The sequence below is a fragment of the Salmo salar genome, chromosome ssa16 (genome assembly GCF_905237065.1).
Source record: "Salmo salar chromosome ssa16, Ssal_v3.1, whole genome shotgun sequence".
Classification (NCBI taxonomy): Eukaryota; Metazoa; Chordata; class Actinopteri; order Salmoniformes; family Salmonidae; genus Salmo; species Salmo salar.
The window spans coordinates 55,047,013-55,253,864 of NC_059457.1; the positions used below are offsets into that span (position 1 = coordinate 55,047,013).

At 44.4% G+C, this 206,852-nt stretch overlaps 1 protein-coding gene across 21 annotated transcripts; it reads left to right on the forward strand.

The window, feature by feature from the left end:
• Nucleotides 1-25,711: 25,711 nt before the first annotated feature.
• On the forward strand, nucleotides 25,712-178,290 carry LOC106573836 (kinesin-like protein KIF1A). Of its 21 annotated transcripts, none has more exons than XM_045697435.1 (52): nucleotides 25,712-26,121; nucleotides 41,030-41,221; nucleotides 70,454-70,527; nucleotides 71,102-71,284; nucleotides 71,616-71,684; nucleotides 72,012-72,190; nucleotides 79,008-79,119; nucleotides 79,541-79,618; nucleotides 80,629-80,694; nucleotides 80,799-80,895; nucleotides 82,150-82,228; nucleotides 83,065-83,207; nucleotides 85,695-85,739; nucleotides 89,006-89,050; nucleotides 89,804-89,845; nucleotides 94,965-95,167; nucleotides 95,496-95,575; nucleotides 97,466-97,541; nucleotides 107,217-107,296; nucleotides 107,429-107,535; nucleotides 107,809-107,889; nucleotides 108,475-108,655; nucleotides 108,847-108,919; nucleotides 109,052-109,145; nucleotides 110,810-110,958; nucleotides 111,166-111,344; nucleotides 112,280-112,417; nucleotides 117,816-118,112; nucleotides 132,600-132,718; nucleotides 132,945-133,030; nucleotides 135,555-135,690; nucleotides 136,382-136,547; nucleotides 136,675-136,765; nucleotides 137,147-137,265; nucleotides 139,065-139,120; nucleotides 140,811-140,919; nucleotides 143,554-143,620; nucleotides 144,332-144,416; nucleotides 144,530-144,635; nucleotides 151,534-151,560; nucleotides 160,636-160,659; nucleotides 162,147-162,261; nucleotides 163,099-163,232; nucleotides 163,395-163,456; nucleotides 163,697-163,842; nucleotides 165,416-165,601; nucleotides 165,813-165,884; nucleotides 166,045-166,169; nucleotides 167,242-167,400; nucleotides 168,066-168,258; nucleotides 169,778-169,896; nucleotides 172,281-178,290. In XM_045697435.1, exons 2-52 carry the CDS (start codon nucleotides 41,116-41,118, stop codon nucleotides 172,321-172,323), a joined length of 5,601 nt encoding a protein of 1,866 aa, XP_045553391.1. In that variant the 5' UTR covers nucleotides 25,712-26,121; nucleotides 41,030-41,115; the 3' UTR covers nucleotides 172,324-178,290. The 21 variants fall into 21 exon arrangements, with proteins under 21 accessions (XP_045553391.1, XP_045553394.1, XP_045553393.1 ...); XM_045697438.1 differs by having other exon boundaries at nucleotides 135,555-135,684; XM_045697437.1 differs by having other exon boundaries at nucleotides 135,561-135,690.
• Nucleotides 178,291-206,852: the final 28,562 nt, after the last annotated feature.

A 206,852-nucleotide genomic window follows, 5' to 3' on the forward strand; every position in this document is an offset into this window, starting at 1 on the left:
AGTAGTCCAACTTGAGACTACCGCTCCAGGTGTCCCTCTTCTGTTTCCATGGAGACCAGGGGAGTGGATGTGTCAAAGACCTGACTGGGCCCAGCACTGTGCGATTGTGGCTCGTTATATTGTGATGTTAAAGCCCTGACTTGGCCCAGCACTGTGCGGTGTGGCTCGTTATATTGTGATGTTAAAGACCTGACTTGGCCCAGCACTGTGCGGTGTGGCTCGTTATATTGTGATGTTAAAGACCTGACTGGGCCCAGCACTGTACGATGTGGCTCGTTATATTGTGACGTTAAAGACCTGACTGGGCCCAGCACTGTGCGATGTGGCTCGTTATATTGTGACGTTAAAGACCTGACTGGGCCCAGCACTGTGCGGTGTGGCTCGTTATATTGTGATGTTAAAGACCTGACTGGGCCCAGCACTGTGCGGTGTGGCTCGTTATATTGTAACGTTAAAGACCTGACTTGGCCCAGCACTGTGCGGTGTGGCTCGTTATATTGTAACGTTAAAGACCTGACTTGGCCCAGCACTGTGCGGTGTGGCTCGTTATATTGTGATGTTAAAGACCTGACTTGGCCCAGCACTGTGCGGTGTGGCTCGTTATATTGTGATGTTAAAGACCTGACTTGGCCCATCACATGGATTGTTTTTGTTGCTTCTGTGTACTGAGGAACATGTAACTTGGTTCCAGAAGAAATAGAATTTAAATGTATTTTCGTCAAGGTCAGTGTTTCTTCAGGTTGGGGGTTTTCATCAAGGTAAGTGTTTCTTGGTTTAACGTCGCCTCCAGGCTATTGAACACACAGCACATATAAGCCTGGGATATCAACCATTCAGAGTTGGCCTTAGAGGGAATGACCATTACATTCTATAGGAGTGGCCTTACTGAGTAAAGTATTAACACAGTCACAAAGTCATATTTATTGATAAACCCTGCCCATTACCACAATTTATCTTCTTAAAATGTGATTTTAAACCTAACCCTAACTATTGAAGGCAAGTTTGATGCGTTGGTCCATCACACCGCACATTAGGGCGGAAGTGTCTGGGAACAAGATTAGGTGTAATGTGACTAACATGACATCACTTTAGAGCGTATGACATCACTTTAGAACGTATGACATCACTTTAGAACGTATGACATCACTTTGGAGCGTATGACATCACTTTAGAAAATGTACCATCCTTCAGCACAGCATGTCACCCTTTATAAATGGGTGATGTCATAATATAATGTTTATATCATATTCGATATAATGGGTTATGTCACATTTGACACTGGCGATTATCTCAAACAGTTATGCCACATTTATGAACTCTTTATTAAGCTTGACATACATTTATAGATGCTTTGTAACATATTTATGTTTTGTTAAGGAAGGCATAAGCTGAAGTAATTTAAAGCGGAACCCATAATTCATAGACCATCTATTTAATTCATAATTCAACCAAACCAAGGTTTATAAAGTTTATTTCTGATTGAACGACGGTAAACCGAATACTCAATTTAGCCTAAGTGTCAAATAAAATGTTTTGAATGGATCCTAGTTCATCCCGTTGACAGTGAAGAGACTTTGACCAGACCAGTAAATAATTAGACTGTCTTGTAAACTAGGGCTGAATCCTGTGGACTTTGTTTATTAGCAGGAGATTAAAGTTACATCAAAGCACAGTGCTCAGGGGGAGGGAGTTTAGTTTAGGGCTCTGGTAGCTTTAGAAGTCATGGGTTAATGTATAAATCATCAGTCTGTTATATATACACTGCTCAAAAAAATAAAGGGAACACTTAAACAACACAATGTAACTCCAAGTCAATCACACTTCTGTGAAATCAAACTGTCCACTTAGGAAGCAACACTGATTGACAATAAATTTCACATGCTGTTGTGCAAATGGAAAAGACAAAAGGTGGAAATTATAGGCAATTAGCAAGACACCCCCAATAAAGGAGTGGTTCTGCAGGTGGGGACCACAGACCACTTCTCAGTTCCTATGCTTCCTGGCTGATGTTTTGGTCACTTTTGAATGCTGGCGGTGCTTTCACTCTAGTGGTAGCATGAGACGGAGTCTACAACCCACACAAGTGACTCAGGTAGTGCAGCTCATCCAGGATGGCACATCAATGCGAGCTATGGCAAGAAGGTTTGCTGTGTCTGTCAGCGTAGTGTCCAGAGCATGGAGGCGCTACCAGGAGACAGGCCAGTACATCAGGAGACGTGGAGGAGGCCGTAGGAGGGCAACAACCCAGCAGCAGGACCGCTACCTCCGCCTTTGTGCAAGGAGGAGCAGGAGAAGCACTGCCAGAGCCCTGCAAAATGACCTCCAGCAGGCCACAAATGTGCATGTGTCTGCTCAAACGGTCAGAAACAGACTCCATGAGGGTGGTATGAGGGCCCGACGTCCACAGGTGGGGGTTGTGCTTACAGCCCAACACCGTGCAGGACGTTTGGCATTTGCCAGAGAACACCAAGATTGGCAAATTCGCCACTGGCGCCCTGTGCTCTTCACAGATGAAAGCAGGTTCACACTGAGCACGTGACAGACGTGACAGAGTCTGGAGACGCCGTGGAGATCGTTCTGCTGCCTGCAACATCCTCCAGCATGACCGGTTTGGCGGTGGGTCAGTCATGGTGTGGGGTGGCATTTCTTTGGGGGGCCGCACAGCCCTCCATGTGCTCGCCAGAGGTAGCCTGACTGCCATTAGGTACCGAGATGAGATCCTCAGACCCCTTGTGAGACCATATGCTGGTGCGGTTGGCCCTGGGTTCCTCCTAATGCAAGACAATGCTAGACCTCATGTGGCTGGAGTGTGTCAGCAGTTCCTGCAAGAGGAAGGCATTGATGCTATGGACTGGTGCCATTCCCCAGACCTGAATCCAATTGAGCACATCTGGGACATCATGTCTCGCTCCATCCACCAACGCCACGTTGCACCACAGACTGTCCAGGAGTTGGAGGATGCTTTAGTCCAGGTCTGGGAGGAGATCCCTCAGGAGACCATCCGCCACCTCATCAGGAGCATGCCCAGGCATTGTAGGGAGGTCATACAGGCACGTGGATGCCACACACACTACTGAGCCTCATTTTGACTTGTTATTTAAGGACATTACATCAAAGTTGGATCAGCCTGTAGTGTGGTTTTCCACTTTAATTTTGAGTGTGACTCCAAATCCAGACCTCCATGGGTTGATAAATTGGATTTCCATTGATTATTTTTGTGTGATTTTGTTGTCAGCACATTCAACTATGTAAAGAAAAAAGTTTTTAATAAGATTATTTCTTTCATTCAGATCTAGGATGTGTTGTTTAAGTGTTCCCTTTATTTTTTTGAGCAGTATATATATATATATATACTGAAGAATAATTTAAATACAACACGCAACAATTTCAAAGATTTTTCTGAGTTACAGTTCATTTAAGGAAATCAGTCAATTTAAAGAAATTCTTTAGGCCCTAGTCTATGGATTTCACATGACTGGGCAGAGGCACAGCCATGGGTGGGCCTGGGAGGCAGGGGCATAGCCATGTGTGGGCCTAGGGCAAAGGCCCACCCACTTGGCAGCCAGACACACCCACTTGGGAGCCAAGCCCAGCCAATCAGAATTAGTTTTTCCCCATAAAAGGGCTTTATTACAGACAGAAATACTCCTCAGCACCCTGTCGGTGGGACATACTGCCAAAATCTCCAGAATAATGTTGGAGGCGGCTTATGGTAGAGAAATTAACATTATATTCTCTGGCAAGGGCTCTGGTGGACATTCTTGCAGTCAGCATGCCAATTGCACGCTCCTTCAAAACTTGAGACATCTGTGGCATTGTGTTGTGTGACTAAACTGCACATTTAAAGTGGCCTTTTTATTGTTCCCAGCACAAGGTGCACCTGTGTAATGATCATGCTGTTTAATCAGCTTCTTGGCTGTGATTCAGCCTTGAAATCGAACCAGGGTCTGTAGTGATGCTTCTAGCACTGAGATGCAGTGCCTTAGACCGCTGTGATTCAGCCTGGAAATCGAACCAGGGTCTGTAGTGATGCCTTAGACCACTATGCCACTCGGGAGCCCCTTAAATGTACTAATCTAAAAAGGTATATCCATTTTTAAAGGTATATTTTTATTGTTCTCTAGGGTATATAGGTGCTCCAGCAGGTATATTTCACTGGTCATCCCCAAAGCCAACACTTCCTTTGGCCGCCTTTCCTTCCAGTTCTCTGCTGCCAATGACTGTAACGAATTGTAAAAATCACTGAAGCTGGAGTCTTATATCTCCCTCTCTAACTTTAAGCATCAGCTGTCAGAGCAGCTTACCAATCACTATACCTGTACACAGTCAATCTGTAAATAGCACACCGCACTGCTTTGCTTTATCTTGGCCAGATCACAGTTGTAAATGACAACTTGTTCTCAACTGGCCTACCTGGTTAAATAAAGGTGAAATAAAAATGTCAAAAATATATATGTAAAAAGCATGTGTTTTCGCATGTAAAGTTTTGGTCCCATGTTTCGAGAGCTGAAAAAAAAAATCCCAGAAATATTCCATATGAACAAAATGTCTTTACATCCGTTAGTGAGCATTTCTCCTTTGCCAAGACAATCCATCCACCTGACAGGTGTGGCATGCGGTCTAAGGCACTGCATCTCAGTGCTAAAGGCATCACTACTGACCCTGGTTCGATTTCCAGGCTGAATCACAGCGGTCTAAGGCACGGCATCTCAGTGCTAAAGGCATCACTACTGACCCTGGTTTGATTTCCAGGCTGAATCACAGCGGTCTAAGGCACGGCATCTCAGTGCTAGAGGCATCACTACTGACCCTGGTTCGATTTCCAGGCTGAATCACAGCGGTCTAAGGCACGGCATCTCAGTGCTAAAGGCATCACTACTGACCCTGGTTCGATTTCCAGGCTGAATCACAGCGGTCTAAGGCACGGCATCTCAGTGCTAGAGGCATCACTACAGACCCTGGTTCGATTTCCAGGCTGAATCACAGCGGTCTAACGCACTGCATCTCAGTGCTAGAGGCATCACTACAGACCCTGGTTCGATTTCCAGGCTGAATCACAGCGGTCTAAGGCACGGCATCTCAGTGCTAGAGGCATCACTACAGACCCTGGTTCGATTTCCAGGCTGAATCACAGCGGTCTAACGCACTGCATCTCAGTGCTAGAGGCATCACTACAGACCCTGGTTCGATTTCCAGGCTGAATCACAGCGGTTTAAGGCACTGCATCTCAGTGCTAGAGGCGTCCCTACAGACCCTGGTTCGATTCCAGGCTGTATCACAACCGGCCACAATTGGCCCAGCATCTGGGCTAGTGTTTGGCCGGGGTTGGTGTCATAAATAAGAATTTGTTCTTAACTGGCTTGCCTAGTTAAATAAAGGTTAAATTAAAAAATGGACCTAAGGCTTCAATTTGGAACTATTACTATAGCATGCCCTGGTATGGCTAAGGGATCTATTTTGTATCCAGTGGATCTCTTATGGATCTCTTACCAATCTCTTACCAATCTGTAAGGAGATCCCTCCCCAGGCCTGAGTGAAGTCCCGACTGTCCAATCTCTTTTAGATCTGGTATGCAGGGGGAGTGGTCTGACATGACCATGTCGATCTGACCAGCCTTCAGGGTAGACCACAGGTGCTCCTGGAGAGGTACTGTCATGACTTCCACCGAAGTCGGCTCCTCTCCTTGTTCGGGCGACGTTCGGCGATCGACGTCATCGGCTTTCTAGCCATCGCCGCTCCATTTCTCATATGTCCATTTGTTTTTGTCTTGTTCCATACACACCTCGTTTTCATTCCCCAATCAATCTACATGTATTTAGTCCTCTGTTCCCATCATGTCTTTGTGTGTACTTGTTTATTGTTACGTGATTATTTTGTCAGGCGCTGCACTTTTGTTATAGACCGTGTTTGTGGCACTAGTATGTTTTATGTGCTGTCGTTGTTGACCTGTATTAAAGTGCGCCTGTTTAATATACTCCACTCTCCTGCACTTGACTTCGCCTCCCATATACACGCCTAACAGGTACAGGGTGATTGGATGTTTAGATGACTGGTTATATTCAGGTAGTCATTTGGAAAATAACCATTGTCCTCAGTGTGGGTGGAGGAGCCCCCGTGTTACCTTGTGATGCCCCTCTGATTGCCTTGTGATGCCCCCCGTGTTGCCTAGTGATGACCCCTGTGTTACCTTGTGATGCCCGCTGTGTTACCTTGTGATGCCCGCTGTGTTACCTTGTCATGCCCCCTGTGTTACCTTGTGATGCCCCCTGTGTTACCTTGTGATGCCCCCTGTGTTACCTTGTGATGCCCCCTGTGTTGCCTTGTGATCCCCCCTATGTTACCTTGTGATGCCCCCTATGTTACCTTGTGATGCCCCCTGTGTTACCTTGTGATCCCTCCTATGTTACCTTGTGATGCCCCCTGTGTTACCTTGTGATGTAGCAGAGATGAATGTGGTATATATCAGGGGATTTCAAACCTCTCTTCAGGGAACCCCAGCCATTCCATGGATTTGATATATTCCAGAGCTAGCACACATGATTGAACTAATAATCAAGCCCTCAGTTAAATTAATTGGGTGAGCTAGGTCAGGACTACAGCAAAATTATGAAACTTCTGGGAGTCCTAGAGGAGAGGTTTGAAAACCACTAGTCTATGTTAGTATTGTGTGTGGATCAGTGTTCTGATTAGGGGATGAACTATCTCTGATGGGAGGTGTACCTGGTTAGATATCCCTCTGATGGGAGGTGTACCTGGTTAGATATCCCTCTGATGGGAGGACAGCATTTGAACTGAGTGGCCCCAGCAGGGATGTGTTCAGCAGGGGCAGAAGGGCTCCTGCCTGCTTCACTGCCTGGATCAGAGCCCAAGGCTGGGCAGAGGACAGGTGCAATATATGGCAATGCACTCTAGAGAGAGACATACACAGACTACGTCAATCAATCAATCAATCAATCAATCAATCAATCAATCAAATTGATTTATAAAGCCCTTTTTACATCAGCCGATGTCACAAAGTGCTATACAGAAACCCAGCCTAAAACCCCAAACAGCAAGCAATGCAGATGTAGAAGCACGGTGACTAGGAAAACTCCCTAGAAAGGCAGGAACCTAGGAAGAAACCTAGAGAGGAGGGGTGGCCAGTCCTCTTCTGGCTGTGCCGGGTGGAGATTATAGCAGAACATGGCCAAGATGTTCAAACGTTCATAGATGACCAGCATGGTCAAATAATAATAATCACAAATAATAATAATGGTCATAAAGGGTGCAACAGGTCAGCACCTCAGGAGTAAATGTCAGTTGGCTTTTCATAGCTGTTTATTCATTTACATTTTAGTCATTTAGCAGATGCTCTTGTCCAGAGCGACATACAGTAGTGAATGCATACATTTCATTTTATTTTTTTATTTTTTTATACTGGCCCCCCATGGGAATCGAACCCACAACCCTGGCGTTGCACACACCATGCTGGCGTCGCAAACACCATGCTCTACAAACTGAGCCACAGGGAAGGCCCTAGAGAACTCTATTCAGAGTTAGATTCAGCAAGTGCAGTAGATTGAGAGAGTTGAAAACAGCAGGTCCAGGACAAGGTAGCACGTCCGGTGAACAGGTCAAAGTTCCATAGCCACTGGCAGAGCAGTTGAAACTGGAACAGCAGCACGACCAGGTGGACTGGGGACAGCAAGGAGTCATCAGGCCAGGTAGTCCTGAGGCATGGTCCTCGGGCTCAGGTCCTCCGAGAGAAGAGAGAAAGAGAGAGAATTAGAGGGAGCATACTTAAATTCACACAGGACACCGGATAAGACAGGAGAAATACTCCAGATATAACACACTGAACCTAGCCCCCCGACGCATAAACTACTGCAGCATAAATACTGGAGGCTGAGACAGGAGACGATACCCCCGGACAGGGCCAAACAGGCAGGATATAACGCCACCCACTTTGCCAAAGCACAGCCCCCACACCACTAGAGGGATATCAACAGACCACCACCTTACTACCCTGAGACAAGGCTGAGTATAGCCCACGAAGATCTCCCCCACGGCCCGAACCCGAGGGGGGTGCCAAACCGGACAGGAAGATCACGTCAGTGACTCAGTCCACTCAAGTGACGCACCCCTCCTAGGGACGGCATGGAAGAGCACCAGTAAGCCAGTGACTCAGGCCCTGTAATAAGGTTAGAGGCAGAGAATCCCAGTGGCGAGAGGGGAACCGGCCAGGCAGAGACAGTAAGGGTGGATCGTCGCTCCAGTGCCTTTCCGTTCACCTTTACACCCCTGGGCCAGACTACACTCAATCATAGGACCTACTGAAGAGATGAGTCTTCAATAAAGACTTAACCTCTATGGGCTAGGTGGGACGCTAGCGTCCCCCCCGTGGTGCACTCCATCAACAGCAGGTGCATTTCAAGAGCGGCAAATTTGAATCCAAATAAATGTAAAAATTCAAATTTTTCAAACATACAACTATTTTACACCCTTTGAAAGATAAACATCTCCTTAATCTAACCACGTTTTACGATTTCAAAAAGGTTTTACAGCGAAAGCATAAATTTAGAGTATGTTAGGACAGTACATTTACAAGAGTTGTGTGTAATGTTTTGTCAATTCAAAGACAGGGTCACCAAAACCATAAAACCAGCTAAAATGATGCACTAACCTTTTACAATCTCCATCAGATGACACTCCTAGGACATTATGTTAGACAATGCATGCATTTTTAGTTCTATCAAGTTCATATTTATATCCAAAAACAGCGTTTTACTATGGCATTGATGTTGAGGAAATCGTTTCCCTCCAATAACCGGCAGTCAAGTCAACACCACAAATTAAATAATTAAAATTAGAAAACATTGGTAAAATATTATATTGTCATTTAAAGAATTATAGATTTACATCTCTTGAACGCAATCAACTTGCCAGATTTAAAAATAACCTTACTGGGAAATCACACTTTGCAATAATCTGAGCACTGCGCCCAGAAAAATACGCGTTGCGATACAGACTAGACGTCATGTTGGGGAGATCTAAAATCGAAAATACTATGTAAATAATCCATTACCTTTGATTCTCTTCATCAGATGTCACTTCCAGGTATCACAGGTCCATAACGAATGTAGTTTTGTTCAAAAAAGCTCATCATTTATGTCCAAAAATCTCCGTCTTGTTAGCACATGATCTAAGCCAGCCGGACTTCTCGTCATGAACGAGGGGAAAAAATATATTTCCGTTCGTTCAAACATGTCAAACGTTGTATAGCATAAATCATTAGGGCCTTTTTAACCAGAACATGAATAATATTCAAGGTGGACGAATGCATACTCTTTTATAACGTATTGGAACGAGGGTACCCAACATGAACTCGCGCGCCAGGTGTCTAATGGGACATCATCGTTCCATGGCTCTTGTTCGGTCAGATCTCCCTCCAGAAGACTCAAAACACTTTGTAAAGGCTGGTGACATCTAGTGGAAGCAATAGGAAGTGCCAAAATATTCCTCAGCCCCTGTGTTTTTCAATGGGATAGGTTTAAAGGTAATACAACACATCAGGTATCCACTTCCTGTCAGAAAATGTCTCAGGGTTTTGCCTGCCAAATGAGTTCTGTTATACTCACAGACACCATTCAAACAGTTTTAGAAACTTTAGAGTGTTTTCTATCCATATATAATAAGTGTATGCATATTCTAGTTACTGGGTAGGATTAGCAACCAGATTAAATCGGGTAAAAAAAAATTATCCAGCCGTGCAAATACTGCCCCCTAGCCCTAACAGGTTAAAGTTTGAGACTGAGTCTGCGTCTCTCACATGGATAGGCAGACCATTCCATAAAAATGGAGCTCTATAGGAGAAAGCCCTGCCTCCAGCTGTTTGCTTAGAAATTCTAGGGACAATAAGGAGGCCTGCGTCTTGTGACCGTAGCGTACGTGTAGGTATGTACGGCAGGACCAAATCGGAAAGATAGGTAGGAGCAAGCCCATGTAATGCTTTGTAGGTTAGCAGTAAAACCTTGAAATCAGCCCTTGCCTTAACCTCTATGGGCTAGGTGGGACGCTTGCGTCCCACCTACGTAACAGCCACTGCCAGCCTGTGGCGCGATTTTCAAAACCTTAAAAATCCTATTACTTCAATTTCTCAAACATATGACTATTTTACAGCCATTTAAAGACAAGACTCTCGTTAATCTAACCACACTGTCCGATTTCAAAAAGGCTTTACAACGAAAGCAAAACATTAGATTATGTCAGCAGAGTACCAAGCCAGAAATAATCAGACACCCATTTTTCAAGCCAGCATATAATGTCACCAAAACCCAGAAGACAGCTAAATGCAGCACTCACCTTTGATGATCTTCATTAGATGACAACCCTAGGACATTATGTTATACAATACATGCATGTTTTGTTCAATCAAGTTCATATTTATATCAAAAACCAGCTTTTTACATTAGCATGTGACGTTCAGAACTAGCATACCCCCGCAAACTTCCGGGGAATTCGCTAACATTTTACTAAATTACTCACGATAAACGTTCACAAAAAGCATAACAATTATTTTAAGAATTATAGATACAGACCTCCTCTATGCACTCGATATGTCCGATTTTAAAATAGCTTTTTGGTGAAAGCACATTTTGCAATATTCTAAGTACATAGCCCAGGCATCACGGGCTCGCTATTTAGACACCCGGCAAGTTTAGCACTCACCATAATCATATTTACTATTATAAAAGTTTGATTACCTTTTGTTGTCTTCGTCAGAATGCACACCCAGGACTGCTACTTCAATAACAAATGTTGGTTTGGTCCAAAATAATCCATCGTTATATCCGAATAGCGGCGTTTTGTTTGTGCGTTCCAGACACTATCCGAAATAGTAAAGAAGTGTCGCGCTTGGCGCAATTCGTGACAATAAAATTCTAAATATTCCATTACCGTACTTCGAAGCATGTCAACCGCTGTTTAAAATCAATTTTTACGCCATTTTTCTCGTAGAAAAGCGATAATATTCCGACAGGGAATCTCCTTTTCGGCAAACAGAGGAAAAAATCCCAAAGGCGGGGGCGGTCGGGGTCACGCGCATAAGCCAGTGTCCCTTGATCGGCCACTTGAGAAAGGCGATAATGTGTTTCAGCCTGGGGCTGGAATGACGACATTCTGTTTTTTCCCGGGCTCTGAGCGCCTATGGACGACGTGGGAAGTGTCACGTTAGAGCAGAGATCCTTAGTAAATGATAGAGATGGAAAAGAAGTTCAAGAAATGGTCAGACAGCCCACTTCCTGTAAAGGAATCTCTCAGGTTTTGACCTGCCATTTGAGTTCTGTTATACTCACAGACACCATTCAAACAGTTTTAGAAAATTTAGGGTGTTTTCTATCCATATGTAATAAGTATATGCATATTCTAGTTACTGGGTAGGAGTGGTAACCAGATTAAATCGGGTATGTTTTTTATCCAGCCGTGTCAATACTGCCCCCTAGCCCTAACAGGTTAACAGGAAGCCAGTGTAGAGAGGCTAGCACTGGAGTAACACGATAACATATTTTGGTTCTAGTCAAGATTCTAGCAGCCAGGTTTAGCACTAACTGAAGATTATTTAGTGATTTCTCCAGGTAGCCGGAAAGTAGAGCATTGCAGTAGTCTAATCTAGAAGTGACAAATGCATGGATACATTTTTATGCATTATTTTTGGTCTGAAAGTTTCAGATTTTTGCAATGTTACGTAGATGGAAAAAAGACAGATCAGTGTCCAGAGTAACGCCGAGGTCCTTCAGTTTTATTTGAGATGACTGTACAACCATTAAGATGAATTGTCAGATCCAACAGAAGATCTCTTTGTTTCTTTGGAACCTAAAACTAGCATCTCTGTTTTGTTCAAGATTAAAAGTAAAAAATGTGCCACCATCCTCTTCCTTATGTCTAAAACACAGGCTTTCAGGGAGGGCAATTTTGGGACTTCACCACGTTTCATCAAAATGTACAGCTGTGTATCGTCCGCATAGCAGTGAAAGTTAACATTATGTTTCCCGGATAACATCACCAAGAGGTAAAATATATAGTGAAAACAATAGTGGTCCTAAAACGGAAGCTTGAGGAACACCGAAATGTACAGTTGATTTGTCAGAGGACAAACCATCCACAGAGACAAACTGATATCTTTCCGACAGACAGATTAGATCTAAACCAGGCCAGAACTTGTCAGTGTAGACCAATTTGGGTTTCCAATCTCTCCAAAAGAATGTGGTGATCGATGGTGTCAAAAGCAGCACTAAGGTCTAGGAGTACGAGGACAGATGCAGAGCCTTGGTCTGACGCCATTAAAAGGTAATTTACCACCTTCACGAGTGCAGTCTCAGTGCTATGATGGGGTCTAAAACCAGACTGAGGCGTTTCGTATACATTGTTTGTCTTCAGGAAGGCAGGGGGGGGGGGCAATGCGAATAGTCTGGGTAGCCATTTGATTAGATGTTTAGGAGTCTTATGGCTTGGGGGTAGAAGCTGTTTGGAAGCCTCTTGGACCTAGACTCCCTGGTCTTTGTGGTTGAATCTGTGTTTGAAATTCACTGCTCGACTGAGGGACCTTACAGATACTTGTATGTGTGGGGTACAGAGATGAGGTAGTCATTCAAAAATCATGTTAAACACTATTATTGAACACAGAGTGAGTACATGCAACTTATTATGTGACTTGTTAAGCAGCATTTTTACTCCTGAACTTATTTAGGCTTGACATAACAAAGGGTTTGAATACTTATTGACTCAAGACATTTCAGCTTTTCATTTTTAATGAATTAGTATTTTATGGGGTATTGTGTGTAGGCCAATGACAAATGAAATCTAAATTTAATCGATTTTAAATTCATGCTGTAACACAACATTTTTTGGAAAAAGTCAAGGGGTGTGGATACTTTCTTAAGGCACTGTATCCTAAAAGGGCCTTTTATTTGGTCTTATCGAAATACTGATTTCCTGAGTATACTGTCTGCATTCATTTCGGACTTTCTTTGAACAACGTGGGTGATACAGTAGCTCTGTGTGTACCCAAAAATAAATCTGAAACCTAAAACCAGGATGGCACAGGAGTAGGCTTACTGAGTCATGGTGATAGGCAGGTTTAAAAGGTAGGCTTACTGAGTCATGGTGACAGGCAGGTTTAAAAGGTAGGCTTGCTGAGTCATGGTGACAGACAGGTTTAAAAGGTAGGCTTACTGAGTCATGATGACAGGCAGGTTTAAAAGGTAGGCTTACTGAGTCATGGTGACAGGCAGGTTTAAAAGGTAGGCTTACTGAGTCATGATGACAGGCAGGTTTAAAAGGTAGGCTTGCTGAGTCATGGTGACAGACAGGTTTAAAAGGTAGGCTTACTGAGTCATGATGACAGGCAGGTTTAAAAAGGTAGGCTTACTGAGTCATGATGACAGGCAGGTTTAAAAAGGTAGGCTTGCTGAGTCATTGTGACAGGCAGATTTAAATGGTAGGCTTGCTGAGTCATGATGACAGGCAGGTTTAAAAGGTAGGCTTGCTGAGTCATGGTGACAGACAGGTTTAAAAGGTAGGCTTACTGAGTCATGATGACAGGCAGGTTTAAAAAGGTAGGCTTACTGAGTCATGATGACAGGCAGGTTTAAAAAGGTAGGCTTGCTGAGTCATTGTGACAGGCAGATTTAAATGGTAGGCTTGCTGAGTCATTGTGACAGGCAGGTTTAAAAGGTAGGCTTACTGAGTCATGATGACAGGCAGGTTTAAAAGGTAGGCTTGCTGAGTCATTGTGACAGGCAGGTTTAAAAAGTAGGCTTACTGAGTCATTGTGACAGGCAGGTTTAAAAGGTAGGCTTACTGAGTCATGGTGACAGGCAGGTTTAAAAGGTAGGCTTACTGAGTCATGGTGACAGGCAGGTTTAAAAGGTAGGCCTACTGAGTCATGATGACAGGCAGGTTTAAAATGTAGACTTACTGAGTCATGATGACAGGCAGGTTTAAAAGGTAGGCTTACTGAGTCATGATGACAGGCAGGTTTAAAAGGTAGGCTTACTGAGTCATGGTGACAGGCAGGTTTAAAAAGGTAGGCTTGCTGAGTCATGATGACAGGCAGGTTTAAAAAGGTAGGCTTACTGAGTCATGGTGACAGGCAGGTTTAAAAGGTAGGCTTACTGAGTCATTGTGACAGGCAGGTTGAAAAGGAAGGCTTACTGAGTCGTTGTGACAGCCAACTTTGAAAGAGTAAACCTTAGGCAATCTGTTTACCCCTCTTTCACCATGCCCCCCTATCTCTGACCCCTAACCCCTGGATGTGGATTATGTGGGAAAGGGCACTCAGTCAGCCTCAATCACTCATTAACCCAAACCCCTTTGGACCTAAGTCCTCAATGTTTGCAGATCTGAAAGGGTCTGGATGAGTATAACCGGAAAAGCTTCCACTATCAGAGGTGTCATGCCCATAGGGAGAATAGGGAGCGAATTGGGACAGGCTGTTTCATGTTCTTACAGAGACATGTCCACTATGGTGGTGACCCCCTCCGTGCAGCAGCAGTCCAGAAACCCTCCCTCGTGGCCCGGCCCGGCTCGTTTACATGGACCTGTCAGTCCACGTTAACAGGCATCACCAGGCTGTCTCCTACATCCAGCACCTGACGTCACAGTAACAAATATACGTAATAGATATATTTATACACGTTATGGTACCTACCATCAGAGTAATGCTACATCACTAATGTTATAGATCATTTTACAAACGTTATTACAGTGTAATGTAGTTAAAATGGTTGAGGTTTTATGAAAGAACCTCTTTAGTAGGCTATTTATTTTTCACGTGGCACAATATAGCCCTAAGAATGAACTACAAATGGCTGATGTATGAAAACATACACTGAATGGCAAATCAGTATCTTTTCTCCCCAACAGGGGGCAGTATGTTGTAGGTGAGCCACAGAACCAGAGAGCCATACAGAGCCCAGCTCACAGTCAGCAGCACCAGCAGACTGTATTTCAAAACCTCAACACAGAACCTTCCTACTCCTCACTACACTCACTGTCGACCCAGGATCTGTTACCGCAGGCCTACCTTAGGCTGGTGTAATTAAAAAATAAAGTATTAAATATACCTTTATTTAACTAGGCAAGTTAGTTAAGAACAAATTCTTATTTACAATAACGGCCTACTCCGGCTAAACCCGGACGACGCTGGGCCAATTGTGCGCCGCCCTATGGGACTCCCGATCACGGCCGGATGTGGTACAACCTGGATGCTTATCAAGTGTATAACGGAGCTAGCTTTGAAGGTTTTATATTTATCTATTCAAGTGTATAAATCAGATAGATGTACATGTGCAGTGAAGAAACTCATCTTGTTCATGACTCTAATAAACATCTATGTGTCTTTAATGATTATGCAGTGATTTTGTGGACTATAAGGCTAATGGTTTGATATCCTGCTCCATGGGGCTGAGAGGGGAGTATAGGTAGTAGGTACACTCTTAGAAAAAGAGTTCCAAACGGGTTCTTCGGCTGTCCCCATAGGAGAACCCTTTTTGTTTCCAAGTAGAAAGAACCCTTTTTTGCTTCCATGTAGAACACTCTGGAACCAAAAAGGGTTCTTCAAAGGGTACTCATACGGGGACAGTCGAAGAACCCTTTTAGGTTCTAGGTAGAACCCTTTTGATTCCAGGTAGAACCCTTTTGGTTCCAGGTAGAACCCTTTTGGTTCCAGGTAGAACCCCTTTGGTTCCAGGAAGAACCCTTTTGGTTCCAGGTAGAACCCTTTTATTTCTAAGAGTATAGCGTCTCACAAGAGTGTACGTCAGACACCGACCCAGCAGCAACAACTCATTCTACCAATAAATTATTCAAGCCCCAGTGCCACTAAATTGAGATGTGGAAAGAGAGAGAGTGGAAAGAGAGAGAGAGAGAGAGAGAGAGAGAGAGAGAGAGAGAGGAAAGGAAAGAGGAAGGGAGAGGACAGGATGAGAGGAGAAGAGAGAGAGAGAGTAGAGGAGAGGAGGAGAGAGTAGGAGGGGAGAGGAATGGAATGGAGAGGAGAGGAGAGGATACCATATCAGTTTACCTCTGGCTCTGTAAAATGATATTCCTTCATCTGATGGGTGTTTATGTGAGTCATAAGGACTGCTGCTATACGCTTTTCTACTGCTCTACTTTATAATATTCACTGGACTAGCTGATGGCAGTACGGCTCTGAGAGCTAGACCATGATACATTATCGTTTTAATATTAATGAAAGCTATTGCAGAGTGAGCCAGAGAGTGACAGAGTGAGTCAGAGAGAGAGAGAGTGTGAGGGAGGGCAGAGATGAGGGTGAGGTACTAGAGAAAGAGAGCGGGAGAGAGAGGGAGGGAGATGGAGGGAGTGAGATGGAGAGGGAGAGGGAGCTGGAGGGAGTGAGATGGAGATAGAGAAGGAGAGTCAACAAAGAGGGAGAGAGAGAGAGAGAGCGAAAGAGAGAGAGGGGGAGAGAGAGCAGGGAGGGCAAGAGAGAGAGGTAGCGAGCAGGTAGGGCGAGAGAGAGGGAGCAAGAGAAGGAAGGGCGAGAGAGAGAGCAGGGAGGGAGAGAGCAACAGTAGCTAGCTAGCGTGTCTGATCTGGACTGAGGCTCTCTACGCGGACAGCAAGGTCAGAAAACACAATGTCATTCAGTTACAGGCGGGTTGAAACCTGAGTGGCCTCTGCCTGCCTGACCTAGCATGGTACCTTCCAGAGCAGCCAGCTAGACACTATACAGTACATCCTATCCACTAGCCATTATTATGGAGCAAACATTACAATAGACTGTAGCCAGGCCTAGAGTCAGCCAGGCCTAGAGTCAGCCAGGCCTAGACTCAGCCAGGCCTAGACTCAGACAGGCCTAGAGTCAGCCAGGCCTAGACTCAGCCAGGCCTAGACTCAGCCAGGCCTAGAGTCAGCCAGGCCTAGAGTCAGCCAGGCCTAGACTCAGCCAGGCCTAGACTCAGCCAGGCCTAGCCTCAGCCAGGCCTAGACTCAGCCAGGCCTAGACTCAGCCAGGCCTAGAGTCAGTCATGCCTAGACTCAGCCAGGCCTAGACTCAGCCAGGCCTAGACTCAGCCAGGCCTAGCCTCAGCCAGGCCTAGACTCAGCCAGGCCTAGACTCAGCCAGGCCTAGAGTCAGCCAGGCCTAGACTCAACCAGGCCTAGCGTCAGCCAGGCCTAGACTCAGCCAGGTCTAGACTCAGCCAGGCCTAGAGTCAGCCAGGCCTATAATAATACAATATCAATATAATTATGAATACATATTTAATGTTGACTACATCGACAGGGGCTAACTTTGTACATTGTGGGTTCTATTTTAATAAACACAATGTTGCTGTAGTGCTTTAGGTTCTGGGGGTCTGCTATTTTCACAACCAGAATTATGGGTGCAGTAGCTGGATGTGGTGCGAAAGGGCTGAGTTTTGATGAATAAACAAGTTAAAGGTGTGTCAAGGCTTGACCCCTCACTGGCCAATTAGAACGTGCTCCAAGGTTAAATATGGGGTTGATTTAAGTTGTGGTTTAACCGTCTTTAATATATTGCATTGTCTTCGACTCCAATTCAAATGTTAGTCCGTTATAGCCCATTTTTTGGTAAATATCCTACAGAAACACAATAACAAAATGTAAGCCTATCCCATATTTGCTAATGTAAATATGTTGAATATGTTTTGGAACAGAAATTGCATGGCTTTAGTATGGAAATGTATTGTTAACATAGCATTGACACTGATATAGGCCCACTGTAAAATGCATTATGTCTGAGCCATGAACATGCCAAACGTTGGAACTAAGCAATATTAAATTCACTATTGGTAAGACCTAAAAAGACAATGAATGACTTAAATCAAATTCTAATAAAAACTAAACGACAACTTGTTTTAAATAGGCTATGTCTACAGTTGCAGACACCATAATTGCTTCCCGTGGCCGTGGCCATATAACATTAGGCCTAAAACAACGTAGGCTACAGAGGGTTTCACTCGCATTCAAACTTTTCACAAGAGCTGGAAAAAGATCCAATATGAAGAGAAATGGGGAATGTCCACTCACCGTTATACTACTCCCAGATATACAGTGGCAAGAAATACTATGTGAACCCTTTGGAATTTTCCTGGATTTCTGCATAAATTGGTCATAACATTTCATCTGATCTTCATCTAAGTCACAACAATAGACAAACACAGTCTGCTTAAACTAATAACATACAAACAATTATATGTTTTCATGTCTTTATTGAACACACCGTGTAAACATTCACAGTGCAAGGTGGGAAAAGTATGTAAAATCTTGGATTTAATAACTGGTTGACCCTCCTTTGGCTTCAATAACCTCAACCAAACGTTTTCTGTAGTTGCGGATCAGACCTGCACAACGGTCAAACTGTTTCAGTTCAGCAATATTCTTAGGATGTCTGGTGTGAACCACTCTCGAGGTCATGCCACAGCATTTTAAATCGGGTTGTCAGGACTCTGACTGAGCCACTCCAGAAGGCGTATTTTCTTCTGTTGAAGCTATTCTGTTGTTGATTTACTTCTGTGTTTTGGGTCGTTGTCCTGTTGCATCACCCAACTTCTGCTGAGATTCAATTGGCGGACAGATAGCCTTACATTCTCCTGCAAAATGTCTTGATAAACTTGGGAATTCATTTTTCTGTCGATGATAGTAAGCTATCCAGGCCCTGAGGCAGCCAAGCAGCCCCAAACCATGATGCTCCCTCCACCATACTTTACAGTTGGGATGAGGTTTTGATGTTGGTGTGCTGTGCCTTTTTTTCTCCACACATATTGTTGTGTGTTCCTTCCAAACAACTCAACTTTAATTTAATCTGTCAACAGAATATTTTGCCAGTAGCGCTATGGAACATCCAGGTGCTCTTTTGCGAACTTCAGACGCGCAGTAATGTTGTTTTTGGACAGCAGTGGCTTCTTCCGTTGTGTCCTCCCATGAACACCATTCTTGTTTAGTGTTTTACGTATCGTAGACTCGTCAACAGAGATGTTAGCATGTTCCAGAGATTTCTGTAAATTCTGTAGCTGACACTCTAGGATTCTTCTTAACCTCATTGAGCATTATGCACTGTGCTCTTGCAGTCATCTTTGCAGGACGGCCACTTCTAGGGAGAGTAGCAACAGTGCTGAACTTTCTCCGTTTATAGGCAATTTGTCTTACTGTGGAGTGATTAACATCAAGGCTTTTAGAGATACTTTTGTAACCCTTTCCAGCTTTATGCAAGTCAACAATTCTTAATCTTAGGTCTTCTGAGATCTCTTTAATTCGAGGCATCAGGCAATGCTTCTTGTGAATAGCACACTCAAATTTTGTGAGTGTTTTTTGTAGGGCTGGGCAGCTCTAACCAACATCTCCAATCTGGTCTCATTGATTGTACTCCAGGTTAGCTGACTCCTGACTCCAATTAGCTTTTGGAGAAGTCATTAGCCTAGGGGTTCACATACTTTTTCCAAACTACGCTGTGAATGTTTAAATGATGTATTCAATATAGACAAGAAAAATACAATAATTTGTGTGTTATTAGTTTAAGCAAACTGTGTTTGTCTATTGTTGTGACTTAGATGCAGATCAGATCAAATGTTATATCTAATTTATGCACAAATCCAGGTAATTCCAAAGGGTTTACATACTTTTTTGCAACGTGAAAGGTAAACAAACAAACAGGCAAATATAGCTACAAGTGGATTCAGCACCACGGACAGAGATTGGAGTTCCTGAGATTTGACAGTTGGGTCCAGCAGAGGAAAGTAGTAGATGTATTTTTTGACAAAATGATCAATGAAAAACAATTTTCAGTCTTCCTAAACAGGCTTCCTATGGTCACTGACACCTTTCATGAAATGGGCATCACACTTAATGAGTCCAAACATTTGAACGAAACTGGACAGAAATAATATCCAATATAGATAACAACCCAGTCAGTATAGGTAGGTTAGTGAGCTGAACATAGAACCAGCTGGACATGGAGCCAGCTGAACATGGAGCCAGCTGGACATGGAGCCAGCTGGACATGGAGCCAGCTGGACATGGAGCCAGCTGAACATGGAGCCAGCTGGACATGGAGCCAGCTGGACATGGAGCCAGCTGAACATAGAGCCAGCTGAATATGGAGCCAGCTGAATATGGAGCCAGCTGGACATGGAGCCAGCTGGACATGGAGCCAGCTGAACATGGAGCCAGCTGAACATAGAGCCAGCTGAATATGGAGCCAGCTGGACATGGAGCCAGCTGAACATAGAGCCAGCTGAATATGGAGCCAGCTGAACATGGAGCCAGCTGGACATAGAACCAGCTGAACGTAGAACCAGCTGAACATGGAGCCAGCTGGACATGGAGCCCATAGTCTGTAAATATGCCAACATAATGTTGTACTGTAATTATGTGTTAGAAATGTGGAATTATTATCAAACAATAATATTACCTCTATTTTTCATTTCCTTGTTGAGAAAATACTTTCAACCCCTTGCAAGGCTAAGCCAAAGCTAAGCCAAAGCTGACTTAACAAGAAGAGCTGTGTTCATCATGTCTCACTGCGCTGTATTCTCCAATCCCTACCATTGAGAGAGTATTATGTGGGTGTCTTGCATTGGGATTTACTGAAAACTATTAGATTTTCTCTCACATTTTGTGGGTTGGATATAAGTTGCATCCCAAATGGGTCCTGGTCTAAAGTAGTGCACTGTATAGGGAATAGGGTGCCAGCCCTGGTCTAAAGTAGTGCACTGTATAGGGACTAGGGTGCCAGCCCTGGTCTAAAGTAGTGCACTGCATAGGGAATAGGGTGCCAGCCCTGGTCTAAAGTAGTGCACTGTATAGGGAATAGGGTGCCAGCCCTGGTCTAAAGTAGTGCACTATATAGGGAATAGGGTGCCAGCCCTGGTCTAAAGTAGTGCACTGTATAGGGAATAGGGGTCAATTTGGGATGCATCCATAGTTCCCCCACTCCAACAGACAGAGATAAACCTTAGTAATGTACAGGGTGAAAAAAGGTCAGACATTATTTACAGAACCACGGCATCATAAATGGCTGTCATGACATTAGACTAAATTCAATATGTTGCTTTATTCATATCATGACCTGCGGAAATGTCTAATCGTGGGAAAATCATGTGAGTTTATTATTAAGCAGCTACATCTAGGAATAAATATATTTATATCCATCCATCCGTCATTCATTTATCTATTCAATTAAAAGAAACCTATTGATTAACAAAAACATTTGTTTTGTGTTTGTCTGACACGTACTGAAATACATGTATGACCACTTGCAACTCTCCTCTTGGCATGAGATCTGACATCATAGTTTTATGTTTCTGTCTGATATCATCTCGAGCCAATGTAAACAACTTGGTGGGCTACCAATTAACCAGGCCCTTTAAACAACTTGGTGGGCTACCAACTAACCAGGCCCTCTAAACAACTTGGTGGGCTACCAACTAACCAGGCCCTCTAAACAACTTGGTGGGCTACCAATTAACCAGGCCCTCTAAACAACTTGGTGGGCTACCAACTAACCAGGCCCTCTAAACAACTTGGTGGGCTACCAACTAACCAGGCCCTCTAAACAACTTGGTGGGCTACCAACTAACCAGGCCCTCTAAACAACTTGGTGGGCTACCAACTAACCAGGCCCTCTAAACAACTTGGTGGGCTACCAATTAACCAGGCCCTCTAAACAACTTGGTGGGCTACCAATTAACCAGGCCCTCTAAACAACTTGGTGGGCTACCAATTAACCAGGCCCTCTAAACCACTTGGTGGGCTACCAATTAACCAGGCCCTCTAAACAACTTGGTGGGCTACCAATTAACCAGGCCCTCTAAACAACTTGGTGGGCTACCAACTAACCAGGCCCTCTAAACAACTTGGTGGGCTACCAACTAACCAGGCCCTCTAAACAACTTGGTGGGCTACCAATTAACCAGGCCCTCTAAACAACTTGGTGGGCTACCAACTAACCAGGCCCTCTAAACAACTTGGTGGGCTACCAATTAACCAGGCCCTCTAAACAACTTGGTGGGCTACCAATTAACCAGGCCCTCTAAACAACTTGGTGGGCTACCAATTAACCAGGCCCTCTAAACAACTTGGTGGTTTACCAACTAACCAGGCCCTCTAAACAACTTGGTGGGCTACCAATTAACCAGGCCCTCTAAACAACTTGGTGGTCTACCAATTAACCAGGCCCTCTAAACAACTTGGTGGGCTACCAATTAACCAGGCCCTCTAAACAACTTGGTGGGCTACCAATTAACCAGGCCCTCTAAACAACTTGGTGGGCTACCAATTAACCAGGCCCTCTAAACAACTTGGTGGGCTACCAACTAACCAGGCCCTCTAAACAACTTGGTGGGCTACCAACTAACCAGGCCCTCTAAACAACTTGGTGGGCTACCAATTAGCCAGGCCCTCTAAACAACTTGGTGGGCTACCAATTAACCAGGCCCTCTAAACAACTTGGTGGGCTACCAATTAACCAGGCCCTCTAAACAACTTGGTGGTTTACCAATTAACCAGGCCCTCTAAACAACTTGGTGGGCTACCAATTAACCAGGCCCTCTAAACAACTTGGTGGTTTACCAATTAACCAGGCCCTCTAAACAACTTGGTGGGCTACCAATTAACCAGGCCCTCTAAACAACTTGGTGGGCTACCAATTAACCAGGCCCTCTAAACAACTTGGTGGGCTACTGTTACATTTCCCAGCAAGAAAACCAAAAAATTTTGCTCATACAGAAAGGGTAACTAACAAAGAGTCACTGACCAACAACCAAAACAAAACAGGTGGGGTTTTTAGGAGGGGCTCTGAAAGACACTCATGGGGGGGCTCTGAAAGACACTCATGGGGGTGTCCAGTGAAAGTTGACTAGCAACAACTACTGGGACCTAAAAGACACCCACCATGAGACCCACTAAATTTACCCAAGAAGAGGCAAACAAAAGGAAAAACCCCACACCAAACTTAAAGATAGGAAGCAAACCAAAGAGTGGAGCAAAACGAAAACAGGGAAGATCAGATAAAGGATTGTTTTTCTAGAAATCACATAGTGATTGCCAACTAAAGGAGTTAAATATCACCTGGGCCAGCCACTCTTAAATATAACCTGGGCCAGCCACTCTAAAATATCCCCTGGGCCAGCCACTCTAAAATATAACCTGGGCCAGCCACTCTAAAATATCCCCTGGGCCAGCCACTCTAAAATATCCCCTGGGCCAGCCACTCTTAAATATCACCTGGGCCAGCCACTCTAACATATCACCTGGGCCAGCCACTCTTAAATATCACCTGGGCCAGCCACTCTTAAATATCCCCTGGGCCAGCCACTCTAAAATATCCCCTGGGCCAGCCAATCTAAAATATCCCCTGGGCCAGCCACTCTAAAATATAACCTGGGCCAGCCACTCTAAAATATCACCTGGGCCAGCCACTCTAAAATATCCCCTGGGCCAGCCACTCTTAAATATAACCTGGGCCAGCCACTCTTAAATATCCCCTGGGCCAGCCACTCTTAAATATAACCTGGGCCAGCCACTCTAACATATCACCTGGGCCAGCCACTCTTAAATATCACCTGGGCCAGCCACTCTAACATATCACCTGGGCCAGCCACTCTAAAATATCACCTGGGCCAGCCACTCTTAAATATAACCTGGGCCAGCCACTCTTAAATATCACCTGGGCCAGCCACTCTAAAATATCCCCTGGGCCAGCCACTCTAACATATCACCTGGGCCAGCCACTCTAACATATCACCTGGGCCAGCCACTCTAAAATATCACCTGGGCCAGCCACTCTTAAATATCCCCTGGGCCAGCCACTCTTAAATATCCCCTGGGCCAACCACTCTAAAAATCCCCTGGACCAGCACAGGTGAAACACCTTCCCACTAACGAGATGACAAACCAGCACAGATGTAACACATACTGACTAACGAGGTGACACCAATCGATACGCTCAATGCGCTAACGTGCTAACGTCCAACCTCACAATATAAATGGAAAAAACAAAGCCTGTAACAGCTACCAACTGACCAAATCAAATCAAATGTATTTACAAAGCCCTTTTTACAGCAGCCGATGTCACAAAGTGCTATACAGAAACCCAGCCCGAAAAAAACCCAAAATAGCAAGCAATCCAGATGTAGAAGCACGGTGGCTAGGAAAAACTCTCTAGAAAGGCAGGAACCTAGGAAGAAACCTAGAGAGGAACCGGGTTCTGAGGGGTGGCTAGGAAAAACTCTCTAGAAAGGCAGGAACCTAGGAAGAAACCTAGAGAGGAACCGGGTTCTGAGGGGTGGCCAGTCCTCTTCTGGCAGGCCCCTCTAAACAACTTGGTGGTGTCCGAACCAACTAACCAAGCCTGATAACATTCACGGGGCATTTCCATGGTGCAGAGCTCTGCTTTCTTCTGGTATTGTGTCCTCTCAGCTTGATGTCTCAGGCTTGACCTATAAAAGGGGATTAATTCACCATGCAGATCAAAATGTCCAGTGCATTAATGCTGTAAATAAATGTACCTTGCTATATTCATCGTTAGGAATTCACTTTTCCTCTGTCTTTATATTAATGATTCGTCTCTCGTGACGGCCTTAACATTACAATTAACTTAGAGTAGCTGATTGGTCCTGGGTGCCTAGATTAGTAAATCTGTCTTGATATGTCTATATATAATACTATAGCTAGATGTTATACAGAATTATATAATGGGTGGTGACTAATCCTGAATGATGATTGGTTAAAACCGCTTTCCTATTCGACAAGTTACCACTGGCTGATGTTAAAATGCCTATTGACTCTGTTCCATCTGACTGCGCAGTCCACTGTCTCGTCAGCCCAGCCAGGCAATTTATAAACTTGATCTCCACTATAAAAAGCATCTAGACATTATCTCACATTTCCTTTAGACTAACATTTAGTTTTCAACTGTGGTGATTTGTATAAACCTTGCTGTCTCTCCGACATTTTCAACGATGTTTCAATGTTCAAATTCCATCTCCAGCTGTCCTATAGTAATGAACGTGTCGGGAGTCGGGACGAGAGAGACAGGCAGGCAGCGTTTCTCAGCCAGTCGAAATCATGAATCAGCTGGCATATATTATATGTACATATACAAAAGAAATCCAATTGAAAAAAGGTCAAACGAAACGAAGTGCAACTAGTTTGCAGTCTTTCCAGCTCCAGTTTCAAGTGATTGCGTTAGCTGTGTTGTTGACTAGCTTGTTATTCTGTCTGCACTGTTTGACGTGACTGTAAGTTAGCCGTAGTTGGTTAGCTAGCAAGCAAGGGATGAGAACGTTGCCAGCCAGTATGCTTACCCCTCCCCTCCCTTCCCCCCTCTCTCTCTTTTTCTCTCTTATTCTTTCTCTGTCTCTCTCTCTCTCTCGCTCTCTCTCTCTCTCTCTCTCTCTCTCTACCTAGTGCTCAGCCCTCCCCTCCCTTCCCCCCCCCTCTCTCTCTCTCTCTCGCTCTCTTTCTGCCCGGTGCTCAGCCCTGCCCTCCCCCACCCTTTCCCCATCTCTCTCTCTCTCTCTCTCTCTCTCTCTCTCTCGCTCTGTTTCAATTCAATTCAAGGGCTTTATTGGCTGTTTCTCTCTGCCTGATGTTCAGCCCTCCCCTCCTCCTCCCTCCCTCTCTTTTCTCTCTCTCTCTCTCTCTCTCTCTCTCTCTGTCTCTGCTGCATTGATGCTGCTACCTCCCTCAGTGATGACATCACCAGGCTCAGTACAGCTCAGCATCCTTCCTGTAGGCAGCAGGCAGGCAGGCAGTCAACAGAACAGAGACATTTTGTCTTCCAGCACTCAACGCAAAACCCTTCCTGTTTTATCAAACCCTCCCTGGACCCCAGGCTATAGCAGGGAATTCTAGGCTATGCTATAATATACCCTCTAGCTGTCGTGGTGTTCTTTTTCCTACCTTGAGTCTTCTTCCTGCTCGGAGGGAGGAGGGGAGAAAAGGAGGGAAGTGGGCTGGCAGCTGGTCTGTGACAGTCAGTCAGTCAGACAGAGAGAGAGAGAGAGAGAGAGAGACAGAGCCAGAGCTGGAAGACAGACAATTAACAGAAGAGGAGAGTAGAGCAAACAAGCTTCTTAAACCGGACGGGGCATTAACGAGGTAGGATCCATTGTTCTGGTACTTATGCAGTATTCATGGGGCTGTGTTTGTTTGGTGTTTCATCTCCCGGGGCTGGGAAGGGAAGGGAGGAAAGGATTGTGATGGGGTGCGGCTATAGAGGAGCTGTCAGCTCAGACCATGTAGGATGGATGGAAAACTAGGGGCTTAAATATAATAGATCATTTTCTCTATAACCTATTTAATTTTCCTTTTCTAGTATAATGTTGAGCTGATTGACAATAAGAATGTCATTCAGGAGGTGAGGTAGGCAGCAACATCAGTTGACAGCCTCATTTAGAATTTAGCTTTTTTTTATTTATTACTTTACAATTGAATTGTGCCTGGGACAATATAATAGCCCTACACCGTTGAATTATCCTGAAATGTCCGTTTCAAATGACAGCCTACGTCTAAACTAAAGGCATGTGTTGTAGCCTATGATAAAAAAAAAAAATAAAAACGATGTGGGGAGTAAATTGTAGGCTAACATTAGATCATGATAAACTCCCATGATGCATGTCCTGTTCACCTGCGTTGTATTTCACACAACATGTATATCCTCGTAATTATAGTCTCTCTCCAGAAATGGTGGTCAGATGCATTCTCATGTCAGATTAAGCCTAAAAGCCAGCCTATACCTATAATAAAGTAGACTAGTGGTTAGAGCGTCGGGCCAGTTATCAAAAGGTCTCTAGTTCGTCAGGTGAGAAATCTGTCGCACTTGAGCAAGGCACTTAACCCTAATTGCTCTTGGGTCGCGGTTGATAATTGCACACCCCCCTATCCGAGGGTCTCAGGGAGTTTTGGGATATGCCAAAAAAAAATCAGACATGAGTATTAATACGTAATGAAGGTGTCGGAACGAGACAGGCAGGCCGTTTTTCTCAGCCAGTCCAAATCATGAATCAGCATTATTTTGATGGATATATTTACAAAGAAATGTCAATAGAAAACAGGTGAAATTTAACGGAGTGCAGCTAGTTTGCAGTCTTTCTACATTCAGTTTGAAGTGATTGTGTTACTGTAGCTGTGTTGTTGGCTAGCTCCTCTGAACAACATTCCTGACGAAATAGCATTTTCTATGCCAGGTGAAATCACTCCTCATTAGCTTATTGTTATGGATGTATCCAAATAAACGTCACTAGAAAACAGCTTAAACAAATGGAAATGCAGCTACTTTGCTGTTATTCTGGCTGCACTTTTTGACGTGACTGTAGGTTAGCCTTAGTTGGCTAGTTAGCAAGCAATCTATAAGAACGTTGCCAGCCAGTCTGGCAATAGAACATTTAGAATGAACAACTGAGTCGTGTCCATAGATACAGAACCAAAATACTGAACGACTGGGTCGTGTCCATAGATACAGAACCAAAATACTGAACGACTGGGTCGTGTCCATAGATACAGAACCAAAATACTGAACGACTGGGTCGTATCCATAGATACAGAACCAAAATACTGAACGACTGGGTCGTGTCCATAGATACAGAACCAAAATACTTAACGACTGGGTCGTGTCCATAGTTACAGAACCAAAATACTGAACGACTGGGTCGTGTCCATAGTTACAGAACCAAAATACTGAACGACTGGGTCGTGTCCATAGTTACAGAACCAAAATACTGAACGACTGGGTCGTGTCCATAGATACAGAACCAAAATACTGAACGACTGGGTCGTGTCCATAGATACAGAACAAAAATACTGAACGACTGGGTCGTGTCCATAGTTACAGAACCAAAATACTGAACGACTGGGTCGTGTCCATAGATACAGAACCAAAATACTGAACGACTGGGTCGTGTCCATAGATACAGAACCAAAATACTGAACTACTGGGTCGTGTCCATAGTTACAGAACCAAAATACTGAACGACTGGGTCGTGTCCATAGATACAGAACAAAAATACTGAACTACTGGGTCGTGTCCATAGATACAGAACCAAAATACTTAACGACTGGGTCGCGTCCATAGATACAGAAGCAAAATACTGAACGACTGGGTCGTGTCCATAGATACAGAACCAAAATACTGAACGACTGGGTCGTGTCCATAGATACAGAACCAAAATACTGAACGACTGGGTCGTGTCCATAGACACAGAACAAAAATACTGAACTACTGGGTCGTGTCCATAGATACAGAACCAAAATACTTAACGACTGGGTCGCGTCCATAGATACAGAACCAAAATACTGAACGACTGGGTCGTGTCCATAGATACAGAACCAAAATACTGAACGACTGGGTCGTGTCCATAGATACAGAACCAAAATACTGAACTACTGGGTCGTGTCCATAGATACAGAACCAAAATACTTAACGACTGGGTCGCGTCCATAGATACAGAAGCAAAATACTGAACGACTGGGTCGTGTCCATAGATACAGAACCAAAATACTGAACGACTGGGTCGTGTCCATAGATACAGAACCAAAATACTGAACGACTGGGTCGTGTCCATAGACACAGAACAAAAATACTGAACTACTGGGTCGTGTCCATAGATACAGAACCAAAATACTTAACGACTGGGTCGCGTCCATAGATACAGAACCAAAATACTGAACGACTGGGTCGTGTCCATAGATACAGAACCAAAATACTGAACGACTGGGTCGTGTCCATAGATACAGAACCAAAATACTGAACGACTGGGTCGTGTCCATAGATACAGAACCAAAATACTTAACGACTGGTTCGTGTCCATAGTTACAGAACCAAAATACTTAACGACTGGGTCGCGTTCATAGATACAGAACAAAAATCTTAACGACTCGGTCGCGTCTCTAGCATCTGACCCGATAAAACGAACGACCGACCAGCCGGTTTGGGTAGCAACCTTAGATTTAGTCTTGGGCTTAACAACACCCGTGTCAATACATCTTCTAAACGCTGGATTTTCTGGTGTTATCACTTCAGTAACCATAGGTCATACATTATGTCAATGACATTTTTCTACGCAGTATTCGTTTCCTAAAAGATGTTACCCGCCATTCTACCTTTATAGTTTGATAGGCCAAGCTGAAACATAATGTTGGACTGCTGCAAGTAGGCCAGCCTACAAAACACATCAGAATTGTCATGTATTTTACCTTTGCAATGATATCTACGCCATTCCACAAAAGCAATCGGTAAATATTTCTCAATTCACTCCTGTTTGATACCACCTCACGTATATGTCCAGGGCTGCAGGTAGGTCTACATGGAAGTCTTTCTACTGGTAGGTCTACATGGAAGTCTTACTACTGTAGACTGTGGGAAGTCTTACTACTGGTAGGTCTACATGGAAGTCTTTCTACTGGTAGGTCTACATGGAAGTCTTACTACTGTAGACTGTGGGAAGTCTTACTACTGGTAGGTCTACATGGAAGTCTTTCTACTGGTAGGTCTACATGGAAGTCTCACTACTGTAGACTGTGGGAAGTCTTACTACTGGTAGGTCTACATGGAAGTCTTTCTACTGGAAGGTCTACATGGAAGTCTTGCTACTGGTAGGTCTACATGGAAGTCTTTCTACCGTAGACTGTTGAGGTCTTTCTACTGGTAGGTCTACATGGAACTATTACTACTGGTAGGTCTACATGGAAGTCTCACTACTGTAGACTGTGGGAAGTCTTACTACTGGTAGGTCTACATGGAAGTCTTTCTACTGGTAGGTCTACATGGAAGTCTTACTGCTGGTAGGTCTACATGGAAGTCTTACTACTGGAAGGTCTACATGGAAGTCTTGCTACTGCTAGGTCTACATGGAAGTCTTTCTACCGTAGACTGTTGAGGTCTTACTACTGGTAGGTCTACATGGAAGTCTTACTACTGGTAGGTCTACATGGAAGTCTTACTACTGGTAGGTCTACATGGAAGTCTTACGACTAGTAGGTCTACATGCAAATATTTTGGGGTTAACATAATATGATATACAGTAGATGTTACTTGCTCTCATTTTGCGAGGCAGACCTACGATTCCAAATCACAACATCATGGGGGTGGGACTGTACGTGGGCCTATTGTGAGAACTGATTCAAATGATTCATTACAGCTTTTTAGTACCATACTCAGTCAAATAGTTATAGTCCTAGGTTACAATTGGTTATGGTAATAGTTTACCATTGGGAACTGGTTATAATGGTAAGTACGCTACATGACCAACAGTATGTGGACACCTGCTCGTCGACAATCTCATTCCAAAATCATGGACCTTAATCGTGCTGCTATAAGAGACTCCAATCTTCTGGGAAGGCTTTCCACTAGATTTTGGAAGATTGCTGCAGAGATTTGCTTTCATTCAGCCACAAGATCACAAAGTCACTGAGCTCTTCAGTAAGGGTCATTCTACTGCCAATGTTTCCCAATGGAGATTGCATGGCTGTGTGCTCGATTTTATACACCTTTCAGCAACAGGTGTGGCTGAAATAGCTGAATCCACTAATCTGAACACCCCTTCAGATTAGTGGATTCAGCTATTTCAGCCACACCTGTTGCTGAAAGGTGTATAAAATCGAGCACACAGCCATACTTTTGTATATATAGTGTATATTGAATACTATGTACTGTATGCCCTTATTAGTAAACCTATTCAAGGCACCCTTTGGGTCTTAGAGGCCATTAGCCATTCAGGATAAAGGAAATACACCCTGGTCTGGTGTGACAAAGCAGTTTTTACACCATCAGTCATTAGTGTTGCATCAATATGCTACAGGCTTGTCAATATGCTACAGGCTAGTCAATGTGCTACAGGCTTATCAATATGCTACAGGCTAGTCAATGTGCTACAGGCTTATCAATATGCTACAGGCTAGTCAATATGCTACAGGCTAGTCAATATGCTACAGGCTTATCAATATGCTACAGGCTAGTCAATATGCTACAGGCTAGTAAATATGCTACAGGCTTATCAATATGCTACAGGCTTATCAATATGCTACAGGCTTATCAATATGCTACAGGCTTATCAATATGCTACAGGCTTGTCAATATGCTACAGGCTTATCAATATGCTACAGGCTTATCAATATGCTACAGGCTAGTCAATATGCTACAGGCTTATAAATATGCTACAGGCTTATCAATATGCTACAGGCTAGTCAATATGCTACAGGCTAGTCAATATGCTACAGGCTTATCAATATGCTACAGGCTAGTCAATATGCTACAGGCTTATCAATATGCTACAGGCTAGTCAATATGCTACAGGCTTAGTATTCTTCTGCTTATACTTCTATGTCAGATATTTGCATCATTTCAGATGGTTTGTCATCGTTTCAAACAACCATGTTAATGATGCAAACAGTGAGGCTTCCAAATTATTGTTCACTACCCAAATATGTAATGACTTTTAAAGGTTTGTAGATTGACTTTGAAAGCACACAAACACATCTCTAATAAGAGCATGTGTCAAAATCTATCCCCTTACAACGACAGCTGAGCATGTAGTCGTACTGTATGCAACTAATTTATGTGTCATTTCTATCTAATTGTAATTGTACCGTATGCTACTAATTGATATGTACTTTCTATTTAATTGTAATCGAACTGTATGCAACTAATTGATAATAATTGCTGTAGAAAACCTGTCTATCCTCATCTGATCATTCTAGTAATTTTACTCCTATAGCTCCTGTATTCTCCTATATCTCCTGTATTCTCCTATAGCTCCTGTACTCTGCTTTATCTCCTGTATTCTCCCAGTCTTTACTCCTATATCTCCTGTATTCTCCTGTATTCTAATATAGCTCCTGTACTCTGCTTTATCTCCTATATCTCCTGTATTCTCCTATATCTCCTATATCTCCTGTATTATCCTATATCTCCTATATCTCCTGTATTCTCCTATATCTCCTGTATTCTCCTATATCTCCTATATCTCCTGTATTCTCCTATATCTCCTGTATTCTCCTATATCTCCTGTATTCTCCTATATCTCCTGTATCTCCTGTATTCTCCTTATCTCCGTATTCTCCTATATCTCCTGTATCTCCTATATCTCCTGTATTCTCCTATATCTCCTGTATTCTCCTATATCTCCTGTATTCTCCTATATCTCCTGTATTCTCCTGTATCTCCTGTATTCTCCTATATCTCCTGTATTCTCCTATATCTCCTGTATTCTCCTATATCTCCTGTATTCTCCTATATCTCCTATATCTCCTGTATTCTCCTATATCTCCTGTATTCTCCTGTATTCTCCTATATTCTCCTATATCTCCTGTATTCTCCTATATCTCCTGTATTCTCCTGTATTCTCCTATATCTCCTGTATTCTCCTATATCTCCTGTATTCTCCTATATCTCCTGTATTCTCCTGTATCTCCTATATCTCCTATAGCTCCTGTATTCTCCTATATCTCCTGTATTCTCCTATATCTCCTGTATTCTCCTGTATCTCCTATATCTCCAAGAGCTCCTGTATTCTCCTATATCTCCTGTATTCTCCTATATCTCCTATATCTCCTGTATTCTCCTATATCTCCTGTATTATCCTATATCTCCTGTATTCTCCTATATCTCCTATATTCTCCTATATCTCCTGTATTCTCCTATATCTCCTATATCTCCTGTATTCTCCTATATCTCCTGTATTCTCCTATATCTCATGTATTCTCCTGTATTCTCCTATATCTCCTGTATTCTCCTATATCTCCTGTATTCTCCTATATCTCCTATATCTCCTGTATTCTCCTATATCTCCTGTATTCTCCTATATCTCCTATATCTCCTGTATTCTCCTATATCTCCTGTATTCTCCTATATCTCCTATATCTCCTGTATTCTCCTATATCTCCTGTATTCTCCTATATCTCCTATATCGCCTGTATTCTCCTACATTTTACATTTACATTTTACATTTTAGTCATTTAGCAGACGCTCTTATCCAGAGCGACTTACAGTAGTGAATGCATACATTTCATACATTTTTTTTTCCTGTGCTCCTATATCTCCTGTATTCTCCTGTATCTCTTGTATTCTCCTATATCTCCTGTATTCTCCTATATCTCCTGTATTCTCCTATATCTCCTGTATTCTCCTGTATCTCCTGTATTCTCCTATATCTCCTGTATTCTCCTATATCTCCTGTATTCTCCTATATCTCCTATATATATCTGTATTCTCCTATATCTCCTGTATTCTCCTATATCTCCTGTATTCTCCTATATCTCCTGTATTCTCCTATATCTCCTGTATTCTCCTATATCTCCTGTATTTTCCTATATCTCCTGTATTCTCCTGTATTCTCCTATATCTCCTATATCTCCTGTATTCTCCTATATCTCCTATATCTCCTGTATTCTCCTATATCTCCTGTATTCTCCTATATCTCCTGTATTCTCCTATATCTCCTGTATTCTCCTATATCTCCTTTATTCTCCTATATCTCCTGTATTCTCCTATAATCTCCTGTATTCTCCTATATCTCCTATAGCTCCTGTATTCTCCTATATCTCCTGTATTCTCCTATATCTCCTGTATTCTCCTGTATTCTCCTATATCTCCTGTATTCTCCTATATCTCCTGTATTCTCCTATATCTCCTATATCTCCTGTATTCTCCTGTATCTCCTATATCTCCTGTATTCTCCTGTATCTCCTATATCTCCTATAGCTCCTGTATTCTCCTATATCTCCTGTATTCTCCTATATCTCCTGTATTCTCCTGTATTCTCCTATATCTCCTGTATTCTCCTGTATTCTCCTATATCTCCTATATCTCCTGTATTCTCCTGTATTCTCCTATATCTCCTATATCTCCTGTATTCTCCTATATCTCCTATATCTCCTGTATTCTCCTATATCTCCTGTATTCTTCTATATCTCCTGTATTCTCCTATATCTCCTATATCTCCTGTATTCTCCTATATCTCCTGTATTCTCCTATATCTCCTATATCTCCTGTATTCTCCTATATCTCCTGTATTCTCCTATATCTCCTATATCTCCTGTATTCTCCTATATCTCCTATATCTCATGTATTCTCCTATATCTCCTATATCTCCTGTATTCTCCTATATCTCCTGTATTCTCCTATATCTCCTGTATTCTCCTGTATTCTCTTGTATTCTCCCAGCCTGGAACCCTGGTCTAGTGTATGGTCTCTGTGTTGTGACTGAGAGACTGACAGACTGACAGACAGACTGACTGACTGGTCTGGTCTCTGTGTTGTGACTGAGAGACTGACAGACTGACAGACAGACTGACAGACAGACTGACTGACTGGTCTGGTCTCTGTGTTGTGACTGAGAGACTGACAGACTGACAGACAGACTGACAGACAGACTGACTGACTGGTCTGGTCTCTGTGTTGTGACTGAGAGACTGACAGACTGACAGACAGACTGACAGACTGACAGACAGACTGACTGACTGACTGGTCTGGTCTCTGTGTTGTGACTGAGAGACTGACAGACTGACAGACAGACTGACTGACTGGTCTGGTCTCTGTTGGTCTATTTTAAAACGGAGTCACATTGAGACCTCGGTCTCTTTTCGAAATGAGCCCTGCTGTAACCTTGGGTTTGTTGTGTGACTGACTTACTGACTGTCTGGTCGCTGTGTTAAGGTGTCACCATGCTTCAGTTCGGCTGGCGCTAACAGAACTCGGCTAACAGAACTCGGCTAACGGATCTCGGCTAACAGAACTCGGCTAACGGATCTCGGCTAACAGAACTCGGCTAACGGATCTCGGCTAACAGAACTCGACTAACAGAACTCGACTAACGGAACTCGGCTAACAGAACTCGACTAACGGAACTGGACTAACGGAACTGGGCTAACGGAACTGGGCTAACGGAACTGGGCTAACGGATCTCGGCTAACAGAACTCGACTAATGGAACTCGGCTAACGGACCTCGGCTAACGGAACTCGACTAACGGAACTCGACTAACGGAACTGGACTAACGGAACTGGGCTAACGGAACTGGGCTAACGGAACTCGGCTAACGGAACTCGGTTAACGGAACTCGACTAACGGAACTCGGCTAACGGATCTCGGCTAACGGAACTCAACTAACGGACCTCGGCTAACGGAACTCAACTAACGGAACTCGGTTAACGGAACTGGGCTAACGGAACTGGGCTAACGGAACTGGGCTAACGGAACTCGGCTAACGGAACTCGGGTAACGGAACTCGGCTAACGGAACTCGGCTAGTCAAACCCAATGAGTGTGCTCACATACTCCCGCCATAGCCAGTATACACTTCCTCAAAATAGTCAGAACTAATCGAAGATAACTCAAGAAATCTCTCATTCATTTTGACGTTTTTGCAGAGGAGATCTTAGGCGCGCAATTTTACATTTAACTAAGATGTTTGATACAGTATTTCTCAATGAAATAATCCGCATGAAGACGAGTCATATCTCATTGAATGAAAACATATCCTTTATTGAAGAATCCCTACTCTTGACCAATCACCAACGAAGGGACAATGACTTCAGCTACCAACTTCAGCTTGCCTCTAGAAAACATGTAGTGCGCCCGAACAGCTGAAAAAAAACCTAATCACAGTCCAAAATGAACAAAATCGCCACAAAATGTGCACTAACTTTTCCAAACTGTTTCGGCTGAGAAGCATGCGGTCACCCTAATTGGGCCAGTGTGACTGACTGACTGACTGACTGACTGGCTGACTGACTGACTGACTGACTGGTCTGTCTCTGTGTAATTGGACCAGGGTGACTGACTGACTGGCTGACTGACTGGTCTGTCTATGTGTCATTGGACCAGGGGACTGACTGACTGACTGACTGACTGACTGACTGACTGACTGACTGACTGGTCTGTCTCTGTGTCATTGGACCAGGGTGACTGACTGGCTGACTGACTGACTGGTCTGTCCCTGTGTTATTGGACCAGTGTGGCTGACTGACTGACTGACTGACTGACTGACTGACTGACTGACTGGCTGACTGGTCTGTCTCTGTGTTATTGGACCAGGGTGACTGACTGACTGACTGACTGACTGACTGACTGACTGACTGACTGACTGACTGACTGACTGACTGGCTGACTGGTCTGTCTATGTGTTATTGGACCAGGGTGACAGACTGACTGACTGACTGGTCTGTCTCTGTGTTATTGGACCAGGGTGACTGACTGACTGACTGACTGACTGACTGACTGACTGACTGGTCTGTCTATGTGTCATTGGGCCAGGGTAATCCTAGGGAGCGGCCTGTCATTCAGCTGTGGCTGCACTTCTATTGTTGCCGCTAGGCTAGTTTCCCATCTCCCCTCGGCTGGAGCTGACCATGCACGCTCCTTTCATGAGCCAGCCAGCCAGCCAGCCAGTCAGGCATCCTCTATTGTAGTCCACTGGTGGTGGTCTGGACCAGGGGGTGTGAGGCCTTGTTTGTACACAGATTGATGTAATTGAATGACAGGTCCTAGTCTGTTGTGACTGACAGTTAACAGAAACACAAATCAAGTACTTGGTCAACTCACGCAAGATTTGGTTTCCCGAGATTAAACAGGTCCAGTTGTCACGATGTCTCTTCTGTACATCTCTATCCTCCTTCTCTCTCTGTCTGTCTCTCTCTCTGTCTCTCTCTCTCTGTCTCTCTGTCTGTCTCTCTCTCTCTGTCTCTCTCTCTGTCTGTCTCTCTCTCTGTCTCTCTCTCTCTGTCTGTCTCTCTCTCTCTCTGTCTCTCTGTCTGTCTCTCTCTCTCTGTCTCTCTCTCTCTGTCTCTCTCTCTGTCTGTCTCTCTCTCTCTGTCTGTCTCTCTCTCTGTCTCTCTCTCTCTGTCTCTCTCTCTCTGTCTCTCTCTCTCTGTCTCTCTCTCTATGTCTCTCTATGTCTCTCTGTCTCTCTCTCTCTGTCTCTCTATCTGTCTCTCTCTCTCTCTGTCTCTCTCTCTGTCTCTCTCTCTCTCTCTGTCTCTCTCTCTCTCTCTCTCTCTCTCTCTCTCTCTGTCTCTCTCTCTCTCTGTCTCTCTCTCTCTGTCTCTCTGTCTCTCTCTCTCTATGTCTCTCTATGTCTCTCTCTCTTTCTCTCTTTGTCTCTCTCTGTCTCTGTTTCTCTCTCTCTCTGTCTCTCTCTCTCTGTCTCTCTCTCTTTGTCTCTCTCTGTCTCTGTTTCTCTCCATTTCAATTTAAGGGCTTCTTTGGCATGGGAAACATATGTTCACATTGCCAATGCAAGTGAAATAGATAATAAACAAAAGTGAAATAAAAAATAAAAAGATTAACAGTAAACATTATACTCACACAAGTTCAAAAATAATTAAAACATTTCAAGTATCATATTATATGCAAATAGTTAAAGTACAAAAGGAAAAATGAATTAACATCTCTCTCTGTCGCTGTCTCTCTCTCTGTCTCTGTCTCTTTCTCTCTCTCTGTCGCTGTCTCTCTCTTTCTCACTCTCTCTGTTGCTGTCTCTGTCTCTTTCTCTGTCTCTCTCGCTGTTTCTCTCTGTCTCTGTCTCTCTCTCTCTCTCTCTCTCTCTCTCTCTCTCTCTCTCTTTCTGCAGTTCAGTGTTATCTCCCTTAAATTAGATTATAGATTTCAGAGTGCTTGATGACTCTCGGAGGAGTAGGTTGCCATAGTGATATGGATGGACAGAGCAGTGAGAGGGAGTCTCACAGTTTTAGTGGTCTCAGATCTTAGCTATCTTATCCTAAAGCTGAACTGATGTCAAGCTTTGTGCTTCCAGTAGAGGCTTCCTGAATCAATATCCCCACTTCTGTTTTATCTTAATAATGGATTCACAGCAGAAGAGCTCTGTAATCTGGGATGTGTCTAAAGTAGTGCACTATGTAGGGAATAGGGTGCCTTTTTGGGACGCAACCCTGGCAGGTTAGTGGTGACACATCATAGAGACACTACATACTACTTAATACTTACTTTGTTGTCGATGGATCGGTCACCATCCTCCGTTCGTCTGCCCTTTCGTTCACACGTTAGTCACACGCGATATCTCAGACAGCACTCGTCCTATTTGGACAAAACTTGGGTGCGTGTCTTGCCATAGAGATCTGTCATTTACAAAATGACACTGATTGGCCCAAGGCTGGAGCTATAGTAATTTATTGAAATTTGTGAGTCAGACCAGAGAGGAAGAGACACAACGAGAGAGACAAATGGGACCAAAATGGTTTTGTTTGGAGAGTGTCGAACTTGGTTAACAAACATTTGTATGGCTTATTTGCTAGAATATATACGTTTCGTAGTTGTTAGGTTGCTACGAGTGTACTGGTAACTAGGACGAGTTACATCCTGGCAACTTTATGAGAAAAAACCCACTTCATAACAGAGTCGTGCCTGTTGTTCACACGCATATCTGCCCTCTCATTGGCTAGAATGGTACCACCTGATCTTGTCTCCTCCCGACTGCCTTCTATTCTGAGAAAGGTGTCTTCAGATAACATTCCACTCATTGCCAAAGAGACTGACAATCTCAATGTTCAAAAGAGACACATAGTCAGGCGTCTTTCTGTAGGTCCTATAACTCCGCCATGGTTCATTGGACAAAGTCTACGAGGAAAATTAATGCCTTTTTTGGGGGGTATAAACGCCCGAAAATAATGTCTATGGTAAAACACAGGTTTAGGAAATATTTTGTTCTATGAATTAATCTTCATCCGCTAACGTATTTTATTTGTGTGAATTTTTAAAACACATAAATCACATAAAGTTCATGTTAATTGACTGATATTATCTTGATAATTCATAAAGTTCATGTTAATTGACTGATATTATCTTGATAATTCATAAAGTTCATGTTAATTGACTGATATTATCTTGATAATTCATAAAGTTCATGTTAATTGACTGATATTATGTTGATAATTCATAAAGTTCATGTTAATTGACTGATATTATCTTGATAATTCATAAAGTTCATGTTAACTGACTGATATTATGTTGATAATTCATAAAGTTCATGTTAATTGACTGATATTATCTTGATAATTCATAAAGTTCATGTTAATTGACTGATATTATGTTGATAATTCATAAAGTTCATGTTAATTGACTGATATTATCTTGATAATTCATAAAGTTCATGTTAATTGACTGATATTATCTTGATAATTCATAAAGTTCATGTTAACTGACTGATATTATCTTGATAATTCATAAAGTTCATGTTAACTGACTGATATTATCTTGATAATTCATAAAGTTCATGTTAATTGACTGATATTATCTTGATAATTTATAAAGTTCATGTTAACTGACTGATATTATCTTGATAATTCATAAAGTTCATGTTAATTGACTGATATTACGTTGATAATTCATAAAGTTCATGTTAATTGACTGATATTATCTTGATAATTCATAAAGTTCATGTTAATTGACTGATATTATCTTGATAATTCATAAAGTTCATGTTAATTGACTGATGTTATCTTGATAATTCATAAAGTTCATGTTAATTGACTGATATTATGTTGATAATTCATAAAGTTCATGTTAACTGACTGATGTTATCTTGATAATTCATAAAGTTCATGTTAATTGACTGATATTATCTTGATAATTCATAAAGTTCATGTTAATTGACTGATATTATCTTGATAATTCATAAAGTTCATGTTAACTGACTGATATTGTGTTGATCATTCATAAAGTTCATGTTAATTGACTGATATTATCTTGATAATTCATAAAGTTCATGTTAACTGACTGATATTATCTTGATAATTCATAAAGTTCATGTTAATTGACTCATATTATCTTGATAATTCATAAAGTTCATGTTAATTGACTGATATTATCTTGATAATTCATAAAGTTCATGTTAATTGACTGATATTATGTTGATAATTCATAAAGTTCATGTTAACTGACTGATATTATTATAGAACACAACATATAAGATCATAGTCAGTGTTAACCTCAGACATTATTTTTCGGTTTTCATTCCAAAACCTTATTCTATCCACCGTAGGGATGACTGAACGAACCAGACATAACTGCATCATTCACGGGGGACGACGTGTTTAGTGTTGCCTTGTTGTATTTCATTCAGTGGGGAACTTATTCAATTGGAAACCAATTGTAGGGTTTATACACTCATAACTACATCAAATCAATACCTTAAACCTGGGGCTCAACTTTCACTGGGGACTGGGGTGACATGCCCCCCCCCCCCACATTCTGAAATTGCAACGGTGTGCTTTAGGACCATGTGGACACCTCCAAGCAGTCGGTAGGCTGTTTTGCCCCCCCCCCACACACACTTCTAAAACCAAATTTGCTCCCCTGCCTTAAATAGTAACAACTAAGACATTTATACTAGCAATACCCAGGGTCATATTTAGAGAGTTGGGCCAACTTTTAAAATGGATGCCATGTTAGCAACTTTTATTTGGCATTCCATTTATCCATTAGTGATGTGTATTTGGAGTCTTGTACATAGCATTGTTTAAATTCAGAAAATTCTGTGAACAGCTATTGGTCAATATTGCCCGTGAGGAGCTAATATGGCTGCCATGGAAAGTGGTACCATGGTTATTTTTTATTTAACCTTTTATTTAACTAGGCAAGTCAGTTAAGAACAAATTCTTATTTTACAATGACAGCCTACTCCCGGCCAAACCCTCCCCTAACACGGACGACGCTGGGCCAATTGTACACCGCCCTATTGGGCCTCCCGATCACGGCCGGTTGTGATACAGCCCGGGATCGAACCAGGGTCTGTAGTGACGCCTCTAGCACTGAGATGCAGTGCCTCAGACCGCTGAGCCTCTCAGGAACTCCATGTAAATGCATCATTGCAGAAACATCAATGTCCTTAATTCTCTAAACATATGGCTCTGGCAATACCTAAAGCTCCAGTAATATGAATTGTGAAGCATCTATGTCGTGCTTATGAAGTCTATATGAAGGCTTTATAAAGCCTTGATGCATTTCAAATAAAGAAGTGATGCACTTCAAAATAAAGCAGGACTCCTCTTCTATTTCAGGTGTTGCTATACCCGTCTCCCGGACTCTGTGTTTGGGCCCGTTTTGAGAGGCACTCCGTGCAGGCTGGTCCTAGACAGGAGGCACCATGTCCGGGGCCTCTGTGAAGGTGGCGGTGCGGGTTCGCCCCTTCAACTCCAGAGAGATGGGGAAGGACAGCAAATGCATCATCCAGATGTCAGGAAACACAACCAGTGAGTATCACACACACACACACAGACACACACACACACACACACACACACACACACACACACACACACACACCTGTGTAAAACACTGTAATTATTACAGTAACAACAATGTTGTTAAATATTATTTCATACCTACATTTTCACTTACAGATACGATGTTATGTTAAAACTGAATCACAATGGAAGGCAGCCATTTTGTATTAATGCTATGACTCCACAGTGTTCAGATAGCCAGATTACACACACACATTATTATGCCTCTGCAGTGCATTCAGCCAGCCTTCCACTGGACAGTCAATTACGGAAACAAAGGAACAAATCTGACCTGACATTCATTTGTGATTTCCTTTACTCATTCGTTTAATGTGGTGGTATTATAGGTCATGTGATTTTCCCTTTTGAGGGTGGTTGTTGAACTGTACTGGTTTCTGTCTTTTAATTAATAGATTGGTTTTCATATGGTTAGAATTGTACAATAAAATTATAATATTTTGGGAAAGGAAGCAATTTATAAAAATGTTGCAAACAGTACAATATTATTGCCTATGCTAGCGTAGCTTGCATATGTATGCTGCTATACCATTGTACAGTTAGGAAACTGTAAGGATTAATGGTATGGCTAGGTTAGAAAGAGCCTGGGAGACTTTCCTATCACCACAAATTACTTGTTTTGAGGGATTTATTACGGCTGGAGTCTGGAAGCATTTTTTTGGTCAGTCACCTCTCTCTTGTGGATTGTCCTGGCCTGGTTTCTTGGCATCCCAGGTTATGAAGAGAAGTCTTAGCCATGGTGTTGAGGAGATTGCAGAGAGACTTGATATCCAGCCTGTTCAGTAAGGTAAAGCCATTGGTCAATAATAGATTAGCTTCCCTAAAATATTTAGCATATGGCCTAATTTAGCTCATCCCCCCTGTCCCCCCCCCCCCCATTTCCTAGCCTTCTTCATGTCATGGCTGGCTGGAGTCAACAAACCAAGTCCTCATTCCCTAGCCTTCTTCATGTCATGGCTGGCTGGAGTCAAAAAACCAAGTCCCCATTTCCTAGCCTTCTTCATGTCATGGCTGGCTGGAGTCAACAAACCAAGTCCCCATTTCCTAGCCTTCTTCATGTCATAGCTGGCTGGAGTCAACAAACCAAGTCCCCATTTCCTAGCCTTCTTCATGTCATGGCTGGCTGGAGTCAACAAACCAAGTCCCCATTTCCTAGCCTTCTTCATGTCATAGCTGGCTGGAGTCAACAAACCAAGTCCCCATTTCCTAGCCTTCTTCATGTCATAGCTGGCTGGAGTCAACAAACCAAGTCCCCATTTCCTAGCCTTCTTCATGTCATAGCTGGCTGGAGTCAACAAACCAAGTCCCCATTTCCTAGCCTTCTTCATGTCATAGCTGGCTGGAGTCAAAAAACCAAGTCCCCATTTCCTTGGACACTCATTGTTGACATACAGAACAGGACCTATAAGTGTTGTGTGCATGTGCATCTCAAATGGCACCCTATTCCCTATATATAGTGCACTAATTTTGACCAGAGCCCTATGGCACCCTATTCCCTATATAGTGCACTACTTTTGACCAGAGCCCTATGGCACCCTATTCCTTATATAGTGCACTACTTTTGACCAGAGACCTATGGCATCCTATTCCCTATATAGTGCACTACTTTTCACCAGAGACCTATGAGAATAGGGTGCCACTTTGGATGCACACTTTGTGTGTTTTAATAAAGTAAATTGTAAACGAGATGGCGTGCTAAACAGATTGTTTTTTAGCACGGCTGAGCTGCGGTCATAATTCTATGGACACGCACAAGTCGTTCGTTCTAAATGTTCCATGGGAACGCTCTTCTTCCTTGTTTGCTAGCTAACCAACTACGCCAAACGCAGTCATGTCAAACAATGCAGCTAGAATAACAACAAAGTAACTGCATTTGCGTTTGTTTTTAAGCTGTTGTGGATACATCCATTAAAAAAAATGTAGCAAAATGATGTGCGATTTCACCTGGCAGTGTCGTCAGGACACTGTACCGAGGAGCTAGCCAACGACGCACCTAACGCAATCACTTCAAACTGAAGCTGGTAAGACAGCAAACTAGCTGCCTTTCATGTCGTTTGACCAGTTGTTCTACTGAAATCTCTTTGTATACAGTATACAGTCATAAAAATAATGCTGATTCATGATTTCGACTGGCTGAGAATGTTTTTGTTGTTGTTGTCTCTCCTGATACGTTAATTCTCAGTATGACAACGGAGGTTGAATTTCAATATTGAAATAATGCTTCAATTGTCGAAAGACACACATCACCGTTTGTACAAACTCTTGTTGTTGAATCCCAAATGTTAGGCTGGAAACAATGTCTAGATGTTTTTTTTTAATTTTTTTTACAGCGGACATCAAGTTAATTCATTGGCTGGGCTGATCAAATCAAATCAAATGTATTTGTCACATACACGCGGTTAGCAGGTGTTAATGCGAGTGTAGCGAAATGCTTGTGCTTCTAGTTCCGATCGTGCAGTGATATCTAACAAGTAATATAACCTAACAATTTCACAACAACTACCTTGTATACACAAGCGTAAAGGAATGAATACGAATATGTACATACAAATATATAAATGAGCGATGGCCGAACGGCAAAGGCAAGATGCAGTAGATGGTATAGAGTACAGTATATACATATGAGATGAGTAATGTAGGATATGAAAACATATTAAGCGGCATTATTTAAAGTAACTAGTCATACATTACATCAAGATGGCAAGATGCAGTAGATGGTATAGAGTACAGTATATACATATGAGATGAGTAATGTAGGGTATGAGAACATTATATAAAGTGGCATTGATGGGACAATAGATACGCAGGGATTTCTCAGATGGAAATCTGAGAATTTTTGGGCATCGTAGGTATATATATATAAATATATTAGTATGGCTTAGAACACACCTCAACCAATCACAATACTTGTTTTTACCAACCTGTTGTAGAATGAAGTTTCTGCATACCGGTATGCTTCATAGCGAGGTTGTCTGTAAAGGTTTTTAATCAGATGGCCTTATGCAGTCTTTAGTCTTGTTGCATCAGGTATTTAGGTAGACCGATAGGGTTAATTGACATAATCATACAGCTGTAAATAAAAGGAGTATTGGAAAGGTCAGGAGGTGTAGAGAAAAGGTACTATGGAAAGCTCAGGAGGTGTAGGAGGTAAAGCCTTGGGGTTGTATTTCAACAAACCTAACACAATTGTACATCTAAGTGCTGGTGATAAGGGGTGTGTCAGAAATATTTCTGCTATTTACACAACCAGAATTATGGGCGCAGTAGCTGGATGTGGTGCAAAAGGGCTGAATAAACAAGTTGAAGGTGTGTCAAGGCTTGACCCCTCACTGGCCAATCGGAACGTGCTCCAAGGTTAAATATAGGGTTGATTTAAGTTGTGGTTTAACCGTCTTTTATGTATTGCATTGTCATCGACTCCAATTCAAATGTTAGTCCGTTATAGCCCATTTTTGGTAAATATCCTACAGAAACACAATAACAAAATGTAAGCCTATCCCATATTTGCTAATGTAAATATGTTGAATATGTTTTGGAACAGAAATTAATGGAAATGTATTGTTAACATAGGAGAGAGAGGCTTGAGGACAACACAGTCAGTATAGGCAGGTTGGCGTTTTTCCCCTCATGAATGTTGTTCTGGAGGTAGCTCTGTAGATTGGTCACCAGCTGGCACAGCCACAAAGTCATAAAATCGGATTTTTAAACCTAATTTTAACATTAACCTTAACCACGCTGCTAATCCTAATGCCTAACCCTAACCTTAAATTAAGACCAAAAAGTTCATTTTGGTTTTCGCAAATTTTATAGCCAATATAAAATATTGCCAATTAAGGGTAAATCTCTGAGTTCTGCCTCCAGGACAAGATTCATGACAATAAACGTCTACCTGCTGAGTATTAGGGGAAAGGAGATTTAGTCACTATAGAGTATATAGGAATATAGGCTGATCAAATCAAATCAAATGTATTTATATAGCCCTTCTTACATCAGCTGATATCTCAAAGTGCTGTACTGAAACCCAGCCTAAAACCCCAAACAGCAAGTAATGCAGGTGTAGAAGCACGGTGGCTAGGAAAAACTCCCTAGAAAGGCCAAAACCTAGGAAGAAACCTAGAGAGGAACCAGGCTATGAGGGGTGGCCAGTCCTCTTCTGGCTGTGCCGGGTGAAGATTATAACAGAACATGGCCAAGATGTTCAAATGTTCATAAATGACCAGCAGGGTCAGATAATAATAATCACAGTAGTTGTCGAGGGTGCAACAAGTCAACACCTCAAGAGTAAATGTCAGTTGGCTTTTCATAGCCGATCATTGAGAGTATCTCTACCGCTCCTGCTGTCTCTAGAGAGTTGAAAACAGCAGGTCTGGGACAGGTAGCACGTCCGGTGAACAGGTCAGGGTTCCATAGCCGCAGGCAGAACAGTTGAAACTGGAGCAGCAGCACGGCCAGGTGGACTGGGGACAGCAAGGAGTCATCATGCCAGGTAGTCCTGAGGCATGGTTCTAGGGCTTAGGTCATCCGAGAGAGAGAAAGAGAGAAAGAGAGAATTAGAGAGAGCATACTTAAATTCACAGATGTTTTACATGCTAATGTTTTATCTCTGTTCACTATAGAGTATCTAAGGTTTTATCTCTGTTCAATATACAGTATCTAAGGTTGGAGTACCTATAGGCCCTTCTTACAGTAACTATGACCAGCCCTATAGTCCCTTCTTACAGTAACGATGACCAGCCCTATAGGCCCTTCTTACAGTAACTATGACCAGCCTTATAGGCCCTTCTTACAGTAACTATGTCCAGCCCTATAGGCCCTTCTTACAGTAGCTATGACCAGGCCTATAGGCCCTTCTTACAGTAACTATGACCAGCCTTATAGGCCCTTCTTACAGTAACGATGACCAGCCTTATAGGCCCTTCTTACAGTAACGATGACCAGCCTTATAGACCCTTCTTACAGTAACGATGACCAGCCTTATAGGCCCTTCTTACAGTAGCTGTGACCAGCCCTATAGGCCCTTCTTACAGTAGCTATGACCAGCCCTATAAGCCCTTCTTACAGTAACTATGACCAGCCCTATAGGCCCTTCTTACAGTAGCTATGACCAGACCTATAGGCCCTTCTTACAGTAACTATGACCAGCCCTATAGTCCCTTCTTACAGTAACGATGACCAGCCCTATAGGCCCTTCTTACAGTAACTATGACCAGCCTTATAGGCCCTTCTTACAGTAACTATGTCCAGCCCTATAGGCCCTTCTTACAGTAGCTATGACCAGGCCTATAGGCCCTTCTTACAGTAACTATGACCAGCCTTATAGGCCCTTCTTACAGTAACGATGACCAGCCTTATATGCCCTTCTTACAGTAACAATGACCAGCCTTATAGGCCCATCTTACAGTAACGATGACCAGCCTTATAGGCCCTTCTTACAGTAGCTGTGACCAGCCCTATAGGCCCTTCTTACAGTAGCTATGACCAGCGCTATAAGCCCTTCTTACAGTAACTATGACCAGCCCTATAGGCCCTTCTTACAGTAACTATGACCAGCCCTATAGGCCCTTCTTACAGTAACTATGACCAGCCCTATACAGTAACTATGACCATCCCTATAGGCCCTTCTTACAGTAGCTATGACCAGCCCTATACAGTAACTATGACCGGCCCTTCTTACAGTAACTATGACCAGCCATATAGGCCCTGTCATGGCACTGGCCTCTGTCTCTGCAACATAACCAGTAGAGAGAGGGAGTGACGGCCATCTCTGCAGCGTAACCAGTGGAGGAGGGATAACTTTGGGACGTCCTTGTACTGTAGGATTCCTTCTGTGGTAATCTTCTTTGTGTATCTTTACAGTTATCAGGGAGTCGGCCGGTACACAAACACAACACACAGTCGGATGATGACGCCACTATTTCACTTCACACACTTTGTATGTCTGCAAGCACTACATCTTGATTGGCTTCTATGGTAATTACTTGACAAGGAACAGTGATTCCCTTATGCTACCAGAAGGCAATATAACATGTTTGGTATTTGTCTCACAGAACAGTGGATTTAAAGTCAAAGGTAGTTATTCTTATAGGATAGAAGGGGTTCATTTGAGCTGCACCCTCTGCAGCACAGAATACAGATGGAGGGAGGGGTTCATGGGAGTTCGATGGACCAAGCAGCTCCTGTGCAGCACAGAATACAGATGGAGGGGTTCGTGGGAGTTCGATGGACCAAGCGGCTCCTGTGCAGCACAGAATACAGATGGGGGGAGGGGTTCGTGGGAGTTCGATGGACCAAGCAGCTCCTCTGCAGCACAGAATACAGATGGGGGGGTTCATTTCATGGGAGTTCGATGGACCAAGCAGCTCCTGTGCAGCACAGAATACAGATGGGGGGGTTCATGGGAGTTCGATGGACCAAGCAGCTCCTGTGCAGCACAGAATACAGATGGGGGGAGGGGTTCGTGGGAGTTCGATGGACCAAGCAGCTCCTGTGCAGCACAGAATACAGATGGAGGGGTTCATGGGAGTTCGATGGACCAAGCAGCTCCTGTGCAGCACAGAATACAGATGGGGGGGGTTCATTTCGTGGGAGTTCGATGGACCAAGCGGCTCCTGTGCAGCACAGAATACAGATGGGGGGAGGGGTTCATGGGAGTTCGATGGACCAAGCAGCTCCTGTGCAGCACAGAATACAGATGGAGGGGTTCGTGGGAGTTCGATGGACCAAGCAGCTCCTCTGCAGCACAGAATACAGATGGGGGGGTTCGTGGGAGTTCGATGGACCAAGCAGCTCCTCTGCAGCACAGAATACAGATGGGGGGGTTCGTGGGAGTTCGATGGACCAAGCGGCTCCTGTGCAGCACATAATACAGATGGGGGAGGGGTTCATGGGAGTTCGATGGACCAAGCGGCTCCTGTGCAGCACAGAATACAGATGGAGGGGTTCGTGGGAGTTCGATGGACCAAGCAGCTCCTCTGCAGCACAGAATACAGATGGAGGGGTTCATGGGAGTTCGATGGACCAAGCGGCTCCTGTGCAGCACAGAATACAGATGGAGGGGTTCGTGGGAGTTCGATGGACCAAGCAGCTCCTGTGCAGCAGAGAATACAGATGGAGGGGTTCATGGGAGTTCGATGGACCAAGCAGCTCCTGTGCAGCACAGAATACAGATGGGGGGGTTCATTTCGTGGGAGTTCGATGGACCAAGCGGCTCCTGTGCAGCACAGAATACAGATGGGGGGAGGGGTTCATGGGAGTTCGATGGACCAAGCAGCTCCTGTGCAGCACAGAATACAGATGGAGGGGTTCGTGGGAGTTCGATGGACCAAGCAGCTCCTCTGCAGCACAGAATACAGATGGGGGGGTTCGTGGGAGTTCGATGGACCAAGCAGCTCCTCTGCAGCACAGAATACAGATGGGGGAGGGGTTCATGGGAGTTCGATGGACCAAGCAGCTCCTGTGCAGCACAGAATACAGATGGGGGAGGGGTTCGTGGGAGTTCGATGGACCAAGCAGCTCCTGTGCAGCACAGAATACAGATGGAGGGGTTCATGGGAGTTCGATGGACCAAGCAGCTCCTGTGCAGCACAGAATACAGATGGGGGGGTTCATTTCGTGGGAGTTCGATGGACCAAGCGGCTCCTCTGCAGCACAGAATACAGATGGGGGGGTTCGTGGGAGTTCGATGGACCAAGCAGCTCCTCTGCAGCACAGAATACAGATGGGGGGGTTCGTGGGAGTTCGATGGACCAAGCGGCTCCTGTGCAGCACATAATACAGATGGGGGGAGGGGTTCATGGGAGTTCGATGGACCAAGCGGCTCCTGTGCAGCACAGAATACAGATGGAGGGGTTCGTGGGAGTTCGATGGACCAAGCAGCTCCTCTGCAGCACAGAATACAGATGGAGGGGTTCATGGGAGTTCGATGGACCAAGCGGCTCCTGTGCAGCACAGAATACAGATGGAGGGGTTCGTGGGAGTTCGATGGACCAAGCAGCTCCTGTGCAGCACAGAATACAGATGGAGGGGTTCATGGGAGTTCGATGGACCAAGCGGCTCCTGTGCAGCACAGAATACAGATGGAGGGGTTCGTGGGAGTTCGATGGACCAAGCAGCTCCTCTGCAGCACAGAATACAGATGGAGGGGTTCATGGGAGTTCGATGGACCAAGCGGCTCCTGTGCAGCACAGAATACAGATGGAGGGGTTCGTGGGAGTTCGATGGACCAAGCAGCTCCTGTGCAGCACAGAATACAGATGGGGGGTTCGTGGGAGTTCGATGGACCAAGCGGCTCCTGTGCAGCACCGAATACAGATGGAGGGGTTCATGGGAGTTCGATGGACCAAGCGGCTCCTCTGCAGCACAGAATACAGATGGGGGGTTCGTGGGAGTTCGATGGACCAAGCAGCTCCTCTGCAGCACAGAATACAGATGGGGGGTTCATGGGAGTTCGATGGACCAAGCGGCTCCTGTGCAGCACAGAATACAGATGGAGGGGTTCATGGGAGTTCGATGGACCAAGCAGCTCCTGTGTAGCACAGAATACAGATGGGGGGTTCGTGGGAGTTCGATGGACCAAGCAGCTCCTGTGCAGCACAGAATACAGATGGGGGGTTCATGGGAGTTCGATGGACCAAGCGGCTCCTCTGCAGCACAGAATACAGATGGAGGGGTTCGTGGGAGTTCGATGGACCAAGCGGCTCCTGTGCAGCACAGAATACAGATGGAGGGGTTCGTGGGAGTTCGATGGACCAAGCGGCTCCTGTGCAGCACAGAATACAGATGGAGGGGTTCATGGGAGTTCGATGGACCAAGCGGCTCCTGTGCAGCACAGAATACAGATGGGGGGTTCGTGGGAGTTCGATGGACCAAGCAGCTCCTCTGCAGCACAGAATACAGATGGAGGGGTTCATGGGAGTTCGATGGACCAAGCAGCTCCTGTGCAGCACAGAATACAGATGGAGGGGTTCGTGGGAGTTCGATGGACCAAGCGGGGCACATAATCAATTTTCAACGCAAGATTACCTACGAGAACATTCTGTTTGCTGTGCCAGGGGCATTTCCCGTGTCATCTCATCTCTGAAGACGATCTCTCTCTCTCTCTCTCTCTCTCTCTCTCTCTCTGCCTTCTCTGAATGTAGCTGGGTGCAGTCACAGCTGTCTTTCTCTCTGTAACCTCACTGTGACCTCACTGTGACCTCTCTATAATTTACAGCAACAATGAAATGTACCATGTCATCAAAAACACATCCACTTAACTTAAACCATTTAAGTTTCACTGCGTTACTGGATGTTTACCTTAAAATCAGCAGGATTCTAAAGTTGAAACCCTCCTCAGACTTACTGTTATTGGATGGGGCAGCATTGATGGGACAGCATTGATGGGACAGCATTGATGGGACAGCATTGATGGGGCAGCATTGATGGGACAGCACTGATGGGACAGCATTGATGGGACAGCATTGATGGGGCAGCATTGATGGGGCAGCATTGATGGGACAGCACTGATGGGACAGCATTGATGGGGCAGCATTGATGGGACAGCATTGATGGGACAGCACTGATGGGACAGCACTGATGGGACAGCATTGATGGGACAGCATTGATGGGACAGCATTGATGGGGCAGCATTGATGGGACAGCATTGATGGGACAGCATTGATGGGACAGCACTGATGGGACAGCACTGATGGGACAGCACTGATGGGGCAGCATTGATGGGACAGCATTGATGGGACAGCATTGATGGGACAGCATTGATGGGGCAGCACTGATGGGACAGCATTGATGGGACAGCATTGATGGGACAGCATTGATGGGGCAGCATTGATGGGACAGCATTGATGGGACAGCACTGATGGGACAGCACTGATGGGACAGCATTGATGGGACAGCACTGATGGGACAGCATTGATGGGACAGCACTGATGGGGCAGCACTGATGGGACAGCACTGATGGGACAGCATTGATGGGACAGCATTGATGGGGCAGCATTGATGGGACAGCATTGATGGGGCAGCATTGATGGGACAGCATTGATGGGACAGCATTGATGGGGCAGCATTGATGGGACAGCATTGATGGGGCAGCATTGATGGGGCAGCATTGATGGGGCAGCATTGATGGGGCAGCACTGATGGGACAGCATTGATGGGGCAGCATTGATGGGACAGCATTGATGGGACAGCACTGATGGGACAGCATTGATGGGACAGCATTGATGGGACAGCATTGATGGGACAGCATTGATGGGACAGCATTGATGGGACAGCACTGATGGGACAGCATTGATGGGACAGCATTGATGGGACAGCATTGATGGGGCAGCATTGATGGGACAGCACTGATGGGACAGCACTGATGGGACAGCACTGATGGGACAGCATTGATGGGGCAGCATTGATGGGGCAGCATTGATGGGGCAGCATTGATGGGACAGCACTGATGGGACAGCACTGATGGGACAGCACTGATGGGACAGCATTGATGGGACAGCACTGATGGGACAGCATTGATGGGACAGCATTGATGGGGCAGCACTGATGGGGCAGCACTGATGGGACAGCATTGATGGGACAGCATTGATGGGGCAGCATTGATGGGGCAGCATTGATGGGGCAGCATTGATGGGACAGCATTGATGGGGCAGCATTGATGGGACAGCATTGATGGGACAGCATTGATGGGACAGCATTGATGGGGCAGCATTGATGGGACAGCATTGATGGGACAGCATTGTGTGCCTGGTGCCAGCCTTGTCTTGCAAGCCCCGCCAGCACAATACCACCACCCTATTTAGAGGCTCTCAACAGATGGTTCTCTGTCCGTACTGGTTCAATGGCGCTCGTTGCGTCCCAAATGGCAGACTATTATATTAGGTATCTTTATTCCCTATGGGCCCTGGTCAAAAGTAGTGCACTACTTAGGGAATAGGGTGGCATTTGGGATGCACACTAGCATATTGTTTCTGTGTCCATAGTGAGTCAATGGGGTTGGCTGCTTGGCTGCTTGGATGTAGGGTCTGTCTGTTTGTATGGAAGCAGGATGATGTCATGACAGAACCTCACACATGGTAGCAGTGAGACTGGATGGGGGACGGGGACGGGGACGGGGGTTTATATGTCCCCTTCTTTGTAGTAGTCTGGCCGGGGGGGGAAGAAAGAGAAGAGGAAGGAGTGAGAGAGAGCGAGGAGTGGAGGTCTTTCTGCATCATGCTCTCTGGAGGCAGAGGGAGGTGGGTAGAGGAAGATAGACGAGAGAGAGAGAGAGAGAGGTAGAGCTGGGAGGAGGAAGGTATAAGAGAGGAAGGGAGGGAGGGAGCTGGGAGGAGGAAGATAGATGAGAGAGAGAGCTGGGAGGAAGAAGGTATAAGAGAGGAAGGGAGGGAGGGAGCTGGGAGGAGGAAGATAGACGAGAGAGAGAGCTGGGAGGAGGAAGGTATAAGAGAGGGAAGCTGGGAGGAGGATGGTATAAGAGAGAGAGAGAGCTGGGAGGAGGAAGGTATAAGAGAGAGAGAGAGAGCTGGGAGGAGGAAGGTAGACGAGAGAAAGAGAGAGAGCTGGGAGGAGGACGGTATAAGAGAGAGAGAGCGCTGGAGGAGGAAGGTAGATGAGAGAGAGAGAGCTGGGAGGAGGAAGGTATAAGAGAGAGAGAGAGCTGGGAGGAGGAAGGTAGACGAGAGAGCGAGAGAGAGAGAGAGAGAGAGAGAGAGAGAGCTGCGAGGAGAAAGGTAGATGAGAGAGAGAGAGAGTGAGAGAGCTGGGAGGAGGAAGGTAGACGAGAGAGAGAGAGAGAGAGAGAGAGATAGAGAGAGCTGCGAGGAGAAAGGTAGACGAGAGAGAGAGAGAGAGAGAGAGAGAGAGAGAGAGCTGGAGGAGAAAGGTAGACGAGAGAAAGAGGAAGGGGGTTATTTTGTGCATCTCTCTCTCCGCTCTGGTCTTTGATGGCTGGAGTTGGTTCAGTAGGTCTTGTTCCCACAAAGCAGAAGAATGGCAGCGAGCTAAGTGAGTGGCAGAGCCTCTGTCTATTTTTTTCTCTGGGACTATGAGAGGGGTTAAATCCCTGCTCCAGCCTCTCTGTCGGGGGGGGGGGGGGCACAGACACAGGCCTGTCTCTCTTGGACTGTCAGAGTGGAAACATCCCTTCTGTCAGGCCTGCTGACACACACCCAGAATTCCTCTCTCTCTCTGTCTCTCGGTCTCTCTATTGAGTAGAACAGATCATCCATGTCTGACTGACAAAGCATCACCAAAAGTCAGACACAGTGGCAAGCAATGTCTTCAGATAGAGATCAATACATAGAGCCCAAAAGCTGAAACATGAGACTACCAGACAATACTGCATGAGAGACATCAACAAAAGCATCAGGAAGCAGCAGGTATAGAATAGGAGGAGACAGATATGATGGGAAGATGTCAAACTGTAAACACATGTTGCTTTCACCTCTGTATGAAAGGGAACACACACAGACGCACGCACACTCACACACACACCCACCCACACACACACACACACGTCACACACCATAACGAGACAATAAAGAGCAGAGAGCACCTGCTATCTGACCTGAAATGAGCTTTTCATTATAACCTGTCTAAATTACCCTGTCACTCCGAGACCTGGCGTCCTCCATAAACCCTGTCACTCCGAGACCTGGCATCCTTCATAAACTCAACACCTGGGAATTACAGCCTGGGTTTCCATCAAAAACACTATGACCTTCTGTTAAACAAGGCTGTGTTGGAGATTAGAGATGTGTCAAATCAAATCAAATTGTATTTGTCACATGCTTGGTAAACAACAGGTGTAGACGAACAGGGAAATACTAACGGGTCATTCAACAATGCAGAGAGTAACATAGATATAATAGAAACATAAAAACACGAGAATAATTGGGGTGGCAGGTAGCCTTGTGGTTAGAGCGTTGGACTAGTAACCGCAAGGTTGCAAGATCAAATCCCTGAGCTGACAAGGTACAAATCTGTCATTCCACCCCTGAACAAGGCAGTTAACCTTAGTCTGCCCCCTTATCACCCCCTTAGAGTCTGCCCCTTTAGAGTCTACCCCCCTTATCACCCCCTTAGAGTCTGCCCCATAGAGTCCACCCCCTTATCACCCCTTTAGAGTCTACCCCCTTATCACCCCCTTAGAGTCTACCCCCTTATCACCCCCTTAGAGTCTACCCCTTATCACCCCCTTAGAGTCTTCCCCCTTATCACCCCTTTTAGCCTACCCCCTTATCACCCCTTAGAGTCTACCCCCTTATCCCCCCTTAGAGTCTACCCCCTTATCCCCCCTTAGAGTCTACCCCTTATCCCCCATTAGAGTCTACCCCTTATCACCCCCTTAGAGCCTACCCCCTTATCCCCCATTAGAGTCTACCCCTTATCACCCCCTTAGAGCCTACCCCTTATCACCCCCTTAGAATCTGCCCCTTATCACCCCCCTTAGAGTCTACCCCCTTATCACCCCCTTAGAGTCTACCCCCTTATCCCCCCCTTAGAGTCTACCCCCTTATCCCCCATTAGAGTCTACCCCTTATCACCCCCTTAGAGTCTACCCCTTATCACCCCCTTAGAGTCTACCCCTTATCACCCCCTTAGAGTCTACCCCTTATCCCCCCCTTAGAGTCTACCCCTTATCACCCCCTTAGGGTCTACCCCTTATCCCCCCTTAGAGTCTACCCCTTATCACCCCCTTAGAGTCTACCCCCTTATCCCCCCCTTAGAGTCTACCCCCTTATCCCCCCCTTAGAGTCTACCCCCTTATCCCCCCTTAGAGTCTACCCCCTTATCACCCCTTAGAGTCTACCCCCTTATCACCCCCTTAGAGTCTACCCCCTTATCACCCCCTTAGAGTCTACCCCTTATCCCCCCCTTAGAGTCTACCCCTTATCCCCCCTTAGAGTCTACCCCCTTATCACCCCTTAGAGTCTACCCCTTATCCCCCCCCTTAGAGTCTACCCCCTTATCACCCCCTTAGAGTCTACCCCCTTATCCCCCCCTTAGAGTCTTCCCCCTTATCCCCCCCTTAGAGCCTACCCCCTTATCACCCCCTTAGAGTCTGCCCCCTTATCACCCCCCTTAGAGTCAGAAACCTTAGAGTCTGCCCTCTTAACCCCCCCTTTGAGTCTGCCCCCTTATCCCCCCTTAAAGTCGGCCCCCTTAACCCCCCCTTAGAGTCAGAAACCGTTTAGTCTGCCCCCTTATCACCCCCTTAGAGTCAGAAACCTTAGAGTCTGCCCTCTTATCCCCCATTAGAGTCAGAAACCTTTTAGTCTGCCCCCTTATCACCCCCCTTAGAGTCAGAAACCTTAAAGTCTGCCCTCTTATTTACATTTTAGTCATTTAGCAGACGCTCTTATCCAGAGCGACTTACAAATTGGTGCATTCACCTATAATATCTAGTGGAACAACCACTTTACAATAGTGCATCTAAATCTTTTAAGGGGGGGGTTAGAAGGATTACTTTATCCTATCCCAGGTATTCCTTGAAGAGGTGGGGTTTCAGGTGTCTCCGGAAGGTGGTGATTGACTCCGCTGTCCTGGCGTCGTGAGGGAGCTTGTTCCACCATTGGGGTGCCAGAGCAGCGAACAGTTTTGACTGGGCTGAGCGGGAACTGTGCTTCCTCAGAGGTAGGGAGGCGAGCAGGCCAGAGGTGGATGAACGGAGTGCCCTTGTTTGGGTGTAGGGCCTGATCAGAGCCTGAAGGTACGGAGGTGCCGTTCCCCTCACAGCTCCGTAGGCAAGCACCATGGTCTTGTAGCGGATGCGAGCTTCGACTGGAAACCAGTGGAGAGAGCGGAGGAGCGGGGTGACGTGAGAGAACTTGGGAAGGTTGAACACCAGACGGGCTGCGGCGTTCTGGATGAGTTGTAGGGGTTTAATGGCACAGGCAGGGAGCCCAGCCAACAGCGAGTTGCAGTAATCCAGACGGGAGATCCCCCATTAGAGTCAGAAACCTTAGAGTCTGCCCCCTTATCACCCCCCTTAGAGTCAGAAACCTTAGAGTCTGCCCTCTTATCCCCCCTTAGAGTCAGCCACCCTTGAGTCACTGAATGTTAACATATGTTTCGCATGCCAGTAAAGCCCCTTGAATTGAACTGAATTGAATGTGACTAAAACCCTTCTCTCCTCTGTCCTCTCCTCTGTCCTCTCCTCTGTCCTCTCCTCTGTCCTCTCCTCTGTCCTCTCCTCTGTCCTCTCCTCTGTCCTCTCCTCTGTCCTCTCCTCTGTTCTCTCTTCTCCTCTGTTCCCCCTACGCCCCAAATAGCACCCTATTCCCTACATAATGCACTACTTTTGACCAGGGCTTATATTCCCTACATAGTGCTCTACTTTTGACCAGGACCCATATTCCCTACATAGTGCACTACTTTTGGGTGCTATTTTGGGTGGAACCCTTCTGTTCACTCATTCTGGTCCACATCCACTCCTCCTCTGACCAAGGATGCTGCTGATGTAATTTTTGTGCACTTCTGCTAACACAGAGAGAGAGAGAGAGAGAGAGAGAGAGACAGAGAGAGGAAGAGAGAGAGAGAGAGAGAGAGAGAGAGAGAGAGAGAGGGAGGAAGAGAGACTGAGAGAGAGAGATAGACTGAGAGAGAGGAAGAGAGAGAGATAGAGAGAGAGGAAGAGAGACTGAGGGAGAGAGAGAGAGATAGACTGAGAGAGAGGAAGAGAGAGAGATAGAGAGAGAGGAAGAGAGAGAGAGGGAGAGAGAGACTGAGAGAGAGGAAGAGCGAGAGAGATAGAGAGAGAGGAAGAGAGACTGAGGGAGAGAGAGAGAGATAGACTGAGAGAGAGGAAGAGAGAGAGATAGAGAGAGAGGAAGAGCGAGAGAGATAGAGAGACAGAGAAAGGAAGAGAGGGAGAGAGAGACGAAGAGAGAGAGAGAGACACTGAGAGAGAGGAAGAGAGAGAGGTGTGATGTTTGTAAAAGTGTGATGTTTGTAATGATCTGATGTTTGTAAAGGTGTGATGTTTGTAAAGGTGTGATGTTTGTAATGGTGTGATGTTTGTAATGGTGTGATGTTTGTAAAGGTGTGGTGTTTGTAAAGGTGTGATGTTTGTAAAGGTGTGATGTTTGTAAAGGTGTGGTGTTTGTAAAGGTGTGATGTTTGTAAAGGTGTGGTGTTTGTAATGGTGTGATGTTTGTAAAGGTGTGATGTTTGTAAAGGTGGAGTGGTTTGATGGTGTAATCAGTGTTCCCTCACTGCTGGAGCTGTAGTTTACAGTGTCATACAACCACCCAGAGTCAGACTGAGATGCCGTAGATATAATTTTATAGTAGATGTTATAGTAGATATAATGTTATAGTAGATGTAATGTTATAGTAGATATAATGTTATAATAGATGTAATGTTATAGTAGATGTAATGTTATAGTAGATGTAATGTTATAGTAGATGTAATGTTATAGTAGATGTAATGTTATAGTAGATATAATGTTATAGTAGATATAATGTTATAGTAGATGTAATGTTATAGTAGATATAATGTTATAGTAGATATAATGTTATAGTAGATGTTATAGTAGCTATAATGTTATAGTAGATATACTGTTATAGTAGATGTTATAGTAGATATAATGTTATAGTAGATGTAATGTTATAGTAGATGTTATAGTAGATGTTATAGTAGATATAATGTTATAGTAGATATAATGTTATAGTAGATATAATGTTATAGTAGATGTTATAGTAGATGTAATGTTATAGTAGATATAATGTTATAGTAGATATAATGTTATAGTAGATATAATGTTATAGTAGATATAATGTTATAGTAGATGTAATGTTATAGTAGATATAATGTTATAGTAGATATAATGTTATAGTAGATATAATGTTATAGTAGATGTTATAGTAGATGTAATGTTATAGTAGATATAATGTTATAGTAGATGTAATGTTATAGTAGATATAATGTTATAGTAGATATAATGTTATAGTAGATATAATGCTATTGTAGATGTAATGTTATAGTAGATATAATGCTATAGTAGATATAATGTTATAGTAGATATAATGTTATAGTAGATGTTATAGTAGATATAATGTTATAGTAGATGTAATGTTATAGTAGATGTAATGTTATAGTAGATGTAATGTTATAGTAGATATAATGTTATATTAGATGTAATGTTATAGTAGATGTTATAGTAGATATAATGTTATAGTAGATGTAATTTTATAGTAGATGTTATAGTAGATATAATGTTATAGTAGATGTAATGTTATAGTAGATGTTATAGTAGATGTAATGTTATAGTAGATATAATGTTATAGTAGATATAATGTTATAGTAGATATAATGTTATTTTAGATGTTATAGTAGATATAATGTTATAGTAGATATAATGTTATAGTAGATGTAATGTTATAGTAGATACAATGTTATAGTAGATATAATGTTACAGTAGATGTAATGTTATAGTAGATGTTATAGTAGATATAATGTTATAGTAGATATAATGTTATAGTAGATGTAATGTTATAGTAGATGTAGTGTTATAATATATGTAATGTTATAGTGGATGTTATAGTAGATGTAAAGTTATAGTAGATATAATGTTATAGTAGATGTACGTTTATAGTAGATGTAATGTTATAATAGATATAATGTTATAGTACATGTAATGTTATACTAGATATAATATTATGGTAAATATTATGTTATGGATAATGTTATAGTAGATGTAATGTTATAGTAGATGTAATGTTATAGTAGATATCATGTTATAGTAGATATAATGTTATAATAGATATAATGTTATAGTAGATATCATGTTATAGTAGATATAATGTTATAATAGATATAATGTTATAGTAGATGTAATGTTATAGTAGATATAATGTTATAGTAGATGTAATGTTATAGTAGATGTTATGGTAGATATAATGTTATAGTAGATATAATGTTATAGTAGATATAATGTTATAGTAGATGTTATAGTAGATATAATGTTATAGTAGATGTTATAGTAGATATAATGTTATAGTAGATGTTATAGTAGATATAATGTTATAGTAGATATAATGTTATAGTAGATATAATGTTATAGTAGATGTTATAGTAGATATAATGTTATAGTAGATATAATGTTATAGTAGATATAATGTTACAGTAGATATAATGTTATAGTAGATATAATGTTATAGTAGATGTTATAGTAGATATAATGTTATAGTAGATGTTATAGTAGATATAATGTTATAGTAGATATAATGTTATAGTAGATATAATGTTATAGTAGATGTTATAGTAGATATAATGCTATAGTAGATATAATGTTATAGTAGATATAATGTTATAGTAGATATAATGTTATAGTAGATATAATGTTATAGTAAATGTTATAGTAGATATAATGTTATAGTAGATGTTATAGTAGATATAATGTTATAGTAGATATAATGTTATAGTAGATATAATGTTATAGTAGATGTTATAGTAGATATAATGTTATAGTAGATGTTATACTAGATATAATGTTATAGTAGATGTTATAGTAGATATAATGTTATAATAGATGTAATGTTATAGTAGATGTAATGTTATACTAGATATAATGTTATGGTAAATATTATGTTATGGTAGATGTTTTCCTATCCCCAATTACAACAAGGCATGTGTTGTTGTGTTTAGCTAAGCTAAATGACCAGTCAGTGTCTGCTGTGTTCTCCCAAGGGGGGCTCGTCGGCTGGTTGTTTGATTTGATCAAGTTGTTTGTTTTGTGCTCTTTGTTATCTTCTGAAACAACCCAGAATACACTGCGTATTCCACTGGTACTACAGATAGTACTGGTACTACAGTTACTACTGGTGCTACTGGTACTACAGATCTACTGGTGCTACTGGTACTACAGATACTACTGGTACTACAGATACTACTAGTACAACAGATACTACAGATATTACAGATACTACTGGTACTACAGATACTACTACTACTGCAGATACAACTGGTACTACAGATACTACTGGTACTACAGTTACTACTGGTACTACAGATACTACAGATATTACAGATACTACTGGTACTACAGATACTACTAGTACTACAGATACTACAGATATTACAGATACTACTGGTACTACAGATACTGCTACTACTACTGCAGATACTACTGGTACTACAGATACTACTGGTACTACTTATACTACTGGTACTACAGTTACTACAGATATTACAGATACTACAGATATTACAGATACTACTGGTACTACAGATACTACTACTACTGCAGATACTACTGGTACTACAGATACTACTGGTACTACAGTTACTACTGGTACTACAGATACTGCAGATATTACAGATACTACTGGTACTACAGATACTACTAGTACTACAGATACTACTGGTACTACAGATCTACTGGTACTACAGATACTACAGATATTACAGATACTACTGGTACTACAGATACTACTAGTACTACAGATACTACTAGTACTACAGATCTACTGGTACTACAGATACTACAGATATTACAGATACTACTGGTACTACAGATACTACTAGTACTACAGATACTACAGATATTACAGATACTACTGGTACTACAGTTACTACTGGTACTACAGATACTACAGATATTACAGATACTACTGGTACTACTTATACTACTGGTACTACAGATACTACTGGTACTACTGCAGATACTACTGGTACTACTTATACTACTGGTACTACAGATACTACTGGTACTACATATACTACTACTACTACTGCAGATACTACTGGTACTACAGATACTACTGGTACTACTTATACTACTGGTACTACAGATACTACTGGTACTACAGATACTACTGGTACTACATATACTACTGGTACTACAGGTACTACAGATACTGCTGGTACTACAGATACTGCTGGTACTACAGATACTGCTACTACTACTGCAGATACTACTGGTACTACAGATACTACTGGTACTACAGGTACTACAGCTACTACTGGTAAGTCAGATAATGGTGAAATGAGCTGCAGGATAGCACCAGTCATGGTTCACTAGCTGATTATGCTGTGTGTGTGTGTGTGTGTGTGTGTGTGTGTGTGTGTGTGTGTGTGTGTGTGTGTGTGTGTGTGTGTGTGTGTGTGTGTGTGTGTGTGTGTGTGTGTGTGTGTGTGTGTGTGTGTGTGTGCACATTCTGTCTGTCTTTGTCTGGTTTATCATTAGACCTATACATTAAACCTGATCTAGTAAATTAGGTGTCTCAAGTTTTTGTCATGGCCGGTTAATGGGCCTGAAACCCTAAACCCTACCCAAGCCACACTGGCCTATGTTCACCAGATCTCAAACACAGTGGGATGCGAACCAAATGGCACCATATTCCCTATAGAGTGCACTATTGTTGACCAGTGGCTGTGTCAGAGACGGGGAAATATTTCATTGTCTCTTCACTTCAGAGTCGACTTGTGGTTAGAGCGTTGGGCCAGTAACCAAAAGGTTGTTACATCGAATCCCAGAGCTGACAAGGTAAAAATCTGCCGTTCTGTCCCTGGAGAAGGCAGTTAACCCACTGTTCCTAGGCCGTAATTGTAAACAAGAATTTGTTCTTAACTGACTTGCCTGGTTAAAAAAAATAAAAAGTATCTCAGCCCCTGGCTTGTTCCTCATTTTATCATAGCCCCTGGCTTGTTCCTCATTCTATCTTAGCCCCTGGCTTGTTCCTCATTCTATCTTAGCCCCTGGCTTGTTCCTCATTCTATCTTAGCCCCTGGCTTGTTCCTCATTTTATCATAGCCCCTGGCTTGTTCCTCATTTTATCATAGCCCCTGGCTTGTTCCTCATTCTATCTTAGCCCCTGGCTTGTTCCTCATTCTATCTTAGCCCCTGGCTTGTTCCTCATTTTATCATAGCCCCTGGCTTGTTCCTCATTCTATCTTAGCCCCTGGCTTGTTCCTCATTCTATCTTAGCCCCTGGCTTGTTCCTCATTCTATCTAAGCTACAATGCTGTAGTTAATGGCTACATAAGAACAGCTAAATGCTGTAGTTAATGGCTACATAAGAACAGCTAAATGCTGTAGTTAATGGCTACATAAGAACAGCTAAATGCTGTAGTTAATGGCTACATAAGAGCAGCTAAATGCTGTAGTTAATGGCTACATAAGAACAGCTAAATGCTGTAGATAATGGCTACATAAGAACAGCTAAATGCTGTAGTTAATGGCTACATAAGAACAGCTAAATGCTGTAGTTAATGGCTACATAAGAGCAGCTAAATGCTGTTGTTAATGGCTACATAAGAACAGCTAAATGCTGTAGTTAATGGCTACATAAGAACAGCTAAATGCTGTAGTTAATGGCTACATAAGAACAGCTAAATGCTGTAGTTAATGGCTACATAAGAACAGCTAAATGCTGTTGTTAATGGCTACAAAAGAGCAGCTAAATGCTGTAGTTAATGGCTACATTAGAACAGCTAAATGCTGTAGATAATGGCTACATAAGAACAGCTAAATGCTGTAGTTAATGGCTACATAAGAACAGCTAAATGCTGTAGATAATGGCTACATAAGAGCAGCTAAATTGCATAGTCATCATCACAATGATTCGTATGGCCATTATTTATTGATATCAATATACATTTTACTGTAAAGTGATTATGAAGACTGATTATGATTACATATATAACATCAATAATAGGATCTCTATGGTCTAACTGACAGTGTCTGTTGCAGGGTTGAGGTAAATTCCAGTCAATACAGAAAGTAAACCAAATTCCAAATGGTCCTCGTTGAAAAGCATTGAAGAGAATTGGAATTTCAGTGTACTTCTTCAATTGATTGGAATTTGAATTTGGAATTAACCTGAACCCTGGTCTATTGAGTCTGTTGAGCCCAACGGTTTGCTACTGCTACTCTCTGTTTGTCATATATGCATTGTCACTTTAACCATATCTACATGTACATACTACTACTACTACTATAGCCCCTCTACTGTATATAGCCTCTCTACTGTATATAGCCTCTCTACTGTATATAGCCTCTCTACTGTATATAGCCTCACTACTGTATGTAGCCTCTCTACTGTATATATCCTCTCTACTGTATATATCCTCTCTACTGTATATAGCCTCTCTACTGTATATATCCTCTCTACTGTATATAGCCTCTCTACTGTATATATCCTCTCTACTGTATATAGCCTCTCTACTGTATATAGCCTCTCTACTGTATATAGCCTCTCTACTTTTATAGCCTCGCTACTGTATATAGCCTCTCTACTGTATATAGCCTCTCTACTGTATATAGCCTCTCTACTTTTATAGCCTCGCTACTGTATATAGCCTCTCTACTGTATATATCCTCTCTACTGTATATAGCCTCTCTACTGTATATAGCCTCTCTACTGTATATAGCCTCTCTACTGTATATAACCTCTCTACTGTAAATAGCCTGTCTTTTTACTGTTGTTTTATTTCTTTACCTACCTATTGTTCACCTAATACCTTTTTTGCACTATTGGTTAGAGCCTGTAAGTAAGCATTTCACTGTTAGGTCAATATCTGTTGTATTCGGTGCACGTGACAAATAAACTTTAATTTGATTTGAACTAGGGTACGTGTAGGGCTCGGGTTATGACCGCTAAACTGACCGCTGACATTGACCTTTTCTAGTGATCTGCTGTGCAGTACAGTCATACGTGACTAAGATCGTAACATGATGTCAAAAGTGCTTCAACCGTGTCAAATATAAGACAGATACTAGTGATGTTCCTTGAGTGTTTGTGGGAGTTTAGAGTGATGAAAAGTAGCTAACAGCTAACTGCTACGCTACTGCTACTACTCTCTGTTATTTCATATATGATTTGATTTGACTGCTCTCTCTGATGTCTCGTCATTGAGCAGAGCAGCTCAAGTGGAGCTGTTGCTATAGTTACTCAGACTCAGAGCTGCCGTTAGCGGAGTGCATGCAGAGCGAGCTGCTGGCAGGGTGTTAGTTACAGACAGAGAGGAGAAGCTAATGGATTTACTGATGGAGGAAATGATTTAGGATTTCGGGTTTCGGACAGAGCTCGGGATTAAAATTCATGCCCGTGCAGGGCTGTAGTACAGAGTGGCTGTAGTACAGAGTGGCTGTAGTACAGAGTCAGCTCTGGGAACCATTTTGTCTGTACTGGTCAGGAACAGGAAATGGTGTTTATTAAGTGTCCCCAGGGAAACGAAAGTCATTCCTGCCTGATGCTGGGATCTCATTTCACTGGGATTGATTCATTTGAGACTGCTGGGATATGCGTCCCAAATAACACCCAAATTCCCTATGTAGTGCACTACTTTTGACCAGGGCCCATAGGGAATAGGGTGCACTACTTTTGACCAGGGCCCATATGGAATAGGGTGCACTACTTTTGACCAGGGCCCATAGGGAATAGGGTGCACTACTTTTGACCAGGGCCTATAGGGAATAGGGTGCCATTTGGGACGCAGTACTGTTCTGCTCTGACTCTGCCTCTCTTTTAGTAGGCTCATTAAATGGCTCGCAGAGAGATAATTTGAGAAATAAAGACCTCATCCATCCTTTTAGTGAGTGGTTGTTTATTTTTTTTGTGTTAGCATTGGGGAGAGAGAGGTGGGGAGAGAGATGTGGGGAGGTGGGGAGAGAGATGTGGGGAGGTGGGGAGAGAGAGGTGGGGGAGTGGAGAGAGATTGAGGTGGGGAGAGAGAGGTGGGGAGAGAGGTGAAGATGTGGGGAGGTGGGGAGAGAGATGGGGAGAGAGATGTGGGGAGGTGGGGAGAGAGATGTGGGGGAGAGAGGTGGGGAGAGAGATGGGGAGAGAGATGTGGGGAGAGAGGTGGGGAGAGAGATGGGGAGAGAGAGGTGGGGAGAGAGATGTGGGGAGGTGGGGAGAGATGTGGGGAGGTGGGGAGAGAGAGGTGGGGGAGGTGGGGAGAGAGAGGTGGGGGAGAGAGGTGGGGAGAGAGATGTGGGGAGGTGGGGAGAGAGAGGTGGGGGAGAGAGGTGGGGAGAGAGATGTGGGGAGGTGGGGAGAGAGCGGTGGGGGAGAGAGGTGGGGAGAGAGATGTGGGGAGGTGGGGAGAGAGAGGTGGGGGAGAGAGGTGGGGAGAGAGATGTGGGGAGGTGGGGAGAGAGAGGTGGGGGAGAGAGGTGGGGAGAGAGAGGTGGGGGAGGTGGGGAGAGAGAGGTGGGGGAGGTGGGGCAGAGAGCGGTAGTGGAAGGTGAATGACTCAAAGAATCAAAGTCATCGATGACATCACGTAAGAGGAGAATTTCAAGGAAATGATGATGACTGCCAGAGAGAGAGAGAGAGAGAGAGAGAGAGAGAGAGAGAGAGAGAGAGAGAGAGAGAGAGAGAGAGAGAGACGACGACGACAATGGACTTGACTTAATCAATTACAGAGAATAGAACGATTGTTCACCTTTTTAATGACGCAACACCTTCTCTGTCAACGGCAGTGGCCGTCGGTGACGTTTAAGATGATTTTTTTTTCATGAGCACGGCCTTATTTCCATTACAGCGTATTGGATGACTGTCGTTCATATTCCATTCACCCAGCTCAACGTTACATCCATAGGTCAAATCAAATCAAATCAAATGTTATTGGTCACATACTCACGGTTAGCAGGTGTTAATGCGAGTGTAGCGAAATGCTTGTGCGTCTAGTTCCGACCATGCAGTCTAATATCTAACAAGTAATCTACCAATTCCACAACAACTACCTTGTACATACAAGTGTAAAGGAATGAATACGAATATGCTTTAGGCTACTATATGATACTAGAATGTTCCGTATACCCATCATGAGGTTGCTTCAACGTAGCCTACGAATGAAAGTTTACAACATAGGTGAACACAGGTTGAGATCATTCAGAGTGATCAAGCTGACAAGACATTGACACATTCAATACCGCCTTGGACACTATTACCTGCATCTAGCTGATCTAGGGTGTAATCATTAGTCCAACAGTTGCAAACGAAAGTTTCTATTGGACAGATTCAGGTATGTTTATCCCCGTTTCTTTCCGTTTGCTTCCGTTTAAGATTAAGTTTTTCAACAGAATTGGCGGAATGAATACACCCCCTGATCCCGCGCAAACACAGAATTAGCAGCCGCATACAAACAACATGATCACGTTGCACGTTATATAATTCCTTCTCACATCTACGCTCTCTTCTCCTCTCACCTTTACACCTTCGCTTGTGGACTTCAGTGCACGATACAACAGATGTCTGTGACAAGGTCTGGGAAGGCTTTCTACTTGATGTTGGAACATTGCTGTGGGGACTTGCTTCCATTCAGCCACACAAGCATTAGTGAGGTCGGGCACTGACGTTGGGCGATTAGGCCCTGGCTCGCAGTCGGCGTTCCAATTCAGCCCAAAGGTGTTAGATGGGGTTGAGGTCAGGGCTCTGTGCAGGCGGTCAAGTTCTTCCACACTGATCTCGGCAAATCTCTAGCAGGGCAGACATTTGAAATTATTTGTTGGAAAGGTGGCATCCTATGACTGTCCCACTTTCAAAGTCACTGAGCTCTTCAGTACGGGCCATTCTACTGCCAATGTTTGTCTATGGAGATTGCATGGCAGTGTGCTCGATTTTATATACCTGTCAGCAACGGGTGTGGCTGTAATTGCCGAATCCACTCATTTGAAGTGGTGTCCACATACTTTTGTATATTTACTGTTGGCTACTAGAAATAAAGTGTTAGTAAATCAAATCAAATGTTATTGGGTCACATCACATATTTACCAGATGTTATTGCGGATGTAGCAAAACGCTTGTGTTCCTAACTCCCACAGTGTAGTAGGATCTAAAACCAGCGAGGATCTCGGCAGTACAGTGTGCAGCAAGCAGTTTAGCAGTTACACCGGGCCTCAGTGGCAATAAATTAATAAAACCAAAAGTTGACCTTTGACTTGAAAGAGTTCCAGTGTTGGATAGACATAGCCAGTTAACAAACATAGCATTCATCTCTGTCCAATTTTTTTTTGGGGGGGGGTGGGATCCTGTGCAGTTGTAAATCAAACAAATACGATAGAAGTTTAAACAAATTCACATGTAAAAAAAAAAAAAAAAGTTTACATTTCAACTTATTTAAGAAGATATAGTGAATCATGTAAGGGTGCAGTACTGTGGACAAGGGAACCCTCTGGGAATATAATACAACAACTCCTTTACCGTAATCACACACACACACACACACACACACACACACACACACACACACCCCGTCACCCTCCCACTCATCAACTCTATCGGACGGTCATGACAGCCTTCCTGTAACATACTATTCATACCGCAGATGACTCTAAGTGATGGTAGACAATGAGGGTTTAATTAACCTCTGGATTGTTTTATGGTGGGACTGAGGACAGCTATCTAGCAACTAGCAGACGTTTCTGTTGCTAAGTGATGTAAGTGTCCTTATTGATGAAAGGCTTTATGACTCAAAACAGTCTTGACGTACAGGACATTTAAGATGGAACTGCTCTGTACAGTTCATGTAGATAGAACTGCTGTCCTGTAAAGGATGAAGACGCTGATGAATCAACTCCACCATCCTTCCATCTTGTTATCTAGTGACTGGTACATCAGCCATTAGAATGGAGGGGACGATCAGAGGTCCTCCATCTTGTTATCTAGTGACTGGTACATCAGCCATTAGAATGGAGGGGACGATCAGAGGTCCTCCATCTTGTTATCTAGTGACTGGTACATCAGCCATTAGAATGGAGGGGACGATCAGAGGTCCTCCATCTTGTTATCTAGTGACTGGTACATCAGCCATTAGAATGGAGGGGACGATCAGAGGTCCTCCATCTTGTTATCTAGTGACTGGTACATCAGCCATTAGAATGGAGGGGACGATCAGAGGTCCTCCATCTTATTATCTAGTGACTGGTACATCAGCCATTAGAATGGAGGGGACGATCAGAGGTCCTCCATCTTGTTATCTAGTGACTGGTACATCAGCCATTAGAATGGAGGGGACGATCAGAGGTCCTCCATCTTGTTATCTAGTGACTGGTACATCAGCCATTAGAATGGAGGGGACGATCAGAGGTCCTCCATCTTGTTATCTAGTGACTGGTACATCAGCCATTAGAATGGAGGGGACGATCAGAGGTCCTCCATCTTGTTATCTAGTGACTGGTACATCAGCCATTAGAATGGAGGGGACGATCAGAGGTCCTCCATCTTGTTATCTAGTGACTGGTACATCAGCCATTAGAATGGAGGGGACGATCAGAGGTCCTCCATCTTGTTATCTAGTGACTGGTACATCAGCCATTAGAATGGAGGGGACGATCAGAGGTCCTCCATCTTGTTATCTAGTGACTGGTACATCAGCCATTAGAATGGAGGGGACGATCAGAGGTCCTCCATCTTGTTATCTAGTGACTGGTACATCAGCCATTAGAATGGAGGGGACGATCAGAGGTCCTCCATCTTGTTATCTAGTGACTGGTACATCAGCCATTAGAATGGAGGGGACGATCAGAGGTCCTCCATCTTGTTATCTAGTGACTGGTACATCAGCCATTAGAATGGAGGGGACGATCAGAGGTCCTCCATCTTGTTATCTAGTGACTGGTACATCAGCCATTAGAATGGAGGGGACGATCAGAGGTCCTCCATCTTGTTATCTAGTGACTGGTACATCAGCCATTAGAATGGAGGGGACGATCAGAGGTCCTCCATCTTGTTATCTAGTGACTGGTACATCAGCCATTAGAATGGAGGGGACGATCAGAGGTCCTCCATCTTGTTATCTAGTGACTGGTACATCAGCCATTAGAATGGAGGGGACGATCAGAGGTCCTCCATCTTGTTATCTAGTGACTGGTACATCAGCCATTAGAATGGAGGGGACGATCAGAGGTCCTCCATCTTGTTATCTAGTGACTGGTACATCAGCCATTAGAATGGAGGGGACGATCAGAGGTCCTCCATCTTATTATCTAGTGACTGGTACATCAGCCATTAGAATGGAGGGGACGATCAGAGGTCCTCCATCTTGTTATCTAGTGACTGGTACATCAGCCATTAGAATGGAGGGGACGATCAGAGGTCCTCCATCTTGTTATCTAGTGACTGGTACATCAGCCATTAGAATGGAGGGGACGATCAGAGGTCCTCCATCTTGTTATCTAGTGACTGGTACATCAGCCATTAGAATGGAGGGGACGATCAGAGGTCCTCCATCTTATTATCTAGTGACTGGCCAATAGAATGGAGGGAGGAGGTGGCTGTTTCACCCTTCGCCTTAATTTCACCAGGATCCCCCCTCTCTTGCCTCTGTAACGTTGGCGTTTCCAAAAATGTGGCTGGAATTACGGAAAGAGCCCAGGGTAGATGAGTCGAAGTGGAAGTTTTGAGGTAGGTAACTGCTGATCTGATCTTCAAAAGTTATTGTCGGTTGTAAGAAATGATAGCGGATACATTTAGAGAAAATGAAGTTAAAATAAACAACAAAGCATCACAAAATAGCAAAGTTGAGTCAGAGCTTGCGAAACGGTGGCCATCCAGTACGACGCCATCATAAATTTGATTCTAAGGTCATTTGCTTTACAGTAAACCCCACCCATTAACATCTGGCTTGTTTCCAATTACCACACTAGCACTTAATAAAAGCAATGTATTGTAGCAAATTAAATCAACGTTTATTGGTCACGTCCACAGGTTACATGAACCAGTCGCTGTCCAGTTGTATACGCAGGCCTGTTCTGACGGTATCCATTAATTAGCCCGGAGCACCACAAGATTAAAGAAGCGAAACCCTCTGGCTGTCTGTCTTGTCTGTACTCTGTAATTGTCCAGAAGGGAACAGTCTGTCTGTAAAGTGCGCATGGAAGCAGTGACTCAGCCGTTCTCCCTCCCTCCCTCCCTCCCTCCCTCCCTCCCTCCCTCCCTCCCTCCCTCCCTCCCTCCCTCCCTCCCTCCCTCCCTCCCTCCCTCTGGCCTTAGACACGTCACACATTAACTGTGTCCCAAATGGCATTCCCTATTCCCTATTCCCTATTCTCTATGTGGTGCACTACTATAGACCGGAGATATTCACGCTGACGATCACTGACCCAACAAGCAGATCTAGTTTCACACGGCAGGGCAAGTAGGGCGGTCCTCTCACCCTAGTCACCTTCCTCCGTGACCCCCCTCATCTCTCTCTCTCTCTCTCTCTCACTAATCTGTCTGTCATGTCTTTCAGCCATCCTCAACCCCAAGCAGCCCAAAGAGAATAAGAGCTTCAACTTTGATTACTCTTACTGGTCACATACCTCGGTAAGTACCTGTACTTCTGACTGACTACTGCAGATTTACATCGCCACTGCTGATGTCATACTACACAGTAATCCTTTACTAAAGGACTTTGATTACATTCGACATGCATATATTTGATATGATTGTGTATTTTAATAGAAAAAGACGCCACTTGTCTTTTTTATAAATTGGATTTGTAATTTTAAGTATTTGCTACACCAGAAGTTAATGGTTATGTGTAAGTCGTCATTGTAAATAAGAATTTGTTCTTAACACGACTTGCCTAGTTAAATAAAGGTTAAACATATGGTGGGGTCAATTAAGGGTGGATATGAGCCAATGGGCTTGGAGAGTTACTAAGTAAGGGAAAAGGCCATCACATGGTTGAGGTCACTGATAAGGTTGAATAGCTGTGGATTAGTGAAGAACGGGGGGTCGAAGGTCAGGTCAGGTCACATGAAGGGAGAAGAAACAGTTTATTACCCACATCACTTAACTTAGAAAACAACAAAAACAATGAATCCAATTTGTAGTGGTGTCTTGGTTAATCATGTTGATGGATGTTCATCTAACCCTACACATTCTCTCTCCACAGCCCGAGGACATCAACTTTGCTGGCCAGCAGCAGGTGTACAAGGACATTGGTGAGGAGATGTTGCTCCATGCCTTCGAGGGATACAACGTCTGTATCTTTGCCTATGGTCAGACCGGATCTGGGAAGTCCTACACCATGATGGGGAAGCCGGACTTGAAGGACCAGGAAGGCATCATCCCTCTGGTATACAGCATATACTGTTACATCTACACCAGGGTTACAAAATTCCAGTAACTTTTTTGAAAAATCCCTGGTTTTCCTGGATGGAACATTCCCAGAATCCCCTGAATTCTCCATCCGGAATTGCTGGTTAGCAAATCATTTACCTAGCTCTCCATGCCTAAGCACAAAGGACAGGTGTTGGAAATGAATGAAAGCTCTATTGTGGTGCAACACATTAGATGGTGATTATTCAATGTGTCAATGTGTTCGTATCTGTCCCGGGACAGACAAACCATATATCAGTTAATAATAAATGTTCACTCCAAACCTTTTGTTCTCTTGCTCCCCCTAGATGTGTGAAGACCTCTTCACCAAGTTCAACGACTGTAATAATGACAACACCAAGTCCTACTCTGTGGAGGTACGTTACAGTTAACAAACAGGGGCCTCTCATTGGTCCCCACTGCCCGTCATGTCACATCCTGTCTTCCTGTAAGGGTCCGCTTCCTCTCACTATGGCTTTTTTCTTAATTATTTTCCGTCTTTCCTCAATTCTCAGCATGCAGTCTCCTTGCCTCCTTCTCAAAACACATTGGAGCCGTGGCTCCATAGTCCCTCCAAGAACATGAGGACATTAGGAATTTAGGAAAGATGAAACGAGAAAGAACCTGCGGGAGATGTGACTCTTTGTGACCTCTCCCGTGTTCTAACCCTTTAAGCCCCTCCCCCTCCCTCCCTCCATCCTCAGGTGAGCTACATGGAGATCTACTGTGAGCGTGTGCGTGACCTCCTGAACCCGAAGAACAAGGGGAACCTGCGTGTGAGGGAACACCCCCTGATGGGGCCGTACGTAGAGGACCTCTCTAAACTGGCTGTCACCTCCTACAACGACATCCAGGACCTCATGGACTCTGGAAACAAGGCTAGGTGAGTGGATGGATGGATGGATGGATTGATGGATGGATGGATTGATGGTTAGATAGGTAGATGTACAGTGTATGTATGGATAGGTGGATGGGTGGATTCGTGGATGGGTGGGTGGGTTGATGAATCAGAATCAGAAAACTTAATTGCCATGCAACATTGCCATGGCGCCAGGGGTAGAGCTGTCGTCTTATCGACTCTCAACCAATCATGCTATTTTGTAGGTTTTTTTCGTATTGTTCGTAACTTTCTTTGTACATAATGTTTCTGCTACCGTCTCTTATGACCGAAAAGAGCTTCTGGACATCAGAACTGGGATTACTCACCTCAAATTGGACGAGGAGTTCTTCTTCAATGAGTTGGGCGCGATGGATATACTGCAGACACCCGACCAGGCCCCGATCCCCGTGATTCGCTGGCCTAGGAAACTGAGATTTCGAGGCAAAAGATCAGGGTGCCTTGTGAGGATCAGGCGACGAGTGGCTAATCTGCCCTTGCTCTCCGTTCTGCTAGCTAATGTTCAATCGCTGGAAAATAAATGGGACTAACTGAAAGCACGTATATCCTACCAACGGGACATTAAAAACTGTAATATCTTATGTTTCACCGAGTCGTGGCTGAACGACGACATCAAGAACATACAGCTGGCGGGTTATACACTGTATTGACAAGACAGAACAGCGACACAGCTGGTGCATGATATCTAAGAAAGTCTCAAGGTGTTGCTCGGCTGAGGTAGAGTATCTCATGGTGAGTTGTAGACCACACTATCTACCTAGAGAGTTTTCAACTGTACTTTTCGTAGCTGTCTACATACCACCACAGTGCATCGACAACGTCTACCCCACAGTGACCTACGTACGTACCCCAACCAGAAGCCATAGATTACAGGCAACATTCGCACTGAGCTAAAGGTTAAAGCTGCCGCTTTCAAGGAGCGGGACTCTAACCCGGAAGCTTATAAGAAATCCCGCTATGCCCTCCGACGAACCATCAAACAGGCAAAGTGTCAATACAGGACTAAGATCAAATCGTACTACACCGGTTCCGTCACTCGTCGGATGTGGCAGGTCTTGCTATTACAGACTACAAAGGGAAGCACAGCGGAGAGCTGCCCAGTGAGCTAAATAACTTCTATCCTCGCTTCGAGGCAAGTAACACTGAAACATGCATGAGAGCATCAGCTGGATGACTGTGTGATCACGCTCTCCACAGCCGATGTGAGTAAGACCTTTAAACAGGTCAACATTCACAAGGCCGCTGGGCCAGACGGATTACCAGGACGTGTACTCCGAGCATGCACTGACCAACTGGCAAGTGTCTTCACTGACATTTTCAACCTCTCCCTTTCTGAGTCTGTAATACCAACATGTTTAAAGCAGACCACCATAGTCCCTGTGCCCAAGAACACTAAGGTAAGCTGCCTAAATGACGACTAACCCGTAGCACTCATGTCTGTAGCCATGAAATGCTTTGAAAGGCTGCTCATGGCTCACATCAACACCATTTTCCCAGAAACCCTAGACCCACTCCAATTTGCATACCGCCCCAACAGATCCACAGATGATGGAATCTTTATTGCACTCAACACTGCCCTTTCCCACCTGGACAAAAGGAACACCTTTGTGAGAATACTATTCATTGATTACAGCTCAGCGTTCAACACCATAGTACCCTCAAAGCTCATTACTAAGCTAAGGACCCTGGGACTAAACACTTCCCTCTGCAACTGGGTCCTAGACTTCCTGACGGGTCGCCCCCAGGAGGTGCTCAGTCCCCTCCTGTACTCCCTTTTCACTCATGACTGCAAGGCCAGGCGCAACTCCAACACCATCATTAAGTTTGCTGATGGCACAATGGTGGTAGGCATGACCACGACAACGATGAGACAGCCTATAGGGAGGAGGTAAGAGACCTGACCGTGTGGTGCAAGGACAACAAACTCTCCCTCAACGTGATCAAGACGAAGGAGATGATTGTGACTACAGGGAAAAGAGGACTGAGTACGCCCCCATTCTCATCTACGGAGGTGTAGTAGAGCAGGTTGAGAGCTCCAAGTTCGATGGTGTCCGCATCACCAACAAACTAAAATGGTCCAAGCACACCCAGACAGTCGTGAAGCGGGCACGACAAAACATATTCCCCCTCAGGAGACTGAAAAGATTTGGCATTGGTCCTCAGATCCTCAAAAGGTTTTACAGCTGCACCATCGAGAGCATAGTGACTGGTTGCATCACTGCCTGGTATAGCAACTGCTCGGCCTGCGACCACAAGTCACTACAGAGGGTAGTGTGTATGGCCCAGTACATCACTGGGGCCAAGATCCCTGCCATCCAGGACCTCTATACCAGGCGGTGTCAGAGGAAGGCCCTAAAAATTGTCAAAGACTCCAGCCACCCTAGTCATAGACTGCACGGCAACCGGTACCGGAGCGCCAAGTCTAGGTCCAAGATGCTTCTGAACAGCTTCAACCCCCAAGCCATAAGACTCCTGAACAGCTATTCAAATGGCTACCCAGACTATTTGCACCCCCCCATACGCTGCTGCTACTCTCTGTTCTTGTCTATGCATAGCCACTTTAATAACCCAACCTCGACACCGGTGTCCCCGCACATTGACACATTGACTCTGTACCGGTACCCCCTGTATATAGTCTCCACATTGACTCTGTACCGGTACCGCCCGTGTATAGTCTCCACATTGACTCTGTACTAGTACACCCTGTATATAGCCTCCACATTGACTCTGTACCGGTACCCCCTGTATATAGCCTCCACATTGACTCTGTACTAGTACACCCTGTATATAGCCTCCACATTGACTCTGTACCGGTACCCCCTGTATATAGCCTCCACATTGACTCTGTACCAGTACCCCCTGTATATAGCCTCCACATTGACTCTGTACCGGTACACCCTGTATATAGCCTCCACATTGACTCTGTACCGGTACCCCCTGTATATAGCCTCCACATTGACTCTGTACCAGTACCCCCTGTATATAGCCTCCACATTGACTCTGTACCAGTAACCCCTGTATATAGCCTCCACATTGACTCTGTACCAGTACCCCCTGTATATAGCCTCCACATTGACTCTGTACCGGTACCCCCTGTATATAGACCCGCTACTGTTATTTACTGCTGCTTTTTAATTTCTTGTTTTTCTTATCTCTTACTTTAAAAAAAAAGTTTTTTTCTTGAAACTGCATTGCTGGTTAAGGGCTTGTAAGTAAGCATTTCATAGGTAAGGTTGTATTGTTGTATTCGGCGCGTGTGACATTTTGATTTGAACACGTTACTATGAATTTATCTTGGTGTTGGATGGATGGATGGATAGATGGATGGATGAATGAATGAATCACTGAATGATTGGGTGGGTGAACGGATGGATTAAGGATGGATGATATATGATGGCTAGGGTTTATTTTCTTTGGGGTGTTTGGTTTTCTCATCTAATTCAAAAGGGGTTTTATTCTAAAGATTGTGGCTTTGTTCCAATATCCACACTTGCAATACCATTTAGCCTCAGGCAATATATTGAGCCTACATTATAAGTAGAACATAGGCTCTGTTTGAGAATGTTTTAGGTGTGAGTCCCAAATATCTCTCTATTCCCTATGTAGTGCACTACTTTTTGACCAGGGTCCATAGGGGCTAAGGTTCCGTTTGGGATGCAGCCTTGGTGAGGTGAAGTTTCCATGCTGTACCATGTTGGCCGTGAATGAATAGATTCATTAATTAGAAAATGTTGTGTCGATGAGGGAATTTACTGCATGGGAAGACTTGATCTAACAGACCAGAATAGATTGAATTTACATTGAGTTCATTAACTAACACGTTAAAGACATGGTGGAGTAGAGCGGAAACGGGTAGACTGGAAAACTAGGATACTCCAGCAGATAGACAGGACAAACATCAGACAAACAAAGCAACAATGAATGATTGAAGTTCCAGACTTGTCCATGCTGCAAACACATTGGAACCAAATCCCATTGCTCTGTCAATGATAAATGACTCAATGATTCATGAATCAATTAACAAATCAACTGTTTTCTCTATATCAGGCAGTTCAGTAACGTTGAAATCGCCGTTGACTTACTGACGTGTACCATCCAGATCTGTAGCAGTACACGCCTCAGTGGAGATACATCAGTCAGACAGCACTGTGCTCTGTCCCTCCATTTACATTTACATTTACGTCATTTAGCAGACGCTCTTATCCAGAGCGACTTACAAATTGGTGCATTCACCTTATGATATCCAGTGGAACAACCACTTTACAATAGTACATCTATATCTTTTTTTGGGGGGGGGTAGAAGGATTACTATATCCTATCCTAGGTATGCCTTAAAGAGGTGGGGTTTCAGGTGTCTACCCCTCCACTGTGCTCTGTCTATCCATCTACCCCTCCACTGTGCTCTGTCCCTCCATCTACCGCTCCACTGTGCTCTGTCCATCCATCTACCGCTCCACTGTGCTCTGTCCATCCATCATCTACCCCTCCACTGTGCTCTGTCCCTCCATCTACCGCTCCACTGTGCTCTGTCCATCCATCTACCGCTCCACTGTGCTCTGTCCCTCCATCTACCGCTCCACTGTGCTCTGTCCATCCATCTACCGCTCCACTGTGCTCTGTCCCTCCATCTACCGCTCCACTGTGCTCTGTCCATCCATCTACCGCTCCACTGTGCTCTGTCCATCCATCATCTACCCCTCCACTGTGCTCTGTCCATCCATCTACCGCTCCACTGTGCTCTGTCCATCCATCTACCGCTCCACTGTGCTCTGTCCATCCATCTACCGCTCCACTGTGCTCTGTCCATCCATCTACCGCTCGACTGTGCTCTGTCCCTCCATCTACCGCTCCACTGTGCTCTGTCCATCCATCTACCCCTCCACTGTGCTCTGTCCATCCATCATCTACCCCTCCACTGTGCTCTGTCCATCCATCTACCGCTCCACTGTGCTCTGTCCATCCATCTACCGCTCCACTGTGCTCTGTCCATCCATCTACCGCTCCACTGTGCTCTGTCCATCCATCTACCGCTCCACTGTGCTCTGTCCATCCATCTACCGCTCCACTGTGCTCTGTCCATCCATCTACCGCTCCACTGTGCTCTGTCCCTCCATCTACCGCTCCACTGTGCTCTGTCCATCAATCATCTACCCCTCCACTGTGCTCTGTCCCTCCATCTACCGCTCCACTGTGCTCTGTCCATCCATCTACCCCTCCACTGTGCTCTGTCCCTCCATCTACCGCTCCACTGTGCTCTGTCCATCCATCTACCGCTCCACTGTGCTCTGTCCATCCATCTACCCCTCCACTGTGCTCTGTCCCTCCATCTACCGCTCCACTGTGCTCTGTCCATCCATCTACCGCTCCACTGTGCTCTGTCCATCCATCTACCGCTCCACTGTGCTCTGTCCATCCATCTACCGCTCCACTGTGCTCTGTCCCTCCATCTACCGCTCCACTGTGCTCTGTCCCTCCATCTACCGCTCCACTGTGCTCTGTCCCTCCATCTACCCCTCCACTGTGCTCTGTCCATCCATCTACCGCTCCACTGTGCTCTGTCCATCCATCTACCCCTCCACTGTGCTCTGTCCATCAATCATCTACCCCTCCACTGTGCTCTGTCCCTCCATCTACCGCTCCACTGTGCTCTGTCCATCCATCTACCGCTCCACTGTGCTCTGTCCATCCATCTACCGCTCCACTGTGCTCTGTCCATCCATCTACCGCTCCACTGTGCTCTGTCCATCCATCTACCGCTCCACTGTGCTCTGTCCATCCATTCACACCTCTACCGAGGTGTCAGGATCGAACGGTTTATTTCCTGTTCCTTCTGTTTTTCATCCCAAATGTGAAAACAGCAGCAGGATGGAAAAAATAGAAACGGTTGTATTGCACTGCAACTCTCTACCTCACGATACCACTCACTGCTGCTGGGACCTCCCTAGAAATGACCACACTACAATAGTATTCTTTCTCAGTACACTCCTCACTGTCTTCTTGGGCAGAACTTTAGGCTCCCTTACGAATCACCACATTGTCTCTTGTCTCATTAGCTCTAAGCTAACCATAGCAACTAAACAGTGGAAGAACCAGTCGCTGACGGCCCCGCTTAAAACGCCTCAAATCGAATGCAACGTGTCATTAGGAAGATGATAATTGATGTTTTTGGTTGCTAGAGAGCGTTAGAGGAAATTGGTTTTAATGTATCTGTCATTTCGCATATCTTGTTGAAATTAATTTTTTGTACCTGAATAATACTGTTCACTGTGGAGGTTTGTATTCTTTATTATCAAGATGGATCGTTGATCTCAAATGACTTGTTATTGTTCTTCTGTCTCAACGTGAGTAGATTTCACTAGTGTTACATCACACAGTACTCGTCCCGTAGGGCAGCGCACAATTGGCCTCAGCGTCGTTCGGGTCCGGGTTTGGCCGGGTTAAGCCGTCATTGTAAAATAAGAATTTGTCCTTAACTGACTTGCCTAGTTAAATAAAGGTTAAATAAAGGTTAAATAAAGGTTAAATAAAAATGACATTACACGGTAGGTTCTGAACACACTGTCTGGAAATAAAATCTACAGAAAGAGGTGGGAACCTCTAACATTGTAAATCTGACTGGTAAACTCATGGGGATTTCTGTGGCGTTTCATCATGCAGTATACTCTGTCATGTTCAGTGGGGCACAAAGGACAAATTAGTGTTTCTTATTGGACAAGTCCAGGAAAGTTACTTCCTGTTTCAGTCAGTTTTCTTCAGTTTGGTACCAAGTGAACATTACCCAACATTCTCTTCTTCTCTGCAGGACGGTGGCGGCCACCAACATGAACGAGACCAGCAGTCGCTCCCACGCTGTGTTCAACATTATCTTCACCCAGAAACGCCTCGACGCTGAGACTGATAACACCTCAGAGAAGGTAGGAGGGGCGCCGTCTCAGCCCCAGGCGTCTCTCTTCATATACAGTACAATAAAATGCAACCAGAGCTCTCTCCTTATCCCTTCTCAAAATATCAGAGGGATGCCAAGAGAGAGGATGGGATGACTTTGAGAAAAATATATTTGAGATTCATCCCATCTCTCTTAGCTGCGTGAACTCTGTGACTTTAAGCCTGTTGAAAAAAAGCTATTCATCGCTGTTTTTATCAGCTCTTGCATCCAGTTGTGGGGCTGCCGCTTGCCTCTGAGTCTGAGGGCACTTGGTAATGTAATTATGGCATTGTGAGGGAGGGTATCTTGTGCCAACTGTGGAATGAATTAGTGTGAAAATAAATTACTTTAGCTGCGTTTTCAGTCAACTCATGCATTTCCCTGCGCTACCATTGATGTTTCTGTCACAGGTCAGCAAAATCAGCCTGGTGGATTTGGCCGGCAGCGAGAGGGCCGACTCCACAGGAGCAAAAGGGACCCGGCTCAAGGTGAGACTTTCTCCCTCCTCTCCCTCCTCTCCCTCCTCTTCCTCCTTCTCTGCCTCTCTGTTGCATAGTTTTCAAGTTTTTAGTCTATTTGTCATGTGTAATGAATACATTTCAAATCTTGCAATTGGATATACTGCTGGCAATGAGGACCCCTATACCTAGGGTGTATATTGGTGAAGTGATTGAGTTGCTGTTGACCATATTGACCATATTGACCATGTTGACCATGTGGTGGCAGGTAGCCTAGTGGTTAGAGCCTAGTGGTTAGAGCTGAGTAAAACTCTGTCGTTCTGCCCCTGAACAAGGCAGTTAACCCACTGTTCCTAGGCCGTCATTGAAAATAAGAATTTGTTCTTAACTGACTTGCCTAGTTTAAATAAAGGTAAAAAAAAAATGTTGACCATATTGACCATATTGACCATGTTGACCATGTTGACCATGTTAGTCATATTGACCATGTTAGTCATATTGACCATGTTGACCATGTTAGTCATATTGACCATGTTGACCATGTTAGTCATATTGACCATGTTGACCATGTTGACCATGTTGACCATGTTAGTCATATTGACCATGTTGACCATGTTAGTCATATTGACCATGTTGAACATGTTGACCATATTGACCACGTTAGTCATATTGACCATGTTGACCATGTTAGTCATATTGACCATGTTGAACATGTTGACCACATTGACCACGTTAGTCATATTGACCATGTTGACCATGTTGACCATGTTGACCACGTTAGTCATATTGACCATGTTGACCATGTTGACCACATTGACCATGTTGACCATGTTAGTCATATTGACCATGTTGACCATGTTGACCACGTTAGTCATATTGACCATGTTGACCATGTTGACCATGTTGACCACGTTAGTCATATTGACCATGTTGACCATGTTGACCACATTGACCATGTTGACCATGTTAGTCATATTGACCATGTTGACCATATTGACCAAGTCGACCATGTTGACCATATTACTCCTTGACTGCTACAGGAAGGAGCGAACATCAACAAATCACTGACCACTCTGGGGAAAGTAATCTCTGCTTTGGCAGAAGTGGTACGGATCAGTTTTATGTAATATATTAAACATGCATCATTCATAATTTTGTTGACAATATAAGGTGGAAATTAAAGTTTCTCTTTTATTATTCGCTTTTGTAGGATTCTGCACAAAATAAGAACAAGAAGAAAAAGAAAGTGGAGAGTCACATCCCTTACAGAGACTCTGTGTTGACCTGGCTACTGAGAGAGAATTTAGGTAGGCATCTTTAACTTTACAGAGACTCTGTGTTGACCTGGCTACTGAGAGAGAATTTAGGTAGACATCTTTAACTTTACAGAGACTCTGTGTTGACCTGGCTACTGAGAGAGAATTTAGGTAGGCATCTTTAACTTTACAGAGACTCTGTGTTGACCTGGCTACTGAGAGAGAATTTAGGTAGGCATCTTTAACTTTACAGAGACTCTGTGTTGACCTGGCTACTGAGAGAGAATTTAGGTAGGCATCTTTAACTTTACAGAGACTCTGTGTTGACCTGGCTACTGAGAGAGAATTTAGGTAGGCACCTTTAACTTTACAGAGACTCTGTGTTGACCTGGCTACTGAGAGAGAATTTAGGTAGGCATCTTTAACTTTACAGAGACTCTGTGTTGACCTGGCTACTGAGAGAGAATTTAGGTAGGCACCTTTAACTTTACAGAGACTCTGTGTTGACCTGGCTACTGAGAGAGAATTTAGGTAGGCATCTTTAACTTTACAGAGACTCTGTGTTGACCTGGCTACTGAGGGAGAATTTAGGTAGGCATCTTTAACTTTACAGAGACTCTGTGTTGACCTGGCTACAGAGAGAGAATTTAGGTAGGCATCTTTAACTTTACAGAGACTCTGTGTTGACCTGGCTACTGAGAGAGAATTTAGGTAGGCACCTTTAACTTTACAGAGACTCTGTGTTGACCTGGCTACTGAGAGAGAATTTAGATAGGCATCTTTAAATTTACAGAGACTCTGTGTTGACCTGGCTATTGAGAGAGAACTTAGGGAGGAACCGATAATCTGGTTTGTGAGAGAGAATTTAGGTAGGAACCAATCATTTGGTTTGTGAGAGAGAATTTAGGTAGGAACCAATAATCTGGTTTGTGAGAGAGAATTTAGGTAGGAACCAATAATCTGGTTTGTGAGAGAGAATTTAGGTAGGAACCAATCATTTGGTTTGTGAGAGAGAATTTAGGTAGGAACCAATAATCTGGTTTGTGAGAGAGAATTTAGGTAGGAACCAATAATCTGGTTTGTGAGAGAGAATTTAGGTAGGTAAAGACAGCTATTATAACCTCCTATTAGTTCTAGTGTATGCACAGTGTGTAACAGATCCTAATTTATCTAACAGATCCTAATTTATCTAACAGATCCTAATTTATCTAACAGATCCTAATTTATCTAACAGATCCTAATTTATCTAACAGATCCTAATTCATCTGGCAGATCCTAATTCATCTGAACTCCTTTCTTGTTCAGGGGGAAACTCTCGTACTGCCATGGTCGCTGCTCTCAGTCCAGCTGACATCAACTATGACGAGACTCTCAGCACACTCAGGTAAAGGAACAGGAGGATGAGAGCGTTCTCTCTCTCTCTCGCTCTCTCTCTCTCTCTCTATTTGTCCCTCATCTCTCTCTCTCTCTCTCTCTCTCTCTCTCTCTCTCTCAATCTCTCTGTCTTTCTCTCACTCTATTTGTCCCTCCTCTCTCTCTCTCTCTCTCTCTCTCTCCCTTTCTCTCTCTCTTGCTCTCTCTCTCTATTTGTCCCTCCTCTCTCTTTCTTTCTTTCTTTCTCTCTTTCTTTCTCTCTCTCTCTCTCTCTCTCTCTCTCTCTCTCTCTCTGTCTTTCTCTCGCTCTATTTGTCCCTCCTCTCTCTTTCTCTCTCTCTCTCTCTCTCTCTCTCTCTCTCTCTCTCTCTCGCTCTATTTGTCCCTCCTCTCTCTCTCTCTCTCTCTCTCTCTCTCTCTCTCTCTCTCTCTCTCTCTGTCTTTCTCTCGCTCTATTTGTCCCTCCTCTCTCTCTCTCTCTCTCTCTCTCTCTCTCTCTCTCTCTCTCTCTCTGTCTTTCCCTCGCTTTATTTGTCCCTCCTCTCTCTCTCTCTCTCTCTCTCTCTCTCTCTCTCTCCATCCTAACACACAGCAGCTGATCAATGATGAATTGAAGGACAAGACCTTGTAGAGAGAGCTAGCTCATTATTGCATTTCCTCATTGTCTTGTTTATTTAATTATTACAGTAACAACAATATTTAACAACATTGTTGTTACTGTAATAATTACAGTGTTTTACACAGTGTGTGTGTGTGTGTGTGTGTGTGTGTGTGTGTGTGTGTGTGTGTGTGTGTGTGTGTTAGAGACCAGGTCTCATCATGCCAATGATCCTTTCCCCTCAACAGGTACGCAGACCGAGCCAAACAGATTCGCTGTAACGCTGTGATCAACGAGGACCCGAACAATCGATTGGTTCGTGAGCTGAAGGAGGAGGTGGGCCGTCTGAGGGACCTGCTCCTATCACAGGGCTTGGGAGACATCCTTGAGAGTAAGGGCTCGTCCAATGGGCTGTCCTGGCCTTACACCGCAATTTAAATGTTATACTGTAATCATGATCGGAGTAGCTACGGTTGCAACATTCTGGTAACTTCCCAGGTTTTCCAGAAAGATTCTGGAATCGGGAAGGGAGTGAGCGGGAAATCCAGATTCCTCCAACCAGGATTCCTGGAAAACCTGGGAATTTGGAGAAAGTTACTGGAATTTAGCATCTCTGTAGAGCTAGAGATGGTGTTGCTATTTAGGGTGGAAACCACATCTCAGTCAGAAGTGAACAATCACAATGGAAATCACTAGCTATTCACTCACTGTTCCCCCCCCCCCCCAATGTTTCTCTCTCTCCTGCCCACTTCCTTGGCACTCACAGTCTCCGGTCTCCTTTTTGTCCTCTCTAATCACTTCACACTCTCTCACAAACCTCCTTCAGTCTGTGTGTTAACAGAAGATTGTGTGGATCAGTCTAACTTACTCTCCTTACTTACCCCTCTTGTGACTAATGAGTTTCAATGGCAAATTAGGATGCAAAACAACCAAGCACATGAATTCAACTCAGAGAAGGATTGAAACCAAGACGGTACTTAGTAATAAAACAAGTCTGATTGATATGGACTAACTACTTATATGTTATTTTATTCCTAGTTATATGTACATATCTACCTCAATTACCTGGTACCCCTGCACATTGACTCAGTACTGGTACTCTGTGTATATAGCCATGTTATTACCTGGTACTTCCTGTATATAGCCATGTTATTACCTGGTACTTCCTGTATATAGCCATGTTATTACCTGGTACTCTGTGTATATAGCCATGTTATTACCTGGTACTCTGTGTATAGCCAAGTTATTACCTGGTACTCTGTGTATATAGCCATGTTATTACCTGGTACTTCCTGTATATAGCCATGTTATTACCTGGTACTTCCTGTATATAGCCAAGTTATTACCTTGTACCCCTGCGCATCGACTCAGTACTGGTACTCTGTGTATATAACCATGTTATTACCTCGTACCCCTGCACATTGACTAGGTACTGGTACTCTGTGTATATAGCCATGTTATTACCTGGTACTTCCTGTATATAGCCATGTTATTACCTGGTACTTCCTGTATATAGCCATGTTATTACCTGGTACTCTGTGTATAGCCAAGTTATTACCTGGTACTCTGTGTATATAGCCAAGTTATTACCTGGTACTCTGTGTATATAGCCAAGATATTACCTGGTACTTCCTGTATATAGCCATGTTATTACCTGGTACTTCCTGTATATAGCCAAGTTATTACCTTGTACCCCTGCGCATCGACTCAGTACTGGTACTCTGTGTATATAACCATGTTATTACCTCGTACCCCTGCACATTGACTAGGTACTGGTACTCTGTGTACATAGCCATGTTATTACCTGGTACTCTGTGTATATAGCCAAGTTATTACCTGGTACTTCCTGTATATAGCCATGTTATTACCTGGTACTCTGTGTATATAGCCATGTTATTACCTGGTATTCTGTGTATATAGCCATGTTGTTACCTGGTACTCTGTGTATATAGCCATGTTATTACCTGGTACTTCCTGTATATAGCCATGTTATTACCTGGTTACTCTGTGTATATAGCCATGTTATTACCTGGTACCCCATGTATATAGCCATGTTATAACCTGGTACTCTGTGTATATAGCCATGTTATTACCTGGTACTTCCTGTATATAGCCATGTTATTACCTGGTACAAAGCATGTGAGAAATAACATTTGATTTGATATACAGCAACCTAATCTGCCATTGAAAACCGTACCTGTGTGGTTCTACAACCGTGGTTAGCAGCACTAGTATGTTAGCAGCACCAGTATGTTAGCACCACCAGTATGTTAGCAGCGCCAGTATGTTAGCAGCGCCAGTATGTTAGCAGCGCCAGTATGTTAGCAGCATCAGTATGTTAGCACCACCAGTATGTTAGCAGCACTGGTATGTTAGCACCACCAGTATGTTAGCACCACCAGTATGTTAGCAGCACCGGTATGTTAGCAGCAGCTGTTCAGCTAACACTGAATGAATGATTTAGTCTCTCACAGTGTTTTCCTGTCTCTCACTGTGTTCTCCTGTCTCTCACTGTGTTCTCCTGTCTCTCACTGTCTTCTCTCACTGTTTCTCAACTGTTTCTCTACTGTTTCTCTCTACTGTTTTCACTGTGTTCTCCTGTCTCTCACTGTGTTCTCCTGTCTCTCACTGTGTTCTCCTGTCTCTCACTGTGTTCTCCTGTCTCTCCCTGTGTTCTCCTGTCTCTCACTGGGTTCTCTGTCTCTCCCTGTGTACTCCTGTCTCTCACTGTGTTCTCCTGTCTCTCACTGTGTTCTCCTGTCTCTCCCTGTGTTCTCTGTCTCTCCCTGTGTTCTCTGTCTCTAACTGTGTTCTCCTATCGTTAACTGTGTTCTCCTTTGTCTGTCTCTCTGTCTCTCTCTCTCTCTTTCTCTCCCAGCGTACAAGGGGCCAGCGCTTGGCACTGACGTTGCTGGTTTGAAATGTGTGTTTCTATATTTCTCTACTGGTTCTATATATCTCTATTGTTTCTATATATCTCTACTGTTTTTCTCTCTACTGCTTCTCTCTACTGCTTCTCTCTCTACTGCTTCTATATCTCTTTATTTGTAAAACATTTTATTTCACCTTTATTTCACCAGGTAGGCTAGTTGAGAACAAGTACTCATTTACAACTGCGAGCTGGCCAACATAAAGCAAAGCAGTGCAACAGAAACAACAACACAGACATACACATGGAATAAACAAGCGTACAGTCAATAACACAATAGAAAAAAGAAAGTCTATATACAGTGTGTGCAAATGGCATGAGGAGGTAAGGCAATAAATAGGCCATAGTAGCAAAGTAATTACAATTTAGCAGATTAACACTGGAGTGATAGATGAGCAGATGATGATGAGCAGATGATGGTGTGTAAGTAGTGATGCTGGTGTGCAAAAGAGCAGCAAAGTAAATAAAAACAATATGGGGATGAGGTAGGTAGATTGGGTGGGCTATTTTACAGATGGACTATGTACAGCTGCAGTGATTGGTTAGCTGCTCAGATAGGTGATGTCTAAAGTTAGTGAGGGAGATATACGTTTCCAGCTCCAGCGATTTTTGCAATTCATTCCAGTCACTGGCAGCAGAGAACTGGAAGGAAAGGCGGCCAAAGGAGGTGTTGGCTTTGGGGATGACCAGTGAGATATACCTGCTGGAGCGCGTGCTATGGTTGGGTGCTGCTATGGTGACCAGTGAGCTGAGATAAGGCGGAGCTTTACCTTGCATAGACTTATAGATGACCTGGAGCCAGTGGGTCTGGCGACGAGGGCCAGCCGACTAGAGCATACAGGTCGCAGTGGTGGGTGGTATAAGGGGCTTTGGTAACAAAACTGTGATAGACTACATCCAGTTTGCTGAGTAGAGTATTGGAAGCTATTTTGTAGATGACACCGCCGAAGTCGAGGATCGGTAGGATAGTCAGTTTTACTAGGGTAAGTTTGGCGGCGTGAGTGAGGGAGGCTTTGTTGCGAAATAGAAAGCTGATTCTAGATTTAATTTTGGATTGGAGATGTTTAATATGAGTCTGAAAGGAGAGTTTACAGTCTAGCCAGACACCTAGGTATTTGTAGTTGTCCACATGTTCTAAGTCAGAACCGTCCAGAGTAGTGACGCTAGTCGGGTGGGCGGGTGCGGGCAGCGAACGGTTGAAAAGCATGCATTTTGTTTTGCTAGCGTTTAAGAGCAGTTGGAGGCCGTGGAAGGAGTGTTGTATGGCGTTGAAGCTCGTTTGGAGGTTAGGTACCACAGTGTCCAAAGAAGGGCCAGATGTATACAGAATGGTGTCGTCTGCGTAGAGTTGGATCAGGGAATCACCTGCAGCAAGAGCGACATCGTTGATATATACAGAGAAAAAAGTCGGCCTGAGAATTGAACCCTGTGGTACCCCCATAGAGACTGCCAGAGGTCCAGACAACAGGCCCTCCGATTTGACACACTGAACTCTGTCTGCGAAGTAGTTGGTGAACCAGGCGAGGCAGTCATTTGAGAAACCAAGGCTGTTGAGTCTGCCGATAAGAATGTGGTGATTGACAGAGTCGAAAGCCTTGGCCAGGTCTATGAATACAGCTGCACAGTATTGGCTCTTATCGATTGTTTAGGACCTTGAGCGTGGCTGAGGTGCATCCATGACCAGCTCGGAAACCAGATTGCATAGCGGAGAAGGTACGATGAGATTCTAAACGGTCAGTGATCTGTTTATTAACTTGGCTTTCAAAGACTTTAGAGAGGCAGGGCAGGATGGATATAGGTCTGTAATAGTTTGGGTCTGGAGTGTTACCCCCTTTGAAGAGGGGGATGACCGTGGCAGCTTTCCAATCTTTAGGGATCTCGGACGATACGAAAGAGAGGTTGAACAGACTGGTAATAGGGGTTGCAACAATGGCGACGGATAATTTTAGAAAGAGAGGGTGCAGATTGTCTAGCCCAGCTGATTTGTACGGGTCAAGGTTTTGCAGCTCTTTCAGGACATCTGCAATCTGGATTTGGGTGAAGGAGAAGCTGGGGAGGCTTGGGCAAGTAGCTGCGAGGGGTGCGGAGCTGTTGGCCGGGGTTGGTGTAGCTAGGAGGAAAGCATGGCCAGCCGTAGAGAAATGCTTATTGAAATCTTTGATTATCATGGATTTATCGTGGTGACCGTTTTGCCTGGCCTCAGTGCAGTGGGCAGCTGGGAGGAGGTGCTTTTATTCTCCATGGCAGGATGTTTTTGTGCTGGTCTTTTCTCTCTACTGTTTCTCTCTCTACTGTTTCTCTCTACTGTTTCTCACTACTGTTTCTCTCTCTACTATTTATCTCTACTGTTGCCCTCTACTGTTTCTCTCTATTTCTCTCTCTACTGTTTCTCACTACTGTTTCTCTCTATTTCTCGCTCTACTGTTTCTATTTCTCTCTCTACTGTTTCTCTCTCTATTTCTCTCTACTGTTTCTCTCTCTGTTTCTCTCTACTGTTTCTCTCTCTATTTCTCTCTACTGTTTCTCTCTCTGTTTCTCTCTACTGTTTCTCTCTCTATTTCTCTCTACTGTTTCTCTCTACTGTTTCTCTCTATTTCTCTCTCTACTGTTTCTCTCTCTATTTCTCTCTACTGTTTCTCTCTCTATTTCTCTCTACTATTTCTCTCTACTGTTTCACTCTACTGTTTCTCTCTACTGTTTCTATTTCTCTCTCTACTGTTTCTCTCTCTATTTCTCTCTACTGTTTCTCTCTCTATTTCTCTCTACTGTTTCTCTCTACTGTTTCTATTTCTCTCTCTACTGTTTCTCTCTACTGTTTCTCTCTACTGTTTCTCTCTCTATTTCTCTCTACTGTTTCTCTCTCTATTTCTCTCTACTGTTTCTCTCTCTATTTCTCTCTACTGTTTCTCTCTACTGTTTCTCTCTACTGTTTCTATTTCTCTCTCTACTGTTTCTCTCTACTGTTTCTCTCTATTTCTCTCTCTACTGTTTCTCTCTGTTTATCTCTACTGTTTCTCTCTACTTTTTTCACTGTGTTCTCCTGTCTCTCCCTGTGTTCTCCTGTCTCTCACTGGGTTCTCTGTCTCTCCCTGTGTACTCCTGTCTCTCACTGTGTTCTCCTGTCTCTCACTGTGTTCTCTGTCTCTCCCTGTGTTCTCTGTTTCTAACTGGGTTCTCCTGTCTCTAACTGGGTTCTCCTATCGTTAACTGTGTTCTCCTTTGTCTGTCTCTCTGTCTCTCTCTCTCTCTTTCTCTCCCAGCGTACAAGGGGCCAACGCTTGGCACTGACGTTGCTGGTTTGAAATGTGTGTTTCTATATATCTCTGCTGTTTCTATATATCTCTCTACTGGTTCTATATATCTCTATTGTTTCTATATCTCTCTACTGTATTTCTCTACTGTTTCTCTCTCTACTGTTTCTCTCTCCTGTTTCTCTCTCTCTATGGTTTCTCTCCCTCTCTACTATTTTTAAGTTTGGCTTTAGGCTGTTTCTTTGTCTGTCCTCTCTACTCTTCGCTCCGTGCTGCTTAGCATCGACAGCAAGTTCTTATAGCTGTACTCTCTGCTGCACCAGATTAATGACTAATCAGTGAGATAATCAAATATTATTTCTTATTGCCCAGGAAAATATTGATCACGACCAATCATGTACACATGTATTCACCAAATCAAGAAGTACATGTGGCATTAGGCAGACTTGCTCCGTGTCCGGAGTTCAGAAAAGGTGACCCTCAGCAGTATGTTTTCAGAACCTCACTCAGCCAGCCGTCGTACAATGGAAAATATTTATAGTGGGCTCCTTATGTAGCCTACAGACTACCGACTGGAGTAGAAGGAAACTGCAAATATGCATTCGGATAATTAACTGTACATTTGAGTAGATTGATTCTCAGATGGAGGTCTGAGTGACAGACTAGGGGCCTTTAAAGCAACACCAGTAAGCTATGCTCATCTTACACTGAGTGACTGATGGAATCTCTCACAGTGTTGTTCACCTGTCTCTCACTCTCTCTCCTCCTCTCTCCTGTCTTTCTGTTTTCTGTTTTTATCTCTCTCAGCGTACAAGGGGCCTCCCTGCAAGGACGTTGCTGGTTTGAAATGTGTGTTAATGTTTCTTAATTTGGCTCTCTGCTGTGTTCATGGCTGTCCTCTGTACGCTTCGCTCCATTACACCTTTAGCAGCACCAGAGTAATGTGTTTATAGCTGTACTCTCTGCAGCACCAGAGTAATGTGTTATTAATAGCTGTACTCTCTGCAGCACCAGAGTAATGTGTTAATAATAGCTGTACTCTCTGCAGCACCAGAGTAATGTATTAATAGTCGATTATTAATTAATTGATTAATGACTAATCAGTGAGATAATCAAAGGTTATTCAAAATGCCAAGGAAAATATATTGATCACGACCAATCATGTACACAAATGTATGTATCAGATCAACAAATACATGTGGCCTTCAGGCAGACTTGCTGTAGATGTCAGCCTGGTTGTCAGTAGCCTATCTGCTAGATAATACCCAAGAGATATTAGATGTATTTCTGGGCTTGGACAGTAGGTGCTGTTCCCGTCTGGTGCTGTAGAGATGCTCTTGTGGACTGGGCTCATATAGCTTTATCGCTGGTATCCAGAGTTCAGGACGGCGACTTACGGCGTTTTAAGGAAATATTTTTACAGTGGCTCTATACGACACCCTTAAACAATTCCCTGAGCTAACAGGAAATGATTCCTTAAGGCAAACACTTAATATATTTTATGCAACCGTGCCCAGCTGTCCTTTTTATCACAGGATATTGGTGTTTTTGCTACTGTGTTTCATACCAGTATTACCAAACAGATGGCCACCAACTTTAGGGAATCAAAAGTGTTACATGTGTCATCTTGACTGACAGTGGCAACAGGAAGGACCCTGACTGGTGATTTGGTCTGTGTGTCGGTATAGCAACACCTACCTACCTGCAGTGCTGAGAATCATTGTTTTCCATAGAAGGTTACATAACACTTTCACTATATTGTGCACTGTGATAAATTCATAGTCTGTGAAATAGATATTTCAGACAAATTCTGAGATTAAAAATCACCTATATTTCAGTGTGATGAATCTATTAGTAAAATCTTGATTGACGAGGAATTTCCTCATCTTATACAGTCCACGGGTATGTTCCAAGTGGCATCGTATTCCCTACACTCTTTGTCCAAAGCCCTATGGGCCATGGTCAAATGTAGTGCACTATATAGGGAATAGGGTGCCACTTGGGACACCCTATGTTCTAAATGCTTATCAATGAGACCTTCCTTCCGCTCTGAAGTATAGTACTGTGGAGAGACCAGGAAGGAAACCACATCCTCTCTCTGAAGTATAGTACTGTGGAGAGACCAGGAAGGAAACCACATCCTCTCTCTGAAGTATAGTACTGTGGAGAGACCAGGAAGGAAACCACATCCCCTCTCTGAAGTATAGTACTGTGGAGAGACCAGGAAGGAAACCACATCCTCTCTCTGAAGTATAGTACTGTGGAGAGACCAGGAAGGAAACCACATCCCCTCTCTGAAGTATAGTACTGTGGAGAGACCAGGAAGGAAACCACATCCTCTCTCTGAAGTATAGTACTGTGGAGAGACCAGGAAGTTAACCACATCCTCTCTCTGAAGTATAGTACTGTGGAGAGACCAGGAAGGAAACCACATCCTCTCTCTGAAGTATAGTACTGTGGAGAGACCAGGAAGGAAACCACATCCTCTCTCTGAAGTATAGTACTGTGGAGAGACCAGGAAGAAAACCACATCCCCCTCTCTGAAGTATAGTACTGTGGAGAGACCAGGAAGGAAACCACATCCCCTCTCTGAAGTATAGTACTGTGGATAGAAACCAGGAAGTTAACCACATCCTCTCTCTGAAGTATAGTACTGTGGATAGAAACCAGGAAGTTAACCATATCCCCCTCTCTGAAGTATAGTACTGTGGATAGACCAGGAAGGAAACCACATCCTCTCTCTCTGAAGTATAGTACTGTGGATAGACCAGGAAGTTAACCATATCCCCCTCTCTGAAGTATAGTACTGTGGATAGACCAGGAAGGAAACCACATCCTCTCTCTCTGAAGTATAGTACTGTGGAGAGACCAGGAAGGAAACCACATCCCCTCTCTGAAGTATAGTACTGTGGAGAGACCAGGAAGTTAACCATATCCCCCTCTCTGAAGTATTGTACTGTGGAGAGACCAGGAAGTTAGCTACATCCCTATCAGTATAGTAGATTTATAGTAGAGTCTTGATGTGTGCTCTTCCCATGATTAACAAAGAATCTCAACCTCAATATGCTGGTCAGGACGTGACAGTCAGTTCTATTTTGTTATCAGTTTTTTGTCGACCTCCGTTTGTATTTCCGTGATCCAGTGATGGATTTACTAACGATTGTTATTTTATTTTTTATTTTATTTTTTACAGTAGCTGTCAGGGCAGTTAGTGATCCTCACTGGCTTTTAGACGTCATTTGATATCCAAAGTAGCAGTGTCTAGGTGCACCCACAGCACTCCTGTCTAGATGGTCTTCTATGGTTCTTCCCATGGTATTTCATCATTAGATTTCATTGATGGAGAGTTTGATATGAGGAAGGAAACCTCTCTAGTAAAGTAGATGGTATTGTGTGTGTTCTTCTCGTGGTATTACATCATTAGATTGATTAAAAAAATTAAAAACGGGTAGTTTGGATCCACGATGCAGATTTGGTTAATACACAGGAAATGCCTGTTTGATGCATACCATATTTCCTTCATGGGTACTTTGGATCCTGGATGCAGATTTGGTTAATACACAGGAAATGCCTGTTTGATGCATACCATATTTCCTTCATGGGTACTTTGGATCCTGGATGCAGATTTGGTTAATACACAGGAAATGCCTGTTTGATGCATACCATATGTCCTTCATGGGTAGTTTGATATAGACTGAATAGTACTTTCTGCTAACATGTGCGCACTATGCAAACTAACAATCATATTTCCTTTCAGAGTGTTTGCTATTGGTCTGTGGATTGAATAGAGTCAAAGCATGTTGCACCATGTGACAGGGAACTAACCTCGGAGCCTTCAGGAAGGAACATCGGTGTTGAGTTGAGGATGATTCTGAATGGCCTTACTGACTTATAATGATGGATGACAGTGTTGAGTTGGGGATGATTCTGAATGGCCTTACTGACTGATAATGATGGATGACAGTGTTGAATTGAGGATGATTCTGAATGGCCTTACTGACTGATAATGATGGATGACAGTGTTGAATTGAGGATGATTCTGAATGGCCTTACTGACTGATAATGATGGATGACAGTGTTGAGTTGGGGATGATTCTGAATGGCCTTACTGACTGATTATGATGGATGACAGTGTTGAGTTGGGGATGATTCTGAATTGCCTTACTGACTGATAATGATGGATGACAGTGTTGAGTTGGGGATGATTCTGAATGGCCTTACTGACTGATAATGATGGATGACAGTGTTGAATTGAGGATGATTCTGAATGGCCTTACTGACTGATAATGATGGATGACAGTGTTGAGTTGAGGATGATTCTGAATGGCCTTACTGACTGATAATGATGGATGACAGTGTTGAGTTGAGGATGATTCTGAATGGCCTTACTGACTGATAATGATGGATGACAGTGTTGAGTTGAGGATGATTCTGAATGGCCTTACTGACTGATAATGATGGATGACAGTGTTGAATTGAGGATGATTCTGAATGGCCTTACTGACTGATAATGATGGATGACAGTGTTGAGTTGAGGATGATTCTGAATGGCCTTACTGACTGATAATGATGGATGACAGTGTTGAGTTGAGGATGATTCTGAATGGCCTTACTGACTGATAATGATGGATGACAGTGTTGAATTGAGGATGATTCTGAATGGCCTTACTGACTGATAATGATGGATGACAGTGTTGAGTTGAGGATGATTCTGAATGGCCTTACTGACTGATAATGATGGATGACAGTGTTGAGTTGAGGATGATTCTGAATGGCCTTACTGACTGATAATGATGGATGACAGTGTTGAATTGAGGATGATTCTGAATGGCCTTACTGACTGATAATGATGGATGACAGTGTTGAGTTGGGGATGATTCTGAATGGCCTTACTGACTGATAATGATGGATGACAGTGTTGAATTGAGGATGATTCTGAATGGCCTTACTGACTGATAATGATGGATGACAGTGTTGAGTTGAGGATGATTCTGAATGGCCTTACTGACTGATAATGATGGATGACAGTGTTGAGTTGAGGATGATTCTGAATGGCCTTACTGACTGATAATGATGGATGACAGTGTTGAATTGAGGATGATTCTGAATGGCCTTACTGACTGATAATGATGGATGACAGTGTTGAATTGAGGATGATTCTGAATGGCCTTACTGACTGATAATGATGGATGACAGTGTTGAGTTGGGGATGATTCTGAATGGCCTTACTGACTGATAATGATGGATGACAGTGTTGAATTGAGGATGATTCTGAATGGCCTTACTGACTGATAATGATGGATGACAGTGTTGAGTTGAGGATGATTCTGAATGGCCTTACTGACTGATAATGATGGATGACAGTGTTGAGTTGAGGATGATTCTGAATGGCCTTACTGACTGATAATGATGGATGACAGTGTTGAATTGAGGATGATTCTGAATGGCCTTACTGACTGATAATGATGGATGACAGTGTTGAATTGAGGATGATTCTGAATGGCCTTACTGACTGATAATGATGGATGACAGTGTTGAGTTGGGGATGATTCTGAATGGCCTTACTGACTGATAAACGCTTTGCTTGAAGCTTGACGGCATACTTTGGATTTGGCTTGATGTTAGATTGTTTTCTTTCGTGATTAGCGCCTCCAGTTGCACTTGTATGCCCATTCTGCCGTATCTTTTACGCTCGTCTTCTTTTTGTATGGCTTTCTGCACACAGTGCTGCTCTTGTCTTCTTTTCCTTGTGTGTTTCTTACTCGCAGTTAAATGTTCTCTTTGTGTTTCAGATTAGTTTCATGTCTTCTTCTTCTTTCTTCTTCTCTATTTTTCCTTCTCCTCTCGTCCTTTTCTGTCCGCTTCTCTCCGTCTCTCTTACCTCCCTGTCCCTGCGCTAATCCCCACTTCCTACCCCCCCCCCACCACCACCCCCTGTTTCCTCTGTCCCGCCCCCTTCCCCTGACAGACCTATCCGATTTCAAGAACAATAACAATAATCGCCAAGCTGTCAATCAAAAGGATGATCTCTCCACAGTGACCAATGCCATGACGGGGATGAGCCCCTCCCCCTCTCTGTCCGCCCTGTCCAGTCGAGCCGGATCCATCGCCAGTCTTCACGACCGCATCATGTTCAGCCCCGGAAGCGAGGAGGCCATCGAGAGACTCAAGGTGAACTGATCACTTGATTGATTGACAAATTTACAGTTACACATTTTTGTCATTTAGCAGACGCTCTTATCCAGAGCAACTTACAGTAGAGTGCATACATTTCATTACATTTTTTTTTTTTAATTACTGGCCCCTCGTGGGAATCGAACCCACAACCCTGGCGTTGCAAGCGCCATGCTCTACCAACTGAGCTACAGTGGGACACTGTTAATTCATTAATTTATTGATTAAGTCATTTATTACAGTCAGACATAATACCCTCTGTTTCACATATTGAACACTGGAGGGTTCACAACTTTTTGTCATATTTTGGGGGGGATTTCATCAGGAAACGGAGAAGATCATTGCTGAGCTCAATGAAACCTGGGAGGAGAAACTTCGCAGAACAGAAGCCATCAGAATGGAAAGGTGAGTTACTACAACTTCCACATCTCTACTTATAGTATAGATTATAAGGAAAGGCCAATACAGTCTCACAGTATAGATTATAAGGAAAGGCCAATACAGTATTACAGTATAGATTATAAGGAAAGGCCAATACAGTATTACAGTATAGATTATAAGGAAAGGCCAATACAGTCTCACAGTATAGATTATAAGGAAAGGCCAATACAGTCTCACAGTATAGATTATAAGGAAAGGCCAATACAGTCTCACAGTATAGATTATAAGGAAAGGCCAATACAGTCTTACAGTATAGATTATAAGAAAAGGCCAACAGTTTTACAGTATAGATTATAAGGAAAGGCCAATACAGTCTCACAGTATAGATTATAAGGAAAGGCCAATACAGTCTTACAGTATAGATTATAAGGAAAGGCCAACAGTTTTACAGTATAGATTATAAGGAAAGGCCAATACAGTCTTACAGTATAGATTATAAGGAAAGGCCAACAGTCTCACAGTATAGATTATAAGGAAAGGCCAATACAGTTTTACAGTATAGATTATAAGGAAAGGCCAATACAGTTTTACAGTATAGATTATAAGGAAAGGCCAATACAGTCTTACAGTATAGATTATAAGGAAAGGCCAACAGTTTTACAGTATAGATTATAAGGAAAGGCCAATACAGTCTCACAGTATAGATTATAAGGAAAGGCCAACAGTATTACAGTATAGATTATAAGGAAAGGCCAACAGTTTTACAGTATAGATTATAAGGAAAGGCCAATACAGTCTTACAGTATAGATTATAAGGAAAGGCCAACAGTCTCACAGTATAGATTATAAGGAAAGGCCAATACAGTATTACAGTATAGATTATAAGGAAAGGCCAATACAGTATTACAGTATAGATTATAAGGAAAGGCCAATACAGTATTACAGTATAGATTATAAGGAAAGGCCAATACAGTCTCACAGTATAGATTATAAGGAAAGGCCAATACAGTCTCACAGTATAGATTATAAGGAAAGGCCAATACAGTCTCACAGTATAGATTATAAGGAAAGGCCAATACAGTCTCACAGTATAGATTATAAGGAAAGGCCAATACAGTCTCACAGTATAGATTATAAGGAAAGGCCAATACAGTCTTACAGTATAGATTATAAGGAAAGGCCAACAGTTTTACAGTATAGATTATAAGGAAAGGCCAATACAGTCTTACAGTATAGATTATAAGGAAAGGCCAATACAGTCTTACAGTATAGATTATAAGGAAAGGCCAACAGTATTACAGTATAGATTATAAGGAAAGGCCAATACAGTCTTACAGTATAGATTATAAGGAAAGGCCAACAGTTTTACAGTATAGATTATAAGGAAAGGCCAACAGTATTACAGTATAGATTATAAGGAAAGGCCAATACAGTCTTACAGTATAGATTATAAGGAAAGGCCAATACAGTCTTACAGTATAGATTATAAGGAAAGGCCAATACAGTCTTACAGTATAGATTATAAGGAAAGGCCAATACAGTCTCACAGTATAGATTATAAGGAAAGGCCAACAGTATTACAGTATAGATTATAAGGAAAGGCCAATACAGTTTTACAGTATAGATTATAAGGAAAGGCCCATACAGTCTCCGGATCCAAGGAACATGGAAGAATAGAAGACCGCTGCAGGGTTGGGGTCAATTCAAATTAAATTCAGTTAATTCAGGAAGTAAAATGAAATACAAGTTCAATAATTGAAAAAAGGTATTTTATTTTTATTGACTCTTAAATAAGCCAAAAAGGAGAAACTATTTATAAAAAAATAATAAAAAAAATAACATTTTAAATTCAAATCACTTCCTGAATTGACCCCAACCCTGGGCCGTTGTACACCTGTCCGTTCTCTTCCACAGAGAGGCCCTGCTGGCTGAGATGGGCGTGGCTATGAGGGAAGACGGAGGGACCGTGGGAGTGTTCTCCCCCAAGAAGGTAAGACATCAACACATTAACAGACATCATTGAACAGGTCAGCTATTCAGGTTAGGTTTAGGTTAGGGTTAGGTCAGGGTTAGGTTAGGTTTAGGTTAGGGTTAAGTTAGGGTTAGGTTAGGGTTAGATTAGGGTTAGGTCAGGGTTAGGGTTAGGTCAGGGTTAGGTTAAGGTTAGGTTAGGGTTAGGTCAGGGTCAGGGTTAGGTTAGGGTTAGGTCAGGGTTAGGTCAGGGTTAGGTTAAGGTTAGGTCAGGGTTAGGTCAGGGTTAGGTTAAGGTTAGGTTAAGGTTAGGTCAGGGTTAGGTTAAGGTTAGGTTAAGGTTAGGTCAGGGTTAGGTTAGGGTTAGGTTAGGGTTAGGTTAAGGTTAGGTCAGGGTTAGGTTAGGGTTAGGTTAATGATACTTTGCACTAGTGGGAAATCAACAATGGTACGTACCTACAGTGCATTCGGACCTCTTGACTTTTTCCACATTTTGTTACGTTACAGCCTCATTCTAAAATTGATTAAATCATTGTTTTTCCTCATCAATCTACACACAATACCCCAAAATGACAAAGCAAAAACTGTTTTTTCGAAATTTTAGCAAATGTATAAAAAATAACATTTACATAAGTATTCAGACCCTTTACTCAGTACTTTGTTGAAGCACCTTTGGCAGTGATTACAGCCTTGAGTCTTCTTGGTTATGACGCTACAAGCTTGGCACACCTGTATTTGAGAAGTTTCTCCCATTCTTCTCTGCAGATCTGTCAGGTTGGATGGGGGGCGTTGATACACAGCTATTTTCAGGTCTCTCCAGAGATGTTTGATCGGGTTCAAGTCTGGGCTCTGACTGGGCCACTCAAGGACATTCAGAGACCAGTCCTGAAGTCACTCCTTCATTGTCTTGGCTGTGCGCTTAGGGTCGTTCTCCTGTCGGAAGGTGAACCTTCGCCCCAGTCTGAGGTCCTGAGCGCTCTGGATCAGGTTTTCATCAAGGATCTCTCTGTACTTTGCTCCGTTCAGCTTTCCCTCGATCCTGACTAGTCTCCTAGTCCTTGCTGCTGAAAAACATCCCCACAACATAATGCTGCCATCAACATACTTCACCGTAGGGATGATTCCCGGTTTCCTCCAGACGTGACGCTTGGCATTCAGGCCAAAGAGTTCAATCTTGGTTTCATCAGACCAGGGAATCTTGTTTCTCATGGTCTGAGAGTCTTTAGGTGCCTTTTGGCAAACTCCAAGTGGGCTGTCATGTGCCTTTTACTGAGGAGTGGCTTCCGTCTGGCCACTCTACCATAAAGGCCTGATTGGTGGAGTGCTGCAGAGATGGTTGTCCTTCTGGAAGGTTCTCCCATCTCCACAGAGGAACTCTGGAGCACTGTCAGAATGACTATTGGGTTCTTGGTCACCTCCCCGACCAAGGTCCTTTTCCTCTGATTGCTGGGCAGCCAGCTCTAGGAAGAGTCTTGGTGGTTCCAAACTTCTTCCATTTAAGAATGATGGAGGCCACTGTGTTCTTGGGGACCTTCAATGCTGCAGAAATGTTTTGTTACCCTTCCCCAGATCTGTACCTCATCACAGTCCCGTCTTGGAGCTCTACGGGCAATTCCTTCGACCTCATGGCTTGGTTTTTGCTCTGACATGCACTGTAAGCTGTAGGACCTTATATGGACAGGTGTGTGCCTTTCCAAATCATGTCCAATCATTTGAATTTACCACAGGTGGACTCCAATCAAGTTGTAGAAACATCTCAAGGATGATCAATGGAAACAGGATGCACCTGAGCCCAATTTCGAGTCTTATAGCAAAGGGTCTGAATACTTATGTAAATAAGGTATTTCTGTTTTTTATTTTGAATACATTTGCAAAAATGTAAAAAAAAACAGTTTTTGATTTGTCATTATGGGGTATTGTGTGTACATTGATGAGGACATTTTTTTTTAAATACATTTTTGAATAAGGCTGTAACGTAACCGAATGTGGTAAAAGTGAAAGGGTCTGAATGCTTTCCAGAATACACTATATGTTCTTGAATGAGCCTTCTATGGTGCCTCACATGCTGTCACAGAAGTGTTCAATGGAAAAGATAGGAAGTACTCCCTCTAGGATTTATTTAACTCTACGGACTTGGATATCCTCGATATTTTCAGTGGTTGAGCAAGTTAAAATAGACTTGAATAGAATATGTTTTATTTTGATGCGTTATTAATGTTGATTTACTTCCAAGCCCTCGTCATCAGAGCAGAGCAGAAAGCCCGAGGCTGTGTTCATTGACACAGTAGGGCTGTTCTCACCCAATGAGGTTGGTCCCTCTGAAGTGTCCAATCTCCCATACTGGATGCTCTGCTCTGTCTGGAGACTCCTACTCCTACTCTCCTCTGAGTGTTTCACTAGACTGTGACCTTTACATATCCTTCTGCTTCAACTCTCTTGATTCCTCGTTCCGTTTGATTAATAAAGAGAGCATGTATCAACACAGCCCATATTAAAACGTTGGAAATGTGTATACTTTATACCTATCCAGACGTTTTCAGATCTGCACACATTGAAGGGCTAAGGCCAAGAGAATTGGGATAGGGTGTGCCTTTCCCTGATATGCCCTCCATCTCCCATCTCAGCCTGTATACATAAGTCTCTCTAGCTTTAATTGGAACCTGACTGTTATGTACAGCTTTACAGCAGGGGAGGAGATCAAACAACCGTTTCCTTTTTCATTAAGTTAAGGATTTTGATTAATTTAGTCTTCTTCTCCTTTAATCTACTTCATTATTCCAAGCAAACAAAGTCGTTAGCATACACTCTGCGTCAAGCTTCAAGCAGCAGAGTGATGAGAAGCAAACACATTCAGTATATTTATGAAGATTTATAGCATTTGTGTTTCCTAGTTCGCCACAGCTGTTGTTTTGATGGGTATAAATGACTCACACAGAGAGGCTGTAAATCCCATGGGTGTCTGGCTATTTTGCATTTCTTTAAACTCCTCCTCATCTCCTACCTAAAGAGGGAGCCTCTGGGTTCTGTCCACAATGGCACCCTAATCCCTACATAGTGCATTATATATAGAATAAGGTTCCATTTGGGTTCAATTTGGGACTCATCCTCTGTGCTTCTCTACAGGCACCAGATCTATAATTGAGTGGTGTTTTTATTCAGTTCATTCTAAAGCTGACATATGGAATTGTTTTAAGATGGCCATACTATGGACCATTTAGCAAATTCTGAATTTTAGGGCCCCTTTATGTATCATAAAATACATTTAAAAAATGATTTGATAAAATAACCCTTATAAATGCATTGAATAACACGTTCATAAAGGGTGAAAAGGACAGTTAAAAATATAAATAAAAAATATATAAATAAGAAGAAACAATGTTTTCAAGTGTTTGTCCTAAATCTTGCAAATATTTAAAAAAAAACTCTGGAAATATTTAGCTTTTTATTTTTTACACATATTTAACCCCTTTTTTGGGGGGGTAGGCACAAAACTACCTTCATACTTCCATTTTGTTTTTAAAATCAGTAACGGTTACCTTCAGACGAGTCCCGTGATACGTGTAGAACAAAATGGAAAACAGTTTTTGCAGGTCAAACCATTCAAATTTTAAAAAAAAACCAAATGTAACTTAGATTGACGCACCGGTGCATCAGTCCACTCTAGGGGGTTAAATTGAATGCCTCTAACAATGCTGTAATTGTATATTTGAAATTTGTAATAAAGATATATTTCCAAAACAAATTTGAATGCCTCTGACCCTAGATCAACATTGGAGTCATGTCCCGCAATAAGGCAGGTTCCTTGATAACACATGACCGTGGAACCTTTCTAGCACAGCGATTGAAGGAGTAGTATAAATGAGGGAGGGAGTTAAATGTGCTGAGTGTAATTAGTGATAGTGTAAAGCTGTGATATGCTGTGCTAAACTGTGATATGCTGTGATATGCTGTGCTAAACTTTGATATGCTGTGATATGCTGTGCTAAATGGCGATATGCTGTGATATGCTGTGCTAAACGGTGATATGCTGTGATATGCTGTGATATGCTCTGCTAAACTGTGATTTGCTGTGATATCCTGTGATATGCTGTGATATGCTGTGCTAAACAGTGATATGCTGTGATATGCTGTGATATGCTGTGATATGCTGTGATGTGCTGTGATATGCGGTGCTAAACTGTGATATGCTGTGATATGCTGTGATGTGCTGTGATATGCTGTGATGTGCTGTGATATGCTGTACTAAACTGTGATATGCTGTGATATGCTGTGATGTGCTGTGATATGCCGTGCTAAACTGTGATATGCTGTGATATGCTGTGATATGCTGTGATAAGCTGTGATATGCTGTGATGTGCTGTGATATGCTGTGCTAAACTGTGATATGCTGTGATATGCTGTGATGTGCTGTGATATGCTGTGCTAAACTGTGATATGCTGTGATATGCTGTGCTAAACTGTGATATGCTGTTATATGCTGTGATATGCTGTGATATAGTGAAAAGACATTTTTGGCCGATTCCGATATTTTCTTTGCCCAAAAAAACTGTACGGCCTTTTAAGCATTCTAGTACAGTTAAATAGTTAACACACACACATGGACACAGCGGTCTAAGGCACTGCATCTCAGTGCAAGAGGCATCACTACAGTCTCTTGTTCGAATCCAGGCTGTATCACATCCGGCCGTGATTGGGAGTCAGTAAAACATAATCCAAACCTATTTCTTTGACTTACTTGCTGTGCTGTTTCATTGTTCATTTGTTCAGTCATTTCATTCTCAACTAGGATTTCATCATACATGTCAAGCAGTGAATTTCCAGCTCAGTCTGTCCGTGGCCTCTCTTCCTCGGTGCGCACTGTCACTGTGTCCGTTTCCATCTTGTCCAGCTGTGTATGTAACATTTCACGTAAACCCTGTTTCTTGTCTACATCGAAGTAGCAGTCCTTGTACATAGCATTGGGCATGGTGGCGACACTGTAAAGAGAGAATGCCACCGAATCGCTTGTTCACAGCCTGATGTCGACAGTTTTGTTGAGCAGGCCTTTCAATGACATGACAGAGGGTATCACATCTGCTGCAGGCTCAGTTGATGAGCTTATTTCCCGTGTCAGTTGTTTGTGTTCATGTTTCCAAGTTTCAAACATGTTCTCAAATGCCATTGAAATAGCAGCAGCGGTATGACAACCAGCATATTCATGAGCATGCAATACGACTTTCCTCAGTACGAAATCCTCGACGACCCACTGTGCTGTCAGACTCAGCATGCTCATGGGGCTGATATCGCTGGTCCAAATGACAGTCGTGAAACTAATAGCAGTGACGCTATTACTGTGTAACTCCGGTAGGGCTCCATCTGACAAATTGCACCTACTTGGTAGTGTGTACCAGTGCTCAACCAGTCGACGAAAGCCAACATCACCCACGACGAGCTAAATGCCTTTTATGCTCGCTTCGAGGGAAGCAACACTGAAGCATGCACGAGAGCACCAGCTGTTCTGGATGACTGTGTGATAACGCTCTCGGTAGCCGATGTGAGCAAGACCTTTGAACAGGTCAACATTCACAAAGCCGCGAGGCCAGACAGATTACCAGGACGTGTACTCAGAGCATGTGCGGACCAACTGTCAAGTGTCTTCACTGACATTTTCAACCCCTCCCTGACTGAGTCTGTAATACCTACATGTTTCAAGCAGACCACCATGGTCCCTGTGCCCAAGAAAGCGAAGGTAATCTGCCTAAATGATTACCGCATCGTGGCACTCACGTCGGTAGCCATGAAGTGCTTTAAAAGGCAGGTCATGGCTCACATAAACAGGATTCTCCCGGATACCCACTCCAATTTGCATACCGCCCCAACAGATCCACAGATGACGCAATCTTAATCGTACTCCACGTTGCCCTTTCCCACCTGGACAAAAGGAACACATATGTGAGAATGCTGTTCATTGACTACAGCTCAACGTTCAACACCATAGTACCCTGCCATCGAAGCTCATCACTAAGCTAAGGACTCTGAGACTAAATACCTCCCTCTGCAACTGGATCCTGGACATCCTGACTTCCTTCCTAGCCCTAACCCCCAGGTGGTAAGGGTAGGCAACAACACATCTGCCACGCTGATCCTCAACACTGGGGCCCCTCAGGGGTGTGTACTTAGTCCCCTCCTGTACTCCCTGTTCACCCATGACCGCGTGGTCTAACAAGACTCCAACACCATCATTAAGTTTGCTGATGACACAACAGTGACAATGATGTGACAGCCTATAGGGAGGAGGTCAGAGAAATGGTGGTGTGGTTTCCAGGACAACAACCTCTCCCTCAATGTGAGCAAGACAAAGGAGCTGATCGTGGACTACAGGAAAAGGCAGGCTGAACAGGACCCCATTAACATTAACGGGGCTGTAGTGGAGCGGGTCGAGAGTTTAAAGTTCCTTGGAGTCCACATCAGTAAGGATCTATCATAGTCCAAACACACCAAGACAGTCGAGGCTCATACTGAACATAATAAATATAAACACAACATGTTTCATGAGCGTGAAATTAAAAAATCCCTAAAATAGTTGTTTGTGTACGTCTGTAAGTTGTTGTTCAGATGTACAAGTTTGTATAGAGAGTAAAACAATAAAAAATGAAATTAGGTTTAACCTCTATGGGCTAGGTGGGACGCTAGCGTGCCACCCGTGGTGCACTCCATCAACAGCAGGTGCATTTCAAGAGCGGCAAATTTGAATCCAAATAAATGTCAAAATTCAAATTTTTCAAAAATACAACTATTTTACACCATTTGAAAGATAAACATCTCCTTAATCTAACCACGTTTTACGATTTCAAAAAGGTTTTACGGCGAAAGCATAAATTTAGAGTATGTTAGGACAGTACATTTACAAGAGTTGTGTGTAATGTTTTGTCAAGTCAAAGACAGGGTCACCAAAACCATAAAACCAGCTAAAATGATGCACTAACCTTTTACAATCTCCATCAGATGACACTCCTAGGACATTATGTTAGACAATGCATGCATTTTTAGTTCTATCAAGTTCATATTTATATCCAAAAACAGCGTTTTACTATGGCATTGATGTTGAGGAAATCGTTTCCCTCCAATAACCGGCAGTCAAGTCAGCGTCACAAATTAAATAATTAAAATTAGAAAACATTGGTAAAATATTATATTGTCATTTAAAGAATTATAGATTTACATCTCTTGAACGCAATCAACTTGCCAGATTTAAAAATAACCTTACTGGGAAATCACACTTTGCAATAATCTGAGCACTGCGCCCAGAATAATACGCGTTGCGATACAGACTAGACGTCATGTTGGGGAGATCTAAAATCGAAAATACTATGTAAATAATCCATTACCTTTGATTCTCTTCATCAGATGTCACTTCCAGGTATCACAGGTCCATAACGAATGTAGTTTTGTTCAAAAAAGCTCATCATTTATGTCCAAAAATCTCCGTCTTGTTAGCACATGATCTAAGCCAGCCGGACTTCTCGTCATGAACGAGGGGAAAAAATATATTTCCGTTCGTTCAAACATGTCAAACGTTGTATAGCATAAATCTTTAGGGCCTTTTTTAACCAGAACATGAATAATATTCAAGGTGGACGAATGCATACTCTTTTATAACGTATTGGAACGAGGGTACCCAACATGAACTCGCGCCAGGTGTCTAATGGGACATCATCGTTCCATGGCTCTTGTTCGGTCAGATCTCCCTTCAGAAGACTCAAAACACTTTGTAAAGGCTGGTGACATCTAGTGGAAGCAATAGGAAGTGCCAAAATATTCCTCAGCCCCTGTGTTTTTCAATGGGATAGGTTTAAAGTCAATACAACACATCAGGTATCCACTTCCTGTCAGAAAATGTCTCAGGGTTTTGCCTGCCAAATGAGTTCTGTTATACTCACAGACACCATTCAAACAGTTTTAGAAACTTTAGAGTGTTTTCTATCCATATATAATAAGTATATGCATATTCTAGTTACTGGGTAGGATTAGTAACCAGATTAAATCGGGTACATTTTTTTTATCCAGACGTGCAAATGCTGCCCCCTAGCCCTAACAGGTTAACTTCTATGGGCTAGGTGGGATGCTAGCGTCCCACCTGCAGGACACAGCCAGTGAAATATCAGGGTGACAAATTCAAAAACAACAAAATGTCATAATTCAACTTTCTCAAACATACAACTATTTTACACCATTTTAAAGATACACTTCTCCTTGATGTAACCACATTGTCCGATTTCAAAAAGGCTTTACAGCGAAAGCAAAACATTAGATTATGTTAGGAGAGTACATAGACAAAAATAATCACACAGCCATTTTCCAAGCAAGGACATGTGTCAATAAAACCCAAAACACAGCTAAATGAAGCATTAACCTTTGACGATCTTCATCAGATGACACTCCTAGGACATTATGTTACACAATACATGTATGTTTTGTTCTATAAAGTTCATATTTATATCCAAAAACAGAATTTTACATTGGCGCGTGATGTTCAGAAAATGTATTCCCACCAAAACGTCCGGTGAATGTGCACATCAATTTACAAAAATACTCATCATAAACGTTGACAAAATATATAACAATTATTTAAAGAATTATAGATAGACTACCCCTGGATGCAACTGCTGTGTCAGATTTTAAAATAGCTTTACGGAGAAAGCACATTTTTCAATATTCTGAGTACATAGCTCAGCCATCACGGTGAGCTATACAGACACCCGCCAAGTTCGGGGCAACCTAAACTCAGAATTAGTATTAGAAATATTCTCTTACCTTTGCTGATCTTCGTCAGAATGCACTCCCAGGACTGCTACTTCCACAAGAAATGTTGTTTTTGTTCCAAATAATCCATATTTATGTCCAAATACCTCTGTTTTGTTCATGCGTACAGATCACTTATCCAAAGGCATAACGCGCGAGCGTGGAACCAGAGACGAAAAGTCAAAATGTTCCATTACCGTACTTAGAAGCATGTCAAACGCTGTTTAAAATCAATCTTTATGGTATTTTTAACGTAAAATTGCGATAATATTCCAACCGGACAATAGCGTATTCATTCAAGGAGAAAAAGAAGGAACAGCGTGCTCACGTGACTGCGCATATCCAATCCCTTTGTTGCCAGGCAGTCCACTCAGAAACAGCTCCTATTATCTGCCCAGTGACAGGAGAATGCTCAAACCACTTTCTGAAGGCTTTAGACAGCCAATGGAAGCCTTAAGAAGTGCAACGTAACCCCACGGATACTGTAGTTTCGAAAGGGACTAGAAAGAAGAACTACAATTCTCAGATCCTTCACTTCCTGGTTTACTTTTTCTCAGGTTTTTGCCTGCCATATGAGTTCTCTTATACTCACAGACACCATTCAAACAGTTTTAGAAACTTCAGAGTGTTTTCTATCCAAATCTACTAATGATATGCATATTCTAGTTTCTGGGCCAGAGTAGTAACCTGTTTAAATTGGGGACGTTTTTCATCCGGCCATGAAAATACTGCCCCCTAGCCCAGACAGGTTTTAACAAATTATATGACCACATTTTATACATTAGATGAGACAACAGCTAAATGAAGTCCCATATGAACCTAAATGAACCCATATGAATCTATATGAACCCGTATGAACCCGTATGAACCTATATGTACCAATATGAACCCATATGAACCCTCTCTGCTGTAGACTCCTCACCTGGTGAACCTCAACGAGGACCCCCTGATGTCAGAGTGCCTGCTGTACTACATCAAAGATGGCAACACCAAGTAAGAGAGATGTTATGAGAATAATGTATGAGACGTCACAATGGCTTATATACTACGTTATGTATCTTTTTATGTAGAATATCACACATTTTGTATACAATACCCTAATATTGATTCCTTTCTTTCCCACAGGGTCGGTCGTGTGGACGCCAGCAGCAGACAGGACATTGTGCTCAGTGGTCACTTCATCAAGGATGAACACTGTACATTTACCTCTACAACGGGGCCCATTGGAGAAGGTGAGATATTGGACCCTGCCTGGGCATGCTTTGGGTTTACTGATTAGAGGCTGGGTGTGTTATTATGGTTAGTGTGGATACTGTACCATGCGTCACGATTCTCTATTATTTTCCTTAAAGAGCACTATCTTACTTGATTTTGAAAGCAAGGATAGGATTGGTGTAAGAGACCATGCACAAACGCAGACTTCATGGAAAAAGGGTGGATAATTAAGATGCAGGTAGTGTCTCGGAAGGTCTATCTCCCTGTCTGTCTCCTTTCTGCCCCAGTAGCAGTCACCCTGGAGCCTTGTGAGGGAGCTGAGACCTACGTCAATGGGAAGAGGGTCACAGAGGCTACAGTCCTCAAATCAGGTGGGTCAATTATCTCTCTCTTTCTTTCTTTCCCTCTCTCACTCTTTCCCTCTCTTTCTCTCTCTCTCTCTCGCTGTCTCTCTCTCTCTCTCTCTCTCTCTCTCTCTCTCTGTCTCTCTCTCCCTCTCTCTCTCTCTCTCTCTCTCTCTCTCTCTCTCTCTCTCTCTCTCTCTCTCTCTCTCTCCCCTCTCTCTCTCTCTCTCTCTCTCTCTCTCTCTCTCTCTCTCTCTCTCTCTCTCTCTCTCTCTCTCTCTCTCTCTCTCTCTCTCTCTCTCTCTCTCTCTCTCTCTCTCTCTCTCTCTCTCTCTCTCTCTCTCTCTCTCTCTCTCTCACTCTCCCTCTCTCTCTCACTCTTTCCCTCTCTATCTCTCTCTCTCCCTCTCTCTCACTCTTTCCCTCTCTATCTCTCTCTCTTCCTTTTCGTCCTCTGGTCTGGAGATGTCCTCTACACTTTCCTACTCAATTTCTACCGCTTCTCTTTTGCTCTTGTAACATTCTTCAATGTCTATCCGGACATTTGTACCGGTCACTGAATGCTTTTTGAAACGTCTCTCTCCCTGCTTCCTGGATCAACCTGTCCTCCAGGGAACCGTATTATTCTGGGTAAGAGCCACGTGTTCCGATTCAACCATCCAGAGCAGGCGCGCCAGGAGCGGGAGAAGACACCCTGCGCTGACACCCCCGTGGAGCCGGTGGACTGGGCCTTCGCACAGAGAGAACTGCTGGATAAACAGGGCATCGACATGAAGCAGGAGATGGACCAGAGGTGAGAGGGGAGAAGGGGAGGAGAGACAAGGGAGAAGAGAGGCTAGGTTGAGTAAATAATGTAAGAGAGAGGAGAGGATTCAGAGGTGAGTGTGTGAGAGTTGAGATGACATCTACGGTTGTGGGAGAGTTGAGATGAGTCTGTGGTTGTGAGTAAGGGAGAGTTGAGATGACATCTATGGTTGTGTACAGGCTTCAGGAGCTGGAAGACCAGTACCGTAAAGAGCGAGAAGAGACACACAACCTGCTGGAACAGCAGAGGATGGTGAGACATATTAACAAATGGACAAGATCACCAAAATATTACCAATTTGTTAATACATGGAGTGTGAGTCTGAATTACATTAAGTCTGAATTATTTTCTAGTTAAAGCCTGATCATGTGACCATTTCCTCAGGATTATGAGAGCAAGCTGGAAGCCCTTCAGAAACAAGTTGACCGATATTACCCTGAGGTAGTAGGAGAGGAAGAGGAGGAGCCTGAGGAGGAAGGTACATCACTGGTTTCTGACTTTTATTTACACTACACGGCCAAAAGTATGTGGACACCTGCCTGTCGAAAATCTCATTCCAAAATCATGGCCATTAATATGGAGCAAATCTAACATTTTCAGAACTGTAAATTAACTGTATTGTATCAAACAGTTCAAAACAAGGTTAATAATTCCAACAAAATAACAGCTGGAATGGTCTATATAAAACGTATATATTGAATAGAACTTACACTACATGGCCAAAAGTATGTGTACAGCTGCTCATCAAACATCTCATTCCATTGGTTCCCCCTTTTGCTGCTATAACAGCCTCCAGTCTTCTGGGAAGGCTTTCCACTAGATGTTGGAACATTGCTGTGGGGACTTGCTTCCATTCAGCCACAAGAGTATTACTGAGGTCGGGCACTGATGTTGGGCGGTTAGGCCCTGGCTCGCAGTCGGCGTTCCAATTCATCCCAAAGGTTTTCAATAGGCTTGAGGTCAGGGCTCTGTGCAAACCAGTCAAGTTCTTCCACACTGATCTCGACAAACCATTTCTGTATAGACCTCGCTTTGTGCATGGGAGAATTGTCATGCTGAAACAGGAAAGGGCCTTCCCCAAACTGTTGCCACAAAGTTGTAAGTACAAAATCCTCTAAAATGTCATTGAATGCTGTAGTATTAAGATTTCCCTTCACTGGAACTAATGGGCCCGAACCATGAAAAACAGCCCCAGACCATTATTCATCCTCCACCAAACTTTACAGTTGGCACTATGCATTTGGACAGGTAGTGTTCTCCTGGCATCCGCCAAACCCAGATTCGTCCGTTGGACTGCCAGATGTTGAAGAGGGATTCATCACCCCAGAGAATGTATTTCCACTGCTCCAGAGTCCAATGGCGGCGAGCTTTACACCACTCCAGCCGATGCTTGGCATTGCGCATGGTGATCTTCGGCGTGTGTGTGGCTGCTTGGCCATGGAAACCCATTTCATGAAGCTCCCGACGAACAGTTCTTGTGCTGACGTTGCTTCCAGAGGCAGTTTGGAACTCGGTAGTGAGTGTTGCAACAGAGGACAGACAATTTTCAACGTGCTTCAGCACTCAGCGGTCCCGTTCTGTGAGCTTGTGTGTTCTACCACTTTTGTTGCTCCTAGACGTTTCCACTTCACAATAACAGCACTTACAGTTGACCGGGGCAGCTCTAGCGAGGCAGTAATTTGACGAACTGACTTGTTGGAAAGGTGGCATCCTATGACGGTGCCACGTTGAAAGTCACTGAGCTCGTCAGTACGTGCCATTCTGCTGCCAATGTTTGTCTATGGAGATTGCATGGCTGTGTGTTTGATTTTATACACCTGTCAGCAACAACGGGTGTGGCTGAGATAGCCGAATCCACTCATTTGAAGGGGTGTCCACATACTTTAAGTGTATGTCAAATCAAATCAAACTTTATTTGTCACATGCGCCGAATACAACAAGTGTAGCTCTTACCGTCAATGTGCATGTTTAAGGACAGTGGCCCTGCACGAGGCTCTGCATTCAAATAGCATCCCTTTGTACACATTTACATTTACGTCATTTAGCAGAGCGACTCACAAACACAATGTATATCTATCTCCCTGTGTTGATGTTGAACTTAGATGTTTTGGGTCATCTTGTTATACCCTCTGGGCTCCACAGTGCAGTGGACGGAGAGGGAGGCGGAGCTAGCCCTGTGGGGTTTCAGGAAGTGGCGCTGTTACCAGTTCACCTCCCTCAGAGACCTGCTGTGGGGAAACGCCATCTTCCTCAAGGAGGCTAACGCCATCAGCGTGGAACTCAAGAAGAAGGTTTGAGAACAATTCAGCACATCTCCTACGGAAACATAACTGTCCCAGACTTGGGGTTCATATAGTTTTTGTTTCAAATGCTTTGAGTGTTTGATTGAGCCTGACTGAAGTGCTAGATTGGGGGGGGTTGTTCGCAAATACAATTTGAACCCAGGTCTGAAATGTCCCTCTGTGTTGTACTAACCCTGTGCCTGTCCCCCCCCCCAGGTCCAGTTCCAGTTTGTGCTGCTGACCGACACCCTGTACTCCCCCCTGCCCACTGACCTGCTGCCCCCTGAGGCAGCCAAGGACAGAGCGACCCGCCCGTTCCCCAGGACCATCGTAGCTGTGGAGGTACAGGACCAGAAGAATGGGGCCACCCACTGCTGGACCCTGGACAAGCTCAGGTACGGTAGTATTCTGCACTAAGCCAGATCCCAAGTTTTATAGTCCATGTAGTGGTAAAAGTAGGATAAGTAAACTGAATAAAAACATTTTTTCAACGAATTCAACGATTTTACTGAGTTACAGTTCATATAAGGGAATCGGTCAATAGAAAAAAATTAATTAGGCTCTAATCTATGGGCAGGGGCGCAGCCATGGGTGGGCCTGGGAGGGAGCCATCTATGGGTGACATCTACATTACCAGTCTAATATACTGTGCTTTGTGACCCATGGAGAGATAGTCGATTGTGAACATTTGTGGAATAATATGATTACATAATATCAAGACATGACGAATGTGTATATTTTACTGTAGTCTACACTATATGTTATGGAAGTTTAGTCATAAAGATCATTGGATTTCATATAGATCTCTCTCAGATTTATCTTAATATATGTCTTTGAATGTCTCTCTCTCTCTATATATATATATATATATGTGTGTTTATATATATATGTTTTTCTCTCTCTCTCTCTCTCCCCTATCTCTCTCTCTCTCTCCCCTATCTCTCTCTCTCTCTCTCTCTCTCTCTCTCTCTCTCTCTCTCTCTCTCTCTCTCTCTCTCTCTCTCTCTCTCTCTCTCTCTCTCTCTCTCTCTCTCTCTCCCCCTCTCTGTATCTCTCTCTCTGTCTCTCTCTCTCCCCCTCTCTGTATCTCTCTCTCTCTCTCTCTCTCTCTCTCTCTCTCTCTCTCCCCTCTCTGTATCTCTCTCTCTGTCTCTCTCTGTATCTCTCTCTCTCTCCCCCTCTCTCTCCCCTCTCTGTATCTCTCTCTCTCTCTCTCCCTCTCTCTCTCTCTCTCTCTCTCTCTGTATCTCTCTCTCCCCCTCTCTCTCTACCTCCATCCTCATCTCTCTGTTTATTGTTGTCCTGTGTTGCTCTCTGGTGCCCCCTGCAGGCAGCGCCTGGACCTGATGAGAGAGATGTATGACCGAGCAGCAGAGGTTCCCAACAGCACCATAGAAGACTGTGAGAACGTCATGACCGGAGGAGACCCCTTCTACGACCGCTTCCCCTGGTTCCGACTGGTCGGCAGGTACAGAACATGACTACCTGGTCAAAGCATGGTCAGACAGACAACACTACCACAACACTACCACAACATTACCAGAACACTACGACAACACTACCAGAACACTACCCGAACACTACCACAACACTACCGCAACACTACCACAACACAACCACAACACTACCAGAACACTACCACAACACTACCACAACACTACCAGAACACTACCGCAACACTACCGCAACACTACCGCAACACAACCGCAACACTACCGCAACACTACCGCAACACTACCGCAACATTACCACAACACTACCACAACACTACCACAACACTACCACAACACTACCACAACACAACCGCAACACTACCACAACACTACCACAACACTACCACAACACTACCACACCACTGCCAGAACACTACCACAACCACAACACTACCACAACACTACCACAACACTACCAGAACACTACCACAACCACAACACTACAACAACACTACCAGACCACTACCACAACATTACCACAACACAACCACAACACTACCACAACACTACCACTACCACAACACTACCACAACACAACCACAACATTACCACAACACTACCACAACCGCAACACTACCACAACACTACCAGAACACAACCACAACACTACCACTACCACAACATTACCAGAACACTACTACCACAACACTACCACAACACTACCACTACCACAACACTACCACAACACAACCACAACATTACCACAACACAACCACAACATTACCACAACACTACCACAACATTACCACTACCACAACACTACCGCAACATTACCACAACACTACCACAACATTACCACAACACTACCGCAACATTACCACAACACTACCACAACACTACCAGAACACTACCGCAACACTACCGCAACACTACCGCAACACTACCACAACACTACCAGAACACTACCGCAACACTACCGCAACACTACCGCAACACAACCGCAACACTACCGCAACACTACCGCAACACTACCGCAACATTACCACAACACTACCACAACACTACCACAACACTACCACAACACAACCGCAACACTACCACAACACTACCACAACACTACCACAACACTACCACACCACTGCCAGAACACTACCACAACCACAACACTACCACAACACTACCACAACACTACCAGAACACTACCACAACCACAACACTACAACAACACTACCAGACCACTACCACAACATTACCACAACACTACCACAACCACAACACTACCACTACCACAACACAACCACAACACAACCACAACACTACCACAACACTACCACAACACTACCACAATACTGCCACAACACTACCACAACATTACCACAACACAACCACAACACTACCACAACACTACCACTACCACAACACTACCACAACACAACCACAACATTACCACAACACTACCACAACCGCAACACTACCACAACACTACCAGAACACAACCACAACACTACCACTACCACAACATTACCAGAACACTACTACCACAACACTACCACTACCACAACACTACCACAACATTACCACAACACAACCACAACATTACCACAACACTACCACAACATTACCACTACCACAACACTACCGCAACATTACCACAACACTACCACAACATTACCACAACACTACCGCAACATTACCACAACACTACCACAACACTACCAGAACACTACCGCAACACTACCGCAACACTACCGCAACATTACCACAACACTACCACAACACTACCACAACACTACCACAACACTACCACAACACAACCGCAACACTACCACAACACTACCACAACACTACCACACCACTGTCAGAACACTACAGCAACCACAACACTACCACAACACTACCACAACACTGCCACAACCACAACACTACCACAACACTACCAGACCACTACCACAACATTACCACAACACTACCACAACCACAACACTACCACTACCACAACACAACCACAACACAACCACAACACTACCACAACACTACCACTACCACAACACTACCACAACACAACCACAACATTACCACAACACTACCACAACACTACCACAATCGCAACACTACAACAACACTACCAGAACACAACCACAACATTACCAGAACACTACTACCACAACACTACCACAACACTACCACTACCACAACACTACCACAACACAACCACAACATTACCACAACACTACCACAACATTACCACTACCACAACACTACCGCAACATTACCACAACACTACCACAACATTACCACAACACTACCGCAACATTACCACAACACTACCACAACACTACCGCAACATTACCACAACACTACCAGAACACTACCACAACATTGCCAGAACACTACTACCACAACATTACCACTACCACAACACTACCACAACATTGCCACAACACTACCACAACACTACCAGAACACTACCACAACATTACCACTACCACAACACTACCACAACATTGCCACAACACTACCGCAACATTACCACAACACTACCACAACATTACCACAACACTACCACAACACTACCACAACACAACCACAACTTTACCACAACCACAACATTACCACAACACTACCGCAACATTACCACAACACTACCACAACACTACCACAACATTACCAGAACACTACTACCACAACACTACCACAACCACAACCACAACACTAACACTACTGCAACATTACCACAACACAACCACAACATTACCACAACACTACCACAACATTAACACAACACTACCGCAACATTACCGCAACATTACCACAACACTACCACAACACTACCACAACACTACCACAACATTACCAGAACACTACTACCACAACACTACCACAACCACTACCACAACACTAACACTACTGCAACATTACCACAACACTACCAGAACACTACTACCACAACATTACCACTACCACAACACTACCACAACACTACCGCAACATTACCACAACACTACCACAACATTACCACAACACTACCACAACACTACCACTACCACAACACTACCACAACACAACCACAACATTACCACAACACAACCACAACATTACCACAACACTACCACAACATTAACACAACACTACCGCAACATTACCGCAACATTACCACAACACTACCACAACATTACCACAACACTACCACAACACTACCACAACACTACCACAACACTGCCACAACACTACCACAACATTACCACAACACAACCACAACATTACCACAACACTACCACAACATTACCACAACACTACCACAACATTACCACAACACTACCACAACACTACCACAACATTACCACAACACTACCGCAACATTACCACAACACTACCAGAACACTACCATAACATTACCAGAACATTACCACAACACTACCACAACATTACCACTACCGCAACATTACCACAACACTACCACAACATTACCACAACACTACCGCAACATTACCACAACATTACCACAACACTACCACAACACTACCACAACACTACCGCAACATTACCACAACACTACCACAACCACAACACTACCGCAACACTACCACAACACTACCACAACACTACCACAACACTACCGCAACATTACCACAACACTACCAGAACACTACCACAACATTACCAGAACATTACCACAACACTACCACAACATTACCACTACCACAACACTACCGCAACATTACCACAACACTACCACAACATTACCACAACACTACCGCAACATTACCACAACACTACCACAACATTACCACAACACTACCAGAAACAATGCAGAGGTACACTAGTGAAAATCTCATCACACATCAACCCCAACAGGTTCATAGTCCATGGTTCACATCAACCCCAACAGGTTCATAGTCCATGGTTCACATCAACCCCAACAGGTTCATAGTCCATGGTTCACATCAACCCCAACAGGTTCATAGTCCATGGTTCACATCAACCCCAACAGGTTCATAGTCCATGGTTCACATCAACCCCAACAGGTTCATAGTCCATGGTTCACATCAACCCCAACAGGTTCATAGTTCATGGTTCACATCAACCCCAACAGGTTCATAGTTCATGGTTCACATCAACCCCAACAGGTTCATAGTTCATGGTTCACATCAACCCCAACAGGTTCAGTCCATGGTTCACATCAACCCCAACAGGTTCAGTCCGTGGTTCACATCAACCCCAACAGGTTCAGTCCATGGTTCACATCAACCCCAACAGGTTCAGTCCATGGTTCACATCAACCCCAACAGGTTCAGTCCATGGTTCTATAGAGCAGCATGAAGGAAACAGGGAAAGGTAGTCCGCACAGCTCAGTACGTCACTGGGGCCAAGCTTCCTGCCATCCAGGACCTCTATACCAGGTGGTGTCAGAGGAAGGCCCTAAAAATTGCCAAAGACTCCAGTCACACTAGTCATAGACTGTTATCTCTGCTACCACACGGCAAGCGGTACCGGAGCGTCAAGTCTAGGTCCAAAAAGCTCCATAACAGCTTCTATTAACAGCTCCCAGGTGGCACAGCGGTCTAAGGCACTGAATCTCAGTGCTGGAGGCGTCTACTACAGACCCTGGTTCGATTCCAGGCTGTATGACAACCGGCTGTGATTGGGAGTCCCATAGCGTCTTCCGGGTTAGGGTTTGGCCGTTATTAAGAATTTAGAGGTAATATAATTTAAAGGTAAAAAATAAAAATACCCTCAAGCCATAAGACTGCTGAACAATTAATCAAATGGCCACCCGGACTATTTACATTGACACCACCCCCACCATTTGTTTTTACACTGTTGCTACTCGCTGTTTATTATCTATGCATAATCACTTCACCCCTACCTACATGCACAAATTACCTCGACTAACCTCTGTATATAGCCTCGGTATTGTTATTTTATTTAGTGACTTAAACTTTTTTTTTAAACTTTAGTTTATTTAAACTCTATTTCTTGAACTGCATTGTTGTTTAAGGGCTTGTAAGTAAGCATTTCACGGTAAGTTCTACAACTGTTGTATTCAGCGCATGTGACTAATACAATTTGATTTGATTTAAACTCTTCTCCAGAAGTCGTTGATAGATAACTTCAGTAGATAAACCAGCTAAAACCACATCAGAGTCTTCCATGTGAACCTGAACGGACCAAGGGTCATGTTCATTAAGGGCACACTGTAGTGAAACGTTCACATGGTACCTCTTAGTTTACTTTCCATTTCGGACCATTTTCTTACATTTCGTACCTAGTGAACACGGCAGAGTTTTTCTACACGCTCCCCCCCAGCAGTACTGGTCGCCTACCTATTCCTCCAAATAGATTTAACCTACCAGTGTTTTTCTATCTGTCCTGTTGTAGGCCACTATCTAACTTACATCCCATGTTTCTGGCTGCACCCCCACCCCCTACCAGCAACCCCCTTTTCAACGTGTGCATGAGCGAGCGCATGAGTGATCCAACTCCCTCCCCCACCCTCTCCACCTCCGAGCTAACTGAGCTGGCCGACACTCGGCCGGAGGGGCGAGGAGGGGAGGAGGAGTTGGAGGCTTTGGGGGATCTGGACGATGATCTCTTTTTGGACGACCCGTGCTCGGAGCTCGATGATGATGATGATGATGATGATGATGAGGGAGAGCTGTGCCGAGGCGGCTCCAGCGAAGGCCTGGATCCCTTTTATGACCGCTCTCCGTTATTCAGTGTAGTGGGAAGGTTGGTGAGGTTTCAGGAGCATGCTGGGGGATGGAAACTAGCTCTTTCACACTGAGACACTCTGGGTCTTGCTCTGCTGCCCCAAGAGAACACACAAACTAACTTGTGCGCACACATGCACACAGGCACACACACACACACAACACCTACAAAATGTATAACACACACACACACACACACACACACACACACACACACACACACACACACACACACACACACACACACACACACACACACACACACACACACACACACACACCACAGGAAATAAGGATTTAACAACAATATTAACACTGAATAGAGGATCTGTCGTTGCTTGGCAACCAAACTACACACATCCACGTTGACCTATCTTTGCTTTTACAAGTTGACATTTTCATTGTGTCTGGAAGGCCAGTCCAGTATTTTGTAGAGGGGCAACAGAACCTCGTCAGGAGGGCAGTCCAGTATTTTGTAGAGGGGCAACAGAACCTCGTCAGGAGGGCAGTCCAGTATTTTGTAGAGGGGCAACAGAACCTCGTCAGGAGGGCAGTCCAGTATTTTGTAGAGGGGCAACAGAACCTCGTCTGGAGGGCAGTCCAGTATTTTGTAGAGGGGCAACAGAACCTCATCTGGAGGGCAGTCCAGTATTTTGTAGAGGGGCAACAGAACCTCGTCTGGAGGGCAGTCCAGTATTTTGTAGAGGGGCAACAGAACCTCGTCAGGGGGGCAGTCCAGTATTTTGTAGAGGGGCAACAGAACCTCGTCTGGAGGGCAGTCCAGTATTTTGTAGAGGGGCAACAGAACCTCGTCTGGAGGGCAGTCCAGTATTTTGTAGAGGGGCAACAGAACCTCGTCAGGAGGGCAGTCCAGTATTTTGTAGAGGGGCAACAGAACCTCGTCAGGAGGGCAGTCCAGTATTTTGCAGAGGGGCAAGAGAACCTCGTCAGGAGGGCAGTCCAGTATTTTGCAGAGGGGCAAGAGAACCTCGTCTGTAGCTGTAGAACATGTTATTGGGAGTGACATAATTTTGGTTGGGAACATCCAATACAGAGATCATAAACAAGACTAAATTACCCAAGGTGTGCAGTTTGTCCTCTCGTTCAGTCCCCTTATAGTGTCACTCTACCAATGACTATAAAGCATCTGCCTCACCCTTTCTGCTCCAATCACACACCCTGGCCTCAGATCTTAGTCTCTGTCAGGTCTGGGGGATAGATGTCACCGCTAACTACCTGCCACACTACCCTTTCATCAGAGACCCTCCCTGACTATAACTATATAAGGCCCTCCCTGACTATAACTATATAAGGCCCTCCCTGACTATAACTATATAACTATATAAGGCCCTCCCTGACTATAACTATATAACTATATAAGGCCCTCCCTGACTATAACTATATAAGGCCCTCCCTGACTATAACTATATAACTATATAAGGCCCTCCCTGACTATAACTATATAACTATATAAGGCCCTCCCTGACTATAACTATATAACTATATAAGGCCCTCCCTGACTATAACTATATAACTATATAAGGCCCTCCCTGACTATAACTATATAACTATATAAGGCCCTCCCTGACTATAACTATATAACTATATAAGGCCCTCCCTGACTATAACTATATAAGGCCCTCCCTGACTATAACTATATAACTATATAAGGCCCTCCCTGACTATAACTATATAAGGCCCTCCCTGACTATAACTATATAACTATATAAGGCCCTCCCTGACTATAACTATATAATTGGCCCTCCCTGACTATAACTATATAACTATATAAGGCCCTCCCTGACTATAACTATATAACTATATAAGGCCCTCCCTGACTATAACTATATAACTATATAAGGCCCTCCCTGACTATAACTATATAACTATATAAGGCCCTCCCTGACTATAACTATATAACTATATAAGGCCCTCCCTGACTATAACTATATAACTATATAAGGCCCTCCCTGACTATAACTATATAACTATATAAGGCCCTCCCTGACTATAACTATATAAGGCCCTCCCTGACTATAACTATATAACTATATAAGGCCCTCCCTGACTATAACTATATAAGGCCCTCCCTGACTATAACTATATAACTATATAAGGCCCTCCCTGACTATAACTATATAACTATATAAGGCCCTCCCTGACTATAACTATATAACTATATAAGGCCCTCCCTGACTATAACTATATAACTATATAAGGCCCTCCCTGACTATAACTATATAACTATATAAGGCCCTCCCTGACTATAACTATATAACTATATAAGGCCCTCCCTGACTATAACTATATAACTATATAAGGCCCTCCCTGACTATAACTATATAACTATATAAGGCCCTCCCTGACTATAACTATATAACTATATAAGGCCCTCCCTGACTATAACTATATAACTATATAAGGCCCTCCCTGACTATAACTATATAACTATATAAGGCCCTCCCTGACTATAACTATATAAGGCCCTCCCTGACTATAACTATTTAAGGCGCTCCCTGACTATAACTATATAACTATATAAGGCCCTCCCTGACTATAACTATATAACTATATAAGGCCCTCCCTGACTATAACTATATAACTATATAAGGCCCTCCCTGACTATAACTATATAACTATATAAGGCCCTCCCTGACTATAACTATATACCTATATAAGGCCTTCCCTGACTATAACTATATAACTATATAAGGCCCTCCCTGACTATAACTCTAGCTCTTAAATGCTAGCTGTTAGCTTCAGACAGCAGTCCTTGCATTTTTTTCACACACAGTTTCCAATCACAGTTCCTGTAACTATTACATGCTATAATTAAAATTTTGTCTGGTTGGTTTCACGTTGCCAAATGTAAACTCAACTAAACAATGTGTCCAATCAAGTCATTTGTTTATTGGACAAAAATGCTGAAGTTAAATCCATCTATGATTATCGGCTGACCAGGCTGGATTATCATGAAGCACCCCTTATCTTACGTTCACATAATCAGAGATATCAAGTTATGACGTAACCTGTAATACTTTTTGATTGTGTTTGATCTGGACTATATTCTCACCTGCAGCAAAGCGCACCACAGAACGAATTGAATCAGACTGAGACCACCCTTTTTTGAGCAAACCACATGTGTTGTTGAGTGTGGATTGACTTCACACCAGTCCAAGCGAAACCAACTAAGGAGGTAAATTAGTTCAGAAAAAAAACACACCAAACCATTTGGGTGTGAAAGACCCCTTAGTCTTAGTCCCTATGAGCTCTGAGGTAGACCGTACCAGCTCCCTACCAGCTCCCGACCAGCTCCCTACCAGCTCCCTACCAGCTCCCGACCAGCTCCCGACCAGCTCCCTACCAGCTCCCTACCAGCTCCCGACCAGCTCCCGACCAGCTCCCTACCAGCTCCCTACCAGCTCCCTACCAGCTCCCGACCAGCTCCCTACCAGCTCCCTACCAGCTCCCGACCAGCTCCCTACCAGCTCCCTACCAGCTCCCGACCAGCTCCCTACCAGCTCCCGACCAGCTCTCGACCAGCTCCCTACCAGCTCCCTACCAGCTCCCTACCAGCTCCCGACCAACTCCCTACCAGCTCCCTACCAGCTCCCTACCAGCTCCCTACAATGTCCCGACCAGCTCCCTACCAGCTCCCAACCTGCTCCCTAGAAGCTCCTGACCAGCTCCCTCCCAGCTCCCTACCAGCTCCCAACCAGCTCCCTACCAGCTCCCTCCCAGCTCCCTCCCAGCTCCCTCCCAGCTCCCTACCAGCTCCCTACAATGTCCCGACCAGCTCCCTACCAGCTCCCTACCTGCTCCCTAGAAGCTCCCTACCAGCTCCCTAGAAGCTCCCTACCAGCTCCCTACCAGCTCCCTAGAAGCTCCCTAGCAGCTCCCTACCAGCTCCCTACCAGCTCCCTAGAAGCTCCCTACCAGCTCCCTACCAGCTCCCTACCAGCTCCCTACAATGTCCCGACCAGCTCCCTAGAAGCTCCCTACCTGCTCCCTAGAAGCTCCCTACCAGCTCCCTACCAGCTCCCTAGAAGCTCCCTAGCAGCTCCCTACCAGCTCCCTACAATGTCCCGACCAGCTCCCTAGAAGCTCCCTACCTGCTCCCTAGAAGCTCCCTACCAGCTCCCTACCAGCTCCCTACCAGCTCCCTACAATGTCCCGACCAGCTCCCTAGAAGCTCCCTACCTGCTCCCTACCAGCTGCCTACCAGCTCCCTAGAAGCTCCCTACCAGCTCACTACCAGCTCCCTAGAAGCTCCCTACCAACTCCCTACCAGCTCCCTACCAGCTCCCTAGAAGCTCCGTACCACCTCCCTACCAGGTCACTACCAGCTCCCAACCAGCTCCCAACCAGCTCCCAACCAGCTCCCTACCAGCTCCCTACCAGCTCCCTACCAGCTCCCTACCAGGTCACTACCAGCTCCCTACCAGCTCCCTAGAAGCTCCCTAAAAGCTCCCAACCAGCTCCCTACCAGCTCCCTGCCAGGTCACTACAAGCTCCCAACCAGCTCCCTACCAGGTCACTACCAGCTCCCAACCAGCTCCCTACCAGCTCCCTACCAGCTCCCTAGCAACTCCCTACCAGCTCCCTAGAAGCTCCCTATCAGCTCCCTACCAGCTCCCACCCGCTCCTGAGAAGCTCCCTACCAGTTCCCTACCAGCTCCCTAGAAGCTCCTGATCAGTTCCCTACCAGCTCCCTACCCACTCCTGAGAAGATCCCTACCAGCTCCCAACCTGCTCCCGACCAGCTCCCTATGAGCTCTCTACCAGCTCCCTACCCACTCCTGAGAAGCTTCCGACCAGCTCCCGACCAGGTCCCGACCAGCTCCCATACCAGCTCCCTACCAGCTTCCTACAAAAACCCTTCCAGGTCCCTAGAAGTTCCCTACCAGCTCCCAACAGCTCCCTTCCAGATCCCTACCAGCTCCCGACCAGGTCCCGACCAGGTCCCGACCAGATCCCTAGAAGCTCCCTAACAGCTCCCTGCAAAATCCCTTCCAGTTCCTTACCAGCTCGCTACCAGGTCACAACCAGCTCACAACCAGCTTCCTATAAGCACCTTTGATGCTCCCTACCAGCTCCCTACCAGCTACCGACCAGCTCCCTACCAGCTCCATACAGCTCCCGACCAGCTCCCGACCAGCTCCCTACCAGCTCCCTACTGCTCCCTACCAGCTCCCGACCAGCTCCCGACCAGCTCCCTACCAGCTCCCGACCAGGTCCCGACCAGCTCCCTACCAGCTCCCTACAGCTCCCTACCAGCTCCCGACCAGCTCCCTACCAGCTCCCGACCAGCTCCCGACCAGCTCCCGACCAGCTCCTGACCAGCTCCCTACCAGCTCCCGACCAGCTCCCGACCAGCTCCCTACAGCTCCCTACCAGCACCCGATCAGCTCCCTACCAGCTCATGACCAGCTCCCGACCAGCTCGCTACAATGTCCCTACCAGGTCCCTACAACCTCCCAACCAGCTCCCTACCAGCTCCCTACCAGCTCCCAACAGCTCCCTACCAGCTCCCGACCAGCTCCTGACCAGCTCCCTACCAGCTCCCAACCAGGTCCCGACCAGCTCCCATACCAGCTCCCTACCATCTTCCTACAAAAACCTTTCCAGGTCCCTAGAAGCTCCCTACCAGCTCCCAACATCTCCCTACCAGATCCCTACCAGCTCCCGACCAGCTCCCGACCAGTTTCCAACCAGCTCCCTAGAAGCTCCCTAACAGCTCCCTGCCAAATCCCTACCAGTTCCCTACCAGCTCGCTACCAGGTCACAACCAGCTCCCAACCAGCTTCCTATAAGCTCCTTTGATGCTCCCTACCAGCTCCCGACCAGCTCCCTACCAGCTCCTGATCAGCTCCCTACCAGCTCATGACCAGCTCCCGACCAGCTCCCTACAACCTCCCAACCAGCTTCCTATAAGCTCCTTTGATGCTCCCTACCAGCTCCCTACCAGCTCCCTACCAGCTCCCAACCAGCTCCCGACCAGCTCCCATACCAGCTCCCTACCAGCTTCCTACATAAACCCTTCCAGGTCCCTAGAGGCTCCCACCAGCTCCCTAAAAGCCTACCAGATCCCTACCAGCTCCCGACCAGATCCCTACCAGCTCCCGACCAGATCCCTACCAGCTCACGACCAGGTCCCGACCAGCTGCCTAGAAGTTCCCTACCAGCTCCCGATCAGCTCCCTAACAGCTCCCGGCCAGTTCACTACCAGATCCCTACCAGCTCCCTACCAGATCCCTAGAAGCTCCTGACCAGCTCCCTACCAGCTCCCGACCAGCTCCCGACCAGCTCCCTACAGCTCCCTACCAGCACCCGATCAGCTCCCTACCAGCTCATGACCAGCTCCCGACCAGCTCCCAACAATGTCCCTACCAGGTCCCTACAACCTCCCAACCAGCTCCCTACCAGCTCCCTACCAGCTCCCAACAGCTCCCTACCAGCTCCCGACCAGCTCCTGACCAGCTCCCTACCAGCTCCCAACCAGGTCCCGACCAGCTCCCATACCAGCTCCCTACCATCTTCCTACAAAAACCTTTCCAGGTCCCTAGAAGCTCCCTACCAGCTCCCAACATCTCCCTACCAGATCCCTACCAGCTCCCGACCAGCTCCCGACCAGTTTCCGACCAGCTCCCTAGAAGCTCCCTAACAGCTCCCTGCCAAATCCCTACCAGTTCCCTACCAGCTCGCTACCAGGTCACAACCAGCTCCCAACCAGCTTCCTATAAGCTCCTTTGATGCTCCCTACCAGCTCCCGACCAGCTCCCTACCAGCTCCTGATCAGCTCCCTACCAGCTCATGACCAACTCCCTACCAGCTCCCTACCAGCTCCCTACCAGCTCCCTACAATGTCCCGACCAGCTCCCTACCAGCTCCCTACCTGCTCCCTACAAGCTCCTGACCAGCTCCCTCCCAGCTCCCTACCAGCTCCCAACCAGCTCCCTACCAGCTCCCTCCCAGCTCCCTCCCAGCTCCCTACCAGCTCCCTACCAGCTCCCTACAATGTCCCGACCAGCTCCCTACCAGCTCCCTACCTGCTCCCTAGAAGCTCCCTACCAGCTCCCTAGAAGCTCCCTACCAGCTCCCTACCAGCTCCCTAGAAGCTCCCTAGCAGCTCCCTACCAGCTCCCTACCAGCTCCCTAGAAGCTCCCTACCAGCTCCCTACCAGCTCCCTACAATGTCCCGACCAGCTCCCTAGAAGCTCCCTACCTGCTCCCTAGAAGCTCCCTACCAGCTCCCTAGAAGCTCCCTAGCAGCTCCCTACCAGCTCCCTACAATGTCCCGACCAGCTCCCTAGAAGCTCCCTACCTGCTCCCTAGAAGCTCCCTACCAGCTCCCTACCAGCTCCCTACCAGCTCCCTACAATGTCCCGACCAGCTCCCTAGAAGCTCCCTACCTGCTCCCTACCAGCTGCCTACCAGCTCCCTAGAAGCTCCCTACCAGCTCACTACCAGCTCCCTAGAAGCTCCCTACCAACTCCCTACCAGCTCCCTACCAGCTCCCTAGAAGCTCCGTACCACCTCCCTACCAGGTCACTACCAGCTCCCAACCAGCTCCCAACCAGCTCCCAACCAGCTCCCTACCAGCTCCCTACCAGCTCCCTACCAGCTCCCTACCAGGTCACTACCAGCTCCCTACCAGCTCCCTAGAAGCTCCCTAAAAGCTCCCAACCAGCTCCCTACCAGCTCCCTGCCAGGTCACTACAAGCTCCCAACCAGCTCCCTACCAGGTCACTACCAGCTCCCAACCAGCTCCCTACCAGCTCCCTACCAGCTCCCTAGCAACTCCCTACCAGCTCCCTAGAAGCTCCCTATCAGCTCCCTACCAGCTCCCTACCCGCTCCTGAGAAGCTCCCTACCAGTTCCCTACCAGCTCCCTAGAAGCTCCTGATCAGTTCCCTACCAGCTCCCTACCCACTCCTGAGAAGATCCCTACCAGCTCCCAACCTGCTCCCGACCAGCTCCCTATGAGCTCTCTACCAGCTCCCTACCCACTCCTGAGAAGCTTCCGACCAGCTCCCGACCAGGTCCCGACCAGCTCCCATACCAGCTCCCTACCAGCTTCCTACAAAAACCCTTCCAGGTCCCTAGAAGTTCCCTACCAGCTCCCAACAGCTCCCTTCCAGATCCCTACCAGCTCCCGACCAGGTCCCGACCAGGTCCCGACCAGATCCCTAGAAGCTCCCTAACAGCTCCCTGCAAAATCCCTTCCAGTTCCTTACCAGCTCGCTACCAGGTCACAACCAGCTCACAACCAGCTTCCTATAAGCACCTTTGATGCTCCCTACCAGCTCCCTACCAGCTACCGACCAGCTCCCTACCAGCTCCATACAGCTCCCGACCAGCTCCCGACCAGCTCCCTACCAGCTCCCTACTGCTCCCTACCAGCTCCCGACCAGCTCCCGACCAGCTCCCTACCAGCTCCCGACCAGGTCCCGACCAGCTCCCTACCAGCTCCCTACAGCTCCCTACCAGCTCCCGACCAGCTCCCTACCAGCTCCCGACCAGCTCCCGACCAGCTCCCCGACCAGCTCCTGACCAGCTCCCTACCAGCTCCCGACCAGCTCCCGACCAGCTCCCTACAGCTCCCTACCAGCACCCGATCAGCTCCCTACCAGCTCATGACCAGCTCCCGACCAGCTCCCTACAATGTCCCTACCAGGTCCCTACAACCTCCCAACCAGCTCCCTACCAGCTCCCTACCAGCTCCCAACAGCTCCCTACCAGCTCCCGACCAGTTCCTGACCAGCTCCCTACCAGCTCCCAACCAGGTCCCGACCAGCTCCCATACCAGCTCCCTACCATCTTCCTACAAAAACATTTCCAGGTCCCTAGAAGCTCCCTACCAGCTCCCAACATCTCCCTACCAGATCCCTACCAGCTCCCGACCAGCTCCCGACCAGTTTCCAACCAGCTCCCTAGAAGCTCCCTAACAGCTCCCTGCCAAATCCCTACCAGTTCCCTACCAGCTCGCTACCAGGTCACAACCAGCTCCCAACCAGCTTCCTATAAGCTCCTTTGATGCTCCCTACCAGCTCCCGACCAGCTCCCTACCAGCTCCTGATCAGCTCCCTACCAGCTCATGACCAGCTCCCGACCAGCTCCCTACAACCTCCCAACCAGCTTCCTATAAGCTCCTTTGATGCTCCCTACCAGCTCCCTACCAGCTCCCTACCAGCTCCCAACCAGCTCCCGACCAGCTCCCATACCAGCTCCCTACCAGCTTCCTACATAAACCCTTCCAGGTCCCTAGAGGCTCCCACCAGCTCCCTAAAAGCCTACCAGATCCCTACCAGCTCCCGACCAGATCCCTACCAGCTCCCGACCAGATCCCTACCAGCTCACGACCAGGTCCCGACCAGCTGCCTAGAAGTTCCCTACCAGCTCCCGATCAGCTCCCTAACAGCTCCCGGCCAGTTCACTACCAGATCCCTACCAGCTCCCTACCAGATCCCTAGAAGCTCCTGACCAGCTCCCTACCAGCTCCCGACCAGCTCCCGACCAGCTCCCTACAGCTCCCTACCAGCACCCGATCAGCTCCCTACCAGCTCATGACCAGCTCCCCGACCAGCTCCCAACAATGTCCCTACCAGGTCCCTACAACCTCCCAACCAGCTCCCTACCAGCTCCCTACCAGCTCCCAACAGCTCCCTACCAGCTCCCCGACCAGCTCCTGACCAGCTCCCTACCAGCTCCCAACCAGGTCCCGACCAGCTCCCATACCAGCTCCCTACCATCTTCCTACAAAAACCTTTCCAGGTCCCTAGAAGCTCCCTACCAGCTCCCAACATCTCCCTACCAGATCCCTACCAGCTCCCGACCAGCTCCCGACCAGTTTCTGACCAGCTCCCTAGAAGCTCCCTAACAGCTCCCTGCCAAATCCCTACCAGTTCCCTACCAGCTCGCTACCAGGTCACCACCAGCTCCCAACCAGCTTCCTATAAGCTCCTTTGATGCTCCCTACCAGCTCCCGACCAGCTCCCTACCAGCTCCTGATCAGCTCCCTACCAGCTCATGACCAGCTCCCGACCAGCTCCCTACAACCTCCCAACCAGCTTCCTATAAGCTCCTTTGATGCTCCCTACCAGCTCCCTACCAGCTCCCTACCAGCTCCCAACCAGGTCCCGACCAGCTCCCATACCAGCTCCCTACCAGCTTCCTACATAAACCCTTCCAGGTCCCTAGAGGCTCCCACCAGCTCCCTAAAAGCCTACCAGATCCCTACCAGCTCCCGACCAGATCCCTACCAGCTCCCGACCAGATCCCTACCAGCTCACGACCAGGTCCCGACCAGCTGCCTAGAAGTTCCCTACCAGCTCCCGATCAGCTCCCTAACAGCTCCCGGCCAGTTCACTACCAGATCCCTACCAGTTCCCTACCAGGTCACAACCAGCTCCCAACCAGCTTCCTATAAGCTCCTTTGATGCTCCCTACCAGCTCCCGACCAGCTCCTGATCAGCTCCCTACCAGCTCATGACCAGCTCCCGACCAGCTCCCTACAACCTCCCAACCAGCTTCCTATAAGCTCCTTTGATGCTCCCTACCAGCTCCCTACCAGCTCCCAACCAGGTCCCGACCAGCTCCCATACCAGCTCCCTACCAGCTTCCTACATAAACCCTTCCAGGTCCCTAGAGGCTCCCACCAGCTCCCTAAAAGCCTACCAGATCCCTACCAGCTCCCAACAGCTCCCTCCCAGCTCCCTCCCAGCTCCCTACCAGCTCCCGACCAGGTCCCGACCAGCTCCCTACCAGCTCCCATTCCAACTCCTTAGAAGCTCCCTACCAGCTACCTACCAGCTCCCTACCAGCTCCCTACCAGCTCCCTACAAGCACCCGACCAGCTCCTGACCAGCTCATGACCAGCTCCCAACCAGGTCCCTACAATCTCCCGACCAGCTCACCTACTAGCTCCCGACCAGGTCCCGACCAGCTCCCATACCAGCTCCCTACCAGTTTCCTACAAAAACCCTTCCAGGTCCCTAGAAGCTCCCACCAGCTCCCTAAAAGCCTACCAGATCCCTACCAGCTCCCGACCAGCTCCCGACCAGATCCCTACCAGCTCCCGATCAGCTCCCTAACAGCTCCCGACCAGATCCCTACCAGCTCCCTACCAGCTCCCTAGAAGCTCCCTAACAGCTCCCTACCAAATCCTTTCCAGTTCCCTACCAGCTACTGACCATCTCCCTACCAGCTCCCTACCAGCTCCCTAGAAGCTCCCTACCAGTTTCCTACCAGCTCGCTACCAGGTCACTACCAGCTCCCAACCTGCTCCCTAGAAGCTCCCAACCACATCTCTTCCAGCTCCCTACCAGCTCTTTAGAAGCTCCCTAGAAGCTCCCTACCAGCTCCATACCAGCTCCTTAGAAGCTCCCTAGAAGCTCCCTACCAGCTCCTAACCAGTTCCCTACCAGCTCCCTAGAAGCTCCCAACCAGTTCCCTACCAGCTCCCTAGAAGCTCCCTACCAGCTCCCTACCAGCTCCCTTGAAGCTCCCTACCAGCTCTCTACCAGCTCCCTACTAGCTCCCTAGAAGCTCCCTACCAGCTCCCTACCAGCTCCCTAGAAGCTCCCTACCAGCTCCCTACCAGCTCCCTCCCAGCTCCCTACCAGCTCCCTCCCAGCTCCCTCCCAGCTCCCTCCCAGCTCCATACCAGCTCCCTACCAGCTCCCTACCAGCTCCCTACCAGCTCCCTACCAGGTCCCTCCCAGATCCCTACCAGCTCCCTCCCAGCTCCCTAGACGCTCCCTACCAGCTCCCTACCAGCTCCCTCCCAGCTCCCTCCCAGCTCCCTACCAGCTCCCTCCCAGATCCCTACCAGCTCCCTACCAGCTCCCTACCAGCTCCCTACCAGCTCCCTCCCAGATCCCTACCAGCTCCCTCCCAGCTCCCTACCAGCTCCCTCCCAGATCCCTACCAGCTCCCTACCAGCTCCCTACCAGCTCCCTCCCAGCTCCCTCCCAGCTCCCTACCAGCTCCCACCCAGATCCCTCCCAGCTCCCTACAGCTCCCTCCCAGCTCCCTCCCAGATCCCTCCCAGCTCCCTCCCAGCTCCCTCCCAGATCCCTCCCAGCTCCCTACAGCTCCCTCCCAGCTCCCTACCAGCTCCCTACCACCTCCCTACCAGCTCTCTACCAGCTCCCTACCAGCTCCGTAGAAGCCAAACTGCCCTTTCATGAATTACGCAATCAGAGGCACTCCCTAATAATTCTAGCTGTTAGCACTCCAGCTCACGTTAATCCAGCTGCATCAGACAGCGCTCCTTGCCTCGGTTCTCAGGGAGAAATGTCATCAGTGGTAACTACCAGCCACACTGCTCTTTTCATGAATAAGGCTTCTTCTTTAACTGTCATTCGTCAAACAGTAACAAAATCTATATAAGTCCACAATGTCAACAAATATCTAAATAAATTGGTAGACATTTTGGGGCTTTTATTCTTGTCTTTATCATTTTCATACTTTTGAATCTCATCAGAAATGACTTGGTCTTGTGAGCATTTACCTTCAACTGTTTCTTACTTTCACATCGGGGCTTGATCTAGGCTACACAGATCACATTGGGGCTTGATCGAGGCTACACAGATCACATCGGGGCTTGACATCCTTCTTGATGATGACTCTGCCCCCGTACACATCCATGCCACTTTTGCTTTAGTTGTAATCCAAGCAAAGTTGTTGCTTAACGAATGCTTGAGGTGTGTCTCTTTTTGTATGTCCTAAAAAGAAAAAAAAAATATATATATTTACATTTTTTTAATAAGGAGACCATCATCTTAAACACTGACATGTCTCATATATCTTCTGACGTCTGTTCATGCATAAAGCAGACGGCAGCCACTCATGGCTAGATGTCCTTGCCATGTCATGAACGTTCTCTTGATCGTAAGTAGAAACGAATCATCAAATGATTCATCAAACGATTCATGTGAAACAACTGATTCAGGAAGTGATTCAGGAAGACTCAATATCTCAATGATGAAAGAGCTGGTTTCTACTGCAGCTGTCTCTTTTAGGCATGCCAGAGCACAATATTCTTTATTTTGAGCGTATATATTTTTATTTTTATTAATTTTTTTTAATGGGAATTGGCTCCCCTTCTCTATGCACAAATCAGCACTCCACTCCTCGTGGGAGCGGCAGATTTCGTGTTTATGGTGTCATCCCTTTTTCCCCGTCGTAACACATTTCAAGCTGTTGGCTGTTGGTTCAAGCTTTTAGCCATGTTCCGTTTCATGATGATTTCTGCTCGATTTGTTTTTGATTAATTTGAGTCAAGAAAGGCCTTTTTTTGTCCCCGAGCATGCCTTCTTTACACCTCACCAATCTAGTCGTTTGCCTCCCCTTTTCTACCACTCCTTTACCCCTTAAATGTCTACCCGCCCCATTGGTTCTAGGGAAGTGTGGTCCTCGACTGCAAGACTAATTTGTAGGCCTACAGTATGTTACAGAGTATAGGAGCTAACCCTACAGCCTGTTGCAGAGTATAGGAGCTAACGAGAGAGAGAGAGAGAGAGAGAGCGAGAGCGAAAGAGAGAGAGAGAGATTTCACCTTGTACACAACATGCTCCTTAGCCTCACCAAGCTCTCAAAAACTAAAAACAGCCTCCCTTCTGCTCCTTAATTGTACCACAATTATCTTGACCTAAAGCTATTATGTTGACCAGACACACCCAGAGAGGGGATAGTAAAGGGTAGCCATGGTCATCACCAGAGCTGTCCAGTCGAGTGCAGTCCCGGCTTCTGTTTGGTTGCTTTGCAGCTTGGTGTGTTTGTCTCGTGCTGTGTTAATGTTCTGTTATTATCTCCTTGTTATCTCTGTACGTTATCACTCTCACTGTTCTGGTCTCTCTGAGCTCTCTAATAGTACGTTCACTCTCTCTCTCTCTCTCTCTCTCTCTCTCTCTCTCTCTCTCTCTCTCTCTCTCTCTCTCTCTCTCTCTCTCTCTCTCTCTCTCTCTCTCTCTCTCTCTCTCTCTCTCTCTCTCTCTCTCTCTCTCTCTTTTTCTCTCTCTCGTTCTCTCTCAATCATGTCATCCCTCTCTCTCCATCTCTCTCATCCCCTCCCTCTCTCTCTCTCTCTCTCATTCCCTCTTTCTTTGTTTCTCTCTCTCTCATCCCCCTCCCTCTCTCTCACATCCCCTTCCCCCCTCTCTCTCTCTCTCTCTCTCTCTCTCTCTCTTTCATCCTCTGCCCCCCCTCTCTCTCTCTCATTCCCTCCCTCTCTCTCCCTCATCCCCTCCCTCTCTCTCGCCCCTCCTCTCTCTCTCTCTCTCTCTCTCTCTCATCCCCTCTTTTCTCTGTCTCTCTCTCTCTCATCCCCTCCCTCTCTCTCTCTCTTTTTCTTTCTCTTCTCTTTTCTTCTCTTCAATGTTCTTTTCTCTTTATCTGTCTCTCTGTCTCTCTCTCCCCCTCTCTGCACCTCTCTCTCTCTCTCTCTCTCTCCCTCTCTGCACCTCTCCCTCTCTCCCTGTGTCCCTGTCTCCCTCCCCTACAGAGCCTTTGTGTACCTGAGTAACCTGCTGTACCCTGTGCCCCTGGTCCATCGCGTGGCCATCATCAGTGAGAAGGGAGAGGTTAAAGGATTTCTCAGGGTGGCTGTACAGGCAATCTCAGGTAAAACCTGGACCATAGACTTCCAACCCACATTACATTCAATCAAACTCAATACAGCCAACAAGCTAATAGACTAACATGAAGCGTAGGGAGCTGTACAATACTTGGGACTTCATAAGACCCTCATTACAGTCAGTATATTAGCTCAGGTAGGGTTTGACTCTAGGACAGACTGAGTGTGACTTCTAGAGGAAGTCAAGTGAAGGTCTTTTGTGTTTCCCTCCAGCTGATGAGGAGGCTCCTGACTACGGCTCCGGTGTCCGCCAGTCTGGCACCGCCAAGATCTCCTTCGAGGACCGGGAGTTTGAGAAGGTACGTCTCCTGAGCAAACCAACAGAGGATATCAGGCACTGTTTTGTCTAGTCAGTGTCTATGTAGCTCCCCTAGTTTTACTAGCTAACTGTCGGGAGTTACCTCATAGAGATAGATAGAGGACTCTAGTGCTCAAAAGCCTGAGCGTCATTGAGGACTTTCACCATTTTGAAGTAGTCAGCTGGGTGGGACTTCCTATGGGTTATAGAAGGATCACATGATTCCATTCAGGTCATCAGGCGACATCAGCCAATTAATTATACTTGTGAGCAAACATTCCATAACTGCAGGTGGTAGTAAATCACCAACCTTGGCTTTATACCTGTTCAGACAACACCCTCCAGGTGGCAGTATGCACCCTTTCAGTTTGTTTACCAACTCATAGAAGTAGTAGAAGAAGAAAATGTACTACTTAAAAATGGAGATGGCCTCCTTTGGCGCTGCCCATGCTCTCACAGACGCCCTAATGGGACCGATACGATGTCTACAGTATCTATATGTAAGTCTATGGGCTACCTCTCTTAGCTTTGCTAATGGTCAGTGGCTAGGCTGCCCCCACTAGCTTTGCTAATGGTCAGTGGCTAGGCTGCCCCCACTAGCTTTGCTAATGGTCAGTGGCTAGGCTGCCCCCACTAGCTTTGCTAATGGTCAGTGGCTAGGCTGCTCCCACTAGCTTTGCTAACGGTCAGTGGCTAGGCTGCCCCCACTAGCTTTGCTAACGGTCAGTGGCTAGGCTGCCCCCACTAGCTTCGCAAACGGTCAGTGGCTAGGCTACCCCCACTAGCTTTGCTAACGGTCAGTGGCTAGGCTGCCCCCACTAGCTTTGCTAACGGTCAGTGGCTAGGCTGCCCCCACTAGCTTTGCAAACGGTCAGTGGCTAGGCTACCCCCGCTAGCTTTGCTAACGGTCAGTGGCTAGGCTACCCTCACTAGCTTTGCAAACGGTCAGTGGCTAGGCTACCCCCACTAGCTTTGCTAACGGTCAGTGGCTAGGCTGCTCCCACTAGCTTTGCTAACGGTCAGTGGCTAGGCTACCCCCACTAGCTTTGCTAACGGTCAGTGGCTAGGCTACCCTCACTAGCTTTGCAAACAGTCAGTGGCTAGGCTGCCCCTACTAGCTTGGCTAACGGTCAGTGGCTAGGCTGCCCCCACTAGCTTTGCAAACGGTCAGTGGCTAGGCTGCCCCTACTAGCTTTGCTAACGGTCAGTGGCTAGGCTTCCCCCACTAGCTTTTCAAACGGTCAGTGGCTAGGCTGCCCCTACTAGCTTTGCTAACGGTCAGTGGCTAGTCTACCCTCACTAGCTTTGCAAACGGTCAGTGGCTAGGCTGCCCCCACTAGCTTTGCTAACGGTCAGTGGCTAGGCTACCACGTCTTCCACAGATAGAACAATGAGCCAGATGTTTCACCGGATGTATAAATCAGAAGAATCCGATTGGCATTTCCACTCACCACCAAATATGGTAATTAGAGGAAGCACAGTGACCGGCAGTAAAAATACATTTGCGTTGTTTAGAAGGAGTTCAAGTGCGAATTTAGTTATTGCACACACACACACTTCACATAGTAGGCATTCTCTAATGGAAATATGCAAATACATGCTAGAAAGCGATAGGCTCTTGCTATTTCGTCCATGGCTCTGCCCACCCCCTTGCTTGTTTGGCCAACTATGATTAATTTGCTCCTATTGGAAACGACAGGCTGTGGTCTAACTTGGGTTAGTTATAAACATCTTTGCCTTTACTGTAGCTTTGCTAACTGTCAGTGGCTAGGCTACCCCCTCTAGCTTTGCTAACTGTCAGTGGCTAGGCTACCCCCTCTAGCTTTGCTAACTGTCAGTGGCTAGGCTACCCCCTCTAGCTTTGATAACTGTCAGTGGCTAGTCTACCCCCTCTAGCTTTGCTAACTGTCAGTGGCTAGGCTACCCCCTCTAGCTTTGCTAACTGTCAGTGGCTGGCTACCACCTCTAGTCTTGCTATCTGTCAGTGGCTGGCTACCACCTCTAGCTTTGCTAACTGTCAGTGGCTAGGCTACCACCTCTAGCTTTGCTAACTGTCAGTGGCTAGGCTACCCCCTCTAGCTTTGCTAACTGTCAGTGGCTAGGCTACCCCCTCTAGCTTTGCTAACTGTCAGTGGCTGGCTACCACCTCTAGTCTTGCTAACTGTCAGTGGCTAGGCTACCACCTCTAGCCTTGCTAACTGTCAGTGGCTGGCTACCACCTCAAGCCTTGCTAACTGTCAGCGGCTGGCTACCACCTCTAGCCTTGCTAACTGTCAGCGGCTGGCTATCACCTCTAGCCTTGCTAACTGTCAGCGGCTGGCTACCACCTCTAGATTGTTAACTGTATGCTGATCAGTGGCTACCTTACCAAGCCTTGTTCACTGTATGCTAGTCATTGGCAATGTTCTCTAGCTTTGTTAACTGTATGCTGCTCTAGCTTTGCTAACTGTATGCTATCGTGTGACTAGTCAGTGACTAGGCCTACCTCCCAGCTTTGCTAACTGTATGCTGTCCCTTGTGGTCAGTTCCAGGCTGAGTCGTGCCCCACTGGTCTATCCCGTACCGGGGAGTCCCAAGAAGAGCTGCGTTTCGTGGAGGGTGAGGGACAGAACTCAGGGATGGAACCCTCGGCCGATGAGGTCAACAACAACAATTGTGCGGGTAACGACCACTGGCTGTGTAGTCTTTTGTCTCAGCCGCTGTGATGTCTCATCAAACTGTCTCTCCTCAGCTGCTGTGATGTCTCATAAAACTGTCTCTGTCTCTCTGTGATGTCTCATCAAACTGTCTCTCCTCAGCTGCTGTGATGTCTCATCAAATTGTCTCTCCTCAGCTGCTGTGATGTCTCATCAAACTGTTTCTCCTCAGCCGCTTTGGTCTCTCATCAAACTGTCTCTGTCTCTCTGTGATGTCTCATCAAACTTTCTCTGTCTCTCTGGGATGTCTCATCAAACTGTCTCTCCTCAGCTGCTGGGATGTCTTATCAAACTGTATCTTCTCAGCTGCTGTGATCACTCATCAAACTGTCTGTGTGGGTCTGGTCTGTCTGTATGGGTCTGGTCTGTCTGTGTGGGTCTGGTCTGTTTGTGTGGTCTGTCTGTGTGGGTCTGGTCTGTCTGTATGGGTCTGTGTGGGTCTGGTCTGTCTGTGTGTGCAGTACTTATATTCATTACGTCAAATGTATTTCTGTACGGGTAGATAGTGTGTTTATGAGAGTGTGCCAGAGTGAACCAACACATTCACTGAAGATATACTGTTGTAAGGATGTAGGGTCGTGTGGTGCAGAGAGAATTAGCACACTACATATATACTCAATGTCTCTTCTCTCCCCCCCCCCCCCACCCCCCTGTAGCCAGTCCAGATGAGTTGGAGAGCCCCCTGAAGACCAACCTGGAGGGAGAAGCTCTGGACGGAGCCCTGGAACACCTGAGGATAGGTGACATCTTCACCTTCAGAGTGACGGTCCTCCAGGCCTCCAGCATCTCTGCAGAGTACGCTGACATCTTCTGCCAGTTCAAGTAAGTTGTTGTTGTTTTTGTTATTGTCGTTCTAAGATCTTTCAGATCAACTAGACCCCGTAACAGACTGTGAGTGGTAGCTAACAAGCCCCCCCTCCCTCTCTCTCTCTTTCGGGTTTACCTACAGTTTCATCCACCGCCATGATGAGGCCTTTTCCACAGAGCCTCTGAAGAACACAGGGCGAGGCCCTCCTCTGGGCTTCTACCACGTACAGAACGTAAGCAGTGAATCAATCACATTTAATTATAAAGCTCTTTTTATATCAGAAGTTCTCACAAAGGGTTTTACAGTAAATACTGTAGTATGCAGTGGGCATGAAGAAAGAAATACACAAATGTGATGGTTAGATATTTATTTTACCAGGCAAGTCAGTTAAAAGAACAAATTCTTATTTTCAATGACGGCCTAGGAACAGTGGGTTAACTGCCTTGTCCAGGGGGCAGAACGACAGATTTGTACCTCGTCAGCTCGGGGATTTGAACTTGCAACCCTTTCGGTTACTAGTCCAACGCTCTAACCACTAGGTTACCCTGCCGCCCCAATACGCTTTGTTTCTCAAGTGGTCGTAGCTAGCTATCTCTTTATTGGTTCTCAACAGATTGCTGTAGAGGTCACCAAATCCTTTGTGGAGTACATCAAGACCCAGCCTATGGTGTTTGAGGTGTTTGGTCACTACCAGAAACAGCCTTTCCATCCTCTCTGCAAGGACCTGATCAGGTACAGTAGTCGCTGGTCACTCACGTCATTATGTTCATTGTAACGGACAGGGCCCACTTGCGACGTAACCTAAGCATTACGGTGATCGTTTCAGATTCGTCGTTATTTTACAAGCCAACTTTAAAAAAAAAAAAAATTTAAAGAGTGTTTCCCAAACAAGCGCGTAGAGAGAACGTTCGCTAGGTGCGTCGTTAGACCACGTGTCGCTACTGATAGGATGGAAAGAAAAGCAACGCTGTTCTCGGATCAGCTTTCTCTATTCAAATATTACCTTAACATTATAATTATTCCACAATACTGACGACGGATCATCTCCTCGAGAGATATTACCAGCTATGGTTGCAAATAGGCTAGTTTATTAGTCTTACCCAATAATAATAATCCACAGATTAGGCACACCATTCACACACAATTTTATTTATTTAACTAGGCAAGTCAGTTAAGAACAAATTCTTATTTACAATGCCGGCCTACCACCGGCCAATTGTGCGCCGCCCTATGTGACTCCCAATCACGGCCGGATGTGATACAGCCTGGAATCAAACCAGGGACTGTAGTGGCGCCTCTTGTGCTGAGATGCTGCGCCACTCGGGAGCCAACGAAACACATCGAGGCAAAAATTATAGACAGTAGCCTAGTCGTAAAATAGAGCTCAATTGATTGAACATGAAATAGATTTCAATATGATTGAAGTAGGACAATGTAGGCCTGTGTAGCCTATATATCTTTTAATGCAGTCATCTCGGTTTTCATTTGAAGCATAATTTTATCTTTTACTTGTTTGTAACAATTGCAAATACTTTGTTAATTTTTTTATTTATTTTTTGGTCAACTTTGTTCTGAAGTTAATCGGCGGCCATGATTGTTTCGAGGAGATCTTGTGTGAATAAAGTAACACGGGAGAAATAACAGTGATGCACTTTGGCTGCGTTGAGAATGGTCTGGATCACATCATAGACGTGTAAAAGTTTTTCTAAAGAGCAACTGCCCCTTAAAAACAAAACTTGTCATTTAGAAAGCATCCGTCAATATGAGTCAGAAACATTTATTCTACTGACCAAAATTTACTACAAAGTGTAAAAAAAAATAAAAAATACGATCATTTTGGTCATAAAAATCAGTCTCATCCAAAACCGAGTTTTGACTGCAGCACAATGCAAATGAAGGTTGAATTTGTTTCAATCCTGCCCACATGCCCACAGCTGGCGGCACACAACAAGTCAGAAATTCGTAGTGCAGCTCCATGTGGCCCAATCGTAATCCTCGTCGTAAATTTAGGTTGACTTTGGATATCCCTATGGGGCTAGTTAGGGACCATCAGTAAATTACACAATGTACAATGGACAATACGTTAAAATTCCAAGAGTAAAAAATGTAAATTATATAAAAAAAAAATAAAACAACTTGAACCATTTATAAATTGTAGAATTTCATATACAAATATTGAAATAATTTAATGAGAACTAAAAGGTGTGTAAACACAAAAACAACTCAATTGTTTTTGAATTCAGTCATGGTCACTAGCATTTCTTCATTAACCAAATCAGGAAGTGCAGTCGTCCTTTAAGAGCCAAAGTTACTAACAAAGTTGCTGGGAAACACCTCGGTTACTAAACATATATCACTACTGTAAGTCACTCTGGATAAGAGCGTCTGCTAAATGACGTAAATGTAAATATCGTCAGAAGGTTCTAACGATAATCTTAACGCTACGAAGGCTCTGGGAAAATGTATCCTTGATCTTTTGATGTGACTGTAACATACTGTATAATTTACTGTACCTGTCTCTCTCCCACCAGCCCTCTGCGTCCCTGCAGAAGGCAGTTCCCCAAAGTCATGCCCCTGTCCAAACCAGGTAAGCACCAGAACCATGGTATTCAGTCTTAGTAAACAAATAGATTTCAACAAAAAATAATGGATCTGCATAAAGATATGTCTGTTTTTATTTTGAAGCAGCACACAGTACACAGTACACAGTACACAGCACACAGCACACAGTACACAGTACACAGCACACAGTACACAGCACACAGCACACAGTACACAGCACACAGCACACAGCACACAGTACACAGCACACAGCACACAGTACACAGCACACAGTACACAGCACACAGCACACAGTACACAGCACACAGCACACAGTACACAGTACACAGCACACAGTACACAGCACACAGTACACAGTGTGTATCATTCTGTTGTGTGGCCTGTGTACAGTACTCTATGTTGCTACCTACAGCGCATGTCTGTTGCATGGCCTCCGTACTCGTGTACTGTTAGTCTATGTAATGTCACGCTTGATGCTTTTGGCTGTACTATATGCTGTGTAATGTCACGTCAGCTCAGTTCAATGTTGTTGGGTACGTGTTACTCTACGTGTGACTGTGAAGTAGCAGACGATGAGACGCCGCCCGACCGGGAGAAGACGCTGGAGCTGATTCGCTACCTGGTCCCAGAGGTGTTCAATGGGGCGCTGGTGGACTCTCTGTCAGGCCACGCCCTGTCCGCAGCCGGATTGGCCGCCTCTTTCCTCCTCGAGGGGGAGGGGCCACCCAGTCTTCCAGCCCCGCCCCTCTCTATCTGTTCAGTTATCAGAGCCCAGAAACCGGGTTGGTTACCGTCTGAGCCAATGAGAGTCCCTTGAAACTAACCTCTTTTTTTATATCACTCTGATGTGCATTTACACAGGCAACCAAAATCTGATTTTATGACACTTTTGACCAATCAGATCAGATTTTTTTTGCCAACAATTAGGGAAAACATCATAATTGGGCTGCCTGTGAAAATACAGCCAAGATGATAAATTGTAAATCAGATATAGAAACAGATATCTTAAATTAGCACCGATAGATTGTAGTCATAGACATTAATGCGTCGCTCTTACATTCAACTGAGTTCAGTATAAAGAAAGAAAATAGATGTTTTACCAACTGATATAAAAAAAAAGAGGAGGTTGTATTTTCAGGGATTTTTCCCAAAGGCTCTCTTCTCGTGCCTTGTTGTGTGTCTACTGTTATCCTGTCTGGTTGATTTCCCCCCCTGTGGTCTCTTCCTCAAATGGATCTATGGGTTTTCAGCGTCTGTAGTTACGATAAACAATCATTTATTGCTTGTCGTTTTTTGTTGTTGCTTGATAGGAGTCTAAAAAAAGATCTGCGTTAGCGTGCTTTTGATCGATCATACCTTGACCTCTCTTTCTGATTCTTCTCCTATGTAGGACCTGAGCTACTTATTCCTCAGCGTTATTTCATTATTTCCTTGAGAAATATTGTAAATATACCCAAATAATTACAGGTCGTTTTTTATCAGATTGTACATTTTTCACGGGCACATCCTTGTAATGTTAAGGGATGACTGCTGTGTTGATTGCCCTGCCTTTCCGCAGGACTGTACTGAGTGGTTCCTCCATCTCTCCCTGCGTTATTCTCATCCCCTCTCTTTTTAAGCCTTTCTTTCTTTCACAGCTCTCCCTGCTCCCTGCTACTGAAAACGGAGTCTCTTTTGTGGTAACCTTGTCTCTCTTCACCTTCTCCCCCCTTTAGTCCCTGCCACCAAGCTGACTACCCTGATGCGTCCTACAGCCGGGCCCTGCCACTGCAAGTATGACCTCATGGTGTTCTTTGAGATCTGCGAACTGGAGGCCAGTGGAGAGTGAGTATTCCATAGAGATACTATATATATATAATATATTTATATGTATATATATATATTATATATATATATATAATATATATATATATATATTATATATATATATTATATATATATATATAATATATATATATATATATATATATATATTTTATATATATATATATATATGTGTGTGTATATATATATATATACACACAATATATCTTCTTGGGGCTATGTGGGATGCTAGCGTGCCACCCGTGGTGCACCCTATCAACAGTAGGTGCATTTCAAGAGCGGCAAATTTGAAACCAAATAAATGTCAAAATTCAAATTTTTCAAACATACAACTATCTTACACCCTTTGAAAGATAAACATCTCCTTAATCTAACCACCTCGTCCGATTTCAAAAAGGTTTTACGGCGAAAGCATAAAGTTAGATTATGTTAGGAGAGTACATTGACAATAGCTGTGTGTAATGTTTTGCAATTCAAAGACAGGCGTCACCAAAACCATAAAACCAGCTAAAATGATGCACTAACCTTTAACAATCTCCATCAGATGACACTCCTAGGACATTATGTTAGACAATAAATGCATTTTTAGTTCTATCAAGTTCATATTTATATCCAAAAACAGCGGTTTACTATGGCGTTGATGTTCAGGAAATCGTTTCCCTCCAATAACCGGCAGTCAAGTCAGCACCACAAATTAAATAATTAAAATTAGAAAACATTGGTAAAATATTATATTGTCATTTAAAGAATTATAGATTTACATCTCTTGAACACAATCAACTTGACAGATTTAAAAATAACCTTACTGGGAAATCACACTTTGCAATAATCTGAGCACTGCGCCCAGAAAAATACGCTTTGCTATACAGACAAACGGCCATGTTGGAGAGATCTAAAATCGAAAATACTATGTAAATAATCCATTACCTTTGATTCTCTTCATCAGATGTCACTTCCAGGAATCCCAGGTCCATAACAAATGTAGTTTTGTTCAAAAAAGCTCATCATTTATGTCCAAAAAGCTCCGTGTTGTTAGCACATGATCTAAGCCAGCCGGACTTCTCGTCATGAACGAGGGGAAAAAATATATTTACGTTCGTTCAAACATGTCAAACGTTGTATAGCATAAATCATTAGTGCCTTTTTTAACCAGAACATGAATAATATTCAAGGTGGACGAATGCATTCTCTTTTATAACGTATTGGAACGAGGGTACCCAACATGAACTCGCGCGCCAGAGTCTAATCGGCCATCACCGTTCCAAGGCTCTTGTTCGGTCAGATCTCACAGTAAAAGACTCAAAACACTTTGTAAAGTCTGGTGACATCTAGTGGAAGCAATAGGAAGTGCCAAAACATTAATCAACCCCTGTGTGTTTCAATGGCATAGGCTTAAAGGTAATTCAACACATCAGGTATCCACTTCCTGTCAGAAAATGTCTCAGGGTTTTGCCTGCCAAATGAGTTCTGTTATACTCACAGACACCATTCAAACAGTTTTAGAAACTTTAGGGTGTTTTCTATCCATATATAATAAGTATATGCATATTCTAGTTACTGGGTAGGATTAGTAACCAGATTAAATCGGGTACGTTTTTTTATCCAGCCGTGAAAATACTGCCCCCTAGCCCCAACAGGATATACACACAATATATAAATACTAAATTACTATAGTGTATATACAACTGTATATATGTGCTCTATATTAAATTCCATGAAGTATCCCATCTCACCACTCTCACGCTCAAATGGTTACTATAGGCTACCTTCCAATATTCACACTACCGTACTACCTAGAGGGAAACAATTGTTTGGTTATAAATTCTAAGTGATGTATGGACATTGGAACATAGACACAGTAGTGTATACACGGTGTCACGTCCTGACCATAGAAAGCTGTTATTTTCTATGGTAGAGTAGGTCAGGGTGTGTTCTAGTCTAGTTTTTCTATGTTGTCAGGTTCTAGTTTTGTATTTCTATGTTGGGTTTTGTTTGGGATGATCTCCAATTAGAGGCAGCTGGTCCTCGTTGTCTCTAATTGGAGATCATACTTAAGTAGGTTTTTGGGAGATGATTTCTGAGTTAGTGTATGTTTCTACTCTGCGTCACGGTTTGTTGTTTTTTCGTTCGTTCAGTTTATTTTATGTATGTATTGCAAAGTTTCACAGTGAAAATAAAATGTGGAACGACACACACGCTGCACTTTGGTCCGCTCCTTCCTACGACCACCGTGACACATGGAGGCAAAGCTCCATTGTCACCTCAACAGACTCTGCTAATCGATGATCAATATTATACTCTTAATGTTCTATTAATTATCAAATAATCGAATTTCAAATGAAACTTTATTAGTCACATGCGCCGAATACAACAAGTGGAGACCTTACCGTGAAATGCTCACTTACAAACCCTTAACCAACAGTGCTGTTCAAGAAAGAGTTAATTAAATGAATTAAAGATGACTGGAGTCACTGACAATTTTACATTTAGAGATCTATTACCAACGTGGAAAGTTTATTTAAGAACCAGAGTAGTAACAATATCAGCATTAACAACATATTGGCCAATGTGAAATCAACGAGAGTCTTGTTACTGTGCAGGAAAATAAATGATGGTTCTCTCTGTTTCCTATAGATACATCCCAGCAGGAGTGGACCATAGAGGAGGCATGCCTTGCCATGGGACATTCATGCTGCACCAGGTAGGTCATTCAGGGAGTGGAGAAGTAGTTATGATCGAACTGATGTGTTCTGTATGAACATAATGCTTCCTCATTCTGAACATAATGCTTCCTCATTTTGAACATAATGCTTCCTCATTCTGAACATAATGCTTCCTCATTCTGAACATAATGCTTCTTCTTTCTGAACATAATGCTTCCTCATTTTGAACATAATGCTTCCTCATTCTGAACATAATGCTTCCTCATTTTGAACATAATGCGAACGTAATGCTTCCTCATTCTGAACATAATGCTTCCTCATTCTGAACATAATGCTTCCTCATTCTGAACATAATGCTTCCTCATTCTGAACATAATGCTTCCTTATTCTGAACATAATGCTTCCTCATTCTGAACATAATGCTTCCTCATTCTGAACATAATGCTTCCTCATTCTGAACATAATGCTTCCTCATTTTGAACATAATGCTTCCTCATTTTGAACATAATGCTTCCTCATTCTGAACATAATGCTTCCTCATTTTGAACATAATGCGAACGTAATGCTTCCTCATTCTGAACGTAATGCTTCCTCATTCTGAACATAATGCTTCCTCATTCTGAACATAATGCTTCCTCATTCTGAACATAATGCTTCCTCATTCTGAACGTAATGCTTCCTCATTCTGAACATAATGCTTCCTCATTCTGGACATAATGCTTCCTCTCTCGTTCACTCCCCCTTCTCAGGGTATCCAGAGGCGTGTCACGCTGACCATCGTTCATGAGACAGGTGGAGACATCGAGTGGAAGGATGTCCGGGAACTGGTTGTGGGTGAGTCTGTTCAAGACGGTTTGTGTACCATGTGTCTGTGTTATGAATACTGTATAACAACATCGATATCTATGAAGTGCACCACTCTAAACGTCTCCTCCTCCTCTCACCAGGTCGTATCCGTAACTCTCCCGAGGGGGACGATGCCATCATAGACCCAAACATCCTGTCACTCAACATCCTGTCAGCTGGGTCTGTCAAGCCCATGCAGGAGGACAGGTATGTAACCAGACTCTACCCATCGTAGGGACCCTAGCAGACTCTACCCTTCATAGGGACCCTACCAGTCTCTACCCTTCATAGGGACCCTACCAGTCTCTACCCTTCACAGGGACCCATAGACATTATCTGCGTCTCCAATGGCACCCTATTCCCTGTACAGTACACTACTTATGACCAACACACAAACACAAAGTAGTATATAGGGAATAGGCTTGCATTTGGAACGCATCTATAAGGCACGAGGGGATGTGGTACATGGCCAATATACTACGGCAAAGGGATGTTTTTGGGCACGACGCAACGCGGAGTGCCTGGACACAGCCCTTAGCCCTGGTATATTGGCCATGTACCACAAACCCCCGAGGTGCCTTATTGCTATTATAAACTGGTTACCAACATAATTAGAGCAGTAAAAATAAAATGTTTTGTCATACCCGTGGTATACCACGGATGCCAGCCAATCAGCATTCAGGGCTCGAACAGCCCAGTTTATAATCAGAGGTAACCCACAAAACAACTGAATACTATGTTATGTTTGATGATTGGTTATGATTTGACAATATACACTAAATGGCCAAAAGTATGTGGACACCCTTTCAAATTTGTGGATTCGGATATTTCAGCCACACCCGTTGTTGCTGACAGGTGTATAAAATTGAGCACACAGCCATGCAATCTCCATAGACAAACATTGGCAGTAGAATGGCCCGTACTGAAGAGCTCAGTGACTTTCAACATGGCACCGTCAAAGGATGACACCTTTCCAACAAGTCAGTTTGTCAAATTTCTGCCCTGCTAGAGCTGCCCCGGTCAACTGTAAATGCTGTTATTGTGAAGTGGAAACATCTAGGAGCAACAACGGCTCAGCTGCGAAGTGGTAGAACACACAAGCTCACAGAACGGGACAGCCGAGTGCTGAAGCACGTTGAAAATTGTCTGTCCTCTGTTGCAACACCCACTACCAAGTTCCAGACTGCCTCTGGAAGCAACGTCAGCACAAGAACTGTTCGTCGGGAGCATCATGAAATTGGTTTCCATGGCCGAGCAGCCGCACATAAGCCTAAGATAACCATATGTAAAGCCAAGCGTCGGCTGGAGTGGTGTAAAGCTCGCCGCCATTGGACTCTGGAAAAGTGGTAACGCGTTCTCAGGAGTCATGAATCACGCGCCACCATCTGGCAGTCCGACTGATGAATCTGGGTTTGGCGGATGCCAGGAGAGCACTACCTGCCCCAATGCATAGTGCCAACTGTAAAGTTTGCTGGAGGAGGAATAATGGTCTGGGGGCTGTTTTTCATGGTTCAGGCCCCTTAGTTCTAGTGAAGGAAAATCGTAATACTACAACATACAATGACATTCTAGACGATTCTGTGCTTCCAACTTTGTGGCAACAGTTTGGGGAAAACCCTTTTCTATTTCAGCATATAGTTTGTCGAGATCTGTGTGGAAGAACTTGATTGGCCTGCACAGAGCCCTGACCTCAACCCCATCGAACACCGTTGGGATGAATTGGAACGCCGACTGCGAGCCAGGGCCTAATCGCCCAACATCAGTGGCCGACCTCTCTAATGCTCTTGTGGCTGAATTGAAGCAAGTCCCCGCAGCAATGTTCCAACATCTAGTGGAAAGCCTTCCCAGAAGACTGGAGGCTGTTATAGCAGCAATGTTCCAACATCTAGTGGAAAGCCTTCCCAGAAGACTGGAGGCTGTTATAGCAGCAAAAGGGGGAACCAATGGAATGAGATGTTTGATGAGCAGCTGTACACATACTTTTGGCCATGTAGTGTAAGTTCTATTCAATATATAAGTTTTATATAGACCATTCCAGCTGTTATTTTGTTGGAATTATTAACCTTGTTTTGAACTGTTTGATACAATACAGTTAAATTACAGTTCTGAAAATGTTAGATTTGCATCATAACCAGTTAAACACAATATCACTACAACAATGTTCCATTACCATTGTGTTTCTCCTGCCATTTTTTGAATTCGCAGTCCTCAGCGGAAATTCAAAACTGAAATGTCACGATCACTATGGAAACGCTAGCATGTGTTAATCTTCCGGAGAGCTGTGCTCTGGAGACACATTCTCTCATCTAAAGCCAGCCACACACCCTCCTCTCCCGTCCCCAAACACACACACACACACACACACACACACACACACACACACACACACACACACACACACACACACACACACACACACACACACACACACACACACACACACACCTCACAGACATATAATGAATAGAACGAGCTTGGAACCTCTAAACTCTGTCAATTTGACTGGTAAACTCACGGGTGAAACTCGCAATGGCCGACCAGTCGACACATTATGCCATCGTTGACTTGAATGGGGACGGCCGTTCTATCCATTCTATTTCTACGTCAACCTCCCCCCGGAGGATCACAGAGAGCCTAACCACTCTAACACAACACTCTCTATAACTGTGCCAAAGGAGTGTGCAGTCGGCTCTGTCCCGTTTTATACGTGACTGGACACCATTCACATTACTGTATATCACTTGTAAAGACACTTTGAAGCTATTGTACACTGCACACAGGCTGCTGATGCATGGCACTCATAGTGGGGCAGCTATGGGTCAGAACGCTTGATGAAGGCTCACGCGGTCAAGATGCACAGCTTGATTGATTTTAACCAATTTCCACGCAAAGAGGCTTTACCCCCCCCCCCAACCCCTCCTCCTCTCCCACTCTTCTTCCACTGAAGCAGCTGATGCTTGGTAGTAAACAACATGTGGTTCTACCTGTCTAGAAAACAGGAGGTCACATGATCAGTGGGAGAAAGATGACACAGCAAGACTTACCCATCCTTCTGCACAGGTGGCACAAAAAAATAAATAAATGAAAAAACATTTCTAGTACAAAATGATCGTATTGATTGTGATCCGTCCTTTTGATGAAATACCTGTCACGGATCCTTCAGATAAGTAGGCCTGTAACTGGCTTGATTAACAACCTCTTCCTATTATATTGATGGTTGTTTATGTCACCACTATGCTGGCTCCCCTTATTGCTAGTGTGTCTGCTGCTGGTTTCTGTATGTCCATCTGTCATCCCAGCTGACCACCCCTTATGCTGCCTCTCACCCTGGTCACTGCGTACTCACCTCTCACCCTGGTCACTGCGTAATCACCTCTCACCCTGGTCACTGCGTAATCACCTCTCACCCTGGTCACTGCATACTCACCTCTCACCCTGGTCACTGCGTACTCACCTCTCACCCTGGTCACTGCGTACTCACCTCTCACCCTGGTCACTGCGTACTCACCTCTCACCCTGGTCACTGCGTAATCACCTCTCACCCTGGTCACTGCATACTCACCTCTCACCCTGGTCACTGCGTACTCACCTCTCACCCTGGTCACTGCGTACTCACCTCTCACCCTGGTCACTGCGTACTCACCTCTCACCTGGTCACTGCGTACTCACCTCTCACCCTGGTCACTGCGTACTCACCTCTCACCCTGGTCACTGCGTATTCACCTCTCACCCTGGTCACTGCGTACTCACCTCTCACCCTGGTCACTGCGTATTCACCTCTCACCCTGGTCACTGCGTACTCACCTCTCACCCTGGTCACTGCGTACTCACCTCTCACCCTGGTCACTGCGTACTCACCTCTCACCCTGGTCACTGCGTACTCACCTCTCACCCTGGTCACTGCATACTCACCTCTCACCCTGGTCACTGCGTACTCACCTCTCACCCTGGTCACTGCGTACTCACCTCTCACCCTGGTCACTGCGTACTCACCTCTCACCCTGGTCACTGCGTACTCACCTCTCACCCTGGTCACCGCGTACTCACCTCTCACCCTGGTCACTGCGCATTCACCTCTCACCCTGGTCACTGCATACTCACCTCTCACCTCATAATTCAACTAATTGTTACTATAATCTCACTCAGTCCCCATCCTCACATAGATCTATAAGACCCTACGGAGTATGGCTTGTACCAGCAGCTGTAAAACATTGATGGATGATGTTGATCCTCATGGGATACACCCTCCTGCCATTTCAAGACCACATATCCACCGTGCACTGGACTGATGTCCTATGCTAACTCACTTAGCATAACTACACACCATAACTCACTTAGCATAACTACACACCATAACTCACTTAGCATAACCACACACCATAACTCACTTAGCGTAACTACACACCATAACTACACACTATAACTACACACCATAACTACACACCATAACTCACTTAGCAAACTACACACCATAACTACACACTATAACTACACACCATAACTACACACTATAACTACACACAATAACTACACACCATAACTACACACCATAACTCACAGACCATAACTACACACTATAACTACACACCATAACTACACACTATAACTACACACAATAACTACACACCATAACTACACACTATAACTCACGGACCATAACTACACACCATAACTACACACCATAACTACACACAATAACTACACACCATAACTACACACCATAACTCACTTAGCATAACTACACACCATAACTACACACAATAACTACACACCATAACTACACACCATAACTCACTTAACATAACTACACACCATAACTACACACAATAACTACACACCATAACTACACACCATAACTCACTTAGCATAACTACACACCATAACTCACTTAGCATAACTACACACCATAACTACACACCATAACTCACGGAGCATAACTACACACCATAACTCACTTAGCATAACTACACACCATAACTACACACCATAACTACACACCATAACTCACTTACCATAACTCACTTACCATAACTCACTTACCATAACTCACTTACCATAACTCACTTACCATAACTCACTTACCATAACTACACGCCATAACTACACGCCATAACTACACGCCATAACTCACTTAGCATAACTACACGCCATAACTACATGCCATAACTACACGCCATAACTACACGCCATAACTCACTTAGCATAACTACACGCCATAACTACACGCCATAACTACACACCATAACTCACTTAGCATAACTACACACCGTAACTCACTTAGCATAACTACACACCGTAACTACACACAATAACTACACAGCGTAACTACACACCATAACTCACGTAGCATAACTACACACCATAACTACACGCCATAACTACACGCCATAACTCACTTAGCATAACAACACGCCATAACTACACGCCATAACTACACGCCATAACTCACTTAGCATAACTACACACCGTAACCCACTTAGCGTAACTACACACCATAACTACACACAATAACTACACAGCATAACTACACACCATAACTCACGTAGCATAACTACACACCATAACTACACACCATAACTCACTTAGCATAACTTCAAACCATAACTACACACCATAACTCACTTAGCATAACTACACACCATAACTCATGGAGCATAACTACACAGCATAACTACACACCATTACTCACTTAGCATATCTTCACACTATAACTACACAACATAACTCACTTAGCATAACTACACGCCATAACTACACACCATAACTCATTTAGCATATCTACACACTATATCTACACACTATATCTACACACCATGACTACACACCATAACTACACACCGTAACTCACTTAGCATATCTTCACACTATAACTACACACCATAACTCACTTAGCATAACTACACGCCATAACTACACCCCATAACTCACTTAGCATATCTACACACCATATCTACACACTATCTACACACTATATCTACACACCATAACTACACACCATAACTCACTTAGCATATCTACACACCATATCTACACACTATATCTACACACTATATCTACACACCATAACTACACACCATAACTCACTTAGCATATCTACACACCATATCTACACACTATATCTACACACTATATCTTCACACCATATCTACACACCATAACTACTAAGGACAACTACACACCATAACTACACACCATAACTCAATTAGCGTAACTACACACCATAACTCACGTAGCATAACTACACACATAACTACACACCATAACTCACTTAGCATAACTACACACCATAACTACACACCATAACTCACTTAGCATAACTACACACCATAACTACACACCATAACTACACACCATAACTATACACCATAACTACACACCATAACTACACACCATAACTACACACCATAACTCACTTAGCATAACTACACACTATATCTACACACCTTAAATACACACCATAACTACACACCATAACTCACTTAGGATATCTACACACCATAACTACACACCATGACTACACACCATAACGATACACCATAATTACACACCTTAAATACACACCATAACTCACTTAGCGTAACTACACACCATATCTACACACCATAACTACACACCATAACTCACTTAGCATAACTACACACCATATCTACACACCATAACTACACACCATAACTACACACCATATCTACACACCATAATTACACACCATAACTACACACCATAACTACACACCATAACTCACTTAGCATAACTACACACCATAACTAAACACCATAACTCATTTAGCCCAGCCCTGCATTTTACTGTACTACCAACAGTAGGGGCTTGTTAGTGTATAACCTCTGAATTTATTAAGTTATGTCGATGTTTTCTTATGATTTTGTACTAGTATTGTTACCTCTTATCGTTTAACCACACTGCTTTGCTGGTATCCTTTCCCCTAACCCCCCCAAAAAACATTCCTCAGACATAGCTTTGCTGCCATCATACAGGAACAAACAGATTTGCTGTGAGGTCATCAGTAAGGGACAACATGCTGCTGCTGACGTGTCTCTCCCTCCAGTCCACTCCACTAACACAATGTTGTTTTGTTGTTTTTTTGCAGACAGTTTCTTGATTCGGACATGCCTAGGTATATGATTTATATCAAATCCCTCTCCTCCCGTTCTACTATTCAGTAAAAAATATTTACTATTAGATAACACATCTCCTTGTCGTGTTCCTGTAATATCTAAGTTTAATCTCTTCACTCTCACTCCATTTTAAACTCTAGTTGTCCATCCATCATTCAGTTCCCATTGTTTTCCTCTGTGGGTTGTGGCTTTCTCTGTCTCTCTCTGTCTGTCTCTGTCTCTCTCTGTCTCTGTCTGTCTCTGTCTGTCTCTCTCTCTGTCTCTCTCTCTCCTCCCCTGTTTTGTTCTTCTCTCTTTGTTGTTTCCTACTCTCCCTCTTTAGGAGATGTGAGGGACTGTGCTGCATCATCTCTCTCCCCCCCCTCCTGGATGTGTGTTTGTTGCTGAGCTGTTGTGGGTCTGAGGCATTGTGCTGTTGTGGGTCTGAGGCATTGTCTCACGTCAGATGGCATCACTCGTCCGTCAACCAATCTGTCTTGTAGGACGTGGAACTCATCTAAAAAAACCAAATCTAGATTTCGCACATCCAGCTAATACAAGTTCCTAAATCTGAAAAGCACTCCACTCTCAGTACCAATGACACACTAGCTACTACGGTAAACTACGCTTGATCAGCTGAGCAAACTTGCTCCAGCTAGCAGCCTTAGTGCAAGCTTGTTTGAATAGCCGTTACGGTAGCTAGTTTGCCATCTTTTTTTTGATGAAGGTTGCACAGCGCCAGAGTCCTGGGACTGTCCTCAGAAATCAGCACGTATGTGTTTGACAGCTGGCACTGTGCCTCGCTACGTCGTAACGGTTTTGGCCAACGTGATGATGTCACAGAGAGCAGGCTTGGCTGTAGAACTCTGCGGACACTAATCACAGCCGGGGGGGGAGGGGGAGGGGGGGAATATAATGAAAACATTTTTTTTTGCGTTTAGCTAGAAATTCACTACACTACAGCTAAAGTGAATAGTCGGCATTGAGTGTGTTAACCAGCCCTGTCCTTCATTTCATTTGGATTGATTTTGAGACCGGTTCCCGCTAGCAAGCAGACACATTTTAAATTTAATAAATACTGATTCTACTACCACAAAACATTGTTGCTAGATGTAGAATTAGGTAGTGAAGATTTGCTCATAAAAAATAAAAATCTAGTCAATATTAGCTACAGGTTTATAGTTTTGGTAAGATTAACTGATATTAGAATGTTATGACAACATATTGTAGCCAGACTTGTTTTTAGCTAATCCATGATTGTTTGCGAATTAACAGAAGGATCAGTGCAGATGGCTGTCGCTCTATCTGACGTGAGACAATGGGGTCTGAGGCTGAAGTTAGGGCTGAAGGCTAGGGACTGGGGCTGGCTGGGACTGCAGGGTCTGGGGCTGGCTGGGACAGCGGGGTCTGGGGACTGGGGCTGGCTTGGACTGCTGGGGCTGGGGCTGGCTGGGGCTGGCTGGGACTGCAGGGTCTGGGGCTGGCTGGGACAGCGGGGTCTGGGGACTGGGGCTGGCTTGGACTGCTGGGGCTGGGGCTGGCTGGGGCTGGCTGGGACTGCATTGTCTGAGGCTGGCTGGGACTGCTAGTTCTGCGGTTGCGGCTGAAAGCTGATGGTGTACGGAGGCTGCAATGCATGGCTTGCTTTGCTTCCTACAGTATGTACTGAACTTGGCTGGCTGTGTCTGAACTTGGCTGGCTGTGTCTGAACTTGGCTGGATGTGGGGCCAGCATTTTCAGCTTCTGTCTCCTCTTTGGCCTGTGCTTCTGTACAGGAACTTTTACAAAACAAGCTACAAGCCAGAATCTAGACATTCGAGGGTCATTCACGTGTCACCTACAGTCCATACTATAACTGTTATTATCACCTTACACCTGGATGAACTATTAACCTGAACCTGCAGATTATTCTGGAAGGTTACAAATAAGACCTTTTTGATGAGGTGAAACTAGACTGAATTGTTCCCATGTACCGTTTCCTCTCTCTGTTGATCTTCTACCTTTCACAAACCTCTGCATTGCCCACTAGGGGGCAGTAATGATCCTGATATTCATTTTGTGTCCTGCTTAAAGGGCTATAGCGTTGATAAAAAATAAACATATTTCCAAAAATAAACATGGAAACATTGTAAGGAGGTCCAAAATAATTTTAAGCTTTTGTATAAAGTTATGTAATCGACATCTTTCAAAAAAACACTCAAGGCTTTAGAAAGAGACATACAATAAGTTGAAAGCATCTTACTAATGAAATACATTGTTTTGGTTGATATTTCACTACTGGCTGTGTTACGCTGGAGAACCATGCTGTAAGAAAGGCATCCCAGAATACTATCTATTAGTTTCCATGAAAACAGCACAGAGAGTAGCCTCCCCCAGGAGCCTAATATAGCTAGTTACCCCAGGACTGTAACACAGTGTCCCTCCTCCCATCACATCTCAACAACAACTGTAAAACCACATCCTTCCAAGACAACACAAACATATCTGGGACCAGGCTATGTCCCTCCCATCATCACATCCCAGGGAACTAAGAGTAGCTTCCTCCACCTTATGGTTTCATCTCAAATGGCACCCTATTCCCTATATAGTGCACTACTTTAGACCAGAGCCCTATGGCACCCTATTCCCTATATAGTGCACTACTTTAGACCAGAGCCCTATGGCACCCTATTCCCTATATAGTGCACTTCTTTAGACCAGAGCCCTATGGCACCCTATTCCCTATATAGTGCACTACATTTGACCAGAGCCCTATGGGTAGTGCCCTAAAGAGGAAATAGGGTACCATTTGAGATGCAGACCATGAGTCTGTAAAAGCGCCGTCCTTCCCATCAGATCCCAGCGACGGGAAGGAGCTCTCTAGGGAGCAAGGAAAACTGTGTTCCAGTAGGGATTACTCAGTATTACTGAAGACTTGACGTTCATATGAAACCTCGTTTACGGTATCCCGGCTGGCAGGCTAAGTCAGTGGTTGTTTCAGAAACTTAACATTCAACTGTAATCCTGTAGCCATTACATCAGCAGTAGCTCTTTCCCCTAACTCAATCACTGGGCGGGTGTCCCAAATGGAACCCTATTCCCTATATATAGTGCACTACATTTGACCAGAGCCCTATGGGTAGTGCCTTAAAGAGGGATTATGGGTGCCATTGAGGATGCAAGTCTCTTTACTAAGTCTTTCCGTTCGCTACTTGCTGTGTTGTGAAATGTTTCATATCTCATTTATGCCTCAGTGAGAACGAGCCAAACGGCTGAAACAAACGTCTTCTCATAATGTGTCAGGGAGCCTGACCCGCAAGCTTCGGCGTTTTAAAGAGAAGAGACACAAGGCCGGAGAAAATAAAACGCTAGGGAAAAACCTCATTTTAATGTAAAGGAGAAGGGCTCGTCACTCCTATTAGGCCTGCTGCGTGTGCGTGTGCGTGTGTGTGTGTGTGTGTGTGTGTGTGTGTGTGTGTGTGTGTGTGTGAGCAGCGAGGTCAGTAGTTAGAAGTTGAAAGGATGGAAGAGACTACCCAGTGGGTAATAGCTCCTCTAGGTCCGTAGACACGACTCCACTAAAGCGGCTCTTCAAATACAATCTAATGTTATTTGTCACATGCTTCATAAACAACAGGTGTAGACTTAACAGTAAAATGCTTCCCACGATATAACAGCTGTTCAGTACCTCTTCGTTCCTCTCTCCTCTGACAGACACACCACTAGATTTCCTACCAGGTTGTCAAAGGCAAACGGACGGCTTTCAACGTCTGAACTATATGATTTTTGCCTCTTTTTTTTAATGGCCTATAGAAACATTAGTTTCCTCTTACATTTCTCAGCTTGGATGAGCGTTTTCAGATTTAAGGTCATGCTTGGTGGCGGGCCAGGAACATAACTGGTTATAACTGGTTTCAATGTGTGATCATTTGCTCACGGGAAGACCTCATGTATCAATGTATTGACTAAATCATGGAGGAGAAGGAGAGGTGGGTGGAGGACAAGGAGAGGTGAAGGAGAGGTGGGTGGAGGAGAGAGGGAGTAGGAGAGGGGGTGTAAGGGAAGGAGAGGGGGGTGGAGGAGAGGAGGTGGAGGAGAAGGAGAGGTGGTGGGGAAGGAAAGGTGGGTGGAGGAGAGAGGGAGTAGGAGAGGGGGTGTAAGTGAAGGAGAGGGGGGTGGAGGGGAGGAGGTGGAGGAGAAGGAGAGGAGGTGGAGGAGAAGGAGAGGAGGTGGAGGAGAAGGAGAGGTGGGTGGAGGAGAGAGGGAGAAGGAGTAGGAGAGGGGGTGGAGGTGAAGGAGAGGGGTGGAGGTGAAGGAGAGATGGGTGGAGAAGGAGAGGTGGGTGGAGGAGAGAGGGAGAAGGAGTAGGAGAGGGGGTGGAGGAGAGAGGGAGTGAGAGAGGGGGTGTAAGTGAAGGAGAGGGGGTGGAGGTGAAGGAGAGGTGTGTGGAGGAACGAGGGAGAAGGAGAGGAGGAGAAGGAGAGTGGAAGATGGTTCTGTTTCATCTGAAGCCATGTAAAGTTAATTGACCTCCTCACCGGAGGATGAGAACTGGGGAGATGTTCCATCCCCTACAGTGGGGATAGATGAGAACTGGGGAGATGTTCCATCCCCTACAGTGGGGATAGATGAGAACTGGGGAGATGTTCCATCCCCTACAGTGGGGATAGATGAGAACTGGGGAGATGTTCCATCCCCTACAGTGGGGATAGATGAGAACTGGGAGATGTTCCATCCCCTACAGTGGGGATAGATGAGAACTGGGGAGATGTTCCATCTCCTACAGTGGGGATAGATGAGAACTGGGGAGATGTTCCATCCCCTACAGTGGGGATAGATGAGAACTGGGGAGATGTTGGTTGTTCAGCAACAAAAACCGAAGCGTGCGCAACTATTGGTCAAAACAGACGGGATTGGCTTAGATTGTTGACAACATGTAAACTATATTTTTTCCTCCAAATGTTTATTGAAAACATAAATACATTTGCACAATGAGCACTTGTTGTCTCTCAAATACATCTTTACAGTTGTTGGTTAGCTAGCGAATTTTTTGCCATATTATCACTGACGTGAAATCAGTCAAAGCACCTCAAAACAAGACATGGTAACAAGAACAAGATGAAACTAGCTGAAACGAGACAGTTATGATTCTAGGACATGCCAGTTTATTGTCATTGTTGTTAGCTCTCTGGCTATCCAGAATCAGGGCAGTTTATTGTCATTGTTACTAGCTGTCTGGCTATCCAGAATCAGGGCAGTTTATTGTCATTGTTACTAGCTGTCTGGCTATCCAGAATCATGGCAGTTTCTTGTCATTGTTACTAGCTGTCTGGCTATCCAGAATCAGGGCAGTTTCTTGTCATTGTTGCTAGCTGTCTGACTATCCAGAATCAGGGCAGTTTCTTGTCATTGTTGCTAGCTGTCTGGCCATCCAGAATCAGGGCAGTTTATTGTAATTGTTGCTAGCTGTCTGGCCATCCAGAATCAGGGCAGTTTCTTGTCATTGTTTCTAGCTGTCTGGCCATCCAGAATCAGGGCAGTTTCTTGTCATTGTTGCTAGCTGTCTGTCCATCCAGAATCAGGGCAGTTTCTTGTCATTGTTGCTAGCTGTCTGGCCATCCAGAATCAGGGCAGTTTCTTGTCATTGTTGCTAGCTGTCTGGCCATCCAGAATCAGGGCAGTTTCTTGTCATTGTTGCTAGCTGTCTGGCCATCCAGAATCAGGGCAGTTTCTTGTCATTGTTGCTAGCTGTCTGGCCATCCAGAATCAGGGCAGTTTCTTGTCATTGTTGCTAGCTGTCTGACTATCCAGAATCAGGGCAGTTTCTTGTCATTGTTGCTAGCTGTCTGGCCATCCAGAACCATAACAACACACAGACGTCTGTCCCATTGAAGCGTGCACATTGTTTTCGTGACGTTGTCAGCAAACCCGTCTTTAGTGGTAGATCCCAGAATTAAATAGAACATTGTGAGATACAGTGCCTTCAGAAAGTCGTCATACTCCTTGACTTTTTCCACATTCTGTTGTGTTACAGCCTGAATTTAAAATGGATACACACAATACCTGATAATGTCAAAGTGGAATTACATATTTTTATTTTTTTTTAATTTTTACAAATTAATAAAAAAATGAAAATCTGAAATGTCTTGAGTCAATAAGTATTCAACCCTTTGTTATGGCAAGACTAAATAACTTCAGGAGTAAAAATGTGCTTAATAAGTTGTATGGACAATAATGGTGTTTAAATTGATCTTTGAATGACTACCTCATCTCTGTACCCCACACATAACGTTATCTGTAAAGTCCCTCAGTAGAGCAGTGAATTTAAAACACAGATTCAACCACAAAGACCAGGGAGGTTTTCCAAAGCCTCACAAAGAAGGGCACCTATTGGTAGATGGGTAAAAAAAAAAGCAGACATTGAATATCCCTTTGAGCATGGTGAAGTTATTAATTACACTTTGGATGGTGTATCAATACACCCAGTCACTACAAAGATACAGGCCTCCTTCCTCAGTTGCCGAAGAGGAAGGAAACCGCTCAAGGATTTCACTGTGAGGCCAATGGTGACTTTAAAACAATTACAGAGTTTAATGGATGTGATAGGAGAAAACTGAGGATGGCTCAACAACATGGTAGTTACGCCATAATACTAACCTAATTGACAGAAGTAAAAGAAGGAAGCCTGTACAGAATAATACAAATATTCAAAAAAATGCATCCTGTTTGCAACAAGGCACTCTAGTAATAATGCAATAAAAATGGCAAAGCAATTCACTTTTTGTCCTGAATACAAAGTATTACATTTGGGGCAAATCCAATACAACACATCACTGAGTACCACTGTCGATATTTTCAAGTATAGTGTTGGCTGCATCATGTTATGGGTATGCTTGTCATCATGAAGGACTGGGGAGTTTTTCAGGATAAAAAGAAACGGAAAGGAGCAAAGCACAGACGAAATCCTAGAGTAAAACCTGGTTCAGTCTGCTTCCCAACAGACACTGAGCGATGAAGCACAGGCAACATCCTAGAGAAAAACCTGGTTCAGTCTGCTTTCCACCAGACACTTTTCAGCAGGACAATAACCTAAAACACAAGACCAAATCTACACTGGAGTTGCTTACCAAGAAGACAGTGAATGTTCCTGAGTGGCCAAGTTACAGTTTTGACTTAAATCTACTTGAAAATCTATGGCAAGACCTGAAAATGTGGTCTAGCAGTGATCAACGTCCAATTTGACAGACTTGAAGAATTTTGAAAAGAATGGGAAAATGTTGCATAATCCAGGTGTTGAAAGCACTTACCCAGAAAAACTCACAGCTGTTCTTGTACAAAGTATTGACTCAGGGGTGTGAATACTTATGTAAATTAGATATTTCTGTATTTTAGGTTCAATAAATTAGAAAAAAATTAGCTTTGTCATTATGAGGTGCTGTGTGTAGATGGGTGAGACATTTATTTAGTTAATCCATATTGAATTCAGGCTGTAACTGTAACGCTCGTTGTTTGTAGTTGAAGAAGTGGACCAAAGCGCAGCGTGGTAAGTGTTCATGATATTTATTTTCAAGAAACACACAAACAAAATAACAAAAGGGAAAAACGAAAACGCACAGTTCCGTCAGGCACATAAGCTAAACAGAAAATAACCTCCCACAAAACTCAGGTGGAAAACAGGCTGCCTAAGTATGATTCCCAATCAGAGACAACGATAGACAGCTGCCTCTGATTGGGAACCACACTCGGCTCAAAAACAAAGAAATAGAAAACATAGATATTCCCACCCAAGTCGCACCCTGACCTAACCAAACATAGAGAATAAATAAGAACTCTAAGGTCAGGGCGTGACAGTAACACAATTTTTTGTTTGAAATAATGGGTAAATAAGCAAGTTTGCGCTGTTCAGTTTTCAGCTGTGCTAACATAATTGCAAAAAGGTTTTCTAATGATCAATTAGCCTTTTAAAATGATACACTTGGATTAGCTAACACAACGAGCCATTGGAACACAGGTTTGATGATTACTGATAACGGGCCTCTGTACGCCGATGTAGATATTCCATTAAAAAATCTGCCGTTTCCAGCTACAATAGTAATTTGCAACATTAACAATGTCTACGCTGTATTTCTGATCCATTTTATGTTATTTTAATGGACAAAAAATTTTGTTTTTCTTTCAAAAACAAGGACAAGGACAAGGTCCCAAAAAACTTTTGAACGGTAGTGTATATCTGGGATAGATAGCATGAGGATACGGGATCTGTGCCTGCTGTCTATACTAATAGCTTCACCGTTCAATGAGAACAAGAAGGTACTTCCGACAGATGAAAACTAGAGAGGTAGATCACAGAATTAAATATAACCCTATCTGTGTATTCTATACAGTATGTGTCTCTACGGGGTAAATAGCATGAGGACATGGATCTGCATGTGTTATCTACAAAATGATATACAACATAGGAGTATATTATATTGAACCTCTCACCATTGGATGAGAACTGGGAGATGTAACTTACTACCCCTATAGATTACAACTGGAGGGCTAGATCACATAATTAGATAGAGCACTGTAATGTTTATGTATCTCTATGGGGTTGAGATGAGGTGGATGACAACTAAACTGAGTGTAGATATCATGATACCGATCCTGAGGGTTCTTTCCACAGAATTCCATAGAATACATTCACCTAATTCTATAGAACACATCCACAGAATTCTATAGAACACATCCACAGAATTCCATAGAACACATCCACAGAATTCCGTAGGAGACAGAAGTAATATTGCATCCCTGTGGGTATATCGGTCCATTGTTATTAAGCTGTTCTAGAACAGACAAGATGTACAGTGTTCTGGTGTTGAAATCAGATGTGTTCACTGATTGAGTTCACACACTGATCATGATTGTGGTCAGGAGAGCAACATATTGTAAGTAATGGAGGGGAAATATAGTCTGGTCCCAGTTGACAAGACGGCACAAACAGCTCTGATTCCAGGCTAGGGGGAAACACCTGTCCTGTCACTCTCGATCACAACAATGCTCACAACCACACCAGACTCTCTTCCTGACTCTCACCTTTCATTGTTTTCCCGGTTCTCTTTCCTCCCTTCTCAAAGCATCTCCTTGGGAATAGACCATAGGTATTTCTCCTCATCCCTGTCCTGTTTTGTCCCTGTCTCCTATCATTTCTTCCCCTCCTCTCCTCTCATCTGTTGGTCTCTCATCACCCTTTCTTTTGTTCTGTGCTGATCAAGTCATCGTTCCTCATGGTATTGTGAGATGACCCACGTCTGAAGGGTTCTGTTGCATGCTATTTACTGTCTTTATCCCCAAATGTCTTTATTGGATGTGTGTCTTTAAAAAAAACAAAAAAAAACGATGTTGTTATTTTAATCTTGCAATCAAACAATACCTTCCCTCAGTAGCATTTAAACACAGAAAATGTCTATAATAGATAGGAGGATCAGGGTTTGGTTTTTCTTCTGTAAGCTAATGCTAATTAACACAACGTTATTACCACTAATGCTAACTAACACAATGCTATTACCACTAATGCTAACTAATGTAATGCTTTTACCACTAAAGTTAACTAAAACGATGCTATTACCACTAATGCTAACTAACATGATGCTATTACCACTAATGCTAACTAACACAATGCTATTACCACTAATGCTAACTAAAACAATGCTATTACCACTAATGCTAACTAACACAATGCTATTACCACTAATGTTAACTAAAACGATGCTATTACCACTAATGCTAACTAACACGATGCTATTACCACTAATGCTAACTAACACAATGCTATTACCACTAATGCTAACTAACACAATGCTATTACCACTAATGCTAACTAACACAACGTTATTACCATTAATGCTAACTAACACGACGTTATTACCATTAATGCTAACTAACACGACGCTATTACCACTAATGCTAACTAGCACGATGCTATTACCACTAATGCTAACTAGCACGATGCTAGTACCACTAATGCTAACTAGCACGATGCTAGTACCACTAATGCTAACTAGCACGATGCTATTACCACTAATGCTAACTAGCACGATGCTATTACCACTAATGCTAACTAACACGATGCTATTACCACTAATGCTAACTAACACGATGCTATTACCACTAAATCTAACTAGCACGATGCTATTACCACTAATGCTAACTAACACGATGCTATTACCACTAATGCTAACTAACACGATGCTATTACCACTAATGCTAACTAACACGAGGCTATTACCACTAATGCTAACTAACATGATGCTATAACCACTAATGTTAACTAACACAATGCTATTACCACTAATGCTAACTAGCACAATGCTATTACATCAGACATACAGTAGCAATAACTTGTAGCTGTTCCTAAGAATACCTCTAAATTGTTACAATATATCCTCTATTAGCTCAATAAAGTAAACCGTTTTCAGATATTTGTAACATGTACCAACACGACTTTTCAGAAAAACAATAGAGTAGGTTTTATAATCTGTTTGGAAGTAGTGTTTATCAGAGACAGACAGACCAGAGACCACTATGTGTTTAGCGTTCAGACAAGGATCTCTCTCTGCATGGTTAACTCCTCTCCTCCCTCCATCAGGACATTCTATCGCTTCGAGGCTGCCTGGGACAGCGCCATGCATAACTCCCTCCTCCTGAACCGGGTCACTCCTTACGGGGAGAAAATCTACATGACCTTGTCGGCCTACCTAGAGGTAACATATATAGTTACATACAGTATATAGTTGTATATAGTGTTATATAAATGACCTTGTCGGCCTACCTAGAGGTAAAACATTATACAGTTAATAATACAATATATTCCATTTATATATACAACTATATACTGTATTCCATTTATCAGGCGCTTTTAATCCAAATCGACTTTCATATGTGTTGCTCAAGTGGGAATCGAACCCGTGACGTTGCAAGTACCACCCTCTACCAACTGAGCCACAGAGGCACACACACATATAGTTCTACAGTTATACTGTACCTCTCTACGTGATCCTTCCTGACTATCTATATGTAACACTGAATCCACAAAGACCAGCTGAGAAAATCAGCTGAGAGTCTTATTCTCATATTGACTGATTTTGTCAGTTGCGTTTCGGATTTTAGAACAATGGAACCACAACTGTTTTTTTTTTTTCTTCACACGATCAAACTTTCAGACTGTTTAAACTGTACATAACCATGTTGGTTTATCTGAATCTGGAGATACTGGAGATACTGTATAACTGCATTAGCAGGAGTTAAGGCTCCACTCTGTCAGACTGCTGACCTCTCCGGAAGACTACAATAACTGTAACTGTAATCAGAAATGTTATTCACTTACAGTACTTACAGTACTATCCAAAATGATCCCTTCTGTATCTGGACTTCACTGACTGTATCTGGACTTCACTGACTGTATCTGGACTTCACTGACTGTATCTGGACTTAACTGACTGTATCTGGACTTACTGACTGTATCTGGACTTACTGACTGTATCTGACGTTATGATCTAAGAAGCAGAGAGATGAGCATTAAAACCTTTTCCTTTCTTTAGATGGAGAACTGCACCCAGCCAACAGTCATAACCAAAGATTTCTGCATGGTGTTCTACTCTCGAGACGCTAAACTCCCGGCCTCCCGCTCCATCCGAAACCTGTTTGGCACAGGAAGCCTGAGGGCAGTGGAGGGGTGAGTTGAACATCTCATTATTATTAACAGAAACATTCTTTGCTTCTGTTGCATTCCTGAAAGATGACATTGAAATCATTGGAAACAATGGAAACAATGGAAACAACCCCCTTTGCTGTGTCTGTTATCGGTCTTTCTCTCTCTCTCTCTCTCTCTCTGCAGTAACCGGGTGACAGGTGTGTACGAGGTCAGCCTATGTCACCTGGCCGATCATGGGAGTCCAGGTGAGACACTTTTTCCATTGCCTCTCCTCACTGTCTGTGTATCTGTGTGTGTATTTGAGATTGACAACATTGCAGTCAGACGGCAAAGAATGACTGATCCACAAATCACCTAGCATCCTGAAAAGCTACTCATTATGTGATCAAGATGAATGATTCCGCCTTGCCTTGCTCAAACAGATCCCCTCAATTAAGCTGTATCACTCCTTCCCCCCTTCACCCTTGACTTTTCCTGACCCTCAGGTATGCAGAGGAGACGTCGACGGGTGCTGGACACCTCGGTGGCGTACGTCCGCGGGGAGGAGAACCTGGCTGGGTGGAGGCCTCGCAGTGACAGCCTCATCCTGGACCACCAGTGGGAGCTGGAGAAACTCAGCCTCCTGCAGGAGGTATGTGGTACTACAACCTCAGTGCTGGACACCTCAGTGTAGTCTTCCCTGTGGCTCAGTTGGTAGAGCATGGTGTTTACAACGCCAGCATGGTGTTTGCAACACCAGGGTTGTGGGTTCAATTCCCACGGGGGCCAGTACAAAAAAAAAAAAATGCATGAAATGAAAATGTATGAAATGTATGCATTCACTACTGTAAGTCGCTCTGGATAAGAGCGTCTGCTAAATGACTAAAATGTAAATGTAACAACCTACACCCGATACAGAGCCTTCACAAAATATTCATACTCCTGGGCTTATTCCACATGTTGTTGTGTTACAGCCTGAATTCAAAATTGATTAAATAAAATTGTTTTCTCATCCATCTATACACAATAAACCATAATGACAAAGTCAAAACATGTTTTTAGACATTTTTTTGCAAATGTATTGAAAATGAAATACAGAAAAAAGAATCAAACACGCCGAATATGCGCCGAACAGGTGTAGACCTCACCGTGAAATGCTGACTTACAAGCCCTTTAACCAACAATGCAGCTCCTGAAATAGATTTAATAAAATATTTACTAAAGAAATTAAAGAAAAAAATAATGATCAAAAAGTAACACAAGAAAATGACGAGGCTATATACAGGGTGTTACGGTACAGAGTCAATGTGGAGGCTATATACAGGGTGGTACGGTACAGAGTCAATGTGGAGGCTATATACAGGTTGTTACGGTACAGAGTCAATGTGGAGGCTACATACAGGGGGTACCGGTACAGAGTCAATGTGGAGGCTATATACAGGGTGTTACGGTACAGAGTCAATGTGGAGGCTATATACAGGGTGTTACGGTACAGAGTCAATGTGGAGGCTATATACAGGGTGTTACGGTACAGAGTCAATGTGGAGGCTATATACAGGGTGTTACGGTACAGAGTCAATGTGGAGGCTATATACAGGGTGTTACGGTACAGAGTCAATGTGGAGGCTATATACAGGTTGTTACGGTACAGAGTCAATGTGGAGGCTATATACAGGTTGTTACGGTACAGAGTCAATGTGGAGGCTATATACAGGGGGTACCGGTACAGAGTCAATGTGGAGGCTATATACAGGGGGTACCGGTACAGAGTCAATGTGGAGGTTATATACAGGGGGTACTGGGACTGAGTCAATGTGGAGACTATATACAGTGTGTTACGGTACAGAGTCAATTTGGAGGCTATATACAGGGGGTACCGGTACAGAGTCAATGTGGAGGCTATATTCAGGGGTTACTGGTACAGAGTCAATGTGAAGGCTATATACAGGGGGTACCGGTACAGAGTCTAGGTCCAAGTTGCACAGGGAGGGGTTAAGTCCCAGGGCCCTGAGACTAGTGATGAGCTTGCGTGGTACTATGTTGTTGAAGCTGTAGTCAATGAACAGCGTCCAGGTTGCTCTTGTCCAGGTCGAGGAAGGCGGACATCTGTTCTATTTCCTCTCTGTCTAATGGTCAAGATGTCATGTTTCCCCTGTGGGAGACCCGGATTCATATCCCGGCAGTTTTATTACTAATGATGTTTTGTTCTTGTTGGTTCTCTACAGGTGGAGAAGACGAGACACCGCCTGCTCCTGAGGGAGAAATTAGAGTCCACCCTGCTGCTGGGTCAGGAGGGGTTGTTGTCCTGTGTAGGTGAGGAGCAGAGTGAGTCCCCTCAACCCTCTGAGGGTCTCGGCCTCAGTCCCACCGTAGATGCCCCCAATGAGAGGCAGAGGGAGCTAGCCATTAAGGTCAGTGTCTGTCTGTCTTTCGTTAAAAACTTATTCGAAGTTAGTTATTATTGTTACTCGAATATTCACATTCTTGCTCGAGTGTCCCTTTTTTAAATGTTGTACGTGTGCCCAGTTAAGCCTTTGTCTTTATTAAACATCTCTGAGTAAACATTTTTTGTAAAGCCTCTTGCTCTGAAACGTAAAGCACTCTCAATCTCTTCTCTACCAGTGTCTTCGGCTGCTCACCCACTCCTTCAACAGAGAGTACAGCCACGTGTGTGTCAGCGCCAGTGAAAGCAAGGTAGGCTTCCTCCTATGCTACTTTACTATGATGGTTTTCATGTCTGTATCCTGTTTGAAGTTACTTCGATTTGAGGAAACTATGAGTAGGTAAATGACATGTTTTCATTGTTCTCAGTGAGCTTTTTCTAGACATGCTGTTTTTGTGATTGTGTTTCTAGCTGTCTGAGATGTCAGTGACTCTGCTGAGGGAGTCGACCTCTGCCACGGCCCTCAACATCCTCACCCCCTCCTCGACATGCCCCTCACTGGTGGAGGGATGCTACCCCAAGTCCGAAGGGCTCAGGTCAGTAATAACACTCTCGTAAGAGGCACTCTTGACATGACACAAACAGAATTTAGTTATTAGCCTTGTTTTGTTCAATGTTCTTTACTTATATATATATACTCTGAATACCAGTGGTGGAAAAAGTACCCAAGTACTTGAGTCAAGGTAAAGATACGTTAATAGAAAATGACTCAATTAAAAGTGAAAGTCACCCAGTAAAAGTGTAAAAGTATTTGGTTTTAAGTATCGAAAGTAAGTATTAAAAGTACATGTAATTGCTAAAATATACTGAAGTATAAAAAAAATTTAAGTATAAATTATTTCAAACCAGACAGCACATTTTTCTTGTTTTTATTTATATACAGATAGCCAGGGGAACACTCCAACACTCAGACATAATTTACAAACGAAGCATGTGTGTTTAGTGAGTCCTCCAGATCAGAGGCAGTAGGGATGACCAGGGATGTTCTCTGTTGATATGTGCTCGAATTAGACAGTTTTTCTGTCCTGATAAGCATTCTGTAATGAGTACTTTTGGGTGTCAGGGAAAATGTATGGTGTAAAAAGTACATACTTTTCTTTAGGAATGTAGTGAAGTAAAAGTAAAAGTTGTCACGTAATATAAATAGTAAAGTAAAATACAGATCCCCTCCCCGCAAAAAAGTACTTATTAAGTAGTACTTTCAATTATTTGTATTTAAGTACTTTACACCACTGCTAAATACCACAATTCATGTTGTTAAGTTAAAAAGAATACAAGATAAGAATTACTGACACCCTTCAAACCAACCACGGTTTCAGAAATGTAAAGCCAATTATCTTGAGAATCATCTTTCTGTTGTTGCAGATAGAACCTTTATAGTCCCAAGGTCTGGACATGGCTGCTTCAGCAACACTGAACTATGGTCCAAAGACAGACTGAACTGGGGTCTGGTGTAGCGTTAATGCTCCCAACCCCGAACCACATGTACCTACCTGGCGACGGTGCTTCGAGCCCCATCTTAGCCGTCCCATCTTAGCCGTTCCTGCATGTGCTCCTTCTTACTCATCTAATCTCCTTTCTCTATCTGTCCGCCCCCCCCAACCCCAGAACACCCATGCCTCGTTCCCGCTGCGCCAGCCCCAACCCTGACTGCTCACAGCGGGACGGAGAGGTCAAGATATCCCCTGGCCCCAGTGGGGTCACAGCCCCGGAGGTTAAGCCTAGGGAACGCCGCTTCGTACCAGACATCCAGGAGATCCGGGTCAGGTGAGTGGCTCCAGAGATTGATTTTTTGTATTTTTTTCCCCCTTTATTTAACTAGGCAAGTCAGTTAATAAGAACAAATTCTTATTTTCAATGACAGCCCAGGAACAGTGGGTTAACTGCCTTGTTCAGGGGCAGATCGACAGATTTATACCTTGTCAGGTCAGGGATTCAATCTTGCAACCTTTCGGTTACAAGTCCAATGCTCTAACCACTAGGCTACCTGCCGATTGATTGACTGACTGACTGACTGACTGACTGACTGAGTCAGTGTTTTATGGCTCCAGAGGTTTATCATTAAAAGTGGTGGAACTGACCAAATCAAATACAGTAACAATCATTTAGAGTACCCGTCTGAGTTAATAACAGGAGTTCTCAACTCAACAGTCCTTAATGGGTACAGCGTTGGAAAGGCATATCAGCTGGAAAAAATAACACCTGCTCACACTGAAAATAATTCATTGAATTTAGAATTTCTTCAACACCAGCCTTCGTTAGCATTTTGAGTGTTGATCTTGATTCTTCTGGCAGAACAAACAGGGTTTCTGGTCAGCATTAATACTCTAGGTTAAGCTTGGCTACTCTTATTTCAACGTGAGTCTTGTGCCTTCTAGATTGGATCTCGTCAAGTGTAGTTACACGTGTAGTGTACTTGGTCTTTCTTCCAGCCCCATCGTGTCAAAGAAGGGTTACCTGCATTTCCTGGAGCCTCATACCAACGGCTGGGTGAAGCGTTATGTGGTGGTGAGACGTCCGTACGTCTACATCTACAATACAGAGAGAGACAGCGTGGAGAGAGCCATCCTCAACCTCTCCTCTGCCCATGTCGAGTACAGCGAGGACCAGCAGGCCATGCTTAAGGTACATCACCTTTGCACACCTTTACCTGACGCCTTTGCTTGCCGACACACCCTTACATAACTTTACCTGACATCTTTACCTGACAACACACCTTTACACACCTTTACCTGCCGACACACCTTTACCTGCCGACACACCTTTACCTGCCGACACACCTTTACCTGCCGACAGACCTTTACCTGCCGACACACCTTTACACACATTTTACCTGCCGACACACCTTTACCTACCGACACACCTTTACCTGCCGACACACCTTTACACACATTTTACCTGCCGACACACCTTTACCTGCCGACACACATTTACCTGCCGACACACATTTACCTGCCGACACACCTTTACACACATTTTACCTGCCGACACACCTTTACCTGCCGACACACCTTTACACACATTTTACCTGCCGACACACCTTTACCTGCCGACACACCTTTACACACATTTTACCTGCCGACACACCTTTACCTGCCGACACAACTTTACACACATTTTATCTGCCGACACACCTTTACACGCTTTACCTGCCAACACACCTTTACACACCTTTACCTGCCGACCCACCTTTACACACATTTTACCTGAGGACGCCTACAGTAGGCCTTGTTCCAATCACTTAGACTGCATGCCCAATACATTTCTAAATTCTAAGTCAGCAGGCCATACTCAGTGTTGGTAACCTTTTTATAATGCAAAAAAACGAAGTCATGTCTGCTCAGTATTTAGCTGATCCCAGTAGGTGCTCTGTGCCTGACATGGTCTTTGACAGGTTAACCAACGTCAGATGAACTACTACCATGAACACCATCTCATGTCCTCTTTTACTTGACACACACACACTGAGTGTACAAAACATTAGGAACACCTGTTCTTTCCATGACCATAGACTGATCAGGTGAATCCAGGTGAAAGCTATGATCCCTTATTGATGTCACCTGTTAAATCCACTTCAATCAGTGTAGATGAAGGGGAGGAGACGGGTTAAAGAAGGATTTTTAAGCCTTGAGACAATTGAGACATGGACTGTGTATGTGTGCCATTCAGAGGGTGAACGGGCAAGATAAAAAATGTAAGTGCCTTTGAACGGGGTATGGTAGTAGGTACCAGGGGCAACGGTTTGTGTCAAGAACTGCAACGCTGCTGGGTTTTTCACACTCAACAGTTTCCTGTGTGTATCAAGAATGGTCCACCACCCAAAGGACATCCAGCCAACTTGACACAACTGTGGGGAAGCATTGGAGTCAACATGGACCAGCATCCCTGTTGAACGCTGTCGACACCTTGTAGATTCCATGCCCTGATTGAATTGAGGCTGTTCTGAGGACAAAAGGGGGGTGCAAGTCAATATTAGGAAGGTGTACCTAATGTTTTGTACACTCTGTTAAGCATATCTATACTATTTGAAAAGACACATGTTTTTTCCTCCCCGTGGGGAAAAAAAAACCTCAAAGAGAAGCTTTCCTTCAGAAGCTGGCTGGTTTTAATCACTACTGTACTTTCTCTGTGTGTTTATCCCCAGACACCAAACGCGTTTGCTGTGTGTACTGAGCACCGCGGGATACTGCTACAAGCCAGCAACGACAAGGAGATGCACGACTGGCTCTATGCATTTAACCCTCTCCTGGCCGGATCCATCAGGTAACATGGCTGACACACTTAGATCCGTTGATGGTCCCTCTAGTTTTAATAGCGATGGTTTTTCCCACATACCGGCTGGTTTGAAGCAGGCCTAGGTTTTACTTTACAGTGATAAATGATCGTATGTGGTTGTTTTACCTGCGTTAGTGGAATGCACTGATTGGAAGTTGCCCTGGATAAGAACGTCTGCTAAATGACTCACTACTGTAAGTCTCTGTGGATAAGAACGTCTGCTAAATGACTCACTACTGTAAGTCTCTGTGGATCAGAGAGTCTGCTAAATGACTCACTACTGTAAGTCTCTCTGGATCAGAGAGTCTGTTAAATGACTCACTGCTGTAAGTCTCTATGGATCAGAGTGTCTGCTAAATGACTCACTACTGTAAGTCTCTCTGGATCAGAGAGTCTGTTAACCTCTATGTGACCGGCGGGACGAATTCGTCCCACCTACGTAACATCCACTGCCAGCCTGTGGCGCGATTTTCAAAATCTTCAAAATCCTATTACTTCAATTTCTCAAACATATGACTATTTTACAGCCATTTAAAGATAAGACTCTCGTTAATCTAACCACACTGTCCGATTTCAAAAAGGCTTTACAACGAAAGCAAAACATTAGATTATGTCAGCAGAGTACCAAGCCAGAAATAATCAGACACCCATTTTTCAAGCCAGCATATAATGTCACCAAAACCCAGAAGACAGCTAAATGCAGCACTCACCTTTGATGATCTTCATCAGATGACAACCCTAGGACATTATGTTATACAATACATGCATGTTTTGTTCAATCAAGTTCATATTTATATCAAAAACCAGCTTTTTACATTAGCATGTGACGTTCAGAACTAGCATACCCCCGCAAACTTACGGGGAATTCGCTAACATTTTACTAAATTACTCACGATAAACGTTCACAAAAAGCATAACAATTATTTTAAGAATTATAGATACAGACCTCCTCTATGCACTCGATATGTCCGATTTTAAAATAGCTTTTTGGTGAAAGCACATTTTGCAATATTCTAAGTATATAGCCCAGGCATCACGGGCTCGCTTATTTAGACACCCGGCAAGTTTAGCACTCACCATAATCATATTTACTATTATAAAAATGTCATTACCTTTTGTTGTCTTCGTCAGAATGCACACCCAGGACGTCTACTTCAATAACAAATGTTGGTTTGGTCCAAAATAATCCATCGTTATATCCGAATAGCGGCGTTTTGTTCGTATGCTCCAGACACTATCCGAAATAGTAAAGAAGTGTCGCGCTTGGCGCAATTCCCGACAATAAAATTCAAAGTATTCAATTGCCGTACGTCGAAGCATGTCAACCGCTGTTTAAAATCAATTTTTACGTCATTTTTCTCGTAGAAAAGCGGTAAAATTCCGACAGGGAATCTCCTTTTCGGCAAACAGAGGAAAAAAATCCCAAAGGCGGGGGCGGTCGGGGTCACGCGCATAAGCTAGTGTCTCTTGATGGGCCACTTGAGAAAGGCGATAATGTGTTTCAGCCTGGGGCTGGAATGACGACATTCTCTTTTTTCCCGGGCTATGAGAGCCTATGGACGACGTGGGAAGTGTCACGTTAGAGCAGAGATCCTTAGTAAATGATAGAGATGGCAAAGAAGTTCCAGAAATGGTCAGACAGGCCACTTCCTGTAAAGGAATCTCTCAGGTTTTGACCTGCCATTTGAGTTCTGTTATACTCACAGACACCATTCAAACAGTTTTAGAAAATTTAGGGTGTTTTCTATCCATATGTAATAAGTATATGCATATTCTAGTTACTGAGTAGGAGTGGTAACCAGATTAAATCGGGTATGTTTTTTATCCAGCCGTGTCAATGCTGCCCCCTAGCCCTAACAGGTTTTAAATGACTCACTACTGTAAGTCTCTATGGATCAGAGTGTCTGCTAAATGACTCACTACTGTAAGTCTCTCTGGATCAGAGTCTGTTAAATGACTCACTGCTGTAAGTCTCTATGGATCAGAGAGTCTGCGAAATGACTCACTACTGTAAGTCTCTCTGGATCAGAGAGTCTGTTAAATGACTCACTACTGTAAGTCTCTATGGATCAGAGAGTCTGCTAAATGACTCACTACTGTAAGACTCTCTGGATCAGAGAGTCTGTTAAATGACTCACTAATGTAAGTCTCTCTGGATCAGAGAGTCTGCTAAATGACTCACTACTGTAAGACTCTGGATCAGAGCTTCAGCTAAGTGACTGACTAACTATAGTGTCTCTGGATCAGAGTCTGCTAAATGACTCTACTGTAGTGACTCTGGATCAGAGAGTCTGCTAAATGACATGTGCAATGTAAACCTTTTGAGTCATTGTTTTAATGAATATATATTCTCTCCCTCTTGTTTCTGTCAGATCCAAACTCTCCAGAAGAAGAGCTGGACAGATGAGGATGTGAAACAACACGTCTTATAGACAAGACAATAGAACACCAAAAGACTAACCTGTATATAGACCCCAGACTTATTACTTCTTTATTCCTGTGCTGACCCCTTAACCCCCACCCCTCCTCCTCCTCCTACACTAGTAACCAACTTGCTCCTCCTCCTTCTGCACACGCCCAGTTTATCCCAAGCTGACCACCAGCGTATCTAAGGCCCTGAGGCCTCCGTCATCATTGTGTGTCTGTCAGGCCTGTACCGCTGTCTGTCTGTGTTGGCCTTATTGTCTGGTTTAACCCCTCTCCAAGGCTGAGGCCAAAATACCACCCTATTCTCTATATAGTGCATTGCTTTTGACCAGGGCCTACAAGGCTGGTCATAGCTACTGTAAGAAGGGCCTATAAGGCTGGTCATAGCTACTGTAAGAAGGGCCTATAAGGCCGGTCATAGTTAATGTAAGAAGGGCCTATAGGGCTGGTCATAGCTACTTTAAGAAGGGCCTATAGGGCTGGTCATAGCTACTTTAAGAAGGGCCTATAGGGCTGGTCATAGCTACTGTAAGAAGAGCCTATAAGGCTGGCCATAGCTACTCTAAGAAGCGCCTATAAGGCTGGTCATAGCCACTGTAAGAAGGGCCTATAGGGCTGGTCATAGCTACTGTAAGAAGGGCCTATAAGGCCGGTCATAGCTACTCTAAGAAGGGCCTATAGGGCTGGTCATAGCTACTGTAAGAAGAGCCTATAAGGCTGGTCATAGCTACTCTAAGAAGGGCCTATAAGGCTGGTCATAGCCACTGTAAGAAGGGCCTATAGGGCTGGTCATAGCTACTTTAAGAAGGGCCTATAGGGCTGGTCATAGCTACTGTAAGAAGAGCCTATAAGGCTGGTCATAGCTACTCTAAGAAGGGCCTATAAGGCTGGTCATAGCCACTGTAAGAAGGGCCTATAGGGCTGGTCATAGCTACTGTAAGAAGGGCCTATAAGGCTGGTCATAGCTACTGCAAGAAGGGCCTATAAGGCTGGTCATAGCTACTGTAAGAAGGGCCTATAGGGCTGGACATAGTTACTGTAAGAAGGGCCTATAGGGCTGGTCAAAAGTAGTGCACTACATAGGGAATAGGGTGCAGGCTCTGGTCTAAAGTAGTGCACTAAGTAAGGAATTAGGTATAATTTGGGACTGAGCCCAAACCTCCTTACTTTAGCAGAATGTTCCGAGCCGAGGGAACGGAGGAAGAGAGAGGCGGAGAGGGGTAGTTACCAGTTCCTTATTTTATAGACTTGCGTTATGATGTACTGTATGGTAGCCGTCAGCAACACGTTGAGCTTATTAAATAACACATGTATTCCTTCAGGAAAGAACAAAAAAATTAAATAAAAACAATGTCTGCAGCGTTGACAGTAAATCGCTCCATTTTAAAGTTGCCCTGACTGTGGGCTTCTGTTCACATTACTAGTTAAATATAAGGTTAAATAAAAAAAATGAAAATAAATAAATGACTACATTGTTGCACGTCAGCTTACCTTACAGAACAAAACAGAGAAGTAAGTAGTACTGATTCAAGATATGTGGTATTGGTCTTATTGTTACTCTATACAATGTTTAAACAAGCAGGTTAGTATTCAAAGTCAACACATTTTTACCAAATTAGGGTTTCCTCAGTTCTGCAAAAAAAAAAAAATATATAGGAGTGAAAAAATGACAGTTGACAGTGTTTGGGTGTATTACCTCTTCTGTCCCTTGTCTCTTTCCATACCATCTCAGCTCTGTTGGAAAGACAGAATAGCTCCTTATGAATCAAGGACACTATCTAATCTCCTTATTCCTCCTGATATGTTTTGAGACGTTAACACACACACAGGGTGTGTCCCCAAGTTAAATAAAGTTTAAATTAAAAAATAAAAATAATAAAAAATTGCATTCTATTACCTATATAGTGCATTACTTTTGATTAGGGCCCAGAGTCTCTTTCATAGTTGCTCTGGTCAAATGCAGTGCACTATACAGACAATCGTGTGCCAATTGGGATGCATCCACAGCCTGGCAACGAGAGAAGGGTTGGCATCGATCAAATGTTCACATGTTCACACTGGTTTTCTAGTAAAAAAACCACACGATGGTTCAGCTACATCTCTGTAGCTACTCTCAGTAGACGATCTACACTAGCTCTGACTACATCATTTATGAAAATCCTCCAAATTTAACCTTAATTAATATCTGAGTCAGATTTTTATTTTATTAAGTTGAGGTTATATTTATATATTTAACAACATTATCATTGATTTCTGCATGTATTTATTTACAAAGACAATTATATTTTTAAAATAGTTATAGTGCAACTTCTGCACACAGCACTTTTTATTATCAGTTCCTCTAACTTTTTGATAACATGACCTATGACCCCCCCTCCTTACTCTGGATAGTGAATAGTGCTACCCCCCAAATAACAACACTGATGGAGGGCCCGTTTCCCCCAAATAACAACACTGATGGAGGGCCCGTTTCCCCAAATAACAACACTGATGGAGGGCCCGTTTCCCCCAAATAACAACACTGATGGAGGGCCCGTTTCCCCCAAATAACAACACTGATACAGGGCCAGCTTCCACCAATAACAACACTGATACAGGGCCCGTTTCCCCCAATAACAACACTGATACAGGGCCAGCTTCCCCCAATAACAACACTGATACAGAGCCAGCTTCCCCCAATAACAACACTGATACAGAGCCCGTTTCCCCCAATAACAACACTGATACAGGGCCCGTTTCCCCCAATAACAACACTGATACAGGGCCAGCTTCCCCCAATAACAACACTGATACAGGGCCAGCTTCCCCCAATAACAACACTGATACAGAGCCAGCTTCCCCCAATAACAACACTGATACAGAGCCAGCTTCCCCCAATAACAACACTGATACAGAGCCCGTTTCCCCCAATAACAACACTGATACAGGGCCCGTTTCCCCCAATAACAACACTGATACAGGGCCAGCTTCCCCCAATAACAACACTGATACAGGGCCCGTTTCCACCAATAACAACACTGATACAGGGCCAGCTTCCCCCAATAACAACACTGATACAGGGCCAGCTTCCCCAAATAACAACACTGATACAGGGCCAGCTTCCACCAATAATAACACTGATACAGAGCCAGCTTCCCCCTATAACAACACTGATACAGGGCCGTTTCCACCAATAACAACACTGATACAGGGCCCGTTTCCCCCAATAACAACACTGATACAGGGCCAGCTTCCCCCAATAACAACACTGATACAGAGCCCGTTTCCCCCAATAACAACACTGATACAGGGCCAGCTTCCCCCAATAACAACACTGATACAGGGCCCGTTTCCCCCAATAACAACACTGATACAGGGCCCGTTTCCCCCAATAACAACACTGATACAGAGCCCGCTTCTACATTACTTGAATTTAACCATCATCATCACGTAGATAGATTTTTTTAAGTTTTGTACCTGACCTGCGATCTCACTTTGCTCATGCCACAATATTTGATCAGCTAGAGAGATTGTGAATATATTGGAAATGACAATGAAATAATCTAATAATAAATTCTAATTCAAACCCAATATGAGAAACAGACAGAACGGTCCTTTTTTGCATTGTGAATAGAATAATGTCAATGAAAACAAGCTTAACCATTTTTCTAGCACACTGGGGATCAGATTTTTAAAAAAAACGGTGTTTCTGAAGAAGGATTTGCACATGGAACATGATGTGGTGCCTCTGTTTTCAGTCATACAGTATATCTGCAGTCACCAGCTGCTTTGACTCTTCATGTCTCATTCTGCTGTATTGTTGTTCTCTGTACATCTGCCCGTCATAGCATCATTGCTCTGTCCAAAATAGCACCCTATTCCCATATAAAGTGCATAATTTTTTTTTTTACCAGAGCCCTATAGGAGCACTATGGGTCCTGATAAAAACTAGTGCACTACATAGGGAATAGGGTGCCATTTGGAATTTCTCCATCTGGCAGTTTGTCCAGCAGACTAGTATACGTCATGTCTGTTTGGAGATGACTATGAGTGTATGAACTTGAATTGTATCATTCACTTAAATCCAGTGACAATGAGCTGGCATATTCCATTTCTAAACATATTATCTTTACGGTATAAAGATCGTCAGAGGCCTGTACCAACGGGTCAGAGGCCTGTAGCAACGGGTCAGAGGCCTGTACCAACGGGTCAGAGGCCTGTACCAACGGGTCAGAGGCCTGTACCAACGGGTCAGAGGCCTGTACCAATAGGTCAGAGGCCTGTACCAATGGGTCAGAGGTCTGTACCAACGGGTCAGAGGCCTGTACCAACGGGTCAGAGGCCTGTACCAACGGGTCAGAGGCTTACCCTGTACTAATGGGTCTTGTTCGATTGATTCAATCAGGAAAAACCAAATAGTCACTGAAATCTCACATACAGTCCTGTAGAATGTAAATTATTATATCAAGCTTTTAATATTTGATTTGATTGCAGTGAGTATGTTTCTGGTTTTGGTTGTCTCTTTCCCAGTTTACAATATTAGGGCATTACACTTTATAGGACATTCTAGACCTTTACTCCAGAGGAGATGTATTCACTTGGCCTGTTCTATGTAGACATGTAGACATGACATCATGTAGACTGCGGGTGCTTCCCAAATGGTTCCCTATATAGCACACTGATCTTGACCAGAGCCATTTGGCACTGTCTGTTACTCCTATTTCCCTGCCTGTCACTCCTATTTCCCTGCCTGTCACTCCTATTTCCCTGTCTGTCACTCCTATTTCCCTGCCTGTCACTCCTATTTCACTGCCTGTCACTCCTATTTCCCTGCCTGTCACTCCTATTTCCCTGCCTGTCACTCCTATTTCCCTGCCTGTCACTCCTATTTCACTGCCTGTCACTCCTATTTCCCTGCCTGTCACTCCTATTTCCCTGCCTGTCACTCCTATTTCACTGTCTGTCACTCCTATTTCACTGCCTGTCACTCCTATTTCCCTGCCTGTCACTCCTATTTACCTGTCTGTCCACAAACATCTACTGTACCATCATCCTGACACTATCGTATCCTAACATCTACTGTACCATCACCCGAACACACTATCGTATCCTAACATCTACTGTACCATCACCCGGACACACTATCGTATCCTAACATCTACTGTACCATCATCCTGACACTATCGTATCCTAACATCTACTGTACCATCACCCGAACACACTATCGTATCCTAACATCTACTGTACCATCATCCTGACACTATCGTATCCTAACATCTACTGTACCATCATCCTGACACTATCGTATCCTAACATCTACTGTACCATCATCCTGACACTATCGTATCCTAACATCTACTGTACCATCATCCTGACACTATCGTATCCTAACATCTACTGTACCATCACCCGAACACACTATCGTATCCTAACATCTACTGTACCATCACCCGAACACACTATCGTATCCTAACATCTACTGTACCATCATCCTGACACTATCGTATCCTAACATCTACTGTACCATCATCCTGACACTATCGTATCCTAACATCTACTGTACCATCACCCGAACACACTATCGTATCCTAACATCTACTGTACCATCACCCGGACACTATCGTATCCGAACAGCCTTCACAAAGCAGCTTCTAGATTTATAACCTATTGTCTTAATTTATTGTGCTTTTATATGTAGTAACTGATGTTTTTTTCTTTAGCTCTGTCAAACTGCACCCATTAAAAGCATTTTTCTATTTTTTTTTTCTTCAAGTTATTTTGCATTGTATATAAACAAACATGATTGCTGTGAGCAGTGTATTATGCAGCTGTAACCTATTTAAACACCATCTTAAATGGGTAGTAGTTAAATCAATGTCTCTATTTGAGTGTTGGAGTTAAGCGTCAAAAAAGTTTGTGTACACTAAACACAGATGTTAAATAAATGTGGAAATGATGCAACACTACCAAAATATACATGTCATGTTGATCTTGTTTTACTGTGTGCTGAGGTTTATAGGCCTACCCTGAGCCATATGTATGATGGCGTCAGAAGGCTGCAGTCTCATTGGCTCTTTTATTTATTTTATTTTTTTCTCCCCAATTTCATGGTATCCAATTGGTAGTAGTTACAGTCTTGTCTCATCGCTGCAACTCCCATACGGACTCGGGAGAGGTCAAGAGCCATGCGTGTGTAACAGTGTAGGTTCCGTCCCTCTCTTCGCCTCAACCCGGGCTCGAACCAGGGACCCTTGCACACATCAACAACTGACACCCCACGAAGCATCGTTACCCATCGCGCCACAAAAGCCGCGGCCCTTGCAACGCAAGGGGCAAGCCTACTTCAAGTCTCAGAGCGGGTGACGTCACCGATTGAAACGCTATTAGCGCGCACCACCGCTAACTAACTAGCCATTTCACATCGGTTACACGTGGTCCGAAACACAACCCAACCGATCCGCACTGCTTCTTGACACAACTCACATCCAACCCGGAAGCCAGCCGCACACCGATGTGTCGGAGGAAACACCGTACACCTGGCCAGCGTGCACTGCGCCCGGCCTGCCACAGTGCGCGATGAGATAAGGACATACCTGCCGGCCAAACCCTCCCTAACCCGGAGGATGCTGGGCCAATTGTGCGTCGCCCCATGGACCTCCCGGTTGCGGCCGGCTGCGACAGAGCCTGGGCTCGAACCCAGAGTCTCTGGTGGCACAGCCTTAGACCACTGCACCACCCGCGAGGTCGTCTTATTGGTTCTTAACCAACCGTGCTATTTTGTTTGTTTTTTCGCGTTGGTCGTAACTTGTTTTGTACATAATGTTGCTGCTACCATCTCTTATGACAGAAAAGAGCTTCTGGACATCAGAACTGCGATTCCTCACCTCAGATTAGACAAAGAGATTTTCTTCAACGCGTCGGACAGGAGGGATATACTACAGACACTCGACCAGGCCCAGATCCCCGTCATTCACTGGAGAAGGAAACTGAAAATTTTTGCGGAAAAAGATCAGGGTGCCTTGTGAAGATCAGGCGACGAGTGGCTAATCTGCCTTTGCCTTCCGTCCTGCTAGCTAGTACAATCGCTGGAAAAATAAATGGGATGAACTGAAAGCACATACAGTGCCTTGCAAAAGTATTCATCGCCTTTGGCGTTTTTCCTATTTTATTGCATTACGATCTGTAATTTAAATGAATTTTTATTTGGATTTCATGTAATGGACATACACAAAATAGTCCAAATTGGTGAAGTGAAATGAAAAAATAACTTGTTTCCAAAAAATTAAAAAAAGCATTGTGCTAGTTAGCATTAGTGGTAATAGCATTGTGTTAGTTAACATTAGTGGTACACGCATTGTGTTAGTTAGATTTAGTGGTAATAGCATCGTGCTAGTTAGCATTAGTGGTAATAGCATCGTGTTAGTTAGCATTAATGGTAATAACGTTGTGTTAGTTAGCATTAGTGGTAATAGCATCGTTTTAGTTAACATTAGTGGTAATAGCATTGTGTTAGTTAACATTAGTGGTAAATTTTTCACCTTTATTTAACCAGGTAGGCAAGTTGAGAACAAGTTCTCATTTACAATTGCGACCTGGCCAAGATAAAGCAAAGCAGTTCGACAACATACAAAAACACAGAGTTACACATGGAGTAAAACAACATACAATCAATGATACAGTAGACAAAAATGAGACTATATACAATGTGAGCAAATGATGTGAGATAAGGGAGGTAAAGGCAAAAAAAGGCCATGGTGGCAAAGTAAATAAAGTATAGCAAGTAAAACACTGGAATGGTAGAATTATAATTTGAAGAAAGTTCAAAGTTAAAATATAAATAATATGGTGCAAAGGAGCAAAATAATAAATAAAATAAATAAATACAGTAGGGGAAGAGGTAGTAGTTTGGGCTAAATTATAGATGAGCTATGTACAGGTACAGTGATCTGGGAGCTGCTCTGATAGCTGGTGCTTAAAGCTAGTGAGGGAGATAAGTGTTTCCAGTTTCAGAGATTTTTGTAGTTCGTTCCAGTCATTGGCAGCAGAGAACTGGAAGGAGAGACGACCAAAGGAGGAGTTGGCTTTAGGGGTGACCAGAGAGATATACCTGCTGGAGCGCGTGCTACAGGTGGGTGCTGCTATGGTGACCAGTGAGCGGAGATAAGGGGGGACTTTACCTAGCAGGGTCTTGTAGATGACCTGGAGCCAATGTGTTTGGCGACGATTATGAAGCGAAGGCCAGCCAACGAGAGCGTACAGGTCGCAGTGGTGGGTGGTATATGGGGCTTTGGTGACAAAACGGATGGCACTGTGATAGACTGCATCCAGCTTGTTGAGTAGGGTATTGGAGGCTATTTTGTAAATGACATCGCCGAAGTCGAGGATAGGCAGGAAGGTCAGTTTTACGAGGGTATGTTTGGCAGCATGAGTGAAGGATGCTTTGTTGCGAAATAGGAAGCCAATTCTAGATTTAACTTTAGATTGGAGATGATTGATGTGAGTCTGGAAGGAGAATAATAGCATCGTGTTAGTTAGCATTAGTGGTAATAGCATTGTGTTAGTTAGATTCAGTGGTAATAGCATCGTGTTAGATAGCATTAGTGGTAATAGCATCGTGTTAGTTAGCATTAGTGGTAATAGCATCGTGTTAGTTAGCATTAGTGGTAATAGCATCGTGTTAGTTAGCATTAGTGGTAATAGCATCGTGTTAGTTAGCATTAGTGGTAATAGCATCGTGTTAGTTAGCATTAGTGGTAATAGCATCGTGTTAGTTAGCATTTGTGGTAATAGCATCATGTTAGTTAGCATTAGTGGTAATAGCATCGTGTTAGTTAGCATTAGTGGTAATAGCATCGTGTTAGTTAGCATTAGTGGTAATAGCATCGTGTTAGTTAGCATTAGTGGTAATAGCATCGTGTTAGTTAGCATTAGTGGTAATAGCATCGTGTTAGTTAGCATTAGTGGTAATAGCATCGTGTTAGTTAGCATTAGTGGTAATAGCATCGTGTTAGTTAGCATTAGTGGTAATAGCATTGTGTTAGTTAGCATTAGTGGTAATAGCATTGTTTCAGAAAAGTGGTGCGTGCATATGTATTCACCCCCTTTGCTATGAAGCCCCTAAATACGATCTGGTGCAACCAGTTACCTTCAGTAGTCACATAATTAGTTAAAACCTCTCTAGGATAGGTGGCACCAAATCGTCCCACCTACGTAACAGCCAGTGTAATCCCGTGGCGCGTTATTCAAAAACCTCAAAAATGCAAAAACTTCAATTTTTCAAACATATGACTATTTTACACCATTTTAAAGACAAGACTCTCGTTAATCTAACCACACTGTCCGATTTCAAAAAGGCTTTACAACGAAAGCAAAACATTAGATTATGTCAGCAGAGTACCCAGCCAGAAATAATCAGACACCCATTTTTCAAGCTAGCATATAATGTCACATAAACCCAAACCACAGCTAAATGCAGCACTAACCTTTGATGATCTTCATCAGATGACAACCCTAGGACATTATGTTATACAATACATGCATGTTTTGTTCAATCAAGTTCATATTTATATAAAAAAAACTGCTTTTTACATTAGCATGTGACTAGCATGTGACTAGCATTCCCACCGAACACTGCCGGTGAATTTACTAAATTACTCACGATAAACGTTCACAAAAAGCATAACAATTATTTTAAGAATTATAGATACAGAACTCCTCTATGCACTCGATATGTCCGATTTTAAAATAGCTTTTCGGTGAAAACACTAGATAGCCCGGCATCACAGGGCTAGCTATTTAGACACCCAGCAAGTTTAGCACTCAGAAAAGTCACATTTACTATAAGAAAAATGTTATTACCTTTGCTGTCTTCGTCAGAATGCACTCCCAGGACTTCTACTTCAATAACAAATGTTGGTTTGGTTCAAAATAATCCATAGTTATATCCAAACAGCGGCGTTTTGTTCGTGCGTTCAAGACACTATCCGAAAGGGTAAATAAGGGTGACGAGCATGGCGCAATTCGTGACAAAAAAATTCTAAGTATTCCATTACCGTACTTCGAAGCATGTCAACCGCTGTTTAAAATCAATTTTTATGCCATTTTTCTCATAAAAAAAGCGATAATATTCCGACCGGGAATCTGCGTTTAGGTAAACAGACGAAAGAAAATAAAGCATTCGGTCGACTCGGGCACGCGCCTAAGCCCATAGTACTCTGAGCGGCCACTTGCCAAAAGCGATAATGTGTTTCAGACAGAGCCTGCCTCGATATCGTTCAGCTTTTTCCCGGGCTCTGAGAGCCTATGGGAGCCGTAGGAAGTGTCACGTTAGAGCAAAGATCCTCAGTCTTCAATAAAAAGAGCCAAGATGAAACACCACTTGTCAGACAGGCCACTTCCTGCATGGAATCTTCTCAGGTTTTGGCCTGCCATATGAGTTCTGTTATACTCACAGACACCATTCAAACAGTTTTAGAAACTTTAGGGTGTTTTCTATCCAAAGCCAATAATTATATGCATATTCTAGTTACTGGGCAGGAGAAGTAACCAGATTAAATCGGGTAAGTTTTTTATCCGGCCGTGTAAATACTGCCCCCTACCCCCAACAGGTTAAGGGTTAATGCCACATGGTCAAGGTTAGGCTTGCACAGATCGGGAGGACCTCAGGAACATTCCTGAGGTTGAATTGTGCTTCTAACCCTAACGGTTCTGCCGCTGTCCCCCAAAAGCACTTGAAATTTAGGGCCAGGCTTCATTTTGGGCCTACTTTTTTTCACGTTCGCTGCGCTCAGACCGAGCGAGCCACAGTCAAGCGGGGCATCTCGTTGAACTTGGCACTGCCTAGAGATTATGGTAATGCCATTGCAGGCTCTGTGTGTCTTTAAGCACCGCACTCTGTCACTCCATCCTTGCTGTGTGTGTGTGTGTGTGTGTGTGTGTGTGTGTGTGTGTGTGTGTGTGTGTGAGAGAGAGCTTTTCTTTGACATCTGTTGGGAGAAATGACTGATTTACAGTTCATGCGGGTTGCCTAATCACACATATGAAGTTTTGAAAAGATCCCTTCGAAACAGCCCCTATGACACCATTTCAAGGCACTTCTGGTTGACACAGGAAGCTGAAAGTGAACACATATCCTCCTTGGGTTAGGCTCTTATAGAATATTGAGTTTTAAGCCTTTACGTTAAGAACTGACTTATTTACAGAGGGTTGAATGGGTGTGTGTTATTTCAGAAAATCACAGAAAATCACAGAAATCTCGCAGAGCTCCGAAACCCGCCTTAACGGATTCATCTGAACACGCTGCAACTGGATCTGTAACTTTTTTTGAACATCACCAATTGTACATTGTACGATTTCTCTTAAATTACGATAAATAAATGTCTGGTTATTTTTTTCCTGACACCGTAGGTTCATATACTTTGACGTGAAGTGGTCAAATTAGCGCTCTATTTTAGTTTTTTACCTTTAATCCCAGAAAAATGGCCTTAACTCAAAAAGCGTTGAGGCCTTGACTCCGTCTTGTTTGGGGCCAACTGCCCATTATGCCAAACCTATGCTCACCAAGTTTCGTCTTCGAAGTCTTTTCCGTTTAGGAGAAAAGTCCACGTCGTGATTGGTGATGCTTTGTACATTTGCAATGTGATTACATTCACCCTCTGGTGGTATTTTCCGGGACAGTGGAAAAACGACCAAAATTTGAACATTTTATAAAACGGAAACCGAATGTCCGAGAGACTTCGTTCGATGACTTCCCGGAAGATCTGGCCCCGGTGCACGGCCCGCCGCCGTCCGTGAATTTTACAAACATTCGCGGACATCTAGTAAGGGACCGTACATTTGCAATATGGAGTTTCTCATCAATCATACAGCAAATGCCAAAAATGTGCCCTTTATGTTTGTAATGCACACTCAAGTTTTCAGTTTTTTTGTGTTATTTCTTGTTTATTTCGCAATAACAAATATTTTGCATCTTCAAAGTGGTAGGCATGTTGTGTAAATCAAATGATACAAACCCCCCAAAAATCCATTTTAATTCCAGGTTGTAAGGCAAAATCTTTTTTTAAATGCCAAGGTGGGTGAACACTTTCGCAAGCCACTGTATGTAGAAATATACACTGTATAGAGATATATACTATATATAGAGAGATAGGGATATATACTGTATATATATATAATGTATAGAGAGATACTGTATAGAGAGATATATAGAGTGTGGCAGACCAAGGGGTTGGGTCAAAACGTTTACACAGATCAGACACGGACAGAGTATGATTAGCTCAGTTTCAAAGGTGTTTATTAAAATAATAGTTCAAAAGAAAAGAATAGGTCTCCCCCAAGAGACCCTCTTCAGGATACCATCTTCTGGGCTCCGGGTCTTGCTGTATCCTGTGGGGATCCAAACTGAACTCTCTCCTGTTACCTCTGGTACCATCCCCAACTATACGGGAGTCCTTTCCTCCCCACTCTCTCCCCTGAGTGCTGCCCTTCTGGCAGCTTTATGGGACTTGTATAGCTGGTGAGCAATCAGCCCTTGATTACTCACCAATCCCCAATCAGCCCCAATTAGTCCTGGCCGGAGAGTCCGTCGAGACCTGGCACGTCCAGCAGATGGAGCCATCGCCTCGTGATGTATACTCCGTCTGTCACCAGGCCTCATCGAATCTCCCCCTGGTGGCTGACCTGCTGTACGCCACAAGAGATATATACTGTATAGAGAGATATATATATATATAGAGATATATACTGTATATATATATATATATATATATATATATATATATATATATATAGAGAGAGATAGATAGATAGAGATAGATAGATAGATAGATAGATAGATAGATAGATAGATAGATAGATAGATAGATAGATAGATAGATAGATAGATAGATAGATAGATAGATAGATAGATAGATAGAGATATATGCCATATGAGTTCTGTTATACTCACAGACACCATTCAAATGGTTTTAGAAACTTCAGAGTGTTTTCTATCCAAATCCACTAATAATATGCATATTCTAGTTTCTGAGCCAGAGTAGTAACCAGTTTAATTTTGGTACGTTTTTCATCAGGCCGTGAAAATACTGCCTCCTACACCGCAACAGGTTAAAGTACATTTGTAAAATTTCTTTCCTTTTTAATGTGTTCAGTTGTGTTGTGACAAGGTTGGGGGGGGGGGGGTATAGAGAAGATAGCCCTATTTAGTAAATGACCAAGTCCATATTATGGCAAGAACTGCTAAAATAAGCAAAGAGAAACGAGTGTCCATCATTACTTTAAGACAAGTAGGTCAGTTTACATAAGTATTCAGACCCTTTACTCTGTACTTTGTTGAAGCAACTTTGGTAGTGATTACAGGCTTGAGTCTTCTTTGACTTTCAAGAATTTTAAAGTTTCTTCAAGTGCAGTCGCAAAAAACATCGAGTGCTATGATAAAACTGGCTCTCATGAGGACCGCCACAGGAAGACCCAGAGTTACCTCTGCTGCAGAGGATAAGTTCATTAGAGTTACCAGCCTCAGAATCTACAGCCCAAATAAATGCTTCATAGAGTTCAAGTAACAGACACATTTCAACATCAACTGTTCAGAGGAGACTGCGTGAATCAGGCCTTCATGGTCGAATTGCTGCAAAGAAACCACTACTAAAGGACACCAATAAGAAGAAGAGACTTGTTTGGACCAAGAAACACGAGCAATGGACATTATGTGGATATGTGTCCTTTGGTCTGCAGTCCAAAATTGAGATTTTTGGTTCCAACCGCTGTGCCTTTGTGAGACGCGGTGTGGGTGAACGGATGATCTCTGCATGTGTATTTCCCACCGTAAAGCATGGAGCAGGAGGTGTTATGGTGGCGGGGTGCTTTGCTGGTGACACAGTCTGTGGTTTATTTAGAATTCAAGACACACTTCAAATAGCCACCCTTTGCCTTGATGACAGCCTTGCACACTCTTGGCATTCTCTCAACCAGCTTCACCTGGAATGCTTTTTCAACAGTCTTGAAGGAGTTCCCACATATGCTGAGCACTTGTTGGCTGCTTTTCCTTCACTCTGCAGTCCGACTCATCCCAGACCATCTCAATTTGGCTGAGGTCGGGGGATTGTGGAGGCCAGGTCATCTGATGCAGCACTCCATCATTCTTCTTCTTGGTAAAATAGCCCTTACACAGCCTGGAGGTGTGTTGGGTCATTGTCCTGTTGAAAAACAAATGATAGTCCCACTAAGCCCAAACCAGATGGGATGGCGTATCACTGCAGAACGCTGTGGTAGCATGCTAGTTAAGTGTGCCTAGAATTCTAAATAAATCACAAACAGTGTCCCCAGCAAAGCACCCCCAAGCCATAACACCTCCTCCTCCATGCTTCACTGTGGGAACCACACATGCGTAGACATCCCTCTCAGTCCAATCACCATAGACTGCTATAGTAGAGAGAGAGAGGTTACATCCCTCTCAGTCCAATCACCATAGACTGCTATAGTAGAGAGAGAGAGAGAGGTTACAAGAGAAAAGGATGTGGAGACTAGCTGGAGGTTCCGATCTCCTGGAGAGATACCCTTCTGTAGCTTATCAACCAGCTAGTTATTAGAACCAGGTGCACTAGATTAGGGTTGGAGAAAACCTACGAGACGGTAAGCCTTGTATCAGATCACGCTGGATCTTGCATCATGTCTGTTGATTCCATCTTCTTCTAGTCATCCTCACCGTGGCACTCCATCCCTCGGGGGCTTGATTGGTGTCACACTTTTCCCCCAGCCCCAGGCTAACACACCTAATTAAACTAATTGCATTCCAAGGACCAGTTGTCCATCTCTAATGTAGACTGTCACCATGATCACCTGAAAAACATAAACAGTGTCTCAATTACTTTGTTTTGGTGAAGTGGGGGAATGTGATTAGTCTAGAAAGAATAACATTTCATAATCCTGGTGCTGGGGACTCAAGGGGAGCACATTTCTGTTTTTGCCCTTAGCATTACACACCCGATTCAAATGATCAACTTGTCATCAAGTGTTAATGATTTGAATCAGGAGTTTAGTGCTAATGCAAAAACCAGTATCTCTTCCTCCACTGTCCCTGTCCCACACTGGTCTCAACCAGTATCTCTTCCTCCACTGTCCCTGTCCCACACTGGTCTCAACCAGTATCTCTTCCTCCACTGTCCCTGTCCCACACTGGTCTCAACCAGTATCTCTGGCATTAGGGGGTTGTCCTTGGTCATATTCAGGCCTCTCCAGAGGGAGAAAGGAATAGATGGGAAGGAGAGACACATCTCGTCCAAAAAGTTGACTCCAGTTTGCCAAAAAGCCCCTAGAAGCACCTGGATGATCACCAAGACTCTTGGAAGAATGTTCTTTGGACAGTTGAGTCAAAAGTATAACTTTTTGGACGAGATGGGTCCCATTTATGTCTGTCGAAAACCATACACTGCATTCCACAGTAAGAACCTCATACCAATGGTCAAGAATGGTGGTGGTAGTTTGATGGTTTGGGGATGCTTTGCTGCCTCAGGGCCTGGATGACTTGCTTTAATAAAAGGAACCATGAATTCTGCTCTGTATCAGAGAATTCTACAGGAGAATGCCAGGCCATCCGTCTGTGGGCTGAAGCTGAAGCGTAGCTTGGTCATGCAGCAAGACAAATGGGTAAAAGCAACAAATTTGAAGTTTTGGAATGGCCTAGTCAAAGTCCAGACCTAATCCCAATTGATATGTTGTGGAAGTACTTGTAACAAGCAGTTCATGCTTGAAAATCCACAAATGTCACTGAGTGGACAACCAGTTGTTGAGTGTAAGGAGGCAAATACTTTTTCACAGCACTGTACGTGTGCATATTACCTCATCAACCTCATCTAAAATGAGAGGGAATATTGGAGCCTACCCTACACTGTACTGCTGTTCACCCCACCAGAGCCTCCTTGCCCCAGCCTCCCCTCCCCTAGCCTTTAACCTCCCCTGCCCACTGTTATTACATCATACCGCTGCACATTGTCTCTCTACCGGTACCGGTACTCCCTGTATAGAAAATGGCGCCGATAGAGAGGGCAGCCGTGCATCTAGCACCCAGCATTTAGCTACACCCTCAATAACATCAATCACATTTCAATCAAATGTATTTATAAAGCCATTCTTACATCAGCTGATATCTCAAAGTGCTGTACAGAAACCCAGCCTAAAACCCCAAACAGCAAGCAATGCAGGTGTAGAAGCACGGTGGCTAGGAAAAATTCCCTACAAAGGCCGGAACCTAGGAAGAAACCTAGAGAGGAACCAGGCTATGAGGGGTGGCCAGTCCTCTTCTGGATGTGCCGGGTGGAGATTATAACAGAACATGGCCAAGATGTTCAAATGTTCATAGATGACCAGCAGGGTCAGATAATAGATAATAATAATCACAGTGGTTGTAGAGGGTGCAGCAGGTCAGCACCTCAGGAGTAAATGTCAGTTGGCTTTTCATAGCCGATCATTCAGAGTATCTCTACCGCTCCTGCTGTCTCTAGAGAGTTGAAAACATACGTCTTTACTCTAGAAAAACTCATCATACAAAATCCACGCAGGGATAAAACAATAACGTTAAACACAAACAAACACGACCAACAGTAAAACAATAACGCACAAAACATCATGATGACCAGAGGGTTTAAATAGTGAAGTAATCATAACGAAATGGGAACCAGGTGTGAACAATCAAGACAAAACAAATGGACAAAGAAACATGGATCGGTGGCAGCTAGAAAGCTGGTGAAGGAGAGGCACCAACTTCGGTGGAAGTCGTGACATAAATACTGCTGGCTGAGACAGCAGGGGTCGGGAGACACTGTGGCCCAGTCTGACGATACCCCCGGACAGGGCCAAACAGGCAGGATATAACCCCACCCACTTTGCCAAAGCACAGCCCCCACACCACCAGAGGGATATTTTCAACCACAAACTTACTATCATGAGACAAGGCCGAGTATAGCCCACGAAGATCTCCCCCATGGCACGAACCCGAGGGGGGCGCCAACCTGGACAGGAAGATCACGTCTCAGTGACTCAACCCACACAAGTGATGCACCCCTCCTAGGGACGGCATGGAAGAGCACCGGTAAGCCAGTGACTCCTGTAATAGGGTTTGAGGTAGAGAATCCGAGTGGAGAGAGGGGAACCGGCCAGGCAGAGACAGCAAGGGCGGTTCGTTGCTCCAGTGCCTTTCCGTTCACCTTCACACTCCTGGGTCAGACTACACTCAATCATAGGACCTACTGAAGAGATGAGTCTTCAATAAAGACTTAAAAGTTGAGACCGAGTCTACGTCTCTCACATGGGTAGGCAGACCAATCCATAGAAATTGAGCTCTATAGGAGAAAGCCCTGCCTCCAGCTGTTTGCTTAGAAATTCTAGAGACAATAAGGAGGCCTGAGTCTTGAGATTGTAGCGTACGTGTAGGTATGTACGGCAGGACCAAATCGGAAAGATAGTTAGGAGCAAGCCCATGTAATGCTTTGTAGGTTAGCAGTAATACCTTGAAATCAGCCCTGGCCTTAACAGGAAGCCAGTGTAGGGAGGCTAGCACTGGAGTAATATGATCTAGTCAGGATTCTAGCAGCCGTATTTAGCACTAACTGAAGTTTATTTAGTGCTTTATCCGGGTAGCCGGAAAGTAGAGCATTGCAGTAGTCTAACCTAGAAGTAACAAAAGCATGGATACATTTTTCTGCATCATTTTTGGACAGAAAATGTCTGATTTTTGCAATGTTACGTAAATGGAATTTGCTTTCTAATGATCATGACCTTTTCCTCAAAGAAGTTCATGAATTTATTACTGCTGAAGTGAAAGCCATCCTCTTTTGCGGAATGCTGCTTTTTAGTTAGCTTTGCGACAGTATCAAAAATACATTTCTGATTGTTCGTATTTTCCTCAATTAAGTTAGAAAAATAGGATGATCGAGCAGCAGTGAGGGCTCTTCGATGTTGCACGGTACTGTCTTTCCAAGCTAGTCGGAAGACTTCCAGTTTGGTGTTGCACCATTTCCGTTCCAATTTTCTGGACACTTGCTTCAGGGCTCGGGTATTTTCTGTATACCAGGGAGCTAGTTTCTTATGACAAATGTTTTTTGTTTTTAGGGGTGCGACTGCATCTAGGGTATTACGCAAGGTTAAATTTAGTTCCTCAGTTAGGTGGTAAACCAATGTTTGTACATGGACGTCCTTGGGTAGGTAGAGGGAGTCTGGTAGGGCATGTAGGAATCTTTGGGTTGTCCGAGAATTTATAGCACGACTTTTGATTATCCTTGGTTGGCGTCTGAGCAGATTATTTGTTGCGATTGCAAACTTAATCAAATGGTGGTTCGATAGTCCAGGATTATGAGGAAAAACATTAAGATCCAAAACAATTATTCCACGGGGCAAAACTACTGTGGCAGTGAGTAGGTCCGGAGACATGTTCGACAAAACCCACTGAGTCAATGATGGCTCCGAAAGCCTTTTGGAGTGGGTCTGTGGACTTTTCCATGTGAATATTAAAGTCACCAAAAATATGAATATTATCTGCCATGACAACAAGATCCGATAGGAATTCAGGGAACTCAGTGAGGAACGCTGTATACGGCTGTCACGTCCTGACCCTAGTAAGATGTCATTTTCTATAGTAGAGTAGGTCAGGGCGTGACGGGGTGTTTTGGGTGGTTTGTCTATGTTTTCTATGTTTTGTTCTTGTATTCTATTTCTATGTTGGAGGTTTTTGGGATGATCTCCAATTAGAGGCAGCTGGTTCGCGTTGTCTCTAATTGGAGATCATATTTATGTTGGGGTTTTTTTCTAGTGTTTTTGTGGGCAGTTGTATTCTGTTTAGTTGTGTTCTGTGTAGACTTCAGTACCTGTTAGCTGTTCACTTTCTCTTTATTATTTTCTTTAGTGTTCTGAGTTTAAATAAAAGTAATTAACACGCTGCGCCTTGGTCCCCTCTATACGACAGCCGTTACAACGGCCCAGGAGGCCTGTAAACAGTAGCTATAAAAAATGATTTAGTAGGCTGCATAGATTTCATGACTAGAAGCTCAAATAGACGAAAATGTAGTCGTTTTTTGTTGTTGTTGGTAAATTGAAATTTGCTATCGTAAATGTTAGCAACACCTCCTCCTTTGAGGGATGCGTGGGGAATATGGTCACTAGTGTAACCAGAAGGAGAGGCCTCATTTAACACAGTAAATTAATCAGGCTTAAGCCATGTTTCAGTCAGGCCAATCACATCAAGATTATGATCAGTGATTAGTTCATTGACTATAACTGCCTTGGAAGTCAGGGACCTAACATTAAGTAGCCCTATTTTGAGATGTGAGATATCACAATCTCTTTCAATAATGGCAGGAATGGAGGAGGTCTTTATTCCAGTGAGATTGCTAAGGCGAACACCGCCATGTTTAGTTTTGCCCAACCTAGATCGAGGCACAGACACGGTCTCAATGGGAATAGCTGAGCTGACTACACTGACTGTGCTAATGGCAGACTCCACTAAGCTGGCAGGCTGGCTAACAGCCTGCACCCTATCTCATTGTGGAGCTAGGGAGTTAGAGCCCTGTCTATGTTCGTAGATAAGATGAGAGCACCCCTCCAGCTAGGCTGGAGTCCGTCACTCCTTAGCAAGCCAGGCTTGGTGCTGTTTGTGGGTGAATCCCAGAAAGAGGGCCAATTATCTACAAATTCTATCTTTTGGGAGGGGCAGAAAACAGTTTTCAACCAGCGATTGAGTTGTGAGACTGCTGTAGAGCTCATCACTCCCCCTAACTGGGAGGGGGCCAGAGACAATTAATCGATGCCGACACATCTTTCTAGCTGATTTAGACGCTGAGGCTATGTTGCACTTGGTGACCTCTGACTGTTTCATCCTAACATCGTTGGTGCCGACGTGGATAACAATATCGTTATACTCTCTACACTCCCCAGTTTTAGCCTTAGCCAGTACCATCTTCAGCCGTAATGTCGGTAGCCCTGCCCCCTGATAAACAGTGTATGATCGCTGGATGATTTGTTTTAAGTCTAATACTGCGGGTAATGGAGTCGGGTTTTCAATTTGTCAGAGCTAATGGTGGGAAGCTTCGGCGTCTCAGACCCCCTAACGGGAGGAGGAGAGACCAGAGAAGGCTCGGCGTCTGACTCCGACTCGTTGCTTAATGGGGAGAACCGGTTGATAGTTTGTTGTCGGCTGAATGAGCGACACCGGTTGAGCATTCCTACAGCATTTCCCTCCAGAAGCCATGAGAAAGTTGTCCGGCTGCGGGGACCGTGCGAGGGGGTTTATACTAACGTTACTATCTGAACTTACTGGTGGCACAGACACGGTTTCATCCTTTCCTACACTTAAATTACCCTTGCCTAACGATTGCGTCTGAAGCTGGGCTTGCAGCACGGCTATCCTCACCATAAGGTGATCGTTCTCCTGTATATTATGAGAACAGCGACTGCAACTAGAAGGCATAATGTTAATGTTACTACTTAGCTTTAGCTGGTGGAGGTCCTGTAGAACCACGTCCAGATAAAGCGTCCGGGGTGAAAAACGTAAAGTTGGCAGGAAGGAAAGTAAGGTTAGCAACAAACCGCACTTGTAAACAAGTCTACAAGTTGTGACCTGGTACAGAGACAAATAACATCTGATAATCATGTAACCAATAACATTTGATTTGATTTATTACCTTGTACCCCTGCACATTGACTCAGTACTGGTACTCCTTGTATATAGCCATGTTATTAATATTTTATTGTTTCCTTTTTAACTCTGCATAGTTAGGGAAGGTCTTGTCAGTAAGCATTTCAGAGTAAAGTCTTCACCTGTTGTATTCTGAGCATGCAACAAAGAAGATTTGATTTGAGTAATAAGGAATTTAAGATATATTCATCATAATGAGATGGTAAGTACTGAAAGATAGTTGTACTGTAGCATGAGGTCATAAAGACATGATCTCCTTTACTGTGTCTTGTTGTGTCTCCACCTCATTCTTCCCACTCCTGAAAGAGAGGTTTCATTAGACTCCATTAAACAACAAGGCAGACCGGTCCAGTATATTAACCTCCAGCAGTAACTAATAATGACCACATTGTTGGACCATACACTACTGTTATACAGTCTGTAAGTGTGTGTGTGTGTGTGTGTGTGTGTGTGTGTGTGTGTGTGTGTGTGTGTGTGTGTGTGTGTGTGTGTGTGTGTGTGTGTGTGTGTGTGTTGCACCTGGAACTGAGGCCAGTCAGTGTGCATGCCCGGTCTGTGGGTGTTCTTCCACCTTTGCAGTTTGTCCTGCCATGAGAGTGCTTTAGAGCTCATTATACACGGCCTTCACACTGGGAGAGAGAAGGAGAGAGGGAGACTATCATGTTATTTATTTAGCTATGTTATTTACCCCAATTCCTGCTTCAACGTCGACTTCGACTCGTCCGCCCTGGGCTTTTTTCTGTAAATCCAACCCAATTTTTGGGTACCAAAAAGGAAACGCCGGCGGGAGAGGGGTAATCCTGGTGAGATTAAGACGAATGGACTACCGACCACCTCTTCCCTCCATTCTAATTGACCAGTCACTTGATAATACGATGAATGACCTCTGATCGCCGATTTGCTACCAACAGGACACTCGGAATATATTCTCAGATTTTCTGAAACTTGGCTTTCGGGCAAGATAACCCCCCATGGCTATCCAACTCATTCTTCATTCACCGAGCGGACAGGACAGTGGAGTGACAGAAAGTGTGAGGGGGAGGGGTGTGCCTCTTCATCAACAACAATGTTCTGACTCTTCATCAGTGGTAGTCTAGATCTTTGTTCCGCCCGTCTTGGAATACCTGACAGTCAAAGAAATATAACAAGCTGGTAATTAACAGTTGTATGAGGCTGTAAACAAGCAGGAACATTTTCATCCGGAGGCCGCCTTGCTTGTCACTGGTAATTTTAATTCTGCGTTATTAAGACACGTGTAATCAAGGTAATTTTCAACCCCTCTTTGTCCCAGTCTGTAATCCCCAAGTTTTAAGATGACTACCCTCATTCCTGTTCCCAAGAACTCTAAGGCTTTATGCCACAATGATTACCGCCCTGTAGCAGTCACTTCTATAATCATGAAGTGCTTTGAAAGGCTGATTATGGCACACATGAACTCCATCATCCCAGACACCCTAGACCCACTCCAATTAGCATACCACCACAACAGATCCACAGACGATGCAATCTCAATTGCACTCCACACTGCCCTCTCCCACCTAGATAAGAGGAATACCTATGTGAGAATGCTGTCCATTGACTACAGCTCAGCGTTCAACACCATTGTCCCCTCCAAGCTCGTCACCAAGACCCTGGGACTGAACACCTCCCTCTGCAACTGGATCCTGGACTTCCTGATGGGCCAACCCCAGGTAGTGAGGGTAGGCAACATCGCCTACGCTACGCTGATCCTCAACACGGGGCCCCTCAGGGGTGTGTGCTTAGTCCCCTCCTGTTCTGCCTGTTCACCCATGACTGCATGGCAACACACAACTCCAGCACTATCATCAAGGTTACTGATGACACGACGATGATAGGAGCCAGCCAGCTAACGTTAGCTAACTAGCTAACAGTACACTTTAGCTTTTTGACATGTAGCTAGATCGCTAGGTAAACAATGAACCAAGCTAGGTAAATATTGTGTAAAATCACAGACGTCACGTTACGTTAGCTAACTATCCAGCTAGCTAACGTTAGCTAGTTAAACAACAATAAACATAGTGCCAAATCATGTCGTTACTACCCTGCATGAATCTGCTGGGATCTAACCAACCAGGTTCAATGTTTGCTAGCTAACATTAGGCTATAATTAGCGAAGCAAACGGTTCAGGGAAACAATTAATAACGTCATACACTTAGTTTTAGCTAGGGAGCAAGCCAGCTAACATTAGCTAGCTAGCTAACTGTACACTTTAGCTTGAAATGAAACCACTTTGTCAAAATTATAAACGTGTAATATCTGAAAATTTAGCTAGCTTACGCTAGACTGTCATGTATGCCATGCTACAGTTGCCCTTAGTTTGAAGATGTAATCTGGAGACAGGTGTTTTCTCCATCTCTTTAGCTATCATATTCTAATTCCACTGATTTCAAAACTTGATCCTCCAGAAAGTGAAGAGCAACACTTATGCAGCTCCACTACACGATACACTTAAAAAAGCCACATTCAACAGGATTACCAACACAGACTGACCAGCTCAAATAGATAGAAGCATTCTATATGGCAGACTAATCCGAACTCCTCTCTCGGCATGTCCAGCCCACTCATCATTTCAGCCAATCATGGCTAGTGGGAAGGTTGCTGACTTTTTCTGTGGCTTAAAACAACGGCTCGTAATTTTTTTACATTTATATTATTCATTTACCCTTTATTTAACCATGCAAGCCAGTTCAGAACAAATTCTTATTTACAATGACGGTGTACCAAAAGGCAAAAGCCCTCCTGTGGGGACAGGGGCTGAGATCACAAATATATATACAAAACCCATTTTTTGGGTTGGCACATAACTACAGTACATTCGGAAAGTATTCAGACCCCTTGACTTTTTTCACATTTTGTTACGTTACAGGCTTATTGTAAAATGGTTTAAATAGTTTTTTTTCCCTCACATAATACCCCATAATTAAAAAGCAATAACAGGTTTTTAGACATTTTTGCTAAGTTATTAAAAATAAAAAGCTGAAATATTACATTTACATAAGTATTCAGACCCTTTACTCAGTACTTTGTTGAAGCACCTTTGGCAGCGATTACAGCCTTGAGTCTTCTTGGGTATAATGCCGCAAGCTTGGCTCCTCTCAAGCTCTGTCAGGTTGGATGGGGAGTGTCGCTGAAAAGCTATTTTCAGGTCTCTCCAGAGATGTTCGATTGGGTTCATGTCCGGTCTCTGGCTGGGCCGCTCAAGGACATTCAGAGACTTGTCTCGAAGCCACTCCTGCATTGTCTTGGCTGTGTGCTTAGGGCCGTTGTACTGTTGGAAGGTGAACCTTCCCCACAGCCTGAGATCCTGAGCGCTCTGGAGCAGGTTTTCATCAAGGATTTCTCTGTACTTTGTTTTGTTCATCTTTCCCTCGATCCTGACTAGTCCCCCCAGTCCCTGCCGTGGAAAAACATCCCCACAGCATGATGCTCCCACCACCATGCTTTACCGTAGGGATGGTGCCAGGTTTCCTCCAGACGTGACTCTTGGCATTTAGGCCAAAGTGTTCAATCTTGGTTTCATCAGACCAGAGAATCTTGTTTCTCATGGTCTGAGAGTCTTTAGGTGCCTTTTGGCAAACTCCAAGCGGGTTGTCATGTGCCTTTTACTGAGGAGTGGCTTCCGTCTGGCCACTCTACCATAAAAGCCTGATTAGTGGAGTGCTGCAGAGATGGTTGTTCTTCTGGAAGATTCTTCCATCTCCACAGAGGAACTCTGGAGCTCTTTGAGAGTGACCATTAGCTTCTTGGTCACCTCCCTGACCAAGGCTCTTCTCCCCCGATTGATCAAGTTTGTTGGTTCCCAACTTCTTGCATTTAAGAATGATGGAGGCCACCTTCAATGCTGCACATTTTTTTGGTACCCTTCCACAGATCTGTGTCTTGACACAATCCTGTGTCAGCGCTCTACGGACAATTCCTTCAACCTCATGGCTTGGATTTTGCTCTGACATGCACAGTCAACTGTGGGACCTTATATAGACAGGTGTGTGCCTTTCCAAATCATGTCCAATCAATTGAATTTACCACAGGTGGACTCCAATCAAGTTGTAGAAATATCTCAAGGATTATCGATGGAAACAGGATGCACCTGAGCTCAATTTCAGCCACCCGGCAGAGCCAGAATGAGACCCGGCACAGCTAGAGAAAGAGGTCCTTGTCACTGCACACATTGGTGCCTCAGCTCACATGAATTTGATGCTCTGTTTATCATCTGACTGTAAGGCCGATATCAGGTGGCTTCTGACTGTTGCTCGTCTTAATCACCATTTTCTTTAAATAGAAGCTTGCGTAATAGAGTCGTGAAAGGTGGAGTTCCATTACGGAGGGGTCACTGGCTGTTGTTACATCATAACTGGTGTCCATGTCCTTGTTGTCCAGTAGTATTCCATGGACACTGCCACTGCCTGGAATCCCCATCTTCTTCTCTTGATCTCTCTCTTTCTTTCTTTCTTTCTTTCTCTCTCTCTCTCTCTCTCTCGCTCTCTCGCTCTCTCGCTCTCTCGCTCACTCTCTCTCTATTTCTGTCTCCCCCCCGCTCTCACTCTCTCCCAGCCTCCCTAACAACCTTCCCTCCTCAAATATTAGTTTCTTGACAGTAGTGTATAACTCATTATCCTCGTAGGTTCTAATTCAGCTGTTTCTCGCACTAACTCAAACCGTGCTGTCTCAACCTCACCGACCTATGGATCTCATTTAAAGACAGCTGCTCCAAGTTAACGAACACATTCAGAGTTCCTTGTTATCGTCAAGAAGAGCGATAACATTAATTCTAAGTTGGTGGTCTCTGCCAGAGGGAGTCTGTCTTGTTCTGATTTATTGTGTTATATGATAACGTGAGATCCATAAAAAAAAAAGGTTTAAATAACAAATAAACATTCTCTCGGATGATTAAAGAGAGATGTCATATATTAACCTGATTATATTCATATTATAGTGTAAAGTAGTTTAATCTCTGTTTTAGGTATGATAGATGTTCAGCATGAGGTGTGTTGTTCAGACGAATGATCACTGGGATTATGTTGTTGTTGTGATGTCAGCATGAATTGCATTGTGTTACTTGGCCCCAGTCTCAGTGCGTCATCTGTAGTTTGGAAGAACATCAGCTCCTACAAGAGCAGCAAGTAGATGTTTTAACTCAATAGGTATCTGTTGTTATTGTCTTGTAGGGCAGTTGATTCAATAGTATTTGTTGGTATTGTCTTATAGGACAGGTAATTGCCTCCAAAAACGAAGACTGTCGTCGAAACAAAGACATTCTACCGAGTTGTTTGAGGAAGGAAAGAGTGACAGGCTCCACACCACTCCGTCACTTGAGTATCTTACCTTGTTATTTTCTAAAGATCTCATTTAGCTCTTTTGTAGCTTTGGCAAGTATGTGTTTACCATTCCAGTTTGCTCCGCTCATGTATTAAGCCATTTAATTAATCAGTCAATGACGAAGTACTCATGCTAACGAGAATGTTTCAGTTCAATTTGCAAACGCAAGCAGCAGCACATAGCTTCAGAAACATGACTACTGAAACATGACAACTGAAACATGACTACTGAAACATGACTACTGAAACATGACTACTGAAACTGGGCAGCTTTATCCCTGAGGAGACCCAGAGATCCGGTGGGAGGTCAGGCACATAGGGAGTCATAGGGGGATCATGTGGAGATCCTGGGGAGATCATGGGGAGATCATAGGGGGATCACAGGGAGATCATAGGGAGATCATAGGGAGATCATAGGGAGATCATGGGGAGATCATGGGGAGATCATGGGGAGATCATAGGGAGATCATGGGGAGATCATGGGGAGATCATGGGGAGATCATAGGGAGATCACGGGGAGATCACAGGGAGATCATGTGGAGATCATGGGGAGATCATGGGGAGATCATGGGGAGATCACAGGGAGATCATAGGGAGATCACAGGGAGATCACAGGGAGATCATAGGGGGATCATAGGGAGATCACAGGGATATCATGGGGAGATCATGTGAAATGTCATCACCACACCCATTCCCTCCCTCCCCCCTCCCTACTCTCCTCTCACCCTAAACCTGAGAAGGAAGGAAACTCCAGGTTAGATCTGAGAGTTCATTGCCCTTGTCGTATTCTATCGACGTCAGGGATGAATTGCTGATATTCGCCTGCAGAGGATTAGCATACCTGTAGATGGCAGAAAGATCACACTGCATAGGATTAGCACACCTGTAGATGGCAGACAGACCACACTGTATAGGATTAGCACACCTGTAAATGGCAGACAGACCACACCGTATAGGATTAGCATACCTGTAGATGGCAGACAGACCACACTGTATAGGATTAGCATACCTGTAGATGGCAGACAGACCACACTGCATAGGATTAGCATACCTGTAGCTGGCAGACAGACCACACGGCATAGGATTAGCATACCTGTAGAGGGCAGACAGACCACACTGCATCAATCAATCAATCAAATCAATCAAATGTATTTTTATATAGCCCTTCGTACATCAGCTGATATCTCAAAGTGCTGTACAGAAACCCAGCCTAAAACCCCAAACAGCAAGCAAAGCATGTGAAAGAAGCACGGTGGCTAGGAAAAACTCCCTAGGAAAAACTCCCTAGAAAGGCCAAAAACCTAGGAAGAAACCTAGAGAGGAACCAGGCTATGATGGGTGGCCAGTCCTCTTCTGGCTGTGCAGGGTGGATATTATAACAGAACATGGTCAAGATGTTAAAATGTTAAAATGTTCATCAATGACCAGCATGGTCAAATAATAATAATCATAGTAGTTGTCGAGTGTGCAACAACCACGTCCGGTGAACAGGCCAGGGTTCCATATCCGCAGGCAGAACAGTTGAAACTGGAGCAGCAGCATGGCCAGGTGGACTGGGGACAGCAAGGAGTCATCATACCAGGTAGTCCTGAGGCATGGTCCTAGGGCTCAGGTCCTCCGAGAGAAAGACAGAAAGAGAGAAAGAGAGAATTAGAGAGAGCATATTTAAATTCACACAGGACACCGGATAAGACAAGAGAAATACTCCAGATGTAACAGACTGACCCTAGCCCCCCGACACATAAACTACTGCAGCATAAATACTGGAGGCTGAGACAGGAGGGATCAGAAGACACTGTGGCCCCATCCGATGATACCCCCGGACAGGGCCAAACAGGCAGGATATAACCCCACCCACTTTGCCGAAGCACAGCCCCCACACCACTAGAGGGATGTCTCCAACCACCAACTTACCGTCCTAAGACAAGGCCGAGTATAGCCCACAACGATCTCCGCCATGGCACAACCCAAGGGGGGGCGCCAACCCAGACAGGAAGACCACGTCAGTGACTCAACCCACTCAAGTGACGCACCCCTCCCATGGACGGCATGGAAGAACACCAGTAAGCCAGTGACTCAGCCCCTGTAAAAGGGTTAGAGGCAGAGAATCCCAGTGGAAAGAGGGGAACCGGCAAGGCAGAGACAGCAAGGGCGGTTCGTTGCTCCAGCCTTTCCGTTCACCTTCACACTCCTGGGCCAGACTATACTTAATCATAGGACCTACTGAAGAGATAAGTCTTCAGTAAAGACTTAAAGGTTGAGACTGAGTCTGCGTCTCTCACATTGGTAGGCAGACCATTCCATAAAAATGGAGCTCTATAGGAGAAAGCCCTACCTCCAGCCGTTTGCTTAGAAATTCTAGGGACAATTAGGAGGCCTGCGTCTTGTGACCGTAGCGTACGTGTAGGTATGTACGGCAGGACCAAATCGGAAAGATAGGTAGGAGCAAGCCCATGTAATGCTTTGTAGGTTAGCAGTAAAACCTTGAAATCAGCCCTTGCCTTAACAGGAAGCCAGTGTAGGGAGGCTAGCACTGGAGTAATATGATCACATTTTTTGGTTCTAGTCAGGATTCTAGCAGCCGTATTTAGCACTAACTGAAGTTTATTTAGTGCTTTATCCGGGTAGCCGGAAAGTAGAGCATTGCAGTAGTCCAGCCTAGAAGTAACAAAAGCATGGATTAATTTTTCTGCGTCATTTTTGGACAGAAAGTTTCTGATTTTTGCAATGTTACGTAGATGGAAAAAAGCTGTCCTTGAAACAGTCTTGATATGTTCTTCAAAAGAGAGATCAGGGTCCAGAGTAACGCCGAGGTCCTTCACAGTTTTATTTGAGACGACTGTACAACCATCCAGATTAATTGTCAGATTCAACAGAAGATCTCTTTGTTTCTTGGTACCTAGAACAAGCATCTCTGTTTTGTCCGAGTTTAAAAGTAGAAAGTTTGCAGCCATCCACTTCTTTATGTCTGAAACACAGGCTTCTAGCGAGGGCAATTTTGGGGCTTCACCATGTTTCATTGAAATGTACAGCTGTGTGTCGTCCGCATAGCAGTGAAATTTAACATTATGTTTTCGAATGACATCCCCAAGAGGTAAAATATATAGTGAAAACAATAGTGGTCCTAAAACGGAACCTTGAGGAACACCGAAATTTACAATTGATTTGTCAGAGGACAAACCATTCACAGAGACAAACTGATATCTTTCCGACAGATAAGATCTAAACCAGGCCAGAACTTGTCCGTGTAGACCAATTTGGGTTTCCAATCTCTCCAAAAGAATGTGGTGATCGATGGTATCAAAAGCGGCACTAAGATCTAAGAGCACGAGAACAGATGCAGAGCCTTGGTCTGACGTCATTAAAAGGTCATTTACCACCTTCACAAGTGCAGTCTCAGTGCTATGATGGGGTCTAAAACCAGACTGAAGCGTTTCGTATACATTGTTTGTCTTCAGGAAGGCAGTGAGTTGCTGTGCAACAGCTTTTTCAAAAAATTTGGAGAGGAATGGAAGATTCGATATAGGCCGATAGTTTTTTATAATTTCTGGATCAAGAGAGGCTTTTTCAAGAGAGGCTTTATTACTGCCACTTTTAGTGAGCTTGGTACACATCCGGTGGATAGAGAGCCGTTTATTATGTTCAACATAGGAGGGCCAAGCACAGGAAGCAGCTCTTTCAGTAGTTTAGTTGGAATAGGGTCCAGTATGCAGCTTGAGGGTTTGGAGGCCATGATTATTTTCATCATTGTGTCAAGAGATATAGTACTAAAACACTTTAGTATCTCCCTTGATCCTAGGTCCTGGCAGAGTTGTGTAGACCCAGGACAAGAGCATCGAAGAGCATTAAAAGTTGTGCTATAAGACAGACCACACTGTATAGGATTAGCACACCTGTAGATGGCAGACAGACCACACTGTATAGGATTAGCACACCTGTAGATGGCAGACAGACCACACTGCATAGGATTAGCACACCTGTAGATGGCAGACAGACCACACTGTATAGGATTAGCACACCTGTAGATGGCAGACAGACCACACTGTATAGGATTAGCATACCTGTAGATGGCAGACAGATCACACTGTATAGGATTAGCATACCTGTAGTTGGCAGACAGACCACACTGCATAGGATTAGCACACCTGTAGATGGCAGACAGACCACACTGTATAGGATTAGCACACCTGTAGATGGCAGACAGACCACACTGCATAGGATTAGCATACCTGTAGATGGCAGACAGACCACACTGTATAGGATTAGCATACCTGTAGATGGCAGACAGACCACACCTTGGCTCTCTTCTATTGTTCACTGAGAGAGCTGTTACTGAAGTCAGCATGGGCAGCCATCATCTGAGGCTTGTCTTGTGGTGAAGTGTCATGTGCATGTGTGAGGCAGTGGCATGTCTTGATGAACTGTATTTCACAAGTTGACAGACCAGTGATGTACGTCAAAAGGAGACAGATGAAGTTCCACACAGCAGCCAGTCACGTGATAGCTCCTTTAAAGAGTTACCGATCTCTGATCTTTCTGAGCGATGACAGAACAGAAGATGGTGTCCTCATGTTCTGTAGCAGTGACTCTAGGATTTTGTCTATATACTGGCACTGTATTTGATGTAAGACCCAAAATCTCCTGCTACCTACGAGTCGTGGAGACATGCGTGATACCCAAAACATTCTGCTACCTACGAGTCGTGGAGACATGTGTAAGACCCAAAACCTCCGGCCACCTACGAGTCGTGGAGACATGCGTAACACCCAAAACCTCCGGCCACCTACGAGTCGTGGAGACATGCGTAATACCCAAAACATTCTGCTACCTACGAGTCGTGGAGACATGTGTAAGACCCAAAACCTTTCACATTATGTCATGTTTCATAGTTCAGATATCATATTCTTGTTTTGTTTTCTCTGTAACTGTTGGTTGGTTCCCAATCATAATTTTTTTTGCATTATAATTGAAGACAGAACAAGCTTGACAACGTCTCAAACAACAAGAGCTCTTTCTTCTGTCTATTACTGTCATATTGTGATTTGAGACTGACTGTCCATGCGTTTAGGTTTTCAGACCTGCGTCAGACATCAGACACGTGCGTGATTTTCCCTCCACTTAGATTTGACTGACAGCCAGTTATCGAGACACTAGCATGATTGTATTGATGTAAGCTATCACAGTTTACATAGGGTTAGACCTGAGGGCTGTAACACCAGTGTACCAGACCTGAGGGCTGAAAGACCACTGTAACAGACCTGAGGGCTGTAAGACCACTGTGCCAGACCTGAGGGCTGTAAGACCACTGTAACAGACCTGAGGTCTGTAAGACCACTGTAACAGACCTGAGGTCTGTAAGACCAGTGTAACAGACCTGAGGTCTGTAAGACCACTGTAACAGACCTGAGGGCTGTAAGACCAATGTAACAGACCTGAGGGCTGTAAGACCACTGTGCCAGACCTGAGGGCTGTAAGACCACTGTGCCAGACCTGAGGGCTGTAAGACCACTGTACCACTGTATCAGACCTGAGGGCTGTAACACCAGTGTACCAGACCTGAGGGCTGTAAGACCACTGTAACAGACCTGAGGGCTGTAAGACCACTGTACCACTGTATCAGACTGGTCATAGGGCTCTGGTCTAAAGTAGTGCACTACTGGTCGTAGGGCTCTGGTCTAAAGTAGTGCACTACTGGTCGTAGGGCTCTGGTCTAAAGTAGTGCACTACTGTTCGTAGGGCTCTGGTCTAAAGTAGTGCACTACTGGTCGTAGGGCTCTGGTCTAAAGTAGTGCACTACTGGTCGTAGGGCTCTGGTCTAAAGTAGTGCAATAGATAGGGAATATAGTGCACTAGTCTGTCAGATTTTCTCTATTGTTTTGTGAGGTAAGCAAGATGCTAACCCTTCATTTATATTTCAACAACAACACCTAGTCTAGTGTTCCCCTGGGAGAGAAGAAAGGGATTAAACTAAAATAGCATACAGTACACACATATAACAAAAATCAAAATAGAATCAAATTTATTTTTAAAGCCCTTCTTACATCAGCTGATATCTCAAAGTGCTGTACAGAAACCCAGCCTAAAACCCCAAACAGCAAGCAATGCAGGTGTAGAAGCGCGGTGGTTAGGGAAAACTCCCTAGAAAGGCCAAAACCTAGGAATAAACCTAGAGAGGAACCAGGCTGTGCCGGGTGGAGATTATAACAGAACATGGCCAAGATGTACAAATGTTCATAGATGACCAGCAGGGTCAGATAATAGATAATAATAATCACAGTGGTTGTAGAGGGTGCAACAGGTCAGCACCTCAAGAGTAAATGTCAGTTGGCTTGTCATAGCCGATCATTCAGAGTATCTCTACCGCTCCTGCTGTCTCTAGAGAGTTGAAAACAGCAGGTCTGGGACACATCACAGAAATAATACTGTACACACACTAGGTTTGGGCAGTGTGCCATACCGGGATATTTGGTAATACTGGCACTGAACACAAGGGGCGTTATTTTAAAACCCCTCTGAGCCTCTGTAATCTGAAAGTTAGCAATGCTAACAAGTAGATGTAAAATTTTATAGCGAATGCTAACATTTCTTTTTTTAATGTAACCTTTATTTAACTAGGCGTCAGTTTATGAACAAATTCTTATTTACAATGACGGCCTACCCCGGCCACACCTGGACGATGCTGGGCCAAATGTGCACCACCCTATGGGACTCCCAATCACGGCCAGATGGGATTCATCCTGGATTCAAACCAGGGACTGTAGTGTCGCCTCTTGCACTGAGCAGCAGTGTATTAGACCACCACGCCGCTCAGGAGCCCAAATACAGGCTCTGACATAAACTATTTGCAGGACAGACATCCCAGCTCATAAAGTTATACAAGTAACTGTCTGCATCTGGGTCTTACCTTGATAGTAGGAACTGGCCATGACAGACCCAGCAGACTTGGACCAGCTCCGCCACGCTGTCTCCTTGCAGGGAGCCACCATTAGGAGACATGAGGAGTTGTTACAGGGCCTTTTGGAAGGTCTCAGTTCCTTGACGGAATGCCATGACTATGTGTTAAAGGCTATGATGGAGCAAATCAGGGAGTTAGCTCAGCGTTAATCACCTCTGAAAAACCCCAATCACCCAGTAATTCTTTTCCCTCTCTGTGGTGAGTTTGTACAGCCTATCCCGACTCCCCGTGAACCACGCTTACCTCCTCCGGAGCGATATTCGGGGAATCCTGGTGCCTTGCTGCCACTGTGGATTGGGGTATTGAGAACCTGGTCCGCGAGGCGCAACGCTCCCAGCCTGGACCTGAAGGTGGCCCGGCAAACCGGCTGCTTGTCCCTAACCCAGTCCGGTCCCGGGTCCTGGAATTGGCTCATTCCTCCAGGCTGACCTGTCATCCAGGGTTCCGTAGTACTCTAGCATTCCTCCGACAATGTTCCTGGTGGCCCACAATGGTTCCTGACGTCTCTGCTTTCGTCGCCGCATGCACAGTGTGTTCTCAGAACAAGACTCCACGGCAAACTCCTTCTGGTCTCCTTCAGCCACTACCGGTCCCTCATCGTCCCTGGTCTCATATATCTCTGGACTTTGTCACTGGGCTCCCTCCATCTGATGGCAACACTGTCATTCTGACGATAGTCGATCAGTTCTCCAAGGCCGCCCATTTCATCCCTCTTCCCGAACTACCTTCTGCCAAGGAGACGGCCCAGCTTACGGAGCAGCATGTCTTCCGGATCCATAGACTCCCGGTAGACATGGTTTCTGATCGGGGTTCTCGTCTCAGTTCAGGAAGGCATTCTGCACCATTATTGGGTCGTCGGCCAGCCTGTCATCTGGATTCCATCCCCAAAACAATGGTCAGTCGGAGTGAGCCAACCAAGATCTGGAAACCACCCTGAGATGCCTGGTCTCAACCAACCCCACTGCCTGGAGCCGTCCACTGGTCTGGGTGGAGTATACCCGGAACACCCTTCCCTGTTCTGCCATGGGACTTTCCCCTTTCGAGTGCTCCATGGGGTGTCAGCCTCCACTCTTCCCAGAACAAGAGCAGGAGGTCAGCGTACCCTCGGCCCAGATGTTTTTCCGCCACTGTCGACGTACTGTCATGCCCCGATGTGTTTCACATGTCCTTGTGATTGTCTCCACCCCCTCCAGGTGTCGCTGATTTTCCCCAGTGTATTTATCCCTATGTTTCCTGTCTCTCTGTGCCAGTTCGTCTTGTATGTGCCAGCGTTTTTCCCGTTCTCCTGCTTTTTGCTATTCTCCTTTTTCTAGTCGTCCCGGTTTTGGGCTCTGTACCCACCTGCCTGACCATTCTGCCTGCTTTGACTATGAGCCTTTCTGCCACTCTGTACCTCCTGGACTCTGATCTGGTTTTGACCTTTTGCCTGTCTACGACCATTCTCTTGCCTACCCCTTTTTGGATTAATAATCATTGTAAGACTCCAACCATCTGCCTCCTGTGTCTGCATCTGGGTCTGGCCTTGTGTCATGATAGCTACTCTCAGTTTTCAAAAAACAAATATTA

Excerpts from the sequence above, each read along its gene's own strand:
- LOC106573836 (XM_045697435.1), top strand. The coding sequence starts at position 41,116 with ATGTCCGGGGCCTCTGTGAAGGTGGCGGTGCGGGTTCGCCCCTTCAAC. Across the intron at positions 80,695-80,798 it reads TCTCTGCTTTGGCAGAAGTG|GATTCTGCACAAAATAAGAA; the intron begins GTACGGATCAGT and ends TCGCTTTTGTAG. Across the intron at positions 144,636-151,533 it reads AAGCCCATGCAGGAGGACAG|ACAGTTTCTTGATTCGGACA; the intron begins GTATGTAACCAG and ends GTTTTTTTGCAG.